This window comes from Dicentrarchus labrax, unplaced genomic scaffold (genome assembly GCF_905237075.1).
Source record: "Dicentrarchus labrax unplaced genomic scaffold, dlabrax2021, whole genome shotgun sequence".
NCBI lineage: Eukaryota > Metazoa > Chordata > Actinopteri > Moronidae > Dicentrarchus > Dicentrarchus labrax.
In genome coordinates this window covers 7396808-7599651 of record NW_026136705.1, presented here as the reverse complement: position 1 = coordinate 7599651, position 202844 = coordinate 7396808, and the positions used below count along the sequence as shown (strand labels likewise).

Sequence of the window (202844 nt, the reverse complement as noted above, 5' to 3'; positions counted from 1 at the left end):
GAGCATTTGAATGAGCATTAGAGCTATAAAATACCATGCAACTGAGTCAGCAGGAGAGCTAAACAGCTAAACCAACATAGCTTAAAATGCACTCCATTCGGTCATGCTGGGGCGGGAACGCTGGTTAAATAGAGTGCAGTATGGGGCGACAGCATGAGGAGGCAGCTATGACACTGAATCTCTCTCAGCTGATGATTTAACAGCAGTGGGTGGCAGAGATGCTCTGATAAACTTCAATCAGGGTTTCTGCAGGTTTCAACAGGTTCAATTTAAGACTGTTTTAACAACTTTATCAATGCAATTCAGGACCTATATCACATCCATCCTTGTACAAAAGGAGAGAACAATCAGTGTTGGTTCCATGTTGGTTTTGTCGTCGTTACAGCATGATCAAAAACACATTTAAAAGCAAGACTGAAAATTGGAACTTTGTACAAGTAACATTAACTTCATTAATCCAATCAATTTAAGACATGTCAAAATCCCATTTAAGACATTTTAAGGCCTGAAATCCAGATTTAACATATTGCAGACACCCTCATCTTTTTGCAGCTTTTAAGCATTTTAAATACACTGCAGAGCCTTTTCCATTTGGATTCAGCCATGGTAAGCTGTGGGAAATATGTTTATTATTGATGATGCTGACTGTAAACGTGGTATTTTGTTTACTCGCTGCAAAGAGCTGTCGATACAGCGTGTACGGTGTCGAATTGAATTAGAGAGAAAACCACGCCCAAACGGCCCAGATGTGTCCTGGATAGACAGGTAACTACATTGGTCGACACCGTCCGTAAAGCAATGGCAAATGCTTACTCTAAATGGCATGAAAGCATCGCTAGCTGCAACCCGGTCACACGTGCAAAACATAAGGCATAAACCAGCCGTCGCTCTCAGACGCTTTGTGAATTCAGGTCCAGACCTCGACAGTCAAAGTAAAGGCAGTTTTAGAATAAATACACGCTATGGTCCCCTCGCTGCCTTGTATGCTACATCCTACTGAGGTAGACAGATGCATACTGCAGTAGTCACCTTGCCAACCCCACACATCCCTGATGAGGCAATATTTATCTACACTAAACAAGCAGCAGAATCCTTTGTAGTGCACATTAGCCTAAAATAATAAGTACATACTTCTTGGATGTTGCAGTTCTGTAATACTTAAGCTACTGTTCCCATATTTCTACACAATACATTAGCCATATTGTGCATAGTCACTCTTTTTAGACTTAACAAGGGTCTAATGAAAAATCAGTTCCATAGAGCTGAAAAGGCTGCAAAAATATGCCAGACTCTTGCACACATCCATGCTTTATAACAGAATTGGTCACCTTTCATGTTGCCTTACTGGCTGTAACACATGTTAAGTTATATCTTTAGTTGATACACTCAAACACTGAGCGTAGTTAAGATGCTTCTTTGTTGTTGTATTTCAAGGAATACCCGACAGCGGTTTCCAGGCACTCCACCAGGGAGCCTGCTGAGAGGAAGTCCAGCTCCACCTCAATGAATTTGATGTAAATGGCTAAACGCTGAGATGAGTCCTCCCCTCCCTCGCCATCCAGACCTGTGGCGGCCACACGGCAGTTCTCCTGCAGTAAACGCGTCACAGCGGAGGGTTCGCTGTGGCCGTAGTGTTTGCCAGAACCCTGAAAGTGCTGGAAGAGACACTGCTGTATGGTCCTATCCTCAGCTATGCCTAGGTAGCAGTAAGTGACTCTGAGCCCGGTCCTGTCACCTTTCCCTTCTCCGTCAGCCTGTGCCCCGTTCTCTAACTCGCACTGAGGTAAGCTATGGTCTTCGCTGTTACCTTGGGGAGAGGTCTGAGCGGTGTCGCTAGAGGATGACACTTCCTCATAGCCAATAGCATAGAGTCCGTACGCCTTGGGGATGTCCCCAGGGAGGAGGTAGTGGGATGTGCCTTTGCTGCAGCCTGCTGCCCTGGACTGGGATACAGGGATCCAGTCCACCTCCATGTGGAGCTCCAGGCAGCGCGCCTCGCTGATGGTAATGTCCAGGAACTTGTAGTAGACATTCTTCCAGTTCATCTTCTGAACTTTGGTCATGATGATACGGCCCTCTGGCTTCTCTGGGTTGAAATACTCGCGGAGCCTCTTTCCCAGCGGCACCTGCGAGCTGATTTCAGCGTAGTGGTAACGCACGTCCTCGCGCCAGCGCGTGTTGTAGCCCACGCCGAAGATGGCCAGTTTGTTGGAGAGGTGCAGCCGCGAGAACTCGGTCCACGTCTGGAAGTGCTCCCATTTCAGCTGCACTGACTCCAGGATACGCATCACAGTCTGCATCATGTCCCTTTTACTGCAGAGAACCCAAGACACAAAATAATGACAAACTCATACATGTTTTCCATGTTAGGAAGTGCTGCAATGACATGTCAGACAAAATAAGCAAGTAGCACCTTGTTAGCTTGGTTTTCGGAGAAACTGCGGCTTAGAATATTTCTGTTACCTCTGCCCAAAAGCTACCAGATGGTTGGAAGAGCTCAGTTTTAGAGGAACAGCAGCCTCTAGTAAAATATGTGCATCAATAGTTCTACAGATGATAAACTCATATCAGCTTAAGGAAAAAAATATGAAATGATTTCCCCATCTCTTGTGATGCCTTTAACACAGTGAATAGGGCACAATTTTAATAGGGCTGGTAACCGAAACACAGTGCCAATATGGCAGTGGTTCCTATACAACCAGTATATGTACCAGACCGAATCATAACACAGATGTCGGTGCTAGAGTTTTCTATTTAAATAGTTGCCCTCTGTTTACAAGCAACAGAGGCAACACATGCTATCACTAGTTAGAATTACGGCAACTCTCTCTCTACATGGCTCTGGCAGCAGGTAGCCTTCCACTAGCTAGCAGCAACCTTAAACACTGTTAAAATGCCAAGAAGAAAAATGTCCCATAATCGGCCCGATAATTATTGTGCATCCCTACTCAAAATGTATTTGCTGTTTACTGTAACTAGGGATGGGAACCGATTTCATTGATACTAATTCCATTATCAATTCTGCTTATCGGTCTGATTCTTTGTCGATTCCGTTATTGATCCCTGATCAATTTTCTGTGTGGTAAAATAACCTACACAGGTTTTCAGCCTCAATGAAACCGTTTTATTATCTCTGAGTCTCAACACATAATAGTTTGAGTCTCTTTGTCAAATGAGGCCATGTTTTTACAACTGTCCGAAAAGCATGCTGGCATTGATAAAAGGAAAGGATAAGCTCCGTGGCATCTGACTGGATGGATCGCACAATTTGGGACTGGTCCTCAATTCCCATCCATAACAAATCAAACATTTTGAATCAAACCTATACACAACTTAAAGATAAGATAATCTTTGTTCAGTTGAATGTTTATGGACTAAGGTCATCTTTAGTTTAAGCTGTTTGTGGGATGAAGGGCTCTGGTCTGTTTCAACTGGCAGATTGAGAATTAACTGCAACAAGAAGTTCAGAGAAATGATGTGTTGGCTTTTCAACAGTAATTTGCAATGAATAAGTGTAATTCACAACTTTAAATCAAACATTCCATTTACAAAGACAAACAGTGGAGTTAGCCTTTGATGTAGTTGACTTACTGAGTTTGTTCTGACAGCTCTGCTTGAATCTGCAGAGCTCTGTTTTTAGGCACCTGGATTTCTTCTAGAGAGAAACAAACACACATATTAGTTCAAACCCATTGTTTCTGTGTCTTTTATTACTGTCTGCCCTCTGCTAGCTAACACACTCACCAGTCTCCATGTCTCCCTCCTGGAAGGCGGAGTCCAGCACCTGGTTGCACCAGTCTTCCTGGGAGAAGTCTTCCAGGGTGCTGCCATCGGACTCCATCTCCTGATACAGCCCACTGCTGTTGATCAGCACCGGGGCACAGCTCTGGGAGTCCCAGCCTCCCTGACCAAACACCTTCTCCAGCTGCTCAATAGTGTAGCTGCTCTTCCTTTTGCCGATGCCGTGCTCCTTCACACGGCTGTAGCAGCGCCGCAGTGTCTGTATGTGACGGGAAGGTAAGTGAAGGATTTACTCAGCTGTTGTTCCAGTCAACTTTGCTGGGACAGTTCTACAGTGTGGTGACCGACAGGAAGGGTCACAATGAGAGACACTGCTTCATGCTTCAATAGAAATACATGGTAGGTACTTACAGCAAGTTCAAGGAGCTTTCATGTTTAACAGGTTTGGTTTTGGTTCTGGACTGAAATACGTTTTAAATTGGGATGAACCAATCTGATCTGTTGGACTGGTCCAATATCAACCCGAGACTGACCTTATTGAAGGCACAGTTACAAAATACATATTTATCCTCTTACCTTTGGCGTTATACTGTATATCCATCTGGCTTGTTTTATTGTGAGTTTTCGCGATACTGGCCTTCTCTCCAGTATGATGGAACCAGATGGTACTCGGCTTGTGGTGCTCAAAGCAACAAAAAAAATGTATTTGAAAAACTCAACAGCAATGTTTCTTTCCAGAAATCATCACCTGGTTACTCAAGATAATTGGCATACCTTCTTGTGAGCAGAACATCTGAGAGTGAACTGATCCATCCACGTTCAAATCCCTAATCAAAACCCATCGTCTCAGAGTACCAAGTGCTCTATAAATAAAATGTATTATTATTGGTATTTATGTAGGAAATATTTTCTTTCTATGTATCCCAGTGCGGAAGGAAGTGTGCACCTACTCATGAACGAGTGCCTGTGACATTGCAGGATGTAAACATTAATGGCGTCCTCCTTCGCTGAGCTGTAACATTAGCTAGCTCACCTACCACCACTGAGACAACTAATGTTCAGCTTCTGTTTGTTTGGTACAGACCTCAACAAATGTCACATCGTCACAATAATAAAGGTTGATCATTCCCACTAATCATGAATCATATTGCAATCGCAGTATTTGTCAAAATAATTGCACTATGATTTTTACCATATAGTGCAGCCTTCATTTCTGGAAAGAAACATTGCTGTAGAGTTTTTAAAATTTTTTTTTTAAGAGTGCCATCTGGTTCCATTATATTGAGAGAAGGCTGACATCTCTACAGCAACTCACACCAAAACTATCTGGATGGATGAATAGCACTACAGATAATAGGAAAAATAGCTATATTGGATTTTGGGTGAACTGTCCCTTTATTAAGCGGAGCAGGTGTCATTTGGGCACCACCGACTCATATTTAACACTACTACTGCCATTACTCAGCACTTCCTGTACGTCCTGCACAATAAATACATTTGCATGTGAAGGCTGTGGTGGGCTTTTACTGAAAAACTGGAAATGGCAATGCTATTTGTGATAAGATAACATTAGCATAGATTGACACTGTATAGTTTTATATTTGCTGCACTTTGTCAATTAATTGTGTGGAAACATTACAATGATCTAAAAGCTCAATGAAGGGAAGTGGCTCATGGCTCATACTAATAATAAAATCATCATATACATAAGAACATATTAAAATAAACAACACCATGAATATAAGATGAGCTAAAAACTAAATACCTATACTATATTATACAGTGTGAGATGTCTGCAATTCAGAAGTCAAATAACTTAAGCATATTAAAAAAAGACAATCATGAACTAAAAAAAGAAAATCTTAAACCTTAAAGTGCTAGAAGTTTACCATTCAAGATTGGAGCAGCTTCAAGGAATGCACTTCTTTTAAAGCCCTTGGATTTAAAACGGAGTTGTCTGAACCTCCTCCCAGAGTGTATTTCCTCAAAGACAGGAGCTGCTGGGTGAGAATCATCTCTAACTACATTCAGAGCCTTTTAGTGAAGCCAAACTTCAGAGAAGGATGGGAGGGAGCATTTTAGATACCATCTTAAAGTTGGCGCAGGTAACTTTTAGAAAAATTACTTTTTGTCATATTAACTTTCACTATATCCTGACAGTAGTACATGAGACAGATAAAAAAAGAAAGAGAAAAATCAACTTCCTCTGGCTCCCAAAAACAACCCATCAGAGCTGAGACAGACATTAAGACTTTTTGGGTTGGAAGCTTGAAGATAGTTGATCAACTATCTTTCTCAGCTCTAACTTGTTGTTTTTGTTCAGGGCCGGTGGATCCTTTAAATCCCATTAGGAGCAGTAGGAGGAGCCAGAGGAACCTGATTGTTTCACACATTATCTGTCTCATGTTCTACTGTCAGGATATTGTGAAAGTTTCAGTAAATATGACTAAAAGTTATTTTTATAAAAAATTACCTACTGCAGCTTTAACTATTTTAATTTAGTTTTAATTTTCAGAGTTTATTTTACAGTCCCAAGAAATTTTAATTCTTTCAAATTTCAAGAAGTGTTTTTCCTACCCTCACCTCTACTGAAGTCTATGAGCATCACTTTTGTTTTTCCAATGTGTCTGATATAGGGATGTACGATAATTATTGGGACAGATATATTATCGCCTAGTAATGGGAAATTTATATTATTATAAATGATCCTGATAATTAAGTTACAGAAAATTCATTATCAGACCATAATAGGCTTTATGTTTAATGAAAGCAGGTTACAGGCTGCAGGTTATGAATTTCTTTTTAAAATACAAAATATGAAATTATTGGTTATCTTATTGTGCATCCCTATCCGATATGTTTTACGTCAGTGAAATAAACTAGTTAGCAACTCTGAAAATTGAGTCTGCGCGGAAATGAATGTGAAAACATCCTTCTAGTGTCAAACTCTGCATATACATCATTCAAACATCACACTGTGAGAACAAGAAACACTGATTTTAGAGTGGAGGGGGGGTCCGCCATCCTGTGGACACACAGAGGCTCTAATCAGTATTTATCCCAGCATCTCAGTGCTGTTTATCATGTCTGTCTCCTCAAAACACCATTAGATCCTACATGCAAAACAAAATCAGTGTGTTACATGTGAGAGACAAGTTGAACATGATGTTGTGTCCATTAACAATTAAAAGGTTTTTAATCTGGTATATAAAGGTAATTTTTGGAAATATTATTTACAAATAAGAGACTGTATCACAAAGGGTAAATTTAGTCACAACAAGAATACATTGATGGAAGTTTTGGACCTACCTAGTATAACACACAGAGCAGCCATATTCTACAAGACATTTAATGGTATACGAGAAGATATGTGTAAAAATCTGAGGATCGTTTGGCAGAAAGACCTAGGGTGTGATAATTAATAGGAAATCATTTATGTTGGAAGTGTCAGAGTGAAATAGGGACATTTTTACATATAATTTGGGGATGTAAACTGGTCTACCCGTTTTGGGAGAAAGTACTGGAACATGTGAGTAAATGGCTGGGTGTGGTGGTACCTGTATCACCAAGACTGTGTTTGTTAGGGGACCAAACAGAAATGTTAAATATATCTAAATATGAACGAGGGGTTTTAAAAGCTGGGATGGTCACAGCTGCTCGAACAATTCTCAGAGTATGGAAGAGTACAGTCGCCCCAGATGTTAAAAAATGGATGGAAATGATGTCAGAAGTTACATCATATGAACGCATGTTGGCTAGAAGTAACAACGAAGAAGAACACTCTAGGAGGGCCTGGGAACGTATTTTTTTGTAGGTAGGGCATATGGAAAAATCTGTAGACATGGTGCTGAATGTACATTTTGGTTGTTTCAAAAAAGGAAATGTCGATTTGCAGGAGGCCATGGTATCAAAAGAGGTATTGTGTATTGTTTATATATATATCTTTATCCTTCTGGTATCGTGACAACCTTGGTCTGGAGTGCTGAGTACATTATGTGAAATTTGATTTAAAAAGTGGATCTCCTGCAGGACATAATGATTATTATTAAGAGTCTTCTGAAGACTAACCTTTACAAGAAGGCTTACACTTAGCATGTTTAGGGTGTTTTATGTCATCACTTAATGTATTTTGTAATGATGATCATAATGCCTGTTTACTCATCTTTTTGTATTAATATTTTCACTGCTCTTATCTTGTTCATTTTGTATGTTCATGGGGGTTGGTTCTGTATATCTTTGTTATTCCTATTTTTTGCCAACTTCATATTTGAGGGAACGTTTATTTTATTAAACGCTGTAGATGCTGAAAAGGACAATACCATGGGTATGTTGACACCCAATGCATGGTCACATTAATATGGAGTACTGACTCGGGATGTCACGAGAACTGATACTTCAGTATCAAGTTCATACCAGCAATTTTAAAACTTGACGACATTTGCTTTTCTACAGTACCGTAGGTACGGAGGATGCAATTCTTCCCGACCTGATGGACAGCACATACAAATACTCTACACTATACAAATAGTTGGCCGTTAAATGCCACTGGAAGAAGAACATGTAGAAGCGGTAGATGTAGAGGTGATTTGTCTACTTCTTTCAATCCCATGCAGAGCTGTTCACCTGCATTATTAAGGAATTAAAGATACAAGTAGTGACCAGGACTCTGTATCAGCAGATATTAAATGGGGATCAACTTGATTGGGACATTTTTACCGTGGTATCAAATCCGTATTGAGAATCGTGGAACGTCGTGGGTATTGGTGTCGACTACTACACTTCTGGTATTGTGACATCGCTAGTGCTGACACAACCTATGGCTGTCCTTTCTGATGATAGTCTGCTACATGCAGGGATCTGACTGAATGAATGAATGAATGAGTGAATAGCTTTAGTGAAGGGCTGAGTTCACCCTAATAGAGCGAACACTTTCGGGATCCTGGAGTCAACAATGTGATATTCATTAGTTGATTATAAAAAGCAACTCAACTAAATAAAATATACATTCACATCCATTGAGACTCCGTGTCATATTTATTCCAATGCTTGGCCACTATTTAGTTTGAGTTGTACTGAAAACACAACATGTCCGATATAATAGTGTGTAGGTGGAATTACTGCTTTCCTTTCTGAGAAGTGAGGTGTGTCAATAAATAGGCATAAACAGACTGACAACTGGTTCTTCCACAGTGGGCTGTTAGCTAATGTTATCATGTGTTATAGCTGTATGTCAACAGATGGACATATTGAAACATTAACATTAAGCTCCAGCTCAGTGTCAGAGCTACAGGTAGAGCTCCTGCTGAAGGAGGATGCGCACACAGCCATTGTTGTGTCCTTCTTTACCTTCATCCTCTCCCTGCACTGGGACGGGGTCCTCTCGTATCCCAGCTCCGACAAGGCTCTGGACACCCGCTCGTACATGGCAGGACCGGGGGCCTTACCGGAGAACACGGTGCCCGCCACCTCCAGCTGCTGCATCCGCGCCTCGGTCAGCCTCTCGTTGCCCCAGACCGCGATGAGCGCGTTTGTCTCGGACGGGGTCCACGACATCCCCCGGCAAGCCGTGAAGCTGTTGGAGGAGGATGAGGCCGCCGTCCGGCCCGCGGTCCCTGAGCCCACGTTCAAAGGCGAGAAGCGGTTAGGGGTCGAGGGATTGGAGTGGTATTGATTACTGTCACTCAAATCCTCCGACTCGGGGGATGGCACCTCGGTTTTCGGTATCTTTAACGGCGTCGATATCTCTGGAGAATGGTCCGCGTTACTGGACGCCGCCATGTTGCCTCTGTTGCTAAGGGGAGGGGGAGGGATGGTGACGTGCGGGGCTTCACGCGAGAAGGCACGGAGAAAAATACGGCGCGGATCCGAGAAGAGTCGCAAAGGTGGATTCTGGTCCCTATAATAACCTCTGCTTTGCCTCAAATATAAAGTCACTGCAGGGGTCCAGGGTGGCAGACAAACATGGCTGTGGTAGGGTGATGTTTTCATGTTTATTAAAGTTTTTTTTGTTGTAGTTTCGATCATTTAATGTAGAAATAGGCAGTTTAGGTGTACTTGTTAATATAAAGCTGCAGTTGGTAACTTTTATCAAAATACCGTTTTGTCATATTTGCTGAAATTGTCAGTTGTCAGACAGATAATGTGTGAAACAGTCAGGTTCCTCTGGCTCCTCCTAGTGCTCCTAATGGTGGTACTGTTGGGTCTCTGTAAATAATGTTATAAGGAGTTCGGTCTAGACCTGCTCTATTTGGAAAGTGTACTGAGATAACTTCTGTTATGAATTGGTGCTATACAAATAAAACTGAATTGAATTGAATAAAATGGAATAAAATTGAATTGAATTGGTATTAGCAAGAATCCACCGGGCCTGAACGAAAACAACCAATCAGAACCAAGAAAGATTTTTATTGATTTATTTTAAAATTCTCTCCCCGTTTTTTACATAGGCCTATACGCTTATAGTTATGAGTTACTTCTTTTGTCTCAAAACATTGTCACTGTAGGTGTCCAGGGTGGCAGACAACCAGTCAATGTGTTTCAGTTTTTAGTTTATTCAATCATTTAATGTGGAAATAGGCGGTGGAGGTGTTCATTTAATGGTACTACTTGCCTTTTTCACAGCAGACATTTTGACTTATAGTAGACAATGTAACATTAAGACATTTTTAGACTTTATTTGTTTGCCATTTTTTCTGAGTTATTCCAGTGATGTAATACAAAACTATACACATTCTCCATTCATACTCATACAGGATAGCTGCAGATATAAATATTACGGTGCTAGTCAACCCTGTTGTCTGCATTTGACCTCAAGTTCTCATCCACATCACACCTTATGTCCTCTCTTGCAGTCCACCTGGGAAAGATCTTTCTGATGTCTGATTCATCACTGGCAATCTTCTGCAGATACATCCAGACATCCAGGATTCATTATTGTGTCCAAGAGGGACTTCTGATCATGTGGCTGGTGGTTAAAAAAACTCCATAAGAGAAAGAATTCCTCTGTGGGGTTGAAGAATGGAGAGTAAGGTGGAAGGAAAAGTGACATCATCTTAAATCATCACCATTTTTAGCAATAATTAGCGACTTCCGGGAATGTGTCACCACATCTCATAACATGTAACAAAGGTGTTTCTTATGGCAAAAACATAGACAGACATTGTGTTGAAAGCTGCAAGGAGCAGTAGGCGCTGGGCGTACCTACCAGCAGTGCTGATGATAGGTACAGTGGACAGTGAGGGTCACATTAGCCTCAGCCATAATAAACACAGTGATGTGGCTCTACACTGTGATTCCAAATAATTTACCTCCCACCTGGCGACCTCAATTTATATTTCAGCCTAATCCAAAATGTACCAGCATTTGGTGCTTGGTGGGTGTTCATTTTGGACCCTGTCTGCTGCTCAGTAACAGTAATGTACCTTGTATTGTGATAATATCTTAATGTTAGTACACAGACTGTGTATGAAAATGGTTTGCTAAATGATTTATTAGATACACAAACAAATTAGATATAATTGTCCATTGTCCACATGGGAGAATGTTGGGCCTTATTTGCTGCCAAGAGACAAAAAGTGTCACAAGTATATCTGTAACACTCAGTGTGTGTGTGTGTGTGTGTGTGTGTGGTGTGTCAGCAATACAGAGCCTCAAAAACAGCCCTCATTCAATTTTCATATGTCACACAGTATATCTCAGTATATCTAAATCATGAGTATGAGGATTTATGTACTATGATAAATTACATGACAGCACATAAATCCAGAAGGTCTAAACACAGATATATCCACTAGTGAATTCACTAGTGTTCAATGTCATCACTGGGCAGTGAATGAGACCTTTTATTGGATTTTGAGAGTATAATTGGTCATTTGATGGCCCGATTGATGAATTGTGTCATTGTTTACTTCATCTTTTCCACTACAATGTTTGATTGGCCTCCCTCAGGGACTGCAAGTCATTCCAGCCCGCTCTGCCATCTGCCCAGTGTGTGGCTGTGTGTGTGTGTGTGTGTGTGTGTGTGTGTGTGTGTGTGTGTGTGTGTGTGTGTGTGTGTGTGTGGTCATTGAGGTCCTGACCTGGCCAAAGGGACAGTAGGATCTGTTTTGGATGAGGCTTACAGGCTAGCTGTCCAATAAAGGTTAAAGACAGGAAACACACTGGACAGTCTAACCTTTACGTGTCAAAACTGCAGCTGTCAATGAGTTGTCATGTCTGCTGCCAGGAAGAGAAGAAATGTGTCAGAAATAAAGTTAAACCATGTATGACTGATTGCATTTGGACTGGATAGACTTTCTGTAAGTGTGGTGCATATTGGGATTTAAATTAAATGATCATTCTGGTGATATTTTGTATTTTTGCTACTGTGAAGTCCGCTGAAAACAGGTATTATGTGTGTAATATATAATATAATATATAATATATCTTCTTCCTCTGTGCCATAGAGCTTCATTGTTGTCCAAAAACTATTAAACACATCAGTGAGTCACACTGTTACGAAGCTTTTTGTGGAAGAATAGCTGCTACAGCACAGGAGCTAATGGGGATCCTTTTGATTCAGCCTGAAAATATCTCAGTGACTACCTGGGTATGCTCACATGCTAACATGGTAAGCTAAGATGTTGAACATGGCAAACGTTCTAAGCATCAGCATTTTCATTTCATTGGCATTGTCATGCTGATGTTCACATTCAGCTAAAAGCTCCATCTGCGTAAGAAGAGTCTCACAGAGCTGCTGGCGTGGCCCTGAAATGAAAGTCCATTAGTACATTTGTGGCCTGTTTGTAAAGATTTATGTCTTTAGGACTTGGTGGCATGTAGCAGTGAAGTTGCAGACTGCAACTTCCGAGGGTGTAGGAGAATCTAGAGCCAGTGTTTGGTTTGTCCATTCTGGGCTACTGTAGAAACATGGCGGTTTAACATGGTAACCTCTGCAGAAGAGGACCTGTTCCCTGTAGATTGAAACAGCTCATTCTAAGGTAACGAAAATGCATTGGCCACATTCGTCCTTGGACAAATGTAGTTGAATACCCCTGATGTAAACCTGCTTATAACTTGTCTGATCACTTATGAATAATTCTTTTCATTTGAAAATGTTTCATCCAGGCGCTCAGTGCAGCTCGGATCTCATGAGAAATGCTGAGGATGTTAGAAAAGTGTGCCTTATCTGGATTTTCCACCTGCACATTACAAACCAGTAAGGTCAAGTCTTCTGTGGCCTCATTTGTGTTTTAATATTCCTAAAAGCACATCTGAACAAAATAGTAAGGATCTGTGTTAATCTATGTACCAGCAAGAGATGGCTATTATGTTCTGGGGACATGTACAGACATAACTTAAAGCTAATGAGATGTGACTTTATTTGCACATGTTCAGGACACTGGCTTCACCTTTCAGTACCAGCAGCTCTGCTGACGCCTCATGAATTTGGAGGTTGAGAATAGCCTTTTTTGTAATTAGAGAATGGTTGTGATCATAATCCTGGGCTTATCATCGGAGGGACGATTTGTTTTTTCAAACTGTAATTGATTGCGAAGAGATTGGATTTGACAGAGATGGAGGGAGGATACCAGTGTAGACATCACAAAGCTCTGTTTTGTTGAAGACTGATTTTTTTTCCTAGTGGAGTGTATACTTACTAGTGTTCGTGTTGCTTAATTGCATATAGGGAGGGTGTTTTTGATTGTTGTCAACTAGAGCCTGACCAATATATAGCAATATAATCGGCTGATATTGGCCTATCATAGACATATCTGTATGGAAAACAGTTTTTTCCTGTATATAATGCAGAACAAAATGCTAATGGTTATATATTGATGTCACTGCCAATTTTTATTTTGTTATTTTGTTTGTTGCTTGCTGTTTATATAACAATTCTTGACTCTGCCCCCAGAGTCGTCCTTGTTTTGTGTCTCTCCAACCTTTCAAATATCTGGTTGAGATCTAGTGAATGCAAAGCATACGATTCCAGTGGAGCAGATAGTGTCCATTCAAGACAATGCTCTAAAGTCCACTAGAAGCAGCTCTCCGCTATGCTCCGCGTAGAAGATGCAGCTGGTCTATTTTTGATGGAAGCCACAGCCCGCTCCCATCAAGCAGGTCGCACTGGCAGGAAGTCAAATACAGAAATGGCATAGAGAATCCAATACATTTTCAAAATAAAATACTGCTTCCAGAGTCCGGATGGAATTTCACGCCAGATAAAATTGTAAGTACTTGGATAAAGTAGTATTTTGGTGGAATAAACCTTTGATACTGTAATAGAAAGTAGTATTTGGCTGGGTGGCGCTATCACAGAAAAGAAAGGTCCTGAAAGTGTAGCCTCCGGTACTACAGGAACGTATTATTGGAACTGATGGCAGGCATTAAAAGAAACTATGAAAATATCCTATATCTTATCCTATATCTTCTCACAAATGGTCTTGTGTGTTTATGTAGTTCATACAGAGGCATTAGTATTAAACGGAGAAGATTAAACTGTTTCAGTTAATAAGTCCTTTTAGTAGGTTTAAATATTCTTTAATAAAGTTATTTTTTAAGAAAGCAGCCTTCTGAGGACCTTTGGTCTATTTTCTACGGTATCAGCCACCATATCAGTAATCAGGGAATCATTACCCTCTAAAATTGGTATCAGTCTCTAAAATCCCTCTAAAATCATAGTATAATGGCTATTGCATTGCAGTTAAAAAAAACCCAGGCTTAAGTGAAAGGAGGTCTAAAAATCAACCTTTGTATTGCTTAAGGCTGATTAATTTTCCCCCTTCAGTCGGGTGATGGATTTATTTTTGCCTCCATGCTCATCTTTGATTGGGCCACATCTGTTACCCATGATCCTCAGCCTTAATGACAGTGCCAGGGATGCCCTCAAGTGTTTTTGTTTCAGCGTATCTGAGTGCAGTCTTACATATGGCTCCAAACTCATTACTTTACACGTGAAGTGACACCATGATTATGAAGTAAAAGTGCAGCCTGTCAGCTTAAATTTGATGGTGTTTTCACCCATCAGAGGCACCTGCAGATCTCTTTCTGTTTAGTTCAGTGTCCTAAAAGTCAGCCGACAGACACATTAAAATGACATTTGGTGCAGCAGCCTATTCTCATACATACCCAAAGTCTTAATGTGGAATGATTTCTGGACTGCAGCTGCCCAACATGGCCCCATTAGCGCGTTACAGGAATATAATATTCATATTGGATAAACAGCTACACTCATCATACTCAGTTTTCAGGTGTTCCTCTCAGCCTTTTTGTATTTCAATGTGTTTCTGTGCATGCATCACTACAATATTCTTAGTTATCAGGTAGCTTCAAGCTAGCTAGGACCCATGTAAACGAATCCTGTTCCCTGATTGCAATGTGTTATAGAAATTAGTTTTAGAAGTGAATTACTTAAAGCCCCCTTCACTCAAAAATCATATTTATAGATTCTGGAGTTTTTAATGAGGTAGAAGAAGTAGACGCCTTTAAAAGGATTTTAATGTGGAAATTCTACCTTTTTGTGGGGAAAAAGACACAATTGTTGTTCCAAGCTGACTATTTGTATATATCTAAAGTGGATAGATTGTGCAGTGTGATGTATTGATTAACTGATACATTTGTTGATCCACTTGAATAAACTCCCCAACATGTTAATATGTTATGAGAACTTAAATTGTTAATTTATTTTACTTTGTCATGTTTAAAAGTCACTGCTACTGACGTAAGTTTTGTTTGAAGAAACTGAATTCATGTTTTAAAAAAGGATAGACAAAATAAAGCTTAGGCTTCAGTCTACACCTTTTTTTCAGTCAAAGAAAACAAAAGAGAATAAAAGTGAGAATAAATAATTTGAAAGAGAAACATAGGGATGAGGAAGGAATGATGATATATTAATTGTTTTGTTTATATATCTTATCACTTTTTTCTGTTATCTTTGTTTTGTTTGTTTTGTTTTGTTTGCATGAACAGCTGTTCAAGAAATAATTCATGGCAATTATTGTGAATTCATTTTTTAAATCATCGGTAAAATAAAACTTACCTAACATGTATTCTTGTTCTTGCAGCCCAATGTGCTTTTGTATCATCACATTAAAAATTCATCAGCATCAAAATGGTGCTAAAAGCAGTCGAAAATAATTGATTATGCAGTGAAATAACATAATTGCTAATGCATATTCAGTCTTTCCCCCGCACTGCTTTTCGTGTCGTGAAAGAGCCATCCATTTTAGAGGAGGCTTTTCACATCCTCCATCAGTTTTGGTCTCATCTCATTCTCATCATGTCAGTGCTCTGATTGGATCATTACCAGATAGGTGTGAAATGACCATTACGTGGGCTGCTTCCTTGATCCTGATTGCAGTAGACATGTCATCTTGAGCACACCAGGCTCAAAAAGAGCAGTCATGGTGGAAATCACGTCTCTGCCTTTGTAGCAAACTGGGAAATCACCCCAAGACTTAAGATAGGGAAGAGCAGTCTCCAAAGGAAAACTTTTTTAAACTTCGGGCTTCTGCTGTAACTAAGGTATCACACAAAACTATGAAAACCAGCACATATATTTACTCACATGGTGTGTCCAGGGCAGTTTCTAGACGGGGGGCCTGAAATTTGATTGGCAAGTGCCACCCCATTATCCCTACCTTGTTCACTCACTATCTTTCATAGGCTGTAGCTGGCTGTGTGTGAAACTAGATGATCTAACGTATTCATTAGTACAACCATGTAATGCTAGCATGTCAGGAAGGGGGCTAAATAATGCTCCAAAGTTAAGATTACATTTTAGCGATGGAAAAACTCAAGATATCTGGATGATGGAAATGGGTTCTATGGGCACCCACCAGTCTCTCTTTTGCCAACACATCAACTTTATGCTAATCCCATGCCGTTTTTTGCAAGAGGTATACATGTGTTATTTTCGCAGAGAGTATTGTAATATTTCTGGGGTCCATAAACGGTATTGGAATTGTATAAACTGAGAATGGAAAGCTGAGACACATACTTCATGCCACCCTGCATAAGTCATTGCTCTACTTGTGTCCCCCTGGCCAAAAAAGTCTTGCAACGCCCCTGGGTGTACCATGGTGGCCTAGATGCTCTGAATTGCAACATCCCCACATGGAGTTTGGCCAGGAAGCTTTGTTGTAGTGTCAGCATTAAATGAACACACAAATGTTTTGTACCGATTTGTACAGAGTCTCTACTGGTACTGTACATGCAAACTTACTGGTCAAACTGAAAGCATTACAACCATAAACTTTGTTACAAACTCATTCGAGTACAGACCTTAAGTAGCGGGGGTGGTGGGACTGCCATCAAACCAACGATCAATGGATGACCCACTCTAACTCCTGAGCCACATATAGCCAACATAGATATAGAAACATACATACAAGATCTGCTTGTTAACAGTGCTGACAGATGCAGACTTCACTACAAAACTGACTGTAACTCGCTTAATCCTGAACTGATTTTCATAAAATTTGGTTTGTTATAAATGCGAGAAATTGAACCGGATACTGGTTACTTGTTGGAATTAATTCGGTTACTGGGGGCATAGTAGACTATCATATTATTTACTTATCCGACCCAGGAAACTGCCGAGAAAAATTGTGTGGTGAAAAGAATTCAACTATGTTGAATTATGTTTTCACATTTCACCTAAACAAGCAACCAGGAAGCTTTATACCAATAGATATGGAAATCTATATTTGTAGAGAAACTGACGAGCTAAAATTCTAAATTTACACTTGATTTACTTGTTTACTGTTCATATATTGGAGCGTGCATGTTGCAGTGAAAGATGTGGTTATTCAGAACCCAAATGTTTTGGCATAGAGCTAATTAAATCTACGCAATGAATTAATTCCTACGAGTAACCAGTGTCTTGTTAAATTTCTCGCATTTATACAGTCAATTTTGTAGTGAACTCTGCATCTCTCCGTATTGTTAACTAGCGAATCTTGACTTCCGCAATAGAGCGACCGTGCAGATGTATAGCGGAGGCATACAGCAGCAGCCAATGAGATCTGTGTTTCTATATGTCTATGGTGCATAACACCCAATACTTAAAAACCTCAAAGGTTCAGTGTGTTCAACATAAGTCCAAACTCGGGTATACTAGAGCAACATACTGTAACTTCCTGCCCTCATCCTTTGTCAGCTCTAATAAGGAGAAGAGCCCCAAAAACCCCTCAAAGAATGATTTAAAGGATTCAGCTATTGTCAACACAGCCACCCAGCACACACAATGTAAGCAAACTGTATATATTTGATGTCTCTGTCTCTCTCTAATTTTGTGTACTTGCACGTCAATAACATACTTGACATCTCAAAGAGTGCCCTGTGTTCTGTTGCTAAACCTTTACAGCAAACACTGAATGAATGAGTTCACCTCAACTCTGGAATTTTCCATAGGACAGTTACGTTGGATTCTCTCACATGTCCTCAAACAAAAGAACCCCCATGAGCCCCCCATTGCCTCTCCTGATGCTGAAACTCAAACGCCCCTCTCATCCAAGGCACCCCAATCAGCATTTAGCTCTTTAACTTCCTCCAGCTGGGGCCAACCTCGCCCCTGCACCCCCCCAGTGGATTCCCCTACCCTGAGCTAACCTCCCCCGAGCGACAAGGGGGCCCAGGTGCCATCACCGAACGAGACGTCGGGGTAATTTGGCTCGACGCGCCCTAACACACGCACCCTCCTTACATCAGGGGCAGGGAGGGACTCTGGACATTAAACACTGTCTCATTAGGTTTATTTGGACGAGACGGGAGGCCTAATGAGAGGCGGTGTAATGACCAAAAACATCTGATCTCCACCCGCTCCAAACAAAACATCCAGGTAGGGCCCGCGGTCAGGGCCAAAGTCATGTCACGCCTCCCAGCTTCTGAAGGAAGCGGAGGGGCGGGGGGACGGAGTGAGGGAATCCAAGTTCAAGCACCTAAGGAGAAGACAGGGGAGTGGCGATGCATACTCGAGTGAAGAGCTGCCCTTTGTCTTCTGGATACTTCAAAGATAATCCATCCATACTTTTTTGGTGTGGGTTGAAGTGAATGGATCGCGCTCATTGTTTGTGAGCCGCCACATGATTTACCCTCCTTAAGTTTGTGTTAATCACAAAGTACCAAAAATAATCTCCACCGCCGCTTTCAGAATCATTTTGCAGGTGTTGCCTTGTTTGTGAAGCAATTTTACATTGTGGCGGGTCGATGTTATAACCATTGCAGCTGAAAGTTTTTATTCCACCCAGAATGGTCAGCAGCTGAGTACCATTACCCAATTAAATCTAACTATCACAGGCAGCTTTGAATTAGAGATTTCTCAGCTCATTAACATCTCATGAATGTTAAGCCGAGAAGCAAATAATTGGTTGGTGATGATATAGTTTGCAATGTCATCGCAAATTCTACTCATCAGTCACTTTCTAAATGTGGGGCCTTTGTTTTAGTTGTTTGGTTTTTATTGCAAGACGGCACACTGGGATATTTTATGCAGAGCAGCAAATAAATGAACCTGATTTTAGAAAGAGCTCTAAGTGCACACTATCACATTAGGTGCAGTCAGCAGTATGAGATGTTGGTTTGCAATTCCCCAAATGTCAGCCATCAGTGGGAAGACAAAGGAAAACAGTTGACATGAATGAATGAAGGACTGCTAATGGTCATCACTGTCGTGTGATCCGCAGCCCTCTCAGTGAGAGTAGCTTTTGAGGGACAGATTCATGAGGTGTCGAAGGTTGGAGAGATGGACTTGATGACGGATGATTGGATCTCTTCATGGTGGAGAGCAGCGCTGTGATCCTTTTCCCCGCTGGACCTCAGGTGTGGAGCAGCTGAGCCACCTAGGCCTCTTGACCCACGGTCTGTCCACAGCTCAATACACCATTAGCCTCTGCAGCTGACCTAACCAGTCCACCAGGCCACCTCGCTGTCTACTGCCCCCTCTGGAAGATACAATAATTGGTGCCAGCTGTGGGGAAAAGTTTGACAGTGGAGCAGTGTATTGATTGTTCATGTATCAGGTTTGTGGTGCGTTCATATTTCTTGGTATTTGTTAATAGTTGGTGTCACATGAATATGGGCTACTTTCTGCTTAATCGCTGTGATTACTTTAATTATGAGTTTATTCACTTTATTTTAGATTAAGAAATAATCTTTGATTTAACATTTGGGACGATTAAGTTTACATTCAGGGGGTTAAGAACAAGTCTGAGAGAACAAGGAGTCTTTTCTTATATACTATGACAACGGCAATAATTTCAGACTGGGAAAGCTCGTAGCCTGTCAAATAGTTCTCACATGTCACATGACTCACAGTTGAGATTTCAGTGGAAATTTTGCCTTTACCATCTTAATGCCTGCTACCGGGTTGGATTGGGTCGGATTCCCCTTGAAATCAATGAAATTAGGAGGTAGAAACACTACCTCTTTTGTCCACAGGGGTCGCCAGAATCAACACAAAAGTGAAGTTCTTTGAAGCTGCTTTAAAGGTCCAGTGTGTAACATTTAGGAGGATCTAATGTCAGAAATGGAATATAATATTGATAGGTATATTTTCATTACTATATATCAGTGTATAATCACCTGAGAATAAGAATGTGTTTTGTGTTTTTGTTTCCTTCGAATGAGACATTTTTATCTACAGAGGGAGCGGGTCGCCTTCCCTGGAGTCCGCCATGTTGAACTGCCACTGGCTCTAGATAGGGCCTTTCTAGTTTTTTGGACGTAGGTCCCACTAAATCCTACACATTGATCCTTTAAGCACTGAAATCATTCTGGTTTTGACAGACATAAGGGGTGAAAGCATTTGAGACAGTTAAAGTATAGAGTAAGTGAGGGAAACTGAAATTTAATTTGAAGTGTAAGTTAATGAGAGTTGAATCTCTTTTACATTTTGTAATGTACATTTCCTTAAATTTCAGTTATTTCCAGACCGTGCCACTACCTGCTGTGACCTGTGCAATGTTCCATATTTGTCACATCACATCTGTATATAAATATATATGTGTAACTCTTAATCTTATTTTCTATTGTATCTTTTTCTATTCTGTTTTTTGTGTTCTGGAGCTGCTGTAGCAAGTGAATTTCTCTGTGTGTGGGATCAATATCTTGAACCAGAGTAAAAAAAGAGCATATAACTTAAACTGTGATAACAGAAGAAAACATTGAAATATATGATGAAGCTGAACTAATAGAGTAATAAAGTGTAAAGGATGGTGACTGCTTTAAAATATCAATGAAGGTAATTAATAATGAATAAATAAACCTCCTCACCGTAACCCTTTCCATGGAATCTTCCAAGGAAATTCTTAGGAAATTATGAACCTGCAAAAGTTACGAATTAATGTTGAAAATGTTGCTTTTTATTGTAACTTGTAATTTTAATTTCAGTGCAACTTTGTTTTGGTGTTTAGACAAAATGTGTGTGTATTAACAGTTGACCAGTGATCTTTCTTTTACACTGATGCCACAAATTTTGTATATTTAAATGTTTCATAGTTGATATTTTCTTGCATACAGTCCACTGCTGTACCTGCTTCCTACACTGCATCATACAAATTAGTAATGTTTTTTTATTTTTATGACTCATAAATCCATTTTTATTAAGTAAAACTTTTTATTTAGTAAAACAGTTAATTAGTTTTACAGCTAGCATAATGGGAACTATATCTGAATTTCATTATACAGCCCTGAATTGTAAATTACAATAAAATGACCTTGAATCCTTTTAATATTTTCTATTAGTATTTAAAGTTTACTTTAGCATCAGGTCCAAAATCAGCAATATATTGCCATCCAATATATATAATAACAATGTAACTTCTACTACTAACTCCAAAAGTCAGGCTAGAGAAACCTGACAATAAATAAATCACAAATGAACTTCTCTCCATGGTTTGAGCTATGCCTTTGCCCTTGTTTTATATTATATAATTTAACTGAGCTTTTGGAAGGACAAGAAAACCTCAGATTGATTAAATAAATTCCAAAAAATCAATATATTAGTACAGAGACAGATTCTGCACCACCCACTGCTTCTACATTTGCGAGTACAAAGACGTCCAATTAGTGAGTAACTGACATGGCCTTGAATGATGCCAATGTCTTTGTTCAATAATTACACAGACGAGCAAATGTTGATGTATACTTTCAATATTCATATTCCCCTAGCTCCCCCAAAGGACACGGGTAAAATAAAAGTTCTGAACATATCATCCGTGTTCTTGTGAAATCCCTCCTTAATGTGACTAAAATGGAATGGATAAGATTGTATCAGTCTTGACCTTCATCTATTAAAGACCCCCTCCTCCCCTCCCCTGCATGCATACTAATTCTGCACTCCTCAACTCATATAAACTCACATGAAGTGTGCACCCGGCATGTAAAACTTGCAAAACACAGCACCTTTCAAATTAATCAAAAAGTCAACTGAAAAATCACCTGAGCTCTCATATGCGCTTGTTCGTGGTCACCAGAGCTTCTAGGTTCGGAGGGCATGATTTCAACACGTTTGCTTTTGTGTTTCTCCCCGTTAAGGGTCTGTTGTATCAGGGTGACTTTTGGTGTCATGACATTTCCCTGCAAGGTTAAAGGTCGTTGACCAAATGTCAGCAGAGAGAGGAGTCCGGGCAGATGGCGAGCTGCGTTTCACTGCCTCTGCATCCAAAACATAAAAATAAATATTGATCCTGTCAATACATCTAATGAGCTCAGATACTAAAGTTTATGCTGTGGTGAATTAATGGGTTAACTCCCCTTCACCATTACACATGTAACCAAGCTTGGGGAGTAACAGTAAGTACAGTTACAGAAAACAGCGCAATTAGATTACAGGCATGGGATGAACTCAGAAAGTCCAGTTCAAAGTTGTGTGCATGTGATAATTCCATATCTTGAACAAATAAAATGTCTTGTTGCCATTAATAACTCATTGAACTGAAGAAATAGAAATATGTTAATGATCTGTCATTTCTCCACTTTATCCTCTGTAATTTTAATCAAAATGTGGATTTTGAGGCAGATATTAGACGTCAGATGTCATAAATCGATGCCCCTGAATATATATGACACCTATAATCCCTTTGTTAGACAAAAAGCCCATGACATAGCAGAAAAGGAACATCAGAACACAAGCTCTTTGCTCCCCTGACAACTCCAGGACAGCAGACATCCAAACCCCCAATTTAACAGAAAATGGAGAAGACACATACTCTGGAATAATGAAGCAGAAAAAGGTATGTGACTGTCAGTTTATATGAGTGTGCGCGTGCATCTGCGTGTGAGTGATGAGCGGCATGCGTGTAGGTGCGGCGGCCCTGCTGTGAGCCTAATTAAAAGGCACTGGGTGCAGAGGGGGCTGCTTTGGCACCCAACCGAGTCCTTTTATATCCCTGCTTCCCTCCCTCTCTATCCTCTGCCTTTGATTACCATGGAGCACTAATGCCCCTCAATCGCAGCCGCACATGTGACCCCTCTGTGGCTGAGAGGAGGATGACGGAGAGCACCTTTCCCCCCGGCTTTACTATGACAGCTCAGGGGTGGAAAGTCCTGTTTCACTCAAATGTTTGTCAAGTTAAAATGAAATGACTAATACGAAAAAAAGAAAAAGAATCAGGAGTGATTCATTTGGTAACTCGGGTGCCTGGCATGTTCATATTTTCCCTGCAGACTGCCACATTTCATTTAATAAAAACCCAGCCAGCTGACTGACTGTAGCTCAGGTTTTAGTGAAACATACCTATGTATTCACTTGCTTCACACTGGACCTTTAAAGGTGAATTTCATCATCAATTTCATAAGTGAAGAAGTCGTGTAAAGACTGTCTCCAGAGGGAGCTGTGTGAAATCTGATAAATGATGTTACTTTAGTCAGCGTCAGTTGGGCCTATAAGACTATAAGTTTGATAACGCATAACACACCTGAATGTCACACCGAACTGTTGGTAGTCGACAGTGGTGGGGAGAGTACTCAAAATGCATACTCAAGTACAAATGCAATTAGTCCCATAACAGATCACTCAAGTAAAAGTGAAAATAACCATTTGAGAGAAATTGTCAAGTGAAAGTAAAAAAGTACCTGGTTAATGAATGACTTAAAGTAACTTACTTACTTTCCACTGATATATTTTTTAGGGTGTGATTATTCTGTAGTTGTAGAAGTAATTACACTGATGTTGGCATTACGTTAGCTTAACTGCTTTCTAAAGAAACATATTTTAGTGTACTGTTTAGTTGTAGTATGAGATCGTGTGTGACCAGGTGAGCCGCCATTGTTTCCTGCGCAGCCAATGAGCGTAGATCCACTCGCAGTCTGTCACGTCCGCTGGCTCGCGCTGGCTCCGTTTTACTTATGGTGGCGGCCAAAACGCCGAACTCGAGGCTTCAAAACGGTTCTCCTCAAACCAGTGGGTGACGTCACAATAGGTTCACACTTGGTTGTAACAAAGGAAACAGGCACAGCTGCTTAAGGCTACATTTAAAACTTCTACTACTTACTTTAGTATTACAGCACTCCTCTGTCTGTCTGTCTGTCTGTCTGTCTGTGTGCCTATATGGCAAATCTATTTCATCGACCACAGTTATTAAAAAGCAGACTTACTTGTCACAAAGTGACAGGACGCACTGAATTACAGCTCATGTGCATAGAAGACCATTGTCATTATCATTGTCCTCTAATTTTGGTTGAGCAAATTCTGTTTCAGGATGAATCTGTGCGTCTGCAGATGATGTAAACATGACAGATGTATATTCACCCCATATCACCACTTTATGTTAATCTGGAAATGTCAAACTAACTTATTTCTTATTCACAATTCTTTTCATAATATAAATATTCAGATCTGTATTTCTAGTTTACCATGAAATATATTATAAACAACATATGTGTTTTTGCGACTCAACCTTATTCTCAATGACAACCAAAAAGTCTAAAGTGAAAACTGTTTTTTTGTGAAATACCTCTGACTTTCATTTCAGCTCTGACACCACTAAAGGGGGAAATGTTGTTCTGCTCACAATACTTCCTCTCTTGCAGTAGAAAAACAGTTTAAAATCACATCTTGTAAACATCAGACACATCCAGAACAGTGTCTTTTTGACTATGTGCTTTTGCACTACCAGGCTGCTCCAGCTCAAACCGGATGCCAGGCCGGCATGATGAAATGGAGGCCTTGAGGGAGGATCAGCTGCCAATAACAACACCTTCCACTTCCATATGCATAAAAAAAAACATACACTTAAACACACACTGTGGCCAATTTGAGTTTATCCTAGCATGGAGTAAGGGGACATAATCCCCTGCTGTAATTGCATTCGGGAGCTTTCTGAAAGGCTTGATACACCACTGAAGCCACTTTAGCAGTGAAAAGATGCGTCTCAGGTCTCTCCAAGGTCGGTGCTTGACAACATATGTCTCTCAATTCCTTAATCTCTCTATTCCCAAACAAGATGGCTAAAATAAATGCATCAGGGCTGGTAATTAGTCAGCCCCTGTGATGCGGCACTTGATTTGACATAATTTGAAATGAGTAGCTGAGTCAGGGAACAATAATAGACAGATATGAAAATGGACTCAAGGAGAGAGAGTAAAGGAAAGTAAGGAACAGACAGAGTTATGAAGTGAAATGTGTTCATTTTCCAGTCTTACTTTTAATTAAAGTAGCTTTCAGAGAGGTGCGGGGATGAAATTGGAAGAGATCAAGTCTGTCCTTGGCAGGAATTAGTGTCTGCACTTTGATGGGTTCACCCATCTGTAACTTTGGTACAAGAGAAAAGGGTGACTTTGACAGGAATGTCTTCATTTTTGGAAGAAAGGATCATTACCACAGTTTATTCTAAATCATCTGTTCGTAATTCTGTGGATAAGGGTGTGTGGGATATTTTTTATGGTAATTTTATATCATGCAGGCGTGCTGAGTGCTGAGATCTTCCCATAACCATGGGATTCAACCTACCTAGTGCCCGTAGGGAAGACACAGAGGTCCATAGCAACTCCTCTAAAGCCCACCTTGAGCCTTAAACCCAGATTTTATTATTCAAGCGATAGACAGGAATTCTTTCAGACATTCCGAACCTTTTACCCTCCTTTGTATCAGAAACGCGTCTCCACCCTCATTCTCTGACTCTACATTTCCACAGTCTCTTTATTAAGTCCAATGGAACTTGCAGCCCCTTTTGTTATTGTGTGAGGGACCCCAGATGATGCCCGACCCGGCTCGTCCATCACCCCTGTCACACTACCCAGCAACCCCCAACTAGTCCACAGCCCACATCCCAGCATGCATATTCACAGGAGCTGGTGTCCCGTCTGAGGAAAACCAAATTACCCCACCCTGTGTATCTCTTTTTCTTAGTCAATATTAAAATGGGCTAATAAAGAGGGGCAAGATTCCCCCGCGGTAATGGCTCCCCAGAGACCCCTGACTAATTAAAGGGCTGCCCCTTCCAATGAACAGTAATCACTCATAGCTTTGGGTAGACAAACACATGAGCTTTCTATGGATGAACGGCATGTATTGTTAAGAGTTTAAAGAGATAACATACTCATTGGTATTAGGTTGACAAGATTTCTTCTTCCACTTTTTGTTAGGAAATTACATCTGTCTAGGGAACTATATTAGGAGGTCTTACTGTCTGTACAGTGATGAAGTACCCTGATTGTGTGAATTCAGGTAAAAGTCACTTTGCTTTATTAAATGTGCCTATTAAATGTAATCACAAAGAAGGAAATGTAGAGGGAAGTGGATTGGAGGTAACCTGACTCTGCCAGATAATTTGTTACATAGAACCATCTGGGAAGTCATAGATGGAAACTGTTTGAAAAAGGGCAGGCACTCTCAAAAACCACTTGGCAGGTGATTGGATCTGCCTATCACAAACTTCAACCAATCAGATCAGCAAACCATATAACAGTCAAACTCTCAGCCAGGTGGGAGAAGAGCGGAAAAAACATTTCCATGGAGAAAAGCCTTCAGTGTCGACCTTTGCTCTTCTTCCAGTGAAGAAATACTCTATAATTCGGATATAACTGATGCTAGCAGCATCTACGCTAACCTCTTTAGCAGCCGCCATTATAGCGCCCAACCCCGTAGCTTGCCGTTGAAGCCTGGCGAGACTAATTCTCTAAGTGTGAAAGCTCAAGTCTATAAGAGACTAAGAGTTCACATGCATATTTTGTATCTCAGCCAATTAGTCCAATTTGATTATATAATAAAAGTTTTTATACTCAAAACTGACAGCAGTCCAGTTGTGAATGTACTACTCTAATACTTAAAAAAAATATATTGTTCATTGTCATCCTCTCTGCTGCTAAAGAAAATGTGAACAATTGAAGAGGTTTTACCCATTCTCTTTTTCCAGACGTCAGCTGGAGGAAATTATTCATCTGTCAGAATGAAGATACTAGCGATGTGTGCGTAGCATTTTGGACATAAATGGGCTGCTGTCATGCCGGAGTTCTACGCTGCTGGTTTAGCAGTGGGTGTTGGACTGAGCCGAGGTCTGCCTTGTTAGAATTCAGACATTTCTCAAATCATGGGAACAACGGGGGGCAATGCAAGTAATCTTTTAATTTCCTCGGGAAAACAATGTCTGTGTTCTAATGTGCGGGTCCCGCTGATGAGTCGTCCTAAATCAATATGTGATTTCTGTCTGTTTGGGTAGGCCCTGCTGTGATTGGGTGAATAAAATAGGCTTTACTCATATGGCGGTGTTTGTGCTGTTGCTGTCACTGTGCTGTTCTTTGCATGTTGAAAAGGATGAATAAAAAGGACAGAAAGGGACTGAATCTTAATGGCATCCAATAGCCACTGGCACACTTAATATGTAATTCATAATTGGTCACAATGATACTTTTGTGCTTTAAGGTCAGGTGTGCCCTGTGATTTTGTACAAATTGAGTGACTGCTACAACAGAATTTGACCAGAAATCCTTTTTTCTCAAATGAATGCACATGTAGTGATCCTGCCACCCCCTATACTGGTACATATCTTGCATATTGTATCTGTATGCAAGGGGGTTGACACCACTGGGCTGTAGCTCGAGAGCTGATCAAGCATCAAATCTTAACAAGACTCTACTAATGATCTCAATGAAATGCTCAGTGACTTAATTAGATCATGTGCTGTGCATTGTGCCAGACAGAGTTGGGCCTGTGTGTGAATGTGTGTGTGTGTGTGTGTGCGCAGGGGAACTGAGAGGACGAGGGTGAGTCTCCAAAGAGATCAAATCTGGACTTCTTTATATTCTAATACATGCAGCAAATGACTTTAGAGTGTGTCTTGAAAATGAGAGAAAATAAAAGAAGGTTATGATTTAGATTCTCTGCAGTGATATCAAGAAGAATGGGTTACACATTTGGCTTTATCACTGTCTTTAACTGCCCTACATTAACAGCACAGGGTGTTGCGTTGGTGGTGGTGTGCCGCTTCAGGTACGGGTGAAATATAAAATACAATCCAGGAAGTTCAGTTTGAGTAACAGATCTTTGAATTTAAAGGCTCATAGACGTCAAAATGGGATTTTAGAACTCTGGAAAGTTATTACAGTTGCAACTGTTTCATACTTTGTTGTGAAATTCAGAATCAGAATGAATGAGAAATATGTCTTGATCCCCAGTGGGGAATTGGTTGCATTACAGTTGCTCAAGTTGCTAGGCAAGATAAACATTTAAAAAAAGAGTGTGTAGAAATATGTACATTATATTACAGTTCATAACAATATATAGAAAATAAACAATAAGTATATAGCAGAAATCTAATGAATGAATACCAATGAAGAGTAGAAATTATGCTGAGAACTGGATTCCTGAATATGCATGTTAAAGAACAGTATACAGTAAACCAGAGTATTGTATATTAATCAAAGTATTAACAGAGTATTGCGAAAAAGGGTTAAGCCTATCAACTTTCTTTCCACCTCAAGCAATAGTAAAAACTTTTTTTAAAATAATTTTTTGAATTTCCATCAACCTTTTGTAATGTAATACTTCAAAATGCAGATTCAAATACATGGAAACAGTTTATGTGTCTGTCACATGTCAGAATGACTGAAACGGTAAAGTATGATTATACAATGATAATAGAATTTAATAGTGTCCAGAACTGGGTCATTTAAACCAGTAAAGACAAGATCAAAGCAAGTTTAGTGGCACAAACATCCAGTGACGGCATCTGAAACATGTCCTGTTAAAAAAAGTCTGTCTGCTGTGGCCTGATCACCTCCAGTCATTGTAAACCAACTGTCTCTGATCTAAGAGCCTCTAAATGACGGCATGACCATTAGAGCCACTGTCATTTCCTGAGAGGCCAACAATTAGTCCTTGCCAGCGGGCCAGCCGTGCTAATGGCGTCGGTGTGAAAGATGTGAGAGCGTTGGTACTGGCGGCAGAGGAAGGCCAGTGGGTGCCTGGAAGAGAGCCACTCATCTCTCTGCCCTAATTGCTATGAAAACTCCATCTAGTTGGGTTTATGGAGTGGCAGGAGGGGACGGGTGCCCTTTGAGAGGTTTTGTTAAGCTGGCCCGGGTTTCTCTGTCTCCAGCCCCCCCCCTCCCCCAGGGCCAGAAGAGGTGGGCTGCAAAATGGACACCAGATGGAAGAAGCATAACAGAGAAGCGGGGCAGGGAGGAGAAGGAGGCGGGGTTGAGCATGGAGCATGGTGGGTGACTTGGCTGGCTGCATGAGCCTTGTTGTTCTATGTTGTATGTGCATATGTCAGAGTGTTATCTGAGAGGACGGCGGGTGTGAAGATGCCCATGTTGTTCTGCTGAGAGTTTTCTAAAGTTACAGGCAAAACTCTCCTGTCCTGTAGGGATATCCCTCATTAGGAAGTTTTCTCTCCTGATTTTGGCACACACGCTGCACCCGCTGTGTTATTCCAACCAATTTTCTGGGCCCTGACCAGTGATGGCACAGTTAACCAAGCAAGCCTTTGCATTTGCATCACAGAGACAGTGGTGAAAATAAATGGATGGAGACTAAATTGTGAGGGAAAGGTTGACAATGGGTCTGTCTTGTTGTGCTGTCTGTTAATCATTTCCCAAGCCCCTCTGGCTTCAATAAAGGGGAATAAAAGAATATAAAAGAACAATTTGGGCTGCCCCAGCTGTGAATAACCAACCCATCAAAGCACACAAAAGCCCAGTCACGCTTGCTATAATTCAGCTTGTGATCTCAGACACGCCCCTCTCTCTTGCCACATCTTTGTTAAAGTCGTCTGTCAGGCATATCATTTTCCTCTCCCCACCCATCCTGCACGGCCAGATGGTTAAAATCCATAATTCACCACCAAAAAAACCCTCGGACCCCCGCTTCCATATCCTTTCATGCTATGACATTACTCTCACCATGGCTCATTATTGGCCAGTAGTAGCCCACCCCCTTGGTTAATTAAGCTCAGCTTTGTCGAGCCGAGGAGCAATAGCTTAGCGGACTGGGAGGAGGTCCCAGCACCTGGGGAGTCTACCTGTTACAGTGCCTGGCTCATCAGCCTCACAGGGAGGGAGAGGCGGGTGGGGATGGAGGCTGGGGGGTTGGAGGGGGGTGGCCCAGCTGGCTGGCCTGCACTGGCACTTAGAGAAGAGGCGGGGTGGTAGCTGCTGGTGCGTGATGCAGTTGTTTTAGCAGCCTTTAGGGGCTTTTAGGCAAGACACAATGCAGTATAATATACTATTACAGTATAAGGATATTAGTACTATTGATGATTGAGTTTTATTTCATATATTTTTTTATATTTTTATAAATAAATCTTTTTACTATGAATGAAAACAGTTTAGCCACAAAAGTTTTGTCATGAGATATGATTTTTTTGTGCAATTTACAGTCTGTAATAACTGTTATAACCCATATAAAGTCCTTTTAAATATGTATGTATAAATAAAGGTGTTTACTGTTACAGAAACATTTTTTAACCTATATAATATTTACGATCTTTTTTCACTAACAGTTTTTTTGTGTAAAAGTGCATAGGTGTTTAATCACTGGCGTGCCCACGCTTGTTTAACTTGCAGTTTATCTCTTTCAGGAAGAATATAAGCTGGAATCATTCAACCATAGAAAACTATGCATTTAATATTATTTGCCACTGCTGTCAAATCTGTTTTAGCTTCATTTTATCTGACTGACAAGATAAATGGTCAGTGTGACAGGACATATTGGGAACACTGGTGCCCTTGATTGTTTTTTTTAAATTAAGTACTAACAAGCTCATTCTAGCCCATGAATAATTTTTGAAGAAACCCTTAGAAAGACGAGGATGAGATAAATTAAACCCAGTGAAATCTAAAACCTAAATACACTCTCAATGCTTCCCATTGATTTAGATGTTCTGAGCATTGTACCATTTCTTGGCTTTTAATGGATGAAGTGAAATTTTCATGAGATATCAGATTCACCAGATAACGTGTTGTGGGAGAGTGACAGCAAAGGTGGCTAAATCTCTCCAGGTGAGTCCTGTTTAAAGCACTTATTAAGCTGTGACTGGCGCTTGCCATCGATTTTCCTGGGCCTCTTTGAAGATGGCTGTCCAGCTGCGAGCAGCACTGTGGGAAAGCAATCAAGCTCAAAAGTTTTCTCCTCCTTCAAATTCTGGAGCTGACAAATAACTCATCTTTTTTAGCTCCAATCAATATGACGCAGACCTCTTCACTCTTGCACCGCAATATTTTCTCTCTCCACCGCTGATTGGAATGAACTCCAGTGTTTGGAAGGTCCACGCACACTGATTGTGAGAATGTGAACCAATCCTGATGAATGGTGCGAGGTCTTTTTCCAGGCAAGTCACATCAAAGTCTCACCCCAGCGCGGTGCACAGGGTCAGTCTCCAAGAAGCACTTGAAAATAGCAACGCTCCGCCGTAGGACTGGAGGAGCTTAACCTGAGGGAGCAGACATGGTCTGGGGCTCACTAAAATTACCACCTTCTATTTGGGGAGGTGGAGCCAGTTATAATACTAATGCATATTTAAATGAACATTTAGCATTTATCTGCATTAATCTGAAAATAAAGTAGTATGAAAATAAGAACAGAACAAAATTGATATTAAAGGGTGTGTGGAGGGGAATTCATGAGATGCAAATGTCTGATAGGATAAATGGCAGGTCCATCTTTTCCCACTTAATATCCGTGGGGTCGTGGTTAATTGTGCTTTTGTTGTGCAATTACCCAGAGTTTGCTCAGGGTTTAGATAGTCAGGCTGTGGGGTGCGGCTAGTGCTTTGTTTAACTTCCTCCCCTTGTGGCCCCGCATGTAACTTAGGCCTCTAGAGATCGGTTAATCCCCTGACTAAAGCATATTGGCTCTGTCACTCCCAGTTACGCTGCCTGCTATATGACTGTCGATGAGAAGAAACAGATATAGATGACACGCAGGGATGCCTCTTGCTCTTAAAGGGGGCACGCTTGTATAGGTTTCAGCCTTGGATAGTGGGCAGCCCCAGCGCTTTGAAGTTGGCTTTGAAGTTATGAGGCAATTGGAGGAAATGAGGAAATTGTCCGCAGGGTCTCCTGGAGAGCCAGTTTGTGCAAGGCATGATTGGACACAGCGCCCCAGAGGGAGACAGCGGCCATTTTGCTCAGGGGGCCAGTCCTTCTGGCCTGCACACTAAATGTATAGGACAGAAGCACCAATTATGGCACTTTGGCATATGGGCAGTGGTGAGCGCCCAGCTCTAATGATGGACCCTGCCAACTGCTTGCCTGTCCAGGTCAGTGGCACATGATATTTATTGCCAAAAAAAACACCCCCACCCCCAATTACAGTCACCTCCTTCCATGATGGCAGTTGTGTGTCAGTGTATCAGATGTACCAGTGCAGGAGGCAGAGGGGGGAGTATGGTACACCTGCAGCCTGGTCGGGATGCTGGATCTGGCTGCTTGCCTGCCTTTAGCCCTCCTCTATCCAGCTGGGACAGAGGGGCTGGGGATGCATCCGGCTGTCTTCGCCCCAGCTCAGATGCTCCCGAGGGGGCAAACTGCAGCAGCAGACCCCAGAAGTGCACACGAACAGACCCAGGCACAGATGTTCCACCCTGGAGCCGTGTGGTGTCTAGTGGCACACCGCTACCTTTCCGATGCCCGTCTCACTGCAGGTGCTGGCACAAATCACGTCTCGCTGCTCAGGACAAGTCAGACATTAACCACACTTCATCTCAGCTGACACTCATCCAGGGGAATAGGACTTGCACCCTGTCATTACAGTGACAGGCAAAGCAGCCGACATGACAATGAGATGCTGCAATGACTTTTCTTTCCACAATACATTCAGAATCAGGAGCCCTTGTCTTGTAATGCTGTCCCCTGAATAAGAGGAAGAGCTCCCCAGGCAATATCACAAGCCTGTGTTTCTATTTTCACACTGAGAGGAAAGATTAGCCTCAACATGTTCGTAGTTTTTGGAAAGCAAATGCTCTTGATAAAATGTGCAAAAAGCACGGCGATATTCATAAAACATGCATGGGAGTTCTAATTCAAGTTTAATAAATCTAAAATGGCCATAACTTTAGCATGATATGATACAGCTCCTTCATTAAAGATGCAGTTTCAACAATTTTAAGCAGTTTTGTCCCTTGAATATTAATGCCCCTGTGTTATCAGTAAATTAAATACATTTCCCAAAGTTGATAATTAAATGTGTCTCACTTTATTGGCAGTTATTTTGGGGTGTCTCTGAGCAAAGCCATGGACCTTGAAACTGGACAAATCTGTTTGTTTATAGACAGCTTCAGTTGAACCAGGCAGCTTCAAGGCATCAACAAATGTACGTGTATGAATGTGCTATGAAACAGTTCTAGGAAAATGCATGCAATCGTTGCAGACTTACAGAAAATATGTGGGGTGGCTCAGCTCTCCTATTAAAGACCAAATCAATCTTTGTAAGCCATGGTGCTTTATGGAAACTGTAAAATTGTTCCATTAAGTCAGTCTAACGCAGAAAATAATAGAAAAATTCTAGTCTATTTAATACTCTGGTCCGGCAGCTTTTCAACATGCACAGTTCTGTCAATAGATTTGGGCTGTGTGCTTCTCATTTACTGGAGGCCGACTCATCATCAGAAGCACTGTGGGAAAGGGAAGTGGCTAATCAGAATTCAGTTTTGATGGTGTTCTCAAAACAGTTTGACACAGTTGGCTATAAAACTCCACATTGTCTTTGTATTGTGCGCTCTATTTTGCAGCTGAGGTTGTTGTAATGTATTGAGCCAAAAAGGAGAGGACATTTCTGTTGTTTCTGATTAACTTTTACCTTCTAATGCTGCATCTAAATCATGTATGGACTCCCATAGGGGCCATTATTTTATGGCATTGTGTGCCTGGCATGCACTCTTCTCTTGCAGCATGCATCAGGTTTTTTCCAGCAGTTTTTAGACAAACATAAATTAAAAAAATTCTCAACTTTTCAGTGCAAGGCGTGGAGCCAATTAAATCAAGGAAGAGACAGGATTCACCGCTTCCTTTCTGTTTTGATGTAGTTAACTATGCCGGTAAATAGATTAACTAGCTAGCTAGTTAGCTGTTGGACTGTGAGAGAGCAAGGGCATTGTGGGGGGTAAACCCAAGTAAACTTTATTCACCTCTGTGTAATGAGGAGATTATCTAGAGCTGAATAATTTTTTCCCATTCATCATATTTATTCACCCAGTTGCACCAGCAGTTTTTTGCCCAAGACTTTTTTTAAACGGCCTGTAGCAATGTGTCTCGGCGTGCTCGCCTGCATATGTGTGCTGTATGAACTCATTAGCTCGTTAACGGAATGTCAAGATGATCGTTACTGACAGAACTGAATGTATGTGCAAATCATGCTAATGACACTTATGCTTATGAGGTAAAGTTATAGTAAGGCTGGTCCCAGATAAAGGCCAGGGGAGCTTGCACTGTATGGCTCATAAAACAAATATACTTTTCGTTGTTCGTCGTTTTGTGTGAAATGCCTCGATTATTATTGCATGGATTGCTGTGAAATTTGGGACAGACATTTGTGTTCCCTGTAGGAGTAACTTTTCATCTGGTGCCAGTGGGTCTGGTGGGTCAGCATTCACTTATCTAGAAATCTCAACATCTACAAGATGGATTGGCACCACATTTTGTACAGACAATAATGGTTGCCAGATGATGATGTATCTTAATGACTTTAAATAAATGTTAATTTGTCCAAAACTTTGGTTTATGACAAAATAACTGCAAATGTAATTACATTCCCATCAGCTTCAGCTGTGCTTTGTGTTTATGGCTAATTAGTAGGCTACAAACTAAGATGGTATAATAATAATAATAATAGTTCTGTATGCATTCCAGATGTAAACGTGAGCCAAAAAATGATACTGATTGTAATATGTACTGATTCAAGGAATCACTGAATTTCAGTAATTTGGCTTGTCTTTCGTATGACCTGTGTGGGAATGTTAAAAGGATTTGGACTCGTAATGATTGTCACAGCGAGACCAAGACATCCATCCAACAGGATGTTGACATTAATGACCCATCTGCATCCATCTCTGCATTAACATTTGTATGAAAGGCCAAACACTCAGTGTGCCACCATTCATCCCTCTGTTTGATGGATTTGCATGAAATTTGGTTTCATGCTTCAAACGGAGGTCATCTTGCCACTGACAAAACAAAACAGAAGGTCACCACACACCTAAAACGATTGCTTATTAAGTGACATAATATTCAACATTGAAAACAAGTGTCATTTTGCTAACTAATACTACTATTGTTAATACTATTACGCTCACTGCTATACTGCAACATACCAATATGGCTACTGAAGTTATTCTGGAAAACACCAGTAGGGATAACACAACACATGGCAGTACAAATGTCAGATAATGAGAAAAAAAAAAAGCAATAAAACCTGGACTAAAATTCATTTATTTATTTAAGTATAATTTTTCAAATGCACCACAGCAGAACATGATTCTCATGATGGCAGGTTATATATCTGAGGAGAGTTTTTACTGAGAGTTATGAGTGTCTGAGGAGAGAAACCAGGGAGCATACAATCATGCACTCTGTAGTGGCACTTCAGCGCTGCCTCGTTATGGCTACTTTATGACAGAAATAAAAAAGGCAATTTGGTCTTGAAGATAATTGTAACAACATTATCACCATGTTGCAAGTTATGATTTGCTGTGTTTCTCCCAACATATTGTTATCAGGCACTGCTGTGAATATTCATTGTTTTATTGCCAAAAGCAAGTGCCTAGTGTTACATGCCGGCTCATCTGTAGGACAGTACAGACATTGCATGAATATTTGTCAATAATGTCCACGAAATAATGGATCGGGTCTGTGCTGAAAGACTGAAAACAAAGGAAGGCCAAGTGCAAAAACATGAGGTTGTCTATCTGTATCTACTTGTGTCGAACCTGTAATTCAACAGCAATCAACTCTTCCCACACAATGTAACTGACTCTAAATGTGAAGTGTGGAGCAAGGTGTTCCTCCCTTAGACTGTTAATCACCCTGCTAGAGACCTGGCTGTGGAGGTGGAAAGTCTGCTCTTGGGGAAATTGATTGAGGAATTACTGCGAGTGTGAGTGTGCATATGTGTGTGAGAGTTTTTGAGTCGCTGAAGAAGTACGGAGAACCTTAAGTGCTGCAGTCATGCTAAACACAGATAGAAATTGTCTACCATGTGGGAGCTTTTCACATCTTCTCACATTTACTGAAACATTTCAAAAGCACATACATGTGATAACATGACTGCCGCACACAAGCTAGCTATTGATCTTACACAACTCGCCCTCCTTCCATACCATGCCCATATTGTACGCCCATTAGCACCATATGTGTGGATGGAGCTGGCACAGATGCCCCATGAATGGAAGACCCTATGAAATGAGGGGGGACCGGAAAGGACCCCAGGAATAGGGCACGGGACAGGGGTCGTCACGGCAACTTTGTCTGTGGGATGGCTCCCATTGTCACAGTGATGAAGCAGGAGGACAGGGTCCTGATGGGGGACGGGCATCGTTAATAGGAGTCACACTGGGGCTGTCAGCAGGGCGTCCGGGCGCCACATGTGACCGTGCTGCTACGATCGCACATGCATGTCAATGATGATATGTAGACTATGCATTAGGGCTATAGCATGCTTGAGCATGATTGAAGGCATGCGGGTAAATTTGCTTCATCCATATGCACACACACATACACAGGCATGCACACATTTATGCAGTCTTTCACATATACAAAGGGGGGACCAAATAACTGAAACACATTACAACACAGAAGCCAACAGTCATGGCAGTTTGATAAAGCTCACAATGCTTATACTTTATTTTTTATTATACTTTATTTTTTATCTTCTATTTTATTTTTAATTCTATTCTTAAGGTTAGGGATTTTAATTTTAGTCTAATGTATGTTTAATGTATACTTTATATTTTATCTTCTATTTTATTTTTAATTCTATTCTTTAGGTTAGGGATTTTAACTTTAGTCTAATGTATGTTTAATGTATGTTTTGTATTTTGTATGCTACTGGATACTTGAATTTCCCTCGGGATAAATAAAGTATCTATCTATCTATCTATCTATCTATCTATCTATCTATCTATCTATCTATCTATCTATCTATCTATGGTGAGGTTTTTGGGAAACTGAGCTGAACAATAAACATAATGAGCTTCAGCAAATTAATACTTAAACTCCCCCTCCAGTCAGAAATCAGTGTTTCTTCTTTATTACAGTGTGATGTTTGATCTTCACTGTGCAGAATGATGTACATGCAGAATTTGACACTAGAAGGTTATTTTTAACATTCATCTGCTGAAAGTTGAAAGTTTAGTACGATAGTGAAAGTATAGCACTATAAAAATAAAATCTGAATCAAAACGATATGATATACTATTTTGTCCCAGCATTGAAATTTGTAGTAATAATAAAAATTGAACAACATAAGTAGGCTACAACACAGTACATACATACATTACCAAATGACAACCTCAAACTACACATATTGCACATTACACATGTTTCACATATACCTTGGATTGCACATGTTACACAACCAGTGAAGATAAGAACACCATTAATCTATTGAACAACCCCTGCAGCCTCAAACAGCATTATTCAAAAAGTAACTATTCTTAAACACATTCCATGGTGTTTTGGGCTTTTTCTTGGACTATAAAATTAATTAAAAATATATTTATTTAGCATTCCTTCATCTAAAATAAAAGCAAAGAGTCAAATGTTAAGGTTTTTTTGCCGTATGCAGCATTACCAAGCTGTTTTCTGGTACAAAACTGTGGACCCAACTTATACTTGCACTGTACATGCAGCCAGTCAGTTTTTCCAGAGACAAATCAACTCTGATCCTATCTGAACCACCTTTCCATGAAGATGTTGACATGCCATGTGTGGAAAGTCACAATAGTAAAACAAGCAGCATGAAACGACACAGCTGGAGTTTTGCTCGCCCCATGTTTGTTTGTCTAACACATACTGTATACCTGCATTTATGTATATGAGACAGCCTTTGTATGTGTGTAGTTTATGGGTAAGACAGTAAGTCTATTCTCCCCCTTTTGCTCCACTGCCCCGATTCAGAGCCTCCTGGGATGATTATTAATCTAATAATTAAACATTTATTGCCAACAGCACCTGCTCTCTCTCTCTCCCCTGGACCCCCCGGGACCCCTTCACACACAGAGAGAGAGAGGAGGAGAGCAAGAGAGGGAGGGAGGGACACAGGAGGAGCTAGAGGGAGGGGTTGGAGAGAGGAGAGCAGCAAATCCAAAGGGGTCATCATCACATTGCTAGATTCTTTTACACCGGCGAGATGCTGTGTCTTTTTTGTGTGGTGGCAGACAGCGTGTGAAGTTATGTGATCCCAGAACAAAAGAAACAAGGAGGAAGGAACAATCCGATGCTGGGAAGGAACTGGAGGGAATCACAGCAAGGGGCCCCCCTAACCTAGTCTGACCATCTGCAAGCAACTAATCAACCAAACTTGATTTCTTTCAATCCACTTTAAAACCAATATCATATTTTTTCTCCAGATTTGAAAATTTTTTGGAAACATCTGAATCAACTTGGGATTGCAAGGACATCTCTTTAACTCTTTGTAACAACAAGTAAGGAGGCTAAGGACATTCAGCAGTGGACCCCCACTTTTAAAAGGACATAAAGACAGAGAGTGAGTGACCTGAGGGGGAGTGCAGGTCCCTCTGCGTGGCAAGATGCTGCGCTATCTGATCAAGACCCTGCTGCAGATGAATCTGTTCACTGACACCATCCGAAACCCGTCCAACGGCACCGATCTGTTCTTCAACGTCTCCCTGCCCTCCTTCAACAGCTCCCTGCTCGACTGGGGAAACCTCACCGGCTTCAATGGTAAGTGCAGGGAATTTGCTTTCCTCTCCTGTTTAATTAACCTCCCCTTTGGTTTGTCTTTGCCCTCCTTTCCTGGCAGTCTGACGCAAGAGGACATGCAGGTTTTCTTGTAAAAAGACTGAAAACACTTACAAGGGGGTGTCTTTTGTGATGGTAATGCGGAGTTGAGCCGGGGAGGGAGTTGAAAGGAGAAAGTGGAAGGAGTTGTCATGAGAGTAAATCTCCTGTGAGGTGATGGGAGAATGAATGGGTCTTTGAAATCTGATGAGGCGCTTATGACAGAATGTTGTTCAAAATTTAAGATTTGCTGCTCTCAGACAGGCTATAACAATGAACAATGAATATCCAAGACCTATAATTACTAAAAGTTGATTATGGGATACAGCTCCAGTGTTTAATGGGAGTCCTGTGCTTCCTAAATTCCCAATAAAAAACTAATATTTTCTGTAATTTAATTAAAAAGATCCTCCGGATACACTTCTTAATCAAATCCCCATATCCATCTCAGCCATGATTTGTGTCCATGGGCAAAACACTAAACCAACACTCGCCTCAGTCTGTAAGTCCATCTGATGATTTCTGTCAGAAAATAGTAAAAAAAAAAAGTGTCAATGGATGATCGCAGCCTGCCAGGATCACACGCTTGTCAGAGTGTTTTGTGGACTGTGAGTAAAAAGTGACAGAAAGACAGTATTACCCAATAACACGGCCGATTTTGCAGAAGCACGAGCGGCAGCCCGCTCACTCTGTTAAATGAAGCTGTCTGCTGTCAGGCACGACGGACTGGAGCTGTGACGTCTCCTTAACTTTTGCCACCGTGCTTCCTGTCCGTCAGTGATAAAGCTCAGTCTCGCAGTCTGTTTTGCTCCAGGTGGAATTCACAAAAGCGTCAGTTTTTATGGTGGTGGAGGGAATTTTGTTTTTACTGTGTGTCTGCCGAGGCTTATTAACATAGTGTAATGAGATGTCCCTGCTGTGCTCTAATGGCAGGGCTGTGTATATATATATGTGTGTGTGTGTGTGTGTGTGTATAAGTAACTATGTGTTTTTGTGTTTGCATGTGTAGGGTACAGTTAAGTCAACAGATCAACCTTTATGTCTGCTATAATGAGCACCCTAGCTTTGTCTCCATGTAAGTGCATACCAATGAAAGCTGCATTCGGCCACATGCATTCACACACATTGTCCGTTACTATATTCGTGGGGACCCGTCATGGATGCAATGCATTCCCTAGCACCTTACCCCAACCTTAACTATCACAACTAAGTGCCTAACCCTAACCTTAAAACCAAGTCTTAACCCTTATAAAACTTGTAGCATCTAGAATTTTAGTCCCCACAAAGCTGTCAGACCCCAAGAGTAAGTGGGTGGTTTTTGGACCCCATGAATATAGTAAAACAAGTCACATGCACACACACTCCATTGTCAGGTGTATTTCAGTTGGTTTAGAATGTCAATAAATTATTTTTCTTTCTCTTTCTTTCTTTATCTCTTTCTTTCTTTCCTTCTTTCATTCCCATTTCAATTCCGAGCTGCCTTCTAAAATATCGAACTGCTTCCCAGCTTGCGTCCATCGACTGATGCTTAAGAGCCAGTGAGAGGGTTACTGTGTTCCCTCTTTATGCTGCCTGGTGTGGATGTGTATGAATGTGGGTAATTGGTGTGTATTTTGTCCCAGAGGGGAGTGAGGTTTGCCTTTTGATGAGTGGACACGGACGTGAAGGGTGGATTTGCTTCTGAGCCCCCTCCCTGTCCCAATAACCAGCATCAAGCAGCAGCAGCAGCAGCGTTGGCTGTATCAATAATGCTGAGTTTATAGCTTCTCTTTCATTGCCCTCACACTTCTATTGCTGTCTCCCTTTTGTCATCCCACCTCTCATCCACAAGCTCTAATGGAGTGTAGATTGAGCGCAGCATTCACTCCCGAGATCTATAGCAGCCCGATGAGAAAGTAAGCATGAGAGGCGAGGAGGAACAATGAATCTATTGAGAGGAATCTATCTGGTGCAGAGCAACATAGACTGATAGACTGATAGACAGACGTGCCTTGTGTGCATCTGGCTCCATATTCTGTGAGATCTTTCCCCAAAGCTCCCAGAAATGGAATCTCCTCCCTGGAATCTTTAGGTGACATCGATACATTCAGGGAGAGTGAATGAAGACGGGGGTAGATGTAATAGTTCTACTAATCAGTGATCAATGAGATCAAGTATATAAGCCTTCTCCATTGTAAACCTGTGTAAAGGAAATGGATCGACCACATGGAGAGAATGAAAGGCAAACACTGATATCAAAACTTCCACCTGCTATAAATCAATATACCTGTTTCTTGACAAAAAGTATGTTTTACTCATACAAAAGGTCACCTTTTCCCAGATTTGGATTGATACCCAACATATTTTTACTTTTCTTGCCATAATAGAGATGTATTTCACCAGCCATTATGTGCTGATTCATCAGTCGGGGGTGGCGGGGTGGGGTGTTACTGGGGGCTGCTGGTCGAACCGTGGGTATCCAGGCGAGAAGCTCAATAGCAAGGCAGTGGGCGGACAGCTTGCGTGGGTCGACCTGAAGCTAGGGAGGCTCAATGGGAAAATCAATGTGGCCCAATAACCAATTTGGGAAATAATGGACAATTCACTCAAACACAGCACTATAGTGGACTGCAGGGGCCTGGCAAGTTTATCTATTAGTTCTCCCTCTCTCTTCCTCTATCACACCTTCTCTGTCGTCTCTATTGGCAGTTTTCTTTAGGGATTTGTGCTGCGCGTGGGCACTGACTATTACTTGATTTTAGTCGCAAATTAAGCTTGAATAATGGAAGTCTGAATCATGGGAAAGTAAAATTAAGTGAAAATATTTTTAAAATTAAAATACATTGCACTACATGAAGTATTATTGACTACTGCATTTTATCATTTCAAAAAATTCAGCTTCTCTGAACTTTATAGCTTTAATTTCCCTGTTTATAGACACTGGCTGTGAGTGACTTATCATTATTTCCCAGAAAAGGAACTATAGATAGAAGGAACACTTGCAACTGAGTTAGTGAATTATTTCAAACTTAGTTTTGTGTGATTTAAAAGCATTCTGAATACAGAACAAACTGACAGCCCAATTAGCTTTTTTTCTTTCTGCCCACACACCCTCCTCTCACACACACTCATTTGTGATCTGGATGCAACTTCTGACTCTGATACATTCATAATCCATAAGAGACTGCAGAATCTCTTCTCTGGTCAATAGGTGTTCAGACGCATGCTCCTTAGGGAGCAGGTGCACTTGCCAGAGACAGAGCCGCTTCAGAGATGTTTGGCTTGTGAATCGATATCAAACATTTTATTAAAAGCACGCAGGAGTCGTGCCACAAACAGAAGCAAGTTCCTTATTTTTTCTGTGTTGCTATAAAGACTCATTAGAGTGTCTAACATTGATAACTGTGTAATCAATGCAACTTAAGGTCAAGTCCACTTTTAAGAGGGGAGTTGTTCATTTTATCATAATTTAATGGTATTATATTTAAAATGATTATGCAATAATGTCTGATAAACTTGTGGTTCTGATGCTAGAAGTTGGGAGGCTGTGTGTGCATGTGTGTGTACACATCAATATAGGCATGTTTGTATTTAGGCAGCTGGAAAAGCTGTGTAATTGTATGTGTGCGTATGTATTGTAATTTATGGGTGCTAATGCGGCCATTTGTCCCTTCATGGAGGTCAAGTAGGCTCCCCTTTGCTCTATTCACCATAAATCTGCCAGGGAGCCATTAACGCTGTGTGCGTGCGTCTGCGTGTGTGTGTGCATATTTCCTAGCTAATTACTTCTAAATATTTCAATATGCAAATCCCATAAAAGTATACCTCCACAACTGATTTTTTTGTTGCTGTCTGCAGAATCTTTGTCACAGCAAATCAGCATTTCAAACAATCAAGCCTGTCCAATTTGCACGCTGTCAGAGACATACTGAATTCAAACAGAGGATCTTGGAACTACAGAGGGAAGGCAACCACCATAGTGCCAACCAGGAGCTCTGAGAGGAGGGTTAAACTTCCTTTACTGGGGAACCCTGCGGTGGTTGTTAAGTGTGTTGGCTGTTTGGTGCTAATGGTGCTGTCAATCTGGAGCCACTTGAACCTAGAAAATACCTGCAGAGGGCTCACAAAATGTAAAACTACAGTTTGCATCGCTTCCCACTAGATCCACTACATCTTTGCTGCTATATTCCTCATGTATTCACTGGGAATGGCTTGCTAGTACAGCTGCATTATTAATAGATTTCTAGGGAGCATTTGGGCAGCCAGACATCTTTATTCATAGGCAGAGCCAAGGGCTGGGAACCACCAGTTGTCTCCCCTCGTACTCACCTCAGCTTGACTCTACCATCGCTGAAAGCACAGCTACGGCTGTGGCCTCTCTCAGTAACTCACATCACTTAAGACGTGAAGGCACAAAATGCACACTAATTCAAAGTCACCAGGAATGCAGACACAAACACAGTTTCACCTCTGGACCCCGTACTTCCTGTCAAAGCCGGTTCCAGCTCCAGCGTGACGTCTGGATCATTAGATGTGACCTTTCTCACCGCGCTGGTGCTCAGGTTGGCGGTGTGGCCGTGGCTGGGACTTTGTAGCAGGCTAGAAAGAGAATGTCTGATGACCAGGGAGAGCTCGGTAGCGGCTGGCCAGACAAACTGTTTGAACCCCCCGCACTGATGGCATCCAGCCAAAACAAAGCCATTATTTTGGTTGGGGACTTTTCGTACTGGCAATGCACTCTCCCATGATGCTCAGTGGATCTGTTTTTTCTTGCAATCTCTTCAGTGCTGATCATCACAGAGGAATTCACATTTATGACATTTCTTATAAAAAAATAAGCTTCCACAAGCAATTGTATGTGTTGACATGTGAGTCTATAAAAAAGAACCACAGGGAGTCATAACAGTGTACTGTACACACTGAACATCAATATAAAAATAAAAGATGTAAACATGCTGGAGTTAACCAAAATTATCATTTATATCAGGCAGGTTATTCTACGTTTTTGGGGGAAAAAATCATATCAGACACACATTATTGTTCCATGTAGACTATTTGTATATATGTCCTAATACGTGTCTGGTGGGGATCTGTAGTGCATAGCTGCTATTTTTACTGTTAAATATTTTCCACATATGTGGATATAATACCATACGGAAGACAAGACTTGATTCAATATGATATGTCACTTTGATTCTTGATGCCATTTTCTCAGCTGATGTGTTTTCAGAGTGTTGACATATGAGTCTAAAACAAAGAAGCACTGGAAGTCCCGACAGTGTACTGTACACACCTGGTGTTGACAGAGGAGGAGGAAATGAACCTCTGTATCTGTATCATGCCTGATATGAATGACAACAACCTGATAGTGCAACTCTGATGTAAACTACCAGCACAGCATGGTCCAGAATGCTGAATGAAATGCAGCCCTGTTGGTTCAACTGCATGTACATCATGTGAAAAGATCAGTATTGTCAGATGGTGGTTATAGTGCAGTATATAGTGGACTATGCTGGACTATTTGTAGAAAAGATAAGAAAAAGTATCTATGATATTCCATAGCAATGATTTATTTATTTATTTTAATGTAATGTAGAGTATTGTAAGTGATGTCTCTGGGATGGTACCTCAATGCTAATGAAACATTTGAATAATGATTTAGAAATGGTCCCTATTAGGGGTGTTAATGAAAACATTTTAAGGTAATGAACAGTTCAGTTACACCACTTCTTCTCAGACGTAGTCAAACCAAACCTGTACGACATTTGACACCAAACAGACACACAAACACTGCGTGGCAGGATTTCTGATGTACATCAAGGATAGATATAAAGTTTAGTCATGACAAAATGTAGACTGCAGGCTAAAAACACAGAGGTGCACTCAACCTGCAAACACTGAGCGACATCCTCTATAACTTTTCACCAGATGTGCTGTGCAGTGCAGGATGAAGCTTGACTGATGACTGAGCTGATATTCAGCTCATGATCTGACACTGAAGACACTCAATCAGAGTATTCAATAGTATTCAGAGACAATAGCTGTCTCATTTTTTATTAATAGACAACTTTACATTAATTTGGGCCTCCTCCCGTTATATACACAACCTCCAATGCCGTTCTTGCTTATATCTTCCCAGTGTTAACCAATAACTGTTTGACAGCTTTATTTGAAACTCAGTTTAGACTTTTTTTCTTTTTTCAAAGGTAGTGTTCAAACACAAATCATGTTATTATTTAATTACTTTAGGTTAAAATATTATGTTATTGTTTATATTTTGAGTATATTCTAATATACCTATGAATGGAAGTAAAACAAGCAATAAGGCAAAGAGAAAATGAAGCTGTCTGGATTAATTAGGCAATTTAACAACTTCCAGTGCAGGCCCCATCCACTCCTGATCTGAATACTACAGGTTTGTGAAATAAACAGATACAGACAGTGGCTTTGTGTTACACCCCAACTCCCTAAACAAGAACCCTGATAAGAAGGCACTGATACTATTTTTTATTGTAGTCTGCAGTCTGACCTGTTGTTCCTCACAGACAAAGCTCAATTATGTTGAGCTAACTCATTGGGCCAAAACTTAGACTTAATGGTGGGTCAGGGGCCAAAAGCAGTTTTTTGTATTGTTAAGACACTTTAAAGACACTTGTTAAAACACTACCAGAATCCCAAGTTCACTTAATTGTCTGGCTTCCTGCGCAAAGTGTCACTGCCCAACGTAGACAAATTATGAAAAGTAATTAATAATTATTGATCCTATAAATTTAAACACAAACAAATACAGAAATAACAAACAAAGCATAAACAGGGATTTATATAATTTGTATTATTTAAATATATATATATATGGGAGCCAAATCATTCAGTCACCTTTTGACGGGCCACATTTTGGGTAGCCCTTAGCTAAATTAAAGGATGGGGGTGGAAGGAAGATAAACAGTTGATTAAAGTTAGAAAGAATACATTGATGTTAAGGCAAAAACCAAAATCAAAGCAAAAATGTGTGCAAAAATAAAGATGGCTGAAGTTCCCAGGCATATTTGGCCAAACAAAGATACATAATGCTGTTCTTATTCGCCACTTTCAGGAGAATTCTCCTCCACCTGTCGCTCCCTCCTATCCTTTTCATCACCTGTGCATCTGTTTTCATCTCCCCCCTCTCTGTACCTCTTTATCCTCCCTCCATCTCACTCTATATTTGCCCACTCCCTCTACCTGCCTCACTTCAATTTCGTTCCAATTCACCTCGATTTATCAGCACGGCTGCTGCATAAACAGCATCCCCACACTGTGAGAATACATAACCAAAGGAAAACATTTTTTTAAAAAGCCACTGAATGCCTTTTGAATTTAGACCTCTGTGGATGTATTTGTGTATGACAGCATGTTGATAATGAAGGATCCGAGTCACCTCTCCTTCTCCTTCTCCGCCCATCCTGTGCTCCTTCACCTCATCCCTCCATCTGTGCCTCCCATCTCCCCATTAAGAGGGCTCCTCGGTCCCTTCCAGTGGAGGATGAATAACATCAGACGGTGCTCAGCAGTCTAGCTAGGAGCCCAATTACCGTCAGATCATCTCGACGTATTTTTGGGCCCACTATCAGTTTGAGCCTCCTCATCACAGTTTCCATCAAGCACCGGCCTGCTGCATCCCTGATAAGCTTATCATCCACAATTTCACTTTAAAGCCCCAATCTGTGGCTGCAGCATGGGGTCTTCTGTCGAATCACAGCCCCCCACCCCACCTTATCTACAAGCTACGAGCTTTGGCTGTCCAGTTTCAGCTGAGTTTTATGAGATTGTAAAAGTTCATTTAGATCGGGTGCATATGTTTATTGTTAGAGATTTCTGCAGATACATTTTGGACTCCTACATTTCCAGAAGCACTCTTTAGAAACTTTGTTCTGCTTTTCTTTCGAGCAAACAACAATTCTAGCTGTCACTTTCTTACCTGTCCAGACGGACATTTTTTGCAGCGAGTGCCCTTAACCCCCCCGCTGTCGGAGATAATATGCGGAATTATGTACATAACCGAGCAGGAATGGAAATTAGGCAGCATCTGTGGCGAAGATGAGCACTGAAGGGGGGGGGGGAGGAGTGAGAGAGAGAGAGAGAGAGAGAGAGAGAGAAGGGCAAGAGATTCTACTTTGTAAGCAGGAGAGAGTTCTGCATATGCTAATAGCAGCTTGGACAACTTTCTCCATCACTGCGAGGATTTCTCCAGGTGGCGGCAGATTGGATGGCAATGAAGATATAAGATGGGTTGTTAGATTTACTCATAAGGTGCCGGGGGGGGGCACGGATTAGCGTAATGTACAATATTTGCAAAAAAAAAGTGCGGATCAGGGGAGATGATAACTCACTGGAATTATAATTGTCTCTGCGGCTTGTTTCCAGACTGTTTGTGGGAGGAAGAGTCGCGATAAGCCGCAGAGATGAGTGTATGATAATGCAGTTTTGTTCCCGTGGTGGGCACACAGTTGACAGAGTTACTGGAGGGAAGGAGAATTGTGTGCTTTTTAACCTCAGAGATAGTTCCATTCAGTTTTAGATGACAGACAAGCTGGCAGGGTGTCTCTGTCATCTCATTTTGCACTTCATGACCATTTCACAAAAGCTGGAAAATCAACATTCTGGTTTATTACCATTTTTCTTTTATTCTCCCTGGACATGTTTTTTCCTGCTAAATAAGACGTCCTGTGCTCTCTATTGAGATAACATCAGCATCCAAAACATGTCATTATAGATTTGTGTTTTCCATTAGTTTTTATTTTTATTATATTTTTAATTTTTGTTTTCAGTTCAGTTAGTTTCCAGAATGGGTTTGCTCATTTCAGTTCAGTTTATATTGTTTAGTTTCAGTGTTAGTTATTTGTTTTTCTTATAATATGGGTGTAAGTTCAGAATAGGTATCAGAATACAAATACACTGACTCACAGAGATGTAAACACCCCAGTCTCAATGAATGCACCAATGCCAGTTGTGTTGATAAATTAGACCGAACCGAAGAATAAAAAAATAAACTTCATCTAAAGACATTTCCTGTTTATTATTATTTCATTTTAGTCTTGTAAGCAGCCTACACAATGTTGTTGCAGTTTTTTTTCTTTTCCTAAAACCTTGTTTTTAGTTTTGTTTAGTTTTTAGTTTTTAGTTTAGTTCCGTTTTAGTTTTTAGTTTAGTTTTAGGCAACTATAATAACTTTGATACAAAGTGTGAAAAATGTATTTCAATTTTGTCTGTTTCGTGGCGGCTCCTGCTGTCTGTGAATATACACGAATCCGGGGGAGTACCGGAAGCAAGTCGCCATCGCTGCTGTGGCTTATTGTCCTGTTAACGACCACAATAACTAGCCTGTACTGTAAATACATTTTTCTGTGCCACTTTCTGATGTGACAAGGCCTTAAAAACTGTTTGGATTTATCTAAAGAATTTCTTTCCCTTTAATTCATAAAAATATTTACAATAAATTTGAAGCTCTGCAAAAGGGGTGACTTTTGTTACTGAAGTTGGACTTTCACCAAGATCCTTGTAACGTGATGTAACATTTTTAAACATAATAATATTGTAAATAAACAGCGTAATAGAGTATATCTTCTCCAAAAACAAGATACATTACCATAAGAAACAGACAAGCAGGCATATATGAAGACAAGTCCCATAAATCCATTATTTTGTTAAAAGCAGTTACACAAACGTCTTAATGATAAAGACATTGAAATGTTTAAATCAATCAAATCAATTAAATCACACAACGCTCACTTGCGCACTGAGAACACACAATCCAAAACCCCCAGAGCTTTTCCCTCAGTCGATGCCTCCATAAATTATCCGCACTTTCTATTCTCAACAACTCCCGCTTCAGTATATTAAAGAGGCTGGCTGCACCATTCATCTGGGAGCACACGTACAAGGAGGAGGTCAATCAAAATGAGGGGTTAAGTGTGCTGATGACTCATGGGTCACCACGAGAGGTTGCAACCTTTAACCCTTCTACAAAACCCCTGTAACCCCAACAACGTCTTCACTTAGGGGGCTTCCTGAGTGTACTGAGTGTCCTTTTGTTCATCACATCTGCCCTGCACCATTGTTATTCCAATCAGTGTCATTAGTTATGAGTAGGTGTCAGTACTGTCCACTCCACAGCACATCATTGCATTATGAGTAAGTTCAGATATTTAGCCTGAAGTAAAGACATCGATATAAAATGGTTGTGTCGTATCTAAACCATTGCTTGCCTGAAGTCAGATGTTGCATCATGGTTGTGGACTAATAACTAAATTTGTATGCGTAGCATTTCTCTCTTCCAAGTAATCCGTTTTTGCCTACGTTAGACAAATGGAGTTGAAACAGACTGCCCAATGCTTTCAGAAGAGTGAAGGTGAGAAGTGTTCATTTTTTTAAATGTAAATTGATTTTAGCATCTAATAGGGGTTTTACAAGAGATTGGACTGTCGGTGCAGTTAATATAATGCTTGCACAGAATACACACACACAAATACATACACATGGCAATCCTTAAACATATCAATGTCAATATGCACATAGGTGAAATCACAAAAGCCATCAGTGTAAGCATGACAAATCTCTCACGCTGTTTTCCTTTCTCTTACACACACGCATACTGTAATACATATAGCTGTCTCCAAAATCCATTTCAAATCCCAATCCAAGTGCCAATTATTTTCTGAATCCATCGGTGGGAAAGAAACATGCAATGACAACCCTGCAGTGTCAACACAATTGGTCATGCATGCCCATGAATACTGAGATATAAAAACTGTGTGGTAAGAGCAGATCACGGTGGCTTTGTGTCATATACCATAATATGTTCTCCTTCTGTTACTAATGTTATGTTATGTTATGTTATGTTATGTTACTAATGTAATGTTTTCTGCATGTTAATTAAGGGTGTACATGCGCAGATGTGAGTGTAGCTCATTATTTCTTTAAAAGATGAAAATGGTCGACAAAGCCATAAAAGAAGCTCTAAAGATCTTTAGTTTTTATCTTTTTAAATATCCCCTCCAGTCATGTATTTAGGCATACATGCAAATAATCTGCTTGGAACAATAATGTGTGTCTGATATGTTTTTGCTACAACACTGTAATGTGAAATATTATTTTAACTAAAAACATTTTTTGAAACTGATTACATTGAAACATTTTAAGTAAGACTAACTAAATTTTTGTAAATTAAAAACATTGTTGAACAGCGATAACTAATGAAACTAGCTTAGTTTTGTAACTCACAAAAACATTCCTGATTCAGTATTTTTTACTAGGTATGTTGTTTTCACAGTACAAAATGAATTTAAAAAATTTTGTTAGTGTTATTTCAAATTTTCAATGTACTCAGTTTCAACAATTATTTTACTTAAATTATCTTATCAGGTTTTACAGTAAAAAAAACAATTTAATTTCCACATTAAAGTCCTTAAAAAGTCATCTCCTCCTTCTGCCTCATTAAAAGTTCCAGAATCTCTGAATATGCAAATATTGTTCATTTCTAAAGTTTTGCTGCTGGACACAAGATGTCTCCTACTTCACTGTAAAGTCCATTCTCAGTGGATGTGTACTGGTGGCTTCAAGTTTCTACATCACACTGTACAAGTTGATACTGGACCAGGATGGACTCCCTAACTATTGGTGATGTCACAGATCATGCTGGTAGGCCCCGCCCCTTAAAATCTGATGTACAATGAGCTCAGAGAAACGGCAAATTCCTTTGATTAATGAGAGTTTTGCCTCTCTCTTTGTTCCCCTTGTATGTTTTCTTCTTTGCATCTAATTGTAGCTCTTGTCTTGGATAAATCTCCATTGGAAATGGGATCCTTGATTTCAGAGGGTCTGCCTTGAAAAAGTCAAAATTAATTAAAACCAGAAAAATGACTGCTCTTTTAATAGTTGCCGACTCTCAAAATAAACCATAAATAGACTCATTCCATACAAGATGAATACAGAAATTATATTCATCGTGCTGGAGCAATAACCCACCCATGGAATGATTTGTTCATTATTATTTGATACATGATCTCAATTTATGCTTCAGTGTATCTGTCATGCCACATGCCAATACTGATTCATTAGCTGGGACAGTAAATGTGTGTATGTGTATGTGTGTGTGTGTGTGTGGCAAGAGGATACTACCCATGGGCTCTAGCAGAAACAGTCACTAGGCAATTACTGAGTAAACACTAATTAATCAATACAGTCAGTGTGTGACCTCCCCTGACATCCCTCCACCCATTCACATGCACACACACAGACACACGAGCACACGGCAAACAAAAGCTCATCAGTGAATTGAGACAATATTAGCTTCTTCTCTTTGTCCATTGGCTCTCCTCCATCTGTCTCCAAACGACTAACACAGAGGGATCGCGGCTGAACTTAACTTTTAATTGCCATCATATAAATGTAATTATGTGCTTAGAGTAATGTTTGCAGAATATTCTAATTTTGACATTTATGATAATGTTGCCCATGTAAGCCAGCCAGGGCTACATTCAGTCAGTCAAATGTGAAAGTCTGACTTTGGGCTAATTAAAGTGACTGTAGACTGTAAAGTAAATACCACTTTGATTGAATTTGATTTAACTGCATGAATTAATCAACCCAGAGATATATCTGACATAGTGACTTGTTTGTTGTCTGTGGTAAGAAGTCTCTGTCAATCAGAGATATTATTAATCATTGTACAATACAACAACAACATTAGCACGAGATGTCTATAATGGCTATTTAGCTTTACTTTTATTTAAGTCCAGATTAAATGAAAAATGCCTTTTCAACCCTTTAAAGCAGACTACTTTTTGCTTCTGCATGTACTGCCTGTGTTTTTACGGGATGGCTCATCGTGGTAGCCAATAGCGCAGTGTGTTACGTCCCCCCATCAAGCAGCTGACCCTGTCGGACAGAGAACAGCGCGAGCAGACCGGGACAGAATGCAACATCCAGTGCCGAGGGACAGTTTGACCACAGGGAACACAGTACCAAGGTGGGTTTTTTTCCACATTTGACTTTAGGCACCCCGGGGCTGAGTCAGATAATGTTAGCTACACAAGTTAAAAAGCTAAAGGCAGCTAACCTTACCGTTAGCAGTAGTTAGCTACTTTTAGCAAGTCGATCGGGAAACTCTGTAAATCGCCTCAGTACCGCTGTCGTCAACCTGGCCTCCGTCTGTCTCTGGGGTTGTGTCCACTGGGAGGCTGCTGAGCCCTCTTCTGTTGAACCCTAACAGCAGCTACATTAGCAGTTAGCTATCAGCAGCTACATTAGCAGTTAGCTATCAGCAAAACATATTTTCACTGTAAAGTATAATCCAGTTTCACCCAAATCACTGATAAAGTTGTGCTTCTGTACAAGTAGTGAAGTTTTGTTTTTGTATTGCTAAAAAGGCTATACAAGCAACGTAAGTAACCAGCGAGGCCCAGTCCCCAGAAACACTGGAGAAAGCCATACTGTTGCTAGCTGACTAACTAAAAAAACTTGGCTCTGTATCACAAGGCTTATGCTGCATTCACATGGATTCAGGCCGACTGTAGATGGCAGACTGACAGCAAGTTCCTCACAGTGCGGGAAGAACAAACTAACAGCCAGTCAGTCAGACAGAATGGGTCTTGGCGACTGTTCCTCTTTAAAGGGTTTCCATTGCCTCCATGTTGGGGTTGACTGTGGCTACGGCTGGAGGGGGCAGTGATAAAGTGTCTGCCCGTTCCCCTGTTGCTGGACATTGACTTGTGTCACCATTAATAAAGCAGAACCATTAAAAGGTTAAGTTTCTGAGTGACAAACAAATTGATAATCTTAACCAAACCTGAGTCTGAAAACAGCAGATTGACGTCCTCTGATGCAGGGAGGACAAATCGGACAAGGAGATACTTCATAACGACATCGGTGTCCCTCAGTCTATGGAGAGGACGAATTTGTCCTCTGTTAGAGGGTGGGGTGCTTTGGAGGGGACAGGTGACAGGAGACAAGTCTCTCGATCTCAAAGAGGGATGTTTTGGACTGGGAGATCCTTCACGATGTGGGGAGGAGCGTTTTGGACTGAGAAAATCTTTTCTTCTTTGATTCATATGTAAGGAGAGTTTTGCTTCACTCTTATTATGTAAGCAGAGATACACACATTCACACCCACTAAGACCAGTCCTCCAGTGTGATCTGAGTGGGGAGAACTGACCCTTCACTGGTAGTTTTACAATTTATATATGTACAGGTCATACCGTTTTACTTGTGAAAGGTCTCGCTCATATTTGATGAAGTTAATTACCTGCTGATTAATATGTGCTCAACTGTTAGCAGTATCTATTATTAGAAAGATGATTGTGGTGATTCTGTGTTCATTATGTAACAGGTATTTTAATTGAGCCCATCTCTCTTAAACTCCTTTATTGCTGGAGATCCTCGCCATTGATTAACCTAACCTGGTGTTCAATGCCATACTGCTGCTGCTGATGGGTCAGTGACCCCATTGTGAGGTGCCAATGGTAGAAGCTATACCTTAATAACAGCTTCTGTGACAGACCAGGACAGGTGATGACAAGCCTGAAAAATGGCTTCAAAGTGTCAGACTTCTTTGAATGATGGATTCCTGGAGAGAAAGAAATACCCTAGAAGGTGATAGTGGAAGAACAAAAGATAAAGGAAAAGAGTCACTGAGGATGCCAAGCGTGGGGTGGGGGTGGGGGGGTTCTTCAACAATAACCAGGTAGTTTTTTACAGAAGGGGTCAATAAACACACACCCTGTGAAACAGATCATATCAGAGTAGATGGGAGCGGAGGAGGCTCAGCTGCACTGTCAGGTCACATTGTGGATTGATACCGCGTAGCCAATTCTCTCAAGGAGCGGAAGCAACGCCGACTCCAATTTCAAACAGCAAGATTACACTTCTGACGAAAGAGTGGGTTTTTAACACAAAGCCAAACACAGCGGTTCTCAAGTAGTATTTCTAGGGGTTTAGGGGCTAAAGTGTGGAGAAGTTTCAGTAGAGGCAGAGACATATGAAGCTGTCAATGGAAATATTTCATTTTGATCCTCAACTTTAAAATATGTGCCAAAAGAAAGTTTTGAATCTTTTGTCTTTTTTTTTATTAAACTGTGACTATGCTACCTGTAAAATATGTTTATACTCCCATCACGATCATGTTCACTGTTACATCTTGTTTGATTTGCACTGCTGTGGACATAACACATAGAGGAAAAGGGGATTTTTTTGACACAATGTCAAATGCATTTCTAGAAATAAAAAAAACATATATCCTTTAAATTTCGGGATAATGATGAGGATTATCATTAGTCATTATTTAACAGTTCATTCATCAACTTGTAGACTTTTTTGGAATGTCATCAAAATGCCACATTACAATAAAGGCAGAATATTCATCGCAATCAACTTTATTCTTTTATGTAGCTATTTAACAATTTAATAAAGTTCCACAGGGAAGAGGGAGAATACAACCCTGCGAACACAGGGTTTATAGACGTGCAAATGTATATAGAGGGTGGTGTGATGGGTTGCCACGTAGCAGCGCTCTGGGAGCAGCTTGGGGTTAGGTGCTTTGCTCAAGGGCACCTTGGCAGTGCCCATGAGGTGGAACTGGCACCTCTCCAGCTACCAGTCCACACTCCATACAGCAAGTCCATGCTGGGCTTGAACTGGAGACTCTCCAGTTCAGACTACAGACTGAGCTTCTGCTGCCCCCTACAACCAAAACATAGAACAAAAGTGAGTTTATTAAATGGTTTGAAAGATGCCACTGATTTTGTCAGTCTGAGATGTAAAGGAAGGCAGTTCCAAAGCTGAGGGGGCCTGGACCATGAAGGCCTGGTCACTCCTGGAAAGATGAGGTGTAGCTGGAACAACAAGGACAAACCTGCTGCATGAGGATCTGAGGCTGAGCTGTGGATCATAGGAGATGATCTTATCTGAAAATGAGCCTGACCATGTAAGACTACAACTCACAGGAAGCAAATCATTTCCAACAAACAACCCAAAAGAGTCCTCATGGATGTGGATAGTTTGGGCCTACACTTAGGGTCTGAATATGAATGCATTTGTAACAAGAAGTGTGAACCTCTGGCCTTACACGCTGACAAAGTATTCGAATCATCACAGAGGACACGAACCGAAAGAAAGGCGAACAGAGGCAGGATGAGAGAGCGTGACAGCAGAACAGAGGGGCACAGACAGTGACTACAGGCACAGACAGTGGAAAGCAAAGAGAGAGTGTGGCGAGGGCCACAGGGCAACAAGGGAGACTGACATTTTCAGGCACTTTAATAAGAGTATTAAGATTGGCAGCTCTGCTTGCCGTTCACCAGCCTGATTACCATAAAGCTATTTATTAGGCTGATTTCCCAGGCTGAGTGCAACAGAGAGCGGGCAAAGGAGGGGAGGGGGTCGGCGCCGTGGGGGAAGGCTGGCAGAAGGTTAAGGGCAAGTCACCATGGAAACAGACAGGGCGGGTATAGCGGGGAGCGATTGGGAATAGTGGACGTTCGTTTACAGGTGGAGGAGAGCAGAGCACGGGGTTAGAGGTCAGAGATGACTCCACGGTGCAGACTTTTAAATCACTGCTGGGAGTTTCCGTAATGAAAGCGACTTCATGGCGGTGTCCTGATTTATGAAATTTGCTGTGACTCTTACAGGTGGGCAGCAGAGCTCACGAAACCCCCAGTTCGCTATTCACGCACACATTTCACATGCAATTAGTCTCATTACAGCAGCTTAACACGCACACAATCGCAGCTCTAATCTATGTACACCCCCACGCATGCATGAGCACTTCCTGCAGGTCTTCATTAGCACTAATCAGGGTCTTGCTGCTGCCCACAGCGGGGGCCGCTGACACCTCTTTAAGTGCTGGCTTGTCCATGCTGCTCTAGTGCTGCTCACATAATGCCGAGGCAAAAAGAGCACAATGGAGAGTGTGTGTATGCGTGTGTGGCTCCTTGCAATGCAGCCATTATAGCCCAACAATTTACTGTATACAGTGACATGAGGTGCAAATAGCTTGTTGATAAGCAAACACTTACACATAGCCACAGAGTGTGAGAGCTGCAAACCATCAGAAATACTATTCTCCAAATATATACAGTATATATAACTATATGTTACACTGTGCACTCTTTAATTCCCTAATGGTATGTGTTCTTCTGAGCAGTGAATGTGTAATTCATTCATTTATGTAGCAGCTGATAGAAATAGTGTTTCACATAGAAACTTACACTTTTATTATATTAAATTAGCTCATAAGGTACAAGGTCAGGTGGGCATGTGGTTCATGAGCACTTTACTATATCTGCAAACCATAGCCCATTAGATTCTCTCATTAGAGTAATTCTACACTCTGATATATCCTCAATGCACATATTTTTCTATAATCCTTACAAATACAGAGCTGTTGCACAATTACTATGCATGCCAATTGTCTGCCATACCAGCTTAAAAATGGAATTTGAATTATACAGCCAGAGCCAGCTGCTTAACAACGCATATCAGTAGGTGCAGAGCCAATGTCTCATTGCAGAGGGGGCGGGCACCTGTAGTGGGTCCTTAAAAGTGCTAATAGAAAAGCTGGATAGACAATTTATAGACTGGGAGGGTGGAACTGAGAGAAATGTGGATTACAATGAGGTGTACTAGTTCACCACCATGGAGGCTCACTTTATTATTAAGCACAAAGGCCATCAGGACCATACATAATATAATAAAATTACTTCTAAAAAAAAAAAAAAGACAGATCATCACATATTATGAATATGAAACAACTTACCAGTGACGTGTTCACCCAGCAGCTGTCAGTCTGAATCCAATCCAGCTAAAGCCACATGAATCCACCGTAGTCTATCTGAAATGTCCAGACACTCCCAAGACGCCAAAGACGAACATATTCCACTATCATCTTCATCATCATGGTTGCTTTCAGCTACCTGCACGGAGCTAGCTGCTGCTGCTTTCTAACATTTCCACCTGTTTGGCTGGCAGAGCTAACAGCAGGACTCTGACATGGAGGGTTGAGTTGTTGAGTGAGAAGAGGTTTGTGAGGGAACACATGAGGTAAGAAGATAGGGGCACCTAGAAAACGGTGGGCCTGGGGCAGCTGCAGTCTGTATCAGTCTTATAACATATAACATTCAGTATTACTACCCTTGTTAGTCATAGGAGAGCTGACGAGACTCTGGGTGTGCAGGTTTCCTAAAGGTTGTTAACAGTTTCCTCAAAACAGATACCAAAGTTTGCATAATATAATATAGTATGTCATTTACAGTTTGAGTAAAGAACCTAGCACAAAGATAGTGTAGAGGGAGGCAGGAAACTATAAGATTATAGGATGCAATGTGTGGAGGCAGGAATAAAGAGTGTAAGGGCTGTGTATTAGCAAGAATCTGGTGATACGATTCGTATCACAATACAGGTTACAATTCACTATACTCACATGTGGTGTATAGTGTCCAAAGTTAGGAATAATTCAGTCATGAACTGTTCATTTTATAATGATCCTTACTGCCTGGAGCAGCAAACGTAAAGTGACACTGTGCAAATACTACTGGCCCATTTTGGGGTGAAATAAATATGTAAGAGAAGTCTTACATGTCACTGTTTATAATCAGTGTTGGGCAGTAACTGATTACTAGTAATAATACTTCAGTAATAATATTACTTTCTCCTGTAACTAGTAGTGTAACTAATTACTACCAATAATAATATTTGTAAGAAGTAAAATAATATTTCAGTAAGAATATTACAAATATAATTAGTTACAATGTTACTTTTGTTGGCACCCCCTACTAATTCCTTGGATTCATTTTTGTAATAATGGAGGAAACTAGTTTGGAAGATGGAAATGCTGGAAATATTCCATTACTTTGATTTTAACAAACAAAAGATTTTAATTGTAAGTCTGAATTTTGGGGAAGGTATTTGAGAACTTTGTGGGGAGTAGTGGAAAGTAATATAACTAGAAGTGTAATTACTTACTGTTGGCAGAGAGTATTACTATAACTTTTTTAAAAGTAATAAGTAAATTCATTATGTAGAGTTACTGGACCAACACTGTTTATAACACAGGCTGTTTATCCTTCACTGTATGGGCCTCTTTAAACAAACTGGGGTATAAATGAATGGCTTTCTTGATTGTTAATACATAATTTACTAATGCTATATAAATTGGTTATACCCCATTAATAGTGTCATTCATTATTTGATTTTGGGCCAGACCCTTTGTAGGCCTTTTCTGGAGTATAAGTGGCCACACAGTCCTTTAAGTCAGTGCAAGGGATTTCTCACAACCTGGCAACCTTGACCCACACTAAGCATAGACAAAGGAAAATTGTATTCATATAACACATTTCATACAGAGGCAGATTCAAAGAGAGTTACAGACATTTAAAACTAAAAATAGGAAAGCAAAAAAAAAGTATGAAAAAGTAACAAATAAATAGATAATAGCAGGCTTTTGATATTTATTATTAGGATTATTATTCCGTTTATTATTATTTGTAGAAGTGGTAGCAGAAATAGAGTTATCATGGCATACACATTTTCAAAATTCAAAGTAAAAGTACAGTGTCAATGACTACTAATACATTTTTAAAAACTTGACTTTGGATCTGTCTTTTTTTACTTCTATAAGTGACTCTTACCTCTGCTGAATAATAGAATTAGAATATTTCAAGTCCGAAATTCTTACTTCGTTGTACTGAATATGATAAAAATGTGAAAGTTCTTACAGTAAAAAATTCATTTTAAAAGTGTTTTCATAATGCATAGGAAAACACCAGGCTGAAGAGCTCAATACACATTTCACCCAGACGCATCCAGAGTGTTAGCAGGCAGGTCACTTTGTTTACATCCCTCTATCCCACCGGTCCTGTTAGGCTCATAACTTATTTATACTAATCGATGCCGCTGGATCTTTCTGTAGGAGAAGCTGGCCTCCTGCCTGAGCTTTGCTTGTGTGTTAGTGTAATTGTGCATATATTTCAATTTGCAACAAGTCACTATTGCTGCAATACTACATTACATGTTGCACTGGACAAACGCCTCTAAATGAAAGTGATGGAATGGGACATGAAATGCTCCATATAGCCTTTGAAAAATAGAATCAATTTGTCAAATATACAGTGTATATGAGTGTTGAAAGGAAGGAATTTTATTACAGCATACAGTACCCAGAAACGATGAGGCCTACGTTGCCACAAATCAATACCAGTGACTAAAAACAGTGACTTATAGCTATGAGTTACTCACATGTTGGTGTGAGATCATACTTTTAAAATGAATGCTTGCAAGGAGAGGCCGTATGTTACTTTAGGCTTTAACAAAGAAGGTTAATGACCTAAATGCGTGTACAGTAGACTCATGACTTCATTTCCCAACAGCCCCACAGCCTCAAATATGCATGTAACAACATTTATGTCTGACATTTGTGACAGGGAGCATACTCCTTTTTAAACGGTATGTTCAATTAAAACAGGTGAGAGCAGCAGAAAAAGACAAGCAGCTGGGCGAGGCTGACCTCACCGGTTTGTGTGCATCCTGAAATCCTGACAGGGGTGATATCATCGCCTGCTATCACGTCATCTGACCTCGTGCGGCAGCTGTGTTCACCTTGACGCAGACGAACGAGCTGCTTTGTAAAGGTGGGAAAGGAGAGTGAGGATGTGAGTCAGCGCAGCATGACGTCCCCTCTGATTAACATGGTGGACGTTCACCGAAGAACAAAGAGAGACATCTTTGGCAGCATTTTGTTCCAAATTTAGAGTTCAAACATTCAGGGATGCCTGCTTTGACTCAATTTCTTTAGGCTGCAAATTAGTTATTTGCTGCTGTTTGACGAAATGGTGACATTTTGAGGGTGGATTTATCTCAAACTGATAAACAAAACTGTGAGCCCTCTGAAAAGAGAGCAGTTGGAAATGAATCAAAATAAACAGCATCCCTGCTACCGTGTTAGGCCACAAGCCAGTGCAGGGCAGGGGATAAAACCATACTGTAATATGTACAAAGTAATGTGGGATTGCCAGGGTGGTTGGAATTTAATGAATTCAAAACCAAAGATGAAACAGAATTACAAAATGGACAAAACACCAAAGAGAGTCTGCTATAGTCTGTTAGATATCCTTTCTTACTTCACAACAAACTTGTATTTGATTAAATAAAATATATAATATTTTATCTATTTGTTTTTCAAGGATCAAGGAAATGTATTTATCATGTTCCAACACATTATTATACAATAAAACAAAAGTTTGCAGTTCTTTCATGTTACACAGATCATTGAATTTATATTAGAATAATATATAATATAAAAAAAACAATATATACACTAGATACAGGTTTAAATATAGGTGTATATACTATGTTCGTCTTTATTTATTTATCTCATTCATTTATTTCATTATTTCCTTCCATATCATATTTCCAAAGGTAGAAAAAAAGGGCCAAAATGTCGAAATTTAAATTTCAAGCAGGGCTCCAAAGCAGTTTCCATTTTTTCCAAAGTTCCATTTGAGCAAGTGATACAATCTTTAAATGAGGCAGATGCTCCATGCTGCTGTCAAGGAAATTGCACTGGAACCAAGCTGATGTTTTTCTTATTCATAATGTTAAAATATCTGATATAGTGCAAGATTGCTTGTGGCCTTGTGTAGCAAATAATGGCATTATGAGAAAACAGATGAGAAAAGGAGAAAACAGTAAAGATTAGAAACATGTAGTGAAGAGGAGGGAGTCACGCTGCTGGCTCTCTAGGGGGAGCACAATCAGGATGCGTGCCGCAGCATTTACCCTGCCAATTAGCAGCCACCTCCCTACCTGGTGAGAAACACAGCCGACAAAGGGAGCGTTGGGGAGGTGGCAGGGGACAGGGTGTGTCTCTCTCCATCCCTCTCTGCGCCCTTTCATACCATCCTTTCTCTCTCCATCCGTGAGCTTTGCATTTGAAAGAGCTCTGCCAGTCAAAAACATGAAAGCAAATGTCAGGGGCAAAGGGCGTCTCTGACAGAGCTCCATCAAAGGCAGAGACCTATTCTGATTTCGAGAGACAACACAGGCTCTCTCTTGCCGAAGGTGGATCATTTGTATTTAATTTGGAGAATGGAACAAGAGAACAATTCTCACTTTAAATTAGATAAACCTTGTTGGGAGAAGATAATAAGATGAAAAGTGTTCTGTTTAAAGTCAGACACTCTACTCAGTGCCATGAATGAACAGTAAAACCTCATGTAATTCACTGGTGTTACACTGAAATCTGTGACCCGTCAGATTCTGTGACCTGCACTGATATTCTTACCTCAACACAGTGTTCTCAAACTGTGGGGTGGGCCCCCCTGGTGGGGCATGGAGCCACTGCAAGGGGACAGTGGATGACTAGAGGAAAAATTTGAAGTGAATTAAAGTTGAATGAATATGATTTCTGTACGGAAAATACACAAACAAGAGTTGATGCTAATTGAGCTGGCATTTATTTCACTAAAATTCAGCAATTTCATATTTTTAAATTAGTGCTGGTTCCCCAATCGTTACTTTAAAAATTTAATCTGATACAATAACTAATTACCTGTTGAAAAATGTAGTCAGTAACCTAATCTAAGCAGCACCATATTAAAGTACAGTAACTTGAATACTCTCTGTTAATTTTGGATTGCCTCAATACCCACTGTGCAAATAAAAAGAAGAGACAATACATATCAGCAAGAAGTACTGATGGAAGTGTATTCTAACAGTGTGACCTTAAAAATTAAAATGGAAAGGGAAAAAATGGAAAATGGAAGGATTTTATGCATCACAAATGTCCTCTGCTCAGTGTATTTTTAAAGAGCAACTGTTCTATTTTAAAACCGTTATCAGCTTAATAATCCCCATTTTTTATAAATGTGACTGTAATCTGATTACATTTTTTTTTACAGTAACTGTAATAGATTATTTTTTTTGTATCTTGGTTATGTAACTCAGTTACATGTAATCCATTACTCCCCATGCCTGCTAATGTAAAAAAGATAGGCCAGCTGTCAAGAGGCAACATACAAGAGCAAGGGCGACCTCCAGTGGCTCACAGCAGCCTCTGACCTGCTCTCAGTCACTTCACTTAAAAATGAAATGTGTGTATGTACATATATATAATGTTTTTGTTTTTAAAGTCTAACCTGTTTTTGCTAAATTAACTTTGTGAAGCATGTATCTGATTTAGTCTCAATCTGACACTGTCACTCAAACTGTGTGTCCTCTACTCTAAAGACTTAAAGACAGACTTTAAAAACATTATTCTCATGTTATTGCCTCACAGAAAACCACATACTGTGTTGGCAAACACGTACTTTGACTCAGACTGGAGATCTATGGTTCCCTCTAGTGGCCTGATGGTGGCAAAGCTCATCAGACTAGCAGCAAACTACTTAACTCAAACTTATTCATCCCTGCTACCTTGAAAGCTTCTTAGCTATTGAACTCTTCACTATTAGTCTCAATATTCTCCTCTTGAACACGTTTGTTAAGTCTGATGAGGAGCTTTAACAGCTGCTGGGCTCATTAATGGAGATACAGAGTAAGCAGAGGGGAAAAGGGGTCCTTGAGAATTCCCTTGGGGGTATAGCCCAGCCAGACCATCCTGTCACTGTAATGCCAGTTTTAAACACCAGATGTCAGCAACACATCGCCAACAGTAATGCTTCTGCTCTATGGCTCTGAACATAGATAAACTGTAACAATGCAGTCCGATAGACAGATATACATACTTAATACTAAATGAGCAAAATCCAAAAAGGGAGCAAATCATTAAAATCTTTTCTGGGTTTCATTAAACATAAGAAATGGGTGACAAACTCATTTTGAAATAGAAGTTCAGTCTCTGTTCTGATTGGTTGTTTTCATTCAGGCCCGGTGGAATCTTGAAAATCCCATCAGGAGCACTAGGAGGAGCCAGAGGAACCTGATTTTGTCACAGATTTATCTGTCTCATGTACTACTGTCAGGATAAAGTGAAAGTTTCAGCAAATATAACAAAAAAATATTTTTATAAAAATGACCTACTGCAGCTTCAAGTCTATGATGAGTCAACTCATATCATATGTCATTAATACAGGTTTGTCAACAGTTGCCATATATTCGAACCTTTACACATCAGAAGGAACATTCAGCACCTAGTTTCCTTTAACATTTGGATACAAAGGTCTAGTAATTTCTCCTATTGACAAAATAAAGATATTATTTACATGTGAGAGTGTAGATTTTGGTGGAAAATGATAATAGATGTACGGTCTTTGTTGTAGATTAGAAAGCATGAAAGAGTATTGTGCTCATGTTGAACCACCAGAGGGTGACAGAGATCTATACTGGTGTTGTCAGTCGTTAAATCCCATAGAGGATATACAATATACTCCACACATTTACCTGCTCGATCTTTGTGTGTTGTGAATGTTGTGTAAACCCCTGGGTATTTTAAAGGTTTTAAAGTTTTACATCTTGCCAACTCACCTTTTTTATCAAATGGTAGTCCTGTGGCTTGATGGGTTTCGGTGGGGGGGCTATAGCAGGTGAGTGGGCGTCACTGATCTGAAACACCCTCCCTGTTGGCCCGTCCCGCCCTCAGACATACCTTCATCCATCACTCTCCCTGGCACGCCGACACGCCCCCTCTCCATCTCTTATGGATATATGTGTTTGTGTGGGGCGGCCCCACGGTCCTCTCCTTGTGGAGATGTGAGAGTATAAATGTATATGCATGCACCCTCAACACACGGTCCTTTTATGTTTTATGCAAAGTCTAAATTAAATGAAGGACAAGGCATAATAACAGCAGTTTGAATGGAGAAACAAACCCCCCGCCTTGAGTGTGACTATCCCAGTGTGTTCTAATTAACAAAATTAGTTATTTTCACTGATTTATAAAGATGTTTTTATTGGGGGGTGTTTAAAAAAAGTTCAAAATTATGACAAAGTATTCTAGAAAGCATGCCTTGACATTTTGAGTTCAAGTTATACTTTTAATCACAAACTATTTTAGCTTTCTCCTCTGCGTCTCTGGTCTGTTTGCAGGTATTCATCATTAAAACTAAAAAAGAAACCCAGGTTGTGTTCTGGAGTCGCTGTTGCATCCTAAAGCTATACTGCAACCCAAAACAAAAAAACTCAGAGATAGGAGGCAGATAAACATGCCATATGTTCACAGACCAACTGAAAATTCAAATGAATCCCCAAATCTCACTTCCCAAACAATGCTGCAGTCTATAGGATCAGAGGAGAAAGTGAACAGATGAAGGCTTTAATTAATTATGCAATCTCAATCACATCTCAGCTCGTAAACACGTTCTGTTTCCGTGCAAATGCTTTTCTGAAGGGGGCCGTGTATGGGCAACAACATGGCAATACAATGCGTATCACGATACAGGGGTTACGATTCAATATATTGTGATACTGTAAACAAGGCGATATATTTGAGCAATTTTTAAAATCCAGTTTTAGAAAAACATAGAATGTATGTCATAGGATAAAGAACACGCCACCATATGCATAAAGTCAGAGTAAAAGCAGAGCCTGATTTACTTCACAGCTATGCACTATGCCCTAAATCAGTAATTCCCAACCTCGGGGTCGGGACCACCACTAGGGATCGCCAAAGTTTCATGGGGCCTTCTTGATTTTAAGGGTTGTAAGAAAACTTTTAAAATATAAACAAGAGGCCTATATCTCAGCATTTCATTCATTTCTGTGAAGAAAACATAATGAAATAGTTATTTTTAAAGCTTAGATTATATTTTGAAGAACTGAACACGAGCTACATCCACAGAGCCTTCACTGTCTGATAAACAGCCTCGTGCTGCATTAAAAAGCAAAGTATTCAGCTAATAGAACAATGGCCAAGCATCAAGAAAACTAAATTAGTCAAAAAAGAACCATATTAAGTATGTATGATTGTTAAAAAAATAACAAAACACATCATACAGACAGAGAGTTGTATAAAGAGATGATGATGCAATATTCACAGGAAATAATCAGCTCAAAATTCATCCAAATCTCTTGTTGTACACAGTCTTCCTGCAGATATTGTGTTCACTGTTTGGGTTCATTGTACACTTTATCAGCTGTTCTCTACTGTTATTGTTATGCATTGAATATAATGAGAAATATCACTTTGTCAGTGTACTCAATGTTAGAAAAGGGGTCCCTTCAGGATTTTTTGGAGTTTGGAACCACTCCCTCTAAATCACAAGGATTCTGGGTTGCAATATTTTCATTCTTTCATTTTTCAAGGATCTAAGACCAGATCCACTTTGGGTTATACTGGGCACAACTGAAAACTTCAAAAGCCTCCAGAGCACACAGCATGATCATGTCCTAAGGTCTCCTTTGTGCTAAGACTAACTTATTCTCTTTTTCTGGAAAAAGAAAAATGTGCCGACTTTTAAATCCTGGATAACAACACTGACTGATACGCTCCGCCTGCAGAGAATCCAACATATGCTTAATGACAGATTGGGGAATTTGGAAGGAATAAGATGATCTCCTCTATGGAAGTTAAGATGCACTGCACAAGCAGTAGTCTGTATTACTCCTAGATGGCACTGCTCATGGATAGGAAGAATCAATACAGTATCACAAAACATAATATCACCATACTCATTTGTATCTATATTTTCTTACACCTGTGCTTATGAAGTGTGAAGTTCTTGAGATCTTTCTTCGGGAGGCGCTCCAGTCAGCAGCAGCAGGCGTTAGAGACGATGTTGCAGCTTGTTGGCTTATAAGAACCCACATACGGTTAGCTTTACGTAATGTGGGACGTGGAGATCAGATGTGCAGGTAATTACTATAGGTGAGCAGCATCTGGCATCAATGAGCTCCTCGGGGGAGACTTGTTGCATTCCAGCAGTGTCCCCTTCCTCACCCTCACTTATATCAATTAACACCACAGTAACAGTCCTCTTCCCCTTTTCTCTTTCATTTTCCTCCTGCTCTCTCCTCAGCAGCCGTCCCACTTGCAGGTCTTTTACCTTTCTAAATATATCTTCGCCATGAGCGATTTTTGCCTTCCCAACCCCCACCATGCATTGATTCTCCTCTGGCATTGATCTGAAATCCACTGTCTGTGTGTGTGATTGTGTGGGCTTGCGTATGAAAGTCTGTGGTTTAGCTTGGGTGTATGTTCTCAAACCAGCGTGGGTGTGTGTTTTTGTGTGTATGTGCATGTTTCAGGTTGAATAAATTGATTTTTTTTTCGCTTTTGGGCCGTCCTTGCATCCCTTTGGTCCTGCTCTTAAGCACGGATGCTTGCACGTAAACCATGAGAGAGTCTTTAGGCTCTGACCGATGTAGTCTTGTAGTCTTATTTTAGCAAGACACTGCTTTGAATCAGTGAGTATTTTAAACGTGAGCATCCCAAAACACAGTGGCTCCTTTGCTTAGCACATGAACAGAGCTACTGGAGCCAAAACGCCTTTTATCTTACAGTCAAATCCCATATCTGCCCGTTTTAATTATAATATTTGTCATTTGAAGTACACAGAGAGAGCCTTAGTCACTTTACCAGAATATTATTCCACTCTAGTGTTTATAAAGAGAACAAAAAAGTAAATATATATTGCATATGTTTGAAGAACAGGTTTAATTCATATATATACCACCATCATTTTCCTTAACAGGTGAAACAATAACACAGTATGATAGAATTTCTGCTCTCACCACAATAGCCCTTCTAGAAACAAGCCAAACATTCTTAAATATAATCAAGTTTTCTTGTATTAAGCAAAAAACTTGAATAGAATTTTTAAAACTAGCATTAAACCAGAAATAAATGCCACAAGATCTAAGTTGTGCTTATTAGCAATGAAAACTCAGTTAACTTCTTTCTTCCCAGTAGACTTTCTTAGAATAAGTATTTTGGTCACTTTATTGAGATGAAATTTAAGAATTTGTACCTTTAATCTAATCCAATCTTCCAATAAAACACAATTTCTTCAAACAGCAAAATACAAATAAGTGACTTTGTCTCTCTGTCACCAGAAGTATAAATCAAGCTCAATATTAGCTGTGATATCTTATTAAGACAAAGTTACGTTTCTTAAACCGAGATTACTACTAATGCAAAACATGCTTGACAAGATAATTTTTTCATTTTAGACACGTTTTTTTTTACTAATTTCTCAGAAACAAGGCCTTTTTACTTAGACATTTTACTCTATAGATTCATTTTCTGCAGAGTGGCTACTTGGAGATATCGAGACATGATGCTGAAGGCTGAAATTCATTTTTCCTCTTTCCACAATCCTCATCACAATCTTGTCTGAGAGGCGATCGATGCCCAGGCAATATAGTTCTGATATATGCCTCTGCCAATGGGGCGTGATTTATGAGTGCTGTAGTGCGGACATGCTGCGTGCATTTGTACTTCTGCCAGATTTCCTCACAAGAATAGACAGATTAGAGAAATCGATCAGAAATGCAGATTGTTTTGGCTGCTGTTCCTTTTTGTAAGGTACTAGTAAAGAGTTAGGCTTGTGATCAATCAGGGTAGGGGTTCAAATTTAATAACACACTAAGGCTTTTGTTTGCTATCAGTTCCTCCTTCTTATATTCCTCACGGAGTCACAGCACAGTCAGCATAGTTGGAAACATCAGGGCTAATTTTTCTCTCTGCAGAAGGAAACATTTGCCAACATTTACTCTTTGCAATGAACAAGTCATAGTAGCATGAGGCTGGTATTTGGTTTGGTTCAGTTCCATTTTTATCTAATAATAAAGTGCATCTCCATCACTGCAGCCACATCTCAATGCTTTGCCAACAATCTGATACATTAAAGATATATTTGAAGCAACTACTACAGAATCGTTAACTGGGTTGGGTACTGCGTGTAGGAGGGTAAGACCATAAATGTGTTGTTTCTTTCTGGAGAAATCAGAAATTAAAACTTTAAATAAGTTAAATATTATGAAGCCTAATCAACCGCCAGGATCCTTTTTTTATTGTGAAAGCTGCAAGCTCACACATTCTCTTTGAGGAAACTTACAGCTGCAGGTGCTGCACCGGTAAACCAAAACTTCTCCAAGAACACGACTCTCAAATTGCCCATACAGGAGGAGAAGGATGGTATAACCCAGTAAACTGTAAAGTTTGTATGCTGGGTTATCAGATTGTTTGAAACTGCGTGTGGAGATGGATTCAGTGACATTGACATCGGTGCCTAGCTGGCTGTGTGTTTCTTTCTATTCTTTCTGTGCAGCACGTATGAAAAAGTACTGAATAAAATGACTGCCTGGAAGTATTATATCTACTGAACGTGGAGTGGTGTGTGTGTGTGTGTGGTTTGAGTATGTACAGTATGCATCAACTAAAAAAAGGTACACATTTTATTTGCTAAAGATTACGTATTTGTTCCTTGCTGGAATTTGCCATCAGAAATACAGCTGACTGTAATCTCCAGTTTGTGCTCATCTGATTACCTCCAGTTTGACCCCAAACCTTTCTGGCACACACTTAAACAATCCATTATAAGTTAATTTATAAAGACTGTAATTTGCAGAACGCAATTATCACGTATAGCCATCATTAAGCATTATGTTGAGACGAGGGGAATCACCGTATTGGCTATCATTTTACAATTGAATTGTCCTAATTGTAAATCTATCTATCATCGTCTCTTCAGACAGGTTTTTTCGATATAGCCTGTTTTATCGTAATCTGATTAGTGTTTTTGCAATAACTGTGACAAATTGGAGTTTCCTTTTGGGGAATTAGGTAATTCCAATCAGTCACTCCCTAAATCTGGCTGTTACTGGATTAAACACAAGGCTGGAATCATTTGACAGACCAGAAATTGTGCTGAAAGTGTTGATTCTGTGACTGATGCAGCTTTTGAGGTTTCAATCATCTCTCCTGTCTCCTGCTGTCCTTAAATCTCATTCATCATAGAGATGACACAACATTGTAGATATCACTCGGTTGTGCTCATTTGTGGCCATTTACGTCTGATAACGTCCAACCTACATGCATACAGATGCATGAACATGAAGCCTCCATAGAAGCTTTACTGCTGCTTATGAAGCATTCTTCCTGAAGATTTGCTGTTGCACAATCTCCTGTAGGTGTTTAGCTGGCTTGATATCGGTTGACTCTTAAGGTCATGGATTCACATCATCTTCATACTTGTCAAACCATTCAATGACTCCTTTTGCTTTTAAGAGGGGGTTTGTCATCTTAAAGAGACCACTCCCATCAGGATAGAAATATCATAGAATAAAGCTGATCAGACTCAGAATATGTTTGGATTGGTTTGTAGTGATCCTTCCCTTTTCTGGCCACATGAATTCATACTCCAAACAGATTTGGGCAGCATATAGTTTGTAGGAAACCAGTCCTTTCCATAGGTTCTTCTTTCTCAACAAACAGCTATCTCAGCAAACATCTTATCGCTAGCTGAGGTTAACATTAACAGCTGTTTACTTATCAGTCTAGAAGAAACCTTGGAAACATGGTTTCTCGCAGTTGGAGCAGCGCAACTCTTCATCATCTTATGTTGGACTGAGGGCAGACTGGTATGACAGAGCTATCTGGTTCTCCTGGTAGCTCCAGTAGATCTGCGACACTATACATAGACGTCTTTGACATAACACAACTGTTATTTCTCCACATTCTATTGATAAATTCAATCGCCCTGTATACTTTCTTAAGTTCAAAGTTCATTTCATTGGAGCAGTTAACAACCAGGATTAATCCTGCCCTCATTTCTACATAAACACAACACGTCATATACTGTATCTATAAACCTGTAGAGAAGCACCTGGAGTCATTCATTGGACAGCATTTGGATTGATGTAAAATATTTGAGAAGTTTTATTAACAGATAGTCTACCTGCTGGTTTCCACTGGAGTTTATATTCAAAATTCTATCCCCTCATCATCACCTCGTCTACAGTGTCTGCGCTGCTTTGAGACTCACTGTGTGGGATGTGGAATTAAGTGGTCATTCTAATGAACTGACCAGGTGTTTGGCATAGGATGCAGGATACAGGAAGGATAGTGACTGTGTGTCCTGGGTTCAGGCTTCCCTGTCCACATCTAAGCACTCTGCATCCTTCTTCAACATCCACATGTATCCTCCTACACCGCTTCCTCCCCTCCAACACCAAGCAGGAAACGGAAGTCCTCCCTTTCAGCCATTGTCTGCATCCACTGCTTATTACCTCCTACGTTTCTTATCTATGTATGGTCTGAAGGATGCTTTACACCGCTAACAAACAGCCAAACGAGACACTTCCTGTTTGTTACTTGGGGGATAACGCTGGATAAATTACATCACCTTTTCTGACCACTCCTATCCCATGTATACCCCCTCATTTTCAAAAAAAAGGGAGAAAAAAGAAGAAAATGAGCTCTTTGAAAGGTATTACATTCCATAATAGATCGCCTTCCCACCGCAGAGGTGGTATGTAGGGGGATGCACGAATAAATCAATACAACAAAGTGGGCTGTGCAGGGAAGAGAGACAGTGGGCTGAAATATTAACCAAGCGCCATAGGAACACAAGCCAAAGCCTATGAAATAGAGAATCCATTATGGGCAAGTCTGGAGTTGTCTGTGGAATTGGATTCAGTAACAGGAGGGAGGGGGGCGTAATGCCCGTTCACCGGTTTTATTGAGAACTCATTGCACGGCAAAATTGAGAAGCCATTGGTATCGATCAGCAACTGTACAGAGAGGAGAGAACACAGACTTCCAAACAGCCTGCATTTGCTAAAGTTATTTTTCTCTGTTCCCCTTAGGCACAGGATGGAAGACACACTCCCTCACAAGCTTTTTTGTTTATGTGTCTTTCCTTTAGTTAATCTCCTCTTCCTAATTTCTCACAATGCCATGAACTTTTTTTTTTGTTGCATCTGCTATGGCTAGCTATTCCTTCCTCTTTCCACAGTCTGTGAGACCCATCACCCCCCACCCCACCCCTTCTTTAGCCACATTTCACCTTAATCCTGCTGTTTCAGGGTGTCCAGCTAAATTAAACACATTTAACATAATTTTTAAAAAGCCAATTAGAATAGAATCTGAGATCTAACTCTCTGTGACAGGGCCACCGAATAATTTAAAAGCATGCAACATCATTTAGAGGCGCTTTCCACCACTCTAGACAGTTTTACAGTCATTTTTATTTTGTTTGGAGACATTCTGGGTATATCAACTAAGTTATTTTTCAAAGCATTTTAGTGGAAATCAACAAAAACACCCTGTTCGTACATTCAAGCCAGTTGTCAGATTCAGTAATATCTTCTATTTTATTCAAACTGCTAATGTGGTAGTATGTTTCTTTGGATTTGTCTTTTGGTTTAAAGGTCCAGTGTGTAACAGGATGCTTCTATGGGCAGAAATGGAACATGATATTCATAAGTTGTCATCTGAAAATTAGAAAGGAGTCAATTTGCAGTCATATGGCAGCTATTCTGCTATTTACAACCAGAAAACCTTTAGCAAGTCAGGTGACGTAGTGCATACAAATAGCATTGTTGGCTATAGGTGCCTGGGTGCTTGTCTTTGCTATGCTATATATACCAATGCAAATAGCATTATTGGCTATTGACACATGGGTGCATATAGCATCTTCCAAACAAGAATTGTTCATTAGAATTAGAATTTTCATTAGAATTAACCACTTTTATCTAAAGAGATAGCGGGTCCTCTTCTATGGAGTCCGCCATGTTGAACCTCCATGTTTCTACAGTGGCTCACAATGGACAAACTAAACACTGAACCAAGATAGGCCCTTTCATGAGTTTCGTAGCCATCGTAACTTCTCCTTTATGCTTGGTTGAGTCAAGAGGTTTCAGTTGGTTAATATCTGCAACTTCAACACTATATCCTATACACTGGTTCTTCACATGGGTTGTGAGTGAAATATGCTTAATCCTTACTGGAAAATACAGAAATCAGTTTTGTTCCAAGTATTAGGTGTTCCTAGATGTGTCATTAATCAAGCAATGATGCAAATGGAAAGAATAAGTAGCACTTTGAATGCCTTGAGCATAACTGTCAGTAGAACACTTTCAGTAAGTGCAGATGCCTTCCGTGTCCGACACAATCTTGGTGCATGTCACCAGCTGCTGCACAAAATTCAGCTCATATCCCTCCTCCACACCCAGATATACTATCTTCTATTTCTGTCCCTACTCTACCCACCCAGCCCCTGCCTTGATAATGACTTTGTAAATCCCCAGCCACAGGTAGTGCCGACACAGCTCTTCTGAGAGCGCCTGAATGCTGGAGTTGGTCTTGTAAAGTTAGATTGCATGGGGAGATGGAAGGTGAAGAAGAAGGAGAGTGAGTCAGAGATGAGATGAGATGGAGGTGGCCTCACTCACAGGAGGGTGATTGTAGGGTACAACGTTGTTGCTGAGGTCAGGGAGAGTGCTCATCCCCTGGATTTACACCCATATGATGATGCTCGATCTACAGTAGAGCAGGATTTGTGGCTGCACTCCTGAAATTCATTTTCTCCTTCTGTGTCTGCAAGCCTGCACATGGACAGGGGCATGGTTTAACTTTTATGGATCCCCACATTGTTAAATATCTTCCTTAGAAAGCCTACTTCCTTTAATATGTCCCAGTAGACAACTATTGTTGGCTACAGCTATCTTACCTCATCCATCATAACCCATGACTTTTTCTTGTGTCTGTCACAAAGTCAATCATATATACACAAACATTTAGCTACTTTTATATATCAACATACAATATAAACATAAATGATGCATACATACATGTATATCATTAACAATGCAAAACAATGTTTTTCATTGTTATCAAGTCATCTACATTTAGTAACATTCCGTTTGTTTTGAGTTCAATCAAGAAGTCTCTCAATACACAAAGTTATAATAGTAAATAATAATGTTAAACTGAAAAAAAAAAAAAAAAAAACCCCACAACATTTTTGTTCCAAGGAAGAGTTTTTTAAAGCTCTGAAAGATCTGAAAAGCATGGTCTGTATCTAAATGTAAATCTGGGTGTCATCGGTATAAAAATCTTTTGTGAAGGATGTTGCCAAGTGAGATCATATACGTAGCCTGCAATGAAAAAAGTAGTGGTGCAACCCAGTGTGTCTTTGTTGGACCCTCACTGCCTGGTAAATCCCGCACTTTTCAAACTCAATAACCGCAGTTTGTAACACAGACAGGGTTTTCTCAGAATTAATGAAGCTCTACCAGAGTAACAAATAATATTACACAACTTTTTGCTGAGTGACTACCCATTTAAACAAATTTTTGTTGTGTAGTAAATACATTTTGTTTTCAAGAAATGTTAATAACCTTTAGGACACTGAAAGCTGAAAAAAGTTGGTTGGTTAAGTTATTTTGTTTAGATGTTTTTTTGTAGTGCGCATATATTGCAAGCAAATCAATGCCAGGAATAGGATTATAAACTAAGTAACTGAGACCAAGCAAAACAGATTTTCAATTCAAAAACACTATTCACTGCTTCCTGGGCATTCTAAGAAAAGTTGACAAAGCTTACAATAAATAAAAACAGAATTTAAATAAATGTTCTCTTGAGAGGATGAAACATTGTTGCAGAGATAGGCTGCTGTTATGAGGGCTGCACACAGTGTTCTGCATAGGTCTTTGTTTGAACTGTTGTCATTAAAAAGACTTGACAAAAAGCATTGGAGTTTTTTAAAAATAGTTAAAAGTCAGCTGCCCTTAATGCTGCTAATAAAAGTCACACACTACTGCAGATATAAGCCTTCCCTCAGATAAAGAATTAAATTTAAAGCCAGCAACAGTTTGATGGAAACTTAATGGCTATTCAGAACAAATTCAGGCAGTACAATTTCCTCTTTATCATGGACACACATCAAATGTGTGACTGTGACTTTTCAATATATTTGTAACTGTGGTTGCTGCATTCTGCTTCGCCAGCTTTTATATTTGCTACAGTAGACCAAGTTGAGCATCAGATCACAGGGATACAGGTCCCAGCACTTGGTCCGCTGCTTACAGCAAGCTGTGTGTGTCAGTATGTGTGTGCACACAGCCCGTGGGCAATTTAATTCAGATTCAGTGGAAGCGATAGTCAGGCAAATTGTTGTTTTCCCTCATGTTTTCCATAAGCCATAGTTCCATATTTAACAAGTGTGAGGTATTAAATAATGTGTGCTAACAATAGCACAGCTCCCCCACCTCAAATCACCTACTGCCTGCAGTGTGTGCTGGTCTTTTAGCCTGGCTTCTCAGGGTCTGCCACAGAAACACAGCTTCAGTGGACAGGAAGGATTGCGTGCTTAGAATACAGCCGAGTGGATCGCTGCTGACGTAGAAATACAGAGCTGAGTGCTCAAGCAAGAGGAAAAAAAGTACATTTCTAAAGAAATATGTAATTACAGATAGATACAGACACATTTAATTTGCTTTCTATATCTGCTCATAGCAATGAAGGCATTATGAACGTTTTATGGCTCTGTTTAGGCACTCACAGAAAGACAGTCTGAGTTAAATACTAAAAAAGTCATAAGTAACTTGAAGCATGAGACACATGGCTGTGTTTCCATCCAAATGTATCACAGATTCTAGCCGAATTAAATCGTCAAAAAGAGATGCGAATGAATGCTTGCTTTCTATCCAGTATGGTTAAAAGATAATTAGGAGATGGTTCTTCAAGATAAATAGTTACATAACTAAAAGGCCTCAAAGAGTTATAAACAATTCAGAAAGCAGGATGGAAATATTACATTTCTGTTAATTCCATGTGAGGAAGGTTCCATCAGATCTGTGTGCAGCGACCATGGAGGTATTATACAGCCCTGGAGGAGACTGTCGGAGTGGTACAACCACACACTGGACCTGAAAACTGACTTGAAGCAACGTTTTTACTTTATTAACATTTAACCATATACCCGACACTCTCTTTTAGAAAAGCTGATGTAAAGTTAAGCAAACACATGTTCAAATCCCAAATCACACAGTTCCAAATTTCCATATTCCCCCGGTAAAGCTCTTGAATTTATGCACTTGTGCTTTATTAAGAGCGACGCAGCACACGCTGCATCTGAATGACAATGCTTGGGCCATGTGTTGGTCCATCTGGCTGGGATCCACAGCACCATGCTTTGACTCCTTTAGATGAAAAGATAGGCCTCATCTGACAAGGCAAGACGTGCCCTATATATACAACATGGGCCAGTGCAAACAGGGGTCGCCCTCCGTCACCCCTCCCCACTCTCAAGCACTCTCTTTTTTGCAGACATCTCCTTTCTTCATCGCTGTCTGGGTCCCGGTTATGGTTGGCAGGGGTCACTTCACTTTCATTTCCATTCAGGTCAGGAAATGAATTGTAATTCCATTGGGCCACACTGCCTTCATTTCCATCTTTATGTCATACTGAGTCTGCATTTTTCACAAATCAGGTGAAAAGTTGGTCAATGAGGTGAGATAATTTCAGTTGCAAAACAATTTGTTCCACAAATCAAGTGCTGGTTCCTTTAAGGTTTGGAGACAAGTGGAATTATCTCACTTCATTATGGCTGAGCTTGCTTTAAATAAAATTATATATTATGACTGAGTATCAGAGTAAGTTTACAGTTGGACATTAAGAAGGGGATTTTATGTAATTTAATGTAATTTCTGAGCCTCAATGAGGGATTTCCTCAACATATAACTCTTACCCCAACACAGAATGTGAGACAAAGAATTTTGCGGTCCATGCTGTTGGTGGTCTCATTGGTTTGTGGCAATTGAAAAACCAGCAACAGTGTGTTTGAGTGAAGGGAGGGGTTGTGTTTGGGCACTGAAGAGATGGTGAGATTAGTTAAGAAGTTAATAGAGCCACAGAGTGGACTGTGTCTCACTGTAGTTTAAACAGCACTGTTGGGTCAAATGAGATACACACTTTATGATAAGCTCTCATTAATGTGAATCTATTAGCATGGCATCCAATTACAAAGTTATCAGATAATAAATTGATTGAACTATAGATAGCTCGTAAAGCAAAGGCTTATTGTTGAGGCAGTGACAAGGTTACCTTATCACGAGATTTGTGTGTCTTTCAACCAGTACTGAGTTATACTGAGCATATGAATGTAAAGCATAAAAGTATAGAATGCTGTTTCTATGAATTGGTAGTTGTTTCCATGGTGAAAAAGAGATATCTTTAGAATCCATTTTCACTGTCATAACAGTGCATTCTCTTTCCTGGCGGTCAGATACCAATGTTATGTCATGTCCCCCATGGCCTCTCATACAGTTGCACAATGTGCCCTTTAGCATCTGTATGAGGTGTATTTCATATAGGGGTCTCATCTAACTCTAATATAACCCATCTGCCTCAGGTGATGTAGTTTAAAGAGCATGGTCTGCATATGGAGGTGGATGGGTCAAATAGAACAGGACTGTCACCCAAAAACCATGTTCCATGTGAAAGCAAAAGTCAGTGTTGACTTATTTAACATTTTATTGTACATAATGTTACGTAAGTGACAAACGTCATATGACTTGTGAATGTATTGAAATTTACTTATTTTAAACCAAATAATTTTGTTGCCTAAACCTTACCAAACTGTGGCCATTTCATAATGTTAACCATGTGTTAAAACGGTGTTTCATACAAACACTAAACGGTACCTGGTATTTGACGGCCTGGGATGACAAAGTGTATATATCAGACCAGCTTTTGCTAGCCACCTGTAAGCCTAGGCTCACCTGATCTTTATATCCGAGATATACTAAAAGAGTAAACACACGTCACTTGAGGCTGTTGATTAGACTTCACAAAGCTCCCCCTGGAGTTCCCCTGAAAGTTACTGTTTCTCCTGAAGGCCATGTTTAAGACCTGCCTTCGAACTTGCCTGCTTTGACTTTAGTGGCAGGACTTGGGAGTTGCTATACAATGACTTCATCCCACCTCCAATTTCATTTGAATGTAGTGAGAATTCAGCTGAAATATTAAACCAGTATGAGCAGAGATATGCTTTCACATTCTGATACCCCATGACATTTAAATCAGTGAATGGGAGATATAATAATAATAATACACTGACTCGGATCACCTGTTTTCAGCAGCTTGATTCTCCTGCACTCCAGCGCTTACCTTCCCTTTACAACGAATGATGGATTATCCAAGAGCTGATCATAGAGATTGATTCTCTTTGAGGAAATCAATCAAAGTCTCTTGTATTCTCCTCTTCTTTCTTCCCCCCTTCTATCTCTCTCCCCCTGCACTGAGCGAGCTGAGCTTTATGTCAGTGTGGAAATGAAATGCTGGATGGCTGACTTGTTTTCTCTTCCATGCAGCATTATAATGTGCCACTGCCTTCTCTTGTCATTACTATTGGCAAACCAGGTGCCAGGTGGTCTCAGGACGCCACGCAGACAAGACGGCTACATGCTGACAAACAAACAACCTGATTTATGTGTTTAGAGGAAGGAAGTAACGGTGAAACGAGATTAGATAATTACAGTGCAGTGACAGAGAGATTTGATCCTGTCTGTAGGTTTTATATTCCACTGTCTCCATTAAATAATCTAGTGTTTCATGATTGACTTGCTTTCCCTGGCTCTCTGCCATTGTAGGATCCAGCCAGCTGAGCCAGGATCGATTCTCATCTTAATACATTACTTCTGATTGGCAGGGAGGGCTGGCTATAGGCCCGACTGTGGGGTTACAGCACTGTGTGACCGCTGGAGCCGATGACAGCCTCTTTGGGGCTCGCGTACCGAAAATGCTAATGGGGAAAGATACTGGAAAATATCTGAGAGAGATGAAAAAAAATAGCACAATTTACAGATTCATCTATTTCTACAGCCATAGACAGGCTGGATGCTTTTCTATGTAATCTTGCCAATAGATTAAACTCATAATGAAGAAAGACATAATACAAACTGATAGAATGCCAATATAATGGCAGGAAGGATTGGCTTTGGAAGAAATGATGTGGTCAGCTGCAGCAAAAAAGCCCGGTGGGGAGAAGCCAGATTTAAAATATCACACAGAACAAATTCAGTTCTTTTTAAGAGCACAATCATTCCACACATTCACAGTATTTCTTTGTAATTCTTTTGTGTGAATCAAGACAGTTAGAGGTCCCATTCTGTTACTTCTGTTATCTGCATTCCCTGATAGTCTTGGAGGAAAAAAAACGATGGGGAATGGCTGTTGCCTGGCTATCAGGAGTTGCTTATCAGAGCTGCATTGAATTGAAATGAGCCACAGTGCCACAGCCATAAATACGGGACACTGCAGGGCTCCCTGCAGGCTTTGATTGTGGCTTGTTTGAAGGAGCCTGAAGGGTTAATGCCTTTTGCCAAAGGATGGCCAAAGGAGAGGTGGAGGGAAAGGTCATTCCTTTTTGGTGGCAGCTCATCAGTTGGCCCCTGCAGGAATACACACACGCACACAAACATCACAAACAGCAGACAGAAAGCAGAATAAATGTGTTCAAACACCGTCTCGCCTTTCTATTGTTGACTGTTGAGATTTGTCAGCTTGGACTGCATTCATCAGATGTGAGTGAGCAATGGGTAATAAATAGTAAATAATAGAAATTTCCTTTATTTCTAACATTAGATTGTGTAAAAAGCATTTTCTTTGATAAACAGCTAAAATCTGGACCTAAAAATAATAATCACATCTAGAAAACTTAAACTGGCAGCAGAGAAAAGAACAAATAGCGTCTAAGCAATAATGCAAAAAAAGAAGAATGAAGCAATGAAGCTAAAAAAATTATATATTTTGTCAAAGAACCCTCTTTTGTGTTATACATCAAATCCGAAATGCAAAAGACATTTCAGGTCTAAACTACACATCTATGCATACATATTGGAAAAGTTAAATAGCAAATTTCTATTCAAATTAAATTGTTGATAAGTACTATTTTTTTCCATACTAGACAGACCCACTTGTTGGTCCTGCAGTCACCAGGTAACGGCTAATTTGTTATTCATGAAAAGCCACTTGTATAAAGCCGCCCTCAGCTGCTGCAGCAGCTAAATTGCCCAATTACGCTAATGGAAGACCATCTCTTTGTTCACAGCGGCCATATTGGCGCTGGTGGAGTTGATGGCGGTCGGGAGTGTGTGGGAGGTGAAATAGTAAAGAAAACAAGTGTAAGTGTGCACACAGAGACACACACGTAGCAATTTTATTGATGTCCGTGTTGGAAAGGAGGTGTCCATTATGCTTCAGAAGGCCTACGTTTTGGACTAAATTACTGTTCGTGTGTTTGAAGTATTCTGGCAGTGGCAGTAGTTCGGCGCGACGCTGGGGATTTGGATGAAGTGCAAAATGTCACAGAAGCAGCTGGAGAGGGCTAATGAGGCTAGCAGGGGTTGCTATCTGCATCAATGCATCTCTGGCCTGACTCAGGTAAAAAAAACTGGAGGAAATCATCTGGAATTAAAAACACCGTTTCTCTGGCTCTACCTTCCTGTTCCCTCTCCACGTTTATTTTTCCACCTGCATTTTCTGCCATCCAGTTTCCCCCCCTCTTGCTAGGGGTTTAAAGAAGACCTCTCTTGCCCTCATCCCTCCACGCCTTGCTGTCTGGTGCTCCCCTGTTCCTGTTACAATAGAGTATTTTGCAGATATTAACATGGTAATGATAGGAGAGGGGCTCTACAGGCAGCTGACCACTGCTCTTTAGTCACGGTCAAGGGGAAGCAAATGAAAAGCGACCTGCTGGGCATTTGAAGTAAGGAATGGTGTATGTGAGGCTCGCAGGGAGATCTATAGCTGCTGTGCATGAGCGAAAGAGTAAGAGAGAGAAAGTGAAAGAAATATACAATATTGTTTAATAAGGTGTCCGTTTCAGTCCAGGAGTCCATATATGAATGTCATTGATGTTAAAGGATAGGTTCACTTTTCTATCTTTAGACAAAACTCCCATGCAGAGATTTAAATGTACATTTCAGTCAGCCAACTCACATTTGAAATGTTTATTACAGCAGTATAGCATATTTAGATTTTGGCATCCAGGCTCCGACCTCATCACTCCCCGCAGATATGTTTACATAGAGATATTGGGGAGTGATGAGAAAATACCTTAACTGCTAGCTGGAGCCTACAGGTGGATGCTGGTGTGGTAAAATGTCATTTAAGTAACTGTGGTGGCAATTTGTTAAATAAAGCAATCAAAGTATGATCCTATCCATAATAAGTCGTTTTTGTTCCTAAACCTAACCAAACTGCAATTAATCCACAATGTTAACCACGCAAGCTTTATTTTGAAAGTGTAACTGGATGTTGCATATTTGTTATTGCTGAAGCCCTGCGAGTCCAGGAATGGTGGAAGAAAGATGCCAAGGGCCACTGACAAAGCAGCAGTATTATATATTATAAATCCACATTCTGTGTGAAAATACATTCTGAAGTTTATCTGAACATAATACGAAGCAGTCCGAGTTACATAAATCAAGTTTCTATCTGTCTCTTTATAGTTTACAATTTAATTTAATATAAATTAATAATGCATTAATTACACATTCAAATCATACTGTAGAATAGCAGTTGTTTTGTAATCAATAGAGTAATAGAACCATTTTTTATATATATTATATTTTTATTTTCAGGTGGCTTTTATTACCTTTAATTGATAGTGACAGCTGAAGAGTGACAGGAATAGGGGGAGAGAGAGGGGGATGAATAGCAGCAAAGGTCGAGTTGAATTGATGGCCGCTGCAGTAAGGACGCCGGCTCTAGCAGGTGAGCAATCAGGGCGCCCAAGAATTGATTTATTTTTTTAATTTATTTGTTTATTTTAAAATGCAAGTCTTCTTAGACACTTTAATTAAAAAAAGGTAGAGCAGTCATGGAAGTCTCTCGTTTTGTGGACACTGTGCTGTCCTGTCTGCTCTCTGCAGAAATTATGCACAATCTCTGAGATCAGCTTGTAGATCATCCAGCCATTCAACCTTCATCTCCATACTCGCCTGCAGCACACAGCATATGGCAGAACACGATTGTAAACATTCGCCGTTTGACCCGTACATACATTCTGACATTTTGATTCTGACTGCCGTGAGAGCTACAACCTTAACGAGCATGTAATACGAAGGTACGAGACCACACAATCTGTGACTCAGATGACAGGAAAATGAAAAAAAAACACCACTTCAGGTTTCCTTGCAATCTGCCACCGGTCCTTGAGTGTCTAAATAAAGAAATTACAATTCCGGAGTAGCTCCTCCACACTTGCCATGAAGCTTTATAATTGGCAAGCGTACCGACGGGCCTCACGTAACAACTGTTCTCTTTATTAACATTCCCAGCTCATATTGGTTTAGTATCATCCCAGAGCTGTGATGGAGATCCATGTGCAGCCTCTGTGAGGTCTTGGGCCTCTAGTTTTATGGCTATTTCTGCACAGCAGAGGAAATCCAATTAAGGCAATGAAATCAAATCAAGGCAGCTACATCTGGATATGCTAATTTCTAACCGGTTTGCTGCTAAATCTAATTCAGTCCCAAAGGTCATTTTTTGACATGCTTGTGGCGTGTTGCCGTACATTTTTCCAGTGGCCCCCCTCCCGAGAATGTCTTTGTGGGAAGTAATTTGGCATAGCTATGGGTTTTCATTGGCTAAATTTCAATTAAATACAATTACAACCTGTTTCTGGTAATTGAATGACACAAACGGCAGCTCTGTGCATATCAGAACGCAGTCTCGCATATGGCAGCTTTGTGTGTGTAGCATCTGCTGACATGCATTATGTGTACTGAATACTTAACTGTACTGCCAAATGTTCATGTGACAATAATTAGCATGTATCAACAAGTAATATCAGTTCTTACACATCAGGATGAACCATTTTCCATCAGTTTTGGGTGCATATCTGCAAATGTGCTGTGATGTGTACTTTACATTGCGCACAGGCTCATTCTTGCCTAACACTGTACCTGGCAGATGACAGATACTGGATATATATAGGGGACACACTTGAATCCAAACTCACCAAAACAGCAAAAAAGATGCGTGTGCTGCGCCTTGGTCTGGCTCCAGGCCTCAGTCACTATTCATCCCCCTTCAGGAGAGACAGGCAGACAGAAGATGGGAGAAGAGGAGCCTCTGTAAGAATGAAATATTAATGCCTTCTCTCTTGGTCACTGGCCTTACAAGGTCATCTGCTCGCTTTTCATTGTTGGAAAACAGCCTGACGGCTGAGGCAATTGAAACTGAAGAGATTTCCAGCTCGTCCTCACACAAATTAAACCGAGGAAGCCATGACTCTTTGTTGCGTGACCTCGGCACACATTGTTACCTGCAGGGAGAGAGGGAGGGAAGGCGATGGAGGCAGAGGGAGAGATTTGCTTGTGAGACAGAGGAGAGCTTTACCTTCATTTATTTGCTCCTGTGTGTCTGCGCCATGGCTGTCATACTCGGTGTTGTGTTATGAAGTGTGTATGTGTGACGGAGGTGTTCTGTGTGTTGGGGCGCTCTGTGTGAGTCGTCTCCGTCATGTTGAAGGACAGACACAATCAATAGGAGCAATCAATGTTGCATGAAGGCTGGAGGGAAGACAGTTCCTCAAGTCCCCCTGTTTTTGTCTGCTGTACAACACACACATACACACACACACACACACACACACACACACACATACAGTTAGGTATTCCAGGGTTCAAAGCAGCTCGGCCAGTGGTGTGTCTGTAGACAAGCGGCCGTTCTTCACACACGTACAGCAGCACCTCTTTGCAGGGATGCATGCATTTGCCTTTCTATCTAACTACAACCATTTCCTTTCATTTCTCTCCCACAATGCCTTTCATCATCCCTACCTGTGTGCATGCAGAAAGATAACCCAAAGTCAACAGCTGATTACAGCGGAGGGAACATGGCCTCCACCGCCAGCTGTGATGTGTGCAGCAGCACGCGGCACGAGTCGACAGGATTAACTAACAAGCGGGCGACACAGAGATTGTTGCAACAATTGTCATACAATGCTTAACTAATTATGGAAAACAAATTAGAATTTCTGTAAAACACATTTAAGCTGAAGAACAATTGATGAGGATTCATAAAAAGAGAAAATTACAGTTTAAAACTGCCCACTTCACATCACAGACACACACACAGAGGACATTGTCTCCTTTTTCTGCACGTTGTTACTTCCCTGTCCAAGGGTTGGCTTCTGCTACACATAACAAAACAAATTAAATTAACCGGATTGTGCAGAATAAAATGATCATGCAGTGAGTACTGTAGGTTGCTGCTTTTTTTTGGTATTATGATAATTGTAAAATAATAAATAATGCAGGCTAGAAAGCACATAGCAAACTCATACCTCTGCCAAGGATCTGTTATGCTAATACAATATGATAAAATAGGTTTGCAAAGATGAAATATAATTCCAGCTGAACACAGACCTGCTTTTTGATCATGTGAATGTAGAATATGTACAGCATTAATGTTTGGTGTCTAGCATCGGACGTCCCCTATACGTTTCTGAAGAGTTGTTGTGAAGCCCTGTGTGGTCGGCTCCCAGCCAATCCGAAGAGATGGAGCTGAGGCGTGCTGAATGAAGCCTGGTTACTGAAAACAGCTGCCTGCCACCTGCTACATGCTCTAAATTTTGTAGAACTTTAGCCTTAATATAATTTAAACAGGTGAGTTAGATAAAAATTCACCCCACGTACAGTTCTCCTGAACGGGGAAATTAGAGACCAAAACTGGCTTTTGCTTTCTGCTGGAGCTAGCCAAGTGGCCATTAAAGGAAGTGCAGTTTTTGGTACTTCCGTGTTTGCTTCATTTACAGCCACTGAGATTGCTCCTTGGTCTGACCAGGCTCAGCACAACAGGGAGTGACGACAGTTTCCCTCCCAGGGAAATGTAAACACTGGGGCTAAAGGTAGGATGCAGTTACAACACCTGAAATGATACAGGAACATCAGCAGTAGCACAAATGACAGGATTACTGATCGGGTCTACTAAGCACCCAAGGGCCCGAGATGTCAGGGCTCCCTTAAGCAGGTTTTTTTTTTCATGATCCTTTAATATTGAGTATCTGCGAATAACAAGAATGCTGGGTCATTCTATTTAATTTTATGCATACTTAGGCTACAGTGAGCCTGTATAAAAATTAGAAAAGCCATTTAATTATGTTTGACAGCTCAGTAATTTACAGAGAAATAACCACAGGTTTTCTTTAATAGTTTTTATATAACGTATTTCACATAATATCTGTGGAGGAGAGTGTCAGTGTGGATAATCTGTCCCTGAGATATAGCATAGCTTTCAGGTATAGCAGGGATAAGCACAGGTTTGAGCACACTTCTATAATGTAAAGGCTATGTTGGATATACATTCAGTTGCCAGTTTATTAGGTACACCTTTCTTAAACCAGTGCAGTCTAAAACACATCTCTGCACAACACAATACAGTTCAGATCCCCCAGAATGATCATAAAGTTGAACCAACACGTCTCTAAAACAGAAACTGAACATTATAACCTTCATGAAGGGAGGATATATTGCAGGGCTAGAGACTTTATTAGTTTGAGCTAGGTGGAGCTAATAAACAGAGTTTTCGAGAATATTACGTAAGTCCAGCAGCTGACTTGACATCCGGAACAAGTTTATTAGAGCAGTAGTCCATAGGAAATCGGAAAAAATGCTGTGGACTGTGGAGATTCACTCCTCCTAGATTCACTCAAATCTGTTCAAAGATTTACCAGATGTCATGCTGACCAAACAAATGGAACCGGAAGTAACAAAATCTAAAATTCCAGATTTTGTAGCTGAGCAAGAATGCCAAATTGTTGTCCATGCTCATAAAGTAAGACGCATCCTGAACCTCTTCGCATGACAAAGTCACAGGTTCGAGACCCCAGAAAACAAGCATTCCCATCAGTACGCTTCACACTTTTTAATATCCAACTTTTATTTGACTCATTACTCTAAACTGCGTGTGCATGCTAGAGCTGAGCTGTAAACACAAGACAATAATAACACCCACCAACGTGGAAATGGGCTGTAAACGGCAGGGGTGGGTGCAAGGAGACAGATGAACATACTAGATGAGAAAAACATGTCATAACACCAGCCTGCTCTTTCAAATGAGGACATACAGTACTCCTCTCAGAGAGTGTTAATCCACTAAAGGTTGAAAAAACAACTTGGACCTCTGTCTGTTTTGAAAACTGAGAATGTAAAATGTGATGAGGCACCTTTGCTCATCGGCTTTAATAATTCACAGGTCGAGACTTTGAAAGCTGTTATCGACCACAACACGCATTTAGATCAAAAGATGAAAGGGAGAGCTCCGTCTTGAAAAAGCACAGCGCTGTTTGAGTTATATTACATTTGGCACATGAAGAAATATCATGTTTTGACTTGATAAAATCATCAATGACTTGCAATGGCATCTCTAAAATCGATGTTTAGACTGCCTTGTTGCACACGGCTGCTGCTACAATATGTTTCCGCGTTAACTGAAGTGCAGATTGAGTTCATTTCGGCAAAGTGAGTCATCTGAAGACAAACAGTGGAGGAAACAAAAGCTCTGAACGTCAGATGAGGCGACAGCTATGAGGCTTTCTCTCGTTTACAATCACATTGGTGGCCTTTCGCGGCACTGGGCTCTTCAGCTTTCCACATTTCCAGATGAATGATACTCAAAAAGCTTACTTCCACTCCCACGTAATTAACACATTTTTACCGCACCAGCCTTCAACATTCCAAAACCACTTCAGGCAACGTGCCCATGCAATTTTAGACCAACACGAGCGGAGGCGGCGAGGGGTAGAGCTTTGTGAGACAGCTCTCTGATGTTGCCGGCGAGCGTTTTGCAGCGCTTTATTAGATTTAGTTGGAAGTGTACAGACTGTGTGAAAATGAGCCGCTTGATGGGCTCAATGGTGCTGCCCCCCCCAAAAAAGCTAGCATGACATCCACCTCGTCTCGTGATGTCTCAATCCTGTCTCAACAGTCGCCCTCCCCCAACTGTAGTCTACTTGATATTATTGTCGGAAGTTGGTTTTGTTAGATCTTGTTAATTACCGGGCTTTTTCCTTGCTTACGTTTGGAGCAATTAGCTTTAAAGGAGTGAATTTGTTTGGTGACAGAAATTAAAAGGCACAATCCCTCGCTGTTACATATGACAGCAGGAGCCGAGTCCACTGTGAGCTGACTGCCTGATGGGATCAAAAGACATTTAAATTCCCTCAGAGGTAGGAATGTGTATAAACAAAGGGCAGAGAAAAAGCCTTTTACATTGCTTCCACAAACAGTCTTTTTGCATGGTGTGGTTTGGTGTTGGAACAATCCATGCTGGGGATTTGAGTCTGAGGCCACAAGGACTTTAAGTACAGCTGCGCCACACATGCATATTCGAGAAAGGATGTAGTTGACAAGCACATTTAAGTGAAGAAAACTGCACTAAATGCCTGGTTAAACTTGTGACTTTCAGTTAAACGGCATTAGTGGCCCACACAGTTAAAACCATGCTAATTAAACTGAGCTAATCATCCATCTTTAATCTCCCAAAATCTGCTGCACAGGCGTGAAGATAAGAAATAAAGCAGTGTAAAAGTATGTTGCAATGTAATCACAACAACAAAGACACTCTATGACACACTGCAGGCACTCAAGGTCAATTCAGCAGGGTGGATTCTTGCTGACACAAGGGTTGGACACAGGTTATCAGGTTGGAAGATAACTCTTTAACCACTGGACCACCTTGTTTTCCCCCTAACACTGCCCGTTTTCTGATTTATTATCAGTGCAGCAGCTTCAGGCTTCACAGTAAAACATCACTGATAAGAGGCTGGTTGCTCTGGTACCTAGTGCTGGCAAACAGGACACCACCTACAGAATGCTAACACAATGGGCCTCTTTTTTTTCTTTTTTTACATATTTATTACATTTACACATTTTATAGTGGAACAGGTCTCCTAAGAGAACAAATTCATCAAGTGGAAACAAGCAATGTAGAAAGGTTGGTGAACCTGCCTTGGAAAACAGAAGTAAACCCCACAGAAACAAGCGAGAGAGGGTTTAGGGTAAAAATGCAAAAATGTTTTTGCATGAGGCCCACCGTAGCAGCTGGACTCACGTGAGAATCCATGTGCTTATATCCAACCACAGTGGTTTAGACCAATCAGTCCTATAAGGAGCTACTGCTGATGTACAGGCGTGGGTTAATGTTAGCTGTGTGTGAGGAGAGACAGTTTGCAGGAAAACAACAATGGCGACTGCTAAAGAGGTTAGCATAGATGCTGCTAGCATCAGTTATATCAGAACTGGAGAGAATTAATGTTATAAAGAGTTTGGTCTAGACCTGCTCTATTTGGAAAGTGTCCTGACATAACTTCTGTTATGAATTGGCGCTATACAAGTAAAACTGAATTGAATTGAATTATTTAATTGGTTGAAGTTCGCCCATGATAGATGGTGGTGGACAGATGGTTCATTCCAAAAAGTTTCCAACAATGACTTCCCAGATGGTTCTGTGTATCAAAACGTGACTTCATTTCGATGAGAAACAACAAGTATATGATACAGTGTATGATGAGTTCAAGATTTAAAACTACAAATAGAATGGATGGATTCAGATTTGATCAAATCCTCTTAAATCAGGTGAGAATTATTTCAGGCCAAAATGTTCAATCATTGGACAGAGAGGATTGGGTTCTTCAGTGTTGCTGTCTGCTGATTGTGTTGTTTTGCAGGATGAAAATGAGTTTTGCCCCCCTTTGTGAACCACAGGTGCAACTACTCCAAGCAGTGCTGAAAATGCACCCATGGTGATGTGCAGTGCTTTGAATAAAAGCATCCACCCCTTGGCACATATTATGCTTGTGCTAGCTGAGACGACACGGGGCAACAGCAGTGGAGTCACTGGTGGAGGTGTAGTTGCAGGGAGAAAACAAAGGGGAGGAGGGGTGTGTGTGAAAAACAGATAATTGCATCTTCTAATTGAATCCCCGGAGGGTTGAAATGCTCGAAGGGTGACTGGAATCAAACCACTCTCAGCCTTTGTTTCTTATAAACTAGAGCAGTGAATTCTGGGATGTGATGATCGACGAGCTTGTGTAGTACATTCAGATCCATACCAACATCTTATTTCTGTCTTTAGCCTCTACATTGTGTTCATCCTCAGTTCTTTTCATGCCTCTTTTCTCCCATGTGTTCTCCACTGTCATTCTCTCTCCTCCCTCCTCCAGTCGCTCCACGTGTGTGCATCCCTTTGTTGTTTACTCGTCTGTGCTGTCGTGTCCCAATCCATCGAGCAGCAACAAGTCAAACTGCCTCTTCTGATTCTCTTCTCCTTTCGTTTTCCTCGTCTTTTCCTGTCTGCCTTCCCAACGTTTCCTTCCCTCTCGCTTCATTCTTTTCCTACTTCAGTTCAGGCCTAATTAGGGAGATTCCTCTCTGATCAATAGACCCTCCTCATGGGAGCACAAGAGGCAACAGCCCAGAATGACGGTACGTGTGTGTGTGTGTGTGTGTGTGTGTGTGTGTGTGTGTGTGTGTGTGTGTGTGTGTGTGTGTGCACATGCATGCAGAGTGGGGTGTCAAAGGGTTATGTGTGAAACCTGCTTAGCAAACAGATACTGTATGCATGCAGAGACACACCTTTATTCTTGGCAAATTGTTTGGGTTTTAACTCCACACACAATTTCTTGCAACCAATCAGAGCCAAGAAAGAGACTTCATTGTTGAGTCTAGTTCCCAGGTAGTCAAATCTCAACATTTTAGTTCAGTGGCTTGAAGTTGAAGATAGTTGATCAGGGACCCGACGTGTCGATATTTGACGCCATGGGAATGAGACTCAACAATCAACTATCTTTCTTATAATACCCACGTTGTTAAACCGAGACTCAACAATTAACTGTTTGTATTTGCTCTAATTGGTTGTTTTCATTCAGGCCCAGTGGATTCTTGTAAATCCCATTAGGAGCACTAGGAGGAACCAGAGGAACCTGATTGTTTCATAGATTATCTATCTCATATTCTACTGTCAGGATGTAGTGACAGCTTCAGTAAATATGACAAAGGGTTATTTTCCTAACTGCAGCTTTAAGGGAGAAACAATCACACGATAATGATGCTATGAAGCCAAAATGTGATGATTCACATTTGGCTGTAATCCACTGTTTGTTCACTAATGCTCTTGTGAACTTGCCAATGTGCTTTATGCTGCCTCAGAGGAATTCAGACCCACAAGTTTGGCATTTTTCAATCTACAACTCTATTTTATATGTAGGTAGGTACTCGTGATTTGTGCTTATACAGTTTCAACTAAACTACAAATATCTCATAATGTTACCCAAACAAAGCCTGCCACTCTCCCTATATCCATAATTAACAATACATTTTTGCTAATTTCCCTTTTTAATGCTGACGAGGGACAGACTGTGCCTCAAGGTCACAGCAGAGGCAGTATATTAAAATTTAATCGCAGTCATACACAGATTTAAAGTCAGCAGTGTGGGGAATTAAGCAGCCAAGGAAAATCATAAAAGGGAAGGCTGTGTCTAACGAGTCAGGAGTGAATGATGTGAACATGTTTTTGTGCCAGTGATGTGAGAGCAGAGGGCCCAGGGCCGCAGAGGGCCATCTGGGGCTCCGAATTTGACAATTACACCGAGCAGCGAGGCCACAGGCACATTCCCTTCGCTGTTGTCAAAGAATGTGTGTTTGTGTTTGTGTGTGTGTGTGTGTGTGTGTGTGTGTGTGTGTGTGTGTGTGTGTGTGTGTGGCTGTCGTCTATTTTCATAGAAATCCCTCATAATCTTGTTGGAAAACAACAGCCAATTAAAATAACTGCAATCTGTATGCATGAGCCTCAGCCAATTTGTCCTGGGCGCTGTCTGAAAGTGCGAGGTTTCAATATGCAGTGTGTTTGGGCTTGGCTGTGAGTAAACATTAGCTATGCACTGCGTTGGGAAGGCACTCAAACAAAGCTACAAAAACTAGCCACTGTACACAGGCTCCAGAGATCTGCAGTCCCAAACGACTCCTTAGCTATTCTGGGAGTAGAAAAAACTTAACCTGCACTCAATTAGTGCAAAAGGTTAGATGTATTTTTACTTATATAGCATTACATTTTACATTTAGGCTGTTGAATATCATGCATGCAGTTTTAGGCTGTCACTTTTTTTTCGTAACTTATTCATTCATTTGTCACTTGAGACCAGATATTGGCTTCTTGTGTAATCCAACGATTATCCTCACATGTGAGCACACATGTGCTTGTAAGCATGCAGAGATAATTTAAAATCTTATATTTATCTTAATATTTTCCCTCTTTTATCTCCATCACATGAACCACTTGTGTATTTTACCTGTTCCTGTCCCTGTGTGTGTGTGTGTGTGTGTGTGTGTGTGTGTGTGTGTGTGTGTGTGTGTGTGTGTGTGTGTGTGTGTGTGTGTGTGCGCGCTGTTGCCTCTTTGCCCTGGCGTCTTTAGGCTGATTACTACAGTGCCTGAAGGGAGTACACCATTGTTTATGTTATTTATGAGCTTCATTTAATTGGGCTGAGAGCACTGAGGCTCAGTCAGAGGCGTGCTCCTGTTGGCTTAAGTGCAGTGTTCTGGTAGTACTGTGTGGAAGGTGAGGCTGTAATTAATGGAATCTATTTCAGTGTTTTGCAGGTGGAATAGATGCATGATGGGACAGCTGACTGTCACTTGTGAACCCGGTTTCTTGCATTTGTAGTACCTTTTATTTGGATGTTGGTGTAGTAAATCATTTGCTCATTACATTGGCTTGATGATTGCATGTGCGGATGTCTCTATTAAAGAAAAGGTCATGCACAAGGCCTTACCTTGGCTACCTGCCCTTAATCAATACCAATGAATGAATAAATACCAGTATTTGAGTTCATTTAGACATTTTCTTTAGAGCCTTGGTCTCATTCTACATTCATGCTTTGCCCTGGAACACAGGGGAAATTAATATTATAAAGCCTATAAAGTCAGTAGTATGAATTTATCACTGTGAACTGAAACTCTTTTAATTACTTTACCTTAGACTCCATGAAACTGTGATGACATTTGTTTTTCCACATTTCACACTCTATAAATTGAAAACAGTAATTGGCAGATTAATCAATAAGGAAAATAGTAGTTAGTTGCAGTCCTAGATACTACAGCTTTGATTCTCTGCCCGAACCCAATTTGACCCTACCCGCCGGGTTCGGGCCCAAAACTGCTGCCATAGATCGGGCTCGGATGGAAAGAGATTCATTTTTGCGACTGTAATCAAAGAGTAAATGTGTTATTTGTTTGTATTGATGATGCACAATGTAGTTTAAATTAGTACCTATATAAATTATTTATTGAATTATTCTTTTAAGAAAAGGTGATGATGTTAGCATGATGCCCATGCACACAATGACCTGACTAAGACTTCTGCTATCAACAGATCTCATCCACACCCCCCTGTCAGGGCTTTTATGCCAGTGATATTTTTAGTAAATAAATTAGTCATGCTACGGTAATACTGTTAACCCAAGGTGAAACGTGACAAAACAGCTTCTATTTAGCCGTACAAAAACACTTCCGTTGTCACTTTTTGTAGGTCTACAGATAATATTGAAGCTGAAGTTTTTGCCTAAATGCATCATTGTCATTGCACATAACATTAGCTCTAAGTAGAGTCTGTTAGAAAGATTTGCTCGCTCTGGCTGAAAGTATTCAGAAGGCTTTGGCTTTTTTCAGCGGCTGCACAAGACAGGATTTAAACAGATCAATAGTAGTGTCCTTGCAGGCAAAGCAGCTGAACTGAAGCAAAGAGAGAAGATTTTTACTGTTTGACATTGGATATATGTGTTGCAGTATGTCAAATGGTCAGTTATAATCCCTGTTCATTTTCGGAGCAGTTTCAAACCATTCTGTACAGAATGTATGGTATGGATTTATTACTTTGTTCGTGCATTGAGATCATACATTGAAAAGACCCCTTCTTTAGAAAATCCAAGATGACAATGATGCAATCAGCAAGAAATCCAAAAAACTAACATTACACCGTGGTATTGTTTGAAATTTTAAATTCTTACAGCTGAATTAAACATGGAGCCTTGTGTACCTTAGGTAAATACATGATTATCCATGCACTAAGTTAACACATTAGCTTAGCTTAATGATTCCCAGCCTTTTAAAATAGGCATTAGTTGACTTTTTGGCCACTAGGGGGCAGTGGAAACCAGCAGTAAACACAACACCTTTAAAGCTGATGTAGTGATTTTAACTCTAGCACATACAGTAGGCTACAAAACATTCATTTGTAATCATGTTAGTGTGCACCTGATGGATGTAAGTCCACTAATCACTCTCCATTTAGCTCTGTTTTTGGTCTCCATCAACTCCTGCAAAAAATTATAGCCTCGTAAATATCTGTTACATGTTCTGCTATATTCACCAGTACCTCACTAACTGTGTCCATCTGTTGTTTGCTGTTGAACAGGTATGTACAAGTCCTTCAGGTTTTTTTGCTGAAAACAGAGAGAGTGGTGAGAATCCAGAACACCAAAACAATGAGCTGAAAAAAGCTGAGAGTGCAGAGTCAGGTGATAAGTCTCTGTGTGTTTGTCTTACATATACAAGTAGTCATGTGTCTTATTATTGATAGTATATTAAATTATTGATTAGAGCCGCTTTATAAAAAATGGTTTCTTCTTGAGACCGACACTTTGCACGTTTATCATGCAGTTAACTCACTGTTTGCAATCTTAGATGCAATGTTCAACACTGGGGTTTGGGTTTTCTCACTCAGCCTCGTTTTTGGATATCAAAAGGGAGCCCAGCTCAGGAGACACAGCCAGTCATATCCTAATGAGTTGTTGGCAGGACCAGCCCTGCTTCGCCTATCCAGAAAGAAAACACTGGCAGATAATTGGCCAATTTCATAGCTGGTATGTTTTCTCTGGCTGGAGACTGAATGAAATGACTAAATTAACGAGCTGACCATCACGATATCATGGGTCAGCTCCGACAGAAAGTGATGATGCTCTACAAAGCTAATGATGTCTGCCATTAGCAGTGCTTGGCGCTTTGTGTTGCTGCAGTTAGCTTTGACGGCGTCCGACAGAAGCGGCACTGGCTGTTCTGATTGCATCACGATGAGTCAGCTGGGGTTCATCGAGTGAGAAGCTGTCTCATAGCTATTAAATGAATATATAATATTAGCAGTGAGTGCTCTGTACATCAGTTCTCAACAAAGTCTTCTGCACATGATGGATCGAGATTCTAGAAAAGTACGTTTGTTGACAATACGGGATCAAGACGAGGTTCCGGTGTGTGTTGAAACTGGTAATGTTTTGCAGCCTTGCAGCTGTGAGTGTTGGTTTTGTTTCAGTGAGGTGCTGGGGACTCACAGTAAGTGTTTCAAATGAGTGTTGCCTCCGATATAAACCAAGACTCACTGCAATGAAAGAGCCTGCTTCATCTTTAGACATGACGACCTGGGCAAAATGTTGTTTCATGCTGTTCTTCACAACTACCGGTGTGAATAGGCAGTTCAGTACAGTACAGATGTGAACTTGGATGTGATGGGAATTTGGCAGCTGGTGCTGCATAGTACACTAAGTGGACTTAAAGGTCAAAGAGATCAGCCAGCAGAATGTTACAGTCTTTCAGCCTGCAAATCCCAAAGCACCCCTTTTCTTCACACTTCTTGAGTCACATTCAAACACTCTCTCCCTCCTTGTCTAGTCAGCAGACCTGCAAAACAAGTTACCATAAAATCACAATTCAGTGTCTATCAGTGCATTCACTGGATGTGAGTGTTTTCAAAAAGTCTGAAGGAGCAGTTTCAAAAAATGGAAGCATGATTTGGAAGACAAATTAAGCAGCCGTTGTGCAGCTCTGTACAGCAAAATACACACAGTGCAACATCCATGGAATAAATTTCCCATCAATCCACGTTTCACCCACACCAGGTCAGCTTTTTAAACTCCCACTGCTCTGTCCCTTTTCAGTGCTAGAGCAGAAAAACAGCTCTCAAGATGCATGTCTTCTCAGCGGGAAACATCGGATGAAGCGAACAGACACCGAAGGTTCATTTGCACTTCTCTGCGCCCACACAACTTGGCCTCCGCGCAACTAATACTCTCATGACTTGTTCACAGTTCGCCCCTCCATTTCTATTCCACCCTGCCACAGTGTGAAGTGGAAACCATGAGGACGGGAATTGTAGTTGACGCATGCTGGCATTCAAAACCTCTCCTTATTATGACTTGATGCATAACCTTCCACTGCAGATGTAGGCCTATATACTGTTGTTGACACTGACCTTACTTATTTTCCTCCCATTAGTGTCTAACAAACAGTGCTTACAAGTCCTGTTTACATTCCTCTTTTATGCTCTTTTAAGTCTCTTGATGGACATTGGATTCGCCCAGGCCCTCTTTAAATGGATACAGTTAAAGAACTAGAATGTAAAATGTTGACTGAAGCTTGTGTATGGTTTTAATGGTGAAGATGAAATATGCAATGCTTGACAGCCAGATATACACTCCAACCAAAATTCAAAGTTGTGAAAAACTTTTTAAAATAAATTCCTAACTTGAACTCATCTCATAATCGTTCCCATGAAAAACATCCCGATTATGAACCAGTTTGAGGGTATGCATCAGAATGAGGCAAGATTTAATTGGAAGGTCCTCATCAAAATTCTAATCTCACTGTACATTCATCCTTATCTGCATTCATTTTGTTTCTTAAATGATCTGCGCAGTATATTTTCACTCCCTCGGAAGTATAATTTATGGAATCCACCATGCAAATTTTCTAACTCAGTCTGCCTCATAAATGTTAACCAGACTCAATAAGGAAATAAATGTATAGACAATGCATGCCCTTTCTATAGGAAGGGCAGCCCTCTTTACACCGAGGCTGGGTGATTTAGAGCACAGTGAATATGTTTAACTTAAATGCTGTCAAAATTATGTTTTGAATTATGAAATCGGCTGAAGTAAGTTTGAAAGACTTTAATTTCAGCTTTAAATATGCATGTGGATTACTGTAGCAGAATGTCTGTGATGAACCCTGTCTGCCCTCTAGAACTGAGTGTTCATACACTGTCATGGCCATAGCCACAGGACTCAGGAAGAGGTAATGGAGTGTAAATAACGTGCAACAACAGTTGCCTGAACAGCTGTAAGGTTGATTCATATCAGTTGTTGTGTTTATTGGGGATGCTATTCTCAGCCACTTCCGATGCTGCACACAACAGTGGTTCCCCTCTATGAACTACTTCCTGACAGACTCTTTGCTCTGCTCTTTGGCCTTTCCACCTGCTCTAAAACTCAGTCAAACAGGTGTGTGCGCCACTTAGTGCTCCGACAACCTATTACACGCAGTCTGTTCAACAAAGAGGTCATTACCTGCATTAGCTCTTTGTAGGATCATGCCTTGACATGAGTTGCTGAGTCGGAGCTGCTGTGTCGTGTAGGCCTACCTATCAAAAGGCAGTTGTTTGTGACAAGTGTTGTTGTTTGCAGGCAGCATGGCTATGGGGGATGGCAATGCCGGTCCACCACCTTGGTCCAGACTGAAACATCTCAACAACTTGCCATGACATTCTGTACAATGACTTTGTTGATACCCTCACTTTGCATCTTGAGCCACCAGGAGGTTCACGATTGTGGTTTGAGTGAAATGTCTCAACAAGCATTGGATGCATTGCCATGAAATTTGGTGGCACACACCTTCATGCCCCGCTCAGAATTTGTCCAGTACTTTTTACGATTACGATTTATGACTAAATACCTGCAAAACCAAAGGCCTTCCCATCAGCCTCGGCTGTGCTTTGTGTAACGCTAATTAGCTAATGTTAGCATGCTAACAGTCTAAACTAAGATGCTGAAAAAATAAACATTATACCTGTTTACATTGTCAGTGCTATAAGGAGTTCGGTCTAGACCTGCTCTATTTGAAAAGTGTGCTAAAATAACTTCTGTTATGAATTGGCGCTATACAAATAAAACTTGAATTGAATTGAATGTGAGCATGTTAGCATGCTGATGTTAGCATTTATCTCAAAGCATTGCTTCATAGAGCCGCTAATGTGGCTGTAGACCACTCTACAATGTATTAAAGGTCCAGTGTGTAACATTTAGGAGGATCTATTGTCAGAAATGGAATATAATATTCAGAGGTATGTTTTCATTAGTGTATAATTACCTCAATATGGGAATTGTCTTACTTTAGAGTATGAGCTGTTTGTATCTACAGAGGGAGGGGGTCGTATTCTATGGAGTCCTCCATGTTGAACCACCATGTCACCACTGGCTTTAGGCTTTTTTTTTTTCAAGTTCTGCAGCCACCGTAGTTTCTCGTACATGGTTGGAAGACTGACCTGTATTCAGTTGCAATCTGCCATTTTGCTAGTAGATGCAACTACATCCTACTGGTCCTTTAAAACAAACTTGAATCTTTAAGTCTAAAGAATGAAATCATTTGTTAATATGGTGTTTTATTTTATTTATGGTGTTGTTTAAAAGTTTTGCAGGACATTTGTTCAATTAGAATTAGAAAAAAAAGGTTTAACTTAGTTTTCAGGTTTGTCAATTGACGAGGGAGCTACATAGATTAAGTAGTTTTGAATGACGTCAAAGGAAGCTTCAAGACAACTAGTGAAACCCAACGCCATACTGGACTGTGCATGTGTTGAAAATGTTAAATGTGTAGGTTCAGTCAGATCAGGAAAACACATCCCACACATATGAACCAAACAGATGGTGAAAAGAAGAATGTCAGAGAGATCCCTGATCTGTCCCTCAAACTGTCCTATTTGGATTATAGCATCAGCGTTGCTGTCTTCCATCAACAACATTGGACAACAATACAAAACATGTGACACCTCCCCGAGGGACAATGTCAGATGACGCTGGCAGCGCTCATTGTTACACTTAATGCGTTAACCCTCCCACTCCCCCTGCACGCCCAAATATAACCATTATTCACCCCTCATGGTCCAGCCTTGCGTGCAATCCTGTGATAGCCCTCATTCAGCCAAACTTTAACCCAGCTGACTCCCTCACAGTGATGGGCAGGGAGACTATTGTCTTGTAATCAGCCAGAGAGCTGCAGACACTAAGCTAGGTCACTGTCACCAGCGTATTGCGGGCTGCATATTCTCCCTGGGGTCATGCCATGTCCCCGGTCATGCTGGAGATGTCATAAATAAAGAGAGACAGTGGAGAGAGAAAGAGAACAATGAATCTCCCCTTTCCCCTGCTCCCAGCTCTGTCCCTCTTCCCCGTCAGCCAGTGGGGACGTTGTAAATCAGAGGACAGGGGTGGGGAGAAACCTGAGCCGAGAGCAAGGGAGTAAGGCAAGGAGACATTAAAGTGGGAACCTGGCTCACTGGGAGCCTGGCCATTCCTGTCATCATTAGGGAACGTGGGAGACAAAGGCAAGAAGAGATGATGATTATGAGGCGTGGGATGGAGGGAGTGGGGTAATACACACTCCTTGAATTGGATGGACATAATGAAAACAGCAAACACAAATACAAGCGTAGTCCCCTCTCGTGCTATGTGCTTGACTCGCACACCCTCGCCGGTCATAAATCTAGGCTGGCTACTTGTGACAGCACTGCCGCTAGGAGACAAAGGTAATCCAGCAATAATTTCCAGCGAACAAGAGATTTTGATTCCTACCCTGTCAGGAGGGAGAAAGCTGAAATCATCTGCGAAGGGCTTTCTTCCAGCACGAGCACTGCCTAGCCTACAGCCAAGCAATGTCCTTGCATTCACAGGGATAAAGCCATCTCTGACAATGGTGGAAAAAAAGAATTGCTGATGGAGAGGGAAGAGGCTGAAGTGAGGCAGTGATGAAAGGGATAAGACAGTGTGTGAGTGTGATGGCTGATGGCTGAATAGTTGCACCTTTGTGTCTTTGTGCCTCCGTGCTGCACTCCGACTGCCATACCAACCACAATTACAGATCACAAAAAAAGGAGTAAGAGCATCCACAGATTTAATGACCCCGACCTTAATTATAACTTCATATTCATTTGACCTTTAAAAGGACATTGGCTGTACATAAAAGAAGAGAGTAGAAAAAGCAAGATTAAAACAAACAGGCTCAGTAAGCCTCCCCTGATACAGGCCCAAATGGTTCCAGGGTGATATATGTTCTCTCTGTTCTCTACTGTTTACCAGGGCTGTCAAGGTAGGTTTACTCAGTGCTACCGTACTCTCACTGACATTGATCACTGTCCCTGTGGCCCCAGGTATCTCTCTCTCTCTCTCTCTCTCTCTCTCTCTCTCTCTCTCTCTCTCTCAGAGGTAACTAAGCCTTCTGGAATGTTTTGCGCCCCCTCTTCCTCAACCCCTGCTAGTGTTTGGACTTGGCTCTCACCCATCATCTCACATTTTCCCCTTGAGGTAGTGAGGCTTAACCCTGACAGCCACATGAAGAGGGTCGGGGAGAAAAGCCAGTGCCACTTTTCACCGGACTCTTTGCATTTGCTCAGCAGACAGAGGGGAGTTATCAGGGAGAGTGCCGAGAGGCATGGAATCGAGCTCTACGTGTAAAAAGACAAAGCTCCTTGAGGGACCTTTAGGGTTTATTCAGACTGGAGCTGTAGAGGAGCTTGACTGGTGAGAAATCACACTGCATTAGGGGTTTTCAGCAGTGGTGTTTGTTCTGTGAAAGTGCACAAAGATCAAGGTTTCACAGGTTTGATCATGTGTAGCTCATCACTGTAAGGTTATACTTTATACAGTAGAAGGAGAATGTAATGCAATTAGCAGAGACGATAACAAATCAAAGCAGAATAAACTATTCAATCCACTCCTTATAGATTGCTCACAGTTCATGATTGTTCCACATTTGGTTTATGTGCAAGGCTCAAACAACAGCTCTAACTTCACTTTCACTGAAATAGTAAATATGTTTCAAGCAAATAGATGCAAAATAGCCAAATTAAAACTACTTTAACTTGAACTGAGAATCCTTTCTCCTGCTTTTTCATACTTCTCAGACCTGTGTTTGAACCCTGATGTTAAAACCGCCCACAGGCAACAAGCATAGGGTTAGGGTTATACTGGTGTGGTTAGGGGTAAGGGATAGGGTTAGGTTGGGTCTTAAGAGGTTAAACCATAATGGATTTTTGTGGAATTTTTTTGGTATCACCTTTCTTCATACAGGTTCTAAGCGAGCGAGCGAGTTAAAACACTGCAGACCATAGATTGGTTGTTGAGTCGTACCACGAGTGGTAATGAGGCAAAAGCTAACCAGGTAGGGGAAAAATGAAATACACTACAATACACAACACAACCAACTGAATATTGACAGGGTATATTCTACTAACTGCAGTACATCATCACTAATAGCTATTTGTGTTTCCATATGAAATGGCTAATATAAATGTCATGTCATGCCCCTACACTGTCCTTTTGTATGCTGCTTTTCTTTGACTTCCACAGCCAGTGCTTCCTTTTGAATGCAGGACATTGCGCAGCCATCTTAAGAATGTCAACAGTAGCAAGATAATAAGCTGGAAATAGCTCTTCCTCCCACTTCTCTGTAAAGCCTGTGTGTCTATAGCTGCTTTACAGCTTTTAACTGCTCACCAAGCAAAGTGTGTCTTATATGGGACAGGCCTATAATACTGCACATTTAAATTCAAGCAGCATGTTAGCGCAACAGGTGATCTAACATATGCAGTATACTCACAACACCTAATTAGAAACAGAGCTCAGATATGTATACTTGCTCTAAGCACTGCAATCTAAAAACCAAAGTGGCCTGAAGTGCAAGGACCTTTCCTCCTGAGTGCAGATATGCTTTGATGAATTCACTCCCCTTCATTCCACAATGGCCCTTGTCACATGTGAGGCGTGGCTTTACCTATGTAAAGGCCCACACTTTCAGCAAACAACTGTGCACAGCCAGCATCTCACTATTTATTGCCATCTCCCATTAAAATGAGAACATCTCTGCTGTGAGTGTTATTTTGCTTTATTAGATCCATTTCCAATACGACAAATGAGCTGGCTGTGTATATTCATGGTGTAATTACTTTCCCTTTCCAATTTGCCAGACACAACATCTCTGTCCTGGAAAATATAATGGGCTGTTTTGCATCAAACACAGCTAAAGTAATAACAGAATATTAGCTTGCCTCTCAGCGGGAGTCCGATGAGATGGGGTCAAACACAATGCAGGAGACAAAAGCTTCTGGCATTTTCTGCTCGCAATCAATGTGTGAAACATAGCATTGTCTGATCTGAGTATGGGTGTGATAATTGCTCCATGGAAGCGGATGTGATGAAACTAAGTGTATGAAATGGCAAATTATATCGGACTGCGATCTCCCTTCCGATTCCAAACCAACAGATGCTATCTTCATTTTAGTATTTCATGCAGTTTTCCCATTGCATCCTGTGGAAGTCAGTAAGCCTGCTGCAGATCCCTTGATAGGAAAACAGGTTTTGCATGCCGTTCTTTAAAAAGCAGTCCTAAATCACTTCAGGTGAATAAACTCTTTGTAAAAATGCAAATGAAATAATTACATTGCCTTCACTACATGGAAAATCTATGCATGTTAACCGATCAATGGCTTTTCTGTCCTTCTTGCCAGTGACATTCCATGTATTCTTACTGAAAATAATGCATCGCGGGTAGGGCAACTAACTGCTAGGCTTGAATGGCTCCTGTCACACACCATAATAGCTTGTATGAAAGGCCAGGGCTGCCTCTTAACGCCAGGTGAGAACAGGAATGGAGCTGGAGGAGCTGGTCTGTAGAGCACAGACAATTTTGTTCAGGCTTTCCAGCAGCTTTGTCAGAATGTGTGTGTTGGAGCAGGGGGTGGGGGAGGTTGGGGGAGTAATTGCTGCCGCCACCCCTCCTCCCCGGAGCCCCGGTGCAGACTGGGAGAATTGGAAGAGTCGTTTCATCTCTGAGGAAACGAACGGATGGGAGCTCTGTGGGGTGGGGAAGCAGAGGAGGCTAAATTACAGAGCAGCACGGTGTGGCAGCCGGTTGTGTAGTCTGACCCTCCGTCCTGACACCACTTGGAGCCTGAGAGGAAGGCTTTTTCGAAGAAGATGCACATCTTCTGCCAGAAACCACAGGGGGTGGACACAATAACATGACATCCTGTGCAATGTCGTGCAATCCAATACAAACAGCCTCGCAATAAATGCTACCTTTGTGATGGTCAGTGTTTAGATACAGACAAGTTTTCCCCAAATGTATTCTTTTCCAGATACGTTCTTAAGGTGTCCAACAGTTTAAAACAATGAAACAACAACCTGTAGCCTTAAGATGACCATAGAGTTGAATCAACACTCTCTGTCAAGGTCTCACTAAAAACTGAGCTTTAAGAAAGGTATTATTTGTTAGACAGTGTAGACTGTTGGTCTCTGTTATCAAAGACAGATGCCTTGTACACCCAACCACCCTGTAAATATAAAAACGTATTCATAAAAAATTCTGCTTCCATCAAGTCCCCTGAATTAAACAACCAAATTCCTTTAACACTGCCCTCTAGAACAACACAGAGAAGAATTTTCTGATCTGACACCCTTATACAGAACCATTTGTAAGTCCCTTTCAAAACTGCTATAAATCACAGTAGTAAAAATAAAGGTTTAATTAGATTTAGGATCAATGATTAGGGTTTGGATTAAAATAACTACTCCATTAAGGTTAGGAAACCAACACTGACTGTTAGTAGAAAACAGGAAACAAACAGCTTTCTTCCATGTCAAAGTCTGACTTTCTGTTGACTCAGCCAACCACCCTGAGCCATGGATCCCTCAATCCACTTTTCAAACTGAGGTCCATCGACCAATATGGGTCCTTGAGTGGGTTGTGGGGTTTTTTTTTACCAGTTGGTAGTTCGGACAACAAGGGAAGAAATATGGTTGGTCGTTTTTATTGATTGCAATTTTTTGTGATCCCAGATTGATAATTGATTAACTAAGACTTTATAATCTTGAAACTTAAAAATTAAACAATTAAGGACAAAAGAAAAACAAAAGACAAAATTCTCATCTATTGTGGGGGTTCTTGACATTTAAAAGGTTTCTGAACCCCTGCCCCAGAGGATACTGTGTCAGTGTCACGTTTTTCCTCGCCTGCACATGAAAAGTTCACACATGTATACAGAGGGACAAAGCCTGGGTGGGGAAGAGGATTGGGTGGATTGATGGATCAAATAAAAATTGGACTTTAATGCACCAGACTGCTGTTGGACTCCTGTGTGAAATCAAATGTCATCATTGACTTATTTTAAGTTATGTTAACTTAGATAAGAATATCATGTAAAGTGCATGGCATCTGTGTCACCATAGCCATCTCTGTGGCTAGATACACACCCAAGTGAACAATTAAGGGGGACTGTGGAGTGACACCATTACTGTACCAAGGTGTACTCCCCTGGCTCAGTGCCAGTGAAAAACACATACAAGATTCCTTCATGTCCTCATCATCCTTGGAACTCAAAAGACAGCCAAGACATAAAATGCAAAACTGTGGCTCAAAGTAAGCATTCAGTCAACTGAAGTCAATTCAGTCCCCTTTCATAACCGATTTCCAGTATTGGCAACCCACTCAACTGCTGTCTTCAGAGAGAGTTCCATAGAGCTTACGGTATGCGTGCCAAACGTAATCCCCACTCATTACAAAATACAATCAGTGCATGAAACCAGTTGAATGGTTAAACCCCAGCAGATCGACAAGAGGTTAATGTCGCCTTTGACACTCCAATCTGCCCTTCTCATCATGATGTGTGGTGGCAAACAGACGGGGACGCCCCAGCCCACTCTATCTTCATACGCCCATACCAATCCGTAGATATGCAGGGAGCATGGATGGAGGGGAACAGAGGGCTCGTCTTGCTTCACAGCCCCGAAATTAATAGGGGCCCCCTCATTATGGAGAAACAGCTAAGACAAAGAGGTCTTGGCGAAGAAGGGGGAGCTAGAGAGGTGGATTTTCATATAATGAGACCAGAGGAGACATTGTGAAGGGAAGCAGGGAGAAATGAGATGATATGTGTGAATGCAACCTTTTGGATTGCTCACATTTCCTCGTACTAGTAGCTCAGGACCGAATCCGAGCTGAGAGAATCCAGAAAGAGAAACAGGAAATTAGTTGCCCCCTTAATAGCAGCCCTGCTTTACCCTCTCCCTCTCTTATTTTCTTCCTCTTTTTCTCTCTCCATCCCTCAGGGAGGTTGGGTAACAGCCAATCTCATTGAAAGGCAGATCAATAAAGAGATATATTGTCATCTCGGTGTGCCACCCTCTTAATCAATTAATCTATAATAGAATCCATTCACTGGAGCCTCTTAAAGGGGCCCGTCCTCCCATTACCAGCTATGGGTCAGAAAAGGTGCAGACATATAGGGGTCTCATTACTAGTAATGGGGGGGAAACTGGAATAGGTTCAAATGCCTGGCTATAGATACAGGTGATACGCATTTAATGGCATTTCTAAGATCCAGTCCTTATGTTTTCACCAAGAATGGGCCAGCTACCGAGATTACAAGCACACAGTCCTAATGAGTTATTATCCATGCTCTACTGCATCATCAGATATAGGGACACATGCATTAGACTGCATATGACTCTCAAACTGTACAGGGTGCTTACTGCACAGTTGATGCTATCTTAAAACTCAGTTTTTTCTGCTTCAGTCTTTGGCATTGGTGTGGCAGTAAAGTATAACCACATAATAAACAGCCCATCACGGTCTGCCATGCAGGGATTGTAAAGGTGCTTTAAAGATGACTGATGAGGTGTAAATCAGAGCTCAAGGTGGGCACAACTAAAGATTTTAAGTTCATCTTATTCCCCCAGCTTAACAAAGGAACATACAGAGAACTATAATCTTTGACATCAGCAGCCATGGGTGCGCATATCTGTGGGACTTTTCCTAATTGTAAGCATGCAAAATTACCCCTTGAATACTCCCAGCAATATCGGAGCTGCCATCATGTTGTTCATACATGAAGTGTTTCTGGTAAAGGATGTTGGCCATTTCTCCGCGGGAGAACAGTATATAATTTCAGACGGTGTTTGAAGGACAAAAGAATCCTGTTCGCCTTCCTCCAGTGAACAAGACCAGCATTGTTTGAGATTTGAGGCTGTTTTATAGTATTGGTCATCTAGATTTCCATATTCCCTTTTCACACTGTGAATTTACACTATAGCTGCATTGCTAGCTTACATTTAGGGCTCTTTAGAATTCTGCTCTATTATAGTGCTATGAGCCAATGTCAGTCAGTTCTACAATCTATTGAGAAAATATTGTATATCTTTCTTTTCTCTGCTCGGCACTGATTTATGATTTTTAAGAGCGTAATGTTCAGTTATACAAGTGACATCTGTACAACGACACAACCTTGACACGCAATGTATGAAATTTGTTACATTACAGCAATAATGGAGCCTTTTGTTATTATAATGCTAGTATGGCTAGAGCTCATTCTCTGGGGGAGAACAAATACACCTAATCATCTACACACCACATTAAAGTCTAAACCTACATAGAAATAATGTATGAATGAGCAAAAATGTCCTCTTTTGTTTAATGAACACCTCCAAGGTCACGTATTATTCCAAAGAGGTGAGGAGGTGAGTCACTTCTATGAGTATCCCTCAACAGAAATTATAGCTATTAGACAGTTCATGAATCACAGAGCTACAGGTTTGACCTACACAAGCTGCAAAAAGGAAAAGCATCAAGCAAATAGAAATACACTTTTTGAGGAATTTGTCTTTTTTCAGAGCTGCTGGAAGCTTGTTTCAAGGAAATCCATTATGCTGATCGCTTCTTGACATTAATTTTTCTTAAAACGATAGAACAGTGTGGCTTCTAATCGACTAAATGACTAAGGAGTTACACAACTGAGGACTGTCTCATCGTAAATTGATTACAATTTGCAATTGCTCAGTTTTCTTTGAGATAATAAGTCCAAATGGCATTCCGAGCAGCAGTCTCCTTAGCAATTGAAGTTTGATTTCTTGGCAAAAAGTGGACACTTGATATTGCTCTTTCTTTTTTATAAAAGCATTTAATCAACTCTGAACAGTGCAGAATAATGATATTGCTTGTAGCAGCAGCACAGGCTCAGCCAAAAGAAATAAGCAATCCAGAGGTCAGGCATACATCATAGTCTCACTTCACTTAAAATCATTAGTTCATTTATATTATGGACAGAAGCCTATAGCTGCCCAATGCATCATGTAAAGAACAAAAGTTTTTGCTAAAAAATTATCTTTGTATTGTTCAATTTCAGCTGTCTCAGTGGATCTGTGCTAATTCATTCTATTAATGTAATTGATTAGCTGCTAAAGCTTTCAAATAAAGCTGTCCCTGCCTTTCTTTCTGCAAAAGTGTCCAATTCCTCCGATATAGAAAAGTGCAAGCTGGATTTATCATTTGTAAATTCAAACACTGATGTATAAAAGATCAGTCCTAAGCTAAGGAAATGAAAAACTAACTGACCACCCAAACCTTTCCAACTAATTAGACTCCATAGATCACAGAGGTTGCCTTTTCATAGCACTGCCACGAAATGTTTTAATGCTGGCATTTCCCAAAAGCTGACTCTGAAGGCCTTTACAATACAATCAAATGAATGGCAGAAATCGCCTCATAAAACCGAGCCTTTGTGTGTGCGGAGAGGGCATAATTCTATGATCTATGGCTCAGCTGCAAGTGTGCAGAAACAGCACCAAGCCACACTGATGGGCTGTCATTGTAATTCAGCACCTAATGTGGATAATTAGTCTAAATTCATGGAGTGCTTGATTCCACTGACAGCCACGCCAAATGTTTGACGAAGGCACCAAAGTAGCAGCATCAGTCACAGGCGAGCGGAAATGCATTTAGTGGAGGGCCTCATCATGTTTTATTCAATCACAGAGCGATGCTCAATTAATCAGTTTCTGCAATTAAATTAAACATGTACATGCATAAAACATGAAAGAAATATCAGGGGTGTTTAAGCACTGCGTGGTTCTTGGTGCTCCCAAAAAGAGAGTATTTATTCTCAACACTCTCCAACAGGCTCTGTGCCTGTAGTGATGTGGAATTATGTCTTTTTGCCCCAATGTTAAGAACCCTGCGTGACAGAAAGTGTAAAATCTCATCTTAGTATGCACTACTTGATGCATACCACCATCCAATGCATTTCTATAAATGTCAAGAGCTGTGTGTTTACTAGGTCTGTCTGACCCCTAATATTTATTCAGCTCAACAGCACTCCAGCCAATCATTCCTTATTGCTTCATTGCAGAACTGTGGCTCTTGGTGTGTCAAGTCTCATTGGCTGCAGTTTGCCATATCTCCTGGCACATGTAATATTGCTTTTCGCTTTCCATCAAGTGCAGGCAATGCCGGGCTCAGATAAATAGTGACATTTTGCAGGGGTTTGTGGGGTTTGTTTGTATCTCTTAGTGCCTGAGTCATTTCCATCGCCTGATTTGTATACATAGCACCACAGTCGACACGATCAAAGGTCTTTCACATGTAAGACAAATTTGCATTTTGGATTCATACCACTGCCAACATAATTTATGCCTCTGCGTTTAGATAACAGCTTTCAGATAAATGTTGACATTTGCACCACATTGACTAGCGTGCCTTCAATGAAAAAGAGTTGTTTCTAAATGGATGTAATCCAAGTAGAATCTGTAGGATTGCAGACGGCCTCAGATGCCTCGGATACCTTTCAATTTCCTGGAAACCTTGCTTCACACATAATAAAAACAATAATATAATAACTAATGTGATTTATACAGTACTTTTCAAAACAAAATTAGAAAGTGCCTTACATGACTGGAACCAGGATTAAAAACATTTCAGCAGGCACCAGGCAAAAAATAAAGTCAGGCAATTAAAATCATATAGCTGTGAGGGAGAATAATAATAAAAAAAGAATAAAAGGCCCCCATCAGTAAAAATAAATACTAACAATAAAACAGATAAACAATATTGCACAATGAACCACACTGGGGGAAATAATTCAAACTATTAAAAAACTATTTAAAAGAATAAAATACAGAATGCTGCTTTAGCCTTTAACAGTGGTAATAGTTTCAGCGTGTCATCCATGTATCTGTAACATGGAAAACTCTTACGACATTTAGAAGTTAACTATAAGAGTGCTATAGACATGTGACCAAATAAATAAATAGAATAATGCATCAACATGTAGTCTACTTGATTCAAATAAGATTATATTCATGTTTGACATTTATGTGGTCAGAATAAGTCACCACAGTGCAGCAGCACCTGATTAGTAAGCATCGGTAGCCTTATTGAAATATATTGTCATATATTTGGATTTTTTTTTTTTTTTTTTTTTACACTTTTGTGTTACGAAGTACAGCAATATATTTAAGAGTCAACCAGTTTTCAGTAGGAAGGTCCCTCAGTGGCTCCCAAATCATGTGCATGGCTACAGAGCGCGCTGGCCCTTTAAGAGAGCGCTGTTGGGATAGTGAAGGTAGGCAGAATTAACCAAGAGCAAACCGGAAGCACGGTGAGTGCGCCTTCCAAATACAATACATAGGTACGATCGAGTGTATTAAAAAAATTTTCTTACAGTATACAATACATAATTTCTACATTACGGTACTTTAATATGGAAATATAACTCATTACTGAATCGTAAAGGATACAATTACTGAAGTGTAAAAAATATATAATCAAATTAAAATAATTTACTATATATAACCAGGGCCTGTGAGAATTGTGAAGGTAAAAAAGGAGGCGTATAACATCCTAAATTATGACTTCTAGTTTGCCGTAATTTTTTTTGAAACACATGAACTAGGTATATTATTTTGTCAGATCTGTGCTTAGTCACAAAGACTGTGGTAGTGACTCAATGGATTTCCCATGAATGTGTTATTTATTTATTTATTCACACAAATAAACATTAAATTATTTATTTATTATTTATTCATTAATAAACATTGCAACTCGTCCGTAACTCTCGCTTTTATTGTGAAAGTGGGACCGGAACACCCTATCCCACTGCAGCTGGCTTTACAGCAGTGTGTTGTGGCTCCGGGACCGTGCTGTGTTGTGATGAGGCAGTAGTAACTCATTGCTAGTAGCGGAGCGGAGGAGGGGGACAGAGACAGTGGCCGCAGAAAGAAGAAACTGAGCTCTGTGTTTATCAAAGTGGACTTCTTCCCTCTCAGCGCCATGACTTCCCGCACTTTGGCACTCATTGACTGTCGGAGGGCGCCGTTATGAATATTCCTCCTCTGTGGTATCTAATGTGAAAACGGGATAGTCGCCGCGCGCTGCCTGCCACTCACAGCCGCCTCTCCTCTCATCACCTGCGGCTTGCCTCTCACGGACTGTCCGCGGGGATTGGACGCAGACTTTCGGAGCGGGAGTAAAAAGTTAACTGTGTGGGATGTTCGAACTTGTGACCTCATTCTCCAGCGGCTGACATGCTGCCGGTGGAGTTTGATGCTGTTTGCGGAGATTTCATCCCATAGACTGGAAGTGTTTGGATATACTGTGACTGCTGCTGGACAGCCTGCCTCACTGACTGTGACCAACCCTGTCCACCTATGAAAGATCAGAGTGTATAATGGAGTACCGCCAGACTTTGGTTCCCCTACTGCTCTTATTTGCACTCAGAACTTTGGCATATGGTAAGTTTAAATTGACTGGTTCTTTCGGGTCATGTTCGCACAGATGGAGCCTATGCTTCATATCAGTGGCTCCCAAACTAGGTCTCACTGACTCCCCAGGGCTCTAACGGGGGGTCCCACACAAAAATGAGACCAGCAATTTTAAACATGCAAAGTTTCTTTTTCCTGTCCTCCTTTCCACATAGGACCATTCACGTGAAACTAACATAGGGACCCTTGCATATATGTCAGTGTTGGTCAGTGCAAATGTGTGAGTAATCCTCCTGGATGATGTCATTTTAAAGGCCACTTAAACCAGCAGACATAAGAGCAGCCCATATGCAGCCTCGCTGTGCGTCTTGCCCAAGGGACTTTGGATTCACACCAGCATCTGCTCCCCACAGAAATCTGACTTTGTTGTCTTTCTAGCCTGCTCATTTATCTCTATTATTAGGCCCGTTAGATGAAGGCATAAACTCGGCACAATGCAAATTGTGCAACAGAAGCAGCAGTCAGTTCCCACTCATTGATGCAGTCAGTGTGCTGTAAGTGAGCACGGCAGGGTTGGGAGTTGGAGTTCCTCCTGTGGACAACAATTATAAAAAATGTATGATTTCTCTTTACTGTAATGCGCTTTGGATAAAAGCTTTCACCAGATGCTGCAACTGTTCTTCTATTTCCATCTGATTGCACTCCTGTGTAGATGTGGGATCCCATAGTTGCACTGAGCAGACAAATAATAAATGCAGCAATGGTGGATAAAGATGTATTCTGGAATACAAAGCTCTGTTTCCTTTGGTTTAGCCTTCCCTTAATCCTTCGCTACCAGGGCTGTGTATTGGCAAGAACAAGGCGATATGGCATGTATCACGATACAAGGGTTACGGTTCATTCTATTGCGATGCTGTAAGCATATATTGTGATTTCTATAAAATCAAATTTTAGGAAATCTGCTATCTAGTGGTTCGGGGTTTAACAATCGATGCAGTGCTTTTGAGAAGAAATACGTTATCACAGAAAAAAAAATATAATACTCAAGTGTATTAATATTTTCTTACAACCCTAATAGTGACTGTACTAAGCTGCATATTGGTCTTTTTGTTTAATAGCTTTGTAATGACTCTATATTCAAAGACAGTGCCTATAATGTTAGCTCCTCTCACACTAATCTATGTGGAGAAAATGACACAGCATCACCCAGACTCTCACTTGTAGCCTGAGCCACCTCTGGGATGACTGGATCCACAGATCCCCCATCAATCACATGTGTAACTGGTAATCCGCTACCGGTAGGCTACAGGCTCTTTGTCAGCATACCTACGTCTCTGTGTTCTACACAGACACACCCCCGGCCGTGCTGTACAAAAGCTATTTTTTCCGACGCAAGTGGGACGTTATAGTTTGTGACAGCATGGTGTCTTTGGGCCTGGACCCACTGCTGGGGCTGCCTTTTACAAGCCTGTAAACATTGGCTATGAACCCACAGCATATGAAGTCAGCATCTGTGAAAGTGCTCCTTCAGTGACTCCAGATGCTCCTCTGGGACTACAAAGGCTGGATTAAAGCGACTTATTTTCACTTTAGCAAAACACACAGTGACTTTTAATAAAAAGGCCTGTACTGTTTTTAGCAACTCTTTTTTTATGTGTTAAAATTTACATTTAAATACGCATCCGTGTCACATTCTGACACTGCCATCCAGAGCTTTTTAGATTAAAGGGAGAGTAAGCTTCCGATATTAGGATAAAATGAGCTTTATACTCTATGATAAAAAGAACTTCCTGTCTCCCTTTTCCTTTTCATATCTGAATGCCCCCCCCTCCATGTGGAGTTGGAGTCATGTTTCAGGGGTCTGGTCTTCAGACTGTTTGGCCAGTAAGGTGACACTGGAGTCTGCTCTGTGATTGTCAGTCATCTGTGTCACCATCAGTCAACACAGCAGTCTCCGGCAGCTCTCCCCATCCACCGTCAACGGGCCATGTGTTTGTCATGCTCTCACTGGAGTGACTGGCTTGAAAACAGCTGCCTTGTTGTCTCGTCGTGAATGTCCCCAAACAGACCAGTTACCAGATCAAACAGCACAACTCCATTTCCTTCAGGGACGGAAGTGTGGTTGGGGTGTAATGCGGCTGAAATAGCACAATTATCCAGACATCTCATTGTTCAAAGTGCTTTCTTTGGTTACTGGCAGTTGTTCGTTTTCACATGAGGCATTTAAGACGCTGTCATCCACAGTGACTTACAGTGAGGTTGGGAGGGCTTTAATGGATTAGTCAAGGACAGTTTGTTGCTGGGATTGAAGCTGTGACAGTCCAGTATGGTCTCTTTAAGCTATCAGAAATCTGCCTCCAAACCAATACAATGGAGGTGAATGGACTTTCATTTGTGGCAGGTATTTCCTTAAAAAAGGAATGAAAAAAAAAACAGCATTTCTCGACAGAAACAATGTCCCTGTTATTCTAGATAATCAACATGCCCCAATGCCAGCAGGTTTAATAGGGATTGTGTCTTTGGTAGAAAAAAAAAATGCCACAAAGATGTAAAAATAAATGCCCATTATAATTTCCAAGAGCCGAATGGGACTTCTTCGAGTTGTCTTATCTGACCAGAAATCCTAAACCCAAATATATTTAGTTCACTGTCATGAATCATCACGTAGCCGAGAAATGTGTACTACTGAAACAACAAGACAGATCATCATTTCAACTTTACCGTAGAATGCCTTCATTGTGCAGGACTGTTTCCTGGAAAGACATTATATACTCAGTGTTTACGTGGTGACAGATTTTTCAAAACTGTCTGCATGGCTAAATAAAACCAGAGGTAAGGCAGATATGTATATAGATATGTGTTTTTGTAATTTGGATGAACTAACCCTTTAGTATCTGTGATCCATATCCAGTTTGTTGGTTTACGTATTGAATAATTGATCGGACTGCTCAGGTCATCAGTCGGACGCCTGTGACTCATTATCCACACTGCAATGTAGGGCTGTGCATTGGCAAGAATCTGTCAATACATATCACAATGAGGGTTATGATCCAATATATATAGTGATACTGTCAGCTAGGCAAAATATTGCGATTTTTAAAAACATTTTTTTATCTAATTTTAGGAAAACTTTATTTTATGTAACCAGAACAGTGGGAACCATAACCCTCAGTTTACTGCTGTCCAGCTGTTGGGTGTTCAAACACTAAAATGGTTTAAACACAAAAATTGTTTCTGAGAATCGATACGATATCCCAAAACAAAATATCATGACATGATAGTTTTTTATATTTTCTTACACTCCTACTATAAAGGGTTAACCCAGGGCTAGTTTGTCTTTGTACAACCATGCCATTGTTAGTGGCACTCTGCTGATGTGACTGACTTTTAACAGTGTAACTGTGGATGACTCATAACAGCAGAGCAAGGCAACATACACCAGCTCGTGTTTTTGCTATTGGCATTGATGACATGTCTTTTTAATGCAGAGCAAAAAACAGGAGACAGAGAAGGCTTTGTAGTCAGTTTTTGAGAACAAACACACACTCACACACTGAGTGTACCTTACCCCTCCCCCACCCGCCTTCCCATCTGTTCTTTACAGATCAATTAGGCTGTCAATAGCTCAGCCAGCCTTGGTATGATACATTGAAATCCTCAAAATCACTGAGGTACAAGTGAATCCTAATTCATGCTGACTGAAAAATAACACTCAAAAGGCAGGGCAAGGAACTAAACATCCTCTTCCTGTCATCGCACAATCAGCAGCATTAATCACACGCTGAAATTGCAGTTTAAAGCTTTGTTGCCCATTTCCGGCCTTTTTTTTTTACACAGCTCCTGGCCTGCTAAATTTTAAAATAAGTTTTGAAAAAACTTGGGAGTTGTGCTAAATTTCTGTATTCTTAACACTGATTACCTGTATACATTAACAATGTATATACCCATGATCATTTCACAGACCCAAATATTCATTACACAACAGTTTGACAATGCCTTATGATGCATAAGTAACAAGTTATCTGTTCATTTCACTGTAAATGAGAAAAAAAAAGCCCCATCACTTTCTCTTAACAAATGAAACCGTAGGCTGTTTTCACTCTGTACAACTCCATCTGCCAGCTGAGGGTTGCACTCCCTCTCCTAATGGCAATGCTTAATATCTGCCCTGCACATTCCCGGCACAGAGGGCCAAAATAAACACACAATGGGGCACCAGAGACTTCTCCGTTGACCATCAAAGAAAAGGGACTAAACTGAGCAGGAACTCTATTTAGCAGTGGGTGCTGACAGGACAAGTCAGCTTTCCCCTCTCCTTAAAGGTCTCAAGTGTGACTGCCTGAGGGGCCCCGACACAGTACCGCCTGAGCTCCCCACCTCAGGCTGTAGACAGATGGATGGCCCCCAACATTAGTTCCAGTGGTTTTAGGAGGGCTGACCTCTCCATCACTGGTCATAATGTTGAAATATATTTGGAATGAGGCGAATCCTTCATAGAGTAATAGAGCGCAGGCGGTTGCTGTGCTGCGTATCAGTGTTTAGTGGCTGCATTATCAGCCACTAATTGGACAATACAGGTGGATTGCGTGTTGTTTTGTGTTGCATGAATTGAGATTAGAATTGCTTTGTTCTCCATTTCCTTGCTGTCACTGGCGAAGGATTAAAGTGATTGGAGAAAAAAAAGGCGCGCATAAATTCACACGCTACGTCAAAAACGTCCCCATCAAACTCTCACTGCCACAATCTGCCAACTTCATCTCCAGAGAGGCATCTTTCTTCCCTGCATCCTCTTTGCCCACAAAAATGGGACACATCCGGAATGTCTTCTCAAAGAGGAGAGATGCAGTATAAATGTACTGGGGAAATGTGTGTGTGTGTGTGTATGTTTCATGGTAAAGATATTGGAGAAGGGAGCTGACCTGCACACACCACTATTAACATTATATTACATCATATCTTCAGTTTATAGGGGGATATATTTCGTGATTGTGGTGCGGATAATGTAACGCTTTATGATGCATAATGGGCAAACATTTGACTTCAATTGGACTAAAATACACAAACAGAGGTTTGTAAAAATCTATAATTCATCACAGTCATTAAATAGTAAATCTCCACGCAGCAGGTCCCAGATGTGGAACCAGATGGTTTTCCATACAGGTGTTGCTGTATAGTGTAAACCCAATCTCAGTCTTACAGTTATTACAGTCTTACAAAATATTATAAATTGGTTGCACAGTAACTGCAGGTACAGCAAGGATGGAAGTGTTATCTGCAATTTCTCTTTTATAAGAGACAGAAAAAGAACATATGTAATATAAATGTTCTTCTCTTTGTTTAGATTAATTTATTTCACATAGCAATTAATAATGTCAAGAATAATAAAAATCCAGCATTATACTTGTACTTTTCTTGATTCCTGAAATATTATGTTATAAATTAAAATGTTTTTGTCAACAGCAAATATTTAAACTCAATAAGCAATGCTTTATTTCTATTTTTACAACAAAGAGCTTGGTCGCTTACATCCTCATCTCTAATTGATGATGAGTTTGAGTGTCTTTTTAGGAGAATTATCTGCTTTTATAAGCTTTATAAATTATAAGCTGCATTCAACATCCACCAAGAAAGTAGGGCAGCTTGTATTCAGACAAAAAAGTCTGGAAATCACTTGCTACTGCTTGTAAAGCTTAAATTCTATAAGTGCATCGTAATAACTGAAGGCGACTAGGATGAGCATTTTACCATTTTGATCTTCTTCCATCTGGATTTTGGCAGTTGGACAGTCAGAGGACACGGTTTAGTGGTCTTTCAGTGAATAAATCAAATTGAAACTGTCAGGGGGACATCTTCCCCCATCCCCAGTGGAAATGACACCTTCGCTTGTAATTGGTTAATTTGGAAAACGGTTCAATTAGTATAGCTGAACAACTGACTGTACATATTTGGCATTATCCTTTCTGCATTGTTTTTATACAACACCAACATCCTTTATGTCTTTACTATCCGACCGTCTGTCAAACAAGTGTATGATTTTCAAGTCTGACTGGCAAGACAGTCTAATATTCATGTTTACCCAGTTTTTATTATCCACAGTGCCGTCTGAAGCACAACAAAATTCTGCGGCAGAGTCAAAAGGAAAGCCCACGGGTATAGCTACAGCTGTCGCCGCTATGACTTTGTCAGAGGGTTGGATATGTTTGTGAGAGTCTGGCACTTGAAAGCTTGGTGTGGAAAGGAGCCAACTGATAATGGATCATTTTCAGCACCGGTGTATCAAGGTGATGCTGTAACGGAGGGATTTTGACAGCCGCTGTCGATGATTTAATGGCTGGCTTTAGAACTAACAGGGACAGCTCTTTTTGAAAAGTGACAGTTGCTGGGTACCTGTTATTTTGTGATGGGAGTGTTGATACACAAAAAGTGACTCAGCGATAGGAAAGAGTGTGTCTTTGGCTATTTGTTCTCTGTAGCAGCTCTGTTTGATGACTGACAGTTATGCATGACGTCCTGAAGGAAAATGCTTATTAAAGAAATGGGACTTTGGTGACGAGGCAATTAGAGTGCCTCCTCTACTTGTTATCTCTTAAGTGCAACTCGCTGCAAAAATCGTAACATTTAGAGGAGTGGTAGGCAGCTGGGTTTGAATACATTCCTCGCTCTTCCTAAACTCCCCCCTTTACATCAGTTTCTCCACCTAATGTCTTAATTACACATTAGAATAAATGTTTCTTGAAATGTCTTGTCGAGTCACAAACACATCTATCCACTTTTCCCTTTCATGAGCTGCCAATATGAACTCTGGAGAAAGTCTGGAGAAAGTCCGTTTAATGTCTGGTCCAGCTGATTTGGATATTTGTGTTCTCACGTAAAAGGGAGTACAGTAATGTTATCACAGTTATAAATAAAGGATCTTTCACTACTATAATTACACATTCTATATATAGGATTCTTCTAGTCTCCTTACAGTGCAGACAGTGTATCATCATAAAAAATGATCAGTGAAACAAGCTGAATAGTTCGATGTATCTCAACAGTGAATGTTGATGGGAATCCCCATCATCATTCACTGTTATCACACCCAGATTATAGCTCATCTCATGTAAATTAATATCTGCAAATTTGACTTAAGAATGGAAAATGAGCTAAAACTTCAAATCAGGCTAAGCTTTACTTTACTTTTTGTAAACTCTGACATAGGTTGTCAACTCTAATTGCTATCAGTTTATATAGAAAATTAAAAACAGCCCTCATTGTTGATTTGTTTTACAGCGTCTTTGTTGACTCTGGAGTTCAGGAAGTCCTTGTCTCGACCCTTTCCTCCCTCAGATTGACTTGTGTGATCAGACAGATAGCAGTCAGCCTGTGTGTAAGCGGACACAGGTCTAATAGGAGCTAATCTTGAAATATGCTGCAGTGGGACAGGAAACCAATGGCATTTCCCTGCAGCTGTGTCAGGCCACCCGCAACCAGCCCGTCCTGGAGCCCCTCGAGGATTTTCTTCCTAACATGAGCCAGAGAGCACATGCTGTGCCGTCATTTGTGAACCCTAATGGACTGATAATTAGTGATAAGAAATCATGCAGTCTTCAACATACAAACTACGATTAAAGGGTTTACCATCTCTCTCTCTTGTCAAGATTCACTGCAGCCAACATGTACTCAGATTCGCTCACTCCAGTATTTTCCCCTCTGTTTCCCCTTGTCTCTTCTTGGTCTCATCACACAGAACACTTGCATCAAAGAGTGAGAGTGTAGCTCATACATTCGCTGCTCTCTTGTTCTCTCTAAGCCCATTCCAAAAAATCCCTCGGTGGACTCGGTGGAGAAAATCGATGCTTGTTACTGGTGGGCTACTGGAACTCAAGCTGACAACTCTTGGCAGGAGTTGTGATAACTTGAAGGATGTTGGACTGGTTTGTATTTAAGACCTCAGGACTGTTATTTGGAATGTTTCTGTAAGTTGCATTCAGAGTTCTCTGAATGTTTAAATATGAGAATGGTTAGCTGAACCGTCCTCTGCATTATCAATGTTAATATTTGATGTTCTGCAGAAGCCGATACTTGATTATTCATACCGAAATGGGCTTCAGAAATTGGAGTAAGTACATAAGAAGTTGAAATGTCCATATATATAAGGCCGTTTGCTGCCCCCTCGGTGTTGTTTCTGTACTTGGAACTAAATCAGAGCATAATCAACTTCCAACCCTCTCCGTCATGTTTTACCACGAGTTAAGTTTGTCTGTTAGACTCTACTGTCTTTTCCTGTTGGGCCACTTTTTGCTCTTTATTTACAGCAAGCTGCTTCTGTCTTGTCAACTTGCCCAAACATCTAGCCAAAACTCATTTTAGCAGCTTCGCCAGCACAAGAGGCCACACTCAGAGGGAGCATGAAACAGAGTTGTTAGTGGAAAGGTCTTTTTTGGGGGGAGTGGCTGTGGGAGTTTGGATATTTTTGCTTCCAATTTCCACAATCCCCTTTTCTAAAAGACGGGCAAAAAGAAGCAGATTGAGCCCCTACTCATGAATCTGTTCATGGCCCCAAGAGAGACATGATAAAAACACCCAATTTCCTTTTGCAAAGTTGACCCTGCCCATTTAGATGCTTAGCATCAACACAGACTCAATTAAGGAGGCTGTCTCTTTATGGCTGGCACTTTGTATTCTCATGCAAGTGCCTCATTTTGTTGTCCCCACAGGGTCAAAGAGTAGGAGGCTGCAGAGAAAGCACTCCAGCCTGCCTCCCTCACTGCTGCCAATTTAACTCTGAATGCACATTTGCAAATCAATTCCTGTGGCTTCTGGTGAGAAGCAGGAGAAGAAGGAGGAGGCAACAGAGCTGTAAAACAACAAATTCTGAAAAAGAGTCAAGCCAGCCCGCTAAAAAGAATTGCAGATGAGGGAAGGGTCGGAATAGAGAAGTTGTTGAATTTCCTTTTGATCGTCATCTCACGCCCTGCCCTTCTCTCCTCTGTCCCTTCTTTAAAGATTATGGAGCTCATTCTGTTCGCCAGTGGCAGGTACTTATTGCTACTGGAATTTCTGCTTAAAAGGACTTTTCTTAGCCATTAACATCTATGTCTTTTATGAAGTAGAATTGGGCGGGAGGGTGGTTATCTTGAGTGCTGTGTGAGGTTAGCTCAGCTTAGCCTTAATTTTAGTTGCTAAGCCAGAGCATGGCTTAATCTTTCTTTTTGCCACAACTCACCACAGAGTGATAAGGAGCGCCGGCTTTTGATATATAACAGTATTCTGATTTATTTTCAAGTCCTTCATGCCGAAATGAAAGGCATTTCTCACCCTGTCTGGGTAGAAGACTTGATGGGGCTGAAGTGCCAACCGTGTTTTATGTCCTTTTCCCTGCAGGGCCGCAGTGAACAGAATATTTTTGATCCTATGTGTGATGACACATACACTTTCTGTGAGCCGGTAGGGTCGGGCTCGGGGGCGGGTAGCATGCTGGACCTTCAGCGGTGAGACAGTTGGTAAGCAGGTGTGAGGATATTTGTTGACCTCGAGATTGAGCCTTGTACAAATATCAGACAAAATGAGCCCCCTTTGTGGATTTATTGTATGAGTCAGAGCATCATCTGAGCCTTACACCATCCGTAGTGTAGTGGAAAATAGTGTCTGAGTCTGTGAGATGCAGTGTGGCAAAGATGCGGGGGTAAGAGCATATTTACATCCAGAGCTACGGAGGCGCAGAAGAAGGTTTAACAGCCTGTCATCTAAAGCGGATAGCTTGTCAAGTAAAATTATGTCGAAATGAACTTTCCATATTTCAAATCACAAGATCTGCTCGAGATAACGTCCCACCTACCTTACATCTTTGTCTGAAATTGCTTCCTTTTTGTTTCCGTTTTTTCTTTTTTTGATGATGATACTGTCACAGCCTTTTGTCAACAGCAGCACAGTGAGCACATCTGTACTCACATGCTTGAAACAAGTTGACAGTCACTCATTTGACCTGTGACTTCTTAGCAGGGGATTATTTCTGGATAATTGGAGCGGAACTATTTTCATGTCAGAGAAAGCTGTATCATCATCCCACTGTTAAACAGTCACTTTTAATGCACTTGTAATTTGGTATCAAAATAGAAGAAGTAGACATTTATTTTTTTAATTTCTCTATTGTAGGACTTTTAGACATTTTAAAGAGCTTCAGAGGGACAAGTAGAAGTCTACCCCCCCACATGCAAATAAATCATCACCCTACCCCCCACCGCCTCCCCCCATTCTATCAGCATTACAATGCAAGTCAAGAGTACTGGAGCGATGTGGGTGAATTACTGGGTGTTGTTGTGATGTTTTTGCCTTTTCAGAGGAAGTAAATCTGCTCAGGGATGAAAGCCCACTTGTATTTGTGGTGAAATAAGGCAGGGGAGTTGGCCCGGGGGAGGGGGTGTGAATCCACTGTAGATCTTTGGCAGTGGTCCTCTTGTTCTTGTTTTATATCAGCGGACACACTGAGCCACTTGTTCTTGCACTAGATGAGAAAAAGTTCTGCCTCAGCACTTTGCCATCCTCCATTATAGAGAGGACATTGCAGCAGGAGTTTGTGCTCCCCCTGGCTGTTTTGTTCCAATTTCTCTCTTTCTTTTTTGTGCACTTTTGTCTTACGCACAATTTCTCTGTCCCCCTCTCGGGCTTTATTCTCTCCTCCTCGACTTTGAAGTTGTTTGATGGGAATTCACTTTATGTATGTGTTTGTCCTGATGTTTAAGGTATATTCTATATACAGAGTGCATACATAGTCTGTCAGTTTGGACACATCCGGTAAGTCGGAAAGCTCATGCTGAGTAGAATTAATTAAAATATACAGTGCTCTGTGTTTCTCTGCTGGATTTACCGACCGTATAATAACACTAGAAGAGCCATTCAAGCGTATGTTATTTTAGAGATACAACTTTCAAACATTGTGTGAATGAGTCAGCATAAGTTATCTGATCTTATACAGCTTTGTTTCAGTGTTTCTATGATAGATATGTCATTAGTACAGGCTTGCCATGAGATCTATAGTAAATCTTTTAGTACCTTAACCTAACCTGACATAGCAGACACTGTATTTGCACTCACATCCTGCCTTCCAGTTGTCAACTGAAAAGATCCCTGATAGTGATATATAGTGTCTGTAAAGCTAAACCTTATCAGGTAGGTAGGTAGGTAGGTAGGTAGGTAGGCATGGGACGGTATGAACATTTCATGTCATGATTATCTTTGCCAACATTTGATTATCGTGTATGTACACGATAATCATACTTAAACATACCGGAATTACTTAACCTTATATTTTGTTAAGAAACACATATTGCATCACAGATAGGAACGTGATGAAAAAATTCATATATATCTTAAGAATGCTAAAAAATATGTACGATGTATGTGCACTGGCATGAATACATAAAGTATAAAATGTATAGAAACAGTATAAACCACACAAACATAAAAACAATCTGCAGGGTAAAAAAACAGAAGGTTCATCCTGTAGTCATCCAAGTTATTAATGATAATATGCTTTGGCAGTTATTTGTACAAGCAGTAGGTCCAGTTTCACACCCCTTACTTGCATCAACTCAAATAATAGTGTCAAACATGGACTGAACAAGTGTTTTCTCCCATGGTAACTTGGATTTTCTGCCATGGGCGTTAATCTGGGCTGACATCTGATAGCTGTCAAATCTAATGCATATGATTTATATTAGTTTATTCATCCAACCATTCATTGAGCCCTTGTACCCTATGTGGAGGACTGTGTTACATGTTTTCACACATGCAATGCAGGTTTTATCTTTAATTTGTCACCCGTCTGTCGATTGGCGTTGTCAATAAATACATTTTGTGCCTCTGAAGGGAAGATATAAAACATTTTCCCCACCGCTGATGACTGACAGCTATCGGATCTGCGAGGGAAATCACACATATATCCTTCAAATGTGCTACAGCTCTCTTTTGGCATGCCAATTTAGACAGCAGTTCATCTTTCACCATTCTTGTCAAACACACTCTAGCTCGCACAGGCCGGACTCCTACAGCATCCCTGTGGTTTCATTAGCTCGCATGTAGCTCTGAGAGTTGCTGCCATCCTGCTGTACACCACAGGCAGGAGCTAATAGGTCCTTAGAGGGTTCAGACTTTCCTATAAGACACCCTTCTCAAGACAACCAGTCACACTCTCCACACTGCAGCAGTCCATTTAACCCGATTTGAGTTCATCTTTTCCAGCCTCGCCTTTATCTGTTACATGCATCTGGGCTCACTGTGAGCGATGTAGCTGGGGAATACTACGCAGTTTGGAAATTCAAATATCCATGCACACGCAGTCTCTATCATGCAAATCTGTACCATTGTACTGTCATATACAGACTGCAGTGGCACAAAAGAAGCTTGTGCAAGATCACCATCATTACAGTAATATCAGTGGAGATTAGGAAGATGTCTCATCATCCTTAGAAAATCATCTTGGGTGCAGCAGTTATTATGTGGGGGACTGAGAGATCATTTCATCAAATCTAAATCTCCTTTAATGATAGGCATATCAGATTTAAGAGTTGGCGTTCAGCGGTTGCCACTTGGACGTTCTCTTCATAATATTTAGCTCAGTCACACGTGGTGGTCTTCCTCTTTTAAAAGCCTCCGATTTACATTTCAACATGGCTTGTTCCAACCAACTCGGACTGCAAAATTTATGAGTCAGCTCTTAAAGTCTCTGTCCTGCTGAGCTCTCACCACAGACACCCCCCTCTACCGCCATCCAAACCGTCCCCCGACCAGACACACTCAGTTCACCCATGATACAGATGCTACCTAGCCATTAAATGAACAGTCTCTATCTACTGCTCAGAGGCTTTAAGAGGGAGAGGGCAAAGTTATGACTGTATTGATTCCACAGGAGAGTAACCTTGTGAAAGAATTATATTCTATTCTATTTTAGAAATGTATCAAATCAGAAGTTTTATTTGGTAGTCCTGAAATATTTTCTGAAAATAACTGTACAACTATATATTTATATATATTCGACTGTTGAACAAAACAACATTTTAAGACCTTCTCAGGGTCTGGGAAGTTGCAATGGCCATTTTGTTTGCTTATTCCTGAATCATTAGTTACAGCTCTAGTTGCATGTGGCTCACATTTGATTTATTTTTGAATAGTAATGTGGCTCCATTGTTATGCAAAGTCCATTTGTATTTAAAGTCAAAAGCACATAGTATCCCTACACTTTAAGACACTAAATTGGACACTTTCATTTGAACCCAGTTTCAGACAGAAGGTTTAAATTAAAGTTATACTAACAATTCATCAGCTATTATGACATGGGATTATGATATGTCATTAAACATATGCAACCTATGAACTCAAGACAATATTCTGTACATTTTCAGTGTAAGAAAGAAAGGCACAAAGGAAATACCAGTGTTTCTTTCTGTTAATGGCACTGAAATCTAACCTTAAAAGGTGTATCTGATCACATTCTGGTGTGCTTTCAGTGCTTAAAAGTAGATGTCAGACATAAGCCCAGCTGCTATTTGATTCTAACTTGAAGCAACTTCAAAGCCTTAACACCATTTCCGCCTATTTCTCCATCTTTGTGAGTGTAATTGCATTGAGAGCAGGGCCATCAGACGCTACTCTATATTCCCATCAGCGGAAAGCACTTGGAGTTCTAAATCCCCCAAAACCTTCTAGAGGATTTGTCTCAGGAATTTTGACTGCTTTTCTTATCAGGTGTTATCAGGAAAGCCTGAACCTTTGAACTCCTCCTCATTCATGCACCTGTGGGAAGAACCATTACGAGCCTTTTTCTGATGTTAGACCATATGACACTGTTTCCAGTGGTAAATACCTGGGCTGTAGTCACGTTGTTAGCTATCCTTCCAAAGCAGTAATCCCATTTGCACAATGGTTTGTTACACAGAACTATCTGGGAAGTTGTTGTTGGTTTGGAAAACGGCAGACACTTTAAAAAGGTACTTGGCAGGTGATTGGATGAACCATCAAAGTCTATCAGAGGCAAACTTCAACCAATCAGATCAACAAACCATATATCATAGTCAAACTCTTACTGAAGCCAGCGGGGGGAAGACAAACACATCTTTTCCATCGCAAAAAGCCTTCAGTGCTGTTCTTTGTTCCTCCAGTTCTGATAGAACTGATGCTAGCAGCATCTACGATAACCTCTTCAGCAGTATTTTTATTTTTGATCGAACTCCAACTCCTGGAACGTCGTCGCACACCCCTAGTCTTAAATCACGCCCTCAGCTCATGGTGTAGCTGCCAGTAGTTCCTCACAGGATGCTGATTGATGATGATGACGTTGAACCACTGTGGTTGGACACAAGGGCATAGCTTGAATCCTGGCAAGATGTGATCTTGCGAGTCCAGCTGCCTCGCAAAGGTCAGCAAAGGAGAAGAAGAACACAGGAAACAAGTTGCTATCCTGATCACCTCCTGGAGGTTTGAGATGTACCCATACTGCAACAGGTTCCTGCCTCTTTTTGTCTTCTTTTTTCCTTTTTCAGAACTCTTTACTCACAAACCAAAACCAGCACTAAAAGTCACTGTCATCCCGAGTTATGTTTCATTCCTATTTAAACATGTTTAAACTTTAACTGAGCAATGAGTTATTCCACAAGAGCAGCATCACAAGAGTGAAACAGAACACGAGTAACACTGACTTGCTCGTAATGGCGGAGCTACAAAACTCCTAGACACTGAACAAAGTGATTGATGTTTTCTGTCTCCCTGCTATGTGCACAACCGCTACCACCGATCTCCTGCTGGGAACGTTCTGAAAACACAAAGACGCGTAATTCACCGCTATATGGTGTGGCTAACGCACGCAATACTGAGACAGAGCAAATTGGTTTCAGTTTAAAAACAGCATAGTTGGCTGGTTGAGTGGGAAGGCAAGGCAAATCAGAAATACCCCGCTACAAAGTCATGAATGCTACAACAGTCTTCACTGGAACAAAACTCGGTTATTCTGAAAAACACTGGCAAGACGCACCTCCTGTTGTCATTCTTTCATATGCTCTCCAGGGGGAAATTTCACTTGTGCCTCACGGTGCTTGAGTTTGTGTTATTGCTTTTCATACATAATTGTACCGCCAACATGCTGTCATTCAAATTGGAGGCGGAAGAGGAAAGATAGAGGGGAAAAAAAAGCAATTTCAAAGCTTGTAAAAAAGAAAAAAAGAAGAAACCTGTGGGAATTACCTCGCCTCCATCTCCATCTGCTTCTGCCTATGTCTTCATTTCTTTCTTCTTTAGAAAGCTAGGGTGTCTGCTATTGACCAGAAACACAATACATTCATATTGATAAGGGGTAGAGAAACTTGCACCGCACAGAGCTATGCAAATGATTCTATCAAATAGAAAACAGCAGATTAAATTTCTATACTATCTTCAGTATTTTCACTTGAAAATCTTATATGGTAGATTGGAGCTGGTGGTTGTATATTTTTGATATCTGAATATTTCCGTAGTTCAGTCAACCTATTTTCCCATCAGCTCCTTATTAGTAAAACTCTACCAAATTGACTCCTCCTATGCTTCCCCTCCACTGCTGTAGAATTTGGTGCAGAATTTAGAGCGTGTCATTTCACACGTCCTCTTGATTTGTACTTTGAATGGAACTGTTGAGCAACTGCATTACATGCTCGTTACACACACACATGTTGTCGGTGATAAGATTGCACCTCTGTTTATGCGCTCAGCTTGAGAGGTTTGGAGAGAGAGAGGGTATGGTTAAAGTTTCTGCCCACTTGCCTCCTGTGTACAGTGGCCAGAATGTAAAGTCTGTGAATGATCCAAAAACATTATGCTGTCAAATGTACTCTTTAAATTAGGGATGCACCATCCACATTTTCACACACACACACACACACACACACACACACACGCAATAAAACAGTGTGCACTGGACCAGAAGTGATTCCTGACAGCCCTTTGTCTTTCTGCCCCTGGCAAAAATCCCGTGCTGTTTCGTGTGTGCTTTTTAAATGTTTGATTGCGTTCGTAGTGTTGTACAGAGGCTAGGGAGCTTCCACCTCCTTCTGAATTACGGCTTTGCAAACATTGCATTTTGCTGTCTTGCTCTGCGGTGTTTCCAGTGTAAAGTATTTCCACACAGCGGACATGTTGGCTAGCCACAATGCTGCTCAATGCTATCCTGCTAGCTGGCTGCAAACTGCAGAATGGATTTCCTGAGCGGGGGCGTGTCTCATAACTCTGTGTCTCATTGAGCCGCGCCGCCGCTCAGGAAATCCATTCCACAGTTTGCAGCCAGCAGACTGGCCGGCAGGAACCACCTGTGGAGTCATTTCAGCAGACAACATTAACGCAGCCATGGCTCATGGATATCGGAAATCTGCGCAGGTTGGATCGGAAATTTCCGATCCGTGAATTACGCTGGTATTGGTCCCGATACCGATACTGGACCGGATTGGCCCCATCCCTACTTTAAATACCCTTAGTAACTCTCAGTAAGACAGTCTTTTCAATATTTAATCACCAAATGGCTCTGGTTTAGAGATAACTTTACTTAATTATTACTTAATTACCCCAGATTCCACTCCTATTGGAGTTTGGTGTATTTGCATTAACCAGATTCAACCTCAACATTATGCAAATAAATCTGTCCAGTGCAACGCACCAGGTTCATGAAACACGGATCAAACTGTCAAACTAGGCAGTGCTAATCAAATATGAAAAAACCTTCTGTTACTCTATTGTAGGCTTGTAAGAAAATATTTTATTTTGTGATTCTCAAAAACACTATCAATTCAGAATCAGAATCACTTTTATTGGCCAGGTATGTGAATACATACAAGTAACTGTATCATGATATGTATCGTATTGCCAATACACTACTGTATTGCCTATTTCTCACCTTCAGTCTTTTCAGAAACATATTTAAGAATACTGTTGTAATACAAGGAACTTTGTCACCAGGCCATTATTCTTTCCTGCTTTAAATGAGCCATAGTCTATCCAATCAACTGAAGTGGAGGATATAAAATATGGAAAACAATCAACATGGTGTAACCTGCATACAGCACCACCCACCAGTTGGAGCGTTTAGTGGACACATCTGGACACACTGCCCCTGTTTCCAGTATCATATTCTAAAATGAAAAAATGCTGCCCTTGCTCTGATCTCAACCCTTTCTCTCCTGTGTTGTTGTATTTTCTCCAGGATCCCGGCCCAGGTTGGAGGATGCGGCTCCCCGCGTCATAGAACACCCGTCTGATCTGATCGTGTCCAAGGGTGAGCCGGCCACCCTCAACTGTAAGGCGGAGGGACGGCCGACTCCGATGGTGGAATGGTACAAAGACGGTGAGCGCGTTGAGACGGACCGAGAGGACCCCCGGTCGCACCGGATGCTCTTACCCAGCGGCTCCCTCTTCTTCCTGCGAATTGTTCACGGAAGGCGAAGCAAACCTGATGAAGGCGTCTATGTGTGCGTGGCGCGCAACTACCTGGGCGAGGCAGTCAGTCGCAATGCATCGCTGGAGGTGGCAAGTAGGTGGTTTTTTGCTGCTTAAGCTCGAGTGCTCAGGTGTGAATGCTGTTTTGTCCTAATGCAGACCAGACACATAAGAATGATGAGTATGAAGGACCGATCAGATATGAGGCTACAACGACACCAAAAATATGAAGAATTCACCTCTCCATGATCATGTGTGAATTCGCACTTAATAATAATGCCTATAAAAAAGGCATTACTTGTTCCCAAAAATGTTGAGCTGGAGAGAACATCACACACAAGAGAACAAAAGGAACGTAGTCAGTGTATAGCTGAGAAAAAAAATAGCTGTGATCGCCCAGTACTTGTCCACATATCAGGTGTCAAACATCATGTTATGTATTATGTAGTTCCAGTAGTAAGGAAGGAATTAAATCACAGACAGATTTCACCAGTAATAATGTTAGCTGCACTATAAAAGCAGAGGAGTGTAGGGGCAGCTTTAAACTACTCTCTGGTCTACTATCATCACCATCACTCGACTGAGTTAACTTAAGACGCCACCCCTGACCTTGGTGTCAGATCTCCTGGCAGCTTGCACCCCGAGACCACCCCAGCCCTCATCCTCCCCCCCAGACACCACATCCTATCTTCTCCCGCTCCAGAAAGCCTGGCCTCTGTCGTGTCGGCCCCTGTGACCAGGCCTGTTAATGTAGATGGATGACAGCTTGCTCCTGCGAAAAAGATAACAGTTGTCGCCACTGGACAGGAAAGCAAAAAAAACTTTCTTGCTGGGAAGGGAGGGGAGGAGTTTTGGTTTGGCAGCCTCTCACTAGCAGATGTTTAATTCCTTTAAAATACAACAAACTCCTGTCAGATGGGTTTCCAACAGACAAGAGTTTTTTTTCTCTCCATAGCAGGGCTGCTGGTGATCAGTGGCACTTTAATGAAATGCAGATAGGGCCAATTAAAATCTTCCCTGTCAGATTAGGCCATTACCTTCACTGTTATAAACTCACTATAAAGTATAACTTTGTTTTGACAGCACCAGCAGGTAATGTAAAGAAACATAGGCAGTTTGTATGAATACAAATATAGTTGAGGGGATGTTTGTTGCTGCACCCAGGTACGCGTTGTTGTGTGACTTGTGTTTTCAACAGACTACAAATCAGGTGCCGTTGAATTATTCATATTATGGAAGAAATGACTGAAAGTACTTGTACTTGTCACACAGCTGAAACACAAGATGAACTTTTGCCTCTGTTATCTTTGCTTATCTACTAATTTAGACAAAAATGAGTCTTGACAGCACACTGCTAGCAGCTTTTGCACAGAGAAGATTCAAACATTTCCTCTAATCCGTTCACTCCGGCCTTTCCTAATATCATCCGCCCTTTAAAACACGAACCATCTCAGGAATTTCTCACTGCGCTAATGCAAACCAGCTGAACGTGGTGAAAACTCCATTCCCTGTAAAAAATCGGTGAAACCCTAGACCCCCGTGAAACACCTTACGGTCGGCATCATATTTTCCTGAATGGCCCCAGCCCCTAACTTAATAATCAGGCTGAATTTCCCCTGGCTGCCTCTGCAGAAAAACAGCCCGCGAATCATTCTCCATCCTCCATAAACAGCTGGGATCTGTGCTGTGTGTCCGTCACCTTTCCCTAAAAGCGTTCCTCTAGCAGCGTGAAGAATTACCTTTCACCTTGTTCTTGCTCTGTTTAGGCATCAACATCAGAAGCAGCAGGGTATTTGTAATATAAGCTGTATATGGAAACAAGTAGAATAGGTGGAGGTTTTGTGAATCACTTTTCACAGAGCTGCGTATGAAAGAGTGGAGGAATAGAGCGGACAGATGCCAACAATTCCTCACTCCCCATGAATAATCCCTGATGTTTTTCTCTGCACTTTCTCTGTGCTGTGCTAGTTTTGAGCTCTGCTTCTAACTTTGAAAGAAGTCGTTTTTGCTCTTCTATTATTAATATTATTAAGAGAGTCAGTTCCCTTGTAGGCCAACAGGATCTCAAGCAAGGCTCTGTGAGGTTGTGCAGGGTCATGTTTATAGTCAAAAGTGTTGTGGTGTGTATTCTGAGACTCTTTAATACCAGTGTGTTTCAGTGTGCAATGCCACGTAGCTGATCAGTCTGTTGCATGCATTGTGATTCTAGCTTCAACGATAATGTCCCAGTGCAGAAAAGTCACAAATCGATAATGTAAAGCTAAATTCTCATCATGATTGGCTGTAACAAAACAGACAGGCAAAGGCAAAATAGCAGTCCTCCGCATGAGCATGTGCAACAGGCACGTACGTTCCTTACACTGAACCAATTTGATGGTAAAACTTAACGAATGAGAACATGTGCACCATGTTTTCATTCTAAACTTGGCCAACAGTTAGCTAATGAGTTTTGGAGAAGATGGCTGAGCCATAGCAACTGAAGACAAATCCAATCTGATCATGGACATATATAAAGATGGACAAGGTGCAGCATAGATCATAAAGCCTGCGGCCTCCATGTTAGCAGATGGGACATGGGCCAAACTAAAAAAGTCTAATTACACATCAAATAAGTTTTTCCCAAAAGTTGGTTTTTGTCATTTTTGGTAGTTCCTATCATGCTGATGTGTGTTTATATTTTGGCTTCATTCTTGTACAGTGGAAGGAAGTCTGTCTTACGTCATACGTGGATGCATCCAACCGACAACCCCCTAGCTTAGCAGCAGCTTTTTATCAAGTGTTTTAGAACATGCTGAAATGTGTGCAGAGAAATGCATTGGTAAATGTAATCTTCCAGGGGACACTACTATTAATAAAAGACAACAGAAGTAAATTCATCAGCTTATCAATACACTAGGTTTTACAAGTAGCAAGTAGCCACACAGAGAGAAAAAATAAATCATAGAAATAAAAAAATGTTGGTACATTGAGATGCATCTATAATTGTTTCATAATCGCATAGTGGCCCTCTGCATCAAATGAAACTGTTAGGTTCCTAGAGATTTCCGCCGCTACATGCACAGCGACACAAATTGCAGCACAGCCATAGCTCTGACAGATAAGAATCCCAAACCCATGGCAGTAGAGGAAAAACTGCAAGTGTGTGTGCTTTGCATGTCTTCTTGCGTGTGGGTCTGCCTGCACACAAACCCACAAGCACACTTTTGGAGCATTGCCTCCAGAGAGACACAGAGAGAGAGAGGTTATACAGAACAAACAGTGGCCAGAGCCAAAGTCAGGCCAATGCCAGCTCCTGCCAGCCCCCTCTGTGTGGCACCAATGGGGCCGGAGATAAGGCCACAGGCGCATAAGCCCGCCTGGAGTTGCCATGGGGCTCAGCATGGCACCAGAGAAGGCACAAGATGGCACTTTGTGGCACGGTGTCACTTCAGCTCCCCAGCCTGTGACTTGGAAGCACTGGGGGCAAACTGAGAGGGAGCTGCATTGTGTATTGGTGTGTATATTTGGTATCGGAGCAGGAGCCAACACAGCGGGAAGGGTGGACGGTTCAGGAGGTTTAACCCCTCACAGTCCATCTGCTGTAGGCTGAGAGGCGATGGCCACTGAGCTGCAGTATGGATGAGCTGGCAGAATTTTGCAGTGTTGACAAACATACCTGACTTGAGTTTGCCTGGAGGTGTTTCATGCCGTACGTTTATCTCTTTGTGTAATCTTTTTAAAGTAGAGCTTCTACTACAGACATTGTCTAGACATTTTCTCACGTGGAATTGAAGCAGCAGTTGATAAACGAGTCCTCAGAGGTTAAACAAATGTAACAGCAGACTCTCCATCATCTAAGCTGTAGTTTGAAAGTGCTCAAAGTTATGAATTTCAGCTTTAACGGGATACTCTCGAAATCTATCTTTTGAAGATCAAACACCCTGTGCAGGCTTTAAAGGTGGCTGTAACATGTTTGTAGATTCCTCACTGACGGAGAACATCTGCTGTAGCTCGGGTTCAGCCCATTGTACTTTATTCCAGTGGTGGAGAAATATCAGAAAAGTATTTCACACAACCCCTGTATTGTTCTCAATTCACATATTCAGTCTCATATTTCTCACAGCTTTCAGTGGAATTGTTATTCAGTGTGATGGACACAGGTACCATGTCATATACAAAGCACACACATTCTTTACTCAAGTAGAAATACAGATACTTGTGCAAAAAAGTACAAGTACTGATTCACCTTCTTTATTCAAGTAAAAGTGGAAAAAGTACAGGCTCTGAAATATAAAAGTAAAAAGTACTTGAGGGCCAAGTCTCCCTCTTCTGTCTGTGTCGTGTTATGTCATTACGTCTTTTACGTCATTTTCGTCATTTTCGTAATGCGTGATCTTGATGGCGCGCAATAATGCAAAAAAAGCGTTTAGTATAGCACCAATTCATAACAAAAGTTATCTCAGGACACTTTTCAAATTGGACTAGACCATACTCTTTCTAAAATTAGACACAACAGTTCCCACCATAAGCAAGCACTTGACGACAGCAGCAAGGAAAAAACTTTTAAGAGTCAGGAACCTCGGACAGAACCCGACTCTAAGTGGGTTCAGGTGATTATACTGGAAACATAGTTATGCATATTATATTCCATTTCTGCCAATATATCCTCCTCAGTGTTACATACTGGACCTTTAAGTACCGTAACAAAGTATTTGTACTTACTTACTTCCCACCTTCAGTCATACAATGATTTTGACCTGTTGGTGGTCTAGATAAAAACTCAAAAGTACTGAAGATTCATCCTCTGGGAAGTCTATTAAATAGCTTTTGTGATGTTTAACTCTAGACTAGCATTACTCTCACTAGACCTTTGCCACTAGTCTGACTACAATTTTTAGAATAGTTGTATCTGGAAACAATTTGATAGGTCAGTGTCATCCCGAGTGTTAGAAATACATGATTTATTTTGAATTATGAACATGGCTAGTTATGGAAGCTGAATGCTTTAGCAGGTTTTGTACTTCACCCCATTACCCCCACTAGTTGTAATATTGACTGTGCTTTTTTCCTGGACAGGGACAATCATTCTTAATCATTATTTCCCAAGTGTGTGAAGACCATTGTTCCTTTGCAAACATTCATACTGACAATTAGGCACTCAATAACTCATTAGGGAAGGGCTGTGCTTAGTTACCTCAGTAACAGTTTCCACTTAATATTAATGGCATTTTTGATGAATGGATGCCTGATGCATGAACTATAAGTCTTTTCAAGCTTCAGTTGGTGCACGTAGCTTTACCTCAGATATGATGAAGCTGGCAGGTTACGGTAATGTTTTAAACAAACACTGCACGGATGACTTTGTATATTAAACATAAAATAAACAGAATATCATATCGCATTTTGACATCTATTAACATCCTGTCACAAATGTAGGATCAAAAGCAAAATCATACATTTATACACAGTTTAATGAGTTGCCAAAATGCATGTATGTTCTGTTAGTGTAGCTGTCATCCAGCGCCATACCACTATACTGAATATTTCCTTCCAAAATCTGTCTTTTGTGCCCCAATCCTATCCGATTTCACGCATTAAAAGAGATTCTTTGATCCTGAAAATGTGGCCTACAAAGTTGTGTGCCAAGAGCAGAGGCCAATTCATGTCAGATGCATAAAAGTCAGTCAAGCACAATAGACCTAACGGGCCAGACACCCCTGGGTGGGGATTTGACATTCAGAGTGACTTGCCTAAGCTCCTGGCGGCTCTTTCTTTGAGTGTTTTATACCTCTGACGTTTTTATTATGCCTGCTACGTCTCTACCGCCTAGTTTTATGGCTCATGAATATTCACTCCAACAGGGGAGGGGACGAGGTACTTTTTCTAAGATGCTGGGGGCGGAGTCAGAGGTGTTTCAAATCAAACTGACTGGGGTAACCTCTAAGGGTTTTACGCCCCTCGAACCAACCTCCCCACCCCCTTTATTTTTTTAAAGGTTGTTTGGAGGTCAGGCCTTCAAGGTCCAGGATGGCAGCTGCCTTGTGGAATTTGGGGAATGAACAGGTGAAGATGTGATGAAACTCCTGTCTTCCTCTGCCTTTGTGTGAATTTGTTCTGTGTGTGTGTGTGTGTGTGTGTGTGTGTGTGTGTGTGTGTGTGTGTGCGTAAGTCTTTGTATTGGTACTCTGGGCCAACTTTCTCACCCGGAGTAATCCTAGACACCAGTGTGGGAGAAACAGCTGAATGGCACTGTCACCACTTGGATCATCCTTTCGCTTTCTGTCTCCTTCTCTCTCTCACACACTCTCTCACACACACACACACACACACACACACAAACACAAACTCTCTCACACACACACACACACACACACACCTGTCACACTGTTTTTGATTACAGATACCCCTGTGCAGAAAAATGCATTTCAGGGTTTATGGATTTGGAATTGGGGAAAGGATTTTTGGGGGTGGGTGGGTGTTTGGAAAGAGTTATGGTGGGAGAGGAGTATAGGCTGCGTGGCTCTGATAAAAGAGATGAAGTGAACCCCCCCCCCACCCCCCCCCCCCCCCACTGTCCGTGCTCTCCTCGAGCTGCCCTCTGTCCTTGTTATTAACCCCAGTGGTCTGTGGCCATATGGGTTGTGATTGGAGCTCTGTGGTGCATGCTGTCAAACACAGTGGAGAGCAGTCACATTGATTTGAACATCTCCACAGACTGTACAAGTACCTGCAGGGTACGTATGTGAGCGCAGAACTGCAATCAGTTTCTGTATACACCTGTTAGCATTATAAATGGCTGGAGTAGAAGAAAGGTCAGCGCTGCTATAATCACAAGGTAAATGGCTTTTTAAATAAGGCCGCCTTAATGCCATGCCATAGTTTAAAAGCCTTTATTCTGAAGAACAAATACCATTCTGTGCACTGTGAGCTGACACTGCTTCCATTTGCCTAAAGTGAATAACAGTTTTTTATCTATTAAACTGCTGTGAATGAGCTGATATTATCTGATAAACTATTATGACACAGCTGATTTGTCTTTTGACCTATTTATTGATGGATATCAGTTGATTCTACATGGCATCAACGAGTGTCCTCGCATTATTTGTATTTGCCAACTTTATTAGTTTTAGGAGGTTAGGTGTTAATGTTAGTTGTAAAGGGGGGGGGGGGGTTGTAATGATTCCTCCCTTTCCTCCTGCACTCTGGAAATGAATTCCCCCTTTGGGATTATCTAGCGTAATCTTTACATAGTCCTTAAACATCATCAGAATCTAAATATATGTTTATTATTTTTAAGAGCATACTGTAGCAAAAATACAAACAGACAATGGTAAAAAAAGAAGAAAGAAAGTGCATATACATGTGAACATAGAAGGAATATACACAGCAAAGTGCTCTACAGTGGAAACAGTACCTCAGTTCTTACCCCTGAAAAGAATTAGCACAGGGTCCCAGATCTTAGAACACAACTCCTCTATCTTCATTGTAAAATCTCAGTCTCTCCAGATATAATGTGTTAAAGGCCATTTCTCTCAACCACAAATCATATGTAGGTGCAGAATCCATTTTCCACATGAGCAAAATTAACTTTCCACCATTAAACACCATTCCAAACCAAACAGCTTTTTTTCATTGCCAAAAAGAGAACGAGCTGTTTGCTCCAAAATTGGCAAGGACCTGTGCTCAGGTTCCCACTGCTTCCCAAAAGCCTCTGAGAAACAGAGAAAAATGTGTTGGATTACTGATCATAAATTTACATCAAATACAGATATGTAAGCTACATAGAGATGAATCCAGAACTGAATTGTGAGGCTAGTGAAGATTCACACCTAGAATCCATGACTATGACAGGCTGAAAAATGAAATATTTTTGGATTGTAATCTGTGAGTACATCCCACTGGTATGAGTCTCACATTCAGCCTCCTTGCATCTTTGCGTGCATCCAGAGGAGCATGACAATGTTTTCCACCAGCTGTCTGAAGCACTTTGTCCATTCAGATCCATTTGTCAAGACAGCTACTGTCAAGATTTATTTTCCAATTACATCCTACTCAACTCTGTACAAATCAGCTTTTTACCAGCTGAGATATCCAGTCAGGGTATGTGTTGTCATGCTTCATCTTTAATATTCAGCACACTGAGCCTAGAGGGAGTGATACACTCCATCACCTCTCATACTGAACTCTTCAGCACTGACATTCTCAGCCCTCCTCTCTGTGTTTGTGTGTATGCATCCGTCTATCTGTGTGAGCTGCGAGGTGTGTTCATGCTTCACTAATGGGATTGCAGGTCCCAGCCTTGTGGAGGACAGAGCCGGTGGCCGTTCTAGTCTTAAAAGAGGGGCATCAGATGGCCGGAGTGAGGCCATGGGCCTCGATCTGGCTTAACCCCCTCTGTATGATCCGGCCGTCTGCCGGTCATTGAGCCAGACCCACCAGCCAAACCCTCCTCCAGAGGATTGCCATGAATTAATTAGACCATACTAAAGGCGAGTGTGACCAGTGTGCGTGTGTGTATCTGTGTGTCATAAAAGGTCAGTGGGACAAAAGCAGAAGGATGAGGGGTCGGGGTGGGGGTGGTTCGGGGAGGGAGGCGTTGACAACAGGTGGTGCGAGGAAGAGCTTTAAACCCCCCCTTTAACGACAGTGTAGCACAGGGGCCACGGGGGCCGTCGAGAACAATAAAGGCCCCTTGCTCCAACCGTTGCGTCCAATCATGCCCCATTATCTCTCTGAGCTGCTGGTCACAGGCGCTGCACTGCCAGACACAGCGGTCCCTCTGTGCTAAATGACTGTCCTCACTGGTTGTTTCCTGTATGTGTGAATGTATATCTCTCTCCATATACTCATACATGTATGTACTGTACATACACAGGGAGCACATGCAATCCAACAGAAAGTCTCTTGTTAGTGTTGATTCAACTATGAGGCCATTTTCCTAGCAGCAGTTTGTGGTGTTGTATTGGACACATTTTCAGGTGCAACCCCTCTAGCTACATAGGGAAGGGGTAGCCAGATACATGCAGAATGGGTGCACCATGAATTTCAAAAGCTACAGTCATTACCCCCAGCATTTTACATTGTTGCAAGTAAATACATTTTGTTTTTGCAGATTTTAATGTAAGTGGAAACGGTGCTAACTGGCCCTTTTTTAAAATAAAAATCTTCCTGATTAAGAATGTAATTAATTGAGAGTCATTGGTTGTGGTCTTACAGGATGCAAATGACCCCCTGTTTTGGCTCATTGAGGCCAACAATAGCCCTCCGGCAAAACTACACAAGGGGCTGTTTGGTGTGGGTGTGTTGCTTCAGGGTAGAGATTAAGAGGAAGAAATATGAACCAGGAAGTCCAGCTGGAAGCCTTATCAGACACAAAGACACTGACTGCACAGCAGTTCATACTCCTTTTTGGGAAGAATTGTAACAGGAAATATCACAGCAGCGATTATGTGCTCCTCTGTCTCAGTGTTTGTCTGGTAAACATGCTACAATATATTGCATATGTTGTTGATGGTCACAAAAGTAAAGTTGAACAATAATAAATCTTACCTCAGACTGCCACACCAATGCCTCATAGGAGTAAATGAGAAGTCAGGGTTTTTAAATGTGATGCTAATGTCAGTCTGGGGCATGAGGGAGCACCATGAAAAACACAGTCAGTACGGACTCAGTAGAGAAAGTAGAACAAAAGATGGCCATAATGTGATGAGACGCGACAGGGAAATAAACTGAAAAGATCACACATAGCAGATACGACAGTGATGGCAGACAGTTAGACATGAGCAGTACACACTTGCAGAGAGGACAACTCAAAACAAATCCATCAATTCATCAGAAATAAACTGAGGAGCAGGATGCATGTGGAGAGTTTCGGGCGTCATTAATGACAGACAGCGAGCGTGAGAGGCCAACCCAATCAATACGTGGTTCAAACAAATCAATCGAATGCAATCATACCGTCATTACAGAGCAGATAAAAAAAGAGAGGACATTAAGGCAACAGAGTGAGAAGCACCTGGTTGCGGGTCCTCTTATTAAGCAGGAAAATCAGTGAGTGCGAGTGAATGTTAAACCACCGAATGGAGTCTTCAGAGAATCAGAGTCATCTTCACTCAACTTGTTGCAGTCTTCGGTCAGCATTTTGTAGTTATTGAACCAATCAGTGGACTTATTGGGAAAATCATTTTGTTTATTGAACAACAGATTGTGGTTATTTATGAGCTCATCTTATCCCAAGGACAGCTCAGTGAACAGTAGCTGCGGTAACTGGATGTTTCATTGTTATCACTGCTCAGCTTCATTTAGTTGTCCAGTCCAATGTGATTATTATGTGCCAACTTATTGTGGTAATTGGTGGGAAACTCATTCTAATTGTTGTGTGACTAATTCTTGTTTTTGCCAGCTCATTTTAATTATTGGACAATTTATTCTAGTGATTGGAAGAGTCATTCCGAGTTGGAAACTCATTCTGGTTATTTGGCAGTTCATTCTACTTGCAGGACAACTCAATTCAGTAATTGGACATCTTCTCATCTGTGCTGCCCTCAAGCTAAATCTTAGGTGTAGGGTTTAATTTGACAAAGGAAAGGGTTCTTACAGGGCATTCTAAGCAAAATTTTCAACTCTAATGGAGCAACTTGTAAGCACTTGGTAGAAAATTCATATTTGAGTGGCAGAAAACGTCAATCGATTCCAAACCACTGCTGGTAAATGTTAAATTACCATTATGTTAATTGACACAGTTCCCCTTCTGCATATTAATAAGGGGCTTATGTTCTTTCCTCCTATGTTGAGGACTGTTTGCTACAGTCATATCAAGAGTATCGTCTTATGCAATGAGAGCGTGTTTAACAATAGAGATTGTTGATCTTTAATGTCGGCCTCGTTGGATGTGCGTTTTAGTATGTACATCTTTGTTCTCTTCTGTCACAGTTCTTTTTGCCTCACCTTTCCAATTCCCTGACTGGTAACAGCAGAGGGACTGTTTTAAAGACAGTTTCTCACTTAAAATTAACCTTTGGAGCTTTTCTATGGACAGAAGCATTCACCTTTGAGTATTTGGTATGGTCGAAGTAATACCGGCCGCAAGCTCTTTGTGGTAAAAAAGGTCTTTCGGGGGGATTTAGGTATATTTGACCTGTCTGCAAATGGTAAATACAAGGGCGAACAGCTGTGGAAAATGCTTATTGATTTCTACTCGTGTGTATTTGTACAAGATTCATTTCTCCTTAAGACGTGCTCCCACCTCAGAGTTAGAAAAGGTCAGCGAACGGGGGCTTAAGTCATTCAAGTGGAGCTAAATGGATTTCTGCTCCAAGATCCATCTGTTTTTGGAGTTTGTTGACAGGGTGGAAAATTGGAACTGTTGCTCTTCCCTCCCCCCAGTTGCACCACCATCGCCGCCACCTCCACCTCCTCCCCTCTCAGTGCTGGGGTATGAACAGGCACACTAAACAGGGTAAAAAGTGTGCTGGGCACGAGGCAGGATACAAGGCCCAGCCATCTGCTCCAGCTATGTGAACACATTTGTGTACGTTTCACAGGAAGAACTGTGGCATCGGTTGGGTGTCCGCCATAAGTTGAGTTAGCAAGCAGGGACAGCTGACAGGAGGTCATCTGACAGTGGCAAGACCGGCCAACAGGAAGACGCTGATGTCAGAGAGACGGTTCACCTCTCAGACACCAGCAGGGAAAGTGGACAGTGTCAGTGACCTAACAATGAAACCGCACACATGCAGGAAATGGCAGGGTTGAGTGCGTATGTGTGTGCGCAAACAACAAGATACACTGCTGAGAAAATTGAGAGGATTTACAAGACAGTAAGACAGCATAGGAAACTGCTCACAGACTCAGAAGCAACTGTAAGGGTTGAGCTGCTATGTATTTAGCTTTTAGCCTTCCATCTCCCAGAAAACAGGTCTGGGTGTTTTTCCACCAATAACAGAACAAGCTCTCATGAACGCTAGCTGCAAATTCAACTTCATACTCTGCAACCCCACAGTAAGCGAGCATTCACACCACTATATTATCCACCGCATATATTATATTGCATCTCTGACAATAAATCTGAGTAAATGTAATACCAAAACAGGCTATGAGACAAGATTTTACAAATGTATCCCATTTCTCCTCCCTCTCAACAATTGCGAGGCACAACGTCGTTACAAAATACCCTACTAGGAATGGAGATTTAAGAATACTTGACTTTGCATTACGTTGCAACCTTTTTTGTGTAACTACCCTGTATTTTTTGTCAGTGCAGTGGTCTCATTGAACTGAACGAGGAGACTGTGCTTTATGACACAGTGCCTAAATCACCCTGTTAACATTTCACTTGAATTGCCCTATTGTTAGAGAGGAATTCTCGAACGGTGCTCATTGCCACCATCCCACTGCAGCGGTCAATAATTAATGAGTTGTGTGTGAGTGTTGGGTGGGTGGGGCAAGGGGGGGCATCCATTGTATATAGGCGCCTCTGTCGTCCGTATTCCCCTTGAGGTCGTGGTAAAGAGTATTTCTGGTTTTCCAGATGGGTGAACTACAGTAGCCTTGATTGGGCCGGGGGGTCAGCTGAGGGCAGACCGGGGCAGGCGTGTTGGGGTGGAAGGGGGCTGCTTCAGTTGCCTTACAATGGGCTTCTCAGCAAATTCTCTGTGACCCTCTTACCCCACTGCTATAGGCCGCACGACGTCGGCCATTACTAGATTAAAGTAATCCTCTTTTCAGGGCCAGACAATTGCTTTATTAGCTGACCACACACAGGAGCCTGGCCACCTCTGTATTAGTATTGTTGTGGGGGGCCTTAAGGGTCCCGGGGTGGGTGTTATTGGTGGAGGGTGGGCGGAGGGGGGGCAGAGGTTTAGCGTTGTTTTTTTGGACTCTTCTTAGCAATACCATGCATACATTACTTCTGCATTACTTCTCCTTGTTTAACCATTTATACCACTATGCATGTTTTTCAGATGGGGAGGTTCTTTCAGTTCAGTAATTCAATTCAGTATGCTTTATTGGCATGAGTGTAACAAAGACAACAGTGTCAAAGCATCAAGTAATAATGAGATAAGAAAGATTAATAAAATATTAAAATAGCAGAAAACTTATTTTTCTTTCTTTTTTATGGTGCAACAACACCTGCAATACATAGAGAGATGGAGATATTGCTTGAATTACAATCAGATTAAATGCGTGTATGGATGTGCATGTTGGCAAATCCCCCTCCTCCTCTTCCTCTTTCCTCCTCCCTTCTTAGCATGCAGTCCAGATTTTTTTTCTCTGAATCCCTCCACTGGCTTGTTTTTGCCAAATAACTCCCATCAAAATGCTGTTTCATCTCCTCTTTTCCTCAGTTTCTAAAGGCATGGCTCATTTCCAACTAAAGCAAGAAAAACAAAAAAACAAAAAACCTTTAAAATCCATTCCAAAATGTCTGTGTTTTTGCTGACAGATCTTTCTTTGTCAAAATGGCATAAGCTGTTTCTGCAAGCCCGTCAATCACGCACAAACGGCTTCACCTGATAATTTATTCAGCTTTATGAGTGGGGGAGCTACTCAAGCTGAATTAAGTATTGTCAAACAGTTTGAATATTTCATGAATAGATGGGATAATTTGAAGAGATGTGGTATGTCTCTACCTCTGTCATTTACAGCAGAGGATCTGTGAGAAAGACATACGTTTGCTTTTGTTACAAAGAGTCACAGGGCGTTGGGATGCATCTCTCTGAACGCTTATGCTGAACGCCTAAAGCATATATGCCAGTTACAATTAAAGAGGAGAGGGCAGGTTCATAACATCTGCATCACAATTCATGATATCAGTCCAAAATAATGTTCAATACTCTTTTATCATCAAACATAATACATTTTTGGGCTGAAATCCTCCACTCCAAAGATAAGCCAATAAACACACAGCTTCATTAAGTTGATGGATTTGACATGGACTGAACAGGGAACAGCCATTCACCTTGACTGTACTCCATCTAACATATCTTTCCTCCTCAGAGGTCACGAGCCTTCACTGTTTATCATCAGTTCCTGCTAAGAGACTAAAGAGAGGGAGAAATAAATCTTAAACACAGCTTTTTGATAATGCGATATTATTGATCCACGCAAGGAAATTGTTTTTCTCTTACTCCTCACTGCAGGAGGTCAGACGTCAGGGTCGGCTACACGACTGCACCCTGGAGTAGGAAACAAATCATCGTCTTGCCCAAGGACACTTCAGAAGGTGGATGTTAACTGAAGGATGTCTAATCTGCTCAATTCCATACTTTCATTTTCTTGAAACATCCAAGAGCTAGGGAGCCACTACGGGTGTAGAAAGAAAAAATATCGATACACTTGAATATTGTAATGCTTTTTGTGTTATTGCACAAAAACACCGTAACACTGATTTATGTGTTTAAAACCCAACCGCTAGATAAGCGGGGGAAAAAAAGCCAATATATCACCAAGCTTACAGTATCACAATATATTGAATCGTAACCACCGTGTCGCGTAAGTGTCGAATCGCCACATTCCAGGAGCTAGGGCTGCACACTTATCGAAATATGGCAAGTGCAATATCCAAATCACAGAAGCTGTAATTTTTTGATAAAGGTAAAATATGTGACAAAACAGCATTATAATGAAGCACTGTAAGCCTTGGCATTCAAATGTAAAAAACACAACAAATGTCACATTATCATGATTTGAATAGTGTTTCTAGTGATTCATCATACCAACTAATCGTGGATCTGTCAAAATAATCGCAATATGTGTTTTTTTTACCATTACCGTGCAGCCCTACTAGAAGCCACAGTGCTACTTTCATTCCTTCCAAGATTTACAGAGTCCATACTCCGCTGAGTTTGGTCTGCAAGTTGTCAGGGGTCGTGGGGACTCATGTGTGTAAACCATCAGGAATTGCAGAGATGAAACACATAGATGAAAAATTGCCAGAAAAAAACACACAAACACACAATCACACACACACATAGGGCCAACATGGCATGCCAAGGGAGGTTTGCGGTGGATTAACCTCAAGGTTGCTGGGTGGGTGAGCACAGCCGGAGCAGCAGCACCAGCTCAGAATTGGGATGGGAACCTGCTGCTGAGCCACACATAGGTGAACACTCCCCATGCCAGGAGATTGGAGGGATTTACACGCAAATGAGAAGTTTGTCTGTGTGAGAGTTAGTGTGTGTATGTATGTACACACGTTTATGTTTACAGTAGACTGGTTTTATCCGTGCCTGTGCACAAACTTGGGGCATTTTCTGCAGAGCCGGGTTAATGGGAGGGGTTGGGGGTGGGTTTGGTAGGGGGCTTTGGTGTGAGAAGATTTTTTCCTGCCAAGTAGTATTTTAATACGACCCCCCTCTCGACTTGAAATATGGCTATTTCAATCAGATGTGCCTGGCATGCCTCGGGCTTGTTCTGCTCTGTTTGAGTGTGTGCACACGCGTGTGTACGTGCATGTGTGATGGGGGAATGAAAGGAGTGGGGGGATTAAGATCCAGTAGGAGGGATGGAAGGTTAGCCAAGGCCTTTAATAGCTCTCTAGACACACACATATATGCACAAAGTAGTATGAGGCTTGAAAAGTCACTGATCATTAATCATTTCAAAAGTAGCATTAATATTTCAACTTTAACTATCTTTTACTTTATCTGGTCCTGCACACACTACTTCATAGGATGACTGATGGTGTCTAATGGAGGAATAAAGAAATGTTGATGGCAACTTTTCTTACCCTAATTTTTTTTTCAGCACAGAAGTAATAAAATATTTTCACTCTGAGAGAATCTTGGGTGCAGCCCAGTATCTGCAGGAATTCTGTTTTTATTGGACAATTCTCCAGGGCTTGATATACATCTAGTGCCAAATATGTAGTGGGATTTATGCTTAAAGCAAGGGGTTAACAGGAGTCCCGCCATAGATATCTAGCACGTAGGTTTTGATTTATAGTTCAGTGTTGGCTGTCACACACTGAAGGGATGCCTGCAAAGCAAAATGGATGTATCATAGCTTAAATTATATCCTTCACATTCACAGTCACATTCTTTCACTCACTATGAGATACAAGTGCTGATCAGAATGTTTCACTACTGAATGTGAGAGTACTCTATGCAGTAGCCATATTCACATTGTTTCATTCATGTGCATAAAGTGGTGACCATGGTGAGCAGAAGGTTTGCAGTGGAGATGGCTTCAGACATTGAAGAGAGTAGTACAAGAGTACATTTTTGGCTACATTTGAACTATGTATTAAAGGGCTACACTGTAACCCCTTAGTACAAAACCATAACCATAATGTAGCATGTCTATTTTGAGGTTGGGCATTCAAAAAAATTCAAATTCCAAGACTTTGCAGAATCACTGCAATAGTTTTGCACTTTTATAATGATATTACAAAGTGTACTGATTATTGTTAGGGAAAGGTTGAGGTCATTGAAACCTTTGCGTAGCAAGTGCATGCATATAAAAACTTATTTTACAAAAATCAACATCCCTCACCAATTGGAGGTATGCAACGCCTACACAGAGCCTACATGTACACCATCTGATGACAAATATTACTTCATGCTGACCCTACTGTACTTGTGCAGGTGGAAAGTACAATAAATTATAGTTTTCTCTTCATGGTTGGAGGCAGCGCAGTAGCATCTGTGTTTGTATCATATACATAACTGCACAACCCCAACCTCACACCCCAGCTCCCAGTCATTTTTGCAGGACTTATATAATTTTTCCCACATGTACTGTGTCACATGCACTCAAAAAGCGTGAACCGGCTTAAATATGTAATGTTGTTGTCACATGATTGCAGCTCCATGCTTACAGGAGTTGGCCCGATCATCCTCAACCTCTGTTCCTCAGCATGTTATGGACCATGTGCTTAATTATAAAACATGCACACACACACTCTCTCTCACACACACACACACACACACACACCCTGTTTCCCCCCAGTGTCTGTGTGGCTGATAATGAGTGCCTCCTGTGCCGTCCCACTGCTGCATGTGGGGCCCACGGTCATATTGGCTGCAGACTGCACCAGTGCCAAGTATTAGCCCCCCCACCCCTCTACAACCCCCCTGCCTGCTCCTCATCCTGCCTTCCCCCACCCCCTTTCCAACACGTCTGGGTGTGACAAGACACTGTGGTGGGGCCAGGCCTGGGCATTTACGATTGCTTAAAAAGCCGTGAAACGTTGGACCTTGACAGATAACCTCATCTATTTTTTCCCCAGTGAGCTGCTGGTGCTGGTCTCTCATATTTTATCCCTTTATTCAAGTTCAGGCAGTATTTTAAACATAGTGCCGGTGGTAACACCAGCATTGTAAACAGTATCAGAGGACGACATGAATAATAAATTGAATGCTATTTTCTTTGCCTGATGATTATGTTGTAAGAAGAGGTTTATCTATGCTAATAACAGGCTTATGATCTGTCAGGAATGCATCACTTGTGGATTATATTTCAGCGTTAGCTGAGCCCAGTGGCTAATAATTGGTTTTCCTGGGGTTTGCTGTAAAAAATGCCAAGAGTTTCATGTAATGTTCATTTCTACAGCAGAGATTTTCTGTCAACTTCTGGTCAGGATCATATTGGCAAACACTCCAGTGCTCTATCAAACTGATTGTTTCCTTTTAATGCCTCACTAATTACTCAAAAAGACTTTCACCTCAACCTGTAGGGCCTAATGTTTTACAGCTGAGCATGGAAATCATTTTTCATGCTCTTGTCACCGTGGCTAGTGGGACCAGCTGCTTTTCAACCATCAGCCCAGATTTGGTAGCTGCATGGGTAGGAAGGCTCCGGGTGAGGGTGGTGGGGATTGGGTGGGTGGGGTCGCAGCTGTTGCGGCTGCTAAATGGACTCAGCTGACGGGACTAAGCAGCAGCAGCGGCGGTGGACTAAATGGCTACGTCAGCCGACACACTAAAGGACAAAGGAAAATGGAGGGGAAAAATGCATCGGACATTGATGAACAGGTCATGGGTGTGTGATTGTGTGCTTGAGGTGTAGGGCAGGCGGTAACGATTGGGCCGAGAAGGTGACCCTTCTGGACGCATGGAAGGAGTAATTGAAATGCCCTGTCGCTCTGATTCCCATTCATTTAGCTTTAGCTCCGGCTCAATTTCGCTATTGGCCATATGAGCATTTCCAGAGAGCTAAAACATGTTATATCATTTACGCAAGGCCATAAAATACTTGCAGGCCAAAGAGCCAAATGACAGTGCCATGAGAAAAATGGAATGACTCTTTAAACCAAGACATTTTTTTAGAACAGGGGACATTTCAGGACAGCTGTCAGAAAATGTTGATAAAGAAATAGTAAGGGCGTCCTTATGGTGTGTGTGTTTGTGTGTGTGTGTGTGTGTGTGTGTGTGTGTGTGTGTGTGTGTGTGTGTGTGTGTGTGTGTGTGTGTGTGTGTGTGTGTGTGTGTGTGTTGGTGCACAGCAGGGGAGTTGGGTCTCCACTGAGCCCTGTATATTGAACTAAGCCGGTCATATTGGATGCAGACAGTGTTTTGCTGTATTGGTTGCTACAGCTGCCGTGCAGCGTATCTGCACAAGTGTCTGTGTTTGCATTGGGTGGGGTGGCGTGGGGAGGTGGTGGGTGCTTATAGGCGGCACGGACATCTGTCTCCAAATGCAAGACCCCCATCTCCCCTCCATCCTCCTCAAACCCTCCCATCAGCACTGAAAACACACACCAATATCCTGTATGGGCTGTTTCATCATGGTATAATGGTTGATAGGGATCGGAGGGGGTCCACTCTGGATAATGAGAGTGGCTGATGGAAGGTGGCTTCTGATGGGGGGCCCCTGTTGGGCCCAAGGGCCTGGACAGATATTGCCTTGGGGAACAGGCTACATCTAAGCAGGTTTGATAAATGGATAAGAATGATGTAGGTATGGAGCGAAAGAGCAAGAACAAACGCATGTTTTTGCTTGGGCTCAAACTGAAGCAGATTGCTTCATGTCAGGACAGAATGTAAGCTGAGGGATGGACGGATGACTAGCTCAATCCCCCTCAACAGAGCTTGAACCTGAGGATGCTTTTTGATCCCCCTCCCTCCATCCCTCTCTTTGCTCCTCCAGCCTAGGGACTATCCGTCATTCTCTCTCTGCCATCTGAATATTTATTCCTGGGGGGGCCCTGTCACACAAACGCAGTCCTTGGAACATTAACGACAGCGATAAAGCCATTTAATTAAAAGTGAGGCCGAGCTCACCCCCAAAGGTGTTTTTTATGTCCAATTAAATGCTCAAATGGTGCCCCGATATACAGCGGGGTCCTGATACTTGCACATGTGGTAAATCACACAAGTCTAGCAGTCACAGACAAATATTACTTCCATACAATAACACTCTTTGTTTGCCGCAGAATAGATAAGCTTCTCTGGTGATTTAAAATTTTTGTAATGGTTCAGTGTATAAGTTGCAATTTGCATATCCATCAACGTACATTACAAGCTGATAAATGCTACATGCAGATGGGTGTCATTTGTTTTTGTGTGACCAATGTGTAAAGATACAGACAGCAGTCAGGCACAGAGAGTGAAACTAAAAGCCTCAGAGATCTGATTTTGTTTGTTGTCTAGATGTAGTTTTGTTTAGCAGTGGGTGATGAAATCTTCTATCATTATACATGTAAGTTTATATTGTAACATTGGTGTGTTGTGAAATTTTGTCAGCTTTCTTGAAATTTAATCAAGAAACAATTAGGGCTGCAACTAACGATTATTTGCTTGATTAATCGTTTTGTATATCAGTAAATAGTATAATAGTTAGGGGTGGGTAAAATTATCGAGTCATCAATGCATTGCAATATATTTTTTCCCAATTCAATATGGATTCATTAAATCCTCTGAATCGATTCAAGCCCCTGGCCAGTGGTGGCACAGTGAGCAACACCTTTGTGTGATTTGCGTTGTACGCGCCCACCACCACGCAACAACAACATGGCAACCGAAGCAGGTAGCAGCAATGTTAACAGACTCGACAGATCCTTCCTTTGCAAACTGCCGCCAAACTCTCCCCGCGCACAGAAGATAACGGAGTCTGTGGCCATCTTCATATCTAAGGACCTACGACCGTACAGTGTCGTGGAAAACGGGGGTTTTAAGAAGATGGTATACACACTCGAACCACGATACGCCATACCAACACGCAAACACATGACGGAAGTCGCCGTCCCGAAGCTTTTAAAATTATCAACAGGTACTCTCATGAATTATTTGTGTAATTCTACTTATTACTGAATCGATTTCGAAGCATTTAAATCAATATCGAATCGAAATCGAATCAAATTGTAACCTAAAGAATCAAAATCGAATCGTGAGGTTCTTAACAATACCCAGCCCTAATAGTAGTAAACAGTAAACAGCTCAAGGTGATCTATTTATATAGGTTGATATAAATGAAAATATACTATTTCTCCTTTTACGTTTAGTTACTCAAGGACCTCTGTTGGTTCGTGGACCCCAGTTTGAAAACCACTGGACTAAGATTCTTTGATCCACCGTTGCAGAAGAAACAATTACATAAAATGGCCAACACAATCAATTAAACCTGACAAATCAAGCAACTTCAGTAAATTGAAGAAAAAAAATCCTCTAAATCTCATATTGCCACAACATTGCAACGGTTTAATACAATTGAACTGGCTTTTATAGAAACAGTAATATAAAATCTCTACTAGTAGACAAATCCGACTCTTGACACCCATAGTTGTACATATCAGAGCAGGTGATGCATGTATATTACACTGCCAGCTTTAGGGTTTCAGTTCCAATCAGACATCTATATTTCAACTTTTGGCCCTTATCTCTTACCCTGTGTGTGTTACTGTGTGTCTGTGCTCTGATTAAAGCACACCGTTCAGGCCCAGTGGTGGGGATTACTTTGGCTTTGTTGAAGGGGTTTAAAGAAAGGGTCAAAGTGCACCCACTTAATATGGGCCCCAAAGGGCCTCATGGGTAATTGCCAGTGCCTAATAAACTTCTAGACACCCTCTTTCCGCTCAGATCTGGAAAGTGCGGAAGGCAGAAAGATCAGGGGCCCCTGGAGTCATGATCTCAAAATGGTGTGTGACAGGTCATCGTGGCAGTCCTTTAACCCGGCGGCATGGTAATTCAGACCTGGGGTGCAGTGAACTGTCCCATTTCCCTCCTCACTTTACGTGATGGGACAGGTTCTTGAACAATTTAGTCTGGGTTTTGTAATCTGCTGTGAATAGTGATTGGGAGAAATGTCGGCAGCAGGTACAGATAGGGTCAGGGGTGTGGTTTGGCATATCATTCCAAGATCGGAGGGGCCAATGGGATTTGGAATACCCCAAATGCTCAGTTGCCAAGTAATTGGCCATCAGGATATGGGTCTGACTAAAGCCATAAGTGGCAATTTGATCCCTCTAAGAGACAAAGATAAAAGAAACAGAAACATAGTGGTTCAGGAGCCGCAATGAATTGTGTATTTTATCAGGGCAAAGGCAAGCACACACTCAGTTAGCTAATGAGGAAATGAAAAATATCCTCCTTTCTCCTTAAACAAGGATGTGTCCGTCTCTCATGACCTTGATTACAAACAAAACAGGCTGATTTATCTCCTCACACACACACCCACGCTCACCCTCTTTCAAAGAGGACGCCACGCTATCTTGACAGCAAGAGAAATGAGCCTTCACGGTGTACAGTCTGACATTGAGATACAATGCATTTTCCACAAAAACCCAGGTACTTCAGATTGGAGGTCTGAGTGTAAGCAAGTTCATAAGGATGGATGGATGGACACATGGATATATGGATGGTGATGATAATGGTAATGTCCTGGGGTTTTGTTGGCCTGTTGGAGCTGTCGTTAGGGGAGGGGTGTCATTAATCAGATGAGGCAGTGACCCTCCCCTGCTGGCCTGTGACATTACAGCGACATTGTAAGTGTAAAGGCAAATGTGGACACACACATGCACACACCGTGCATACCCACCCACATATAAAGACATATGTGAACATAAGGTATGCAGGCGCACATGGTCCATGAACTATCACTATTGATAAATGTGGACAAAATGCCTGGAGGAGACATTTACTGACACACAATAACACGTGCAAGTTTCTGCTTCACATGAATGTAAAATCAAACGGATGGGCAGAGGTAAATTTGTGCTAAGCCACTGGTTCCAATGAAAGATGGCTTGGAGCACCCAGAAGTTTTACACTTACATATTCCATTTGTCCAATTGTACATTCTGCTCTGTTTGCCTATTTAGTCCTCCTTCACATGGCAAGTGTGGGAATATGTCTTTGAAAACGATTCTGTATTCTATTAATTCTCAGGGTAAAAGTAAACAGAACACGTTTATGTTACAGAAGACACATTTCAAAAGGACAACACATTAAATCAAATATATGACAAATCAGGTTTTACAGGGAGTTGCAGGAATATTGGTCTTTACTTCCTCAGGGTTGAATGGGGTTGGAAAGAGTAATAGATCGTTCACCTAAAGAAGACGTACTGTTGCTTCATTTACAATATATCTTACTCATGAAATTACTTATTACACCGCATCCACTGGTCCATGTGACGATTCAGTGATGATCTTTAATGCATCTTGTTCTTATTCGAGGGCTTTCTCAAAGATTCCCAAATGAAGACCTGATTTCAAATGAAATATTAATGGAACAGCATCATAATTGGACCATAACCCCATAATATAAGATGTAATTTGTGTTTATTATCTTCGTGGTTCTGTAGAACCAGTTGTATAATTAGGTAATTTTTAATTGAATGTGTAAATGTGTGGTGAAAAAGTTCTCAATTAGTTAGTCTTATTTTGCAAGTCAACTCTATCAAACACTACAGGCATACACATTATATATTAGACAACACTTCAAAATAAAAATGTTTTCCAAACTTAAACTTATCTTTCAGTTTTGGACTAAGGGCATTTTAAAGAAGTTTGTTCTTCGGCAGAGAGGTGATATACTTGACAGCTTTTTTAGTAGCGGTGTTCAAAAGCCTGTCAAGAGTATATGGATATAATATCATCAATGAGATTGCCATAATGTATGCAAATCAGCCGTGCAATCCTCTTGGATCAATTAATTATCCACCAACTCCTTGATGTCCAAATCATACATCTACCCATAGCTTCAAGGATAACTTTTTGGAATATTTGAGGGTAGAAACTTGAGGAAGTTCCTTAATAAATGCCTCGGTGAGATTGTGATGTGAAAGAAATTCTGGGAGGATCTGCTTTTCAGATCAGTTAGTGTGGCTTTCTAGGGGACTTTTGGCTTAGATTGGAATGCCATAGAAACCATCTCATTGGTTTATTTTCTTACTTCCCCCTTTTACTGAGGCCTGCAGGCCTGAATGGCTTTGGCCTCTTCCTGGTAGACTGTTGTTGTCAGTACATCATCCTCGACTACAAAACCATCCTCCACACCTGTAATCCGAGAGGTCACAGTGCTCTAGAGACTGAATTGAGAAAGAAAAGCCGAATGCCTTCAGGTACAGGCACAAGAGTTTGACTACAGAGTGATGGATTTGGAAGTAAAGGAGACTCAAAGACATATATCTAATGTTTAATGAATAGAATCCAGTAAAGCAAAAACAAAGGGATTTGGTATTCAAAGTGGTTTCCTGCAGTTGATATTGTTGATTTATCTCATGTACTTTTGAATGGTGACTTCTTAACCACATATAAACTGCATTTATGCATGTGCATTTGCCAAGGGAGTCTGTGTGTGTGTGTGTGTGCGCGCGTCAGATTGAATAATTCATCTACTGTGTGTCTGTGTTAGCCACAAGAGCTTTCATTATTGATGTGCTGTGATGCCGCACACACGACACAGAGTCAATGAAGACCTTAGGGACTCATGCTTACTATGTTAAATTCATAGTCATACAGTATCAATGACAGTGTCCTGTCATGCTTTGTGCCTTTTAGCTCAGTCAAACAGTGAGACAAATTTTTGATTTGTACCTTTGGCATTCATGTTTCTTTTTGAAGGCCAAATGTCAGTAAAAAGTCAACAGGCATGCCTAATTTAGAGAAAGGAAATTATTATTATATTCAGGATTAAATGTCAGCGGAACGTTAACAGAACGACATGTATGCAAAGCCAGATAAAAGATTGTATAATCAACAAAGATGCTTACACACAGTCTAACCATTTCTCTTCACCTTCCCTCTTTCCCCTAGTTCTGAGAGACGACTTCCGTCAAACACCCAGCGATGTGGTGGTAGCGGCAGGTGAACCGGCTGTTATGGAGTGTATCCCCCCAAGAGGCCATCCTGAGCCCACAATCTCATGGAAGAGAAACAACATCCGGGTCAATGACCGAGACGAGAGGATCACTGTAAGTCCACCCGTACTTTTATATTTCTACTTTTCTTGTGTCCACCTTCCAGAAATAACTGGCCACACAAACTTACAATAAATAAAAACAAAGCATATAAACCTGCGATTGGGGGGCATGCATGTGGGTGCACACTACCAGTATCAATCAATGCAGCTACTTATTAAAAACTAAGCATTGGAAGATGTTTCTATGGTGATTGGCCTAGAGCTAGACCCATTGTCAAACAGCGTAAGAACTAGCAGAGGAGCCATCTGTCATGACACACACTGAAAATGACGGAGTGGCTTCTCTCTCGACTAACATGCCTCAATATCCTGTTCCCAACCTCTTTCCATTTGTCTTCTTTCCCTCCCCCTCCTCCACTTACCTTTTCATTAATTTCCTTCTGTGCCTCTCTCCCTTCACTCCATCCCCTTTTCTCCTCCCTTTTGCCCCTCATTTTCAGATGCGAGGAGGAAAGTTGATGATTTCCAACACCAGGAAAAGTGATGCTGGCATGTATGTGTGCGTTGGAACCAACATGGTTGGAGAGAAAGACAGTGATCCTGCTGAACTGGTGGTGTTTGGTGAGTCAACTTTTAAGTTAAATATATAGGAATAATAGCAATGTGTTTTGTTATCACAGTACAAATCCCTATAAAAGCATGGCTATTTTTGAATTCCACAAAAACAGATTTTCATTATGGTTTATATAGCAAACTGTGATTTATTTTCTTTTGAGCTGCACTTTCTTCCCTCAGCTTGTTGAGGAGATGAATGTTTGCCTTCCAGCTGCCCTTTTGCTCTGCTCTCTTGACCTCTGCCGCTTTCTTCCTTCTTTCTAATTCTCTGCTTTGCTCTCGGCAGAGCAGCACCATAAACGTTCTCAAAGTGCGTATTGATCCCAGGAAACAGATAGAAGATTGAGATTTTCTTTTCAGTCACCACCACCACCACCACCCACATGCTGCTCCTTCTGCACATTGTGGTGCAACACTAAACCTTAACCCAGTGTGTAACACCTAATTTATCATTTATGGCTCTGGGAAATGCATGGCCTGACACTTTCCCTTATATTTAATATTACTGCCATCTGTGAAATTTGCAAGATAATAGCCAGTGCACATCTGCACTAATTTCTCGCCTGTCACCATTTTAAAGAATGATTATGATCGTGATAAGAGCTTACAATGCATATTTATCTCTCTGGACATATGTCCCTGGTGTATTGATTCTTCCACCTGTGCAACTCAATGTAGTTATTCACCTACATCAGGTTTGTACCTCAATCAATGATGATGCAAAAATCGTCCTTCTTATTTGACGGTGTTGACAAGTTTAATTGGTTTTTAACAATTTATGTCCTTGGTGGTCACTGTTAGTTTTATTCATCTGTCATACTCATCTCTGCTGCTGCAACAATGTAATTACCCTGGAGGGGAAGTTTGATCCAATCTAATAATGATCTGTTAGTATCAGTTCCTGCTTGTGTTTGGGTGTTGATCACGCACCTTTTTTTTATATTTCAGTAGATGTTTGGTAAGAAATCTCTCAGGCTCAGCTGAGGCTCGGATCAAATATTCACATTCAAAGTGAGCTCTGGTGCAATGCAGTGGCCATCAGCTTTTCCCACACAGCTTTCCACACCACGCTTAACCCTCCCAACCCTTAACCTCCTGCTCCTCTTCTGCTCCATTACTCCCTTCTTTGTTGCTTTATTTCACAGCTCTATCTCATTGCTCTCCACCTCTCTCTGGTTTTTCTTTGGTCTTTATGTTTTAAAGTTTACAAATGGTATTTAGTTTTTTTTATTTTGTTTAGTTTTTTAGGGTCTGCGGACAGATTGTGAGTTGTGATATTTGGCTCTTCACAGTAAATAAAACTGAATAAGATGCATAGGATAGGATAATTATATCAAAAGCTGTGTCTGGATTTGGCCAAGCTATCCAAAATTAGTACACTCTTTTAAATAATGTGAAAAGTCAATCTGCAATTAAGAATTAGCATTGCAAGCATTTTTAATCCTCCCTCCTCCTCTGTCTCTGTCTAATTTCAGAGAGGCCAGTGTTCACCAAACAGCCGGTGAACCAGGTGGTGTTGGCAGACGATACGGTGGACTTCTTCTGCGAAGTGCATGGAGACCCGACTCCGACTGTCCGCTGGCGGAGAGAAGAGGGAGAGTTGCCCCGGGGCAGGTACAGCGGAAACAGCACTGTCTGATAGAACTGTAAAATGCGTCAGTACCACCAACATAGCGACAATACATGCTGAGTGCCAGGGTGTTACTAAGCAACATATTACATTTTCTGGTAACAAATAGTGTTTTTATTCCACTAATAATATAACAGCCTCCAATTAGAGAACAAATGTCTGCCTGTATGCAGGTTTTGTTCCGTGCTAAGCTAATCGTGAGCCAGACAGATTGATTGACAAGATGATTCTCTGTGAGTGGATGCTCGGAGGATCCCACTGTTTGAAATTTAGCAAACAAAATGACAAAATAAACGCAGGTTTTTTGAAGAGATGATGTTCTTTTGGAGGTGGAATGGACAACAAATTGAAGGAAATTAAAGTTCCCACGGAGTCATAGTGATTGCTTTTATTATTACTACAATTTGGAACAAATAAATCAAGTGCTGTTTATAATACATGCCATTCCAAAGATACAAAGTTATTGCAAGAATCAGAAAGTACGCCTCATATGGTACAGCAGCTTGTGTTAGTGCAGAGACAATCATTCAATTAATAGGCACCATATTTATTTAACAGCTGTCCAACTTACTGTTTCTGTACTTCCTCTGCTGCCAGTGATCTTAATAATCATGCCAGTGATAACAGTCATGGTACTATTGCAGGGTGACACTGGGAGAGCTATACTCCCTCACAGACTTTGTGGATTTGATTGAATGTAACTGTAAAGATCCCTCTGGGGAAATAGGGTAAAATGTTCCTTTAGTGTCAGCAGGGGTTAGATCTACAGCGGGAGACTCTGATGGATTTTGTTGTCCGTTGCCTAAAGCTATACAGGACAACTCACTCTGTCTCTGCCTGCTTTTATGGCCGTGTGCAGTAAACACATTAGCCACTTGTTAGAAAACTTCAATTATAGACACTCCTTTTAAAATACCTTATTGTCTTGTCTTTAACTGAAATTCACTACACAGCAAAATCTCATACTGCCACTCGCTTTTAAAACAGAATGAGAAACAGCCTTGTTCTCAGCCTGATATCTCTACGTTTTGTGTAAGTCAGTTTTCAAAGGTTTCATGGACCAGGTAACTGGTGAATGCAATCAGCATTAAAACATTTCTCAGAAAAGTGATACATTGCATTTTGTGCTAAATCTTGTGTTCCAATGTCTTTCCAGATTTGAGATCCGCAGCGACAACAGCCTTCGTCTGACCCAGGTGCGAGGCGAGGACGAGGGCACTTACACCTGCGTGTCTGAGAACAGCGTGGGCAAAGCCGAAGCCTCGGGTACCCTGCAAGTGCACGGTAAGACACGGGCTATGCTTCCTCACTCCCTGCAACAGACACCATGCCTCAGACATATTTTAGCAAAACGTCATCCCTGAAACTTCCAGCTTGAGTTGAGTTTGCTGTTCAAGCAACTGAGACTCCAGCTACAGTCGCTGACAGCACCAGCTGGCTGCACAGTCGTAATGTAGGTGCTGAGAATGATTACAAGAGAACTGATTTACAAAATGTGTAAATCACAAAAACTAGTCTTCCTAGCAAATCATTTATTTTAATATTAATATGGGGTGCCTTGGTGAGTCAGTGTTTTCACTTGTCTCCAATATGTAGATACAAGTGAAACTTCAGTGGAGGCAATTTTGCAGACAGATTTTAACACTGAATACATGAGTAAATTATTTACACAGATGGACAGCTTTGCCATTATGCAGCACAAAACTGTTGTTGCTGTGCACCTGTCTGTCTGTCTGTCTGTCTGTCTGTCTCTCTCTCTCTCTCTCTCTCTCTCTCTCTCTCTCTCTCACCCCAACTGGTCGAGGCAGAAGACCACCCACCTAGAGCCGAAGGATCTGTCCTAGGTTTCTGCCTTTTAACAGGCAGTTTTACTGTTGGGTCTCTGTAAATAATGTTATAAAGAGTTTGGTCTAGACCTGCTCTATTTAAAAAGTGTCCTGAGATAACTTCTGTTATGAATTGGCGCTATACAAATAAAATTGAATTGAATTGAATTGAAAACATCTACCAGCATGCTCTCATTTAACTGTCTAAATTAAATTTGGTAGCTTAAGGTTTCTCTGAAAGAACAAACATGTTAAATATGATCATCAGTGTCCAAAATGTTGAGATATTGCCCATTAGAAGTCAGGAACTTGTGAATAGACAGCCAGACAGACAGACACTGTGAGTGCTTAAAACATTATGCCTCTGGTAACAGGATGTTAACTGAAACTATAAGAGAGAGGGAATTGAAAAATGGATTTTAAGTTTCTTTCAAGCCTCGGCTTTCGTCCCTCTGGAGAGAGAGATCAAAAAGCATTGAAATTGCATTAGAATAAAGTCAGTCCCTTGAAGAGAGGCGCTCGGATGAGAAATCTGTCATTTGTGATGATAAAAGGGAATATTTAGAGTGTTACTCTGTAACAGTTGATTCTGTGAGCGGGCCCTCCAGTCTGTACCGACACTTCTGACATCTGTCAACACACGTGTGCTCACATGCTATACCCACAATGCACGCAGTGACAAACAGACACAGGGCATTTGTTGGTGCAAGAGAAAACACACTTACACAAAATCTTGCACATGCATAAACACACTTTGCTAATAGGATTTTGCAGCAGCAGCACAGCACACACATACACACACAACATATTGGACAAAACCACAGATCAATCATACCCTCTTATCTTCACCTGTGTATCCACATCCAGTCCATCAGCCCTCCTCCTACTCATCCACTGTTCCCTTCTTTTGGGGCCACTTCATTTAAACAGCAGCCAATTCATTCACATTCAGCTAACTCGTGATTATTAATTTCGGACAGACCTGAGTGGCTGCGGTGCTCCAAAGTTCCTCTCTGTCTGTTCAAATGTTTCATCCAGTATCACCTCTCATCATCTCATTCTCATTCATCATTCTTTTCCTCTTTTCTTTTCCACCCATTTCCGCACCACCCCATCACAGTCGGCTCGTCTTGTAAGTATTCCATTTCATCCCATCTTTGCATGTGTGTGATTGTGTGAGTGTGTGAGTGTGTGTGTGTGAGAGAAATTTAGCAGAGACATAAAGATACGAGGTTGCCACGTTGGAGGCATAACCCCCACTACCACTGCCGCTTCTTTGCCTATTAGGAATAGAGGATAGCCAGTTGGTATTTAAGTAGCTGTGGAAATGCTGGTAGTAGGCTTTTGATTTCCCAAAACTGTGCTCCAGTCATGCTTTAGCTCATCTACTGTAGGTGGAGTTTCCATTACTACAAAGAAAAAGCTTCCATTAATACCAGGGATCTTTAATTTAGCGCTCTCCAATGCATAAAACACAGTGAAAGGGAACTACAGTAGAGAAAAAGCTAAATATCCCACACACTCCAAAATACATTATAGCATAGGAGTATAATAATGCTGCAGTAATATAGTGATTATTCACGCATGCTTGGACAATTTAATTTTCAGTCTGGAAAAACAGTGCCTCTGTACTTAGAAAATAGTCATGTTACAGTGTTTGCTCTTCGGCAGGAACATAGCAGTGCAGATTGGAAGCTGACAAACTCACAGCACCAAGCTGCTTGGCCATGATATCATTTCCAAGTGCATTTGTGCAGTCATTATGATTAAACAGGAAAAATACTGTGAATGAGGCAGCACAGAATGCTTCTTTTGTGTGTTGTAAAATAGAAAAATACCAAAGCCACAAAAGTAGACCTTTTACCATGGAAATATTGTTTCTTCACCGCTATGTATTACAGCACATGGGTGTTCCTGGAAGACTAACATGTAAGTGAGGAAAGGAGTTGCAAGTTTTCACAGGTGTTAGAGGGATCGGCTGTCAGACGGGCCAATGTCACAACAACAAAAATGGAATAAGTAGCAGGGAGTGTAAATGATGGGTTCCAGGAACAGTTTAGGTAACATAACAACGAGGTGTTTTAACCGGGGTGTGTGTTTGGAGGAAGTGTGTGTGTATATCTGTGGGTTTTGACTTTTCGCTGTGCATTTCCATTTCTGTAAGAGGCTCAATGCTTAAAAGGTTGACATCATTATAACATTTTATCTTTTCCGCCTCTCACTCACTTCACATACACGTAGGCAAGGGCAATTGAGAGCGATGAAATAACCCTTTTAAGCTATGACACATTGGCCGGAGACAACAGATGTATGTGCATTAGAGACAGTTGTCTGTAGCAGAGGTTTGTGCAAATATGGGAAAAATGTGTGTATAGGCCCGAATGAAATCTACTTATTTGAACCATTTTTTTTTTACTCTAATAATCTGTCATATGTCAGTTTTTTCTTATAACAATCAAGTAATGAGCAGAAGAGATTGTTTCCAATGCTAAGCCTCTGCTGGTAACAAGGTATTGCCATTTTAAGACTTTGCACTTAACAAAGACATGTTTTCGCACTGTGAAAAGAGCATACTAAAGCAACAGAAGATAGATTTTTTTTTAGACAAAGCCAATCTCCAATAGATGGGATAAGTAGGTGTGGAATCACTGAAATTGATGGGCAATTCTTGGGTTGCAAATGTTTGATTGAACAGCAGCAACAAGGCCCCAAAGTGACCTTGCTGATGTGACAATCCCAAAAAGTCATCTGGTCTAGCTGCCCGTTTGTATCCAAGTTTATCCTAGTTGCTTCCTGTAGTTCAATTAAACTCAGATCACTTTGATTTTAACCCAAGTCGGTGAAGAAAAAAGCTAAATTAAATAGAAACCAACGCTTTACCTTCTCTGTATTCCATTGGGGTTGCTTGCTAAATTACAAGTAGAGGCAAAGCAACAATTAAGCAAATGGGACGTGTATTCTGACAACTTAAGTCAAGCCTGAATTGAGTCCATCCTGTGTGTAAATGTGCATCCAGCTTTGGGGAATGAAAAAAAGCAGGAAAAGAAAAGATAGGAAAGAAGAAAAAGGTGCAGGGAAGGAAAACAGCTGCAAGTTGTACCACAACTTTTGGGTTGCTTTACATATTGAACGTATAGACAGGTGGTATGATGAGATTCCTATTGAATTTCATGCAATTAAATTCCTGTATCATTTACCCTATAGCAGGGCTTGACTAGACATTATTAAAGCAAAGAAGTGCAGCACCGTCTCTATGACTTACTCTCAGTTTATTTAGAGCTGTACCAGGCCTCCAATTCATATATTGATGTTGGATAAATAGGCGAGAGATCTGGGCACAAAGGTCCAACTCCAAATTAGATAAAAAGCGTGGATGATTTACGGTCCAGCTATAATACATTATGCGTAGGAAATAACCACCTCCTCAATCATGATTTCAGAATGCGTCGGGGAAATAAGTGCATGTCTGAGAAAGAGAGGTTTTATATGAAAGGATGAAGCTAAAGGCTCGTACAGCAGCAGCAGCAGCGTCAGAGTGTGTTTACTCAAGCATACTTGTGTGAAACACGCTGTCTGCAGCAGCGTGGGACTGTGACAGCTGCCTGTCACATTGAGGCCCCTGAGGAGCTCCTGCTGGGATCATGTGTGTGTATCTGTGTTCCCCCGTGTGTAATAGCTTCAGTATGTTGGTGCAAATCACACGTCAAGTGTGCAGATGGGGGGGGTGGAAGAGGCAAGGCGTTTTGGTTGTAAGCACTTTGTCTGCCTCTGCTATGTGTCTGAGCAACACAGTGTTGTAGTGGAACAAGTCGCACACTCTGCTCTGTCATAGTGGGAGCACAGTATGCGGTGAGCAGCTGACCTTTTTAATTTTGTTTATGAGGCTCTTCCATTGATGATGTTAAAGGTGGTTTCAGCAGCCGTATCACCAGACAACACATTCTCAGTCCCCACTTGTCAGATACTGTCGCTTGGTCAGTGGGCCAAAATATTACGCTGTAGGTACCGCTATCACTTCATTTCTAGATATGCAGGGCTCCACAGTCCAGTTAGTCAGAAACATATGCAACGTCTGGTTTAAAAATAGTTTGTATGGTTAACTTTGTCAACTTTATGGAGCCCTAGTGGAAGACCATTTCCGGGTCTTGGATGCTTCAAGGCTAGCATGTCAGATTGTTTTTTGCTCTCCTTTGCCCAACTTGATAATGTGTAGAACCTGCTCCATAGTGTCGGTATACTGTTCCTGGGAGTCCCTCTGGCTGGTCCTGCCTGATCACCTTTGGATGTCATGCACGTTAAGAAGACCACAGCCTAATTTTGCCATGGCAGGACCATAATACACATACACACATATATTTTGTGTTAACAGTAATTGTACCCCTCACCACCTAAAAAGTAACTGGCCATGTTTCTTCAATTGACTGGATTTTTCACATCCTTAAGAGAACATTTGGTCCCCATCACACAGAAACACACACAAACATTCAAAGAGACCAAGCACTTCACACTCAGTCCAGACTTTCCTCCTTTACTCTGACAGTTCTTAACGTAAAAGCTGTGGAAATCTAACTTGCAGCCCTTGTCTATTTTTGCCTCCCTCTTGGCGCGTTAGCCTTGTTATGTGTTCTCCAGCTCTGGCAATATCCAGCATATAAAAGTCTTCAGGCGCCTTTGAATTCCTATCTGGAGTGTTTTATTCTTTATTTAGACGTTCCCAAATTTACCACCTTGACACTACCTCTTGCATTTATCAGTTTATGTGACATCATTTTTGCAGACCCAGTTATATATTTCATAAAATTGGAATATTAAAGTGCCATGGTGTTTGATAAGCAGATACAGTGTCTGTCTTTTTTTAAGGGCACTTAAAACAACAAAAGTTGTCATACCTAAAAGCCAGCATCCCAGAATACTAAATTACTGTACCAGCGATGTGCTGTGCAAATAGCTTCTATGACATTCAGGCATTGTTTGCTGATTTTTGTCATGTATTTTTCAGCTGCTCTGTTACAATCCATCTCCCCGTTTCCATCCCATGTGAGGATGTTAATGTTTCTCCCTGCCCTAAATCTAAAGCTCAGTGTCGCGTCGAGTGCACCCATTATTGCTAATTATTTATTACAGCCTCAGGCGATGTGCCGGCTTGCCTCCTCAAATCAAACATTGTTATTCTCCAGACAGGGCTGTGTAGCGCACCAAAAACGGCATTTTAATAGCCTGAATATTCCTAGCTGTCACTGTATTTAGGTCAAAGTTATGGCGTTGTGTGAGGCGCGAGGGGAAGATTTTTCAGGTGTTGACAAGTTTTTGTCAAACCGCCTGCTTAGCATGGTGTTCTGATGTGGTGTCTTTTCTCCTGTGTGTGTTCGGCACATCTGTATGTGCACAAGCCGGGAGTTACATTACATAAGAAGTGGGTATTACACGTCATTTCTTTAATATTTCATGCCTTGCATCAGTCTTGACAAACATTGTTATTCTCCTTATTGTCCTTAATGGAACCTGGGAGTGAAAGCAGCGGTTCAGTGCCACAGGCCCATATTCCACCCTGTGGTTCACATCCAAAGCACTGGGAGCATGTTTGGGCTTTGACCTTTAGTGTTAGTGGGGGGTGCATTTTTGATCCCAGGACATGACCCTGCCCACTTTGGCCAAAGTCCTCTTAGATGTGATTCATCCCGCAGCTGACACATGGATCCACTCCTGCTGTGTGAAGGGGCCCATGGTGGAAGCAGTCTATAGGAAAGCAAAGGGCAGGCTAATTCCCAAGGTAGGGAAATAAAATGTGTACGCAGGGCATGAAATTAATCTTGCATACTCGTCTGAGGTGGCGCGATTACAGGGAGCAGGTAAATCACAAATATGGAGGCTAGAAATTGGGCAGTCAGTGATTCTCAATCCAAACCCGGCAACAACATCATGTCAGAGGAAATGTCAGTACTTTACACTCATCTGCTTCAACTGCTGGCCTGTTTTTCCTGACTCGACCTGCTGACTTCTCTCTGTTTATCTTGGTTTCCAGGCTGTTTTCTCCTCATTTAAGCACTCAATCGAACTCTAACCCACTCAACAAAACAGACAAGAAACTGGTCCTCTCAGAGGTAACTAATGTCAGCAAGCATTTCTCAAAGTTTAATTGCTTTGGGTTGACACATTAAAGCAAAGTTATGTTGTGTTCAAACTGAAAGGAAAAGAGTCTCAAGGAGACAGCATCTATGAATCACGGTATTGCACCATGTCATGGTCAGGTTTTTTCTCTCTCACTAGGTATCTTTGTATCACCGGATTTGAATTTTTAAAAAGCTACAGTATATTGTAAGGCAAGCCGATTGCAAACCCTGGAGCCTCTACAGTGCCTCTACATTTAATATTTTGTCCTGTTTGTCTTTCTGTTCTGAGGGAGGTTCTCCACCTCCCTGTCTTCCCCTTCTCTCTGTTTGTCTCAATGCTAATTGAGAAAGAGAATAAAGGAGAAGCTGGAGATCAGGTGGGAAGATGAGAAATCAATTAGGACTGGTGGAGGGCATCATTATGCATTCACACCCCCCTCTGTGGAGGAAGGCCTGTCACTTGCTACAGAATCAATAGAAATCAAAGAAGTGTGTGTGTGTGTGTGTGTGTGTGTGTGTGTGAGAGAGAGAGAGAGAGAGAGAGAGAGAAAAAAAGACACGGACATAGGCTTCCCCTCTTGCCCTCCATCTATGTTCAAAGACATCTGATTAGCTCGGTGCCTGGGATCAGAAAGGTGACCCACAAACCTGGATTTAGGCTCCGTTGGGTTCTGGGCTGACCTTTCTGATAGGCTACATCCAAAAATGGGAGACTGATCATCATGGCCTATAGCTTAACCAATAAGCATCTATAGCGTGCTTCATCAGTTAAAGCCAAACAAATCAAGGTCACAGAGGATCCATTTTATATTCCCATCCTGGTAGACAACAAATAGCCCTTTTTGGCCTGATAGTTCCAGGAACCATAGGAAGTAAAGGTCCCCTTAGCCAATTCCTGTTTGTATCTAAAGACCTATGGAAATTAGTGGATGAAGGTGAACAGGACACTGCTGGGAAGTAGCAGGAGCAAGTAAATTACGCGGTATCGACAGATACCGCATTTTAGGCTGTATCGGAGAATTTCTCCAGTTGAAATGCAGATGGTTCCTGAATCTGTACAACCTTAAAAAGGGAAGCAAAAAGCAAACTCTGCTCAGGCTTTGGAGACGGTTTTTAGTAAAGGAGATGCTTTACTTATTTCTTTATTGCTATAGAGCTCTGAGCCTTGTTTGATGAGATTCTCAAAGAATTGACTTGTTTTGAATCAGTAATGATAATTTGCCACAATTTGACTCACAGCAATGACCCACTATGTGTGACGAATGCTGCCTCAATATTGTCTTTTCTGCTTAAAACTGTGTTTTACTTAAAGAGATTCTTTCAAATATTTGGTTAGGGTTTGAAGATTGGCCTGTTAAGCATCAAACATAATTAGTATTATTGCCCCGCCTTGATACAGTGTGTTTAATACTTGCTATATTGACACAAAATCTCTTATGGTGAAAATGTTTCATCAAGAGTAATTAGTCAGTAACCTTGATTGAATGTTTGGACATAATTTATATTTGAATGTAGTTAACTGAGGGTTAAAGGCAACCACAAGGCTGCTGATATATTTTCTCCTTGATGAACTACGTATATTAAACTGTGTTATTTGGAAAATGTTAATTCCCTGTGCTTGGCAGATAAACCTTTGTCGCCTATACATAAAAATTAACTTTTATATTCTTTTAAAATTTGTTCCACTTTGGCCTTCACTGAATGTGTTTTCTGTGTTGTAGAAGTCAGACAAACAGGTGAGAACAAGCAGATAGAAATGATGTTTGTAAGTGGCAGCAGAGATTTGTTCAGTTTTATGCTTCCTGACAGTCCATACAGGTAGGTGTACAGGCTGTGTGTGTGAATGTGTGTGTGCATGCGAGATAAAGAGACAGGGAGAGCCTGAGAGAGAGAGAGTTGTCAGTTATGAGTCGCTGTCATCACTGGTGGCCTGTCACGCTTTAATGCACTCAATGTCACTGCTGGCGTGTTCTCACTGTATTAACCCCGCTCGACACACACACACACACACACACACACACATACACACACACAAATAATAACTCTATTGTGCCCTCTCTCTATCTATGTTACAGTGCCCCCTCAGATTGTGGTTCGGCCACGGGACCAGATCACAGCTCCAGGTCGCACCGTGACCTTCCTCTGCGGCACCAAAGGGAACCCTCCACCAGCCGTGTTTTGGCAAAAAGAAGGCAGCCAGGTATGAAACTTCCTTTGGCATGTATTAAAGTCAGCTGTGAATCTCGATCTGTTTGCGAGAGGTTAACTCTACTTCTGCCCTCTGAGGCGTCCATCAGGGTTTCATGGTCAATTTGTGTCTGTCAGGAGGTGTATTGGAGAGTGGGGTTAGAGTGGCAGGGAGGGCCAGGGTTCCCACTGCTGATGGAACTGTCTGCCCTATCACATAAATAGGAGTTGGAATAGTGAAGCCATGGTATTTTGCAAATGGGCTACCTTACAGGAGTATGCTGTATAAATCTGAATATATATTTTATTATATATATATATATACAGAATCAGAATCAGAATTTGGTTTATTGCCAAGTAGGTTTATACACATACGAGGAATTTGTCTTGGTGCAATGGTGCATAAAATATACAAATCACACAAAAATCAAACAAGAATAAAGTAATTTTAAAATATAATAATAAAGATAAGAAAAATAAGAAAACTGTACAGGAAACGGGAGTGCATTAATGTAATGCATATATACAGGGTGGGTTTAAGAGTCAGTGTCAGTGGGGTTCTGGGCCTTGTTAATGAGGCCAGCTGCAGACAGAAAGAAACTGTTTTTGTGGCGTGAGGTTTTGGTTCCTCTGCAGACCGCAGCCTCCTGCCAGAGGGAAGTGTTTCAAAGGGTTTGTGTCTGTGGTCAGCCACAATCTTGCAGTAGTTTCCAGCTGTGTTTTTTCCACTGTACAGTTAAGGTAATATAGGGGTTCTGACTATAGAACAACTATATTATAAAAACTCTATGTTTCAACATTCATCACCAAATATGGTTTTACCTACATCCATCATTAGACACACCCCTCATCTATCTGCAGATTCCAGGAATCGGATTGGTCTAAAACAACACGACTACATACTGAACTCATTCATTCATTCATTCAGGCCTGAATAGTACATTATGATTGGCTGCTGTGTTTACCATAGTGTCTATGTCATTGATTTATTTCCCTGCCATACTTAGCCATACCTTTTTTTTGGAGACTGGAGAACCTACTTGGAACTAAGAAATCTTAAAACAGATTAACCGTTGTAACATTTAAGAGTAGCATTTCCCAACACTGAAATGAATACGTCTGCCACGATGTACGGAATATTGTTATCATGATAACATTTAAATGAATTATGATCATTAATAATTGTATCATAATTTATTTAAATATTATCATTCAGTGGTATTCATTTTCAGTGTTGGGAAATGCTTTTAAAAGTTACAAAGGTTTATCTGTCTTTAATGATTATCACAAAAAACTAAAATACTTTATTTAGTCTTTCTTCATCCAGGAAGTATCTTGAGATGCATTATCTCTTGCACAAAAGAGGCCAACATAGTAGCATAAAGCCGTTAACAGAGTCACGTATAAAAAAATATATATATAGAACATAAAAAGAGGCATAGAGGAGTGAACTTAAGTGTGTAAAGCAGCAACATTAGATCCCTCATGTTCCAGTGCCTGGGTGAAAGCAGTTGTCCAAATGAAGCCCAGGGAACAGTCTTAAAAATGCAGTTCATTTCAAATTCAGATTCCATCTTGAAAGTCTAAAACCGCCAATCCAGAGGGTGTTGTGTTTCCTGTTCACTGTAGTCTGACGCAAACAAAGAACATCTCAGATCTGCCTCGTTCAGGCCAACATCAGCAGCGCAGCATAGAAAAACAGCGCTTGAGTAAAAAGAAAAGAAGGCTAGTCTAATCCATCCATTTTTAAAATTTAAAATATACAGACATATTCCCATATTTATAAAAAATATCAAACAGAGCCCCGAAGGCAACTTCTCCTGTTATTACGCTAGTTTCTCTACATGCCACTCACATACATGTGCTTTAAAGAGAACCTGCATCTTCTCTCTGTCATGTCCTCAACTGTCATCCTTTGCTTTCACCACTCTGTGCTGTAGTTAAATGCCAGGCTGACTCACACTCACACAACCACACATTCATACACACCTCGTTTTCCCATCATCCACACAGGGTATTATTCACCAAAGCGTGAGTCTGCACAGATCTGCGTGTCTTCAGAAGTGTGTGTGTGTGTGTGTGTGTGTGTGTGGTGGGGGGGGCATGCATAAGTATGTGTGTGAGAAAGGCGAGCATACGATAAGCATTGCAGCCTGGTTGGAATGCGCTGAAAGGCCTGATGGGAGTGCGTGGGTGCCTGTAGCATGGCTCCTAGGTACAGATTAGAGGGGGAAGAGTGAGATTGGAGGAGGCCTGGAGAATGTGTGTGTGTGTGTGTGTGTGGGAGAGAGGGAGAACAAGAGTGGAGGAGAAAGATAAAGAGGAGAAGAGCATGGAGGAAAGGGAGGAGGAGGAGGAGAGGAGGTATGTGGGTAGCATGTTGAGAATAGTGGCTGTCTTTCAGTGAAATACCCAGGAAATGCAGTTATTTCATCCAGACAAATGAAAAAGGAAGGTAGAGAAGATCAAGGACAAGATCTGTGGAAAATAACCCTTTTGGTGGCATTGTATTGCATTAGAAAGTGAAGCCAGTGAAATATTTGTATTAGTCTGGGTGTGCATTGCTTTCACAAACTGTTACGCATGTCAAAAGGTTGTGTATCACTGTAATAGTTAATGCTGCTGAAGTTGCTATGAGCAATGATATCCAACATGTTGATTTTAACTATTCAGCTCTGAGCTTTGAGGTTTGCAATAACTTGAGCGTTCCCTGTTTACGTGCCCTTGAGCAAAGCCCTGAAACCCTATCCTCTGACCCACTGGATGGGAGTATCAGCTGCTGGATGTAGATGTAATGAAAGAGTTTGTTTACAGGCACACAATTTGTTTTCTTGATTTTAAAAAAAAATGCTGAGTGCACACATTTTATCTACAATCCTTTCTTGCAGTGTTGTGTAATATAGACATTTTTCCGCAAGCCAGACTTAATCTTTAAATGGGAAACCAGTGTTTGCATCTGCTCATCCTTTCTGCTGCTGTTCCTCCATCTATCCCTACACATCATGTCTCTTTTTCATGTGCTTGATTTCTTTTTTCTGTGACTCCATTTCATGTGGTTATTGTTGTAAGTATTCTTAGTTTGAGGTCATAAGCACAAAGAGGTAAAGTGTTAAGTGACAGTAGTTCATATGTCTTTCTGTGGTCTCTCTTTTTCTCTCTTTACACTGCTGCATTCGAATAGTGTTACTTAAAGGCATAATATTGCAGTATTAGTACGATCTCATTTGGAAACGAGCAACCCAGACTGAGCCTCTTTGGTCGAGCTACAAACCTAAAGAATGAATGAGGAGAGGGAGCGATGTTAGCGAGAACAAATCAGTGAATCAGAGAAACAAACAAACAAAACGTTATTTTGGGATAGTTTCACAAGTGCTTACGTTCTAAAGTACAAATAAACACTCCCACACCTCCGCACAGGGAGCACAGAAGGGAGACGGCGATAACGATGCTACAGGGTCTGATACCAACACTTCCACATACTTCTAGTGGGTCATAAGTGATAATAGAGAGGGATTATTTCTTTATTTTCACAAAGCTACATTTGTCAGTTAATGTTGTGTCCGGCTGCAAAATTCAAAATCTTTATAAAGCTGCAGGTGGAGCGGCTTATGGTATTGACATAATGTCGTTTGTGTTGTAGCTTGAAGGTTCTTCTATCAATATGAGCCTACAGAGGAAAAGCACAAAACATGAATGCCTGTATGTTAAGCTATGAAGAATAAATAAGACTAACTGCATGATGTTATCCTTCTCCAGATCTTGCTGTTCCCCATCCAGGAGCCTACACAGTCAGGTCGTTTCTCTGTGTCGCTGAGCGGTGAGCTGACCATTGCCGACGTCCAAGTCGAAGACTCCGGCTATTATATATGCCAGGCCATTAGTGTGGCCGGCAGCATCCTGACTAAAGCCCTGCTAGAGGTGGAAAGTGGTGAGTGGCCAAGACACGAGTGATATCTTGACACCTTTGTCTTTCCTGTTGATCGAATGCACAAAAAGGTATAAAGTTTGAAAAGTGGGTGGTCTGGGGTGAATACTATCCTCTGCATTTCTACTTTTATCGTATTCCCAATTACTTAAAAATAACACATTAGCATTATCATGCTTAGTTTAATCATTCTGCATGTTTAACTAATAACCCTGCTGTGGGTTAAAGTTACCTACTGCAGCTTTAACATGCTGGGGTATTCAATTAGGGATATACTATATGTATATAGTATACTATATACTAATAGGAGTCATAGTATTTATGGCACTATGAAAAAACAATGTTCCATTTCTACTCACAACATATAAGAAACATTAGTTATATATATATTTTAAGAAGTCACGTTTACTGTAAATGAATGTATTAGCTTTGTTTATGTTCAAGACTAGCACTCTATTATTGAGTGCAATATGATTATACTGTATACCTTCTCACTTTTGTAAAACATTGTATAGCCAGCATCTCTTGTCTAATCGTTTATATAGGAACATAACCACAAAGGGGCACGTCCCGCCAAAATGACCCTTGTTGTGAGTGAATGACCCTTCATTTGTTTTCAGTAGTGAACTAAATGATTTTGGCATTATTATAAACATTACTAGCATTTGCCACTGCAATGTTTGTATCCTCACCTTGCAGCTAGTTTTACTCACTAGTTTAATAATTAATTCTTACTAAACCAAAGGAAAAATTGTGAAACTTTCCCTTGTTAATTAGATGAAAGAAAAAAAAAAAGATTGATCTAAACAACAACTTATTTGCTTACCTTTGCAGTGTGTAGGTTTTAGTAGCATCTAGTGGTGTAGTTGCCTTACAAGTGTGAAAGAGAAACTGCAGTGGCCACGAAAAATGTGAATGCAACCATCTAGTGTTTGGTTTGTCCGTTCTGGGCTACTGTAGAAACATGGTGGTTCATCATGGTGGACTCCATGGAAGGCAACCCACTGCGTCTGTAGATAAAAACAGCTCATTCTAAGGTAACAAAAACACAATGAGTCCTATATTCAGGTGATTATACACTAATGAAAACATACCTATGAATATTATATTCCTCCTAGATGTTAAACTGGACCTTTAAACTTAACATTTTCAGCTTCACATTTGATTAATCATCTCTCACAATCTGCTGATTTAACCCCCCTTGCCTCCCCACACATTTGCAGCGTTATAAATGAGAAAACACAAAGATCCAACTGAAATTAAAATATTCTTCCTCCAAATGAGCAAACAGCAGGAGTCCTTATCTGATGTAATCAATAGGGACAACTGGTGATAGTTCTATGCAAATAACCCCGCTGCAGCATACGCTTCCCTCCCACCCAGCCTTCCTCCCATCCCAGGGAGTAAACAGGGGTTTTGTTCAGCTCAAACTACACTAAGTCCTGTGTTGACGTTTCACATTTTCAGTTAGCTTCAGTTAGCTGATGATATCAGAGATTTCCACACCGCAGAATACTAATGGGGGTGTTCTCCTTGTCTTTAAGCAAATGTCAAACGGTCGGTTGAGTGAAATGTTCTATTTTTCTCAGTCACTACGTGGCGAGTTCGTTACGAGCAAAGAATAAAAGGAAAGAAAACCAGGGACTTTGATTTACAGTCTCCAGCTCCTTTCCATGACCATTTACAAATGTGCAGGGATTTTCTGACTGTCTAAACTAAGCATTACTCTGCTAGCTGGCAACACTGAAACCGTAGTGTTTACATTTACAATTGAACTTACAGACGTGCAGACATGGAGTGCAGCCATATATGTCCATGAGTTTCTTGGTGATGTCTGTCTGTGGCTGCAACATGATGTTAGGAAGGCTGTGGGTGCACAAAGGTCAAGTGAAAGCATGCTTAAACTTCAGCAGGGCCGTTTACAGACTTTTTTGACTGTGTGTCTCAGCTTTCCCAATTTATGCAATTCACTTTCATTCAAACTTTATGGTTTTTGCCCAAAACGGCATGGGATTAGCATAAAGTGGGCATGTCTGCAAAGGGGCGACTTGTGGGTACCCATTTTCATTCAGATATCCTGAGATCATTGGTCAAGGTTGGTCATTTAGTATAATATGATACTAGTATCTTCACTTTAGCTTTAAAAGGAAGCCCAATACAGCCTCTGAAAGACAGTGTTGAGTGGAAGAGGTAAGGATAATGGTGTGGCAGATCAGATTTCCGGAAAAAAACCCTGCACTTTAGGACATTTATTTAGTGAGTGTGTCTATGGGTTACAAGCAGCAGCACATCTACTAGGGACATGTACCTGTGTGTAAAACGTTTTCCTAGGAGCTGGAGGATAATTTGAAAAAAAATTGAATTACATTTTTTTAAAGCGATGCAAAAACCGACTGAAGATTGAAACTACGGATGTTATATATACACAGCTGCTAAGGCAAACAAGCCCCAAGTTACTCATCACAGAATGTGTAGAATCATTTTCCCATGGTGTCCCATGTGAGAAGAAGTGGCCCCAGTGATAGTGATAGTTAGTGACAGATGGGTTGTGTCTTTGTAGTTTGTTTTTAAGAGAAAAATCCATTAAAATCGGATGTGGTGTGAAAATGTTGTATTTTTAGGCAGTCCTACCTCTGATGTGAAGCCTCATTTATTTTTACCTCAAGCTAATAAAATAACTTCATAACATTGTCTCGCTGTTCACAAAGTGTTCATTGCATTATACTACTAATAGACTACATGTGAAAAGGTCCACATATTTTGGTTTTTGGTCACAATTGAATAAAAGTGTGTTTTTATACACTACAAACACATGCATGTAGTAAAAAGGAAATAGGTGTTGATTAAAGATGATTGAACCTTAATAAATATTAAATACAGTATTCATTGAGGCACTGCTCAATATCGTCACTCTGACAGAAGGTAACTGTATCAACGCATTCCTGCCTGAGAAAAATCTATGTCATCGATTTGCATGTTGAACTGGGGCAGGACCGGAGAGAGGTGGACTTGAGAGCCTCTGGGAGTGGATGTTCTCTTATAGTGACATTTTACATTGCACATGGCAGGGCAGGCAAAGTCAAACATGGAGTTGTTACCCCAAAGAGCAAACAGTGGACTTCATGTTGTGTGCATATTTACTATGGCTTCCAGGACGGTGGTAACAAACTGAAAAACACATCAAACATATCAACCGAGGCTAATAGTTTAACAGGTAGTTTGAAGCAGAAAGTGAGATGTAATATTTCCATTCAACCTGTGACGGTTGGATAGAATGGGGTTTCTGAACAGCTATAGCCCTGTAGCTTTTTGTTGTTCTGATGGATAGTCAGAGTGGAAAATACTGTACTGGACAGGATGATGTGGTTTCGTATAAGTCTGTAAAGGTTTTGACATAGCCACTAAGACCAAGCTACTAGTAAGGACCACGTCTGATCTATTATTAATGCTTTTGTTTAAGGTATTTGTGGTTATTCTGGACATGATTTTTGTTTTTGCAGGAAATATTTGAGCTTTCAAATGACCTCAATAAATACCATTACGAAGCTGACCGTGAAAGTACTTGATGATCACCACATTTAAGGCCATGGGTAGTTACATGATGAATGTCTGATGGTGCTTTCGAGTTTCAATCTGCCCATGTAGATAATATAGACAAATAATACAATGTGGTACATACAGTAGCTCTACAGTGAATAGAACTTAAACACTGATTAACACTGACTGTGCTAGGTGGTTTGTAACACATCTGGGAAGTCTTCATTGGAAACTGTTTGGAAAAGGCCGTGCGATTTAAAAAAATGCTCTGCCTCCGTCTATCACCGATAAACTTCAGCCAATCAGATCAACAAATTATCTAACATAGTCAAACTCTTAAGCAAGTTGGGAGAAGAGCGGAAACATCTTTTTATTGAGAAAAGCCTTCAGTGTCGTTCTTTGCTCTTATTTAAATGAGGTTCTGGTATAACTGATGCTGGCAGCATCTATGCCATCACACACATTAAATCACGCTCATGCCATAGCTGCCATTAGTTCCTCCTAGGACGCTGATCGGTCCAAACCACTGTGGTCGCACACAAGCGCCTGGTAAGCTTGGATTCTTGCATGATCTGGTGATTTCAGGATCTTGCGGACCAGCTGCCTCGCAAAGTTACAGGAACATAAGTTCAAAAACTAACTTGAATTCATTCTCTGTTCCTACAGCTCCTTCGGACCGCGTCCCACCCATCATCCGCCAGGGGCCAGCCAATCACACCTTAGCTCCTGGTTCCACCACCCAGTTGCACTGCCATATCATGGGCAACCCCATCCCCAGCATCCAATGGGAAAAAGACGGGCAGAGGATCCTGGGAAATGACGGTCGAATCAGCTTGATGGAAAACGGCACCTTCCAAATTACCAACCTCCAGGTATTTGAACAAAAGACTGCAAACACAGTTTATCCATTCATTAATGATACAGCAAACTTTTTATTTAGACTTTAGTCATTTTGACTTTCAAATTCACAGCTTCTCTGCGATGACCTTCAACTTAGTTTAATTCATTGTATATTTATAACTCATTCCGTCGCACCACACCTAAATAAATGTATTCACCATCTACATGTATCACTATTTGCACATCAAACAGGACACAGTTCATGCAAGATATACATATTCCATGTGATTAAACACCAGTTTTAATTACAGGGAAAGTATGAAGCACTTAAACAGAGGACATTTTTACGGTTGACTCAAATGATGAGTTTTTATGAGAGGAGTGGTGGGGAATGTAGCAAAACCGCATCTCCGAGGCGTGATCACCATGATAATGAGCATGCAAGGCCATTAGCAGTCGTTAGCACCATCTTACTCCATGCTAATGAAATCCTTTCTGCCCAGAATTCCCTCCTGGGTACGAAGCAGCACCTGAGGTCACCGCAGCCTCCGCAAGACTCGAGGAGGCTCGCACATTAATTGATTGTGGGTTCTCAATGATTAACGATCGCTGAGACTCGTAATTAAATCCTCAATACATCACTGAGAGTGAGGACTGGATGAATGAGAGAGAGAGAGATAGGGACAGAGGAGCAGGAGGCTGGGTGAGAGGAGAGGATAGAAGGAGAAATAGTTGGGAGTCAGAAGCCTGTAGTACATTTTATGCTGCATTCGCGTCATGTGGGAATAAAAGGCACTGACTTGACAGCTGAGAGCACCAACTTGGAAGTGCTTATGCTTCGGAAGCCATTTGAAGCTGTCAAACAGCATGTTAAAGTTCTCTGTAGACTCTGGTTCCATTTGATCAGACTCTACACAGTGAAAAGACATGCCCTTTAGTCATGATGGTGCATTTGATTTTATTGGTTTACAGCAAACATAACAACAAATAGTATTTATGGCTTTGGAATTCAGAGATAAGATCACAAGATTACTTGTAGAGATTGTTTGTTTCATTTGAGGAGTTGTTCCGTACACTTTCTGGCTTGTCAATGATGTCAAAGTCCATTACTAAAACAAAGAATTGAGACCCAGAATTACACAGAAATGCTGCAGTTGTATTGCAATGTCATTTACTTCCATAAACTGTAATAATCTAGTCTACAGCCACACTGACAGCTCTGTGAGGCTGTACTTAGGCACAGTGGGGCTTTGTGATCATGCTCACATGCTCACAATGACACTGCATCTTAGTTTAGCGTGTTAACAATTTGCTAATTAGCACTAAAACACAAAGTACAACTGAAGCTGATGGGAATGGTATTAGTTAAGCAGGTGTTTGGTCAAAAACCTGCTGTACTGGACAAATTCATTTCTACCATTGCTTCAGACTCATTTTTATCGACATGGCTCGAGATCTCAGCTATTAACAACTGGTGGCAAGGCTCCGAACATAAGAATACAGTTGTGATAAACTCCTGTAAAATTCCTTTAAACTGGGAGACTCATTATCAAAAAAAGTGGATGCCACTGAAAAAGAAGAAGATTTCTCAGATATTGATTTGATCATCTAATGAAATCAATGTCAGTCTGGCTTTTCCCAAGCACACATAACTCATTAACCTTTCATTTTTCATAACATTTTCAATTTAAACATCCCTAAACATCCCTTTATGTGAGCTCTGCTATGAATTAACTCCATTATAGCGAAAAAAAAGTGAAATCAGCATTCATAAAACACATTTAACCCTGAAATAATCAGTATAAATAAGTCGATTTCATCTGGGCCCCTGGAGGGGGACAGATGGTCGGTTTGTTCCTCGCACCCTGGCAATGAGGAGATGCCATTACCCTGGGATCTCTGCCAGACACACACTATCGCTGTCCCTCACTGGTGCCAAGACGTCCTGGACAGACGGGTAGTGTGTGTGTGGTGCTGGGGGGGGGTTAAAGAGAGGTTTGTGCTACCAATCTGCTAAACAGTCGATGTGGGTGTGGGGTAGGGGTTGTGTGCGGGTACGGCAAGGTAAAATAGGGAAGAGAGAGAGGGGGACAGTTGGGAAACAGGAACTCAAACAAAGCCTGAGGAGTGATAGAAGGACTGTGTGGACAAAAGAAGACAGATTACCAGGAGTAATCAGGTTAAAGCAGGAAATCGAGTTCATGTGTTGACGTTAAATCCCAGCATACACGTGTTATAGTCAGTAATCAGATTCCACGTCTGCACCCACACAAAAAAGGATCTGACATCATTATCAACCTTCTGTGCACTATTGTGCAGACGGCTGATACCCGTGTTAACAGGGTAGTAAGCAGGTGCTGGACAAAGAAAAGGAGAAAGACACCAAAGTTCACATCACCCTGTTTGACCGGCAGATTTCTGGGAAGCGAGTGCAGAAATATCCCAAATGCCAAAGATGAAATCAAACTAATAAATAAATAAATATTCACAGATTGCCTCTTCAAGTTTGGAGATCCTCTCTCCTAGCCTCCCTCCCACCCTCCCTGTTCCCCTCTTCTGCCTCTCGCCTCATCCATTTTTCAGCAATCTGTTTCGCTCAGCGCCCAGAGCTGCCGGCCTTGATTAATAGTCAGGTGTCTCGGCTGTTTGCCCCGCCCGCCCTCCTTGCCGATTCCCCATCCACCGATCAGACGCCACCATCTGGGGAGCCGCTTTTTACCCCCTCAGACAGACGCGCCCACGGGTCAACTCAAGGTCAGGGCCTATAGAAAGAGAGGAGGAGCAGCGAGGGCTGTTGTATGGGACGGAGAGTCACCTGTCCCGTGTCCTGCAGGACGCTCTGACAAGCCACTTAGGCCTGAGTAATTCCTCTGTCAGCGTTACTGATGAGTTGGCCCTGATGCGGGAGGGGAGGATGGCCGAGTATGTTGCCGCTGCTCAGAGAGGCATTAGTCATGATAGGTTCTGTCTTGCACATCCTCTGCATAATGTATAAGGTTTTCAATGGGAGTAATGTGGGCTGTGTTCGCAGAATAAGTGAATAAGGGAAGGCTGATTGTGTTTGCCGTGGATTGGGTCTGCATGTCAATTGATGAACTACAGAAGACTAAAACATCTTGCAGCAAAATAGATGAAAAACTAATTAAAATCCCCCGTAACACTCCCACACACACCTGTACAACCACACAGAGTGCAACAGGAGAGCTATTTAGAGAGCTGGCAGCCCTCACAGGTGCAGTTAACATTAAATACAGTCAGTCCCTTTGCCCTCACATTGTACTGTAAATTGAGCCAAGGTATCAGACACTCTCACTATAATTTATCTAGTTTTACACCTACTCTGTAGAGTTTAGATTGTAAAAAAACACGGTTGTGTTAAATTGGTGAGACTAATCTCTCAGCTTTGGTTTCTAATGAATTTTACGATAAAAACTGCAACTAGTTTTGCCATTTTCGCTTTCTCTTGTAACTTCATTGCAGAAAAAATCCTAAAATCATCAGAACCCGCATCTCAGTGAAATTAGGATTTGCAGACTTATGACATTTGCAGCCTTGTGCGAGAGCTTGTCAGTAATGCAAGTGTAAACCATTGACTGTATATAAAAGATGTAATACATGACAGCTTAATTTAATTAATTTGTTACTTGAAGCTATAAAAATGGGGTTTCACATCGCGATTGAGTCGCCCAGGTGTATGGGCGGGTCCTTAATACTGCAGCTCCTCTGTCCCCTGAATGACGCAGCCAGCATAAGATGGCAGCAGCCATATCTGGATATTTTGGTTTGATTTTCGTACAGTGGGAGGAAGTGGAGACACATCATCGATCTTTATGTATGTCAGCAGGGTACACCAATTACAACATTACTCTGCATAAATTCCACCCGGTCCATTGAGGACTTTTACGTGGACAGCTATGTCAGTTTCTCACTGACACGCATTATGTGTACCCTTTCTACCAAACTTACCAACATGTTAAATCTATATAATATATAATATTTTCAATTTTTTTATTTGATAGCAGTTGTCTCTCCCTCCCTTTGCTGGTGAATTGCTATGTTTCTTGGTGTAATAGTTGCCAACAAGGGGGCTTGGTGGTGGCATATTGTCTCAGGTAAGGCGGTGAGGAAGGTGAGGCGAGCCAACTTTTTTTCACAAAGTGCTGTTGTCTTTCTGAACGCGTCTTTGAAACTGAAAATGAAAGAGAGAAAAAAGACAGGAAACAAAGAAAGAAACAAAGAAAGACCTGAAGCAGTGAAGCTGAAGCGACAGAAACGTGTTCAGAGGCGAACTGTTTACTACCTCAGTGTCACATTGAGAGATTCCCCAGTGTAGAGACCCCCAACATCTCCCTCTGTTGTAAGCAATTTCACAGCCCGTCTAGCTTTTGGCTTGCCTCCCCAAAAATGTAATAGCCAGCATTCACATGTGCACACACACGCACACACACGCACACACACACACACACACATACACAGGCACATTTATCACACAGCTCTTAATTACATCTACTCATAGCCTGTCCAGAATGCTAAGTAGCTGTTGAGTGTAAAGACTGGCTCCTCAGAAATTTCTAGACCTCGAGCTGGTCATTAAAATTCTGTCCTTTGATCCTTTCTTTAACTCTTCTCCTTTACCGTGTAGCAATCAGAGGAGGAACATAAAAGCCACCAGCTTGACTTTAGCTTCGGCTTCAAATGGGTCCACGGAGAATGTATATCATGTATGAAAAACACTGAAGTAACTGCAGTTGACAAAATGTCCAAAGTAGTAACAGTTAATTAGATGGGCTTAATGAAAATATTCATATGCAGTTAATAAAAAATGCCCAAGAGAAGCATGAAAGGTAATGATGAGCACATTTATATAAACATACCCAATGTGTTTGATTAAAAGCTGTGTTTTTATTAGAGATCTTGGCCAAGATTGGATAAGATTGGATAACATTACTGGCAAGTTAGTGGTGGGGATATAAGGGGATGATATATCAAAATTCATGGTGTCACTTCACATCCAAATCATGCAAATGAAACCATTTGCATTACCATGAGCACCCGTGTGCTTGTAAAGTTCACCTGTCTAAGGACTAAAATTTTCATCTTTATGTTATTATATCTGTCCATGCATCAGTAATTCTGTCCCTATTGTCGGCAGTGCGTGCTCCGTTTCCATCTTAGATTCTTAACCCTTATCCTACCAGCACACTGACCTCCTGGGGAGCCAGAGAATAACCAATCATACCAACATGATAAAACTTATTTCTTCTCAAAACATTACTAGTTATGTAAATGTCAAATGGAAACAGATTATCCATCTGCAGCCTCAAAAATTGTTACATTTGTGCTTTTTCCCACCCTTACACCAAGTCCTGATCATGCTCTGAACGCATGACACACTGTTTTACAGTCTTGTATAATAGAACATAAACATTTGTTTTGAAAGTCATTAAACCTTTTATTATGAAATGTTGTATTTTCTGACTCTGACCATCATCTTACCTTAGCAGGAGCAGTATTTAGGGTTGTCCACAGAGCACATGAGGAAATCTGTCTGTCTCCTTAAAAATAACAACAATGACACAAAGTCTTTAGGAACACAGTGACTTGTACACAGTCCTATATTGATTTCCTGATAAGTCTGTCACCATGGCCGAAGGCCTGTATCCTACACAAAAACAGTTAAACCGGATGTGTGGAAACAGTATGGATTCCAAAATAAACAACATCTGAGGGGCTTATCTGTAATACAATGTGTTTCTTAGCTAACTGTTTTGGTGCCAATTTAAAAATATGAAGTATGACTAAGTATGATAATACCATGCATTGCAATTATTTTGGCCAAGATAATAATGACATTGACATGAAATGTTCATACTGTATATAATTGGAATGATAGAGTAAAGCACTTAGAGATATGACAAAAAGTACACCTCTAGGGTCTGCGGCTACCCTCTTGGTAGGATGAGGGTTTTAATATGATGCTGTGTGATTTCCGTGCCTGCAGAGGTGAGAGGTGTCTTTCATTACCTCATCACGCTGCTGTAACCATCCAGAAAAAGACAGAAAGACAAAAGGCGATGGCATTACAGATGCACTTTTTAAACATATTGGCACCGACGGGAGCTACGAGCTGCTTCGCACTGATACTAAAAAGCCGATCTTACTTTGATGTGAAAGTGGAAAAGAGTCACTCGGTCGGCTTTGTGTGAATAGCAGCTCTCTGTTCTGCCAGCTTTTCATCCACGCCAACTTCCCCCTGCTCGGTATTCTGAGTACAAACATTTCTGGTTTGAGAGATATGACATTTAGGCTCAATCACTGGTAATGGGTACATTAACACAGTATCACGGTCTCACTCATACACATACACACACCTACACACTCTCACACACACACACACACACACTAAACTAATGATACACGTTTTTACTGTTGCCAGGAAACGGACTCTGGGGTTTACACCTGCCTGGCTTCCAGCTCCAGTGGAGAGACGAGCTGGAGTGGAGTGCTCACAGTCAAAGGTAAATTGTCTCTGCGTGATGTTAAATACATGCAAATGACAGCTCTGTGAAGTGGCAACGTATAACACAGATATACGATTAAAAAGAACCCTTTTCAGCTGGAAAAAGAAGTGTCTGAAAATGCTTGTCTATTTCTATTAATTAGGGTAACTTTGGAAAAGTCACTGTGTAACTCTTTTACTGTCTTTAATGAACAGTATTAATTATCAGTTATAGATTAAAGCGTGACTGCAGATAAGAAGCAATTCTCAGTGTGTGATCTTTCTGTAAAATGTCCAAGTAACAAGATTGTGACCATTTCATTGCTCGAATGAAACAAGTAGCTGAAACTAATTGAAACACTTAACCCCTGCTGGTCCCAAGGCTGTTACCGGGCAGACTGCAGATATAAATGTCTTTGAGTGCATGAATGTGCAGAACAGTTTTGTTTTCTGCAGAGGTTGTTATTCCAGTTGTTAGTCCAGTTTAAAAAAAGGAACATAAATAGTATTTTTTACTCATGTGCATTACTTGTTACTCCTTACTACCAACCCCTGCATTTCTGGTGATGAATAAAGGCTTACAACGTGCTAATCATTTCAGACATATTGGTGCTATATCATCGGCTGCTGCTGCAGCGCACACTGTCAACTGAATCACAGCACTTTGCGAGGCTGTGCCCTTTTATTTTCTCCACAACCCATCAGGCATTAGTACGTAAAATATTTCAAGCTGTAGAGATTTCATTAGTGGCACTAAACGAAGGAATAACGACTTAACAAGCTGCTCTGATGGCACCTTAGTTTGTTATTTGACTATTAGCATCGTAACGGTTAGTTAAGATCTTATAATTGTCATGAAAAGCTAAATTAAAGCCTGTTAGAAGTGAGGAAGTCAGCCTGTAGCAACGGTGATGTTAATGTTCAATCAACATTAGTGTGATTACACACAGGACATTATGAAGCAGGAATGCTGAAGGCGGATGCTGCAGTTTAATCTAATCGTCCTTTCTCTGCTTTTATTTTTCTCTCTATCGCCTCCATCTTTGTTCCCCCCACCACTCCAGAGAGCGCAGACTCGTCAGTCGCTCAGGCCACAGAGCCCTTCCAGTTGCCGGGACCTCCGCACAAACCCATCGTCACGGACGTGTCCAAGAACAGTGTCTCTCTGACGTGGCAGCCCAACGCGCACGAGGGAGGAGCCGCCGTCACCTCCTACATCATCGAGGCCTTCAGGTGAGTGTCGCAAGATCTACATCAAAGGCAGGTCCCAGAGCCTGAATGGACACACTCTTTCCCCTGTTTGTTATTAGATTTTCCTCAACTCATTCCTCCTCTTTATTTAACAGTCAAGGCTGTATTCGTCTTGTGTTGAATATCTTTAGATGTCTTTATCCGATTTAATTTGGCAATTTTAATGCAAAAGTATTCGTCTTGTCATAATAGAAAACTTTTACATTTTGTAACAGCAAAAGCCCAGACTAATGAAATTCTTTCACGGTTTGCTGCTATTTAAAGTGAGTGGAGCCACCATATTTATTATTTATTATTAGACCTTGAAAACTCAAATTCACATGCAAAAGAAAAAAAAAAAACACATAAAAAATCAGTTCAATGAATAAAATGATTTTAATTTTACGGACCAGTTTGGTCAGCTATAACTTTTAAATGGATGACATAGTGTAAGTCATCAAAACCTCACTTGTGCTCAGACACATGCACACTGGTCATAGTAACACATGTGAAAAGCCTCTATGGTCTTTCTTGTCTGTCATGGCTAATCTAGACTCAAAATCTAGAAGTGAACCTGAATGTACCTCAGTAGAACCCTTCAGGTACTGCCACCTGAGAGGAAGTCCACGTTGGATTAATTACGGGGCAAAGTAGATTTAGCTGAGCAGGATGGGTGGCTCGATGGATGGAAGGAGGAAGAGAGGCAGCATTCTGGGGAAATGTGTCCTTCCAATTTGATAAAGAGGGGAACACCGGCAGAGCTTAATCAGATCCAGACGTCCACCATGGCCCATGGCAGCAACAGAGCGTTTCCGAGTAACGCAAACTGATTCTTTATAAAGCAGCTGGAGGGGGCCGGTGGGATGTTTGCAATAACATTTTTCATGCCTGAGGTGCTAAGGTTTGTTTGTAAGAGCACAGGGAAGCGTCAGGGTTGGGGCCTGTGTGTGTGTGTGTGTGTGTGTGTGTGTGTGTGTATATGCAAAGTGTAATAGTATTTATTTAATGTACAAAGGCAGGCTCTCCATTCTCCTGGTGAGGCTGCATCCTTGCAGCCTTGCACAAAGTTACCTTGAATCTAGCACCGGCGGGGCAGTCGCTCTCACACACGAGAGATGAGTATTTGTGAGTCGTTTTCCACTTTGGTCTATTTGTGCAGTTCAGCACTGACGCTTCACCACAAAACCTCCACCATACCCTTTGGGAAAATCTAAAAGTGTCAAACAAATGGTTGCGGAGGCCTTTGTGGCTACCACTCTGCCAGGGTGACGGTGAATTCGGAGAGAAAAAGGGGATGGACAGGAGGAAGATGGAGCCGGGTTGAGGGGTAGCCGGATGCATCTGGGGGAGTGCCACAAGGCTAAGAACATGGCCTCATTTCCTGTTGGCAGCTGTGCCTTCGTACAAGCCTCATTACATTATTCATCAGGACAACAAATTGTATCATTTGGAGGAGATCTTCTTAGTGAGCACAAACTCTGAACCGAGTGACTTTGCTCACATCTGCTATTGTTTACCAGATAAGAAATATTAGAGGAAGCCAAAAATAGATGCTGCTATCTGGAAATCCTCTCATGTATTGTTTAATTGTGTAGCTGCGTATCAAATCAGCATTGCAAAGCAGTCCTGGATGCAGTATGAAACATACACACACACACACACACACACACACACAGTCTTTAGTGTGTTGTCTGTCAGTCTTTATACTCCTTAACAATTATTTGACAGCTTTCTCTGCTAGTTACTGCACACATTTTACAAACAAAACACATCAAATTATTTGTTGTTTTATCCAACTCTTGGTTGAATTCTGCTAAGCATGATGGCATTTCTCAGTATTTCCTACAACCAATACATAAGTTGAGAAAATATTTAATAAATGAATCCATAATGAATAATTAGTTACTAAACTGACTGCGCCAGATGCTTAGTTCGAACCATCTGGGAAATCTGCACTGGAGAAGGGCAGCCACTTTCAAAAAATACTTGGCAGGTGATTGGATGAACCACCTGTATATGGGCACAGTCACACATACACAAAATCAACATTGGCAAATATATGCCAATGTTATAGCAATTGCATGTGTTTCTATATCACTGCCCACATTTTCAGCTGCATTTGCATATGTGTGATCGCAACCTGTCACAGTCAAACTTGAACTAATCAGGTCAAAGAAACATATAACTATATAACGAACTCTGACTGAAGTCAGTCAGGAGAAGAACAAAAACATCTTTTCCGTCGAGAAAAGTCTTCAGCGTCATTCTTTGCTCCTCTTTCTGTGAAGAAATACTCTCCAGTTCTGATACATGATTTAGCAGCCGCCATTGTTGTGGTCAAGCAAACAGTCACTGTGTTCAGACACAAGCGAAATGGGTTCTTGTGTGATCTCATGAGTCCTGCTGCCTAGCAAGGTTAATTAGCTACACCCTTAATAATTCAAAGTTAGCTCCACCTCTGCTTACATGACATGTGCAAGCAGCAGCCATGAAAATCCATGCAAAGCTGAACAAAAGTCATCTTAGTTGGTGATCAGTAAATATCATGATACCATATTGTTATACTTTCTTTCTTCTATCCTTTCACAGCCAATCAGCAGGCAGCACATGGCAGACTGTAGCAGACATGGTCAAGATAGAAACGCACACAATCACCGGCCTCCTCCCTAACACCATCTACCTATTCATCGTCCGAGCAGTCAACGCCTATGGCCTGAGTGACCCGAGCCCCATCTCTGAGCCTGTCAGAACTCAAGGTCAGTCTGCACTTCTCTCACGCCAAATAAAACACGACTATGTTAATGCACTGGTGGCAGCACTCTGAGGTGAAGTTAACATGTGTGTGTTTCCTCTCAGATGTGAGTCCCACGGGTCAGGGAGTGGACCACAGGCAGGTGCAGAGGGAGCTGGGTGAGGTGGCTGTCCAGCTGCAAGATCCCATCACGCCGACAACAGCTTCTATCCGAGTATCCTGGACGGTGAGTGGCTCTTTGTGGAACTTTTGAGGGTTTCGTTAGGGGTTAGGGAACAGAAAAATGTACTCTTTCACCTCCAGCTTTCCTCTCTTTTACCTTTTTCTAATTTCCCTGTGTCACCCCTCTATTCATCAAGGTTGACCGCCAGTCTCAGTACGTCCAGGGCTATCGTCTCTTCTACCGACCCAGTGGGGGAATTTGGCTCCTCCAGGACATCAATGCCCCCTCCGAGCGCAGCACCGTCCTCACCAACCTGCTCAAAGGGACCGAGTACGAGATAAAGATCCGTCCCTATTTTGATGAATTCCAGGGCAAGGACAGCCGAACGTTACTGGTTCGAACCGCAGAAGAAGGTATTTAATTCTGGGGACTTCTGAAACATGTCTGCACCAAAATTCAAAGAAAACCTTTTAAAATAAACTAGGTTTTCTTTGACATTGCAAGGCCTTGAAAATGGTTGCTCATTAACCTGTCTGACACCACATGAATCTCAGTAATGTTATCTCGTTTTGGGGTTAATTTTATATCCTCCGCAATTTGGGTTCATTTATATTGATCCCTATTTCATTAAATTCAGCCTCCACACCGCCATTTTTGTAGCCTGAGGTTCACAGCAGGTTTGTATTGCTTGATGCAAACTCTAGATTAAAAACAAGGGAGCGGACGTTATTTTTTTGCCGTCAGCACTTATAGACTTTGGATCGACCTGCCTGAGTAGCTTAGTCTGGCAAAAAAAACATTATTAACTTTTTAAAGCACTCAATAAAACTTCATTTCCCCTCCTGCTACAGCTCACTTTCATGTTTCTCGACTTGTGTTTTATAGGTCCACACTTTCATTGCCTTGAGCAATTTTATTTTTTGCGGTTTAAATGCTTTGTGCTCACTGTAAGGATGTTGATGAAATGATATGAATGCTGTCCCCCCCACCTCTCACAGTCCCCAGTGCCCCACCCAGAGCTGTTACAGTGGCAACAGTGAAGCTAAGCAACAGCTCCAGCATCAGCGTCTCCTGGGAGCCTCCACCCAGCGAGATGCAGAACGGCATCATCCAGGAGTACAGGGTAAACACACCTCAGCCGAGCTGAGTCACATGTGATGCATGAGCAGTGTCACTGTGTTTTATCTGAAGGCAACATGCACTAAACAAACAAAGCTGAACACAGGGTTTGTACAAAGTTGAAAGTTTGGAAAATGCTTAATTGTAACTGTGTTGTGTCTGTGGTTTGGTAGGCTTGGTAGCATTTCATCCACACAATCACTCATATAAACCAAAAATCTTTTAATATTTGAAATGAAACATCATATTTCTACTGACTCCTGGCATTTTCAGATGTTATTCATAGCTAGATAATCCCTTAATCTGGAAATTAGCTAGCAATAAATAATCGTGATCAAAACATACAATTAAAGTTTATGTGGACAAAGTGACAATGTGCATTGATTGCTGTTGGTATTAAGACAACTTTCTTTTCACTGTTTATACTAACAATATGATAGCATGTGAGGATAAACATGCTAGCTTCTCACAAAAGGTCACTTTGAAATTTATAATCCAAATATATATTTGTAGAAATAACTTTTGAGGTCATACAACGTTATATTCAAATCGTTAAATGGGTTATTTCTTTGCAAATTTAGAGTTACAGCTCTGCTTGCTGCTTCCATTGGGCCTTGGCAAACTGCTATATGATACAAATTCCTGTGTTTGAATTTCAACTGAAAGTCGAAAGTGGTCGTTTCTTGATGCACGCACCATTTATTTCATAAAATGTATATTAGATGTATGTAATGTATGTCAGACAGTTTTTTGTCTGTTGTTGTTTGTTTGTATATTACGATGGAAATATAAATACAAATGGTTGTACAATATGGCAAAATTAATTTTATTTGATTTAAAGTAATTTAAAGTCTTCAAAATAGCAGTCATGGTCGGATAGTTGCACCAAAGGATATTTTGACACTTTAAATAACTACTACATGTATATGGTATCTTTTTATGCAATTAAACCTTTTAACTGGATAAAATGCAGTTGCTGAAGGTATACGAACCCTGCATTTAACACAGAGAAGACATTTCCACACATTTTCAAAATATTAAGAAAAATGAGATTTCCATAATTACATTTATACTGATCACAAAAAAACGATGTAGATTGAACGAAGATGGGGGTGATAGGAGGATTGTGGATGGCAAAAAAGACAATGCAATTCAATCTCAGGAAGATGACCCTAATATTTTGTTCAGTCAGTGTACATGCAGAGATAAGTCCTTGTCAAAGGAAAAGAAAAGGGCCGTGTTTTTAAGACTTCAAAGTGGTCAAGTAGTAGTCAAGTTCAATGACTACTGTACATTTAACACAGGAAATATCCAGTATGCTTTGATGTCGTTTTGAACAGATCAAAAATTGCAGACTATAGTTAACTATTTCATCAGAGAATGAAAATGCAAATACACTCAACTGAGGAGCACAGACTGACAAAGATCTAAAAGAATCACAAAAACACGAGATGATCTGCATAACAAGACGTTCAGTGCCGACTCTGTGTGTCCCAACAAGGTGTGGTGTGTGGGCAGTGGCGGTGGCGATAATCAGACGCCCTACTACATCAACAAGACGGTGGACGGGAACACGTTGTCCACGGTGCTGAAAGGCCTGATGCCCGGCGTGCTCTACCAGGTGGAGGTGGCGGCAGTGACCAGCGCCGGCATCGGCACCCGCAGTCAGCCAGTGTCCGTCCTCATCAGTGAGTCCAGAAGGAGATGGGGGTCAAGATGGAGATGTGCAAGAGAAACTAACATTTTTAGTCTGTGGGGCAAATTAACTAATTTTAAAATATCAGAATGTTTATTTAGTTATTAAAAAAATTGTTTTAGCCATGCACGCAGGGTTGCCCTGTGATAGCATTGTCTGTGTGTCAGTCCACCACTTGGGTCCAGACTGAAATAGCTCAACAACTATCAGATGGAGGATAAATCCTAATGATTTTGGTGATCTTCTGACTTTTCCTCTAATGCCACCATGAGGACAGTTTTGAGCGAAACAACTGTTGAATGGGTGGCAGTAAAATGTGATACAAACAGTTGTATTAATAAAATCAAGGAAATATACTGTATTCAGAATTTGACAGGGAGCATGTAAAACCAGGAACCCCTGCTCTAGACTACTTATCTCTATACTTTCTATAAAACTGCTTTAGGCTCATTCGTGTATTATAAATGTTTCTCAATATACATGGTTGGGATTTTTTCGATTGCTCAATCTTTAAAAACAAAAGAATAAAACGACAGGTCAAGAAAGAAAAAGGTAAAATAATCTTTTGTTCTCCTCAGTTCGTCCTTGTCATCTTATTTTGCCCTCCTCCCTCTCGTTTCTTTCCCCCAGAGCTGCCAGCTGAACAGCCCTCGGTGCCAGGCGGCGGCGGCGGCACCAGCGACAGCGGAGAGGAGAGCAGCGTGAGTCTGGCCGAGCAGATCACCGACGTGGTCAAGCAGCCTGCGTTCATCGCTGGCATCGGCGGGGCCTGCTGGGTCATCCTCATGGGCTTCAGCGTCTGGATCTACTGCCGGCGCAAGAAGAGGAAGGAGCTGAGCCACTACACTGCCTCCTTTGCATACACGCCAGCAGGTCAGAAAGAATGGTTGCGGTGGGAGGTGATATTTTGTTACTGACCCGAGGCTGTCTCTGTCTGCTGTCTGATATGATACCTTGCACTTGTGCCTGAAGTAGTGGAAATTACCCAAAGTGGCATTCAGATTGTAGCCCAAGGCATTTCACAGTTAAATACATTTGGAAGCAACAGGAAAAATAGCCACAGCGTAATCCTCTCATAGGTTAAATGTGGCCTTGAGTACTTGTTTAACACCTCTATGTTTATTTCTGACTACATCCTGTACATAAGGTCCTATTGTAGAATTTACAAAAAAGTCTATTTACTGAAGCAATACTTGCTTATAGAGATGTATCACTTGCCTATGACAGCCTCAATTCAGAAAAACATAAATGCATGATTTAGTTTTCTCTGTGCTATGACATTTGTATTTGTACCATATGGACTCTTCCAGTGAGGGGAATTGGAAAGATTTCTGTGGTAATGAGAACAGCTGATCTTGGATAATATAAGCAGTGTCCCCAAGTAGGCCACCAAAATGTAACATCCATGAGTCAGCTCACCCTTCCACCTCATCATTCTCTCTTTATCTCTGTCTCCTGCAGTTGGCTTCCCTCATGGAGAGGGATCAGGACTCAATGGAAGGTAATTCAATTATATCCTTGATATACCCGTTCTGCTGTGTCTCTGTATTTTGTTTAACTCACACTCATCGGTAGACTGGACTGATAATTGTAAATGTTCCTCCGTAGCTTCCTCTATCTTTCTCTCTGGTCTTTGTATTTCCATCTGGACAGACGCTGCTGTTGTACTGTGTCCCACCATGTCTTAACTTAACGCCAGAATGTCTCTGTAGGCCCGGCGTGCTGGGAGGCAACATGGGCAACTACCCGTGGCTGGCAGACTCTTGGCCAACCACCAACCTTGTCCACAGCGGTAAAGAGGCGGTCAACTGCTGCACCACCAATCACGACACGGCTGAGAGATACTACAATGGTAGGATGCTGCTGAAACAGCTTGGTAGATGCAGTATATGAATGTCAGTTTTTGGATTCTTGTGCTGCTATAAAAGCTGTTGTGGCAGATTTTTTCATTAAAGCTGCTGTATATGACTGATGAGAGCCCAGCATCTCAGACCAAAACTAATGAGCGAGCACTACGGCCCACCAGACTCCACTGACAAAAACACTTGTATTCATTTAAACTCTACAGAAACAAAATACAACTCACCAAGTGAGTCTTTCAACTGCTCCAACATCAGTCAACCAAGTCTGGTTTGGTCTAAATAAACCATTAGACTCCATAGACAAAAACAGTAATTTAACCTCAGATAACCGGAAGATTGTAACTTAATTTAAAGTGGACAGAAACAAAATAATACTCACCAAAACAGTTCCAACAATTAGCAACTCTGGTTTAGTCGAAATAAATGCTTAATTTACCAACATAGATGTGACAAACAGCAGTTTCAGTCGCTCTGTTCAAACCCAATGGAGGGAGAAAAATAAACAATCCTCAGGGATCAATGCTAGGAGAGGGAATGGAACAAATATTTGTTTGTTGATACATTAATGTTCTAAACCTCATATTAAAAAATATATTATATATATAAATAAATGGTATATATATAGATAATCTTTTAGTTGAAGCTTCAGTGATTAGTACAGGCATTCACAAACAGAGGTAATAGAAAATAGTGCAAGAAAGTTGTACTCAACATTACATCCATCCCTGTGTAGAAGCCGGTATCTCCAACTACCTAAACCAGACGGAGAAGTATAGCATGGGAGGCTCCACCGAAGGTCCCATCTACAGCACCATCGACGCCACCAGTGAGGACCTGCACAGCTTCCCATACGCCCAGCACACCTCCACTACCCCCTACGCCTCCACCTCCATCATGCCTTTCGCCAACCCGACGCAGGCCCAAAGTGGCGAGCAGCAAGATGACGGACACTGGATCACCCAGCCGGGTCCCTCCGGAGCTCAGTACGCCCAGCCGGACCGCTGCAATGGTGAGGAGAGCACAAGGAACATGACCTGCTCTGTCATTGGTCACATCTTGTTGCTGATAGTCACCAACTGAACCAGTTTAGCATGTGTGTAGTTCTCAGTTTTTAAAAATCTGTGCCTGGTCTGCCACCAGTTTGCATTTCCAGTCTCTCCAGCCACTATACTACCTCAAGACCCTTCAGCTCTACTGACTAATCACTGCTCCCCATCCCAATTAAAAAAGGGTTATTGAGCATTTTCCAGCTTTGCTTCCAGACTATGAAAATGATAAAGATATTTTTTATTTAGCTTTTCAAATGTTATCATAACTAAACGATTTCTCATATTGTGTTGTAATTATTCAATGTTTTCAACACATTTATCTATTATTGTTTATTTTCGTCAGAGCTGAAATGATTTTTCAGTTAACTGATTAGTAGAGCGACAAATAAATGAATCACCATATCTATTTTGACAATCAAGTCATTTTTCAAGCAAAAATGCCAATAATTGCCCAGTTACAGCTTCTCAACTGCCGTGCTTTTCTTTGTTGTGTGAGATATTAAACTGAATATTTCGGGGTTTGGATTGTTGACTGGATAAACTGGCAATGTGAAGATGTCGCCTCAGGCTTTTGGAAATTTTCCACCAATTAATAAAAAAAAACAAAAAAACAGTTAAAACAAACTAACTGATTCATCAATAAAATAATGAGATTAATTCTTGAAAACAACAAGAGTTATCATTAGCTGCAGGCATAACTTTGGAACATTTACCCAGCTGTCTAGTCGCTACGTTTTGTGATTTTAGATGTGTTCTATAATAAATTAAATGATTATATAGCATCAGTTTTACAGGGAGCTTTTTAGAAGAGTGAAATTAAAATAATTTTGTTAAAAATCAAATTTTGCTGCCCTGTGGTCAGACCCATATTCACATCTTTCAGCCACAGGCCTGCTGGGAAATGCCTCAGTATCAAGTGAATCACTTTGTTTCTCTCTCCATCTGTTTTACAGGTAAGCCCAAGCAGAAGCCGATGGGTAAGGCTGTCAAGACCCCATCTCTGACCTGGATGGAGGCGTTGCCCCCGCCGCCCCCCATCGGAGAGCTGGAACAGTGTGAGCAGGACGACCAGCCCCCAGAGCACGAGGACATGGATCTAGGGTGAGTCAGACTTCCACTCCCTCTCACATATAAATTAGTATTAAACTTCTACATCATTTAGACTTACTGTCACCTCTAACGGGCACATTAAGTATCGAACCCAACGTGGCTCTTATGCCTCCGGCTTTAACAACTCAATTACCTCGGCCGTGGTCAATTGCTTTACTGATTTAGCGGTTTTCCCCGCCCTTAAAACACAATTAGCTGTGTTCCTCCTTACCAGACGCTCCCTGCAAACCTCAGAGCAAACTATCACTCAGTATCACGCTCATAGCTGCGATCCCACCCAAGTGGAAGCTTAGCCTCCTGCAGTTTTGCCAACGGCAAGGCCCTCTACCTTGAGTTGAGGCTGAAAGAACAGCATTAATCTTTAAGTAGCTTCACAGCTAGCTGGAATTGAAGGCACCAGTGAGACAACAGGCTGCACCTCAACAATATCTTTTAAGAACACACAAAAGATGTCGCTTACATTATACTCATCTGGCTGTAACACTGTTCTTCCTCGTAGCTCGGATGAGGAGTGGTGCCCCCCCCTCCCGGAGAGGACCTATCTGATGGAAGGCTGTGAGGACGGACCCTCTCCCCTGCAGAGGAACAACGCCTCCTCCCCAGCCACCTCCTACAGTCACCAGTCAACTGCCACACTCACCCCATCGCCTCACGAGGAGAGCCGAGCCCCCCACGACCTCCCCCGCCTCAACCAGCTAGACAGCCAGCAGCTGTCACGGTATGTGAATGTGCTCAGCACTGACTGGTAGTGTTCATATTTGATTCCACTGTAATTCATGAACAAATACATTGCATCTGCTTTAATGAATGCAAACCTCCACTGTGCTTAGGAAGGTTATTTCATTTTTAATTCCATGTGTTTTTCCCCAGAGACTTTACTGCCCACTCTTTTCTGCTTGGTTAACAGAAGGACAAATATATATATTTTCTTTGTTTATTTATTACTCCATAATGACAATTGCACTGTAGCATTACCAAAATTATTGTTATTTAGACCAATCTGTCAAATTCCTCCATTACAGTAGGTCATTTTACACACAGTGTTATAGGAGTGGGATAAATACATGCCACTTTCAAAAAAAGAAAAAAAAAGAAAAGAAATTTCAATCAGATTTTATACATATTGTAGAGTCAGTTTCCTCATGAAGTAATCCCAATACACTGCCTTGATTCCAGTATACATCAAAATATGTTGAATCATAACCCCTGTATTGTGATATACGTATCGTATCGCCAAATACTTGCCAATACCCAGCCAATACACTCAGGGGTCTTTCTACAGCATTACTCGCTGGTAGCTTAAGGTGGCTAATGTTAGTAAACTTTAGATACTAACTTTAAAGATACAGAGTCTCACTTGAATAATGTATTTTGACAGCGTAGCTGCACATTTTCATACTAGGAATTGAACTGAACAATCCACATGTTGGATACTCGGCTAATCCCAGATGTTAAATTATCAATTTAAAAAACAATAGAAAAGGTACAATCATAACAGAAAAGACATAACAAAAAAACCACACGCACAATTATGTTATTTTCATAAACCTCGCTCTGAACCAAAGATTTAGCCTCTGAATTCAACGATTTGTTCTCTCCAGTAACATGTCGCCCTTACTTCTCATAGCAGAAGGTTACCCTGTGGTCCAGTGCCAGTTCCCCAGGCGCCGAGCCCGCCGCTCACCCAGTCCAACCCCAACCTCTCCGGCCAACAGCATCACAGCTCATCAGAGGTTGGCACGCTGCAGTGCCAAAGTCCTGCCCATCGCTGCCTCCACAGCCAGGGGCCAGCTCTGAATGAAGACAATGTCAGCGTCACTACACCGGGTAAAGTGACCGCCAGCGATGTGTTCTCACGCATTACAAGCCTCACACAAAGGCCAAACAAGACCATGAACGCTGAACATTCATGCATACATTCACCCTAGAACTGACTGCATTATATGCTCCATGTTTGTTCAGACAGGAGAAAAAGCACTTTCTGATTGCTGTCTTTTCCTCTCAAACAGTGCACAGTCGCTCATCCCCAGCAGACACATGCACTCCTCCCAACCAAAAATCGCGAGTGAAAAAAAAGGTGTCTAAGAGTTCAGCATACAGAAGAGATATACAAGGAGGTGAGTGGATTTCAGTTTAGATTCAAAAAGTTCATTTCAGGGACAGAACATCTACATTTCTGTTTTTTATTACTGATATTTTCTTAGAAATTGTTATTGAACATTCAGGGAACAGTTCACTGTTAGAAACGAAGGCATTATTTTGCGTGACAATGACACCGTTGTAGGACATCAAATGTTCTCAGTAGCTGAATATGCAGCTCTACTGCAAAAGAGGAAGTCATTCATTGTTCTTTGTCAGTGAGTGAATAAACGCGGCCCATATTATTCCAGCACATGAACACATTCTGAAACACTATCTGTGACTGAATATCTACAACTTGGCCACAAAGGCGAGATGTGAGGCTAGTGTTTTATTATGTTATGTGTATTATAGACATGGATTTGACTTGTAATCTTAGCTTACAGACTCTGTTTTTTCTGCACACACCATATGTTTACCAGATAACCATCCCCAGCTTTGTTTAAGTAAACAGCACCAGGCTGCATGTGAATCACACAATCAGAACGCTAATTTTAACCGGCAGAAAGGCAGTGTTAATTAAAATGTACCCCTGTTCTCTAAAAGAAAACAACACTGCGGCTGGCCTCTTGGGTTCTCTCAATTATGTGCAGAAAAACAGACAACAAAAACAAAATGCTTTTTTTTTTTTTTTTTTTTTTTGAAGCAGTATAAAGCTGTTATGTAACAGAAACCTCACACTAGAATTAGCTTGAATGCATCGACCGAAAAAGGCAGCAAAAAGCTCTAGCAGTCATTCCTTATATTCCAAACTCTTCTTCATGCATACTTCCCCCTCCGCTTCTTTCTGCTCAGACCTGCCCCCGCCCCGGAGCCTCCCCCAGCGGAGAACAGGTTGCAGGCCCCCCAGGGGTGCATGGAGGCCAGCAACGTGGCCAATGGTGCTCTGTCGTCCCTGGAGAGGAGCGAGTACAGCAGCAGCAGTCACCAACGGAAGGGCTCGGGACAAAGGCACACCGACAGTAAGACAGTAGTTTTGCAGAGCGCAGTATCTCAGTTATTGTTTAGTTTAAGTGTAGCGGAATGAAATTAAGCACAGAGAACATGTAGTTCACTCCTTGTAGAAATGAGATGAAAAGACAACACTTGTATGTTTCTACACTGTTGTAACCAAGCTCAGACTCCACATTTATGCTGTATCATGCCTTACTACTGCACTGCAGTATTTCCTCCTCCAGTGTTGCACAGTGGGGTAAAATAAGACTAGCTAGAAACACGTGTGTCTGTGACCAGTTGCCAGATCATCCTTTGTGAAATACTGTAGCATTTATAACATGCAACTGTAGCATAGCAAGTATACAATGTCCCAAGTTGGTACCCATACATGAAAAACGGAAGATGTGGTCTACAAGACCCATAAATTCTGCAACATGGTGCCTCCCTGTAGCAGACAGCACCGTTTTCTATATTTTGGCCTGAAGTTTACAGCTAATTACAAAACTTGGGCTGCACAATGTGGCAAAAAAAATATCATATTGCAATTATTTTGACAGAAGTTGTGATTGCAATGATTCACACTTATTGGGAATGATCATTTTTGTATCACACAAGAAATTATGATCATTATGATGATGAGAGATTTGTTGGGGTCTGTAGCAAACAAAATGTGTTTTCTTATATCTGGAGAACAACATTTGTAAGCCAGCGCATCTCTGCAGCACTACAGGACTTCATTATAATGCTGTTTGTCACGCACCTTTTACCTTTATCAAACAAATTGCAGCTTCTGCCATTTTGATATTGCACTTTTGATAATAGTTCAATTAATTGTGCAGCCCTAGACAAAACCCAATGCCAGAATTAAACATGGACAAATAGAAGGAATTTATAAGGGGAATTCTAGCCTAGAGCAGCTTTAAACTGTCCAGCAGATACATACTGTCTGGATTAACCCTTATTTTCCCAGTAAGACACTGCGCTCCCTTTTCAACCATGCTTTCTCAAGACGTTCGGTTGAGAAATTGCAATATGGCTAAGTGTAATATCCCAATCGCAGGAGCTACAATTTGTTTGATAAAGGTAAAATATGTGACAAACAGCATTATAATGAAATGCTGTAGAGCTACAGAGATACTCTGGTCTATAAATCGTGTTCTCCAGATGTAAGAAAACATGTTTGTTTGATACAGACAGATGATGTCACGTAATCATGATTTTTTTCAGTGAATGAAATTTATTATTAATAATGATTAGAATTGGAGCAAAACAAATCTATTTTAAATGATTGCTTTAATGCTGATGTCTGACTTTTATTTCCTCAGAAAAGCTTCCACAAACGTTTAAGTAACGCCTTGTTTTTTAGTACTGTGCTCTTAATGCCGGGATGAAAATATCTGTATATTTTATGTTATAAAAGGCCATGATGTCATTGTGTTTACTAGTCTATTTGAAAAATACATTTGCTTGGTTTCAATTCTATAAAAGTGGGTTGCGACTACCATGGAAACGTGGTTCCCAAGGTGAGACCAGTTGAGAACCCCTGTTTTAAATGACCGCTTAAAGGTTAACCACATTGTTGTGTCCTTCATCTTTGCCTCCTCAGATGAGGAGTTGATGGCATACAGCAGTAAGGCCGGTTACCTCTCCAGGAGTCAGATGTCCAGTAACTGCTCGACCACAGGAAGCTCCTCGTCCAGAGGCTCCACGGGCTCCCGAGGGCTCAACTCGGCCAGAAAACACAACGAGGTAGGATATGGCAGCGCTAATGATTCTATCATATCAGTGCGGATTTATGCAAGGAAAACAGTTCTCCTTTCACCTCAAATGGTTTTAATAATTGATGATTTTAGATATTTATGAGCACAGGAACAAAGAGTATTCCTGCTATGGAGAGGTTCACTTGGTGGTTTAGTTTTATCTACATATCATTACTTGCGCTCCATAAAACACACATAATCTTATACAGGCGGGCGCATGAAAAGAGCTTTTACATTCCCTTGTTGCCCACACACACACACACACACACACACACACACACACAAACAACACGCTCGTAGGCTCATACATACAGATCTACCATTACCGTCTACTCAGGATTGGGCTTCACAGTAAGAGACAATGTTAAGCGCCCACCCCACTGCTCTCTCTGGAGTGCACTTCTGAGGCCGCACTTCACTGCAGGAGGGCTCCTTTAAATGCACCCCCTGCAGGCTCCTTCGCAACAAGCTGGTGCCTTTTATGGGAGAACAAGCTGTGCCAGCCGAATGGGAAACTCTGCGGGAATCTCGTGCGAGTGAGGCAACACGTACAAAACAGTGTTTGACATGTCCCTGAATGTTACTGTAGGTGGGAGGAGGTGTAATAGTTGATGATAGAAAGCATAATAATTTGTGTGGCTCAGGAGGTGGAGCACGCTGTCCACTAATCACAGGGTTGTTGGGTCCCTCCTGTCCCCATGTCATGCCATCAGTGTCACTGAATCCCAAGTTGCTCCTGATAGGCTGGCCAGTGCCTCATATGGCAGCTTTGCGCCATTGTGAGTTGACAGAGCAAGATAAGCACTTTACATCTTTGTTAGTTAAGGTAGAAAGGTGTTATATGAGTGTTGTCCATCTGTAAACATGTTGGTCAAGTGCAGAAAACACTGAACTGTCTCACTGTAACACTTTAGAAATGCATTGCATAGGATGGTTTCTTAAAATGAAAAGGGTGAATTAGAAATCTGCAATTACATCAATAATGTACCCTGCTTCAGAGAATAATCAGCTTATTATTCAATGTTTTTTTTAAAAAGAAACTGGAAATTGAAATGACCAATTGCTACTGACATTTTTTCTTTCCATTTTCAAATTGCTATTTCACAATATTTGTAATATTATTATTGTGAACAGCATCACAGACTAAACAGTATGTTGGCCAAGTGTAGATAAAACTGAAGGACTGTCTCACTGTGATGGAGAATACTTCAGAAATGTGTCGTACAGGATGGCTCCTTATGGAGGATATGTTTTGCCAGGATTAAAATGAAAAGGGTTGGGCGCCCGGTGAGCTCAGTCGGTAGAGCTGGCGACCCATATACGGAGTTGCTGCATTGTCCGACCTGCAGCCCTTTGCTGCGTGTCATCCCCTCTCTACCCACCTTTCCTGTCTATCTTCGGCTGTCCCTATCTAATAAAGGCATGAAAAGGGAGGGAAATGAGAAATTTATAATTAGGTTTCATTATTTTACCCTACTTTAACTATAAGCAGGCCATTGTTAAATACTTTTTTAAAAGGGAAACTGGAAAAGTAAATTGAATATTGAAAAGACGATGCCATTTTAAAAATAAACATACTTGGGTAAACATAGCAATACCACACTAAAAGAAATAGAAAAAACATGCTTGGAGTGTCAAAAGTAAAATAAATTCTACAGAAATTAATCATGTAATACTTTCAATGTTCAATACTTCCAGTATAGGTTTTTCTTACTAATAACTATAGTTGCCAAAAAAAAGTAATAGAATAAAAACTACAAAGTACCTCTAAAAAGCACTTAAGTAATTCAATTCAATTCAATTCAATTTTATTTGTATAGCGCCAATTCATAACAGAAGTTATCTCAGGACACTTTTCAAATAGAGCAGGTCTAGACCGAACTCTTTATAACATTATTTACAGAGACCCAACAGTACCACCATGAGCAAGACCTTGGAGACAAGGGCAAGGAAAAACTGCCTGTTAAAAGGCAGAAACCTAGGACAGATCCTCCGGCTCTAGGTGGGTGGTCGTCTGTCTCGACCAGTTGGGGTGGGAGAGAGAGAGAGAGAGAGAGAGACAGACAGACAGACAGACAGACAGACAGACAGACGATGGCGACGATAACAACAACGATGGGGGACAATGAGCAGTGACAATAGTAATAATAGTAACTGTAGTAATAATAATATTAATAATAATAATAATAATATTAATAATAATATTAATAATAATAATATTAATAATAATAATAATAATAATATCAATAACAATAATATCAGTGATATTAGCAATGGCAGTCAAGCAGGACCATGGCAGGAGGCTCCACCAGGATCCATGAGAACCTGCTAGACGAGAAAGCACAAGAACTCCGGGGAAGAAGTGAAGTTAGTAACATGCATTAATGGGACCTGAATGAGTGCAGAAAGAGAGAGAGAGGAAGAGAGGAGCTCAGTGCACCATGGGAAATCCCCCGATAGTCTAGGCCTATAGCAGCATAACTAAGGGATGGTTCAGGACTCACCTGATCCAGCCCTAACTATAAGCTTTATCAAAGAGGAATGTCTTAAGCCTACTCTTGAATGTGGTGAGGGTGTCTGCCTCCCGAACCACAACTGGAAGCTGGTTCCACAGGAGAGGAGCTTGGTAACTGAAGGCTCTGGCTCCTGTTCTACTTTTAGAGACTATAGGAACCACAAGTAGCCCAGCATTCAGAGAACGTAGTGTTCTAGTGGGGTAATAGGGTACTATGAGCTCTTTAAGATATGAAGGGGCCTGACCATGAAGAGCTTTATAGGTGAGGAGGAGGATTTTAAATTCTATTCTACATTAAAGGGAGCCAGTGCAGAGAAGCTAGTACAGGAGAGATGTGATCTCTTTTTCTAGTTCTACTAGTTCCTAGTAAATGTCCTTAGTTACTTGCCAACACTGCTTTTAGTTTACTTCTACACAAAATTATCTCCAGAGTTTCAGACTGAAAGTTTGTGTACAGCAAGAATGAAACAGGTTATAGGTAAACCATTAGGCAGTCACACTGAACTGAGTCGCCAAACGTAAGCGTGGATTTATGAGAGATGGACAGTGTAGCAGCTTTGATGCTTTCTTTTAGTGCTGTAGTTGTTAAGTTTAATGCTGTAACCTGAGGCATCACCATAAAGCTGCCTGTATGTGCAGAAAGAGAAAGGATGGCCCCGTCACGGGTCACTCCACGCCGACCTCAACACACATCTGACATGGGAATGTAGCAAAGCAACTTGTAAAAGTGGCACACTCGCGCACAATCGCTCTTTTCACTTGCTGTCAGCACATACACACACATACAGAGCTCCCTTGTATCTCGTGCCTCTCAGGTCAACCCCCTGCGGAGCAGTAAGGCACACCTCACCCCCCCCAACTGCCCCTTACTGACCCGTACTGGCCTCTTCACGCCTTGCTGGGAACATGAAAGCGCAACCTCCTTCGCAATAAAGTTTGGGGTGTTTCCACAGGAAGCCTGGATTAGGTTACCCCTTTCTTCCTGTGGTGTTGCTGACTGCTATCTTTGCCCTTTGACCCAGGCGGTCAGTCTAGGAAGGGGGGTTTGGATGAGGGTGTTGATGTCCTAGGGTCTGTTACATCAGCTCTGAGGCTGGGGACATCTGTACAGAGGAGGGATATCAAACACTGTCATTGGAGAGCATGAATGACTGCTAGTTAGATTCTGGGTAACAAACAAGAGAGCACCGCAGTTCCAAACACTGCTCATGCAAAACTGACACTTTTAATAAGAGCAACACATACTTTGTGACCAATTTGGTCTGGGGAAAAAAAAAGAACACAGACTCGACAACCAGTTTAGACTTGAGAAAACACACACTGCCCTTGTTACATCAGGTGGTGGCCCGCATTCTAGCAGGAACATAAATCCACAACAGATTTCAATGCAGCCACATCACATATGAGAAACCGCTGTTCTTCCCACTGTTTCTGAGCTTTCTCTGTGCTTATTGCAGAAATCTGATTCAGTCGTAAAATTCAGACCTGTTCAAAGTAATGATGCTTTTGACCATAGCCTTGTTTCCCAAAAGCATCTTAAGGCTAAGATGATTGTAAAATACCCCTGACTCTTCTTCAGCCTAAAGATGTTTCCCAAAAGGACTGTGCCTTAGGACGCAGTACTATAGAAACTATCATACATCATCGAGTAACTCTATCAACTCAAAGAGCGTCCATAAAGCTCCAGACTCAGCTTGAGGAACCAAAAACAACATGTTTCACTGAAGTCTTTATTGCTTTTTTCAATTGTTTCAATTTTATGTCCAATGCTGTGTCAAGTGATGATGTTTGAATTAGAAAAAAAACCTAAACTGCAGATGTGCCATCCTCTTCTTGCCTTATATATTTATGCCTTCTGCCTGAAATGCCATTTTCCTCATGTTCTTGTTTTCAGGCTCTGTATATTCTCTTAGATGTAGAGGAGATGGGTGAATAAATAAAACTATTTTACATGGTGGAGTGCTGAGTATGAATTAAGCAGTCTCACAGCCTGAGGGAACAGCAGGGTGAACAGGCTGTGGCTAGGGTGGGGTGTTTATGGTGTGTATGTTGTTTGACACATGCAGCAGGACTATAACAGACATGATGTCAGAGTGACATTCACCATAGGTGACATGCATATTCACACATCACTTTAGGTTAAATATGTGCTATAGCAGACTCAAATTTACTTTCTTAAACTGACTTAAACATTTCTTTGTGTGGTTTACAATATTCACAATTTGCGATCCATGCATATTTGATGTATTACAGAAATACATCACTTTTAAAGTATTTCAGCATTCTCTGGAAGACAGCGGAAAGCCAATGTCACGAAACGTTTAACAACACACGTAACAATGTACAGGATCGTTTGAGATTGAGAGGAAATACTGCAGTCCTTACCCCTGACTACACAGCAATCTTGTCTAAATTGACCCATTGTCACAAAACTGATAGTCGTGACAAAGTAAATGGCCAGACTGAGACTGCAGTCTGCTCCCAGCTTATTGGTCTCATTAAAGTGAGAATCTGATGGACAGATAAATAGGCTTGGGATCAGAAAGAATATCGATCAAAGATTGAACAAGAGGGGCACTCAGAGAGCACAGACCTCCCCAACACTGCACATCTGCACAACAATCACTTTAATTACAATGAGTTCAAGTAAGTCGAAATTCAGGTTTAAGCTGAAAAAGTTTGTTTGTTTATTTTTTACATACCTGCAGCATTTGTTTCTACAGTGGCAGTGACAGTTGTTCTTTGTGCTTGTGTAGACAGCACTGCGATACGATACAAATACAATTCAACATACTGCAATATATTGCGAGTTAGCAAGGTGAAATACTGCAATGTTCCTTTAAATCAAATTTTAGGAAAACTGACATAGTATAAAGAACAAACTGGCAAATGCATAAAAATAAGTTCACTTATGCAATTGGAACAGAGGATCTGCATTTGTATTTATCACAGTCCTTGTAACATCTAACAACAACAACATATCCTTCAATTTACAACACTGCCATCTAGCAGTTGGGGGTTTAAACACAAAAATGTGTTTTTGAGAATCGATACAATATCACAAAACAAAATATTGTGATGCTCAAGTGTATTGATATTTCCTCAGAGCCCTATAGGAAAGTAAAAAATAAATCACAAATGGCACAGAAAATATTACCTCCTTGGCGACTAATAATACTCCCTGTCCTTCAGCAACAACTATCCACTAGAGCAAGGCCTTCAGTTCCCAGGGCCACGGTGGTGCAAAAACCTTAGTATACGACTACATGAGTCTTCAACTACATAATACTTAGAATTTTTATTGATGTGAAAATATTTCTGTCTTCCCAGGAAATGAGATAAGGACTGCAGTGACTCAGTCGGCATACCTTCGATGCCTCCATCATCCATCATCTTTCCACCGTGGACACAACGAGCTGGACAAGAGGACAAGTTTTGGGTTTCAAGATACCGGACTCTGTGTCATTGCTGTGAAAGAAAGAACGGACTTGACATCATGTTTTGGTATTACCATGATTATTTATGAGCTATCAAGTTCACTCCTCTCCCTTGAGTTGTAAATACCTGTGTCTGTACTGTTCTTTTGTGGGCTCTGGATACAGGGAAAGAGACGTATATTGTATTTATGAGGATAAAAAAAAAAAAAACAATGTTAAAAAAAAGTCTGTTATTATAAAAAAAAAGCTCATGTCTTCTTGAATGTGCCAACCTTTTTGTCAAAATGTATACTTTTTGGAAAAGCATTAACTACTGTTGCACTCTCTTGTTGTGATGGCAAAACAACAGAAAATATGAAGCACAAAGTGTGTTTGCTGGTTGAGAGGGGGGCAGTCAGAAAAAGCCAAAACGAGCGGGTTCTCGCTCCCGGACGGACGCTGCCCCACCCGGGATCCCCTGCACCCATGTAGTCCACTACGAATGTCCTACTTTTCTATGTTTCCTTTGGTTTCTCTGCAGCAGAAATGTTCCAGTGTGCCAGCAGACAGACAGGCTTTATAAAAGTTTGATTGTAACCTCCCTCCCCTCTGGCTCCGTTCTCGTCCCCTCTCCTTGTTCGTCTGAGGGACTGTTTGCTGCAGTTGTGAGATAAAAATTTGCATATACTCCTTCCAAAACAAACAAAAAAATGTCTGTGGACTGACTTTTTTGTACTCTTGTCGTTTTGTAAATGTACAATAAAATACATTTGCTGATCCAAGCCTTTACTCGTTTCTTTGGATTCAGGATGTGTAGTAGCGGGGTTTGGATTTTCACCTTCATGTCTGTTACTTCCTGCTCTCAAGGACAACAGTGGAGTCACAGTGAGTCATCTGGCATTTCATATTAGACGACACACCAAACAGAACATCATCTGGATTACCTCGACATGTAATACTACACCCACACAGAGAAATGCTAATGAATAAATGAACAGGAGAGATATGAATGCATAAACATCCAGTGAATAGTAAGCTGCAGTAGCTGACTTCTGTGAAACTGATTTTTTGTTTAACTATATTGTGACAGAAGTACACAAAACAGATAATAAAATATCAGGTTCCTCTGGCTCCTCCCAGTGCTCCTAATGACATTAGCAAGAATCCACCGGGCCTGAACGAAAACAACCAATCAGAGCCAAGAACGATAGTTGATCGATTAGTTGAGTCTCATTTCCTGGTCAAAAATGCGCTTTTTGGGTCCCAAAGCTTCAAGCCACCAACCCCAAACTGTCAGTATTTGACAATCAACTATCTTTCTTGACTCTGATTGGTTGCTTTCATTCAGCCATGGAGGATGTGTACATGTACTACTGTCAGGATATAGGGACAGCTTCCACAAGTATGACAAAACGTCTTACAGAGCAGCAGCAGCAGCAATACGGATGCAGGGCAACAGCAGCATAGACAGAGCAGAGGGAGAGCTGGGAAATTGTGCAGTTTAAATAGACCGCCAGATTGGAAGGGTGCGCTTAGTTAGTGATTACGGAATAAGGCATGTCATGTGTGTATAACAGCCCAGCTCGAGTTGACTGCCTGAACTAGCTTGCAGGCTTCGCTCCATTTATGTAATTATTTTGCCTAAAAAGAGACAAAACAGACAATAGAAGTTAAAGATGAATTTGACTAATAGCATTTTTAAAATGATTTCCTATAGATATAGCTATAATATTGTTATCGTTAATTCTTAATTGTGTGGTGAAAATCTGATATTGTGACAGCCCTACTTAATTTTGCCTCAAATTTGCTTCAGTAATACTACACCCACACAGGTGAAACCTAAAAATGCCTTTTTGCACAAAGCAAGGATGTGGCCCTCCACCTTTCACATTAGAATCAAATTAGGAAGTGAGCTGCTCCATAGATCTAAACATCTTTAAAAAAGTTAGGTCCACTGGAATGGATAGGGGATCGGAACGGGTTGTGAATTATGAAACAGCGATGTTTTTAGTTTTCTATCCATCCTCTCAAATCAATGCAGTGAATTCAGGTCTGAGATTCTTCTTGATATGCAGTAAGATATGCAGTAAGATAAGTAATCCATAAGACTGAAATCTGTGTACGCTTGTGTGTTGGTGCAAACTAAAAACTCCTAATGCACAACCTAAACTTCTTGAAGCCTTCGACTCCCCGACAACATTCTCCAGTCTGATAAATAAAAACTATGCCTTATTGCTGAAGTTCTGTTTGTTTCTTAATCTCCTAATGCCCCATTCCCCCCCAACTTCACAGTGCACTGCACCTGGGTGAGCACCGTACGCGCCGAGGAGCATGAAATTGCAGAGTTCTCTGCACTGAGAGTGCAACACACACTCCCTCCCGCTGTCCACCTGAGACAAGGCATGCATTACCCTCCAGTGCTCTACAGATGCTCGCCGTGTCTTGGCATACACACACTCACTAACTCACAGGCTCAGACACACACATAGCTACACACATACATGAATAGCCTGAGGAGTATTTCCTCTCTCGGTGCTCTGTGATCAGCTGAAAAGAGCATGATAAGATGCTGCAGCACAGCTTTGTTGCAGTCCACAGATAGAGGGGATGGAGGTGGCAGCAGCATGAAATCATACAAAATCTTCAAAAGACCCGATGAATGTATTGAGATTTGATTGACAGGCCTTTTGTAAAGTCTGATACTACAGTTTAATGGTAAATATGTCAATATCCTAATAATAGAGATAAAAAAAAGTGATAAAAATATATATGTATTTGATATATCTAAATTTCAGTATACAGGACTGCCTTTAAATTCAAATTGAATGTTTTGGGGTTTTTTACATTTTCATGACATAGGTTATTGTGTACTTAATTGGATTCAATTCAACAAAGTATAGAAAGTGATACAGCCTTCCTTTTTAATGAATTCCATTGTATGTGAGGACCGGAATAAAATCAGGTTACAATAGTATGGAAGATAGGAATGTCACGAGAACCGATTCTTTTGGTACCAAGTCGATAATAACATTTCGAACAATACTCGTTTTCCTACAGTAGGCACCGAAAGTACAGAGGAATGCGCGCGCACACACACACACACACACACACACACACACACACACACACACACACACACACACACACACTGGGCTATATAAATATTAACAGATTATGTATAAATAACATTAAGGAAGAGCTTGGTTGCAGGGATTTTTTGAATGCAATGCAGAGCTATTCACCTATGTTATTAAGGAAGTATTGTTATTGATCAGGACTCTGTATTAGGCATTTCACTGGTATTGGTATCAACGACTACATTTCTGGTATTGTGAAATCCTGAATGGAAGATGATGATCATGTACATTTTGTCCAGTGAGATGGCGGGTGAATTTGATTTAAAAAGCAAAACGTACATTTCTTGTTCATTTTGGTCTTTTAAAGCAGTAGTTCCCAACCTGGGGGACATCAGGACCCCCACAAGGGGTCATCAAAACTTTATGGGGGGTTGCAAGGCCTTTTTGATTTTAAGAGGTGTTAGAAAACACAAGAAATCTCTCAGGACTTCATTCATTCTGTGAAAAA

General features: G+C 41.1%; 2 protein-coding genes across 6 annotated transcripts in view; one reads left to right on the top strand and one right to left on the bottom strand.

Moving 5' to 3' along the window:
* Window positions 1-9604, bottom strand: part of LOC127364200 (myb/SANT-like DNA-binding domain-containing protein 2) — a 10394-nt gene extending 790 nt beyond the window's left edge. Inside the window, exons 1-4 of the mRNA XM_051401568.1 lie at window positions 9088-9604; window positions 3745-4000; window positions 3592-3655; window positions 1-2313 (exon numbers count right to left, since the gene is read on the bottom strand). The exon at window positions 1-2313 is cut by the window's left edge and continues 790 nt beyond it. Of these exons, the coding sequence (XP_051257528.1) occupies window positions 1404-2313; window positions 3592-3655; window positions 3745-4000; window positions 9088-9519 (1662 nt within the window). The 5' untranslated portion in view covers window positions 9520-9604 and the 3' untranslated portion in view covers window positions 1-1403. The remainder of the gene's footprint in view (window positions 2314-3591; window positions 3656-3744; window positions 4001-9087) is intronic.
* Window positions 9605-38516: 28912 nt separating this feature from the next.
* Window positions 38517-200041, top strand: robo3 (roundabout, axon guidance receptor, homolog 3 (Drosophila)). 5 transcript variants are annotated; one of them, XR_007884984.1, is made up of 28 exons: window positions 38517-39054; window positions 125830-126156; window positions 150238-150395; window positions 150844-150964; window positions 152434-152572; window positions 153745-153872; window positions 155535-155546; window positions 162600-162724; window positions 166468-166639; window positions 170840-171045; window positions 177450-177531; window positions 178577-178745; window positions 181332-181498; window positions 181599-181720; window positions 181854-182070; window positions 182656-182780; window positions 184278-184464; window positions 185103-185345; window positions 185934-185973; window positions 186185-186324; window positions 187068-187343; window positions 188337-188484; window positions 188993-189211; window positions 190124-190320; window positions 190503-190610; window positions 191428-191594; window positions 193175-193317; window positions 199174-200041. XR_007884984.1 is itself a non-coding variant. In XM_051401444.1 (27 exons), exons 1-27 carry the CDS (start codon window positions 38901-38903, stop codon window positions 193184-193186), a joined length of 4164 nt encoding a protein of 1387 aa, XP_051257404.1. In that variant the 5' UTR covers window positions 38517-38900; the 3' UTR covers window positions 193187-193318. The 5 variants fall into 5 exon arrangements, 1 of the variants encoding a protein (XP_051257404.1); XR_007884983.1 differs by having other exon boundaries at window positions 190121-190320; XR_007884986.1 differs by lacking the exon at window positions 38517-39054 and adding an exon at window positions 108088-108662 and having other exon boundaries at window positions 190121-190320.
* Window positions 200042-202844: the final 2803 nt, after the last annotated feature.

Excerpts from the sequence above, each read along its gene's own strand:
- robo3 (XM_051401444.1), top strand. The coding sequence starts at position 38,901 with ATGCTGCGCTATCTGATCAAGACCCTGCTGCAGATGAATCTGTTCACT. Across the intron at positions 178,746-181,331 it reads TACATCATCGAGGCCTTCAG|CCAATCAGCAGGCAGCACAT; the intron begins GTGAGTGTCGCA and ends ATCCTTTCACAG. Across the intron at positions 185,346-185,933 it reads CTTTGCATACACGCCAGCAG|TTGGCTTCCCTCATGGAGAG; the intron begins GTCAGAAAGAAT and ends TGTCTCCTGCAG.